The sequence below is a fragment of the Giraffa tippelskirchi genome, chromosome 8 (assembly GCF_054371585.1).
Source record: "Giraffa tippelskirchi isolate mGirTip1 chromosome 8, T2T-mGirTip1v1.2.pri, whole genome shotgun sequence".
NCBI lineage: Eukaryota > Metazoa > Chordata > Mammalia > Artiodactyla > Giraffidae > Giraffa > Giraffa tippelskirchi.
Genome location: NC_137282.1, coordinates 84,321,117 through 84,582,083, shown reverse-complemented (window position 1 = coordinate 84,582,083; position 260,967 = coordinate 84,321,117). Strand labels below are relative to the sequence as shown.

The following is a 260,967-nucleotide window of genomic DNA, read 5'->3' as shown; positions in this document are numbered from 1 at the left end:
CATGGGGTTGCAAAGAGTCAGGCACGACTGAACAACTGAGCACAAAACGTAGTAAAGGGAGTTAAGGAAGAGGCAGGGCTGGCTGTTTCATTCGTGAGCCCCAGGGCAAAATACGGACGGAGGAATCTCCACTGTTCAAATAGCAGGGTAAAAACGCTATTAAAGGCAGTAAAATATAAAGCTCTCTCCTTTCTTATGAAATCTCTCTCTTAACATGATGTGTTTTGTTTGCCATTTAATGTTGTTCTAAGTAAAGAAAAATTAAAATGCTAAAATATTACTATGAATTTTACCTGTAATCTTTAATTCATATGTGAAATCACTGAAATTATACAATTTATATTTCATAAGTCATATATGCACATGTTACTATTGTTCAGTCTCTCAGTCATGTCCGACTCTTTGTGACCACATGGACTGCAGCACGCTAGGCTTCCTGTCCTTCACTGTCTCCTGGAGTTTGCTCAAACTCATGTCCATTGAGTCAGTGATGCCATCCAACCATCTCATCCTCTGTTGCCCCTTCTCCTCCTGCCTTCTTTTGCGTGCATTTCATTCCTACCAGAACCATTAGAAACACTGCACAAAATTAGCTCGACTGTCTTTAATTCACTTCTTGATACATGTGCATCTCACCAGCATATCTCACTTATGAGTAAAAAAAGATAGAAAAAAAGAAACTAAAAGTGTTGCCCTATCCTTTTCTTTCCTTCTATGTTGTTACTTTCAGTGTTCACTTCAGTTCAGTCACTCAGTCGTGCCCAACTCTTCGTGACCCCATGGACTGCAGCACTCCAGGCCTCCCTGTCCATCACCAACTCCCAGAGCTTACTCAAACTCATGTCAATAGAGTCGGTGATGCCATCCAACCATCACTTGCAGTGTTACATGGATGCTAATGCACAGAAGGAACACTAGTAATAAAGTGTTCCTTTATTGATAATGCTTCCTGGTCATTTGTGGAATTTTGTGTGTGGAAAATCCCATGGACAGAGGAGCCTGCCAGGCTACAGTCCATAGGGTTGCAAAGAGTCAGACACGACTGAGCACACGTGCAGGTGTGTGTTGGAAGCAAGTTCTGGTTCGGAGAGTGTGACCTCCCAGGGCTGTCAGTGTCACCAAGTTCCCACCCTAATTAACCCCCCACTTACTCAGTCTTAAACGTAACGTGTGTTATGTCTCACCTTATACTCCCTTTTACTTTGATTCACTGAACTCCCACACATCATAAATCCATTTGAATCCTTGAATCCTATGCTCACACGGCAACATAAACACTCTGTGCAGATGGGGTGCCGTGGAAGGAGGAACGCACAGTGAATATTTCTTCTGCTTGTGCACATGTTCCACTTTACCATCAAACTTAACATTCAAAACAGGAGTCCCAACATAAAATTCAGAATTTCAAGATGGCAGCTGCAGGAGTATTAAACCAAGCCTGAGGCCAGCCTGAGTGCTGAGCCCTGGGCTATCTCGCATGGTCTTGAAGCCAGTCCTGGCCAGAGAGCTTAGAAATGGATGATGGATTAACTAATGTGCTTCCCACAAGCCTGGGTCATTGTTTAACCCCAAGTTGGCTGACCTTCCAATGCAGGTGAAGGCAGTCTTTGACTCCACAACACCCTCAGGGCAGAAGAGAAGCACATTCGGAGAGTATTCAGCAAAGTTAATGGTGAGGCACTTTGACTAGCCGGTAGAAACTAAAGAATGCAGAGGACTAGTCTCTGTGTGTTAATGCCAAACAGAATAAAATAGAAGGGGGTGGGGAACTACAAGTCTCTGCATGGGAGGCTTTAATGCTAATACAAACCTAATTTGAACTCAAAGGGATGTGCCGTTTCAGTTGAAGGGATCCTGAGGGGAGGACTGTGAAACTCCTGAGTAATTACTTTCTCAACAGCTTTACAATTTTTCACTTTACTTCACTGCAAGTACAACACTGCCAGACTTGAAAAGCAAGAGCAGTGGATTCAGGGATGGTCCACAGAAGTCATGGAATGATAACAGCAAACACCTACCCAGCATTTATCACAGGCAGAAGTTCTTCTGAGAGTATAACAATAAACAATTTAATTTCATATTAACTCTATGAAGTGGGCTGCTGCTACTGACTGCGAGCATTTCATAGAAAAGAACACTGAGGCACAAAGAACTTGAGTCATTGCCCAAAGAGTAAGTGGCTGAAGTGGAAACCCAACCCTGGGCCTAGCGTCCTTGCGCTTAACCTCAAGTTAACCACTTAACCACTCCACTCCCTCCAAAAACCGGTGTCATTGTCTTTAGACTGGCGTGTCTTATGTTTACCCAGACTGTATTCTCTCTACAGCATTTCTCTCCTCTTCCATGTCCTATAACCAAAATGCTTACAAAATTGAATGAAAAAAAATTTTTTTTCATCCATTTTTTCCTTTAGCTCGTTCAGAGCTCATTTTTGGGATAAAATAAATTATCATTTCAAAGTGTAAATTTTCTGGCTGTTACAAATGCAACAATCAACTTAACCTCATGCTCAGTTTATTCTGATTCAGATATTTCCCATCAGCATGTTGAAGTATTTTTAATCAGACTGCTCACAGTGAATGATGAGTTGTGAGTAATATTCTACCAATTTCTTCTACAATGTAAATAGCAAACTCTCCTGCATCATCTCATGGTCAGACCAGGTGCATGGTTCAGTCAGTGAAGAAAGCTGTTCACACAAGTTCACATATTTTATAACAGCACTACCATTATAAAATTGCACAATTTTATTACAACCCAACATCCAGTTAATGTATCATGTTCTCATGAAGTGGATCAAAGCTATGGGTTGATAACAGATGGTTAATTATTCTTTCTTTACAGTGCTTTCTTATTCTCTCCTCCTCAGTTCTTCAGTGGTGGCGATTTTCTTCAGCTTCTAATTTGACAAACACAAACTCTAGACTTTTAGACAATGGAAACTGACCAGGTGAACTCAAAGCAGGGAGAGTTCTTACAGTCCATCAACGAGTCATACAAAACCCCAGACAAGGAAAAGTTCAAGTCAGTAGAGAGGGAAAAAATGAAGACAATGCTGGACCAGAAACAAGATGAAGTTCCTGACTTAAATCATCTATAGTTATGGACTAGCCCCATCCCTAGAGAAGAAGGATTAGTAAAACATGTCTACAGAAGACAAAATTTTGCTTACACTATATCCAGGTGCTTCCCTGGTGGCTCAGATGGTAAAGACTCTGCGTGCAATGCAGGAGACCTGGGTTGGATCCCTGGATTGGTAAGATCCCCTGGAGAAGGAAAAGACAACTCACTCCAGTATTCTTCCCTGGAAAATTCCATGGACAGAGGAGCCTCGTGGGCTACAGTGCAAGGGGTCGCAAAGAGTCAGACATGACTGAGAGACTAACACTTTCACTTTCACACTCAAGTGCAGAAAGAAAAATGTACCCACATTCTTTTGTCTCTTCTTTCCTTCCTTTCTTTCTCCTTCCCTCCCTTCCTTTCCTTCTTCCTTTATTCCTATGAATCTGGTCTTCCTTACAAGCCTCTACTCTCCTGGATGCAGAGTCAGGTCCTAGAACCTCAATCCAGTCCTTAGGGTTTCTGTGCTAGGTAACACTATCTCTTTCTCATACGCGCCCAGTGTTTTAGATTTCTTCCCCTTATGCCTGCTCTTCTCCACTATGCTGTTTTGTTTTCTGGGAGATGTGGAGGGAGGTGTTGAGAAAGAAGTTTAGACCCTCAGTCAGGTCCTTAAACAATCCTCCTTCTAGTATTTACAGCATTTATCTCATCTACCTGGGCACTAACATCTTGGTATCTGTAGCTAGAATTTTTGACTGAAGAATGTCAGATCTGTTCTTCTTCATGAAACTGGGGGAGTCTACAGGACCTGGTGGACCACCCTGCTGCCTGGACCCTCACCTTGGCCCTCACTGATGCTAGCCTCCTGAGATCTGACTGTAAATGCCTTCCTACCCCTGCTCTCAGCTCCAGAGTCACTTTGTCCCTGACACAGCAAGCCTGACACCACCCCACCCTCCTCAGGACACGCACGCATGCGAAGTCACTTCAGTTGTGTCCGACTCTGTGCGACCCTATGGACTGACTGCAGCCCCCCCCGGCTCCTCTGCCCATGGGGATTCTCCAGGCAGGAATACTGGAGTGGATTGCCATGCCCTCCTCCAGGGGACCCTCCTCAGGACAGCGGGGAACAAATATCCACTGACACGTGGCAGTCAAAGAAACTTAGGAAGCCAGATCAATCGCTCCTTCTCTGCCCAAACACACAGCACAAACACTTTTATTTCAAGTGAGCTTTTTCCCCCAAACCGAGAAAGTCTGGAAGTTGTTCTCCCAGAGTTCAAAATGGCAAGGACTGAAGCATCTGTCTTTGACCTCAACCTGCTTAACATATTGGCCTCATTCTGGCCTGAAATAGTGACTCAAGCCTCTCCAAGCCTGCTCCTCTCACTTCTAGTTCTTTCCTTCTTATAATCTTTGAGGAACAGCATTCTCTGTACTATCACCTGTGCTGTCCACAGTGCTTTGAGATTCACAGGTGATCAATTGCTTCTGTATTTCACCATCCTCCCTGGGCATGCCTCAGTGTTCAGCCCTGAAATTGCGAAGTGTCAAGAAAGCATAATTTTAAAAGATAAAATTAAAGTGAATTTAAGATTTACAAAACTTCATCCCTTATTATATTTACCTGGGTTTACATATTGTTAACTAATAAATCTGTATATAGTTTGGTCCTCAAATACTAGTTCCTTTTTGTCAAAGTCTCAAGTTCCAAAGCCAAATATATAAACACCTGAAACAAATGAAATCAACTGATCATTCAGTAACTATAAAATAACTATGAAGTAACTGCTTAATAATTCATACACTACCAGAATAGTAATGCAATAAAAGGCAAAGATGACTTTGAGATATAGAAACAGAAAAATGGGGAAATGGTGACTCATTAACGAAATAAGGACTATAAGAAGAACTTCCTTGACAGGGACGGGGCAAGAAGTATGCATTTGATTTTAGACATGACAAGTTCAACTTAACACAAACAAATTAAAATCCATTTATTAGAAGTAGTTGAAGATTGTTAAGCTGGAAAGTAACACAATACATTTTACATCTTTTAAAATGATCACTTTCAGATATCTATACATTCAAAACAGGAACCCAGAAGATTTTGGTAAAGGAGCTTCAACAGACCATCTTTTGAGACTTCTGGTTCCAACAGCCCACCTCTTGAGACTGCTGGTTCTAAATGATGGGTGTAACCTTAAGAGTAGATAAGAAAAGTAGGTCGAGATTGAGGAAAGAAGGCAGAGGACAGACCGCCTCCCCCCCAGGGGAATAGTAGCATCTGCTGGATGGACAAGGAGCATTTGATAGTAGCATCTGATGGACAAGGGAGTTGCTGTTCCGTCACTAAGTTGTGTCTAACTCTGTGACCCCAAGGACCATAGCATGCCCGACTTCCCTGACCTTCAAGGGAGAGGAGTTAACAAATGAAAAGTGGAAGAACAGGAAATGCTGTATCATAAAAGCCAAAGAAACAGAGAACTTTCAGGCATAAGAGCAGCCAGTAGGGTCAAATGCTTCTATGAGACAAAGACAGGGCCAGAAAAATGTACCTCAGATTCAGCAATATGCACGTCTTCAGTGGAGTAAAAGGCAGGCTGCAACAAATTGAAGGTAAAGGAAGACCCATGTGGTAAAAAGACACGGGATCAATCCCTGGGTTGGAAAGATCTCCTGGAGGAGGAAATGGCAACCCACTCCAGTATTCTTGCCTGGGAAATCTCATGTACCTTGAGGAACAAGAGGATCTTGGCAGGCTACAGTCCAGAGAATTGCAAAGAGCCAGACCCGACTGAGCACAAGACCAGACAAATTAGAATAGTACCAACAGAACTGATGATGTGGTAGGAAAAGCCTAAGATTCACCAAGTTCAAATTCCGGCTACTCAGGACTGAGGATGGGTGATGCTGAACAAATAAGGTTATCACAGTGAAACTCAGCTTCCTCAACCCTAAAATGAGTTATCTTGAGGATTACATGAGATGACACATATACAACCAGGCACATTAGAGAAGTTCCATAAACATTTATTCATCCTGTTCTTTGGAAGCCATAAGTGTTACACAAATTTAAAGTGCTATCATTTTCATTTCTCTGGTCCAGTGCATCACGATGCCTCATTTCCTTGAGATACACATGGAAACACAAATCTCATTTCAAAATATGTCTAATACATGATAGCTGTGAAGGGCAAAGAAGAGTTAAAAATGCTACAAAAATGTGAGACATACCATATTTTTATAATTATTATTAATAGAGTATATTATTATTATACTTTCCCACTCCCACTACTTTGCTTCATTACATTTTGCCTGAACCATGGGGAAAAAAATAACTTCTACAGAGCAATTCAATATTTAAACCAGTCAGCTAAGAAATACCCCTATCCATTTCCACCTCCAGTGAGTCAGTCTCCAAGGAGAGAAGTGACTTTTCAATCTCCTGCTGCTGCTTAGTCACTTCAGTCATATCTGACTCTGTGCAACCCAATGGACTGTAACCTGCCAGGCTACTCTGTCCATGGATTCTTTAGTCAGAAGTACTGGAGTGGGTTGCTATGCCCTCCTCAAAGGGATCTTCCCGACCCAGGGATCGAACCAGCATCTCTTAGGTCTTAAGCATTGGCAGGTGGATTCTTTACCACTAGCGCCACCTGGGAAGCCCTTTCAATCTCCAGTTACATCTAACTGATGAGTCCGTTATCACAAAGTCTAATCACTTAGCATTAAGTCTAATTAGCATAAAGCATCATTCTACCATGCCTGCTTCCAAATCCTTCTTTCCACAAATATCCTGGCAGGGTTCAGAGGGGCCATGTAAGAGAGGGGGTTCAGCACTCCTTCATTATATCTGAAAGATTTACACTATATCTAGATACAGCCCACTTGTCATTAGCAAGTATTCCCAAGCACAGTCCTTTGGGCAAAGATTTATTCATCAATATAGTTACAAGTGTCATCACACACAATTGAATTGCCTTATTACTCGGCAATTCTACAAGATCTACATATTGACTGTGTAAGTTGTCTACACAGCAGACTCAGGAACTGATGAAATTAATCCCATTAGAAAGTTCTTGTTCTGTATTAAAAAAGAAAATAAAAATAAAATTTTTAAAAGAGGGTGCAAGAAAGGGTGATGAAAGTAGATAACTCTTACTCTAGGTAAGATAATGCAAGATGCAAAAGGTAGGCAGTACTGGAAAACTAGCTCTATATTTCTTACCTCCTCAACTCTACTCTGTGTTTTGCCAGGCTTAGTATGTAATGCTTGAAATTTGCCTAATTTTAATTAATGAGTACTTATGAAGTCCCCTTGTGCTGTGCTGTGCTTAGTTGCTCAGTCGTGTCCAACTCTTTGTAACTCCAAGAACTGTAGCCCACCAGGCTCCTCTGTCCATAGGGATTCTCCAGACAAGAATACTGGAGTGGGTTGCAATGCCCTCCTCCAGGGAATCTTCCCAACCTAGGAATCAAACTGGGGTCTCCTGCATTGCAGGCGGATTCTTTATCAGCTGAGCTACCAGGGAAGCCCATGAAGTCCCCTTAAGTGTCAGCAAATTTTTAAAACATCAATAGCATATTATACTTCCTGTGTTTCTTCTCAAGGTGATCATTCAAAATCTCAACCCTGGTCACACATTTGAATGATCCAGCAAAATTTAAAAAATACTGATGCAAGACGACCCCAGTGGTGCAGTGGAGAAGAATCTACCTGCCAATGCAGGGGTCATGGGTTCAATCCCTGGTCCAGGAAGATTCCACATGTCATGGAACAACTAAGCCTGTGTGCCACAGCTCCTGAGCCTGTGCTCTAGAAACTGTGCTCTCAGCAAGAGAAGCCACTGCAATGAGAAGCCCGAGCACCGCAATGAAGAGTAGCCCCATCTGGCCACAACTAGAGAACCCCCAAGCAAAGCAACAAAGACCTAGCACAGCCAAAAATAAATAAAATTTAAAAAAACACTGATGCAGGGTCCCATCCTGGATCAACTATTAGTATCAGGTGGGAGTGGGCTGCCATCAGTGTTTATTCAAGGTCCCCCAAGTCATTCTCTTGTGCAACCAGTGTTTTAAAAGCAGCTGTGATATCCCCCTTCTCCAGTACTTCCAAAATAGCCTGCCCTTTTCACAAGTTCTGAAGAATGTGAAAATGAGGGGAAAAAATTCTTTCTGATGGGTTGGAGCAAGTAATTCCATCTCAGGATCTATCTTGCTGACAGGTATGCTTCTTAGATAAAGACATCATATCCTTCTGGAAGACATTGGAAAGGCCTTAGGGAATGTACCTGGATTCTTCAAAATGACCCACTTCACTTACAACAAGAAGTCAGTTTGTAAATGCATTTTACGATCTGTCCATGTGGAAATACCACACAATTCATCCTCAGAGGGCAACAGCTACCTCTGTAACTCTGTTTCTAGTCAGTGCAATTCTTTTACTAATTTTGAGTTTCTGCGTCTATAAGAATTATCCACAGACCTTTTTTCCCCAAATTAAACAGTCCCTCATGATCCCTCCCAGAGTCTCCAAAAATGAGAACCACTGAAGTTGTCTGTTTGTTGGGTGTTGGGTTTTTGTTTTCAACACATCTCAGCCATTTAGCAGCCACGGGCTCCTCGCTTGAATATACAATTGATAAATACACTCTTGGCCAAAACAGTAGGCCCCAAGTTACGAAATGACTCTCCTTTGATTGGACTTTGGCACCCAGGAAGCCCAATTCTAAAGAAATCCTGAGCAAAGACAAACAATAATTGTTCCCCAGTCCTTTGCAAATAAGTGTCTTCCAGGAACTGTCTGGCTATTCCACTCTGGGAGCTGTCTCGCTAGTGCAAATGTCTGCCGGCCAGAGGTTTGCCTTTGCAATATGCATTCTAGAAATAAGTCTCCTGAGAGCGGGGCCCATTCCCAGGTGAGTCACTTTTCTCTCTGTCTCTGGAATTTCCCTGTAGGCTTTGCCATTTCAGGGTCTGCTTCTATAGCAGTAAAGCAGGTAAAACTTTTCACTCACATTAAGATATGGAGCCAGAGAATCTAAACTTTGAAAAAGAATGAGAAAAAGCTCAGGTATGTCTTTCAGTTTTTTTCAGGAAACCTGCTGCCATTTCCAGGGATTTCTTTTAAACAAGGTATTCAAATGTTAAGGCTGAGATAGTCTTCAAATACTGGACTTAATAAACAAAGCTGGTTTTTACTAGGATATAATAAACCTGGGCTTATTAGGGGGCTTCCCTGGTGGCTCAGCGGTAAAGAATCCACCTGCAATGCAAGAAATGCAGGTTTGATCCCTCGGTTGGGAAAATCCCCTCGAGGAGAGCATGGCAACCCACTCCATTATCCTTGCCTGGAGAATCCCATGGACAGAGGAGCCTGGTGGTCTAGTCCACTGGGTCGCAAACAACTAGCACATATGCACACATCAGTATCTAGGGTCTGAGAAGTTTAAATGTAAGGAAATAAATCTCTCCTTCACTCTGCCTCCATCTCTAACACTCTCAATAATTGGCTACATCCTGCCTTTGCCTCCACACCAGGCAGAGGTTGGCCATTTTCCTTCTCTTCCTTGACATCCCAAGAGGTATCCAGAGGCACATATTTTGTCCTTAGGTTTAGGGGAGTGTTTTCTTCTGTTCAGGAAGAATCACCATGGTGCAGACCTGTAAGCCAGGCTTCCAGCAAAGACACTTTCTCTTCTTTTGCTCTGATCCTAATTGGGAACAGGAAGCCCATTCCAAGCCAATCCAGGAAATAAACCAACCAAACAAGATGTGCTTATTGACCATCTATGCTGTAATTCAAAATGGTTAGAGAACACACAGTCCTGTGTCGTCTGATACAGCATGATCCCATCTGGTGACAGTATTAAAATATCCCACCCTTTGACAATATAGCCTGGGAAAATCAACTACACTGTCCCTCTGCCCAATGTGACTGTGACCTGTATTCAATTTCCCTTCAGTCATATGACTAGTAATGTTGTTCAGTCGCTCAGTCATGTCCAGTTTTTTGCCACCCCGTGAACTGTAGCCCACCAGACTCCTCTCTCCATAGGATTCTCCAGGCAAGGATACTGGAGTGCGTTGCCAGTTCCTTCTCCAGCGGATCTTCCTGACCCTGGAGGAATCGAACTTGGGTCCCCTGCATTGGCAAGTGGATTCTTTACCACTGAGCCACCTGGGAAGCCCATTTGACTCTCAGGTTCACCAAATTCCATTTGGTTGCTGGTGCCCATCTCAAGCACATCTCTGCCTGTCTCCCAGCTGCCGTGGAGGCTACCATTCTGTCTGGGCCCCATCAGACATGTGGTGTTTGCTCACACTGCTGCATCTTCCAGGAGGGGACACACAGACATGCTACACAGACCAGCCCGGGCTTGGGTGAAGTGCTTCACCAGGCTTTCCTTCATCCCATCATTACCTCTTCCCATATTATCTAAGAAGCATTATTTGCATTTACTGGGCATCAGGTACAAAGGGGTTTGGAGAAGGCAGTTACTGAAAGTTATTTTAGCCCTCTTGTACTTACCCTGACCCTTTCTTAAGTTAAAAAATAATTTAAACAACCCACATTCCTAGATCGTGACTCCTGCTGATCAAGAATGAGAGGCAGTTGGGAAGGCTTCCATGGCTTTGAAGTTTGGATCCCGTAGGTTCTGGTCACACCCTGCAGCTTCAGAGAGGACCAGAAAGGCCCCTTGGCTGCCCCCCAGCTCTAAGCAGCTGCACCACTGGCTGGGGTTGGGCTGCAGTCACTCTCATTGCCATGCCCGCAGGAGGTTGGTAAGGCTGCCCTGTTCCGAACACTGTGCTCAGCCCTTTGATACAGGGTTGAAGTCAAACAGAGTGTTCAGACCAGTCATGGAGTGAGACACATAGTTCAGCCAAAGAAATGAAGTTTGCAAAGATACAAATTTGATCAGAACAGAACAGTCTTCTAGAGCCAGACTTTTCAAGCTCAAGTTGAGGTGCCATTACTTACTTACTAACCATATAACTCTGGGCAACCTTTCTGAGCTGTTACTCAACCTCTCCATACCTTGGTTCCTTCATCTGTAAAATGGGGTGTGTGTGTGTGTGTGTGTGTGTGTGTGTGTGTGTGTGTGTGCGCGCGCACGCGTACATGCACACGTTTGCTTAGACGTTCAATCATGTCCGACTCTTTGCAACCCCATGGACTGTAGCCTGACAGGATCCTCTGTCCATGGGGATTTTCCAGGCAAAAATATTGAAGTGGATTGCCATGCCCTCCTCCAGGGGATCTTCCTAACCCAGGGATCGAACTCTCATTTCTTATGTCTCCTGCATTGGCAGGCAGGTGCTTTACCACTAGCACCACCTGGGAAGCCCCAGTGAAAATAATGGTTCTTATCTAATAAGGTTCAATGTAGACATCAAATCTCTATACATGTAATTGACTTACAATATCTGTGCCCAGCAAGCTGTAAGAACTCAATAAATGTGAAGTGTTCCTTCAAGTAATAACCTTGGTAATCCTTTCACTTCAATATGCTTTCTGGTTTAGGAGAGGAGGGGAGGGAGTTACAGCCAGTCTTCAGGGGAGAGACACTGGAGACACTTTATCTGAAGCGATCACTATTGCAACTGGTGAACCATTGGGGATTTTCAATGATCATTTGTTTGCAAACACAATCGTGCCTATGAGACGAGGTCGGGGCACATCATCTCTTGTGACTCCCAAGGTAGACTAGAAATATTAAAAAAACAAACCAACAAAAAACACTGTACAAGTAGAATAACAGCTCATAATGTAGGTTCCAGAGCCAGGCAGCTTGAGTTTGAGTTTGAGGTCCACAGTTTACTAGCTACATGACCCTTGGCAAATTCCTTAACTTCTCTAAACCTGTTCCTAGCACCTGTACTAGGGAAATTACAAGGTGACCTGCTGTGAGAAAGCCAAGATAACAAATGCAATGTGCTTAGCACAGTGACCAGCACACAGTGAGTGTGCTCTGAGTATAGCTGTTGTTAGTTTCTTCCTTTTCATTTGTAAATAACAAAATATTTACATGGTTCAAAGATCAAATGGAGAAGGAAATGGCAACCCACTCCACTATTCTTGCCTAGAGAATCCCTTGGACACAGGAGCCTGATGGGTTGCTGTCCATGGGGTCGCAGAGTCAGACACAACTGAAGCGACTTAGCAGCAGCAGCTAAAATCAAAAATCAACAAATAAACACTGAGAAGTGTTGACTTTTCATGAGATTTGTGTTACATGTAAAGTACTTAGAACAACACCCTGCCTCACCTCACACTTTCCCAACAGGGAAACACCTTTTTAGTTTCCTGTGTGTCCTTCCAGTATGTCTTTACATGGATTAAAGCACAGAGCCAACTACAATCTTACTCTCTCCCTTTCTTTCATAAAAGTATCATATCATATACACTATCTTGTACTTTGCTTTTCCTCTTTTTCATTTTGCAGTATATCCTGGAGACTTTTCTGTATCAGTCGAAAGGAACTTCCTCCTCTCACAAATGATTAGTTTTCCATTGTACGGAAATACATTTCAGAGAACTTGTCTTTTATTGACCAACACTTGGGTTGTTTCCAACTTTGTATTATTAATATAAGCCATGTTGCAATGAATATCCTTATTCATATAGCATTTTGAAAATGGATAATTGTACCAGAGGATTAATTCCCAGAAGTGATATTAATATATCACTGGGTCAAAAGGTTTTGCTTCAGGATTTTGCTGAAATTGCCACACAGTCCCATGGGTGGGTATTATTTTGCAATTTTGTCAGCCGAGTATAAAAGTGCTTGTTTCTCTGAAGCTTTGCTCTAGGCCAAGTTCTACATTTGCAGAACTCATAGGTAAAAAACAGTATCTTTGAATAGAATTAATTTGCCTTTCTCTTCATCAGGCTATACATCTTTTCATATGTTTGGAGGCTATATGTATGGATTGTTTTGTTTTGCATGAACTATTTATATTCTTTGCCCATTTTTCAATTGAGTCTCTTAGAGATTTCTATGATGACTTTATATATTAGTCATCCTTTATCTCTGGTATGAATAATAAACATCTTTCCCAGTTTTGTCATTCATCTTTTGGCTGTATATGTGGCATGTTTCTAGTTGTCATATTTACTTTATTCTTCATTTTTCTAACAGTTAAGAAATTCTAGATTGGGAGTTAGGAATCCAGAGAGTAGCTGGGTATGGCACTTCTGGAGATAAATCGTCTGGGTTTGAATCCCAGCGCTGCCACCAAGAAGCTGCTATGTAATCTGAGAAAAATTACTCATCGTTACAGTGGCTTGGTTTGTCATCTTTCAAGCATGACGATACTAGTAGAAGATACCTCATAAGGCTGATGTAAAAATTAAATTAGATAATGAATATAAAACTTAGAAGAGGCTCTGACATAAACTAAGCACTCTTAAAAGTTAGCAATTATCATTCAATTTATTTTAATTAAACTTAGCAATCTGGAAAAATACCCAAACACTCACTAATAGAAAATTTAGGCCTAATTATTAAATTGAAAATATCCAGGGAATTCCTTGTAGTCCAGTGGTTAGAACTCCGTGCTTTCACTGCAGGGGTTGTGGGGTTAATTCCTGGCTGGGGAACTAAGATCCCATAGACGATGCAGCATAGCCAAAAAAAATAAAATGGAAAATATCCAAAATCTCCTTGTTTGGTTGTATCCATCCGTGTTTTTAATATCCATATTTAATATAAGTTAATAGATATTTATTTATGAAATAGTCTTGGCCAAGTATGGTCTTTTATTTATTCACCCATTTAATACAGGAGATATTTTTTGAGTTTGCAATGTGGGCCGGATGTTGCTTCGGGAGATATAGCGTAACACTGAGCCTGTTACTGAGGTCTCTGCCCTCAGTGAGCTTACAGTCTAGTGAGGAATATCAACAAGTAAATGGCAACAGCAATTCAGCCAAATTCTCTGAGGCCCACAACGCTAAAGGCAACACGTTCCCTGAGCCTAACCGGTTACTTGTGCACTGGCTTCATCTGCTCCAGCCTCACTAAAAACTGTTCCTTTAATTCTGTCCCCTCTTCGACATCAACAGTATCTCCTTTTGTACCAAATCATTCCTATCAGCTTTCAGACATGTTGTAACATTTCCTTTAAAGGTTGTCTCAGTCCTCAGGCTTACTCCAGACATACCCACTCACTTCCAGCCTCATGGTGAGAAATGTCACCTAACCTATATTTTGACAACTCTCAAATTTATATCTAGGATACAGATCTCTTTCGTGAGCCCAATGTCCAGTTACTTAGTCAACATCTCTTCTTGAAAATATCACAAGCATCCTGAGCTAAACATGTCCAGAACAGACTTATCGCTTTCTCCACCCTTCTCCACCCAACCTGCACCACTACCCACCGGGTCATGTTATCTGTGTTGTGTGAGCTCAGTCACTCAAGCATGTCCGACTCTTCATGACCTCATGGATTATAGTCCACCAGACTCCTCTGTCCATGGAATTTTCCAGGCAAGAATATTGAAGTGGGCTGCCATTTCCTACTCCAAGGGGTCTTCCTAACCCAGGAATCGAACTTTCATCTCTTATGTCTCCTGCATTGGCAGGTAGAGTCTTTACCTCTGTGCCACCTGGGAAGCCCTACTCACAGAGTTACTAAGTCAAAACCTGGGAACCATTCTTGATTCCTCTATTAGTGTCATTGCTATATGCAATGTAACTGCAAGTTTGGTTTGTATTACCTTTAAAATATGCCTCAAATCTGCCCACTTCTCACTGTCTCTACTGTGACCACATTAGCCCAAATCACTATCCTTTCTGCCCTGCATCCACTCTTGTCCACTCTGCAGTAGTCAATTACCCATCCAACAACCAGGGAAATCTTTTGAAAACACAAATCTGAGTGTTGCTACTGTTCTCATATTCCTCTAAGGATTCCCGTCAAGCTTAGGATCAAATCCAACCTCCTCGTCACAGCCAACAAGCCATAAGCTGCTCCTGCCTGTTTCTCCAGATGCATCTCACTCTCCTTTGTGGTCACTCTGCTCTATTTGCTGTACCTCCAACATGCCATCTCAGGCCCTTTGCACTTACTTCTTTAGCATAGAACACTCTTCTTCCAGACCCTCACATACCTTCTCTCTGAATTCATTCAGGTATTTAAACAAATAGCATCTCCTGTTCTTGTCATTTTTTCCTTTACTGTGTAACAAATCATTACAAAACAGGAGCTTAAAACAATACCAATCATTTCTTTGACTCGAATTCGGAGTTGACTTGGCTCAGTTGAGTGGTTGTTGTGGATCTCTCATAAGGATATAAGCAAATGCGGTTGGGGCTGGGGTCATCATGACAACTTCACTCATGTTTCTCACTTGAACTGGGAAGATCCAAGCAGCTGGGGGACTGGAGCAATTGATTCTCCTTAGGAATCTCATGTGTGTGTGTGTGTGTGTGCATGTGTGTGTGTGTGCACTTTCCACATGATGGGCTTAGGATAGCTGGCTTCATATCTGCTGGTTAAAAGGCTCCCAGGGCCAGTGTCTTTAGATAAACCAGCAGACCTTGCATGGGCTTGTCTAACCTAGCCTTAAAAGTCATGCAGGCTCACTTCACCTGTGTTCTGCTCATAAAAGGCATTGACAAAGACATCACCAGCTTCAAAAGGGATCTCATAGATCCCATCTTTGATAGTCTTAATATGAAAAAATTTGTGAACGCATTTGTAAAGCACCACCATGGACAGAGGAGCCTGGCGGGCTACAGTCCATGGGGTCACAAAGACTCAGACATGACTGAGTGATTGAACACACACACACACCTTCTCTGAGAGGGTTCAATCACCACCCTCTACAAGAAACCCCCACCTCCACCCCAGCCGATGGCACTTTTTGTCCTCTTACCCTGGTTTATTTTCCTTCACAGCTCACATCTCTTAACTGATAACTGTGCATTGCATTTTTAGTATACTCTTTTATTGTATCTCACCCACTGGAACATAGGCTCCATGATGGTCAAGATGTTGTCTTGTGGCCCCAGTCACCAGGACAAGTCATGACACAGAGCAGATCCTCCACAAATATTGCTGAATGTTGGCTCATTGGAGGTACATGAGAGAAGCTCTTAACTAAGACTTGGGAAACCAAGAGATGACCTGAAATTTTAGAGTAGTGACCACGGCTGTTATATTTTTTCTTCATCCTGATGAACTGCAGGAACTAAACAAGCTGGCAGATCCATGGGTTAAGAATGCAGTCCTGTTAGTTTATATTTCTTCACTCAAAGGAGCCACATTGTCTTATTTATTGACAAAAAGATTCCTTGCTACAGCAGGTGTTTTCCTGCCTGGGCCCACCACAAAGTGTCCTGGGGTGTGAACTACTCTCCTGAGGTTTTCGTTTTCTGAATCTGGAAACCTCTCTTCATGGCAGGGAGATGTGACCAGGTGTACATCAGTGGCTCTTCATTTAATGCATTTCTGGTCCAGATTTAGACCCCCTGCCAAGTTGATGTACATCTCTTTGATCTAGGAAATGACTTTCAAGCTGAGATTGAAACACTTGGAAGTAGGCTTTACTTGATAAACACATTTCATCTAAGAATCCAGAAAGTGCATTATAAATACTTCTCCACTCAGCCTAAATAGCTCAGCAGGGTGAAAGGCAGGTGGTAGGCTTTGTACAGACACAGTCTTTGTGCTACAAAAGATTGTCTAGTGAGTTAAAGGGTCTGGGGAGGGGGTACTGGGCACAAAAGGAGCTATCCAAGATTACTCATCTTCTTTCTTAATATTTACGCAGTGCTTTCATTTCAATAACACATTCCTCTTGCATAATCTGTTATTTCCTCCTAATAATCCCCTCAAGCTCTACCTTTATTTTGCCTCTAAATATCCAGGTATCTGGTGCAGTGAAGGCAAAACATTCAGGTGTTCACACATTTTTCAGTAATTTTTAGTTTTGTTTAATTTGACAACATTTATATATTGGGTTGGCCAAAAAGTTCATTTGGGTGTGAACTTCATGGCTAACCTGAATGTAAGCTTTAAAAATACATCCAGGCAAGAACTAGATTGCCTAATTGCTGACCTTTACCTGGAGCTGCTATATTTAAAAAATAAATATATTCTGATTAACTTAATGTGTCTCTAAATGTCTAACAATCATCAGACTATTACATCCTTAAATTGTGGAATAAGCTATGACTCTTTAGATTATTTCAAAGAGGATTTGAGGTGGGGAGAAAAGATAGCATAAGAGAGGAAGTAAAAGTGTAGCTGTGGCTCAATGGTAAAGAATACACTTGCCAAGGCAGGAGATGAGGGTTAGATCCCTGGGTGGGGAAAATCCTCTGGAGAAGGAAATGACAACCCACTCCAGTATTCTTGCGTGGAGAATCCCACAGACAGAGGAGCCTGGCAAGCTATAGTCCATGGGATCACAAAAGAGCTGGACATGACTTAGCAATTAAATAACAGCAAGAAAGAGTGGCAAGACAGAAATTCTTAACCCAGTTTTGCTACTAACTGTCAAACTTTGAAGCAGAATAATTTTCTGTTTTTAGTTTCCTGTCTGTAAAATATAACTGATAACACCTGTAGAATTTACCCTCAGTGGTAAAATAAAGGTTTTTTGAGAAAATAAGCTTTGGAAATTGTCTAGAAAAAGTAGTGGAAAACATAAGACACTGCTTAATCAAAAAACTCTTATTGAGTGTTATGGGCTGAATTGTGTCCCTCCAAAATTTTTATGTTGAAATTCTAACTCCCAGTACCTCAGAATGTGACTGCATTGGGGGTTGTTAGGGCAAGCCCTAATCCATTATAATCGGTGTCCTTTCAAGAAGAGTGACTGTGAACACACAAAGGTACCAAGGAAAGATCAAATGAAGACACAGGAAGAAGACTTTCACCTACAAAGCAAGGAGAGAGGCCTCAGAAGAATTCAACACTGCAGACACCTATACATTTCTGTTGTTTAAGCCTGTGTACTTTGTTATGGCAGTCCTAGCAAACGAAAAAATACACTGAGCCTGACAATTAGAGGGGTGTAAGTCCTTCTGAGGCAAGAGTGGGATCTGTGAAGACCTACATATGGGACCAGGTTGGATCATTCAGAGGATGAAATGAAATCATGGTCTAGGAGGGCAATAAAAGATCAAAGGCAAAGATCTGGTGCTCTGTTCTAAGTCCAAAGTGTGAGTCAATCAGTGTGCACATTGTTAATGCAGGGCTACTATTAATGTGAAGGATGTTAGAGAAACTTCTATAGTCAATGCCAGTACCATGGGAGCAGGTTCGTAGCCACTGATGTGTGACATCATGAACAGTCTTTCTGGTTGGTCCCCAGTACTGACTGCACTCTAGGCTTGCCAAACAAAGGACTGTAAGTCACTCTACAATATTTGCAGTGAGTTTTACCTTCCATTCATAATCCCCAAGTCTGTACCATACTCTCTGAACTAGTTACTCATTGAAGCTGGTCTCAATGACAGGTGAGAAAGATTAAGGTGTCATGTTGATCAGTCTCCCAGTTGTGTCTAACTCTTTATGTCCCATGGATTGCAGCATGCCAGGCCTCCCTGTCCCTCACCATCCCCTGAAGTTTGCCGAAGTTCATGTCCATTTTATCCATGATGCCATCCAGCCATCTCATCCTCTGATGCCCTCTTCTCCTTCTGCCCTCAATCTTTCCCAGCATCAGGGACTTTTCCAATGAGTCAGCTGTTCGCATCAGATGACCAAAATACTGGACCTTCAGCTTCAGCATCAGCCCTTGCAACAAGTATTCAGGGTTGATTTCCCTTAAGATTAACTGGTTTGGTCTCCTTTCTAGCCAAGGGACTTTCAGGAGTCTTCTCCAGCACCACAGTTTGAAGGCATCAATTCTTTGGCACTCTGCCTTCTTTACAGTACAGCTCCCACAACTGTACATGACCACTGGGAAGACCATAACCTTGACTATATGGATCTTTGTCAGCAGAGTAATGTCTCTGCTTTTCAACACACTGTCTAGGTTTGTCATAGCTTTCCTGTCAAGAAGCAATTGCTTTTTGATTTCATGGCTGCAGTCACCATCTGCAGTGATTTTAGAGCCCAAGAAGAGGAAATTTGTCACAACTTCTACTTTCTCCCCTTCTATTTGCCATGAAGTAATAGGGCTGGATGCCACGGTCTTAGTTTTTTCAACATTTAGTTTTAAGCTGACTCTTTCACTCTCCTCCTTCACCCTCATCAAGAGGGTTCCTCTTCACTTTCTGCCATTAGAGTGGTATCAAGGGCACCCCATTCCAGTACTCTTACCTGGAAAATCCTATGGACAGAGGAGCCTGGTAGGCTGCAGTCCATGGGGTCGTTAAGAGTCGGACACGACTGAGCGACTTCGCCTTCAATTTCACTTTCATGCATTGGAGAAGGAAACGGCAACCCACTCCAGTGTTCTTGCCTGGAGAATCCCAGGGACGGGGGAGCCTGGTGGGCTGCCGTCTATGGGGTCACACAGAGTCGCACATGACTGAAGTGACTTAGCAGCAGCAGCAGCAGCAGCATCCACATATCTGAGGTTGTTGATATTTCTCCTGCCTATCTTGTTTCCAGCCTGTAACTCGTCCAGCCCGGCATTTCTCATGATGTGCTCAGCATATAGGTTAAACAAACATGGTGACAGCAGACATCCCTGTCGTACTCCTTTCTCAATCTTGAACCAATCAGTTGTTCCGCACAGGGATCTAACTGTTGCTTCTTGACCCACATACCGGTTTCTCAGGAGACAGGTAAGATAGTTTGGTATTCCCATCTCTTTAAGAGCTTTCCACCATTTGTTATGATCCACACAGTCAAAAACTTTAGCATAGTGGATGAAAAAGAGGTGGATGTTTTTTGGAATTCCCTCGCTTTCTCTATGATCCAGCAAATGTTGGAAACTCGATCTCTGGTTTCTCTGCCTTTTCTAAACCCAGTTTGGACATCTGGAAGTTATTGGTTCACATAATGCTGAAATCTAGTATGCCAGATTTTAAGCAAGACCTTACTAGCATAAAAGATGAGTACAATTGTCCAATAGTTAGAACATTCTTTAGTACTACCTTTCTTGGGAATTGGGATAAGGATTGACCTTTTCCAGTACTGTGGCCACTGCTGGGTCTTCCCGATTTGCTAACATATTGGGTGCATAATGTGTCATACCACTGGTATATTTAGGGTGTTATTTCTAAAACCAAAGAATTAATCTCTTTGGGGAAGACACTGAAACAAAATGTTAACATGATATTCTAAGTAAGTGATCAATACAAAAAAGACAGGAACAAATAATCCAGTTGAAGGCAGCAGGCCTAACTAGTACTAGAAAAGCTAGATTTGTAGATTATAAAGATTCATAAGTACATTAGTAGGAAAAGCCTAGAATAATTCCTAAAACAGTGATAAACCAGTGCAGTGACTCAGGTCAGTGGTGATCTCAAGCTTGGGTTATGCAGTGTAATGGACACCCCCTTACAACCCAGATTTCATAGATATCCACCAGATGGTGCCAAGCTGTTTTTCTCAACTTCATGTGAATGTGAGAATAACCTGGGATACTCTTAAAAAACATTGGTGCCTGAAGCCCATCCTTAGAAAGCTTGATTTAATTAGTGCGGAATGGGGGATTATAATTTTACAATTCCTATTTTCACTATTGGAGGATTATGATATGCAATCAATAGTGAGACTTTCCTGTTTCTCTAGGTCATAAACGTGCATTCTCCATTGCCTCTTGATTAAGGCTGGTCAGTTCCAGATGAGGTTAGTTTAATGGAAAAGTTCTAGCAGAGAATTTTTCAGCCACGTGGCCTTAAATAGATGTAAATATTCAAACTTCCATGAAATCAGGTTCTTCAAGGAGTTTTGGCAGCTTGTCTTAAATGTTTTTAACCTGTACTTTTAGAAGACTGAAGCTTATCAAGTGTCCTGATTTTCTGGATGATATAGGCAAAGGTCAGTCTTACAAAAATGGTATCTTCAGTCATGAAGGTTGCTGAATGACAAGCAATTCTTGTAAGAATATAAGTGGTTCACCAGGAGATCAGAGCCCAGAGAAACACAGACCTGGGTCAGTCCTAGACCACAAGATCAAGAACTTTCTTCTTCTTCATGTACTTATTCATTTATTCATTCATAAAACATTTACTGAGCACCTATTATGTTCCAGACACTTGATACGCGAGCTGAGCAAGATTGAGAATTTCCTTAGCTCACTGATGTTTTTATCTAGGACGTAAGTTCTGTTAGTTGGAGGATCATGGTTTCTGTTTTATTTTGTATGGTTGTTTTGCATATCATCGTATCCTTAAAGCCTAGCAAATAGTTGACAATAAATATTTGATGAATGAACAAATAAGTGAATAGATAAATTGATTAAATAAAATATGTCATTGCAAAGGCACTTATGATACAGGGAAGAACAATGAATATGTACATGGAAAAGTAAATTACATGAAGGGTTAGGGAAAGTTCTCTGGGGAAAAATCTTTGTTGAAAATAAGATCAGTGTGGTGAATAGGAAACAGTAGATTTAAAGGCCTAAAGATGTAAGAAAATGTGCTTATTCTGGGCATTTCAAGTTCAGCGTGGCTAGAGGGAAAAGTGAGGTTGAAGAATTAGAAAGAAGATGGGCCATGTAGAGTGCTCTAAACTACATGTCTTAGTTTCCTATTACAGTTATAGCAAATGACCACATATTAGTGGCTTAAAACAACACAGATTTATTATCTTATAGTTGTATAGGTCAGACGTCTGAATCAGATCTCACTGGGCTAAAATCAAGTCTCTGGTAGGGCTAGAACTCTCTCTAGAGGCTCTAGGGGAGAATCTATTTCCCTGCATCTTCCAGCTTCCAGGGGCTGCCTGCATTCCTTGATGAAGCTCCTATCTTCAGACCCAGCAACAGTGGGTGGAGTCCTTCTTCATGCTTTGAATTTTTCCTGCCACTCAGACTGCATATCTCTCTGAACCACTCTTCTGCTTTTAAGAGCTCACATGATTGGAATGGGCTCATCCAGATTAAATACAGAATAATCTCCTCTTAATAGCATGCTCAGAGTATCTTTTGCCACGTGAAGTAACATATTCACTGATTCTGGGGATTAAGACACAGATGTCTTTGGGGGTTGTTACTCTGCCTACCATATTATGTCAAGAAATTTAGACTTTCTCTTCAAAACAGAGAGAAACTACTAAAGAGTTTCAGTAGGGGAAATGAGTGATCAGCTTTGCATTTTAAAAATTTCTCTCCGGATGATTTGTGGAAACCAGATTAGAAAGAAATTGCTGTAATCTAGGAGAGATAAAATGTTTGTGTAGACCAGAGAAATGTCTGGAAAAGATGAAGGGTAGAAGGATTTGAGAGTCATTTACAACGATAAAGAAACTGTTTTAGTGCTTGATTCTATTTGGGGGATGAGGTTCAATAACACAAATACCACTCTAGTCTCTGGTTAGGGTGACTGCATAAATGGAGGTTCTGTTTATCAAGGCGATAAATATAGGAGGAACAACCTTGAGAGAAGAAGTACTAGGTGTGTTTGGAGAAACATTAAGTTCATGGGATCTTCCCTGTAGCTCAGATGGTAAAGAATCTGCTTGCAATGCAGGAGACCTGGGTTGGATCCCTGGGTAAGGAAGATCATCTGGAGAAGGGAACGGCAACCCACTCCAGTATTATTGCCTGGAGAATCCCATGGACAGAGGAGCTTGGTGGGCTACAGTCCGTGGGGTCGCAAAGAGTTGGACACATAGAAAACACACACTCTTAAGTTCACAAGCCATGAAGACATTCACATGTAGATGTCCAATTAGGGGTTATATCAAAAGGTTTAAAATTCAGAAGATATCTCTGGGCTGCAGACTTATCTCTGGATGTCCTTAACATATACATGGACGCTAAACCCTTGGGGAAAATGTAGAGAGAAAAAGAAATCCAAGGACAGCAAGTTGAGAAAAAACAGCATTTCTGAGACTGTCAGAAGACAAGGAACCTGCCCAGGAGAGTAGGAGCAAAGGACAGAGGGGAAAGAAGCAATGAAAGGGGTCTGGTGTCATTCAGTCCAAGGAAAAAGACTATCTTAAAGAGCAAGAGTGGTCAACCTCATTGATGGCTGTGAAGTGGTCAGTGAGATAGGACTGAAGGGGACCAAGGGAGCAGGCCTCTTGGAGTCACCATTGGCTTTGGCAAGAGCAATGACCTTAGGATAGGAGAGTTGAGCTATGATTGGAAGGTGAGGAACAAAACATAAGAGTACAAACCACTTTTTCCAGAAAGCTGGCCTAAAAGAGATGAGAGAATTTGGGATGTAGTTAAAAGGATGAACTGAGACTTATTATTACTTTGGAACAGAGAGAAACAGAAATATATCTCTAGGAATTCCTTCAAGTGTCATTGTGAAGGCCAGGGAGAAGTGGAGGTAGCTGGAAGGAAAAGGAAAGTTCCGGAAGAGTGTTCTATTTGTTCATTCATTTGTTTATGTTTAATGTCAAGGACTTGAGTACATTCTACTACAAATGGAAAGGAGCTGGTAGTGAAGGAAAGTTTTTAATGGAGGAAATACTCAGTTAACAAGGGCTCAAAGAGATGCTGAAAACTAGAGCTTTGGAGGAGGGATTGGCCTTACCATCCCTCCAAAATAAAAATTAAAAGCTGCATTATGAAAAGGACAGGTGCCACTTCAGGAAAACAGGGCAGGAAGTTTATAGGATTATTGTTTCATACCTTCTGTTCTTGGTTTTCTTTAGGCCATTGAATAAGATAGTAATTCAAGGTGGTGTTTCAACTGGAAGAGCCTGAAATGGTGAACCAAGACAGAAAGAAAAGTTCAAAGCCAGAAAAGCACAGCCAGGGGTGGGAGGGAAGGTTAAAAGTGCCAAAAAAAATATACATTGAAATTCAAAAAGGATGAGGAATAAGTCCTGACGTGGAGTGTGATGCTGTAAGTTTAGGACATACAAATCACAGGGGTGGGAAAGCTTGATTTATGAGGTGCTTGCCACAGGAATGGCTGGGTGGACTGGCTTTAATTTGCAAGGAAATAGGGCAACTTGAAGTTTTGCCAGACTCTCTGAGGGGCACAAAGTGAAAGATTGTTCCTAGCTTCAGTGAGTCTGTACACTATTTGAAAAAATAAGACTAATCAGTGAGAAATTCCTGAGCTGAATGACTTACTAGTTTTCTTCATCTTAGGCCGAAGGTTAAATTATAATGCAATACAAGAATTAAACAAAAAAGTTGAGATGAAAATACAATATAGCATGTGATCAAGTGTCAAATGAGAGATGGAGTAAAAGGATAAGTACTGAGGTTCAAAAGAGAGAAAGGAGTAAATAAATTAATCTAGTGTGTGAAGACTTTTTGGAAACAAGCACACATAATGGCCATTATTAACGGATATGTTTTATTATCTTAGTTATGACCTGGCAGAAAGACACGGCACACCATTGCCCATAGACTGCAGGATGAGCTCCTGGAGTGAGTGGTCAAAATGTGACCCTTGCCTCAAACAAATGGTAAGTATTCTTTGCCTTCCCCACTGGTGTCCCCAGATGGCAACTGTATTGCCAGCATTGCCAGGAAAATGACAAAGAGGTAGGAACCTCCCCTCCCCACCCCACCACCAGCAGCTGCATTCTGAACTCAGAATGAAAGGAAAATATCTAAATGGGTTAGGTTAACCTTACTGGGAAACCTGAATGCTGCACAGTTGACTGAACAAATGTCACGAGGAACCACATTCTATACAAGAGCCTGCCAACCCCACCACGTGAGGTGTTCCTTCAAGTGATGTCAGGAACTATGTTTCAGGCTTCCATCTTAAAAGCTTTGACTCAACTGGAGGTTGGAGGTCTGCAGTGGTGTGGATGCAGTTTTAGATCAGAAGCCTTTTTTGGCCTTAGAAACGCTAACATTTCCAGCTGTTTCTGTGCAGTTTCGTTCAAGGAGCATTGAGATCTTTGGTCAGTTTAATGGACGAAAGTGTGTGGACGCTGTGGGAGACCGACGGCAGTGTGTACCCACAGAGGCCTGCGAAGACCTCGAGGATGACTGTGGCAACGACTTTCAGTGCGGTACAGGTAATCCTCCCGTTACCTGGTGTGGGTTTCTGTGTGCCTTTACAAGCAAAAAGAAGGAAATGTGCTTCCTGACCCTCATACTTCCAAGTGTGGATACAAGAAAATCCAAATATAATGTGTGGTCACTCCTCTCTAACTTTAAAGTGTGTTTGATAACTTCAGAAAGAAAGAAAATTTGGCATAAGATACACAGTGTCTTTCTGCCTTTCCTGATTTTGATTGCAGGCAGATGCATAAAGAATCGACTTCTGTGTAATGGCGACAATGACTGCGGAGACTATTCAGATGAGGATAACTGTGAACGTGATCCTCGTCCCCCTTGCCGCAACAGAGAGGTGGAAGAGTCAGAGCTGGCACGGACGGCAGGATATGGGTCTGTACTCCACTTGGATACTTGTAGATGAGGATGAGTAAAAATGATCCCCGCCTCTCTTGCCGTGCTGGAGTGGTAGATGGTTTGAGCCAGTACAAAGAGTAGCCTACGGGTCTGTATTCTGTCTGAATTACATTTGAGCTTGAAAGAAGTTAAGTGCTGAATCAGCATCTCAAGATAATTTGGACAAACTGCCTGGCTTCAGTAAGTGTCTATGGAATAGATTAGACCATCAGGATAATAGGTGATTACTTCTGAGCTCAATAGGAGAGGAGACCCCTTGATTATCAACCACAGGAAGATGATAGCAAGATTGAAAGGACACATTAACTTTTGAAGTTGAGCTGCTAGTATTAGGTCTGGTAATTCAATTCAAATATTTGAATGCCCAGGAAGACTGGAAAAGTTCTGTTGGAACTTTTCTTGGATCTCTACCTGGGTATAAGTTCTCAGGGGGTCCCAGCGTTCTGGAGTTTGCCCAAGAGGTAAAGATCAGAGGGAGCAGTTCTGATGTCATGTGGGGCTGGTGTTGAGACTCTGCTTCTCATTACAGAGCTGAAGTTTTACTCATTTCCATACAATTATTGCTTTATGTGGAATCTAAGAAAGTTTTCTCTCTGAACTAAACAAACAGGCTCGAAGCAGAGCATTAATTGTGTTATGGATTCTCATTTGATGCAAATCTACATCTGATTTTAGGAAAAGGAGACAGAAATCGTAGCCCTCTTGGCTGAAAAACAATCATTTGCAATCTATAGGTTTCTTTTGTACACGAAGAGAAAATTCATTCTATGGTATCTGCCAGGGAGCTTCTCAACGAGGCATACCAGAGAGCAGCCAAGACTCCTTAAATACCTTCTGCCTCACCTTGATCAGGGCTGGTGATGACATCACAGAGCTGAGCCTGCAGGACTGAGAGGGTGGTGCCCAAGCTGTGAGGAAAGTTGGCTAAGAGGTGGAAAGGGAGGTAGGCTCTGATAGAATCAGCCCACCAACTGTTTTAAGATCCTCATTACCATGAGCAATCACTCGTAGCTAATTTAGTCTTCATAAAGCTATTGTTCTCTGACAGCTTTCATTTGCATAATACTTTGAATTTTTCCGAATCTTTTTGTGTATTCCCTCTCTTCGCTATTCATAATAATCCTGTGAGATAGTTAGGGGCGGCTTTATATTCCCTTTATAGATAAGAACTAAGTAAAATAAACAAGGCCTTTTGGCACTTAGTTGCTAGCAGAACTAAAACCCAAGTTTCCCTGACTGATAGAAAACCATGTGTTTTTTTTCACCATGTCACCTAACCCTCTTTCTTCCCACATCCCCCTCGCTACCCACATCACTCCTCCGACATCACTACAAAGCCCATAAGTCAACTCCCTAACTTAAAAGTATAACTAATCTTAGAAAATGAAACTCCTTAAGTAGTTATTTATTACCCAAATATTTGAATTAAGACTATAGAGAGTAGTATAAATCAGTAATTAATATTTAACAAGAGATTTCAAAATAGCATGCTTTGTTATAGCAATAATCATGATATTCTTCAATACCATTGATGTTACATATTTATGTATCAATACTATATACTTCCATTATGCTTATATGGGGCTATGGGACTACATTGAAATAGAGATAATAGGAATAAACAAACTAATCATAGCTACATGCTTATAAACTCTCCAGTTTGGAAAACCTCAACAAGTCATATCAGTCATACACAGTCAGATTCTTTTACACATGAAAGTCACAAGTACTCATAAATTAATTAAATTTATAGTTGTTTTCATTTGAAGGACTCTCATTTAAATTCTCATGCCAGGAGAATTCACTTGTATCACAAATATTTCAGCCTCTTGTTGGTATCTGAGATTCTTCAGAAGTGCTTAGGGAAATCCTCAACCCATCTTGCATCCATTGGAAAAAAAAAAAAATCCATACCAGCTGTAAATGATGTGCTGGACACAAGGAGTTACTTCGGCGTGTGATCTAAGCATAACACCACTTCTGGGAGGGAGCCTGCTCTTCGGCTCCCCTGGTCAATGGGAACTGCCTTGGGTTTTAGGTGCAGGTGTAGAAACAGCCATCTCCAAGTGCTGCCAACGAACACATGCTTTTTATTTCCCAAGCGATGACATTCCATCCATGAGAAGTTTTCATGTTTCTTGGCAGGAAAAAATTGGCTTATTCTAGACTAGACTGGCTGTCTCTGTAGTGGTGGAACCAAGTCAAAAGTTTTGAAACATTTTTTCCTTAACAGTCCTTTAGACTGTGGATCAGCTTCATTGTAACTTTCCAAATGGATCCAGCCAACTGGGCAATTTGCTGTTGGGTAGAACAAAACCCTTCAAACTGGGGTAATCTTACTGTGGGGTGCAAAAAGACTTTTCAGGGGGGAGATAGCTGAGCTTTACAATAATAGTTTCCCCAACTATTAGTTACTTAACTAATGTAACTAATAATAAAGCTTCGATTCCATACATACAGATTTTTCAACTAATAAGCTTGAAGATTCAGGATCATTCATTCAGTTGTCAAATCCATTCTCCTGTTTCACCTCTTCTTTCACAGTCATCTAACTCCCACTTCCCAAAAGAAGAGTACATCCCTCACCCATCTCCTATTTCCCTATGAGATAGAAAAACCAAGAAACAATTCCAAATTTTGTACTCAGTTGGACTTGGACTCTAAGGCCTTGTGAGTCAAGTGGTCTCCAATTCTTTTTACCAACAGCATTTAAAGATGTCCTAATCAATTGTCAGGTAATGGGCTATAAAAATAACATTTAACTAAAGACTAGTTTGTGTTCTTTTTTTGGCATAAAACTCAGAAGATAGAGGAATTGAGTGACATTGCTACGACAAAATTCCTTCTATCCTTATCTACTTATTTATGTGAGTAAAATTTCTTAGCAGTTACATCTATAAAAATGGAAAGTAGAAATGAAGTTGGTACTGAGCCTTATGTTTTTTCTAGCAGTAAGTAATATTATTCTATGGGTATAGTAACTAATCAATTAATTAAAAATAAGCCCCATTCATTTCACTGAGAGATGCTTTTCCAATAAAAATTTTATGTTTATTAACTATTACTAAATTTTAATATGTTTAAATGTACTACTAAAAGTGGTAAGTCAATCCAGAAGAATTTATTAAACACTTAGACCTTATGGTCAAAGAATATTTAATGTTTTTAAAACTTCAATTAATATCTTTTGAGTACAGAAAAGTGTGAAAAAGTGATCAATTATAACTTCCATGCATAAAAATCCATTATATTAGGTTAAAATTCTATAGCAGAAATGAAATAGAAATATAGATTCAAGCATAAAAGGGGGTGGGGGAATATGGGAACTCTATTATCTACTCATTTTGCCATGAACCTAAAACTGCTCTAAGAAATAAAGTTTATTTTTTAAAAAAGAAGAATCAAAAGGAATACCGTAAAACATCTAGCTGTTAAAGAAATATAAACATTGTCATTACTTGATACCTACCATCACTACAGAATTTATATGCCATTGGATTTATTTTTAAAAGAAGCACAATAATTATATTTTAATGTGTAAATATTTGTAGCATGCTGGGAAACTTAACCTTTAGTTCAGTCACTCAGTCAGGTCCGACACTTTGTGACCCCATGGACGCAGCACACCAGCTTCCCTGTCTATCACCAACTCCCGGAGCTTGCTCAAACTCATGTCCATTGAGTAGGTAATGCCATCCAACCATCTCATCCTCTGTCATCCCCTTCTCCTCCTGCCTTCAATCTTTCCCAACATCAGGGTCTTTTCCAATGAGTTGGCTCTTCACATCAGGTGGCCAAAGTATTGGAGTTTCAGCTTCAGCATCAGTCCTTCCAATGAATATTTAGGACTGATCTTTAGGATTGACTGGTTGGATCTCCTTGCAGTCCCAGGGACTCTCAAGAGCCTTCTTCAACACTACAGTTCAAAAACATCAATTCTTCAGCACTCAGCTTTCTTTATAGTCCAACTCTCACATCCATACATGACTACTGGAAAAACCATAGTCTTGACTAGATGGACCTTTGTTGGCAAACTAATGTCTCTGCTTTTTAATATGCCAACTTTTTCACTCCCCTCTTTCACTTTCATCAATTTATCCTTTGCAACTACTCAAACTTAAAAGGAAACATTTTAGATGTCAAACCAAAACCGTACAAGGAGGCATGATTTTTTAGAGTAGACAACCAGAAAATCTGAATACTACCACCCAAAAATATGCTATATATATTTCCACCTGCAGAACATTTTTAATATTTTAAATGTACTTGGCTGCAGCAGGTCTTAGTAGCGGCACTCTGAGATCTTTAGTTGTGGCACAAGAACTCTTAGTTGCAGCATATGGAATCTAGTTCCCTGACCAGGGTTCAAACCTGGAATCTCTGCATTGAGAGTGTAGAGTCTTAGCCACTGGACCACCAGAGCAGTCCTTCCATTTACAGTATTTTGCACACTCATTCCTTCTGCCCTCCAGGCCCCATGTTCAAAACTCAAATCAAATCATGATACTCCTTCTAAAACCATTTTTATGACCCTGCCATGGGGACCTCTTCCTCTTGGGAACTTTGTACATCACTTACCTGTACTACCCATTTGGTACATGCACATTCATCCTTGGACAATTGTTTGAAATTGGTAATTGTATCCAACCCCTACATTGAATAGAATTTTAATGAAATCAAAGACTATATTAACCATCTTAATATTACCCATTGTTTACTACAAACACTACACTACTCATAGATATAACAGTCACCTAAGAGTTCATCACCATTGTTGTTGTTCAGTCGCTAAATCATGTCCTATTCTTTATGAACTGCATGAACTTTGTGAACTCCATGAACTGCAGCATGCCAGACTTCTCTGTTCTTTACTATCTTCTGGAGTTTGCTCAAGTTCATGTCCATTGAGTCGGTGATGCTATCTAACCATCTCATCCTCTGCTGCCCTCTTCTCCTTTTGTCTTCAATATTTCCCAGCATCAGGGTCTTGTCCAATGAGTTGACTCTTTGCATCATTATGAGCCAAGATTAATGTCATTATTCATTGAATACAAAGAGGTATGGGGTCATTGTTAATAAGCTACATAGAAGGCAAATTCACGACAGAATAAAGAAAAAGTACTTGAGGGCTTGTTTAAGAAACAAACACAGATCACTTATTTCCAGTGTTCTATGTATTTGTATTGAAACCTTAGCAATATTTTTTAAAATATTTATTGCTCATAAGTCTGTGAATACAGGAATGGGTGAAAAGCTGAAGCCAAAATTTTAATTTCCTATCCAGCATAAGATGTTTAAGAATGTAAATCATATATATAGAGTTTCTTTTTTCCTCTCTTCCTTGTTCAACTGACTAAGTCTGCTGTTTGGCCCTTTACTAGAAATTTAGGGCCATAGCATTTTTCATGAAAGGTACTTCTGGTGGAGCAAATAGTGAGAAGGAGTTAATTCTAACTATACAGTCAGCCTTGAGAAAGATATTACTGAATCATTTCTTAACTTGCCTTTCATTAAGTTGAGCTATAATGTTCATCTTCTTTGTAGATTCAAAGTTTATTAAGAATGTGCTGTTTATATAAAGATGTTGCTTTTAACTAACCCATTGGAAATAGGATACTTTTCCAATTATTTTTCTTGCATTAACAATGGGTTTACTATCCAAACCCTTTGACAAATTGCTCTTGAAACCAACATCCAGATTTGTAATCCAGCTCATTGGACTCAGGGATGTGGTCCAGAGCAATAGCTTTTGCTTAGAGTTTTGCTTAGAGCATATTTATGCTTTTGTGCCAAGCTACATTATGGATATGAGAAGCAAACCTCTATTGTGGCCTCTCTGCCCTGGGGCCATTTATTCCAGATACAGTCTAGACAGCAAGGATTGTTTCACCAATTAGCACTTCACAAAGAATGAACTGTTTCTTGTTCATATATTGATTTTTGGCCTACAAATCAAAGTCAATATTTTTTAGGCTAAACTAGATTCCTATTTCTGAATTAAAGTTTGCCAAATAACAATATTTTGCTAGGAGAAAAAAGGAGAACCTTTGAGAATGCCTTGCCAGATGAGGACATTTTTGTGTTCCTCTTGGAAAGTGTCATAAGAGTAAAATAAGTCTGGAGGGAACAAGGTTTGCAACAAACAGTGAGATAGCTGGAAGAAAAGGTTTAAGTTTAAAGAGAATGGGGAGAGAAAGAGGCCCCATATTGATTCATAGATTAAAAATTATGTGCATATGTTATACGCCCCCCCCCCGAGATGCTTTGTTCTCAAATAATTTTAAGAGGTGATATTGTAGCATTGGCTTATAGTTCACCAAGGGAGGTTAGCTAAGAGTTACATTAGTGAGAATTCAGCTCTAACAGCCAGATGGTCCCTTGCTTCCTACTTATTGAATTTCTTTCATTGGGCTCAACAGTGGCCTAGCTGCCTAAAAGAGTTTATAAGACCTTCCTAAGGTCCACTCCCCACCCCGGACACAGAGTAGAGGTGACCAGGCTCTCGCTTCTGTTCCTGATTCTATCACACCATCACACGGGTTTTGGGGACATGATTAGCTGAAGCTCTCCTCTCCCAGTTCCCGAGGGCTGCCTGGCATTCGCTCCAGGTATCTCCATGCCTGATGCTACTCTGTTCCTTCTCAGGATCAACATCTTAGGCATGGATCCGCTCAGCACCCCTTTTGACAACCAGTACTACAATGGGCTCTGTGACCGAGTTTGGGATGGCAACACCTTGACGTACTACCGTAGGCCCTGGAACGTGGCTTCGCTGACCTATGACGTAAGTCTTCTGAGAAGAAAACACATTGTTCAGCGTTCGCTGACCAATTGTTTCCATAAGTTTCCTTCTAAATGATGTGAAAAATTCAGTTGAATGAAAATTCAATGTGAACACAAGATTGACTTAAAGAAGAGGTGTAGCTTGAGTCTCTTTAGATAATATACAGCAGTCTATGATCAATCCTCAGGAGCATGCAGTTAGTGGTAGAGTTTTGGCAAATACCTCATCTCTGTGAAAAGAATCATCTAAGGTTCTGATGAAACTAAAAATTAAATTAGTGCTGACTTAAGGACTGAGTACACTGTTGCCATGCTCTTGAGGTTTGGTTTTGGCTAACCTACCAAGAACATCTCTAGATTTGTTTTCCTTCATGTCCCCTTGGTAACACCTGCTTGACTAATGTGAATGGTTATTCTCACTCACCTCAAAACCCCCCATGCCCACTTCTAGTAAAATTATTTCCTAGAGTGATTTTTACTCTACAAAATGCCAGCTCAAGCCTATTGCCTTTCTATAAGTCACTTAAATTCTCTAAAACAATCCACAAACTGCACCTGCCCCCATTCAAAGGGACAGCATTATCACCTTTAGAGATTCATTTTTTATTTAAACAAGATATAATAAAGAATAATAAATAACTTACTCTGATCCAGGAACTACAATAATCTGTTTCTTTAAATGGTTCCATTGGTCACCCATAAAATTTACTTTATTTGGTCATGACAACATCCTTTATTAATGCTGTCAATCCCATTAGTTTGAGAAATATATTACTTTTCCATAATTATAGTTACTATTCCTTTTATTTCTAACAATGTTGTAAATCAGTCCCTACCCATTGCAGCCTGAAGTGATCATCCTGTCTTGTTAAAGATGTTTAATGTCTCAAATATTTGACTGGCATTCTTTCCCCCATGTGCACACTGTCATATTTCTGTTACCTGTAAGTCCAGAAAAAAATCAGTTTTCCACAAATCTAAGGGAACATTCTGGGTAATTGATGTTTCCCATCATGCCAGGTTAACCTTCTTTAAGCATATTTTTTGAAGGGACGTTTTCATCTTTCTAAGAAGTATTACACATTTTCTACTTTCTTTGAAAGAGTATACCAAAGAAGGGAAGCTTTGTCATTGCCGATGCAAGAAGGGTTATTGTGTTGTTTTATTTTTTTTTATTTCTCAGGTCTGTGCTGTACAGTTTTTCTTTGTTACTGTCACCAGCTTGTTAGCTTCTCTGTAAGGTTAGTAGCAGGTGTGAACCAAGAGATGAGGGCTAGAGGGTTGCTCAGGACTGATCTTGAAGCTACATTTGGAAAGTAAGCAAACATTGTCCCTTATCCACAACTCTGAAAACAGATGTGTTTCCTAATTCAGAAGGTTTTGAATTTTACAAGGATGATGTGGTGCTTATCCTGTGTATTACTTACACCCCAGGTGGAGTTGGGAGCAGCATCTTAGAATCAAACATATTAACATATCAATGGCAAAATGAACTGGTATTTACAAAAAGTGGGAGAAATGAAGACCATAAGTAACTTTTTATCAACTCAGATCAGATTAATGCCTCCAAATGAGTTTTGGCATCAAGCTTATAAAAAAGTTGATAGGGATCGTGGACCTGAGTTTTTATTTCGTGTCACCTGAGGAAGGATGCTGATAGAGTTGGCTGGGGGCCTGTTAAAGTCCCCAAATCATCCTCTCCCCCTCTTGGTGCTAGTAATGCTAATGCTCCCAGTATCCTAATCTGTTAAGGTCCACAACTAGCTCAACATTAAAGAACCTGAGTTTATTGAGTGGAAATCTCTATTTTTACCTCTTAGGAAAGGGTTATTTTCTACGCTTTCTAATACTCTTTGGCATATTTTAGCTACTTTTTCATGTATATTCTTATTATAGTGCCTAAAGGCAGAGAATGCATATTTTACTTCCTCATAACCTATTACCAGTTGTCACTCAATACATGTGTAGGATAGGTGCTCAACAAAATTGTACTGGATGACAATTTTTAAAATCTTATCTTAGTTATTTATGGGCAATAATTTACTACCTTTCATTTTTTGAAAGAATTCTATGAACCTATCATTAAGGAATATTCCTTAATAATGACATCTTTCTCTGACACATTCACTTCCCCTCAGTGCCTCTTGTTGCAAATGCAGCTTTGGCTCCAGAGCACACTGCAGAGCTTGGAATCCTAGCCCTTGGGAAGATTACTTCTCCTCATCATGCCTCAGTTTCCTCATCTGTAAAATAGAAATAATAATGCCTACCCTGTAAAGATAAATGAGTCTAAATACGTGAAACATTCAGGCTACTGACACATAGCAAACACTCAATAAATATTAGCTATTCTTTTTAAAAGTATAAACAGAAAAAGACTTAGTTCTGGTTAATTAGAAGTTACATTCTCACTGAGTTTATTGGTTACCGTAAATCAGAAGTGATGACAAAGAACAACGGAAGCCTGCAATTATAGAGGGGAAAAAAAAGTGATGATTACATGTATGAATTAGTTCCTTTTCACTTATTTATCTTTAGTCATCTCTACTTTTGTTGTTGAAAGTAACAATTTGTAAATCAGCTTTCAAGTTTCCATTACAATTCTTTTTAAACCTGAATCTCCATGAGAATGTAAGATTTTGGAGGTCAACAAAGGTTTGGAAAGTGCACCTGGATTATAATCATCCTTTCCACCCCAAATCCTAACAAAATACTGAGTGATTTTATATCGTGTGCATTGCCAGTAATTTCTTGTTGCCTCTTAACTTCCTATATCTACTCTAGTAGAGTCACTAATTTTCTAGACACATCCTTAACCTTGTATTCACCAGAACTATGCTGCCTCTGAAATCTGAAACATTTTATGTTTTGCCTCATCCCGACTACCCAGTCTCTCAGTTGTCACCCTCATTTGTGACCACTAATCTAGCCTTAAATCCCATCTAGACCCAGTTTGGGGGCATCTATTTTCCTTCCAGTCTGTCTTGCTCCTCCTATGTTCAGTTTTTTCCTCTAATCAATCTACATCCATTTTTGACCACTCTTGATAGTATTATCATTGTCCTTGCTTTCTATTCCCTCTAGAAAAACTCCATCTTTGCATGAACCCTATTATTTTTCTGCATAAACTTACCTTGCTGGGCACCATAGAGAAAATCATGCTAATCATTCAAGAATAGGTAGCGTTATAACCACACCCAGGTCTTCCACCCGTCTCAGCAGGTCCACTCACCTCCCCACTCTCCACAGTGTAGTTTAATATGTTAAACAACCTCCTCCAGCTCTTTACCTTATTATTCTGCCTACCTTATTAGATGGCAGAAGCTCCAACTGGACAGAAAATATCCAAGCCACAGATAAGAATCTTCTCAGGTGTTTTTTTTTTCTTCAAAGTTGTACTTATGTACAAACTTATTTGATGCTCAGTTCAACCTCTGTCTCCCTCATTTTCCACCCTGTCCTTAATATGTAAATATCTTTAAGATTCTCGTTTAAAAAACAAAAACACAGAAAAGATGCCCTCATCTCTACATGCTCTTCTCATCTACACTTGCTATCTCAATTTTTGTACTTCCCATGAATTCCCCAACTGGATTTGTTTCCTAGGGCTACCATCACAAAGTACCACAAGTTGGATGGTTTAAACAGCAGACATTTATTTTCTCACAGTTCTGGAGGCTGAAAGTCTAAGATCAAGATGTCGGCAGGGTTGGTTTCCCCTGAGGTCCCTCTCCTTGACAGTAGGGGGCTATCTCCTGTATCTCCACGTGGTCTTCCCTCCATACTGGACTGATCCTAATCTCCCCTTCTTATAAGGTCATCGATCATACTGGATTACAGCCCATCATAATGATCTCATTTTAACTTGATAAGCTTTTTGAAGATTCTGTCTCAAAATGCCATCACATTTTGAGGTAACTGAAATCAGGAATTTCAGCATGTGGATTTTGGGGGATCACAGTTAAGCCCATAACACCAAACCTCTGTTATCTTGTTACCCAAACTGTTTTCACCAAAGTTCATCTTAAGCTTCATTGAATTCCCTTTACTTGAAACAGCCCTTAAATATTGCTGCTACCAGAGTTCTTATCTTGTTTCACAATATCTTTCTACATTGGGCAATTTCATTCCCTCCTGTGGCTTTAGATTTCTCCTCCATCGTGATGGCTTACAAATACTGCATTTACAGCCCAAGTCTCCCTCTGAACTGGGTATCTGTGTAACTCAGTTCAGTCGCTGAGTCATGTCCAACTTCCCTGCCCATCACCAACTCCCAGAGCTTACTCAAACTCGTGTCCATCGAGTCGGTGATGCCATCCAACTATATCATCCTCTATCGTCTGCTTCTCTTCCTGCCTTCAATCTTTCCGAGCATCAGCGTCTTTTCCAAGGAGTCAGTTCTTCACACCAGGTAGCCAAAGTATTGGAGTTTCAGCTTCAGCATCAGTCCTTCCAAAGAATATTTAGGACTGATTCCTTTAGATTGACTGGTTGGATCTCCTTGCAGTCCCAGGGACTCTCAAGAGTCTTCAACACCACAGTTCAAAAGTATCAGTTCTTCAGTGCTCAGCTTTCTTTATGGTCCAACTCTCGCATCCATACATTACTACTGGAAAAACCATAGCTTTGACTGGACGGACCTTTGTGGGCAAAGTGATATCTCTGCTTTATAATATGCTGTCTAGGTTGGTCTGTGCTGTGACTCAGCTGGTAAAGAATCCACCTGCAATGTGGGAGACCTGGGTTTGATCCCTGGGTTGGGAAGATCCCCTGGAGAAGGGAAAGGCTACCCACTCCAGTATTCTGGCCTGGGGAAGTCCATGGACTGTATAGCCCATGGGGTCGCAAAGAGTTGAACACGACTGAGCGACTCACACTTTCGCTTTCATTTTCAGGTTGGTCTGTGTAGCTAATTGACTGCAAACATCACACAGTTCACATATCCAAACCTTATATCCCATCTTTTTCCCAATCCTCTGTTTCTTGCTCTTGAATTCTCTACTTGGTAAATGAAACAATATCTTCCTAATCATTAAACTCAAAAATCTGGAAATCTTCCTCAAGACCTCTACAGGTCCATCTCCCTCAAAGCCCACAACATCCAATCAATCTGCAAGTTCCATTATTTTGTAAAGTCTCTTATCTCTGTTTCTTCTTCTCCATTCCCACTGCCACGCCCACTGCATTGGGCTTTCATCATTTCCATCTGGGCTACTATGTTAGTCCTCCGATCAGTCTGACACTTCTAGTTTTGCTCAGTTTCAATTCATTCCACACACTTCAGTATGAAGATACATGATAAATCTGACCTTATCACTCTGTTGCTTAAATTTGGTGTTGTCTCCCTATAGCCTTCCAGATAATGATCAATCTTCATCTGGCTTTTAATTGCCACACCACCCTCAGCTTTCTCCTCCGAATCTTTTATTTTGGTTAGATGCCTCTTCTGCAAATTATGCAATAGACTTTGCTTTTCTTTCTGTTCAGGTGTTGATTTTGCTATATCATATCTACCTTTGGTTGAATTTCTAGTCATTTTACTTACCATGGAATCCTGAGAAACTAACATCATATATCATGCTAAATAAATAATTGTGTGTTAAGTCATTCAGTCATGTCTGACTCTTTGCAACCCCATGGACTATAGCCCACCAGGCTCCTCTGTATATGAGATTTTCCAGATAAGAATAGTGTAGTGGATTGCATTTCCTCCTCCAGGGAAATAAATGATTATTGAATTAGTAAACAAATGCATGCAGAATACTGACACTCTTGGTTTAGAAAGCAAATGCTTTTTTTTAATGGAGGGAATAACCCATATTCAAGTGAATATATAATTGAAATTGCCACTAAAGTTGACAGGAAGGGAAAACAGGCTTAATAAACATTCCAACTACTCTCTCTACAGGCAGTTTGAACCCATTTAGGAAACTTGGCAGTGAACAAATAAAATTTGTTATATATTTACATGCTAGTTTATTTGTTATATACTGATATTCTTGGGGAACAAGTAAGACTATGCCTATAGAAGCTGCTATCTTGAAAGGAACTATAGTCTACAATGAACTTATTATGGATTCAAATTTGGAGTCATAAGTAGGAGTCAAATTATGAAGATACTCATATGCCATACTAAGTAACTTGGGCATAATCCTGAGGATTATAAAGAAATCATTGAGGAGCATAACATGGTCAGAGTTGCATTTTAAATCTTTGTGTTTTGTGGAGATGAATTTTGAGGAGACAACAACAGAGATAATAACTGAAGAAGGCTATTTTATGATCCAAAGAGATGATGAAAAACTGAACTGCATCTGTAATACTAGAGGCAGAGAAGGAGATATGAGATGCAGCTCTGTCTTAAGAACCAAGAGTTTAGTAATGAATTGGAGATAGTAGGGCATAAGGTCAAGTGCTCAGTTCTGAATAAGACTCCCTGGGTTTGAATTCTGATAAATTCCTTCACTTATCATCCACATGACTCCAGGCAACTTTATTATCTTTCCTGAATCTCAGTTTCTTATCATAAAGTGGGGTAATAATAATACATACTTCATAAGAATTTGGAAAAGGTTAAATGTGTTAATAAGTGCGAAGTGCTTAGAACAGGGTCCAGCACAAAGTAAACTCACCATAGATGAAAAATATGGAGACAGAAAGTCAAGGGAGACCTCCGGTGGATGGTAGGCCATCAGAGAAGACCTGAGATGTGTGTGTGTGTGTGTGTGTGTGTGTGTGTGTGTGTTGGAAGGGGAGATGGGGAATCTTCCCAAAGAAGAGTTAGTTCCAAGAAGATAACGATTGACTTCTGGGTAGAGTTATCTTGCCCAAAATAGATTATATAAATTATATAAATGTGAGGGTGGCATTTGAACTGGAGACAGAAATTTAGGTACCATCAGCATATACCAGAGCATCACTGAAGTCTTGAGAGTGCTTAAGGCCAATTCAGGAGGTATATAATGAGAGAGGAAAGAACAGAGAGAATGAAATCCTAGAACATGCCGATACTGAAGACCTAGGCAGAGAAGATGATCTTTTAAAGATAATAGAGAACTATATTCATTATCTACTGTTATCTTTCAAATTATCCTGAAATTTAACAGTTAGGAGAGGGTGTAGTTTGGCTAGGTACCTTAGTTGAGGATGACTCATGAGGTTTCAGGCAGTCTGCTCTTTCCAGGTTCCTTTTGTCAATTAGTGAGAGATGCCTTTAATAATAATAGCAAGTAATATATGGTTTTATTCTTTATTTGTGCATACAAACTTTTAGTGAAACTTTTAATAATCTTTTCTCTTTACTTTTTATTTCCACTCTCTCTCCAAATCTCCTCAGTTTGAACTATGAAGTATTTTCTGAGGTGTTCTATCGCTTCCATTCCCAGGGCCAGAAGTAATGTTTATTTCTATTCAAGAAGCATCAATTGATAAGTTTTTAAACAGGGTAGATTTCTCTAACCCCTATAAAGACCTTCTGGACAACCACACTTGCCCGCTCTCTGATTTCAGCTTCTCCAACATCTGTTTATTTGATTCTCATAAAGAAACTTACTTCTATCTTTGTGTCTTCCTGCTTTCTGTAATCTTGCCCCTTGACCTCTCTTCAAAGGCTTTTGTTCTCTTCAGAATGATCCCGTACATATTGGTCCATCTCTGAATGTCTGTCATTGAGCTCAGACTTATTTTTGAATGGATGAATTTGGGGCTCTTCAATCTAGCTCTTGTCTCTAGGCTTTCTGGGGGGTGACCCCACCCTCACTATTTCAGGCTTTACTCACCACCAGCATCCTAGCATAGTGAAACAGGACCACTCAACAGCATTCTAACCGACACCCTGACTAACATGCCTTTATACCAGCAAGTAGTCCTTCACACTGCTAAGCTGATCCTTGCCCAGGGCTGGTTCATCTCTAGCCAATTCAGTTGTAAGCACAAATTATGCCACTCTTATCCTACAACCAATTAGAAGACAATGGACTAGGAAGACTGCAGCCTTCTAGAACAATTAGGGAGAGATAGTTTTCTGGTGCCATTTTGTTCAGCTTTGTCACTTCTCAGCATGGAAAACTGAGTGAATTGTCTTCAATTGCTTCTACTAGCCTTAGATTTCAAGGCAATAGAAATTTATTCATTTCTCTCTCTTTTTGTTAATTGAAGTATAGTTGATTAACAATGCTGTGTTAGTTTCTGGTGTACAATAAAGTGATTCAGTTTAATGTAACATATAATATTATTGCATAATATATATATGTATTAATTTTTCAAGGCCAAATGTTCAAGAAAACCTGTTCCATGAAACTTTTCTTCATTTACCACAGAGAATTTGTCAAGCCTTCTTTGGCAGTGTAACATAAAAATGAACAATTCTGCCCTGGAATCAGACTTCCTGGGTTTCATTGCTGACTGGGCCACTCCCTAGCTGTGTGATCCTGGATGTATTTTTTAACCTTTATCTTCTTATCTGTAAAATGGGGATAATTTGAGAAATTAAAAGATAGGAAATTAAATATTTATGTAAAATACTTTTAGCAACTACTGACACAGAGTAAGCACTCAATACATATGTTATGTTAGCTATATTGGAGCTGCATATTAAATTTAATAAATTTTTTATTGTCATCCACTTTTCACCAGGCAATTTACTAAATGGTGAAACTATAGTGGCATGTGGGTAGGATGGATATGGTCCCTGACTTCGAGGAGTTTACCATCTGAAGGTCTATTAAATAAGCAATTACAAAAGGGAAGAGTTTTTCATTTTGTAAGAAGAATCATGAGACCTTATAGGAAACAGATTTGTTAGTCGGTGGGATGAGGAAACATCTCCCTAAAGAAGTGATGTTTAAGCTCAGACTTGAAATAGGAGCGGGGATTCACCAGACCAAGGGATATACAGTACGTATGTGTGTATGAGTGTGTATAATGTTTGTGTTATGGGAAGGTGGAGGAGGCAGGGGAAGTAAAGAAGTTTCCAGAAAGTAAACACAACATAAAAGAGCCCTGTGGTGGGAGGAAACATAGGTCGTGGAAACGGAAAGGAGATCAGTCGGCTGGAGTATAGACAGGGAGAGACTAACTTGGAACAAATCTAGTTTAGAATTTATCTCAAAGGCAGTGGGAAGACAAAGATTTTAAGCAGGGAAGTGACATGGTTAGGTTACTCTTCCCCTTTGCATTGAGCACTTTCCTTTAAAGAAAATTATATACATTTCAATCTTTCCCATTAGATGATAACTTTTGGTTTCTTGTCTTAGTCTTCTTGGGTTGCTATAATGAAATACCAGGGACCGGGTAGCTTTGAAACAACAGAAATTTACTACTCACAGTCCTGGAGGCTGGGCATCTCAGATCAGAGTGCTAGCAGGGTCAGGTGAGGGCCCTCTTCTGGGTTACAGACTTCTTGCTGTAACCTCACATGGTTTCCAGGGACTATGGAGTTTTGTGGCTTCACTTTTATAAAAGCGCTAATCTTTTCATGAAGGCTCCTTCCACAGGCCCCACCTTCTATTAATAATGCCATCCCATTGGGCATTAGGATTTTAACATATGAATTTAAGGGGAGTCATACAGATTCAGACCTTAGCATTCACCATGCATAAAAGTCACTCAGTATATGCTACTAAGTCCTATCTGTGTCGCTGACTAAAGAGATGAGTGTCTCTTTCCAGACAAGAGTTGCAGCCTGCTTCAGGGGACCTCTGGAAAGAGAGTTTAATTGTCGAGATTAACAGCTCTCCCGCTGACGCCTGAAAGTAACCAAGTTGGCAAAGAAAGTTTTGTTTTATTGAAGTATAGTCGATTTACAGTGTTAATTTCTGGTGAACAGAAAGCTGATTCAGATATATATATATTCTTTTTAAAATTCTTTTCTATTATAGTTTATAAGATATTGAATATAGTTGCTTGTGCTATGCAGTAAGACCTTGTTGCTTATCTATTTTATGTGTAGTAGTGTGTTATCTGTTAAACCCAAGCTCCTAATTTATCCCTCTCCCATCCTTTCCTCTTTGGTAGCCATAAGTTTGTTTTCTATATCTGTGAGTCTATTTTGTAAATAAGTTCATGTGTTTTAATTCAAAGTCTTAATTAAACAGCTAACTAAACATCTAGGTTGTTTTAGCTAAACAACTAATTTTAACTAAACAACCAGGTTGTTTAAATTAAACAACTAGTTTTAACTGAACAATTAAGTTGTTTAGTTCAGTCTTTTTCATGCAAAAATGAGCACGGTTAAAAAAATCAAAAAGTCCAAACAACATAAAAGATAATGCAAGAAAAAGCAAGCCTGCCACTACTCCAGAGATCTATCTATTCATAGTTCCCCTTCTCAAGGTTGAACACTCTGTGGGTTGTCTATTTTTCCAGTAATTTTCTATGCATATAGAAGTTTTTTGGGTTGTTTTTTTTTTTTTTTTTTCGATTAGACAGTGGAGTGAAAAGGTTAAGAGGCAGAACAGGGCTCAAGTCTTGAAATTTCTACTTAAATTAATTAATGTGTAAAATGCTCAAAACAGTGTCTGGTATATAAGGCTTTATCATTTCTTTTCTTTCTTTTTTTACACAAATGGGAATATATTGTACATCTGATCTGTTATGCAACTTGTTTTTTAATTATTAATGTGTTAACTTTTGAAAGCTTGCTATGTTCTAAGCCCTTCATGTACATTATTTCACTGATTTCTCATAACAACCTTTGGGCCAGGTGTGGTGAGTATCCCTATTTTATAGACTAGGAATCAGACTGGGCACAGAGAGTTTATTGTGTAATGTTCTCAAGGTTATCAAATCTGTATTTAAATACTGGCAGTCTCACTTTTGTGCCTTCACTCTTAACTTCTTTGCTCTACTCTCTTTCAAATAAGTTGCCTGATTTTTGTCTTTTCCTGTTTATTGTGGGTGATTTTTTTGTATATTTTCTCTAAGACCAAAGCTGACAAGAATTTCAGAACTGAAAATCATGAAGAAGAGATTCATGTACTCAGAACTATTATCGAAGAGAAGAAATTAAATTTTAATGCAAATTTAACTATAAAATATACACCTGTTGAAGCAATTAAAAAGCATAAACGTATAGATTCAGAACATTCTGACAAAGAAAACATCTCAAGTCCTTCCAACTTTTCTGCTGAGTCTATGTTTCGATTTACATATTCCAAAAATGAAATTTACAGACTGTTGTCGTCATATTCTTCTAAGAAGGTAAGATCAAACATTTAGTATAGAAAATATAATGGAATATTTTTCAAACTAACCAAGCATCCTTTTTTTAAGTTTAATTGTTTAGAGCAGATAGTGCTCATAAGATAAAGAAAAATAATACTCAACAAATCTTCAAATGTATAGGTAGCTAGAGGGTCCAGAGGAAGAAAGTTAACTGGAGAAAAATCCCTTCAATTCAGTAGTAATATGAGTGTTTGTGGTTACAAACAAAACAAGCATATTAAGAATTCAGAGCATACTTTTTGGGACTCCCTTGGCGATACAGTGGTTAAGACTTTGTGCTTCCACTGTAATGGGCATGGGTTCCATTCCTAGTTAGGGGTAGCTAAGATCCCACATGCCTGTGGTGCAGCCAAAAAAAAAGAGAAGAATTCAGAACATTCTTTTTGACTGAGATTGTGGTAACAGACTGTTTAATCTATGTTCTCTTCAGAATTACAATGAAAAATCATGCTCAGGAATTTTTTGGTAATTCATTGCAATGTCTTAGAATGATGACTACTTACTGCAAAGTGTATTTCTAAAGTAACAATGCCATGAAATTATATACATTGCATATGAAATTGTCTGCTTACTTTGTAATCATACATTTAATCTGAGACTTTGGAAATGTGTTTGTTTTTTAATATTTAATCCAGATTTAGTGGTTTGTTTCATCTTTGGAATAAATATAGAATATATTTTCTGTAATCAGTATGATGCTGGTAAAATGCTCACTCTCCCTTTTCTGATATCACCTGTTTAGCTATCCTCCTTCCACTTAAAAAATAATACTCCTTCACGTTTAGTATTTATATTATGCCTAATTGTATAATTGGTTTTTTTTTTTAACTTTTGTATTGTGGTATAGCCTATTAACAATGTTGTGATAGTTTCAAGTGAACAGCAAAGGGACTCAGCCATACATATATACATGTATCCATTCTCCCTCAAACTCCCCTGCCATCCAGGCTGCCACATAACACTGAGCAGAGTTACATGTGTTATACAGTAGGTCCTTGTTGATTATCCATTTTAAATATAGCAGTGTGTATGTGTCCATCCCAAACTCCCTAACTATCCCTTCCCTCCATCCACCCCCCAATCCCCAGCAACCATATAATTGTTTTTTATAGGTCAGTACATTGCCTCTATTCACATGCACACTCACTCAAAGAGTGAAGTTGGAAAATCCTTGAAGTCATTCAACAACTATTTAATTGTGGACTTACTATGTGGCCAGGCACTGTTCTGGGTGCTTAGAATACATTTGTGAACCAAACTAACAAAGATTCTTGTTCCTCATGGAGCTGAAAGTTTAGCAGGGAAGAAAGATAAAAATAAGCATAACAGCAAAAAAGGGAAGCTATAGACTCTTTAAAAAATGACAAGTGCTATAGAATGAAATGAAGAGTAGAGTAGCATAAGGCAATCAGGAGTCCTGGCCAGATGGCAGTATTTAAAAAGAAACTTAGGGGACTCCACTGGTAGTTCAATGATTAAGCATCTGCCTTCTAATGCAAAGGACTTGTGTTCAATACCTGGTCAAGAAAATATAATCCACATGCCTCTGGGCAGTTAAGTTTGCACACTACAACTACTGATCCTGTGCACCACAACTAGAGAAGCGCATGCACTGCAGTGAAAACCCAGCTCAGCACACACAAAAAAATTAAAATAAAAAGTTAAAAAGAAGTTTAGGATAGGCTTCACTGTGAAGATAAGATCTGAATAAAGATTTGAAGGGGAGGAAATAGTCAAATATAACTGTCAGAAGGATCTATTATAGACTAGTCCCTAAGATGGGAACATACTTGTACACTGGGCCAAAGTAAAGCAGAAGGAGAAAAAGTTAGTGAGGTTACCTTGAATCAGATAATAAAAGACCTCACAGCCTATGATAAGAGTTTGATTTTTTTCAGTGAGTGACATGAGGGACCATTGGAATGTTTTGAATAGAAAGTTGACATATTTTAATAGATTTTAAATGACTACTCTGGATATTGTTGGGACAAGATTATGAAAGTTAGTAGCAAAAGCAAGAAGATTTGTTAAAACCTATTGCAAGAATCTAGATGAGAGATGATGGCATTTCAGAAAAGGACAGTTGTAGAGTTAAACATGGCTCAGTTTTCGGTCTGAGCAGCCAGAAGAATGGAGTTGCTATCAGCTGAGATGGAGAAAACTTCAGGTAGAGCAGGTTTGGAGAAGAAGACCAGTAGTTAAGTTTTAGATTATGTTTGAGATGTCTATTTGACATTCTATTGGAGACATAGAGTAGTAAGTTGATGTTATGAGTCTGACATTTGGGAAGGAGGTGTGGAATTAAGCTTTAAGTTTGAGAAAGTGTGAAAGTTGCTCAGCCATGTCTGACTCTTTGAGACCCCATGGACTATACAGTCCATGCAATTCTCCAGGCCAGAATACTGGAGTAGATAGCCTTTCCCTTCTCCAGAGGATCTTCCCAACCCAGGGATCGAATCCAGGTCTCCCACATTGCAGGCAGATTCTTTACCAGCTGAGTCACAAGCTGTTAATAAATAGATGGTGCTTAAAGTCATAGGATTTAATATTGCATAGGGACGAGGAATGTTAGGTCCAATGAATCAAGGTAAATTGGACGTGGTCAAACAGAAGAGGACAAGATCGAACATTGACATCTTAGGAATCAGTGAACTAAAATGGATGGGAATAGGCAAATTTAATTCAGATGACCATTATATCTACTACTGTGGACAAGAAGCCCTTAGTAGAAATGAAGTAGATCAAATAGTCAACAAAAGAGTCTGAAATGCAGTACCTGGGTACAATCTCAAAAGCAATAGAATAATCTCAGTTTGTTTCAAAGGCAAACAATTCAACATCACAGTAATCCAAGTCTGTGCCCCAACCATTAATGCCAAAGAAACTGAAGATGACTGGTTCTATGAAGACCTACAATGCCTTCTTAGAACTGACACTTAATGTCAGATGTCCTTTTCATCATCAGTTCAGTTGCTCAGTCATGTCCAACTCTTTGCAACCCCATGGGCTGCAGTATGACAGGCTTCCCTGTCCATCACCAACTCCTGGAATTTGTTCAAACTCATGTCCATTGGGTCAATGATGCCATCCAACCATCTCATCTTCTGTCATCCCCTTCTCCTCCTGCCTTCAATCTTTCCCACTTCAGGGTCTTTTCTAATGAGTCAGTTCTTTGCATCAATTGGCCAAAGTATTGGAGCTGCAGCCTCAGCATCAGTCTGTCCAATGAATAGTCAGGACTGACTTCCTTTAGGATTGTTTGGTTTGATCTCCCTTTCATCATAGGGGTATAGAAGGCAAAAGTAGGAACTCAAGAGACATCCAGAATAATAGGCAAGTTTGGCTTTGGAGTACAAAATGAAGCTGGGCTAAGGCTAACAGAGTTTTGTCAAGAGAAGACACTGGTCATAGCAAACACCCTTTTCCAGCAACTCAAGAGATGACTCTACACATGGACATCACCAGATGGTCAGTACCGGAATCAGATTGGTTATGTTCTTTGCAACCAATGATAGAGAAGCTCTATGCAGTCAGCAAAAACAAGACCTGGAGCTGACTGTGACTCAAAGCATGAGTTCCTTACTGCAAAATTCAGGTTTAAAAAGGAGAAAGTAGAGAAAACCGCTAGGCCATTTAGGTATGACTTGAATCAAATCCCTTATGATTATGCAGTGGAGGTGATGAATAGATTCAAGGGATTAGATCTGATAGAGTGCCTGAAGAACTATGGATGGAGGCTCATAACATTGTACAGAAGGCAGTGACCAAAACCATTCCAAAGGAAAAGAAATGCAAGAAGGTGAACTGTTTGTCTGGGGAGGCTTTACACAGCTGAGGAAAGCAGGGAAGATAAAGGCAAAAAGAAGGGGAAAGATATATCCAACTGAATGCAGAGTTCCAGAGAATAGTAAGGTGAGATAAGAAGGCCTTCTTAAATGAACAATGCAAAGAAATAGAGAAAAACAGTAGAATGGGAAAGACTAGAGATCTATTCAGGAAAATTGGAGAAATCCAGGGAACATTTCATGCAAGGGTGGGCACAATAAAGGACAGAAATGGTAAGGACTTAACAGAAGCAGGAGAGATTAAGAAGAGGTGGCAAGAATACAGAAAAGGACTATGCAAAAAAAGGCCTTAACAACCCAGATAACCATGATGATGTGGTCACTCATCTAGAGCTGGACATCTTGGAGTGTGAAGTCAAGTGAGATTTAGGAAGCATTACTACAAAAAAGCTAGTGGAGGTGATGAAATTCCAGCTGAGCTATTTCAAGTTCTAAAAGATGTGGCTGCTAAAGTGCTGTGCTCAGTATGTCAGCAAATTCAGGAAACTCAGCAGTGGCCACAGTACTGAAAAATGTCATTTTTGATTCCAATCCCAAAGAAGGACAGTGCAAAAGAATGTTCAAACTACTGTGAAATTGCACTCATTTCACACGTTAGCAAGGTTATACTAAAAATCCTTCAAGCTAGGCTTCAGCAGTCCATGAACTAAGAACTTCCAGATGAACAAGCTGGGTTTCAAACAGGCAGAGGAACCAGAGATCAAATTGCTAACATCTGTTGGATCATGGAGAAAGCAAGGAAGTTCTAGAAAAACATCTATTTCTCCTTCATTGACTATGCTAACACCTCTGACTGGGTAGATCACAGCAAACTGTGGGAAATTCTTATATAGCTGGGAGTACCAGACCACCCTACCCATCTCCTGAGAAATCTGTACATGTGACAAGCAGCAAGAGTTAGAACTTTACATGGAACAACTGACTGGTTCAAAATTGGGAAAGGAGTACAAAAAGGCTATATATTGTCACCCTGCTTATTTAACTTATATGCAAAGTACATCATGTGAAATGCTGGACTAGATGACTCACAAGCTGGAATCAAGATTGCTGCAAGAAATATCAACAACCTCAGATATGCAGATGATACCACTGTAAGAGTAGAAAGTGAAGAGGAAATAAAGAGCTTCTTGATGGGGATGAAAAGGAGAGTAAAAAAGCGGGCCTGAAACTCAACATGGAAAAGCTAAGATCATGGCATCTGGTCCCATCACTGCATGGCAAGTAGAAGGGGAAAAATAGGGAGAAGTGATAGATTATCTTTCCTTGGACTCCAAAATCACTGCAGAAGGTAACTGCAGCCATGAAATTAAAAGACGCTTGCTCCTTGGGAGGAAAATTATGACAAACCTAGACAGCATAGAGATATCACTGTGCTGAAAAAGGTCCATATAATCAAAGCTATGATTTTTCCAGTAGTCATATATGAATGTGAGAGTTCAACCATAGAGGAGGCTTAGAGCTGAAGAATTGATATTTTGAAATTGTGGTGCTGCAGATGACTCTTGAGACAGCAAGAAGATCAAACTAGTCAATCCTAAAAGAAATCATACATACATTGGAAGGACAGTTGGTGAAGTTGAAGCTCCAATACTTTGGCCACCTGATGCGAAGAGCCCACTCATTTCCCTGATGCTGGGAAAGATTGAGTGCAATAGAAGAAGTAGGTGGCAGAGGATGAGATGGTTAGATAGCATCCCCAGCTCAGTGCTCATGAATTTGAGCTAACTGTGGGAGACGGTCAAGACAGAGGAGTCTGGTGTGCTCCAATCCATGGGTCCCATAGAGTAAGACACAATTAAGCAACTGGACAACAAAATATATAGATGGTGCTTCAAGTTGTAGGCCTTGGTGAGACCACTAAAAATTAGTGTGGTTAGAAAAGGGAAGATCAAAGACTAAACTCAAGAAACTTCAATAGCAAGTGCTCTGGGGAACGAGGACTGAAGGAAAAAAGAATGTAGCCAGGGTAATGCCTTAGAATCTAATTACTCAAAGCGTGTTCTATGACCAGTAGAAGCAATGTCACTGGGAAGTTAGGATCTCAGACCCTACAACAAACCTACTGAGTTAGAACTGCATTTTGACAAGATTCTCTGGATGTTTATACTGTATGGTTTGAGAAGCACTGTCCTAGATGACAAAAAAGAAAAGAGTGATGAACTGTGTCAAATGCATTAATATATGAAAGAGGATATAGAGAAGTGACCACTGGTTTAGCATTGTGAAGATCACTGGCACCTTCAGAAGAGGTTTTGAATAAAAGAGAAGTTTTGTTGGGAGTGGAGAGGGCAGCAGCATGACTGGGTTAGATTTAAGAGAAAATGGGAAGAGAGGGATTGGAAACAGCCAGACTAGAAAACTCTTTAAAGGAATTTTGCTTCTAATTGGGCTTCCCTGTTAGCTCCGCTGGTAAGGAATCCGCCTGCAATGCAGGAGACCCCTGCATTCAGGTTTGAATGCATGTTCGATTACTGGGTTGGGGAGATTTCCTGGAGAAGGTAGAATACTACCCGCTCCGGTATTCTTGAGCTTCCCTGGTGGCTCAGATGGTTAAGAATCCACCCGCAATGCGGGAGACCTGGGTTCAATGTCAGGGTTGGGAAGATCCCTGGAAGAGGGCATGGCAGCCACTCCAGAATTCTTGCCTGGAGAATCCTCATGCACAGAGGAGCCTGGTGGGCTACAGTCCACGGGGTCACTAAGAGTCGGACATGACTGAGAGACTAAACACAATGAGGGCGAGGAAATGGATGGCAAGTGGTCAGACAAGTAAAACCAAGAAGTTATATTTATTCCCTCAAGATGGAAGAAACAAGAATGGATTTGGATGGGAATGATCTAAGATCTATCTTTAAAATAAGCTGAACCAAAGAATATAATGTCTTTCTGACAAGATACACCTCTCAATTTTAGCAAATGAAAAGAAATTCAAATATGTTTTGTGCATCTTTGAGATTCTGTTAAGAATTGTTATGCAATTTGCCAAATGGAAAACATATAAATATGGAATAAGTTTCTTTAAGATTCTTGTTAGATACTGAATCACCCAGTATCAGTTGAAGTTAAGTCCTGCAGTGCAAACAGTTGTGCTTCTAAAACATAAAGAATTTGCTGTGATGTTCATACATACCAAGATTCACCTTTAAAAAAAATAAATGTTTTAAACTCCTATGCAATCACACGTGTTCACCACAACTACAGCAGGAAAATTTTAAAAGACCTTCCATAAAATCATGGGATCTCAATTGTGGTTTAGTTTTGCCTGGGACAGCCTATAGCATTGAATCACATAGTTCTTTGTCACTGCCCCAGTTTTCCTTGGGAAATGTAAGCCATCATCCCTGGGAACATTTAAGTGCTGAGGTGTTTACATTAACTTGAAAACTACTTCTTAAAATATTCTCTATCTTTCTCTGTTATCAAAGATTCAGAGGACTTAGGAGAAGGCACAGAAAGGCCTGAGACCTAGGTTTTCAGTACCAATCTTTGCCACAGATTTGGGGAAAATAATTTGAAATCTTTGTATCCCAGTTTCCTTGTGTGTAAAATAAGATTGGGCTTCATATATAATGTCTACATATCCTTCCATTGTTAACATTTTAAGTCAACTTAGTGAGGTATAATTTACATAAAATGAAATGAAAATATTTTAGCATATAGTTCCACGAGTTTTGACTGTTACATCCACCTTTGTAACTACCTTCTCAAACAAGATGCAAAATATTTCCATCACCTACAAGAAAATTTCCTCATGCTCTTTGAATCAATCCCCTACCACCTAGGAGGCAACTGCTGACCAGATTTCTCTGACCACAGCTTAGTTTCATCTGTTCTAGAACTTTATATAAATACAATAGAATCATATAGTATATTGGAGAAGGCAATGGCAACCCACTCCAGTACTCTTGCCTGGAAAATCTCATGGACGGAGGAGCCTGGTAGGCTGCAGTCCATGGGGTCATTAAGAGTCGGACACGACTGAGCGACTTCACCTTCACTTTTCACTTTCATGCATTGGAGAAGGAAATGGCGACCCACTCCAGTGTTCTTGCCTGCAGAATCCCAGGGATGGGGGAGCCTGATGGGCTGCCGTCTCTGGGGTTGCACAGATTCGGACAGGACTGAAGCAACTTAGCAGCAGCAGCAGCAGTAGCAGCATATAGCATATGGGCTTCCCAGGTGTCACTGGCGGTAAAGAACCCTCCTGCCAATGCAGGAGCATAAGAGACAGGTTCAGTGCTTGGGTTGGGAAGATCCCCTGGAGGAGGGTATGACAACCCACTGCAGTATTCTTGCCTGGAGAATTCCATGGACAGAGGAGCCTTGCGTGCTTTAGCCCATAGGGTTTCAAAGAGTTGGACACGACTAAAACAACCATACACACATGCATGCATACAGTATAAACTCTTTGGTGTATATTTCACTCAGGAAAATGTTTTTGAGATTTATTTGCATTGTTGCCTGTATCAGTAGTTCATTGCCTTTTGTTCTGTGTGAATAGACTATAATTTGTCTATTAATTCTCCTGTCAGTGGACATTTGTCATTTTCCATTTTAAGCTATTCTGCTCAAAGTTGCTATAAAAGCCTCTTACAGATCTTTTTGTGAACTGCTGTTACTGATCTTATGTAGAAATGAATTTTCTGGCCATGGAAGTGTTGACTTTTTTAGAAACTGCCAAACAGTTCTCCAAAGTGGTTGTACCATTTTACCCTTCCACAGCAATGCGTGAGAGCTCCACTTTTTGTACATCTTCATCAACACTTTTGATAGGATTTTAAGTTTGTAATTAAAATGGGTTAAAGTGTTACCTTGCAGTCATGGCTAAAAAATGCATTGACTATGGAAATTCTAAATTTTGTGAGTTTTGAATTTGAAATAAGGGTGATAAAATTCATGTTTCTTTTCTTCTGCTCTGCAATAAAGGAAAAAATGTATATGCATGTAAAAGGAAAAGTTCACCTGGGAAGATTTGTGATGAGAAGTCGGGATGTCATGCTGCAAACAACTTTCTTGGATTCTATAAATACCCTGCCAACTACTTATGAAAAGGGGGAATATTTTGCATTTTTGGAAACCTATGGAACCCACTACAGTAGCTCTGGGTCTCTTGGAGGACTCTATGAACTAATATATGTTTTGGATAAAAAGTCCATGGAGCGGAAAGGTATACTGAGAAATAGAGCTCTAGCTTCCAATGTTGTTTGAATCAACCACTATTTCTAGCACTAACCTCTTCCAGTGGTTAGCACTAAAAATAGTGGTAGAGTTCTATAACCTGTTTCTTTGAAAAAAAATTTTCCCTGCCTTTTGGCCTCTAAAATCCTATCAAACAGCAAGTTGACTTCCACCTCAAACAAGATAACTTGGCCATGTACTAGTCAGCAAGGCTACTGAGAAATGCACAAATTCATATTGCAATATAATGTTATTTGGTGACGCTGCTTTTAGTGAAGCACTATTTACAAAGGACGTCCCAGATGGGGCTAGTGGTAAAGTACCCATCCGCCAAAGCAGGAGACCAAAAGAGAGGCAGGTTCTATCTCTGGGTTGGGAATAGACCCGAGAAAGGCATGGCAACCCACTCCAGTATTCTTGCCTAGAGAATCCCAAGAACAGAGGAGCCTGGTGGGCTACAGTCCCTTGGGTCACAAAGAGTCGGACCTGTCTGAAGCGACTTAGCACAGTCCACAGCACTATTTACAAGGTGAAAGAAAGTACAAGAGATATCATTTATATAACCTCTTGCTTAATCTGTAGACTGGTTCAATTATATGTGTGCCAATTATCTTCAAAGTATTCTTGAGAATTGGAAAGGAAATGTTGTAAAGTTTCTCCCAGAGTGGAAGGAAGAAGTAGTGGTAACATGATATAAGTCTAAAGCAAGAGCGGAAAATTAGTTTTACATCATATGATGATAATTCTAACCATAGAGTGGTAGTTGAATTGAGTCCCTATTGAGTAGGTTTCTGACCACAGCTGAAATCATAGAAAAGACTCTTATTGATCATCAATGTCTGCCATATGTACAGAATAGGTCTGTAAGCTACATAATTAAAATCCTAGCCTAAAGACTTCCTCAGTGCCTTTAAAAATAAACTAAATGCAAATTTTCTATGTTAATAAGTTTTAATTATTGATTTTGTGGATAATTATGGCTAATTACAATATTCTTTAAAGAGGTGATAGATGTCAGCATATCTCCTTTCTCTGTTCTCACAGTTTTGGGGTGTATCTCTTAGCATAGGAAATGTTGCCAAAACCACTTCCACGGCTTCTTCTCCTTAGCCTCTGGCTGTGTCAAGTGAAAATAAAAGGGGGGTTCGGTGCTGATCCTAAAGCCTGACCCTAAAGTCCCCACAGTGGATAAACATTTTGTAGATGAAACAAATATGAATGGCCAGAACCAATTGCTTTTGATGCCTCAGTCTTGGACCAGTAGAAGCATTGCCAGGGGAAGTGGAGTATGATGTTTCTTGGCTTATACTGACTCACAAGGCTTCCCGAGAGATGGTGTAAATAGGTCTCTAGGGGCCCTGACTGGTAAGCTATATTGGTAGATATCACGTGGGGAAGGGGCACAAAAGGAATGTGTCTTAAATAACCTGAAAATCCGAAGAGGAGGGCGATCAAATCACAAAGAGCCCTTCTGGCTTAGAGCTGCTTTGATGAAAAACCCCACAGGTTGAAATCTTTCATCGTGAATAATTCAGAGCTACCTACTTATATCTATGTCCCTTCTGGCCTTAGTAGACAAAGATGATTAGGTCAACCCTGGGTCTTTGAAGAGCGAGTCACTCTTCTTACTTTTCCACTTTGCCGCACCCAAGGACCAAGTCGTATCCTCCCCCTCAGTAGGGGATGCCCAGACTCTGTCTGGTCATGGAAAGGTCCACAGCTGAGGTAGAGAATCTAAGCTTTGGGGGTCACTTGGGTATTTTCATCCTCATCTTAGAATTCTCATGTTTCTTCGGTTAAGGTTGGAAATTTAGTATTCTGAATTTCTAGCATTGCCTTCCATTTTTATTCTCCTTCCTCCTTTCCCATTGAAAATTCCACAGAACATTTCTTAAATTCTCACTAATTGTGGGTACACCAAAGATACTTGCTGAATGAATGAATGACTAAATGCCCCAGATATCTACTTCTAAATCTCACTTTGAGATTCCAATCCACCATGGGATTAACTTAGCCTATCCTTTTCCTTTTTCACAAAGTATTTTGGCTTCCAGGACAAATAACTACATGCTTATATGCGTGTATATGATCAGAAATGATGAATAAGAGCAAAAACTATAGGGTCAGTGAGCTGAGGCCTGGGCAGTTACTCTTAAAGAAATAATTTCCTCTTTCAAACAGGGGAAGAGACAATAAATTATATACTCAAGTAAATATTAGGATTTTTCTTCCTTATTACTGGAGCATCCACACACCACAATGAGTCAGCTCCCAAGACCAGTGTCTACTAAAGAGCATTCATAGGACTAGAACAAAGTGTCATGTATCTAAACCATCTGCCCAAAGCAGGTTCCTTAACTGTTTCATGATTCTATACCCTCATCTGTAAAATGAGGATAGTGATAAAGCTTACCTCAAGAGGTTAATGTGAGGATTAAGTTAGTTAATTCCACAAAATACTTAGAATGATGCTGGGCACATAATCACTCAGTACATGTTAGACATTGTCTCCCTTTTATGGTATTAGAGATAAAGGTCTTCACAATAACCACCCTTGTATGACTCATGTCCCTTTTCACAAGCAGTAAATATATTTGTCCTTTACCATGTAGTTGACAAGCAAAGCCAAAGGAGACCACTAGATTCTAGTATGAGGGCAAAGCGGGGCAGATATAACCTTACAGTTGAGTTCAGTAGTAATGTCTAGGAATCTAAGTCAGTACGTTTCTTACAAAATAACAAAATTGAAATTTATTGATGATATTGATAGATACTATCTAATAATTTCCAACTAAACCTATTAAACAGGTATTGAACTGAGGGATGTACAGAAATGCCTCGGGTTTAACCTGGATTTGTCTCTGAAGGCTGGAGTTGAAGTTACAGAAAATATTGATTCAAAACTTTGCTCAAAGAAGGGTATGGGTCAAATGGGTGAGTATGATCTAACTTACGAGGGTAAAAAGAAGGAAGAAATGTCCATGAGAACTGCCCTGTCACTATGAGTCTTCTTCATTGTCTCTCTTCTTTATTTAAAAACAAAACAAAAAACTAAAAGTGTTTAAAGCTATTTTACATTTTTTTCTTTTTTTTTGGCTGAGCCACACCAGCTTGTGGGATCTTAGTTCTATGGCCAGGGATCGAACCTGGGCCCTTGGTGGTAAAAGCATATAGTCCTCACCACTGGACTGCCAGGAAATTCCCCAGAACTATTTTATCTTTATAGTGTTTCCCAAATGGCTATAAACACAAGTAATCTGGGGACATGTATTCAATGGCTGGGCCCTGAAGTGCACAATTCCGGCGGTGGTCATTATAGATTTGTATATTTATCAAGGCAATGGTAGAATACCAACGGTAAAAAATATCTTGAGGAAAATTTTCTTTATTTTCCCCTAATTTTAACACAGCTTCTGAATGGCCTAGTGGAGGTGCTGTCTATGTCCATCAAGAGAGGAGAAGGCCAAAGCCACCTCCTTAACACCCTAATTTTCCACCTAACTCCAAATCCCTAATTCATCCTCACCCACCTGGTCAAAAACTACAAACTTCCAATTATAAGATAAACACATATTGTGTATGTAATATACAACATGATGACTCTAGTTAACACTGCTGTGTGATGTGTTTGAAAGTTGCTAAGAGAATAGATCCTAAAAGTTCCCATCACAAGGAAAAAATCATTTTTGTAACCATATGAGGTGATGTGTGTTAACTAAACTTTGTGACAATCATTTTGTAATATATATATATATATATGTATGTCAAGTCATTATGCTGTTCACCTTAAACTTACACAGTGTTGTATCTCAATTACATCTCAATAAAACTGGGTGAAAATGGGAAAATCCCTAATCCATCCTTAACATTAAGTCAGTACATAACTTTCTAAAGAAATATAAATTGCTTGGCATAAATATTACTTCTGTTGCCAATCATTGGCAGATTTATAATCATGAGTGGTGCTGGAGTTCTCAATTTTTCACTCGGACCAGAAATACTTGAGAGCATTCTCAGAAATACAAATGCCTAAGACTCACCTTTAAAGAGTCAGCTGACAGTGGAGAAGTAGAGGAGAGGAAAACCTAATATTTTTAAAAGCATACCAGTCACAAACATGTGGTCATGAATGGAAACCACTGCTGAAGTGAGAAGAAAGCTGACCTTGTCATCAAATGTCATAATTTCAAAATTTGACCCTAAAGCTTACTGTGTGATCTTGGGCTAGTCACTCCACCTCTCTGAGGTTCAGTTTTCTCATCTATAAAAATAAGGAAGGATAAAAATATCCCCTTGAAATTAGATTTTTAGTTCAAAAAATTCACAACTGTAAATGATTCATCCAAATCTTTTTAAAAGTGGTTTGATCTGGGAGAGACTGAGGGAGAAAAAATGCAAAAAAATGTGGTGGAAAAAATTGTGCTTTTTATTTTATTCTTTTTTATATTCTTTGATATTTTTATAATATTAAAGTAGTCTTAAAGCAAATTTATACAAAATATAAAATATAATTATGAAGGTAAGTCTTCTACAAAAAATGCATGCAATCAAGATTCATGCTGGACTTCCCTGGTGGTTCAGTAGTTAAGAATCCACCGGCCAGGGCAGAGGATATGGGTTCGATTCCCGGTCTGGGAAGACTTCACATGCTGTGGGGCAACTAAGCCTATGCATCACAACTGCTGAAGCCCATGTGCCCTAGAGCCCATGCTCCACAACAAGAGAAGTCACTGCAATCAGAAGCCCATGCATTGCAACTGGACATTAGCCTCTGCTCACAACAACTAGGGAAAGCCCATGCAGCAACGATGACCCAGTGCAGCCAAAAATAATGAATTAATTTTTTTAATAAAAATTCATGTCCCCATGTGTGCCCATGCTTAGGTGATGAACTTTAAATTATTGTGTTGTGTGTGTTCAGTCACCCAGTTGTGTCCAACTCTTTGCAACCCCATGGGCTACAGCACGCCAGGCTTTCCTGTCCCTCACCATCTCCTGGAGTTTGCCCAAGTTCATGTTCATTTAAATTATTAATGTATCTCAAATATCATTCCATTTATATTTTCTTTAAAAAGACTGAAATCTATAATTGTCTACTAATAAAAATTATCCTTGGATCTCTTCTTGGCCTTTTGGCTAAGATCAAGTGTAAAAATCACACTTGGAGATTTGGGGTGAAAAAATTACCTAAGTAATATTTATAAGTAAAATGTACTAGAAATATACCTTGTGAGAGTGTTCAATAAATATTTATCAAATATCACAGAACTATACGTGCTTTACTTATGTCTTCTTTCGCTTCTCAGAAACGAACCCAGAGGCTGACCTCTTCGATGATGTTATTACACTCATAAGAGGAGGAACCAGAAAATATGCAACTGAACTGAAAGAGAAACTTCTCAAAGGAGCCAGAACGATTAATGTGACTGACTTTGTAAATTGGGCCTCTTCCTTAAATGATGCTCCGGTGCTCATAAGCCAAAAAGTAAGAAATACTTATTTTTAAATAGAAAATTTTGTCATTTCCTGACTAAATGTAACTTGATCTGAAAGACATGTGAGTATCAAAGTCACTCACTCATACCCCATCCCTGAAAGCAGCACAGCATAGAAGAAAGGTGGGGAGTGGGCATCAGCGCAGACTGAGTCTCAGCCTCTGTTGCTCACTAGATGGGTCCTATTTTCTGACTTCTGCAATACTGAGTTCTCCAGGGCTCCATGTTTACTTTGAGGACTTAGTATGATTGCTCATATAGAGACTATAGCACAGATTGGTACAAAACAGTTGCCCAGGAATTGTCAGTTCCCTTCCATCTGCGCTGGTTGTTCCTTGCCTTCAGGTGACATCATACCACCCTTTTCAACACAGGAGAATCGTATTTCTCAAGGGCCTTTGTGAAAGAAAAGTTCATAAGTCCTCAGAAAGTAAGACCAAGGATGAAAAATTCTCATGGTTAGGAAATCCTTTCCTTGTTTCTTGATCATAATAGTCTTCAGTTTATAAACCTTTTGGGACTTTACAGTCTGGTGCTTATTCCTAAGGAAAAAAAAATAACATTATAACTATTAATATAAAAATATAACTGCCAATGTTATTTAGCCTCATCATTCTTTCCCCAAACTAACTAAAAAGTTATGTGTTTCCTTTAATGCTTATTTTGTTCCTGATATTGGTAGAAAGTATTTTGTGTACTTTCTTCTATGAAAGTGAACAGTAAAAGTTTTAGTTGCTCAGTCCTGACTCTTTGCAACCCCATGGACTGTAACCCACCAGTCTCCTCTGCCCACGGAATTCTCCAGGCAAGAATACTTGAGTGGGTAGCCATTCCCTTCTCCAGGGAATATCTTCCCAACCCAGGAATCGAACCTAGGTCTTCTGCTTTGCGGGCGGATTCTTTACTGTCTGAGCTCTTTTCCCCTGTCAGTTTCACAATTTTCTTCCCTCAGGTCAAATTTATCTTTGATTGACCTGTACTTCCATTTTATTAACTTGAGCTATAAACATGTTGACATTTTTGATAGAACTAGTTATTGGAGAATTGGGTTTCTTCATTCTTCATTACTGTCTTTAAAGAGGGAGTGAAACCACCAAAACTACCTCATTTAAGTGATTGGAGAAACTCAGAAACTGCAAAATTGTGATGGAAATCTATGAAAATCTAGCTAGTTGTAAATGTGCAAACACATCCATGAAAGACTTCAAATATTTTGTTCAAAAGCTAGGATAAAGAGAAGAAAAAAGTTAACCAAAATTAAAATCAGAAGAGGCCCCTTTTATTTTGTCATATTTAAATAATATTTATATTCGTTACCTCGAACTCAGTGAAATAAATCTGTCAGAAGATCTTAAATAGGAAAATAATTGGTTGAGAATTCCCTGGTGGTCTAGTAGGTTAGAACTCTGTACTTTCACTGCCTAGGGTCTACATCTGATCTCTGGTGTGGGAACTAAGATCCCACAAGCCGAGCGGCCAAAACAAACAAGAAAAGAATTGATTTAGGTAGAAGTTTACATTCAGTTCATGCACTCATTCGTGCTCAGTCATGTCTGACTCTGTGACCCTATGGACTGTAGTCCACCAGACTCCACTGTCCATGGAATTCTCCAGGCAAGAATACTGCAACAGGTTGCCATTTCCTCCTCCAGGGGATCTTCCCAACCCAGGGATCAAACCTATCTCTTGTGTCTCCTGCATTGGCAGACGAAGTCTTTCCCACTGCACTACCTTACATTCAGATGGACACCTAAAGTGACTTGTCTTCTCATCTCTACAAAGAAAGTTCAACTGTTCTTGTATGGATCCAAGATTGTTCTCTGAGGAGGTTTTAATAATAATTTATCATATTCTATTGTTGTTGTTGTTGTTCAGTCACTAAGTCAAGTCCGACTCTTTGCAACCGCATGGGCTGCAGCACGCCAGGCTCCTCTGTCTTCCATTATCTCCCGGAATTTGCTCAGTTTCATGTCAGCTGAGTCAGTAATGCTATCCAACCATCTCATCTTCTACCACCCGCTTCTCCTTCTGCTTTCAATTTTTTCCAGCATCAGGATCTTTCCCAATGAGTTGGCTGATAGCATTAGATGGCCAAAGTATTGGAGTTGCAACATTAGTCCTTCCAGCCAATATTCAGGATTGATTTCCTTCAGGATTGACTGGTTTGATTTTCTTCCTGTCCAAGGGACTTTTAAGAGTCTTCTCCAGCACCATAGTTCGAAAGCATCAATTTTTCAACACTTAGCCTTCTTTATGGTCCAACTCTCACATCCATACATGACTACCGGAAAAACCATAGCTTTGACTCTATGGACATTTGTTGGTAAAGTGATGCCTCTGCTTTTTGATGTGCTGTCTAGGTTTGTCATAGCTTTCCTTCCAAGGAGAAAGTGTCTTTTAATTTTTATGGCTGCAGTCACCATCTGCAGTGATTTTGCTGCTGCTAAGTTGCTTCAGTCGTGTCCGACTCTGTGCGACCCAATAGATGGCAGCCCACCAGGCTTCCCCGTCCCTGGGATTCTCCAGGCAAGAACACTGGAGTGGGTTGCCATTTCCTTCTCCAATGCATGAAAGGAAAAGTGAAAGTGAAGTCGCTCAGTCGTGTCCGACTCTTAACGACCCCATGGACTGCAGCCTACCAGGCTCCTCCGTCCATGGGATTTTCCAGGCAAGAGTACTGGAGTGGGTCACCATTTAGAGCCCAAGAAAAGAAAATCTGTCACTACTTCCACTTTTTCCCCTTCTACTTGCCATTAAGTGATGGGGCCAGATGCCATGATCTTAGTTTTTTTACATATTGAGTTTCAAGCCAGCTTTTTTATTCTCCTTTTTCACCCTCATCAAAAGACTCTTTTAATTTCTCTTCACATTCTGCCGTTAGAGTGGTATCATCTGTATATCTGAGGTTGCTGATATTCCCTCTGGCAGTCTTGATTCCAGCTTGGAGTCATTCAGTCTGATATTTTGCAAGATGTACTCTGCATATAAGGTAAATAAGCAGGGTGACACTATACAGTCTTGTCATACTCCTTTACAATATTGAACCAGTCCATTGTTCCATGTCCAGTTCTAACTGTTGCTTCTTGACAGGCATACAGGTTTCTCAGGAGACAGGTAAGGTAGTCTGGTACTCCCAGTTCTTTAAGAGTTTTCCAGTTTGTTGTGATCCACACAAAGGCTTTACATAGTCAAAGAAGCAGAAGGAGATGTTTTTCTGAAACTCCCTTGCTTTCTACATGATCCAACAAATGTCAGCAATTTGATCTCTGGTTCCTCTGCCTCTTTGAAATCCAGCTTGTACATCTGAAGGTTCTCACTTCATGTACTGCTGAAGCCTGGCTTGAAGGATTTTGAGCATAGCCTTGCTAGCATGTGAGATGAGAGCAATTGCACAGTAGTTTGAACACTTTTTTGCACTGCCCTTCTTTGGGTTTGGAATGAAAACTGAGCTTTTCTAGTCCTGTGGCCACTGCTGAGTTTTCCAGTTTTGCTGACATATTTAGTGCAGCACTTTAACAGCATCATCTTTGGGATTTTAAATTGTTCAGGTAGAATTCCATCACCTCCACTAGCTTTGTTCATAGTAATGCTTCCTAAGGCCTATTTGACCTCACACTCCAGAATGTCCTAGAGCTGCTGATTGTTTATATCTCAAGTCAATAAAGTATCTGCTGAAGACTTACTACTGAATTTACTAGAATTATTCAAAGACCTTCATCAGCTCTGTTGGCTCAGTACCACTGGCTGGTTGCAAAATACAGTTTATCTTACTTTTAAGGACAACTATTGATTCCCATATTTTTAGACTAGTAGGCATTTTGTCTTCTTGATAGCTCAGCTGGTTAAGAATCCGCCTGCAACGTGGGAGACCTAAGTTCAATTCCTGGGTTGGGAAGATCCCCTGGAGAAGGGAAAGGCTTCCCACTCCAGTATTCTGGCCTAGAGTATTCCATGGACTGTATAGTCCATGGGGTCGCAAAGAGTCAGACATGACAATGGCTTTCACTTTCACTCAGGCATTTTATCTAAAATATCTGTATGTTTCTTTCTTCAAGAATTGGAAGCTTGGATTTTTTCACATTAATGCTCTACCTGAGAAAAAGTCAACCATAGTGAGTCCACCATGAAACACTTCTTAAATTCATCTTATTATGGAAGAAATTCAGAAAATAGTAAAATAATATAAACTTTATTGACTCTGTATGGCTTGTAAATCTCTAGAGAGACTTGAGATAAAGCTTAATTTAATCTTGAAATAGATTCCAAGTTATTTTGCTCTTATAAATGTAAGTGGTCCTTTGGTTAATTGGCATTGCCATGAAATAATTGAACAATCTATAGTCATGTATATTCTTTGGTAATTGAAGCATTCTATTGTCTGTGTATGATGACATGTCCAAATACTGGGATAACCATAATAAAATAATTGGCCTTTCTATTCAATTATGCAAAAAATGGAAAAAGCCCCTCCCTAGCCATATTAAACTGGTTTATATTTAATTCTCTGTAGAAATTTACATCAGTTATCTAGATATTTATGTTGCAAAGAGCTTCTCTTGGAGGAAACATGAGGAAGTTACATCAGTCTAAATTAAAAGCTGCTTAAATATATTACTGAGATTTTCTAAGCAAAGCCCTTGGTTTTATTTATATTTCTTTTCCACACTAAAGTAACTATGACCGTGCTATATTAAGTATAATACTGTGGCTTTGATTACCCTTTTGTTTGTGTGTGTTTCAGCAGACCCCAGATCACTTCTTGAGGAATGTCTTGGCCCAGCCCAAGAATTGTCCTTCAGCACGTCTGTGCAGAGGAGATAAGCTAGGTCACCCTTCCAGTACTGGTTTTGTCACAGTCTTCAGCTTTCATGAAAATATGCTATTTCAATTTCTCGCTTGCCTGAATGTTAACAAGAATGGCCCTACATTTTGCCTCAATAGAATACCTGAACTTTGTTTTCTTTAGCTTACTGCCGCAAACTAGTTATTAAAATGTCAGCTGAGTGAAATTACATTTAATAAGGATTGCCTGAGAGATACAAAGTTTATGATTTCCTCTAGAGCAGTAGCGGTAGAGATCGATCAGTATAGGTGGCATATTGACTTCCTGCAGAGTTTTATTTTTGCATTATAAAAGAGAATTTATGCTTGCTTTATTTACTGAAAGGAAGTTACGTAATACAATGTCCCCTTTATAAGAACTCATGGGAGATATTACTCTTCATTCTCAGTTTCGAGGATCATTTTGTTTCTCTTGGGAATCAAGTGAGCTTTTCTTACATGCATGTAATCATTAAAATTCAGTTGTCTTATTCAACTCGCTAGAAATATAACCAAATTTATGACTCACTTTGTGCACTGATGGGTCCTCCTGAATGACTTTTGTGCATTTTTGTTGCTTTTGCTTTCATCTTACCTTTGCCATTCATTCTCAATTCTCCTTTCCCTCATTTCCCTCAGCAGCTCTTATCCACCCACATGTCAAGTTCTATTAAGCTCTTTCTGGAGCAACTTTGAGTAAGAATGAATTAATTGATCTACCATTTTTGTTTATCATGCAACTCTTAGAACAATGCACCAGATGTTAAAAAGCATCAGAAGAATTTTAAAGAGCTGTGGTACCAGTGTTTACACTATAGTTATTACAGTTATAGTGACATAGTAAAAATCATTCCTAACTCTCTTGTATAGCAGTTTAAAACAAAACACTTTTTCAACAAACTACATTTGGTACATACAGTTTCATTAAGTGAACATTAAGAAACTTAAGTGTAGTTAATATCAAACTTTATTGTGAATTCATTGTATTTTTTAGCGTGTCACATGATAGATTACATCTACTGAAAAGTCATAATTTTTATGAATTAGCACATAGGATTCAGATTTCAACTATGACATCTTTATTTGGGAGAAAGAAACCTCTACTGAAAATGGTAGAAAGAGAAGAGTTAGCTAGTCTGGGAGAACAATGAAAACTGTTTTCTTCCTTAACAGAAGGCCAAAGTTCATCTGGGGGAAAAAAATGCGGCTCTTAAAGCAAACTTCAAGAAGGGAATTGTCATTGTTCTTTGTCTTCTTTTGGGATTCTTGACTCCGGGGGCTCTTCTGAAACTATTTGCCATTGCGCGTCCTTCCTTTTTATCTCTTTGAACACTGTTTATGAATTTCATCCAAACAGTATTTTCTCTGTGACCCTCTAGTCCTGTATCTTCAGTTATCTGGCCTTGAGTTTCCTTTGAAGGGTAAAAACAAGATGGATTTCTTTTCTTGAAAATCAAAATAACTCCACCACATATTTATGCTGTTTGTGCCAATGTGGCAAGACTGGTAAGAGGTTTCTTTCTTCCAATTAAATATGTCAAAGCTGGAATCTGAATCCTACATGCTAATTCATAAAAGACTCTGCTGGGGGACAGTTGTGGGGACTTTGTAGAAGTTCTTGATGTATTCAGTATATGAGCCTATTCTCATATAACAGTGTTACAGATGTCTTCTTTCATTGGAGGACTTTCACCTTTCAGTGGCATTCTTTTTTGTCAGTTTGTTTTTATTGGCTGTGCCATGTGGCATGTGGGGATCTTTGTTTTCCAACCAGGGATCAAACCTGCATCTCCTGCAGTAGAAGCGTGGACCACCAGGGAAGTCCCTTTTCTAGCTTTTTATTTTATTTTTTTATATTATTTATTTACTTATTTTTGGCTGTGTCAGGTCTCAGTTGTAGCGTTCAGGAACTTCCATTGTGGCATGCGGGCTTCTCTGTAGCTGAGGCACACAAGCTTAGTTGCCCCATGGCATGTGGAATCTTAGTTCCCTGACCAGATATCAAACCCATATCTCCCACATTGCAAGGGATTCTATCAGAGTAGCTTGAGGCCTGAAGTGATTTTATTTTCTTCCAAAGAAAATACTTATTTATAGTTAAAAAGCTTCTTGGGTACTGACTCAGGATTATGTTTAAACTGGCTGCAGTCTTTGCCAGGACTTCCTCAGTTCCAATTCCCACTTACTTCCAGGGCTCTGGTCCTTGAGTCTCAACCAAAAACACAACTTGTTTACCTTTGTTGTTTCTGAATTCCAACCTTTTCCCAGCCCAGTAACATGCTGCCCTACCTCTTAGCTCCTCTTCCTGATTTAGGAAATGTGTCAAGGGGACTGTTGACCCAAAAGTACTGATCTCACCTCACTGAATTTCTACCACCTCCCTGGTCTTAGCCTAGTCATTTTTTGTTATCTTGTTAGTTCTCCAGGGTCTTCAAGCAGATCTTTAAATTTCACTTTTATTTACTTGTTCAGCTTTTTTTCATTGTTCTCAGAAAAAGGATTGGTTAACATTATTTAATCTATCATTATTCTTCTGCAGGAATTTGTGGTATATTTTTTAATCTCATCTTTCTTGAGTCTTCAGATTCTAATTTCTTCTAAATTTTGCCATCTCATTTCAAAGTACTATGCCACCAAAAGGTCTCATTTGTGATTCTATGGACTGTAGCCTGTCAGGCTCCTCTGTCCATGGGATTCTCCAGACAAGATTACTGGAGTGGGTTGCCATGCCCTCCTCCAGGGAATCTTCCCAATCCAGGGATTGAACCCAAGTCTCTTATGTCTCCTGCATTGGCAGGTGAGTCCTTTACCACTAGTGCCACCTGGAAAGCCCATATATGGTTTATATAGATTTATAAAACATAACTCTATATATTCTATATATGTTATATATGTAACATAACTCTACTGTAAGAATTTTTTTTTTAATTCTGGGCCATATTACTAGAGTAGTCTTTTTGTCTTTACACCCTCAAATCTCAAATTTTTTCAGGAAAGCTTTTCCAAACTTCCCTGATTCAATTGTGGCAACTATGTATCTTACTCCAAGAATTTAAGGGTACCAAATAAATCACTTTGCTTCATTTATTTAAGTATAATTAAATTTGACATTTCCACCCTTCCATGCTGCTGGAAAATTCATCCATCATTCATTTGTTGAATGGGTTCAGGGTAGTTCTTGCTTGTCCAGATGTTTCTCTTTGGGAAATAAGGATATGATATATGTAAGTATTTAGTCCATTGTGGTCACCCTGATGAACTGATGGTTCAAGTTTATAAGTTTACTTGACATCAAGTGGTTTCAAACTTTCCATGCCAAGATTGTGCATTGGAGACATTGACAAATCTGTAGCCTGGTCTCTGATACCCACCTTCCCTAGGGGCCCTTCAAAGATTTTGCTACTTGCCAAAACAGATGTTAGAGATCTAGTTATGGTTCTTGCTACTCGAAGTATATGCTAACTCTATCCTCTTCCTGGACTGGAGGAAAGCTCTCCCTCAAAGGTAATAAAAAATTTGTTTTTAGGGACATTCTTGACTTGGCATCACACATAAACCTCCTTTTAGACAAGAGATTGCAAGCACTTGTCTATCTTCTGGAAGGGGGAGACAGAAAAAAGGCAGCAAAAAGGATTCACAATAAATATGTCCGTAAATTATCTTGCAGTATCAGTCTCCTTTCCTCAGTAATGGTCTTCCCTGGTGGCTCAGATGGTAAAGAATCCACCTGCAATACAGGAGACCCAGGTTTGGTACATGGATTGGGAAGACCACCACCACCACCCCCACCCCCAGAGAAGAAAATGGCAACCCACTTCAGTATTCTTGCCTGGAATATCCCATGGACAGTGGAGCCTGGCGGGCTACAGTCCATGAGGTCACACAGAGTCGGACACGACTGAGTGACTAACACACTTTATCTCTATAATGGGATCTCCATCGTTACAGAGATCATGGCTACTTTTGATCACTAGTATAGGCTTAAAAGTTAACATGTTGTTGGTGTCAGTCACTCAGTTGTGTCCGACTCTTTGCAACCTCATTGACCATTGCCTGTCATGCTCCTCCATCCACAGGATTTTCCAGGCAAGAATACTGGAGTGGATTGCCATTTACTTCTCCAGGGGATCTACCCAACCCAGGGATTGAACCCAGGTTTCCCACATTGCAGGCAGGCTCTTTACCATCTGAGCCACCAGATCTTAAATGCTAACATCATAGCTGACAATAATAATCATTCAATAATCCTTTGTTGAATTGATGAATCAAAGAATAAATAATTTAATCAAAAATATTACATAAACGAAAATATTGGTCAGTAGGAAAAGACCTAAAATTAAACATTTTTCTCTCTTGCAGCTGACTCCGATATATGATCTGATTCCAGTAAAAATGAAAGATGCACACCTCAAGAAACAAAATTTGGAAAGAGCCATTGAAGACTACATCAATGAATTCAGTTTAAGAAAATGCCAACCGTGCCAAAATGGAGGGACTGTGGTTCTGCTGGATGGAGAATGTGTGTGTTCCTGCCCAAAAGAGTTCAAGGGAGTTGCCTGTGAAATAAAAAAATAGAAAATTTCTAAAGGTGAGAACAATTTCTTTAACATCATTAAGGACAAAAATATGCATTTGGCAGTTATTTAATTTGAAAGCTAGTTCTTCAATTAATTTGCACTAAGCTTCTAGATTAGCCATATAAACAGAGGATAAAAATGGAATGAATAGAGGAAATGGACAAGTCAGCCTTTATGTGTTATTTAGCACACAGTTAACCTCTACTTCTTCCTCTAAACAGAGCTATAGACAATAAATTGTAATGATTGTGTTACTTTTTTAGTTATAAAAATTTTACATAAAGGGAAAAGTTTACAGAGGTATAACAAACATCCAGGAACTCACCATGTGAATATGTGTGTGTGTGTGTATATATAAATATATATATACAATAAATACTTCAGAACCCCTTTATAAGAAAAACAATCACAGATACAATAGAGTACTTTATACTACATCATCTCCCTGCAAAAAGCCCAGGTTGATTCTTGTCTCCCACACAACTCAAATACAGTTACTGTCATTTTCTTCCTGTTTTACTGATATATATTGATATATATATTGATGTACAGCATTGTATGAATGTGAGTATAGCATAATTATTTGACTTACATTTCACTTACCTGATTATCACAGTAAGTTAGGTGAACACCCATCATCTCATCTATTAATGCAAGATTAAAGAATTAGAAAAAAATATGTTTTCCTTGTGATGAGAACTCAGGATTTACTCCATTTACAACTTGCATATAATGTGCAGCAATATTAATTATATTTACCATGTTGTACCTTATATCCTGAGGTCCTCCCTGTAGCTCAAATGGTAAAGAAGCTGCCTGCAATGCAGGAGACCTGGGTTCAATCCATCAGGAAGATCCCCTGGAGAAGGAAATGGAAACCCAAAGTAGTTATTTATCTTATAATTGGAAATTTTACCTTTTTGACCATCTTCATTTAATTTCGCCTCTTCCTACTCCCATCCTCTGGTCACCACAAATGTGATCTCTTTTCCTATGAGTTTGTTTGTTTATTTGGTTGGTTTTGAAGTGTAATCAACCTATAACACTACGTTAGTTCCTGTTACACAACATAGTTATTCGATATTTCTGTACATTTCAAAAGGATCACCATGATACGTCTAGTTATAATCAGTCACCATACAAAGATTAAATAGTTATTGACTACATTCCTTACACTGTACATTCTGTACCCCTGACTCATACTTTGTACTTCTTAATCTCCCTCACCTATTCCTCGCCTTCTTTTACCCTCCTGCCCTAACAGTCACTTTCATTAAGTTAAGAGTGTTTCCTTCTGGTCCATATTTTTCACTTTTTCCAAATACATCTGTGCCAATGGGAAAATAACCAATGTTGTTTTGGGTGGCTTTTAATTGACATAAATGGCATTTACTGAATTTTAACTTTTTTAACTTTATTATCCTCCCTGGTGGCTCAGATGGTAGAGTCAGTCCGCAATGCAGGAGACCCAGGTTCAATCCCTTGGTTGGGAAGGTCCCCTGGAGAAGGAAATGTCAACCACTCTAGTATTCTTGCCTGGAGAATCCCACGGACAGAGGAGTCTGGTGGGCTCCAGACCAAGAAAACTGAAAATCTTCATTTTTTACAGCTAATCGTTTGAAATTATATTTCAATATTTTACTTTTTTCAAGGAGGAACAACTTTAGCCATCTCTCTAAAACTGAGGATTTGCTAGGTCTTTCATTCTGGTAGAATTAATTAGAATCCTAATAGATAAGTAAGATTTAGCTCAACTGTTATTATCACAAGATTATCTAGTTAATTTCTTTTGAAAATCATAACTTACTTTTTTTATTGAATAAGCAGTGTCCTACAACAAAATGTCTGAAACAATTATGCAATTTCCTCAAAGATTTCACGGCCTCAAGTTTATCATTCAACCATACTTTCAACAAAGGTCCGTCTAGTCAAAGCTATGGTTGTTCCAGTAGTCATGTATGGATGTGAGGGTTGAACTATAAAGAAAGCTGAGCACCGAAGAATTGATGCTTTTGAACTGTGGTGTTGGAGAAGATTCTTGAGAGTCCCTTGGACTGCAAGGAGGTCCAACCAGTCCATCCTAAAGGAGATCCGTCCTGGGTGTTCAGTGGAAGGACTGATGTTGAAGCTGAAACTCCAATACTTTGGCCACCTGATGGGAAGAGCTGACTCATTGGAAAAGACCCTGATGCTGGGAAAGATTGAGGGCAGGAGGAGAAGGGGACGACAGAGGATGAGATGGTTGGATGGCATCACCGACTCAATGGACATGGGTTTGGGTGGACTCTAGGAGTTGGTGATGGACAGGGAGGCCTGGAGTGCTGCGGTTCATGGGGTCTCAAAGAGTCAGATACGACTGAGCAACTGAACTTAACTAAACTGAACCTATTAGCTTTTTTTAAGGGCAAAATAGAAATATAACAAAACAGATATCCACCCCCAAATCAATTAAACCAGAACCTGTGTGATGGGTCCTGTGTCACCATGGTTCTTTGTTTCTTCTTTCTCTCCCTCTCTACCTTTGCTTTTCTTTCTCTCTCTTTCTTTCTCTCTTCTTTTAAATCCTCTGGTTATTCTAATCTATTTAGCCAAGGTTAAAAACTCCTATTCTGGACCCAGGTCAATTAACACCTGTGATGAAATCTCCTCCAGCATCTCCAGGCATCTGTTCTCTATCTACATGCTTGCTGAGCACATCCCCCCTGCTCTTTTAGCGCTAATCACATTTACTCTCCCAACACAAGGTGAACATCCCCTCTAGTTTGGAAATGCATGTTATATCTTAAACCTCACTGTCTTCCCAGCACCTGGTGATACACCCAGTATCTGGTGTATCATAGTTCAACAGGACAAAAGGATGAGTAAATGGATGGGTGGATTGACCCAACATTGAAGCTCTATTAATCATTAAGATTTGGTAATCTTTTGTCTTTCTCTAGGATCGAAGTCAAAAAAAAAAAAAAAATAGAGATGTTGGTTTCCCTGGGATCATATGGAAAGAAAAACACCAGCACCTTCCAGAGATAGTTCTTGCTGCCAAATGAAAAGCAACATGCTTCATGAAAATCCTACCAACCTCTGAAGTCTCTCTCTTAAATCCACAATGCTTCTTTTCCTCCTTCAGTTCCCATGATGTTTCCATTTGTTATTCCCTAATGAGGAGAGTCAGCAGTGAGGTATGCCAGGACTTCTTTCTCACACAGCTCATGCCAATCTCTGGCTAGCAAAACAAAATTGAATTAAAAAGAGAATGTTGGTTAAAAAGACTTTAAAGTAATTGTCACAGTTCTTAATATGATGAATACGTTCTACCAGTTCCATTACCATGAGTCGGTACCGTGCAATTTTGCTCTTGTTTACATTCTTGTGTCTTGTTCAGTCATTCGTGAATACATGCACGCATTCATTCTGCAAATACTTGCCGAACACCTACCACAAGCAGAGAACTCTGCTTTTTAAGTCTTAGCTTTGTGGTTTAACTCTACACCTCCAGAGGAAAAAATGTATTTGTAACCAAAAACCGTTAAGTTAAATCATGTGAAATTATCTCTATGCAGTCATATTTTACCAAAACAAAACAAAACCCAAAACCCAGGAATTTCATATGGCCAAACTTAATACCTAGCCTTATGAATTGTGTAAGATAACTCAACCTGCATAATAACCTAATTAACAGAGCTGATTGTACACTTTTATTCATTAGATAGCATGGTGCTTAAGATCTGAGAGTTTTTGAAAAGGTCTAACAATCCTTAAATAAAAAGAAAGAAATGAAGGAAAAGGAGAAGAAAAATAAGAAAGAAAGGTTCAAAGTACAAAAGAAAAATGAAAACTCAAAATTAATAATTTTTTCATTAAATGTCAATAATTAAATGTTAATTTAATTATTAAAATGTTAATTTATAATTAATTAATAATTAATTTAATTTAATGTCAATTCTCATGGCTTCACTAATTTTTTATTAATAAATTTCCCACACTTTTGTAAATAAATTTAAGTGAGTTTTCTCACTTAACAGAAATTGTCAAGAATGTACATGATTGTTGACAGATCACGATACAAATAATTTCAAAAGCAAATTTTTTTCACTGCTTCATTTATTGTTTAATTGGAGGATAATCAATACAATGTTGTGTTCATTTCTGCCATACATCAACATGAATCAGCCATTGATATACATACGTCCCTTCCCTCTTGAACCTCCCTCCCACCCCTCTAGGTTGTCACACAGCACCAAATTGAGCTCCCTGCGTTATATAGCAAATTCCCACTGGCTATCTATTTTCCATATGGTAATGTATATGTTTCCATGCTACTCTCAATTTGTCCGCCCTCTCCTTCCCCCACTTTGTCCAAAGTCTGTTCTCTATGTGTGTCTCTCTATTGCTACTCTGCAAATAGGTTCGTCAGTGCCATTTTCCTAGATTCCATATATATGCATTAATATATGATATTTGTCTTTCTCTTTTTGACTTACTTCACTCTGTATAACAGACCCTAGATTCACCCGCCTCACTAGAACTGACTCAAATTCATTCTTTTTTATGGCCGAGTAATATTCCATTGTGTGTATTTACCACAACTTCTTTATCCATTTGTCTCTCAAGGGACATCTAGGTTGTTCCATGTCCTGGCTATTGTAAATAGTGGTGCTGTGAACACTGCAGTACCTGTGGCTTTTAGTATTGCAGTTTTCTCAAGGCATATGCCCAGTAGTGGGATTGCTGGGTCCTATGGTAGTTTAATTCCTAGTTTTTAAAGTAATCTCTGCACTGTTCTCCACAGTGGCTGTATCATTTTACATTCCCACCAACAGTTCAAGAGGGTCTTCTTTTCTCAACACCCTCTTCAGAATTTATTGTTTGTGGATTTTTTTGATGATGGCCATTCTCACCAGGGTGAAGTGATACCTCATTGCATTTCTCTAATAATAAGCTATGCTGAGCATTTTGTCATATGTTTATCGGCCATCTGTATGACTTCTTTGGATGTCTGTTTAGGTCTTCTGTCTATTTTTTTATTGAGTTGTTTTTTTGATATTGAACTGCACAATCTGTTTCTATATTTTGGAGATTAATACTTTGTCAGTGGCTTTATTTGCAGTTAATTTCTCCTATTCTGAGAGTTGCCTTTTCATCTTGATTATGGTTTCTTTTGCTATACAAAAGCTTTTAAATTTAATTAGGTCCCATTTGTTTATTTTCATTTTTATTTCATTACTGTAGGAGGCAGGTCATAGGGGATCTTGCTGTGATTTATGTCAAAGAGTGTTCTGCCTATGTTTTCCTCTAAGATTTTTATATTTTCTGGTCTTATGTTTAGGTCTTTAATCCATTTTGAGTTCATTTTTATGTATGGTGTTACGAAGTGTTTTCTTTCTTTTACATGTAGAAGTCCAATTTTCCCAGAACCACTTATTAAAGAGACTGTCCTTTCTCCATTATGTATTCTTGCATCTTTTGTCAAAGATTAGGTGCCCATAGGTGCATGGGTTTGTCTCTGGGCTTTCTGTCTTATTCCATTGGTCTATATTTTTGTTTTGTGTCAGTACCATACTGTCTTAATGACTATAGCTTTGTAGTTAACCTGAAGACAGGAAGATTGATTCCTCCAGCTCCATTTTTCTCTCTCAGGATTTTTTTTTTTTTTTTGCCCATTTGGGTATTTTTAGTATTTCCACACAAATTGTGATTTTTTAAATTCTAGTTCTGTGAAAAATGCCATTGGTAACTTGATAGGAATTACACTGAATCTGTAGATTATTTGGGTAGTATAGTTATTTTCACAATATTAATTCTTGCAATCCAAGAACATGGTATATCTCTCCATCTGATTTTGTTGTTTTTGATTTCTTTCATCAGTGTCATAGTTTTGTGTATACAGGTCTTTTGTCTTCTTAGGTAGGTTTATTCCTAGGTATTTTATTCTGTTAGTTGCAATGGTGAATTGGATTGATTCCTTAATTTCTCTTTCTGCTTTCTTATTGTTACTGTACAGGAATGCAAGGGATTTCTGTGTATTGATTTTGTATCCTGAAACATTACTAAATTCACTGATAAGCTCTAGTAATTTTTTGATAGCATCTTTAGAATTTTCTATGTATAGGATCATGTTGTCTGCAAACAGTGAGAATTTTACTTCATTATCAATCTGAATTCCTTCTATTTCTTTTTCTTCTCTGATTGCCATGGTTAGGACTTCCAAAACTATGTTGAATAATAGTGGCAAGAGTGGGCATCCTTGTCTTGTTCCTGATCTCAGAGGAAATGCTTTCAGTTTGTAACCATTGAGAAAATGTTTACTGTGGGTTTGTTATATATGCCCTTTATTATGTTGAGGTAGGTTCCTTCTATGCCTATTTTCTGAAGAGTTTTTTTTTTCATAAATGAGTGTTGAGTTTTGTTGAGAGCTTTTTCTGCATCTATTGAGATTTTTGTATGATTTTTATCTTTCAATTTGTTAATATGAAGTATCACACCATTTGTGATTGATTTGCAAATATTGAAGAGTCCTTGCATCCCTGGGATAAACTCAACTTAAACATGATGTATGATCCTTTTTCCTTTTAAAGTGTTGTTGGATTCTGTTTGCTAGAATTTTGTTGAGGATTTTTGCATTTACGTTCATCAGTGATATCAGCCTGTAATTTTCTTTTTTGTGTGTGATTTCTTTAGCTTTGATATCAGGGTGATGGTGACCTTGTAGAATGAATTTGGAAGGGTTCCTGTGTCTGCAATTTTTTTGGAAGTGTTTGAGAAGAACAGGCATTGGCTCTTCTCTAGGGATTCTTTGATAGAATTGTATCAAAAATCATTTGATAGAATTCACCTGTGAAGCCCTGGGCTTTTGCTTTGGGGGAGGCTTTTTTTCCTATCACAGTTTTGATTTCAGTGATTGTGACTGGTCTGTTCAAAATTTCTATTTCTTCCTGGTTCAGTCTTGGAAGGTTGAACTTTTCTAAGAATCTGTCCATTTCTTTCAGGTTGTCCATTTTATTGGCATATAGTTGCTTGTAATAGTCTCTTATAATCCTTTGTATTTCTTTATTGTCTATTGTAACTTCTCCTTTTGCATTTCTAATTTTGTTTATTTGAGTCTTCTCTCTTTTCTTCTTCATGAGTCTGGCTAATGGTTTGTCAATTTTTTTTTAATCTTCTCAGAGAACCAGCTTTTAGGTTTATTGATCATTACTATTATTTCTTTCATTTCTTTTTCATTTATTTCTGATCTGATTTTTATGATTTCTTTCCTTCTACTGACTTTAGGGCTTTTTTGTTCTTCTTTCTTCAGTTGATTTAGGTGTAAGGTTAGGTTGTCTTTTCAATGTCTTCATTGTTTCTGGAGATAGGATTGTATTGCTATAAACTTCCCTCTTAGAACTGCTTTTACTGCATCCAATATGTTTTCAGTCATCATGTTTCATTGTCATTTATTCTAGGTATTTTTCATCTCCTCTTTGATTTCTTCAGTAACCTGTTGGTTATTTAGGGGTATATTATTTAATCTCCATGTGTTTGTCTTGATGTTCTGTCCATTGATGTTAGTGGAGTGTTAAAGTCCCCTGCTATTATTGTGTTACTGTCAATTTCCCCTTCTATGTCTATTACTGTTTGCCTTATGTATTGAGGTGCCCCAGTGTACATAAATATTTACTATTGTTATGTCTTCCTCTTGGATGAGGCTTCCCTGGTGGTTCAGTGGTAAAGAATCCACCTGCAATGCAGGCGACACAGGAGACACAGGTTAAATCCCTGGGTCAGGAAAATGCCCTGAAGTAGGAAGTAGCAACCCATTTCAGTATTCCTGCCTGGAAAATCCCATGGACAGAGGAGCCTGGCAGGCCACAATCCATGGGATCGCAAAGAATCAGACACACGTAAGCATGCACATGACACAAATTGGTTCTACTCACCTTTTTCAATTTCCCTCTTATGTCTGCTAGTGTTCACCTTATTTATTGAGGTGTCCCTATATTAGGTGCATAAATATTTACAATTGTCATGTCTTCTTGTATTGATCCCTTGATCACTATGTAGTCTCCTTCCTTATCTCTTGTAAGTCTCTATTTTTAAGGTCTATTTTGTCTGATATGAGAATTGCTACTCCAACTTTCTTTTGATTTCTATTTGCATGGAATTTCTTTTCCCATCTTCTCAGTTTCAGTGTGTATGTGTCTCTAGATATGAAGTGAGTCTCTTGTAGACAGCATAAATATAGGTCTTACTTTTGTATCCATTCAGCCAGTCTCTGTCTTTTGGTTAGAGTGTTTAACCTGTTTACATTTAAAACAATTATTCATATAAATGTTCCTACTGGCATTTTCTTAATTATTTTGGACTTGTTTTTGTTGGTCTTTTCCTTCTCTTATGTTTCCTACTGAAAGAAATTCCTTTAGCATTTGTTCTAAAGCTGATTTGATGGTGCTGAATTCTGTTAACTTTTACTTGTCTGTAAAACTTTTGATTCTTCCATCAATTTTAATGAGATCTTTGCTGATGAGCAATCTTGGTTGTAGATTTTTCCTTTTCATTGTTGTTATTATTGTTCAGTCACTAAGTCATGTCTGACTCTTTGTCACCCCCTGCAGCACATCCTGCCACTCCTTTCTGGCCTGTCGAGTTTCTGCTGAAAGATCAGCTGTTAAGCTTATGGGGTTTCCCTTAAATGTCACTTGCTGCTTTCCTCTTGCTGCTTTTAATATTTTTTTCTTTGTGTTTAATTTTTGTTAGTTTGATTAATATGTGTCTTAGTTTGTTTCTCCTTGGTTTTATTCTGATGGGACTCTCTGAGCTTCTTGGACTTGATGGACTACTTTCCCATGTTAGGAAAGTTTTCAACTATAATCTTCAAAAATTTTCTCAGACCCTATCTTTTTCTCTTCTTCTGAGCCCCCCATAATTTGAATGTTGATGCACTTAATGTTATCCTAGAGATGTCTGAAACTATCCTCAATATTTTTAATTAATTTTTCTTTATTCTGCTCTTCAGCAGTTATTTTCATCATTCTATCTTCCAGCTCACTTATCCATTCCTCTGCCTCAGTTATTTTGCTCTTGATTCCTTCCACAGTATTTTTAATTTCAGTCATTGTGTTGTTCATCATTGTTTGCTTTTTTCTTTATTTCTTCTTGGTCCCTGTTAAATGTGCTAAGTATTCTTGCATTTTCTCCATTCTGTTTTCAAGTCTTCGCATCTTTACTATTATTACTTTGTGTTCTTTCTCAGGTGGTTTGCCTATTTCATTTATTGATCTTGTGGATTTTTACTTTGTTCCTTCATTTGCACAATACTTCTCTGTCTTTACATTTACTTAACTTACTGTCCTTGAAGTCTCTTTCCCCGGGCTGTAGGGTCATAGTTCCCTTTGTTTTTGGTCTCTGCCCTCAGTGAGTGAGGTTGGTCCAGTGGCTTATGAAGGTTTCATGTTGGGAGGGACTTGTGCCTTTGTTCTGGTGGGAGGAGGTGAGTTTATCCCCCTCTGATGGGCAGGGTTGTGTGAGGTGGTATGTTTTGGGATATCTGTTGATGATTGAGTTTGTGTTCTTGTACAGCTTGTTGTTTGGGTGAGGCATCTTGAGGTGGGTACTGCCAGCAATTGGGGTGGTGCCAGGTCTTGGATACAGATGAAAGTCTTTGTGGGAGTTCTCATTGATTAATAATCCTTGAGGTCATTATTTCTTCAGAAGTCTAGTGTCCTGAGCTCAGTGCTCCCATCCCAGAGTCTCAAGCCCAACCTCTGGTCAGAGAATGAAGACCCAACAAGCCATTTGTTATGGTAATAAAGGATATTAAAACAAACAAAAAACTAATAAACAAACAAAATAACAAGAAACAAAAAACAAACCCCAGACAAATGGTAAAAGCAAATTCAGACAAACAACAACAAAAACAAAGGAACATACACAGACACAGACACAGACACACACACACACACACACACACACACACAAAACCAAAACAGACCAAAGAAAACAAAGTACAAGAGAGTGACCCAGTGAGCAAAGAAAACCAAAAATATCAAACAATTAAAAACAAAACTAACTAAAACAGAAAAAAGACCAAAGCAGAATGCCAGGTAAAGACTAAAGCAAAGAAAAGAAAACAAACAAACATAGTGAAGAAAAGAAAAGTGGAAAAGCAAAGTTAAATAAAAGTATATTAAAAAGATCTATATGTGTGTGTATATATGTATGTGTGTATATAGATATAAAATAACAAGGAAAGAATAAGAACAAAATGAAAAGAAACATAGAAATGCAGAACTGTAGAAAGCCAAAGTTGAAGTAGAAATATATAAAGGAAACAAAAAGTGTGCTTAAAAAAAAAAAGAAAAAGAAAAAGCTCTCAAATGCCCAAATAGAGATAACAGTAACAAATCAGCAATCACAGCAACAGAGAAAAAAATCCAGAGCTACAGGACAAATCAAAATATAAGAATACTAATAACTGTCTTTTATGTCTTCCATAAAAGGACAATCAGTGTCCTTTTCCCAGCTGTGAGCCATAGTGCACCGCCATCTATCTAGGAAGCCCTCCAATATGGCATTGGAGGTATGGTCTTAGGACCTGCTGTGGGAATAATTAGCTCAAACTAATCTGACCCTTCTCCTACATGTTCTAGCCTCCAATGTCCACAGCTGCCAGAGCTAAGGCACTTTCTTTTCTGGGAATGCTCATTGTCCTTATATATATGACATAGACACAGTGTCTGCCTAGATGATTGTGTGGACTTAATCTTCAGCTTGTACAGCTGGTGGAAAGGTTTTCAAACCTCTTCCTTAGCCGTTCCATCCCTGGATCTCAATTGTGGAGGTGCTTCCCTCATGGATCAGACAGTGACAAATCTGCCTGCAATGCAGGAGATTCAGGTTTGATCCCTGGGTTATCAAAATCCCTGGAGAAGAGAATGGCAACCCACACCAGTATTCTCATCTGGAAAATTCCATGGAAAGAGGAGCTTGGAGGGCTATAGTCCATGGGGTTGCAAAGACTCAGATCGACTAAGCAACTAACATTTTTACTTTCCCTTTCTATATGTGAGTAATCCACAGAAGTTTTCTCCTGAGGCTGCCCTGGAGGACTTGGGTCTGCTCCAGTGAGGACCAGTAGTGAAGGTGGCATGGCTGCTTGTATAGTGCAGATCCCAGGGGCACCAAGTGCTCAGGGAAGTGAGCAGCCACAGGCACAGGAGATATGGTGCTATAAGGATTCTTTTCTAGCCTCTGTAAGCTCTGCCCCAGTGAGGACCTAGCATGGAGGTGGTGCCACTGCTTGTATTGCGGGGACCCCAGTAGCTCTAGGTGTATAGGGAAGCCATCAGTAACAGATGCAGAAGATGTAGCACTATTAGAATTCTCTTCTAGCCTCTGGTAGGTGGTGTTCAAAGGGCCTCCCTGACTGGTTCTTCTCTATTGTTCAGCACAGGAGACACTCAAAAGGTACCCCTGGCTGGGGTCCTTTACTATTGCTCAGTGTGTTAGGCATTCAAAGGGCCACCCTTGCTGAGGTCTTTCTCCATTGGTTGCTAGTGTGTGGGGAGAGAGAAGTGACTGTGAAGGCTCCGCCCCTTACAATGACTCAACACCCTGCCTCCATAGCTGCCCAGCATTCTTCCAAAGGCACTCCGTACCACAGACTTCCTCGCTCCCATCCTCTCTGGTCATTTCTCCACAGTCAACAGCTGTCCTTGCCTTGGGATTGCTCGCCAATCCCCATGCTCTTGCTCCCAGCCATGGTGCATTTCAGTGGACTTGCCTCCCTGTTCAGGGTACGTAGGACCACAGCATGAATTGTTTCTGTGAACCTCAATCCATTCAGACTGTCACAGATCAGCTGCTTCACTCTCTGACAGCCTCAAATTCTTCCCTTTCTGTCCCAACTGATTGACCTAGATGCGAGTGTCTCTCCTGCTTCAGCTCACCCACCCCCCGGGTACAGATCAGGTGCCACTCACTCTTCTCCTCCCCTGCCCCACTTCCTTCCTTCATCCTACCAAGTTTTGCATGAAACTGTGTTTTCCTTTCTGATTGTCAGGGACTCCTTCCAGTACTCAGCTGGTTCTCTGTGAGATCCTCTGCATCTGAAGATACATTCCTGACATCTTTGTGGAGAGAGATGTACTCAGTTTCTTCCTACTCCTCTGCCATCTTGTCTCCCCTCAAAAGAAAAATCTAAGAAGCAATTTTCAAGTGTTTTTTTTTTTCCTAGCAAAGAAAAAGCCTGTTGGATATAACATGTATTTTAATATTAGGTAGGACACAGAGATGGTGTTCTAAAAATAACAATGTCCAACCCTTTAGGGTATAAAATAGCATTGGCACTCAAGAGAGTATCTATTTCCTTCCCCCAGAAGTCTGAGTCAATCAGAAAGAATTAGGATGTTCAATGCATAGAAATACTACACTCTGTTCCTAGACAATCCACTGTTGAAAGAGTTTCTGATGTAGAGCCTTTGAATCAAGGAAGAGTTACCATACTAATTACTGAGAATTCCTTGCATCCTCGTGAATTATAAATGTCAAACAAGAAAAGACCTGAGCCTTGATGAGCTCCCTGAGGGTCAGCATAATGATATATCAGCGTCCCTTTACTGGAAATGGGGGAAACAGTGTAGGTTGACTGTTGACAATGAGACTCTCCAACTTCCTCCAGAGGTGGCGTATCTGGTAGAGCATTTCCAGCAGGGTGCACCATTGAGACACCAGAAACTGCCCAACAGGAATCAGCACAGAGGATGAGTTACCCAAAACTGGGGGAGAGGAAGACCTCTGGAGGCTAAGGCTCACATGGTTCAACTTGGATTGAGATTTCCTAAGAAGGGAAGTCCTCACTTGGTCCTGCCAGACTGAGCACAGTATAACTGGCCCTCTGAGAGGTCACCCCAGAAATTCAAAGAGAAGGATGTGAGGGGGGAATAATCCTCTGACATTCAGGCTTTACATTCAGTTCATTTTACTGAGCTCCAGCCATTATCAAAGGACCTGGGGAAGTTGGATGGGCATTCATGTTTCTGTGGGTCTAATGGGAAAGAAGGCTTCAGAGAATCACTACATTTTTATTGTTTTCCTTTTTTATACTTAAAACTCTGGTTGCTAATTTACTCTACTTATGACAAGATAGATATATACCTATATCACTGCCAAGAGATAGATTGTTTTACATCATTATCTCCCCAAGGCCTTTTGAGTGTGTATTTGATTGTAAACACAGCAGAATACTGTGTTTTTGGCATCCAAAAACCCCATAAGAGCAGCTCCTGAGTTAGTGTCTCGATATTTATGAAAAACTGTCCAAAATGGTGAATAAAGACTAGACTCAGCTTATGTTTAGTTTAAAAGAAAATAAAACTTTGTCTCTCTGTCTCTGTTTGTGGATGTGTGTCTCTCTCATACACAAACACACACAAGTATTTATAGAACAACCATCTATCCTGTTCACCAGTCCCCCTCCCAGCCCCTCCACCCTCACCTCATGTTCATTACCAGCTACTATACTGAGAGCAGTGAAATGGTTCAAGAGAATGGAATAGGGTGGCTTTTTAATAGTAGATAAGTTACTGAACTCCTAAACCCCAAGATACACCCAGGGATAATAATATCTCCTTCACAGAATTGTTAGGTTGATTCATTGAGATAACGCATATAAAGACCTTGGCACCTAAGAGCAATAAATGGTTGCTGTTGTTATGTTATCGTGCAAGGCTACTGATATAAATCTTTTCAAATTTGACTCTAATGTATGTGACATTAGGCAGCCAAGAAGATAAAACCTGAAAATGGAGGATAACAATATATGGCAGAGTGGCTTAGTACTCTATCTAATTGGTGGATTCAGTGATTTTTTTTTTTTTAAGGAAGGCTTTTTTGTGTGTGTGAGGCAAAATATACATCATATAAAATTTACCATTTGGTTAATTTTAACAATACAGTTTAGTGGCATTAACTACATTCATATTGTGCAACCATCACCACTATCCATCTGCAGACATTTTTCATCATCCCAAACTGAAACTCTCATTAAACAGTAATTCTCCATTCCCTGCCACCCCAACCATGGTAGCCACTATTTTACTTTCTATCTCTGTGACTTTGACTTTTTTTAAAATAATAGCCATCCTAGTAGGGTATGATGTGGTATCTCATTGTGGTTTCAATGTACACGTCCCTATTTAATTATTAATGATGTTGAGCATCTCTTCATATGGTTATTGATCTTTAGTATATTTTCTTTGGAGAAATTTCTGTTTAAGTCCTTTGCCTGTTTACTGTTATCATCGTTGTTGAGTTGTATGAGTTCTTTATATATTCTGGAAAGTAATTTCTTACCAGTTATATGATTTGCAAGAAGCTCTTAAAGTTGAAGTCTAATTCACCTACTTTTCCTTTTGTTGCCTGTGCTTTTGGTGCCATACCTAAAATGTCATTGAATCCAAAGTCAATGTCACATGAAGCTTTCCCCCTATGCTTTCTTCTAAGAGTCTTATACTTTATTAGTTATGTTTAGGTCTTTCATTTTGAGTTAATTTTTGTATATGGTATAAGGTAAGGTTCCAATTTCATTCTTTTGCAGTGTGAATATCCCAGTATCATTTGTTGATCAATAATTTTTTTTAACCATGTGCTAGCCTACTAAAGTCAATCTACCTGGAAAGGACAAGAGAAAAGAGGATCAGGATGACATTGAATCATTTCACAGATTGTGTTAATATGTTTGTTTTCATAGCTATATTATAGGTATTCCTACATTCTCCATATAGCATTATGAAGTAGTAGTATTTTGTTCCAAAAAGTACTATAGAATTGAAAATAGAAATATTACTATCCTTTTGACCAACAATAAAATTGTCACTAGTTCAACTCAGGTATGTCCAATTTTATATTAAGTTGTAAATAATTTTGTATTTAGGAAGATTTCTAGTCTGACAAATCCTGATTTGAGCAATAGGGTGCAAAAAAGACTAAGGTTGAGTAATCTTTCGAATGGAGAGAATAGAGTAATTTTAAAGTTATAAAAAAAGGAGAAAAGAAAGAAACTCAAGGAAAAAGAGTATAAACTGGAGATGCTGTTAAATCAACTATTATAAACAAATTTGAAATATATTCTAAGAGTGCACACAAAAAAAAGCTGTATGGCCTCATCATTATTTATCCCATACTAAAATGGAAATATCTGTGCTTTAAAATTAAACAGGGGGGGTGGGAGGGAGGCTCAAAAGTGAGGGGATAAATGTATACTTATGGCTGATTCATGTTGTTGTATGGCAGAAATCAACACTATATTGTAAAGCAATTATCCTCCAATTAAAAATAAATTTAAAAAGTTAAACAGACTAAGAAAATTAGAATATTCACATTTGCAGTTAATTGACAGTGGGACAGAATAACAACTCTAGAGTGGGATAGTGATCCATTTTCCCCTTTGTCATCATCTCTGAGTCTATTCATTCCCAAAGCCCATCAGCTTATTTTCCAACTCTTTCTGGCCTCACTTTCCTGTTTGGAAAGAAAATGGGAACAAATGAATGAATAGGGAAGGACAAAAATGAAAACAGATCTATTTTCATGTAGGACATTTTCTTTCTTTTATTCATTAAAGTGCAATTATCATTAACACAGTTTCAAAAGTAATGATCAACCCAATGAAGGTGTATATTTTGATGGTGTCAGTTAAATGTTTTCTTAGAGACCCAGTGAAATAAAGGGATTACAAGACTCAGCAGAATCCTACTGAGCTGTGTATTTGTTAGTCACTCAGTTGTGTCCAACTCTTTGTGACCCTACTGACTGTAGCCCACCAGGCTCCTCTGTCCATGAAATTCTCCTGGCAAGAATCCTAGAGTGGGTTGCCATTTCCTTTTCCAGGGGATCTTCCCGACCCAGGGATCAAACCCGGGTGTCTCACATTGCAGGTAGATTCTTTACCATCTGAGCCACCAAGGAAGCCCATGCAAAACTTTAGGAGTTCCCAAATCTCAAGAGAGGGTAAGATAAAAATTATACCCAAAATAGGAAAGTCATAAGTAAATTAATATATAACATAGAATTCTTCCAGGGGCTTCCCAGGTGGCACAAGTGGTAAAGAACTCACCTACCAATGAAGGAGAACTAAGAGGTGCAAGTTCGACCCTGGGTTGGGAAGTTCCCCTGGAGGAGGGCATGGCAACACACTCTAGGATTCTAGTCTGGAGAATCCCATGGACAGAGGAGCCTGGCGGGCTACAGTCCATGGGGTCACACAGAGTCGGACATAACTGAAGCGACTTAGCATGCTGTGTGACTTTCTTGACACAAGAGAAGCCATTTTCTGCCTTAACCATTTTGTGCTCTAAGTCTGGCCACAATGCTTGTCCTTGAACAGGTCTCAGTAATTAATTATCTTAAGGGAACAAAAGAATGCAGTTCAGTGGGAGTCTTTCACTGAGAGTGGTAAAGATTACCCTGAAGCCCTCAACCACCAGATCACCTAAGGGATTCTTGAGAGTCCCTTGGACTGCAAGGAGATCAAACCAGTCAATCCCAAAGAAAATCAACCCTGAATATTCATTGGAAGGACTGATGCTGAAGCTCCAATACTCTGGCCATCTGATGTGGACTCAACTCATCAGTAAACACTGATGCTGGGAAAGAGTCAAGGCTGGAGGAGAGGGGGACAGAAGATGAGATGGTTGCATGGCATCACCAATTCAATGGACATGAGTTTGAACTAACTCCAAGAGATTGTGAAGGACAGGGAAGCCCGGCATGCTGCAATCCTTGGGGTTGCAAAGAGTTGGACATGACTGAGCGACTGAACAACAGCAAGAGATGATGATGTTGACCTTTGATGACTCTCGTGACTTCAGCCAACTAAAGCTTGGACTGTTAACTGTCCAAGCCGCTTCATGAAAATGCATATATCCTTAACTTAAAACTTCACCAATGTTGCTGTTCCAGCTGATACTGGGAAAGATCCCTAGTGTTCCCCTTACATGTTGCAAGTAAAAAGTCCTTCCTTCTCCTGTGCTTTGGCTTGGTGTGTCTTTTGGCTCGACACTCACCAAGAGGCAAACCCAGTTTTCAGGTAATGATCCTATTGAAATATAGGATTTCTCTGAAAGAGAAATTGATTTTTCACTGGTGTAACATGTTATTTCTTCCCACTGCATGGATATTCTGAAAGGGTTAAGGCCTCCTTTCATCAAAAATAGAAAGTACAAGAGTGAAAAAAACGCATTTTGTTTTCAAAATGAAAAGTGAAAGAGAAATAAGCCAAATCAAGGAGCTACCCATTTCCTCCTGCACAATTTTTTAAAGCGTGCCTGTTCTTATCCTGCTTTTTTCCTGTTACTTTTCATTTGGCTGCTCCATATCTCCGCATACAAGGAGACTAGAATTTCCTCGAATTTCTATGAATCTATTTTGTGAGTTTGAGTTGTTCTTTCCTGGCAAAGTTCAAATGCATGTTGATAAAAGGAGACAAGTTTACAAAATAATGAAGTTTCAGCTGACCAGTTCCCTAATTTGGAAACTTAAGGGATCACTGAACATTTCTGTGCTTTCATTTCATCATCGAAAAGCACCAATATAGTGACTATCTCCTAGTATTTGAAGATATTTAGCCAAGAGTTGTCCTACAGCTTCCCACAAATGATGGGCTTCAAAGAAGGCTGTGCACATGCATAATTAGTGTGCAAACTATATTCTGCTTTTATCAGATTCTGAAAGGAACCCATAAGCCAAAAAAGCTTTAAAAAGAGTAAAAGCTACTCTATCCTCTTAGGGTGACAGAAGGAAGTACAAAAATTAATTCACACTGGAGGAATTTCAGATCTGGTTAGGGAGCCAAATTTAATGCAGCCAATACAATGGGAGCACCATAAAAGGCAAACATATCAGAGCTTCATTTCCAGGTTCACTCTGCAGGAGTCCAGGAAAAGGGGGAGAGGAATAAGCCAGCAGCAGAGAAAGCTTCCTGGAAGAGGTGAGACTCAACATCCTCTTGTTCTCCTATCTCAGGGGTCTTGTCCAGTCCTGTGAATGTTGAGCACATAAAGTAGATGATCATTTGTTTCTTTTCTAAAATGTTAGCCATTCAGGTTAAAAAGCTGAAATCAATCATGTAAGGGTTTCTACGTATTTCTAACCCTCTATGCTAACAACCTCAACCATGCTCCTTGTTGACAGATAAAACAACGACAGTGTTTTAAATAAGGAACATAAGCAGTGTGACTTATATTGTTATTAGTGGTCCCTGCCTCCATCTTGTAAACTGACTTTAATAAAAAATGAAGCTGGATTTGCCAGCCCCTCCACTCCCGACTTTGTCTCTGAGCCTCACAGTCTCCATCTAGCTGTCACTTTGTACCAGGGAGATAGCCTAATTTTACCATTGCCTGAACGTAAATAGTTCTCCAGAATGCAAATTTATGAAAAGAGATTTGAAGAATTATAACCACATTTGCATTCTCTAAGGTACTTCACCCTTCTGCTAGCAGGAATAATTTCAGTGCCTATACCACAAAAAAAAAAAAACCTTTATCTTCTTCAGATGGTATCATTATATTGTCTGTCAGCTTTCTTGCATTTCCTGTTTCATCTTCCTGCTCAAGGATTTGCATACTTAACTGACTTCACAGGAAATGTACTCACATAAGTGATAATTGAAATACATGTTTTTTGAAGTAAAATGATTACGCTCTAAAAACTAAAAACTTACTGGTGGATTATGAGTTATGGATGGGAGCTTTAGCCTGTTTCTTCTTAGCCAAAATACTTCTCTTAAATATACTACATTTAGAAATATTAAGTAAACACAAACTGAAATGGAACTCAAATGAACAAATTGAAACTCAGTGTTCATTTAACCAGAGACTTGTGCTACATTGCTAACGGAAATTGCTCAGTTTTTGTTTATCATGTGATTTTTGTCCAACTGACTGGCCCAGAGAGGAAAGTCATGGAATGATCAAGAAAAAGTAATTATTATGTAGTGCATGGTGAAAATATGTTGATGAACTTAGTAGTAAACAGTGTCAGAACATCAGGATTATTTCTACCGGTGAGTCTTGCCTGCTAATCTGTTTGTCATCTCCCTAGTATGTCACTTGCTCCTCCTTTTAGAGCCCAGGCTTGCCTGTACCTTGAAACTACCTGGGGAACTGTATTAAAAAACGCTGATGACTGGGGCTCAAAACTAGAGATCTTTATTTAATGATCTGGGGTTAAACCTGAAATCTCGGATTTTTAAAAACTTCCCAGGTGATTTTAATGGGCTGCCAGGTGAAAAGCTTCTGCTTTAGACCCTAATTTGTACTGTTCCAACAGATAGTGGATGAAAGGCTTTCTGGTTACGCTTAAGAATGTCTCCATTTCAAGGTCTTCTGTCAATGTCTTATTGTCTAAAAAATGCCTAGTTTTCTCATACCTGCCTTGCCTTGATCTTACTCCTCCATTCATTCACTGAGTACTTATGATGTGCCAGAGACAGTGTAACTTCTGACTACTCTCCTAGCTCCTGAGAATCCTCAAGCCCCATTTTAAAAATACCTACAGTTTCAAGGCAATCTCAAATTCCTTTCTACCCCTAGGAACTGACCCCTACTCTGCTTTTTTGTCTTGTCCTGGCAATGGTTCTATCCATATTTCTAACCACATCTCAATTTTGAAAAACATTTTTCATTTAAGAAATAAATAAAAGGAAACATTCATTTACTAAAGAATTTTTATTGTCATGGTAGTAAGTAGTAGTAGCTCAGGATCAAACAAAAAAATTGATGCCCCTCTACTAGGTTAATGTGGTAATACATGCAAGATCTAGAAATTTGCAACCCCAAATTAAGGTGTCAGTTGCTAACAAATATTACCAAAAAATTAATGGATGAACCTAGACTGTCATGTACTTTATATTTTTAATGAAATGAGTAACATCCTATGATGAGCTTAAAACATGTCCTGCATTTAAATATTGATGAGATAGATTTAAATGCATTGAAACTGATGATTAAAATTATCATTATCATTTTGCTCTTTTTAAGATTATACTTCTATTTTAAACAAGTATTATATACTCAAAATTGAAAAATCAAAAAGTCAGCAAAGTACAAAACAAGGATTATGTATAATAATATCTCCACCGAAGTCAACCACTGTTAACATGTTAATATGAATCCTCTACAAACTCATTTTATATATAAAATGGGTTAATAACATACACAGAATTTACTATTCAGACACTTTTTTAAAAACTTCTGTGTCAGTCTGTAAGACTTCAAAGCTCTACCTGTAGCTGTTTTCGTATCAGTAAGGCATAGTAACTGGATAAACCTGGCCAGTTACACAAATGTTCTGAGGGCTGAGATAACATGCAAATAAACCTTATATATCAATGTGTGAAAACTGGACAGACCACAGGGTTCAAAAAAGGAAGTACTGTCTGCATAGCTAACTTGCACATTCACTGTCCGAGTTACAGCATCTTCGGAGTCGCTGTGTGCCACATACATCAACTCTTTCATAAAAAAAATGGTAAGTAATAGACTTTATGACTCTCCTTGGTCTCCTAGCAAACATCTGATCTTTTCTATATAGAGCAGAGAGGGGCGGGTGTGCCTCACGGGCAGGTCCTCCAAGCCTCTGGAATTTTTGCTTATCTCATCCTCGGTTCCCTTTGTTAATCAAGTTGCTAAGGCGTTATTATACCAGTTGAGAGACTGTGGCTGCAGGAGTTCCCTTTTCTGATTCTAGCCTTCCGAACAGAGAAAGAGTTATGCCTTAAAGAAAGAAAAGCTTCATTCTTTGTCTTTGCTTCTTAAGATGGTTGGTTTAGAACCACAGTGCAGTTAAGTTTCCTTTTATGAGCACTTTGGAAACCTGAAGAAAACTCCAATGATATACATTGGGCAATATTGCTGAAGATGAGTGTCGTTTTGACAACATAGTGAAGTTTTATAAGAGGAGTTCTTTTGTTTAGAAAAATGCAGTTTAGGGGATTTCCCTGGTGGTCCAGTTGTAAAGACTACGTACTTCTAAGTGCAGGTTCAGTACCGGATCTGGGAACTAAGAGCCCACATGCCCCCCACAACATGGACAAAAACTAAAATTTAAAAAAAGAAAGAGAAAAAAAATGAATTTTATTATTTTAATTAAGAGAAGCAAACAAAATCCAAATAGTCCAAATCTTAGGGACAGGTTGTGTTCCAAAGTTAATAGAAAATCCTTATGTGGAGCACACTTAAAATCGTGACTGGGTTCCCAGTGTACCATAAAAACTAGCTTAACCCATAATGAACCTGAACTACAGCATTAATATTCTGCTAGTTTCCTATTATTTCTCTGTATAATTGACTGTGTTCTCATGCATGTGGTGTTCCAAGGCTCCCAAAGTCCAGAAGAGAGATAACTGTTTAATTCCACACAACTTTCCCCAACTCTCCAGCTCCTACAAGACTAGAAATTGGTTACCCCTTCTCTCCTTATGGAGAAGGAAATGGCAACCCACTCCAGTATTCTTGCCTAGAGAATTCCATGGACAGAGGAGCCTGCTGGGCTACAGTCCATGGGATCACAGAGTCGAACACGAGTTTGTGACTGAGAAATCTCTCCTTATGGAAAAGATGACTGCCTTTGCCACCTCCCAGTGGGAAAAAGGGGACTGAGGCGATGATCCCTACAAGTATTTGGTGGGGGTAGAGAGTGCACTCTGCAGGCACCGGAATGGACAGGGTAAAGAATTCATAGCATGAGTTTATAGTCTGAAATCTTGTGAGCCAAAATGGGAAAAGTACAGAGGTGGCTCAGATGGTAAAGAATCCGCCTGCAATGCAAGAGACCTGGGTTTGATCCCTGGGGAGGGAAGATCCTCTGGAGAAGAGAATGGCTACCCACTCCAGTGTTCTTGCCTGGGAAATGCTATGGACAGAGGAATCTGACGGGCTTCAGTCCATGGGGTAGCAAAGAGTCGGATACGACTGAGCGACTATCACTTTCACTAATGTTTCCAAACTCAGCCTTCAGATCTAGGATTCTTAGAAAAGATCTTGACCTTAATTGCCATATTCTCTTCAAGAATAAGTGAGGGCATTGTGGTTTACAGGGTTATTTGAATTTTCTTAGGGAACACAAGATGGTAATAGAAGAAAAAAAGAAAGGTTTAACTGGATAGTGCGTTTGATGCCTTACATAATGTTTTCCTAAGAGAGCACAATCTTATTGTAAAAGTAACACATTATTAAAGAAAATTTCTTAGAAATATAGATATGCAGAAATGACACAATACATATTTTCTATAGTTCTATCACCTGGGGCAATCATTGCTGAATTAGTATAGATCCTTCTAGAATTTTGTCGTTTAAAATGTACCTTATAAATATAATTTTCTATAAGTACTATCATACTTTATAAATCATTCCCTTATCTGTTTTTTAATTTAAAATATCTTGAATAATATCTGAGTTATGAAAGCATTTTTAATAATGAATCATTTTTAATGACTGCATTGTATTCCATAATTTATTTTAATTGGTTCCATATAGTTGGACATTGAGATTGTTTCTTGTTTTATTTTTCTTTCTTTATGGTAATACAGATAAGACTATCATAAACATTCATTTACATTTGTTGCCTAATTATTTTTCATTGCAAGAAATGCTAAAAGAATAGGTAGATTAAAAAAAACAGATATATTTAGACTTTTAACCAAGTTACCCTCTTAAAACAACATATTTAATTTTACCTACTATATAGTGAGGGCTTCCCTAGTGACTCAGTGGTAAGGAATCTGCCTGCCAATGCTGGAGATGCAGGTTCAATCCCTGGGTCAGGAAGATCCCCTGCAGAAGAAAATGGCAATCCACTCCAGTATTCTTGCCTGGGAAATCCCATGGACAGAGAAGCCTGATGGGCTACAGTCCATGGAGTTGCAAAAGAATTGGACACAACTTAGCAACTAAACAAAAACAACAAAGCTATACAGTGGCATGGTGCACAAATTTCCCAGTTGCAATAATGGTATATGATGCCTATCTTTGTAGCTTATCAAGGTTATACTTAAAAAGAAAGTAGATTTCCTTTAGTTTCTCTCTCCCCAACATTGCCTCTGACATTCAATAACAAGTTGCAGAAAGGCAGGTAGCATATAAAAGGAAGGAAAGAACTCTTCTACTTTTTCTCCTTGGGAGACATCATAGATCGGTCAAAGGCTGTATTTCTACCTACTTATTCTCTGCTTTCTAGTTGCATGGTTTTTTCATAAGTCACTTAAGCTCTGAGTTTGTATGCTTATCCAACAATGATGAAGATGATGATGACAGTATCTTGAAGGGTTGTTATAATGAGTAAATAAGATTGTAATTATAAAACACCTATTAAAGTGCAGGCAGCTGCCAGACACTGAATGAATGTTGGTTTCTTTCTTTCCAGTCCCAAATAAATGATTTCCTAAGGAGGTATAAAGACTCCCAGTGAACACAGGAAGATAATAATAATGGCCATTAACATTTGTGAGCCTTGGCGTGAAAAAGCAGTGAAAGCTTTAGTCATTCAGTCGTGTCTGACTCTTTGTGACCCTGTAGACTATAGCCCACCAGGCTCCCCTGCCCATGGATTTCTCCAGGCAAGAATACTGGAGTTGGTTGCCATTCCCTTCTCCAAGGGATCTTCCCAACCCAGGGATCAAATACAAGTCTCCTGCATTGCAGGTAGATTCTTTACCATCTGAGCCACCAGGGAAGCCCAAGCTTTGGCATCCACTATCTCATTAAATCCCTATCAGTTCAGTTCAGTTCAGTCACTCAGTAGTGTCCAACTCTTTGCAACCCAATGGACTGCAGCATGCCAGGCCTCCCTGTCCATCACCATCTCCCGGAGTTTACTCAAACTCATGTCCATTGAGTCGGTGATGCCATCCAACCATCTCATCCTCTGTCGTCCCCTTCTCCTCCTGCCCTCAATCTTTCCCAGCATCAGGGTCTTGTCCAATGAGTCAGTTCTTTGCATCAGGTGGCCAAAGTATTGGAGTTTCAGCTTCAGCATCAGTCCTTCCAATAAATATTCAGGACTGATTTCCTATAGGATGGACTGGTTGGATCTCCTTGCTGTCCAAGGGTCTCTCAAGAGTCTTCTCCAACACCACAGTTCAAAAGCATCAATTCTTTGGTGCTCAGCTTTCTTTACAGTCCAACTCTCACATCCATACATGACCACTGGAAAAACCATAGCCTTGACTAGATGGACCTTTGTTGGCAAAGTAATGTCTCTGCTTTTTAATATGCTGTCTAGGTTGGTCACAACTTTTCTTCCAAGGAGTAAGCATCTTATAATTTCATGGCTGCAGTTACCATCTGCAGTGACTTTGGAGAACTGCAAAATAAAGTCTATCACTGTTTCCACTGTTTCCCCATCTATTTGCCATGAGGTGATGGGACCAGATGCCATGAACTTAGTTTTCTGAATGTTGAGTTTTAAGCCAAATTTTTCACTCTCCTCTTTCACTTTCATCAAGAAGCTCTTTAGTTCTTCGCTTTCTGCCATAAAATCCCAGTCACATCCTTGCAAATAGTTACTGCTATTGTTCCTATTCTCTAGCTAAGAAAACTGACTCTTGGGAAGGGTGACTCTCTTACTCACAGCCACACAGCTGCTGAATACTGAATACTGGGACTGGAATTTGAGCACAATTCTGTCTGCTCTCAGGGCCTATGCTTTTCTATATTATACTGCATCTGAGAAAAACTAGGTACCAAGGAAGATAGTGGTTCAAGAAAAGTCTGGGACTGTTTTCTGGGAGGACCTTTCCTGAGGCTGGTGACCACCTCTGTTAGATCTGGGAGGCACTGCTTGTAACTTCTGCTAGTACCATTACGATTTATCCTATTTTCAGAATGATCACTTTACAGAAATCTCTTAAAGAGCTATTGGGGTGGGAGACTGAAGGGGTCACTGGCTTTGTGGCTCTCCACCCCAGGGCTCAGAAAAAGGGATTCAATGATCAAATACTCAGCCTTTCTCTAAGTTCTGTGTTACTGGTGTAACTAAGCCTGCCTCTTCCAGGTTGAGTGCCGGAAGCGGGTATTAGAAAGTGGAACCACATGGTGGCCCAAGTGGTTATTGAGAAATTCACCTGTTATCACCCTCTTCCTATAATTCATTGGTAGAGGAACTGTAGAAACTTGTGGGAATTAGGTGGAAAAGTACATGGGATTTTGTAAGGACAAGGACATAAGCTACAATGAATGATGGATTTTAGCTACCTGGTGGCAGGGAGTTCTGGCTTTGCAGTGGGATCTTGACTCAGTCTTGCCAGCTCTTTCTCAAGTTGCTTAGTAAGGGTACGGGGTTGGCTATGGGTTCCTTGATGTTCTTTATAATATGATTCTACATTGTAGAAGCAGAAGGACAATAAAGTAAGATTCTACTTCTCAAATATCTGATCCTGTGGAAATTAACTTAATCTGAAACTTTAGAGAAATTATCTCACTTCACAGCCCGAAATGGAAATAATAGAATGATACCTGTCCACATGACAAATACTTTTAGGCACATTTCAAGTAGAAGATTTCCTGGAAAAGAGTGAGGAGAAAATAGTGAATCATGCACAAATGTTTGTATGTTCACAGTTAGTGAGGGGAAACATCTTTTACCAATAAAACTTAGAAGGTTTAAGAAATGAAGTAAAAAATTGGTTTGAGGGTTTTATTAGTTTGTTTTGCTCCTTTCAGTCAGCTCGCAATTTTCATGTGAGCTACTTACAGAAGAAATGTGTTATCACCCTTTATTTAATGAAGGTTTATTGAGCCCTTGTTCCTTGCTGGGCTCTGCTAGACAAGAATGCAGGGCAAAAAAGATGGTGAGGGCCTGACTTCTTGGCACTCACACTGAATGCAGTGGGTCTAACTTTAGCACACATCTGAATATCCTGAAGGGTCAGAGATGGAGCCTGGAAATTTGCATTTCTAGGTGATATTTTCAGGTGATGCTGATGCTGCTAGTCCAGGGACCACACTTGGAGGACCACTGTTCCCTGGAAGATGGAAAGCTAATTCAAGTAAAGTCAAGTGAAAGTGTTAGTCGCTCAGCTGTGTCTGACTCTTTGTGACCCCATAGACTGTAGCCTGCCAGGCTCCCCTGTCCATGGAATTCTCCAGGCAAGAACACTGGAGTGAGTAGTCATTCCAGGGGATCTTCCCGACCCAGGGATCAAACCCAGGTCTCCTGCATTGCAGGCAGATTCTTTACCATCTGAGCCACCAATTCGAGTAAACATGTAAGTAAAATACCAGGTAGTGAGCTCTGAAGGAGGTAAATCAGGAGCTGAGACAGAACATAAGAAGGAAACATCCTCTTTAAATACCAGTCTGGTCTTTGATGCAGTGATGTTTAAACTAAAGCCCTGGTTCTCAACCCTGGCTGCACGTTGAAATCATGTGAGTACCTTATAAATCATACTTATTCTCAAGGCCCCAGCCTAGACTGGTTAAATCGAAACCTTAATGTATAAAGTGGGGCCTGGTGCAGGTTGAGAATTATGGCACCAAAGATTGAGAATAAGCTGGGCACAGGGAATGTGGCAGTAAAGACCGTTTCAGGCACAGGAAATGGCAGGTACAAAAGACAAGAGGCAGGAGAGAGCTTGGATCTGCAAGAATACAGGAGGCAGGAGGAGAGGAGAGGGGCAAAGAGGTGGCTTCTAGAAAGAAGCAACTGTCACATACTGCTGGTTTCCAGGGCCATGACAGGGAATTTGACTGTATTTTTTCCCCTCTGGCAGCAACTGGAGACTCCCAAGCAAAGGAGTCCGTGTCATTGTTCGATTCACATTTTGAGAGGAGGGCTTTTTCTGAACCAATGCACATCCGTTCCAGACATCCTTGACCATGATGGGGGCTTCATTAATTGAGCTTTTCGAATTGACTTCAAAAAGTCAATACTGACTTTTTCTCCCTCATCCTTTAAAACTGTGACTGTCAGATTTAAACACAGCCGAGAGTTTAAATTGTGAAGGATTTCTGAGGGGAATTAGTTTGTGATCCCACAAATAATTTGAGGGGCTACAATGGAGGCTCAGTTGAGATCTTGTATCCCAGACAAATTAGAGTATGAAATCTGAGCTACAAGAATCCTTCTGGGAACTAGGGTTCCAACCCACTTCTTTCATGGAGAGGGAAAGCAGTAGTTCTTGTCCTCATCATATAAGCTGGAGGGGGTCAGTCGCAGTCCTGAACGACAGGCCACTGTCTCCAAATAGAAGTCCACACACCTCCACACATTCCCTTCACATGCACGCCTACTCTCTACTCTTGATCTGTATATCCTCTGCTTCTGCAAAACAGACTACCTCCCTTTTGCTGCAAGATCTGTACCAATGTGTTAAAAAAAAAAACAAAACAAAACTCCTCTGTTATGACAAACGAGTTTTGAGCCAAGATGGAAAAGTTCAAATTCTACGAGATCTCATTCATGCACAGGTCAATGCACAGAGAAGGAAATGAGAGGCCCTTTAGAGCACATTTGCTCAGACACTAAATGCCCAGCAGCCTTGCTCTTGAAGCAAATGGGTGGGGCTCCAGCTCCAAGTTTGGTAACTTCAATATCACTTCCCTAATTCTTGGAGATGCATTTCATCTGCCCTTTCTTTCCTCCTGTACCTTTCTCTTCTTAAAATACCGTAGCATGTTAGGAAACAACGTGACAAATATTCACATACTCACACCCAGAGTTCATGCATATTATTGTACCATTTTGTCATATTATTGCCGTTTTGCCATCTTTTCAAAAAATAAAAAAGGCAAAGTTGAAGCCCTCATTTTACCCTCCCCAGTTCCATGCCCCTCCCTCTACAGGTAGAGGAACGGCGGCTCTGAGAGCGACACCTCATCTTCCCTAACATATTTTTATATTTTTATTTAATCTGCCTGTATCCATAAGATACCATATAATAGTGATTGCCCACTTTGCTTTTTTATGATTTCTGCATTTGCATTCTTTTATCTTGACATTGGTATGTTTTCAATAGATATGCATTTGGACACATGCAGCTCTAGTTCCACCTATATTATTTCTGTGTAATTATATTATTTATTTAGTCATCTATTATCCGATGTTGAATTTGTTGTCATTATTTTCCATTTCAAACAGTACTAGAATAAATGTTCTTTTGCATAAGGGATCTGGGCACCTTTAAATTTACTGAATTTAGCAAATTTTTCTCTGAAATCATTGTAACAATTTATCTCTTGCTCATCTTGTATGAGATTTCCCATTTCTCTACATCAGCCCTAAAACTTGGTACTGCCAGATTTACTGATAGAGTTTTGAGAATTTATTATTATATGCAAAACTTTATTCATTTAAAAATTTTTAAATTGAACTGTACTTGATTTACAATACTGTTGTTTCAGGCGCGCAGCACAGTGATATATCTATATTTATTCTTTTTCAGATTTTTTTACATTATAGGTCATCTCAAGATATTGAGTATAGTTCCCTGTGCTATGTGGTAAATCCTTATTGTCTATCAATTTTATACATAGTGGTGTATATCTGTTCATCTCAAACTCCTAGTTTATTCCTTCCCCTCCTTTCCCCTTATGGTAACCATAAATTTGCGTTCTATGCCTGTGAGGAAGTTTTGTAAATAAGTTGATTTGCATTATTTTTTTAGATTTCACATGTAAGTGACATCACATAATAATTGTCTTTCTTTCTCTGACTTACTTCACTTAGTATGACAATCTTTAGGTCCATCCATGTTGCTGTAAATGGCATTGTTTAATTCTTTTTTGTTACTAATACCCTATTAAATATAAATATAGATACAGATATATCACATCTTCATTGTCGACTCATCTGTCCATGGACATTTATGCTGTTTCCATGTCTTGGCTGTTGCAAATAGTGCTACTATGAACATTGGTTTTTATGCGTGCTTTTTTAATTAGAGTTTTTATCTTTTCTGGATATTTGCCCAGGAATGGGGCTGCTGGATGATATGGTAACTCTATTTTTAGTTTTTAAAGAAAACTCCATACTGTTTTTCATAGTGGCAACACCAACAGTGTAGGAGGGTTCCTTTTCTCCACGCCCTTTCCAGCATGCTTTATTTGTAGACCCTTTTTCTTTCTTTTTGTTTAGTTATCTTGGCTGTGCTCTGTCTTTGTTGCTATGTGCAGGCTTTCTCTAATTGTGGTGCACATACCTCTCTAGTTGTGTCTCTCAGGCTTAGCTGCCCCGTGGTATGTGAGATCTTAGATTCCTGACCAGGGATCAAACTTGTGTCTCCTGCATTAGAAAGTGGATTCTCAACCACTGGACCAGCAGAGAACTCCCCTGTAGACTTGCTGATGATGGCCATTCTGATCAGGATGAGGTGATTCCTCATTATAGTTCTGATTTGCATTTCTTTAATAATTATTGATATTGAGCATCTTTTCACGTGATTGTTGGTCATCTGAATTTCTTCTTTGGAGAAATGTCTGTTTAGGCCTTCTGCTCGTTTTTTGATTGAACTGTTCATTTTTTTATATTGACTTGTATGAGCTGTATATTTTGGAAACTAAATCCTTGTTGGCATAGCATAATTCATTTTTGTTTCAATTTTCCTGATTACTACTAAGATGGAACATGTTTTTGTAAGTTTATTGACCATTCAGGTAACCTATTCTGTAAATTCTCCTCATGTGCTTTGTTCATTTCTAATGGATCATCTTTTTTATGTTGATTTATAGTAATTCCTTAAATATTCTAGGCATTAACTCTATGTCATTTATGAAGGGAGTGTGTTAGTCACCCAGTCATGTTCAACTCTTTGCAACCCCGTTGACTCACTGTAGCCTGCCAGGCTCCTCTGTCCATGGAATTTCCAAGGCAAGAATACTGGAGTAGGTTGACATTTCCTTCTCCAGGAGATCTTCCCAACCCAGGTGTTGGGTCTCCTGTATTGCAGGCAGATTCTTTACCATTTAAGCCACCAGGGAAGCTCACAACGGTTATATGCATTGTTAATTTTATGCTTTGAATCTATGGCTTCTTTTTTATTTTATTTTTAGTGTCACTGTTTTATATGCAAGTTTTAAATCTTAATGCTGTCAAATTTTAAAATAAGTTTATCTTTTCTGCTTTGATGTCAGTTTTAAACAGTTATTCCCTACTCTCAAATATTAAACCTTTCCTCTAAATATTTTAAAGATTTTATTTTCACCTTTAGGTCTTTAATAATCAGGTCTTTATACCTGTGGATAACTGATTGTCAAGTACTATTTATTTCAGTCTCTTTTTTCACCTACTTCCTTCTCTTGCCTCCTTTGTCATATGTCCACTTCCCATATATGTGTGACTCTGTTTCTAAGCTCTTAACTCTGATATATTGTTGGATCTGTATACGTCATAAAACTCCATATATAGCATTATTCCTTACATCTTCCTCTTGGGCTCTGGATTCATATATCTTCTTACCCAAGTACACATGCTCTTACTTATTGTTTAACAATTTCTACTGCTATTTAGTATTTCTGTTATTATTCTCTCAGACACAACAAGAATCTAAATGAAATGCAATTACCCACTGAACATAGCCTTCCAATCCAATTCCTAGTTCTTAACACTTTTGCTTGGAAGAAATGTACTCCACTCTTACTCACATTTAATCAGCCAGAATAAATTGTGTAGTCATGCCTCAGCTAAAAAGGACAGAGATGTAGGGATGTATAATCGTTATGCATTCAGGGTAATAGCAGAGATGGGTACCTATTTGAAAGAAGAATAATATTACATCAGTTCAGTTCAGTTCAGTCGCTCAGTCATGTCCGACTTTTTGCGACCCCATGAACCGCAGCACGCCAGACCTCCCTGTCCATCACCAAATCCCAGAGTCCACCCAAACCCATGTCCATTGAATCGGTGATGCCACACAACCGTCTCATCTTCCGTTGTCCCCTTTTCCTCCTGCCCTCAATCTTTCCCAGCATCAGGGTCTTTTCTAATGAGTCAGCTCTTCTCATCAGGTGGCCCAAGTATTGGAGTTTCAGCTTTAGCATCAGTCCTTCCAATGAACACCCAGGACTGATCTCCTTTAGGATGGACTGGTTGGATTGCCTTGCAGTCCAAGGGACTCTCAAGAGTCTTCTTCAACACCACAGTTCAAAAGCATCAATTCTTTGGTGCTCAGCTTTCTTTACAGTCCAACTCTCACATCCATACATGACCACTGGAAAAACCATAGCCTTGACTAGATGGACCTTTGTTGGCAAAGTAATGTCTCTGCTTTTTAATATGCTCTCTAGGTTGGTTATAACTTTCCTTCCAAGGAGTAAACGTCTTTTAATTTCATGGCTTCCGTCACCATCTGCAGTGATTTTGGAGCCGCAAAAATAAAGTCTCTCACTGTTTCCCTTCTATTTGCCATGAAGTGATGGGACCAGATGCCATGATCTTAGTTTTCTGAATGTTGAGCTTTAAGCCAACTTTTTCACTCTCCTCTTTCACTTTCATCAAGAGGCTCTTTAGTTCTTCTTCTTTCTGCGGTAAGGGTGGTGTCATTTGCATATCTGAGGTTATTGATATTTCTCTGCAATCTTGATTCCAGCTTGTGCTTCATCCAGCCCAGCGTTTCTCATGATGTACTCTGCATATAAGTTAAATAAGCAGGGTGACAATATACAGCCTTGACGGACTCCTTTTCCTATTTGGAACCAGTCTGTTGTTCCATGTCTAGTTCTAACTGTTGCTTCCTGACCTCCATACAGGTTTCTCAAGAGGCAGATAAGGTAGTCTGGTATGCCCATCTCTTTCAGAATTTTCCACAGTTTATTGTGATCCACACAGTCAAAGGCTTTGGCATAGTCAATAAAGCAGAAATAGATGTTTTTCTGGAACTCTCTTGCTTTTTCGATGATCCAGTGGATGTTGGCAATTTGATCTCTGGTTTCTCTGCCTTCTCTAAAACCAGCTTAAACATCTGGAAGTTCATGGTTCACATATTGCTGAAGCCTGGCTTGGAGAATTTTAAGCATTACTTTATTAGCGTGTGAGATGAGTGCAATTGTGCAGTAGTTTGAGCATTCTTTGGCATTGCCTTTCTTTGGGATTGGAACAAAAAACTGACCTTTTCCACTCCTGTGGCCACTGTTGAGTTTTCCAAATTTGCTGACATATTGAGTGCAGTACTTTCACAGCATCATCTTTCAGGATTTGAAATTGCTCAACTGGAATTCCATCACCTCCACCAGCTTTGTTCATAGTGATGTTTCCTAAAGCCTACTTGACTTCACATTCCAAGATGTCTGACTCTAGGTGAGTGATCACACCATCATGATTATCTGGGTTGTGAAGGTCTTTTTGGTACAGTTCTTCTGTGCATTCTTGCCACCTCTTCTTAATATCTTCTGCTTCTGTTAGGTCCCTACCATTTCTGTCCTTTATTGAGCCCATCTTTGCATGAAATGTTCCCTTGGTATCTCTAATTTTCTTGAAGAGATCTCTAGTCTTTCCCGTTCTATTGTTTTCCTCTATTTCTTTGCATTGATCACTGAGGAAGGCTGTCTTATCTCTCCTTGCTATTCTTTGGAACTCTGCATTCAAATGGGTATATCTTTCCTTTTCTCATTTGCTTTTCACTTCCCTTCTTTTCACAGCTATTTGTAAGGCCTCCTCAGACAGCCATTTTGCTTTTTGCATTTCTTTTTCTTGGAGATGGTCTTGATTCCTGTCTCCTGTACAATGTCACGAACCTCTGCCCATAGTTTATCAGGCACTCTGTCTATCAGATCTAGTCCCTTAAATCCATTTCTCACTTCCACTGTATAGTCATAAGGAATTTGGTTTAGGCTACAATGTATATTGAATTTTGTATGACTGAAAACTGTTTCATTTTAATTTCAATCTTAAATGATAGCTTAAGTGAAGTGAAGTAGCTCAGTCGTGTCTGACTCTTTGCGACCCCGTGGACTGTAGCCTACCAGGCTCCTCCCTCCATGGGATTCTCCAGGCAAGAATACTGGAGTGGGTTGCCATTTCCTTCTCCAGGGGATCTTCCTGACCCAGGGATAGAACCAGGGTCTCCCACATTGCAGGCAGACTCTTTAACCTCTGAGCCACCAGGGAAGCGGGGATAGCTTAGCGATATATAAATATTCTAAATTGATAGTTACTTTTCCTCAGCACTTTACAGACTTACTTCACTGACTTCTAGTGTTGCTGAATAGAGTGCTATATAAGCCTAATTGTCTTACCCTGTAGGTGAAATTCTGTCATTCCTTTCAAGATGTTTCTTTGTCTTTATGTTTCACAGCTTTACTGAGCTTCATAGACATGTGAATTGATTTTTATTTATCCTGCTTGATACTCAGAGTTGCAAGTTAAAGCAGGGATCTACAATATTTCTGTGAAGAGCCAATAGTAAATATTTTAGGCTTTTTAGGTTTTGTGGTCTCTGTTGCAACTATTCAGCTCTATCATTGTAGCATGAAACCAGCTGTAGACAATGCATAAATAAATGGCTGTGGCTGCATTCCAATAAAACTTTATTCACAAACATTGGTGGCAGGCTGGCTTTGGTCCATGGGCTATAGTTGCCAACCCCTGATGTAAAGCCTAATGATTTTCTTTAACTCTATAAGATTCTCAGCTATTATTTCTTCAAAAACTATTACTCTATCATTTCCCCTTTCCTAGTTTTTTTTCTCTAGCATCCCTGTTACTCTAGAGAACACTGGATAGATTCAATCTATCCCATGTGATTTTAACTGCTCTTCCACATTTTTTTTATCTCTATGCCTCTGTGATGAATCCTGAATCAGTTTATCAACTTCATATTCCCATTCGCTTCGTCTATGGCTAGGGTGACCAAGAGTCTCAGTTTGCCCAGCACTTTCCCAGTCTTAGCACTGAAGTCTCATGTCCCAGAAATTTCTCAGTCCCAGACAGACCAAGATATTTTTCACCTTACCTGTGTCCAATCCATAGTTCATCCCATGTATTGAATTTATGTTTCAATGGTTAAGTTTTTATTTCTAATTTTTTTAATTGGTTCTTTTTGGTAATCATCTGTTCTTGCCTAATGTCTGCCCATTTTTGTTTCAAATATTCTCATATTCTCCTACAGATATTGTTCATTTATTTTTTTACTTGATGTATCCTAAATTCTTAAGGTCACTTTCAGACTGTCCTATTATTTTAGCTTAAATTGAGGCAAATTCATCTTTCAACTGTTGATTTTGTTGGGTTTTTATTTTTTGTTAAGTCTTCTTTCTGTATTTTGGAACTGTGTGTTAACCCATTTGAGATGGTTTTGTTGGTAGATTGCTTAGTTTTTGCTTTCTATTTGCTGTCTCCAATGTTGTTCTTACTTCTACTTCTTCCTGAGGTTCCTCCAGCCCAGAAACAGGTCTATATCGATAGCTGATCCAGGCCTCCAATAATTTTGCACATTTAGTATATTAATTACTAAGTCAACTGGCATCTTGGCCCAGATTCTGGTTCTAGGACTGTGTCTAGCCCAGCATTTCTCAACTTTTACAATTTTGTACAATGCAGGATGTTTAGCAGAATCTCTGGTCCCAGCCCACTAGCTCTAGTAGCGCCCCTGTCCCCCTCATTGTGACAACACAAAGCATTTCCAGATATTACAAAATGTGCTTCTTGCTCCCCTTACCAAATTCACATCCCCAGTTGAGAACTGCTGGTCTATTCTCAGGCAGTTCTTAGCATTGATCATTTGGTCATCTTTCATGAGCTGAGGATGGGAAAAACCATATCTGTCCCCATCCTTGGTTTCAAACATTAGCCATAGCTCAGATTCTCAGATTACCTATAAGAGCTGAATTAATAAATACTTCTGTACCCTAAACCAACAGCCCAGCTGACCACCCCTCCAGTCTTGCTTTCACTCAGTTTTATGTTTCTGTTCTGCTTCTGACACAGAAAGGAGCATTTCTTTTTGAGGATTGCTACTGTTAAATTTTCTCATTTCATATTCTGTCATTGACATGTGGTTAGGCCAATAAGAGAGTCACAAACTCTAGTTTACTGAAGATGTGGATTCCTCTTCTCTATTTCATGTCCCTCACTTCCCTTTAGCTTCATATCTTTCCTTTTTCTTTTCTCTCTCATCCTCAATCAATGTTATTGGGTAAATCAACAAACTAGAGGAAATGTGTCAGCATCAGTGTTGATGAAATACTTGGAGAATTAGTCCAGTTTCTTCTAGGTCTCTATTACCACTCTTATCCCTGTCCCAACTTATTAAGACAGTATTTTTCAAAATGTGGTCATTAAACCAGCAACAACAACTTCATTGAGCTGGAAATTCTTGGGCTCCACCCAAGACTGACTGAATATGTTCTGGGAGTTGGACTCAGCTACTTGTACATTAAACACACCCTCCATGTGATTCCGATGCCTGCTCAAGTTTGAGATTCCGTATAATAAGACTTGGCTAGAAATTTGAACTAGTGGCTCTCAATCTGGCAGCACATTGGAACTGGCTGTTTAACTTTAAAATACACCGTTGCCTGAGCCCCACTCCCAGAGATACTGATTCAGCTGGTCTGGTCTGGGGCTCAGGTACTTTTTTCTTTTCAGTTCAGTTCAGTCGCTCAGTCGTGTCTGACTCTTTGCAACCCCATGAACCGCAGCACGCCAGGCCTCCCTGTCCATCACCAACTCCCAGAGTCCACCCAGACCCATGTCCATTGAGTCAGTGATGCCCTCCAACCATCTCATCCTCTGTCAACCCCTTCTCCTCCTGCCCTCAATCTTTCCCAGCATCAGGGTCTTTTCAAATGAGTCAGCTCTTCGCATCAGGTGGCCCAAGTATTGGAGTTTCAGCTTCAACATCAGTCCTTCCAATGAACACCCAGGACTGATCTCCTTTAGGATGGACTGGGCTGATCTCCTTGCAGTCCAAGGCACTCTCAAGAGTCTTCTCCAGCACCACAGTTCAAAAGCATCAATTCTTCGGCACTCAGCTTTCTTTATAGTCCAACTCTCACATCCATACATGGATGTGACTTTTTTCTTTTAAGCTCCCCCAAATGATTCAAACATCCAAAGTTTGCTTTAGTTATTTATTTACTACTTAACCCATTTTGATGATCATGTACACCAAGTCTAAACCAGTGTAACAGGAACCCTAAGTGAAAATTGGTAAATTTTTAGTGAATAGAGTTTAAAGTGAGTCTGGTTTGGAGTTGGACTTCCTGGATTTGAATCTCAGTGATGCCCATTTTCAGCCATATGATTTTGATCAATTTACCCTCTCTGTGCCTCAGTTTCTCTGTGTGTAAAAAGAGATGAATAACTATACCTATTACTTATTAAGATTGTTACAAGGTTTATGTAGTTTTACATATGAATGTCTTCAGAGTAATACCTGTTACATAACAAAAGCTATACAAAATTTTTCTAAAATGATTATCTGTCTCATAAGTAAAATGTGCAAAGAACTTGCAAAACAAAATGCAGTCAAAAGAAGTGTTTTGAGAATGGGAATTTTAAAAGCATTTAAATTTTTTTCTCTTTTTTTTCATGTTGAGACCTTTTACTTTATATGACTAATTTCCCCCCCAAAATGCTATATGCTCTTTATTAATTCAGTAAAAACTAATTTTATTCAAATTTTTCAGAATTTTACTATATATCTTTTAAAACCAGCTAGTGGAACTGTAAAACCAGAGCTCAGAATCACTAGTTTCTAGTCAGATTTTAACTATAAGAGCTGATAAGCCAACAACAAATTGAATCCTTATGTAAGTACTGGCAGAGATCAAAAGAAGTTGAAATAAACATCTGCTGAATTTGATCTATGACAGACATTTAGTTGAAAGAATTCATGTGAAATCTAGTAAAAACTCTTTAATAGGAGGTTTAGGAGGCTTAACTTACATTAATACATTTTGGTTTGTCAGTGAACAGACATACTCCAAAAGAACTACTGGCAATTTTATTCATTATAACTTTGAAAGTAGTTGAGTTGACTTTATCACAAAAGAACATTCACCCGAAAGAACCTAATTTTATCACATGTACTCACAACTGCATGAGACAGCATTTCAGGCCTGGGTGGATTCTTTTTTTTTTTTTTAAATAGCAGAACTAGCTACCCCAACACAGTAAGGCTGAGATACACACTGTTTAATAAATTAGTTCCCTAGGGGATCAGGTTGGGGGAGGGGTGAATTTCCAAACTATCTGTCCTTAATTATCAAGCATACAAAGGAAAGACTGTGAAGGTGGATTTGTTGTAACTTCAGATTTCTAAGCAAAGTCCGCCTGTAGCTACTGCACAAATGAAAAGTAGATGGTTTCAGTTCTCCATAGATGTAAAAGTTAGCTAACCTGAGCAAACATTGATTGAATTTGATAAGCAAGGCGAGGAGAGAGGAAGTTTCAGAAAGCAGGCCAAATAACCACATCTAGGTGGCTAATGAGCATGAAAAAGCAGGCATAATATCTATATATCCTGACCCTCCTACATCCCCATTTTTTTCCCCTTCCACACAGTAACTCCTTCTATTTAATTTGCAAGCCACACAGACAAAAATGAAAGAAAAAAAGAAATCTGCAGGCACATTCCTGAAAAATGACGCTACATTTACCCTTTGATCAGTGAGAAAACTGGTTGTTCTCTTCTTCGGGTTCATTACAGACACATGGACAGGTAGTTAATCCACCAGAGATGAAAGAATATTCCCTTCTTGGGAAGCAATGTGGTAAAACTAGAAATATATCACATCTTTACATTTGTAATATGTGTGCTACTGTTTGCACCGTTAAGATCTGTATTTAACTGTAGGCTATAAATTCTGCATCCATAAGTACTTTTAATTAAAGGAATGTTCTACTTAACAGTGTACTCTTTCAGTTATTCTAACAAATATGTTTCTTTAAGTGTGCTAGACCCACAGAGGAGACAAAAAGAGCTGTGGTTAAAATGCTGGACCATTAGAACCATAGGCTGAGGCTGGGAGTCTTGCCCCAGGGTCAATTCTGTTTTCTCAAGCTCCCTGGGTTGTTCTGTTTCTCCTTGTTGCTTCCCCACAATGAGTCTCCCTTACCAAATCCACTGGATTATTTTACAGGAGACACCCACTTTTTATGCTACCTGCTTAATTCCTGGAAACATTGGAGTTGGTGACCCCAGATCAGATAGTTTCCTTTCTGGCTTTAATATTCTATGAGTTGAATAAATTCCATAGTTCTGGGTATATAGAATCAGGGTAAAGTTTGGTAAATGGTCGTCTTGGTAGGCAGCTGATACGGGATGTGTTTGGATTGGAAGCAGTATCTAGATAAGGGAAGTGCGATCAGATTTCAGTGCACAACAACCAGTTGAAAGGTTCTGGACTAATGTGTGTGTGTACAGAGGAAACTGGTGAGTGGTTAAAATTTAGTATCAAACAGGGTATTGATGTCTGCAACTCATTTTGAAATGCATCAAAAAAAAAAGATGAATGGATAAGTAATTAGATAAAAAGCAAAAACAAGAGTGGAAAAATGCTAACAAATGTAGACTCTGAGGAGGGGGGATGCATTTTGGTATTCACTTCAAAAAACTTTCAGATATGCTTGTAATATTTCATAATGAAAAGTGGTGTAAAAAGTTTAAGTGTGAAATAGATTGAGCAAACAGAGCTGGGAATTTTAGTACAATACTCCATGTCCTATATTCTTAAGCAGTGTGTTTATTTATACAGCTTCCATTTATCTACTGAGATATCAGCAAAAAGTATTTTCTGCTCTAAATGTATGTAGCCTTATTGTTCTCCCCTTTTATAAAAATGATATGCAGGATGATGAATATTTTTCAAAAATATGAGAAAGTAAAATGTACAGACAGTGAAAGTTCCACTATCTGAAAAAAATCACAGTTAACATTTTAGTAATAATTTTTCAACACATACCACTAGAGAATGTTTAAGATCTTCTATATATGCCTCTTGTAGCTAAGCTGTTGCTACTTCTCCATTTTCTTCTCTGCCCACCCAGCTCTGACCCTTTCTTTAACACATGGCTCTAATTTTTTTCCTTTGAGAAACCTTCCACTTTTCACTCTTGCCCTACTCTTACATCCCCTTGACTTGCCATGTCCTACCTTCAGCATTTCTCTTGTCAATGCCTTGAAATTGTCATCAAGCACCTCTAATATTCAAATGCGTTTTCTCCCCAATTATTTTGTATCCTACCATGCTATCTTGCATACTCCAAGCTGCCAATACGTGTTTGCTGTCAGACTCATAATTTTACTGGAGCCTCATCTGATTAAGGCAAACTGTCCTCCTGATTTAATGAGTAACTTTGTAGTTCAAAACAAAATTCTCACTTGATTCGAAAATAAGGATATCCGTGCCAATCCATCTCAGCTAAATCATGGAAAACACAGAGGTTATAACACATAGAATTCTTTTTTTTTAATTAGTTTATTTATCTATTTTTTAACTGTACAATATTGTATTTGTTTTGCCATACATGGACATGAATCCACCATGGGTGTACCTGTGCTCCCCTTCCAGAACCCCCCTCCCACCTCCCTTCCCATCCCATCCCTCCAGGTCATCCCAGTGCACCAGCCCTGAGTACCCTGTATCATGCGTCAAACCTGGACTGGCGATTCGTTTCACATATGATAATTTATATGCTTCAATGTCATTCTCCAATATCATCCCACCCTCGCCCTCTCCCATAGAGTCCAAAATACTGTTCTATTTATCTGTGTCTCTTTTAATGTCTCACATACAGGGTTATCTTTACCGATTAACTAAATACCATATATATGTGTTAGTATACTGTACTGGTGTTTTTCTTTTGGGCTTACTTCACTTTGTATAATAGGCTCCAGTTTCATCCACCTCGTTAGAACTGATTCAAATGTATTCTTTTTAATGGCTGAGTAATATTCCATTGTGTATATGTACCACAGCTTCCTTATCCATTCATCTGCTGATGGGCATCTAGGCTGCTTCCACGTCCTGGCTATGATAAACAGTGCTGCGATGAACATTGGGGTACACATGTCTCTTTCAATTCTGGTTTCCTTAGTGTGTATGCCCAGCAGTGGGATTGCTGGGTCATATGGCAGTTCTATTTCCAGTTTCTCGAGGAATCTCCACACCATTCTCCATAGTGGCTGTACTAGTATGCATTCCCACCAACAGTGTAAGAGGGTTCCCTTTTCTCCACACCCTCTCCAGCATTTATTGCTTGTAGTCTTTTGGATAGCAGCCATTCTGACGGGCATGAAATGGTACCACATTGTGGTTTTGATTTGCATTTCTTTGATAATGAGTGATGTTGAGCATCTTTTCATGTGTCTGTTAGCCATCTGTATGTCTTCTTTGGAGAAATGTCTGTTTAGTTCTTTGGCCCAGTTTTTGATTGGGTTGTTTATTTTTCTGGAATTGAGCTGCAGGAGTTGCTTGTGTATTTTTGAGATTAATTGTCCATTGCTTTGTTTCCTATTATTTTCTCCCATTCTGAAGGCTGTGTTTTCACCTTGCTTATAGCTTCCTTTGTTGTGCAAAAGCTTTTAATTTTAATTAGGTCCCATTTGTTTATTTTTGCTTTTATTTCCAATATTCTGGGAGGTGGGTCATAGAGGATCCTGCTGTGGTTTATGTCGGAGAGTGTTTTGCCTATGTTTTCCTCTAGGAGTGTTATAGTTTCTGGTCTTACATTTAGCTCTTTAATCCATTTTGAGTTTATTTTTGTGTATGATGTTAGAAAGTGTTCTAGATTTATTCTTTTACAAGTGGTTGACCAATTTTCCCAGCACCATTTGTTAAAGAGATTGTCTTTTCTCCATTGCATATTCTTGCCTCCTTTGTCAAAGATAAGGTGTCCATAGGTGCATGGATTTATCTCTGGGCTTTCTATTTTGTTCCATTGATCTATATTTCTGTCCTTGTGCCAGTACCATACTGTCTTGATGACTGTGGCTTTGTAGTAGAGCCTGAAGTCAGGCATGTTGATTCCTCCAGTTCCATTCTTCTTTCTCAAGATTGCTTTGGCTATTTGAGGTTTTTTGTATTTCCATACAAATTGTGAAATTATTTGTTCTAGTTCTCTGAAGAATACCATTGGTAGCTTGATAGGGATTGCATTGACTCTATAGATTGCTTTGGGGAGTATACTTATTTTCACTATATTGATTCCTCCAATCCATGAACACGGTATATTTCTCCATCTATTTGTGTCCTCTTTGATTTCTTTCACCAGTGTTTTATAGTTTTCTATATATAGGTCTTTTGTTTCTTTAGGTAGATATATTCCTAAGTATTTTATTCTTTTCGTTGTGATGGTGAATGGAATTGTTTCCTTAATTTCTCTTTCTGTTTTCTCATTGTTAGTGTATAGGAATGCAAGGGTTTTCTGGGTGTTAATTTTATATCCTGCAACTTTATTATATTCATTGATTAGCTCTAGTAATTTTCTGATGGAGTCTTTAGCATTTTCTATGTAGAGGATCATGTCATCTGCAAACAGTGAGAGTTTTACTTCTTCTCTTCCAATCTGGATTCCTTTTATTTCTTTTTCTGCTCTGATTGCCGTGGCCAAAACTTCCAAAACTATGTTGAATAGTAGCGGTGAGAGTGGGCACCCTTGTCTTGTTCCTGACTTTAGGGGAAATGCTTTCAGTTTTTCACCATTTAGGATAATGTTTGCTGTGGGTTTGTCATATATAGCTTTTATTATGTTGAGGTATGTTCCTTCTATTCCTGCTTTTTGAAGGGTTTTTATCATAAATGGATGTTGAATTTTGTCAAAGGCTTTCTCTGCATCTATTGAAATAATCATATGGTTTTTATTTTTTGATTTGTTTATGTGGTGTATTACATTGATTGATTTGCAGATATTGAAGAATCCTTGCATCCCTGGGATAAAGCCCACTTGGTCATGTTGTATGATCTTTTTAATATGTTGTTGGATTCTGTTTGCTAGGATTTTGTTAAGGATTTTTGCATCTATGTTCATCAGTGATATTGGCCTGTAGTTTTCTTTTTTTGTGGCATTTTTGTCAGGTTTTGGTATTAGTGTGATGGTGGCCTCATAGAATGAGTTCAGAAGTTTACCTTCCTCTGCAATTTTCTGGAAGAGTTTGAGTAGGATAGGTGTTAGCTCTTCTCTAAATTTTTGGTAGAATTCAGCTGTGAAGCCGTCTGGTCCTGGGCTTTTGTTTGCTGGAAGATTTCTGATTACAGTTTCAATTTCCTAGAATTCTTATTTCAGAAAATATAAGCCAACCTCTCTGCAAGTTTTATCTTGGATTTTGTCATTGACATTTCCCAAGGGCTCATAATGAGTGATTGGTACAGTCTCTAACAGAGCAGGGAAGGTTCAGGCTCCCTAGATGGGTATTGAAAGTTTTTATGGCTATTTTTATCTCATGGAAATAAAACTAGATTTTTGATTCTTTAAGAGCAAAAAGAAATATTCTTTTTTCATATTCAAAAATTGTCTTTAGTAAATCTACTTCAAGGAGTTGTCTTGAGTTCACCATTTTGTACTGTAAATTTTTAAATGGTGTCCTATTTTATAGAAACATCTTATTCCTATTAAAAACTTTCAGGGAGTCTCAAATAATAGATTAATAGGCTAGATAATCTGGGTGATAAAAAGTATACTTTTCTTTAGAACTAGAAAAATGGAGTTTTTTCTATCTCCCTCTTTTTAGTATAGCACTGTCCTGAGCTATATGGATATTTGAATCACTTTTCAAACTTTGTACTAAGGAAATAAGGAACACAGTAACAATGGCTAACATTTTACTAAGTGCTTCCTATATACCAAACAACGCTATGTTTTAAAAATATCAGTTCAGTAAATTCTGATAATTCTGTGAGATATACTACTTTACTCCATTTTATGGATCTAGAAACCAAAGGCTAAATAACTCACAACCAGTAAATAAGTGGTAGAACTAAGATCCAAACCCAGACTTTCTCCAGAGCCTGTGCCTGAACCATTCCATTTGGCTGACTCTAGACTACAAAGAAATGGCACTAGAATAGCCTAGAGGTAGGGCATGATGGAACTTATTGTTTCATAAACTAAAATGAGTTTATCTTTCTCTAGGTGGGTGTTACTCAGTTAATATCAGATTACTAGTTAACTGTGCTAAATGGATGCTGTGAGCCCTTCTTTTAAGACATATGCTTTAAACTTCTATTAAAAAATGCTTTAACATTTTATGAAAAACATCAAGTTGACTTCTGCTTCCTTCTCTCTTCTGTGCACAACAGATTTTTTTTTTCTTTTTGTATCTGTCAAGCAAAATATATTAAAGGAAATTTGAAAAGAGAAACAATCAACAGTCAAAACTATTTCCCTCATATTACATGACCATTCATTCTTTATCTACAAGTAAATATATAAATATTTTAATATAATTTTCATAGCATTTTTTCACCTGAGGTTAATTCATGAGCATTCTTGCATGCTGTTACCTGCTGCTCATAGTTCTTTTAATGATTTAAGTTAAGATATCATAATTTACTTAGACATTTTGTTTGCTGCCAGGATTTTTCCAATTAGAAAATTGTAATAAACATTTTCTTGCATATAATAATGTTGGTTATTTTCTTAATTTGGATGACTTCCTTAAAGTCATAAAAGTAATTAAAAAAATAAATTTGTTGGTATTTTATGGATATATAAACACTGAAAGAATAAGATTCTTAATTTTTTTAGGTTAATTACTTAACAGTAAGACAATATTAAAGAACCATTTTAAATACATTTTCTTTAGTTGCTGTTGAACAATTTCAATTATATTAGGTTACTATTTCCTCTCACAGAGGATTTATGGGTGTACAGGGAGTGAGGGGCTATCTATTGACATTTAATGATATCCTCATATTTAAATTCCTAATTTAGAATATATTAAATTTTGATCACATTTGTGAAAATAATTTACATATTTTGTTTTCTATTTATTTTACTGCTGTTGTCCATTGTCACATGGCAGGCTTGTCTCCTTTATGAGCTGGTCTCCTCTGCTGTAAATGCTCTAGAAGTCAACACCTTTCTGAATAAAAACTGTAATCCATACTCTGCTGATTTTCCTTTTAACTCTACTCTCTATTTGCAATCTACTATGACTTAGAGACAAAATTCAGTGTGAAGTTAAAATAATATTTATGTGGATATTCTATTTCCCTGTTTTTGTTATTTGGATATTCTATTTCCCTGTTTTTGTTATTTTTAGATTATCACATATTATGGCTCTCTTCTGAGCCATCTATATCTATGCTTGTATTATTATACCTTTTCAATTATCATTGTATAATATATTCTGATATCTCATAGAGCTAATCTCCTTCATGCCCTCCATCATTGCTCCTCTTTTGTCACAATATTCATTGATGTTTATACCCATGTATTTTTCTAAGTAAAGTTTATAATTAAGTACTTCAAACATTACTGTTGTGATTCTGTCACTCTTTCAGTATCAAAAAAAAAAAAATAGTGTACAGTATCCAGCTTTCCTTTTCAGTGTAGTTCTGTATAGAGTTCAATTTACTTTTCATATATCACACTTTAGAGATGTTCCTGTCTATTCAAGTAGCCCTACATATTCTCAGAATGACTTTTCAGTTCAGGGCAGAGTCTTGCCAAAGAATAGAGAGCAGTCTGAACAGAGAATAAAGTTAGCCTTCAGTAAAACTCTAGTGCTAGATAAAACTGTACTCCAGGGACTTCCCTGGCGATCCAGTGGTTAGGACTCAGCACTTCCACTGCGGGGGGTTGGGGGGGAGAGTTCCATCTCTGGTCAAGGAACTAAGATCCCGTAAGCTGCCTAATGCAGCCAAAAAAAAAATGATGAAACTGTATTTACGTCTACCCAGTGAGCCAACTAGTCACTGGTGATGAAGAGGCTCCTTCTTTTATTTTTGTTGTTATTTTTAATATTGTTGTATTATTGCCATTCCACTTCACTTTTCCCTTCCTGAGAGGTAAAAGTCATTTAAAGCAAAGAGAAATGTGTGTTCCTTAGATTTTCATGCTCCCTAAAGCAATTCCTTCAGGAACAAATACCAACTCTTATTCTCTCATGAAATACTCTTAAAAACCACAAGCATGTTTTTGTCAGTTTTTCCATATTTTAAGACAAAATTTTAAACAACAAATCATGCAAAGTTTGAGTGAGTTATATTCATCCACTAGGCATGTAAAATATTTTCCTAATATAAACCTCTTTGAGGTGGCTATAAATCATCATTTGACACTCCTCCACTGAAGGGATGACTAATTCTTTGATCATTAAATTGTGAAATGGAGCACTCCCAAATCACATGATTCTGTCTTAAAACTGTTATTAGTTAATTTTTTATTATTATTATATGTACCAAGTGTTTATTACATAAAACTCCAGGGTCCCTTGCATGCATGCACATGTGCACGTGCACACACACACACACACACACACACACACACACATACAAAAGCCAAGAACATGAGAAGTCACAGCTATTATCTCACTTAATCATATTTAAAAGAAGGTTCCTGACAATTGGGGGATAATAAGAAATAAGATATATTGGATTGGAGTTTTCCCATAACATCTTATGGAAAAACCGAAATGAACTTCTTGGCCAACCTAATATATCTTATTTCCTTCTGTGAAACCTATTCTGGAAAGCATTTGAACAATGACTCCCTAGTTGCCAAACGTAGTGGAATCTTTTACATCTCAATAGCACTTGAAAGTCTTCCCTTGATTTCTGCAATACCATCCTTCCCTGGTTTTCCTCCCTGTGCCAGTAACAATTCCTTCTCAATTCCCTTTGAACGTATGTCTTCCATTTTGGTAACACTCAAGGCACCATCATTTGCAGGCACTCTGCCTGCCCTACCTCCTGGGTATTTTCTGTCACTTTCAAGGCTTCAGCTACTACCCTCTGCTAATGACTCACATGTGTGGCATCTCAAATGCCACCTGACCCAGTCTGAAGCCATCACCTTTCCCCAAATCTGTTCTTCTTATATTGTATAATTTGGTGCAGCCAAGATGGTGTACCACCATCTACTTAACCACCCCTGCCTTATATTTCTATGTTGTTTAATATCTCTCCATTGCCACCTAACTTAAAGCACATACACATTCCCTTCTCTCCAACCATAGTCTATAGGCTGCATTCAGAATTCAAGCGCTTATCCTTTTGGACCGGACTATTAGTCTTGCATCTCACACTCCTTAAATGCTTCTTTACTCTACTACTAGAATGGTCTATCTAAAGCACACATATAATTATGAAACTCTCTGGCTTCAAACCCTTCAGGGGGTTTCCTAATACCGTAGTGCAGGGTTAGCAAACCATGGTCTGTGGGGTGAATACAGCCCATTTTCAGTTTTCACAAATCAAGTGTTATTGGAACACAGTCACACTCGTTCATTTCTATATTGACTGTGGTTGATCTCAGGCGACAACAGTAGAGTTGTACAGTTTCAACAAATACGATGTGGTCCCAGGAGCCAATAATATTTACAATCTGGCCCTTTACAGAAAATTTTGCTCATGCCTAACCCAGTGGGTACAGACTGAAGTCTGAGATATGACACGTGAGACCTCCATCTTTTACCTGCAACCCCTACCTCCAGGCTTAGCTCTTGCCCCACACCCCTTAAAATTGACCCACCAGCAGTGCCCATCTGCTTGCAGTTTCCCAGCACTGAAAGTAGAAATTTCTGCGGTGATGGAGACATTTCTGCGGTGATGCAGGTGTGTCCACATTGTCCAATGTGATAGCCACTAGCCACGTGTGGCTATTGAGTGCTTAAAATGTGGCTAGGGAAACTAAAGAACTAAATGTTACACTGTATTCCACTGTAACCAACGTAAGTTTAAACAAAGCCACATGCGACTAGTGTTTACTTCATCAAACAGAGTTATTCTAGACTGTGTCACCAACAATATCTTTGCTCATTCTAACGGGAATATTTGAAATACTTAGGATACCCTGTCTATCTGGGAGACACATTTCAACAATGAATTAAGGCTCACCTTTTCTGAGGAGGCTTTTCTGACTTCTAAGCCCTGGTCTCTTCACAAAGAACTGAGGATTTGTACTGTGTCCTCATATTTATTCATATGATCAGGAAAAAAATTTTTTAACTCTAATCTATCTCCCCTGATCAGAGTAACAGTCCCTGAATGCAGAAGCTGGCCCAACTCATCTTTGTCTGCTTAAAAAGCCCCTAACCCAATGGCGGGTGTGTGCCAGAAGCTGAATTAATACTGGTCAAATAGATTAATTCCACAATCAAACTGCTTTTTCAACATGTCAGTCTCTTTTCTTCATTGATAGCTCTTTGACAAATGAAGAATGGCTGCTTGTACAAGTGCTAAAATATCCTAGTAACCCATGACATGTTGACTTCTCTCTGGGAAAAATAGTTGATTACAATCCCCTCAACCACCTGACTTTGTTTATACATTTTAAAGTTCACTTTCATAATAGCATCTTTGAGACTTAGAGTCAGAAATGCCACAATCTTCTAAAAGTAGTAATGAACAATCCATGACAGTTCCGCCAACCTACTTGTTTGACCTCTATGAAGTCTGTTCATTGAGCCTGTTTTGAGAACACACTGGTTACTTGTGGCTTCTGTGACCCCTCAGCTACTGTAGCTAACTGGGTTTTTATTTAGCCGTAGCAAATTTTAACATGATCTAAATTAAGGATGTCAAGAAACTCTAGAGTTTGAATTTTCTACCAACATGAGCCCAGTGTGTTGAGTTGTGAGTGTGACATTCAACAGTCCTTAAAAGGAGCAACCAAAAAATGTCAGTATCAGTTCTGAGAATGTTGGAGAAGGTAGCCCAGTCAGGTGGATCTCAAAGTCAGCCAAAAATCTACAACTCCACACATTCGCAGTGTTCAGAATATCAAAACAAAGCTTCCACACACTTCCTTTTGAGGTTCCACCATAAATACTGACAATTTTAGGAACACCTTTTGGCTTGTGTAGGGTTAAGAACGCTTTAAGACAAATTACTTCAAGGTGCTTTACACTTTCTCAACACTGACGTGTTTTCATTTGTTGAGGTTTAAAATCGGAAGATTTTAATCCATTTCAAATGGTTTTTAAGGCTCTACTATCTTATTTATAGTCTAACATCTTATCCCCGTAGGATCAAGAATATAGAGAAAAAGGAAAAAGTAATGCACGATGAGGGTGCAGTCTGTTTAGCAGATCACTTCTCTTTTTATCCTCTCACCAAGTAGTCAGTGTTGCCCATACTCATTCCTAGGGATCGTCTGCCTCCTGGATCAGCACAGTGTCTGTCCAGGGCCAGACAGTCTGTGTACAAATCCAAGCATTACCTTCTGCTACCTCCTTCCCCTTTTGCAAACTGCTTCACCCTCAGTGATCCAGTTTCCCCTTCTGTAAAATAGGGGCAAGGATAGCCTTCCCTGTGGATGCCAGTGAACATCAAATGAGCCGACACTGCAAAAGCACTTAGCACTGAGCCTACCCCAGAATGGGTGCTTATGGGACGTTTGATATTTTGTCTTGTTTAAAATGCTTCAAACCCCAAATCTAAGAACTTTCACAACCTTAAAGTCAGAAAGTTCTTGATTCCCTTCAAAATGGTTTTGAAGTTTCAAAATTCTTATTAAAAAGATCAATAGCATACTTTCTAACAATGCTCAGAAACAGGATTTCCTGGGGGATGTGGAAGACAGAACCAAATATTATCAGTGAACTTGAGTAGGAGGCTTTGAGTTTTAGAAAATGAATTATTGCCGTGGCATGTTTCTATCTGGCTCCTGATCTACCCAGAGGGTGGCCACAGAGTAGGGACCCCCTTAAACAGGAACAGTTTTCCTCCTGTTACACAGGAGCTACCAAAGAGGTGTGCTTTGACTGCTTTTAAGTTGCCAGATCAGATTCCCAAAACCTCATAAGAGGGACGATAGTCTCTCTGAAAAAATACAGAAAAGTACTCCCAGAGCTTAGAAAAGGAAGCATTGCTAGTGGATCCAACTTTCAAATGTTTCTAAGTACTCTTTGAGACCCTATGGACTGTAGCCCACCAGGCTTCTCTGTCTACGGGATTTTCCAGGCAAGAATACTGCAGTGAGTGGCCATTTCCTTCTCCAGGGGATCTTCCTGACCCAGGGATCAAACTCAGGTCTCCTGCAGGCAGACTCTTTATCATCTGAGCCACCAGGGAATCCCAAGTACGAATTGTACTAAAAGCACAGTATGATCCTAGCATATGTGATATGTGCTAAGTCACTTCAGTCATGTCCAACTCTTTGCGACCCTAAGGATTGTAGCACTCCAGGCTCCTCTGTCCCTGGGATTCTCCAGACAATGGAGAATGGAGTGGGTTGCCATTCCCTTCTCCAGGGGATCTTCCCAACCCAGGGATTGAACCCAGGTCTCCTGCATTGCAGGCAGATTCTTTACCATCTTAGCCACCAGGGAAACCCCTGTAGCATCTTTTCAATAGACAAATAATATTCCCTTATCTTGATAATACTACATGTTGTTTAACTTTGTCCCTCTATGTGGATTTTGAATTTTAATTTTCTTCACTATTTTTAACTCTCAGAACAATTGCCTGTATGACATAAGAGAGGAATCAAGTGAAAACAGTATGTGGACAGTGTAACTTGGAGCTCTCCTAGGAGGAAATGATATTTTGTGTGACAGGAACTTAGCAGGGTTAGAACACTGATGTGGAAAAATTGCCTGATCATTTGAAGTTATCATTATGATAAAAATGAAATTGGTAGACAACAGACCTAAGCTGATTTGTAATCATACAATTATGTTTATTATATACTGTATTCCCACATATTTATTTGGTTATCATACAAGGGGAAAGATAGTTCTTATACTTGGGCTTTTACAAATGACAATTTTGGGGAATTCTCTGGTGGTCCAGTGGTTAAGACTCTGTGCTCTCACTATCAAGGGTCCAGGTTCAATCCCTGGTCAAGGAACTAAGGATCCCACAGCCACATGGCACAGCCAGAAAAGAAATAAAAATAAAAATGACAGCTTTGTGATTTTGGAGACACAGTGATGTGCTCATAGAACAGTTCTGAGGTTAAGGTCTCTTTCCCACGGGAGTCCTTTTCAATTTGCCCTTACGCTTCATCCTTTAATTTAGGGTTTTCTCATGTTTATCCTCTGAGCCACCTGTCCACTCAAAGAGAGGTACATCGCTTTATTTTTTCTCTGTATATTAGGCGTGGACAAAACAAAACAGAGGGGAAAAATATTTTCTTTATCCCTTTGACACACAGAGTTGCTGTGAAATTTCTAAGAAGAAATTAGAATTCTAGTGGAAGTAAACAAAACGGCCCCCTCCGAGTCTTACATGCGGTGTTCCTGAAGAAGGATAGTCTAGGAGCTAAGAACCTTGCTTGTCAAGCTGTACGAAAGCCTATCCCTCCTCCTGCTGCTAGTTCATCCCAGTCAAGGAAGCCTCTTCTCTCACGTGTTCCTAAATGCAACCCCCTGCTCTGCTGTCTCTGGTCTAAAGGGCTGTTGCAGGGATTTCCCTTGTGGCCCAGTGGTTAAGACCACCAGGGTTTGTTCCTTGGTGGCTGGGAAGCTAAGATCCCATAAGCCTTGCAGCACAGCCAAAAAAAGTAAGGAGCTGGTGGGTCATGTGAGACCATAGCGAATTCTCAGCTAGAACTCTCTCAAAAATTCACAGGAATAATCATCTAACCATCATCTTATTCTTTCTTCGTTCTCAAAAAAACCTGATAAATTATGTTTTCCATCTCCTTCACTTCACTCTTCCAAACACACACACACACACACACACACACACATCCACACAAATACTGACAAATATAATTACTAACAACTTTAGCGCAGAAATTTATAGCTATTATGATCACATGTCTCATTTTGAGTTGGGAAAATATTTCTGTAGAAATTAGACACATCCCCTCCCCCAATTCATGCACACACATTACCCTTTTTAAGAATTAATTTTTAAGGAAATTAACTCTGGATTCCAGCATTTGACAGCTTTAAGAAAATTGTTGAAGTTGATTGAAAAGAAAAACTTTGGGGCAACCTAGGAGAGTTGGAATTATTTGAACCAGAGCGCGGTGAAAAACCAAAAGGGAAATGATGTAACAATTTCTGGAGTACAAAATACAACATGTAAGAGTCCTGAAGGATCTTAGCAGCATAACCTCAGGATGACTAAAAAAGTAGGGGGCTGGGAGTGAACTACAGCCAAGAGGGAGCATAATGTAAAATTCTTAGTCTGATAAAACTTCCTTTGGGGTTTTAATGTAAATTTACAAGAGAATTGCACTTTAAATAGCATTCTCTGATCAGGGTTATAAACAGATACCCTCCAGCAGTTGAATGTAGAAGGAACAAATCAGATGAGCCAAAATGATAAATCTCCTTTCCATTCTCACTGGCAAGTGCTTCGTGTTGCATGCCACACTGTGAATGGCACTCCCTGAGGCTGTGCAGAGCACAATCAGCTCAACTATACCTGGTGCTTTGCCTGCACAGAGCCACCCTTAGAAATGAGAGAAAAATGGAAATAAGGTGGAAACCCCACCAGACCTCATTTCCCTTTCTTTTTACCACCTCTTCATCACTCTAGATTTTGAGGAACAAGAGTAAAGAGGAAGTGGAAGAGAAGGAGGTGGAAATAAATGGGAAATTGGAGGGGAATACAGTGAGCTGAGAACACATAGCTCCAAAGCCCAGGAGCAAAACTGAAGCCCACGTCCCTTCTACTTTGCCCATCTCCCCACGTCAAGCCTCTGAGAACCCCCAGCTAGTGACACTTCCATTAGAGTAACTCCACTTATGCCCAAGCCTCCATAAAAAGTTGGGCTGACCAACAAGACATGTTGGCATTGCAGAAATCTTCAGCACGATACAACACAACAAAGAAGTTTTTACATGTTAGAGGGGAAGTGGTTTGAAAGCCTAGTTGTTGGAGCAAGAAGTAAGCAAAATTCAAAGCCTCATTCTGATATACTCTCACCTTTGCCATGTTCTTAATGAAACTTTCTCAGCCATGCTCCTTCAGTTTTGTTTGTTTAATTATCCTGGAGGAGTTGCTAGACATACTTCATGCCTACTTGATGGGGGCTGCTGTAGACATTGGAGAAGGCAATGGCAACCCACTCCAGTACTCTTGCCTGGGAAATCCCATGGACGGAGGAGCCTGGTGGGCTGCAGTCCACGGGGTCGCGAAGAGCTGGACATGACTGAGCGACTTCCATTTCACTTTTCACTTTCACCCATTGGAGAAGGAAATGGCAGCCCACTCCAGTGTTCTTGCCTGGAGAATCCCAGAGACGGGGGAGCCTGGTGGGCTGCCATCTATGGGGTCACACAGAGTCGGACACGACTGAAGCGACTTAGCAGCAGCAGCAGCAGCAGCTGTAGACATTATGCACAGATAATTAGAGGGCTAAGAACTCCTTGTTTTTCTCTTCCTGAGCCCTGGTAAGACCTCTGTGTCTGACCACAGAGACAGCATTGTCCTCACCCAGCTTTCTGCTCACACAATAGCTGCGTTTTATTGCCCCTTCTTCAGGAGGCAGGTGGACTGGCCCACAGTGGTGATGCAAACAAGTTGCTGCCGCTGCTGCTGCTCATTAGCTTCAGTCATATCTGACTCTTTGCGATCCCACGGACTGCAGCCCTCCAAACTCCTCTGTCCATGGGATTCTCTAGGCAAGAATACTGCAGTGGCTTGCCATGCCCTCCTCCATGGGATCTTCCCGACCGGGGATTGAACCCAGGTCTCCTGCATTGCAGGCAGATTCTTTTACCTCTGAGTCACCAGGGAGTCCCCGCAAACAAATTGATCTTGGCTTAATTAAATATTGTGTTCTTTGTCAAATTAGGGGTGACTTATTTAAGGGAGATCCAAAGGAAGAAACTAAAATATTTACCTAGCAAAGGGCAAAGCATTCTCATTTTCTTCTAAGGCTTACTTATGACTTACCTTCCCTACCCCACCCCCAATCACAGTAATTTTATGTGTATACATACAGTTAAGTAGCATCAATTATGTTTGCATTGTTGGGTGTACTTGTTTTATTTTTATCTTCTTAGTTTAGGGTCAACAAATCATTCCAAATCTTGATTATATCAACCACTGTTTTTGGCTAGTTCTCCCATATTTGTATGATTTATAAATAGCAGAATTCTTCCATATCTGTGCCTAACATGAAGATTAAAATAAATAATAGAACACATCTAAAGACATTGGAGATTGAGACAAGTTGATAGCAAACCATTAATACACATCCAATGAGTAGGGTTTTAAACAAATGCCGTTGACTATATGTCATTATCAATTGCATTTGGTTAAAATCCTACTCAGAGGATGTCAATTAATGGTTTGCTATCAACCTGTTTCAATCTCCTTTGTCTTACAGTTCAGTTCAGTCGCTTTGTCTTTAGGTCCATTCTATTAATGCAGTTGACTATATTCCATTATCAATGGGGGCTTTCCTGGTGTCTCAGTCTTTAAAAAATCTGGCTGCAATTCAGGAGACCTGGGTTTGATCCCCGGGTTGGGAATATCCTCTGGAGAAGAAAAATGGCAACCCACTCCAATATTCTTGCCTATGGACAGAGCCTAGTGGGCTACAGTCCATGGGGTCACAAGAGTCAGACACAGCTTAGTGACTAAACTACCACCACATTATCAATTCAAATAATTTCTGTCTGTTAGATAGATCTCAGGACTTCCCTGGGAGTCCAGTGATTAAGATTCTGTACTTCCACTGCAGGGAGCATGGGTTCAATCCCTGGTGGGGGAAATAAGATCCCATATGCTGTGCTGTGTAGCCAAAAAAAAAAAAGATAAGTCTCATCTTTGTTCTAATCCTGTTTTCCCAACAACCTATTCACACAAATATTTCACATGCACAGCCGCTGAAATACCCAAAACAAAATTCTCTAAATCAGTTCCCTTCCCTACTTAGGCCATTTTCATCAACACCTCCCCATCTTGTCTTGGAGAATGAAAAGTTCTATAGTCATTTTAACTCTCTCTTCCCTTCTTTCCCTATATCCTGACTGTCACTAAGCATTTTAGTTCAGAAATTTGTATGTCATGTCCCACACAGGAAATGACGATGCTAGATTAGTTGGGTAAACAAAAGAGGCTGCTTGTGTCTGAAAGTTATTGCCTGCTGATGGATAAGGAGTGCCCCACAGCTCCCAAGGATAAGGAGTGCCCCACAGCTCCCAATGCTTTGTGCACCAGTATCTCAACTGACCTGAAACACCTAGGCACATACAGCTGGGAAGTTCAAATTTAGTCCATTCTTTCTTCAAAATGTCTCATATTTGCCCTTTTACTTCCATTTCTGCAGCTATCATCTTAGTCAGTCAAGGTCATTATCTTACACTCGGATTATTGTAACATCGTCTTAACTGCTATCCTTGCCTTTCCCCCAAGTTTGTCGTTGGTAGTGTCACTGACTAATCTATGTCCCCACTGCTTCTGGCATGAACCTGTAATTGTTTCTCACCACCAATGACAGTCAAACCTAAATTCTTTTGTCAATATTTCATTAAGGAAAAGAAATTATTTAGGCCCATCTTACCCGTTAAACTTATCTCTTACAAATTTTTCCAACAACCTCAATTCAAGTTAAATTCACATATTCACTGCCTATCACCAATAGTATCAGATTTCTTATATTTGTTCTACTTCCAGAAGATCCTGGTGGTAGGAGCGAATTCATAATTCCTTGAGTAGTTAGATAGTCTTGAGGACCTACTATGTATTAGGCCCTGTGCCAGCTTTCACAGCAGTCTTTCCTGTTAGCTAATATTTTTTCAATTTTTTAAATAAGAAAGTTGAAACATAATTAACTTGGTCAAAAAGAAAAATTGATCATTAAGTGAGGAGCTAAGCCTTCAAATCTCACCCTAACTTCAGACAACACACTCTTTCTACTGCCTTTGTCCAATGTGAGTTTAGCTTACGCTGAACTCACATTTCTTTCCAAACTCCCAATTGGACAATTAAAATTTTGCTATCATGCGATAATCTTTTGATTGTTCTTTGTTAGTCTCTGATTCTTACAATTTTATGTAGCTGCCTACTTGTTTGTCTTCTGTCATCTGTCCAACTGTGCTGAGAACCTTTGACTGCAAAACCTGGATCCCTTATAGATCTTAGCTGTCACTCTTCTCTGTGGATATGACATCTCAATCTCTGAATTTTTGCCAAAGCATCATAGTACCTTTGGCCCACATGTGCTATGTTGCACTGTGTCCAAGTAATTGAATTTACATTAGTGGCCTTTGTTTTCTGCATTTGCCTTGCCCAGTTATTTAATAGCTTAATTTTTCAGTTCATAGATTGTAATATCAAAAAGTTCCAATGCCTCCTTTAGCTTATGATAGTCCAGGCTGTCTGGCAAATTTTCCAAGAAAATTGGTCACTTTAAATGAGAGATCTAGTTCCATAAATCTTCTAGTAATTATTTCCAAATCTATTGTTAACTTCTGAGCAAAGTAACCAGTGAGTTAAGTTCTCATTAACCCAGATTTGGGTCTTAATAACAATATGACTAATTTCATATAAAAGTATCTTTTAAAATTCCATTACATGTCCAGAATTCATAATGCTGAGAGTTTTAAAATCAAAGGTATGGTGTGTGATTCTGGCCCTCTAGAACAGCATTACCCAATTATGTAGCCACTAGCCACATGTGGCTATTTAAATTTTAATTAATGAGATGTAAATTAAATTTAAAATTCAGTTCCTCAGCTGCACTAGCCACATTTCAGTGCTCAGTAGTAGAATATGGTTAATGGCTACACATAAGATAGCACAAATATAGAGCATTTCTACATTACCAAAAAAAAAAAAAAAAACTATTAGACAGCACTCCTCTAAAGTTTATAAGTAGTTCTGTTGAAAAATACATGTCTGATGCAATTCATACCAACTGATGATATATTATGGAGAAGGAAGTGGCAACCCACTCTAGTATTCTTGCCTGGAGAATCCTGTGGACAGAGGAGCCTGATGGGCTTCTGTCCAAGGGGTCGCACAGAGTTGGACATGACTGAAGTGACTTAGCATGCCTGCATGCATTGGAAAAGGAAATGGCAACCCACTACAGTATTCTTGCCTGGAGAATCCCAGGGACGGCGGAACCTGATGGGCTGTCATCTATGGAGTCGCACAGGGTCAGACACGACTGAAGAGACTTAGCAGCAGCAGCAGCAGCAGCAGCAGCAAATGATATATTAACTACAAGTTCTGGCAAATAAGAAGCTAATTTAGGGCTTTATTCACCACTTTATTCAATACCTGGTGCTTAATAAGGCTCAGAAATGTTTAACGAGTGTGTGTAGACTAAAGATGGCAGCTCCTTATAGGGACACTAAGTTGTCTGCCACCACAATATTAAAAAAAAAAAAAACTAAATATTTAAGCGGCGTATGAGGAAGCAAGCTTTTCTATACACAAGTAATCTACATTTCATGAATTCTGCCAAATTCTAAATGCAGATTTGTGGCAAATTGTTGACAATCCCTGTGCCCCTACTTGGACAACTGTGAATGACATCTGCATCAAATCACCCAGGAGTTATTTACTTTCGAAATGTGCACTGGCTCATTTCTAAGCCCAAAGGGTAGAAATGTCACCTTTGTTCACTTCTCAAGAAAAATATTTTTAAGATCCAGCGCGGACTGGGAAAGAAAAAGCTGTTCTTTGGAGTCTTATCCATAATTCCCTCTTCATTTCAAGCTTTCTGACAGTTATTACTTCTTGCCTTCCTTAGTTGTAATACAAACAGGAAAGCAATTCCATTGCTTCACCAGCCAATTGGCCTCTTTTCTGCCATAGAATTTAAATTGATTATTCAATTTGTGTTTATGAACTCTGTGGTTTTGTGATTACATGTTCATATTTCAAGGACTGTGAGCTTCTTGGCACAATAGGACTGTGTGATTCAGTTTTATAATCCCATTTCCTGGGATAAGGTCCCATAGGAGATAACCAATAAGTTCGTTTGTTTATCAATAAATATTTTAAAATAGATAAACTAAACTAATAAATGTGCTAATTATCAAATGTGTCTAAGACTAATATGTCTCCTTGCCTGAAATTAAGTCTAAGACAATCATATTAATAATAAAATATAACTAATTAAAAACAAAACATCCTCTATGAGTGACCTTTTTTCAAATTCCACTTTAGTTCAGTTCAGTTCAGTTGCTCAGTCATGTCAGACTCTTTTCGACCCCATGGACTGCAGCAAGGCTTCCCTGTCTATCACCAACTCCTGCAGCTTACTCAGACTCATGTCCATTGAGTCGGTGCTGCCATCCAACCATCTCATCCTCTGTCGTTCTCTTTTCCTCCCGCCTTCAATCTTTCCCAGCATCAGAGTTTTTTCAAATGAGTCAGTTCTTCGCATCAGGTGGCCAAACTGTTGGAGTTTCAGCTTCAGCATCAGTCCTTTCAATGAAAATTCAGGACTGAATTCCCTTAGGATGGACTGGTTGGATCTCCTTGCAGTCCAAGGAATTCTCAAGAGTCTTCTCCGACACCACAGTTCAAAAGCATCAATTCTTCAGTGCTCAGCTTTCTTTATAGTCCAACTCTTACATCCATACATGACTACTGCAAGAACCATAGCTTTGATTAGATGGACCCTTGTTGGCAAAGTCATGTCTCTGCCTTTTAATATGCTGTCTAGGTTGGTCATAACTTTTCTTCCAAGGAGTAAGCGTCTTTTAATTTCATGGCTGCAGTCACCATCTGCAGTGATTTTGGAGCCCCCAAAAATAAAGTCAGTCATGGTTTCCCCATCTATTTTCCATGAAGTGATGGGACCAGATGCCATGATCTTAGTTTTCTGAAAGTTCAGTTTTAAGACAATTTTTCACTCTCTTCTTTCACTTCCATCAAGAGGCTCTTTAGTTCTTCTTTGCTTTCTGCCATAAGGGTGGTGTCATCTGCATAGCTGAGGTTATTGATATTTCTCTTGGCAATCTTGAATCCAGCTTGTGCTTCATCCAGTCCAGCATTTCTCATGATGTACTCTGCATATAAGTTAAATAAGCAGGGTAACAATATACATCCTTGAGATACTCCTTTCCCTATTTGGAACCAGTCTGTTATTCCATGTCCAGTTCTAACTGTTGCTTCTTGACCTGCATACAGATTTCTCAGGAGGCAGGTCAGATGGTCTGGTATTCCCATCTCTTTCAGAATTTTCAACAGTTTGTTGTGATCCACACAGTCAAAGGCTTTGGCATATTCAATAAAGCAGAAGTAGATGTTTTTCTGGGACCCTCTTGCTTTTTCAGTGATCCAACGGATGTTGGGAATTTGACCTCTGCCTTTTCTAAATCCAGCTTCAACATCTGGAAGTTCACATTGCATGTACTGTTGAAGCCTGCCTTGGAGAATTCTGAGCATTACTTTGCTAGCGTGTGAGATGAGTGCAATTGTGTGGTAGTTTGAGCATTCTTTGGCATTGCCTTTCTTTGGGATTGGAATGAAAACTGACCTTTACCAGTCCCGTGGCCACTGTTGAGTTTTCCAAATTTGCTGGCATATTGAGTGCAGCACTTTCACAGCATCATCTTTCAGGATTTGAAATAGCTCAACTGAAATTCCATCACCTCCACTAGCTTTGTTCATAGTGATGCTTCCTAAAGCCCACTTGATTTCACATTCCAAGATGTCTGGCTCTAGATGAGTGATCACACCATTGTGATTATCTGGGTCATGAAAACCTTTTTTGTATATTTCTTCCATGTTTTCTTGCCACCTCTTCTTAGTATCTTCTGCTTCTGTTAGATCCACACCATTTCTGTCCTTTATTGTGCCCATCTTTGCATGAAATTTTCCCTTGGTATCTCTAATTTTCTTGAAGAGATCTCTAGTCTTTCCCATTCTATTGTTTTCCTCTATTTCTTTCTTTCTTCCCCTTCTCCAGGGGATCTTCCCAACCCAGGCATTGAACCCATGTTTCCCACATTGCAGGCGGATTCTTTACCATCTGAGCCACAGGGGAAGCCCATAACTGAAAGTTGCTCAGTCGTGTCCGACTCTTTGCAACCCCACAGACTGTAGAGTCGATGGAATTCTCTAGGCCAAAATACTGGAGTGGGTAGCCTTTCCCTTCTCCAGAGGATCTTCCCAACCCAGGGATCAAACCCAGGTCTCCCACATTGCAGGCGGATTCTTTACCAGCTGAGCCACAAGGGAAGCCCAAGAATACTGGAATAGGTAGCCCATCCCTTCTCCAGCAGATCTTCCCAACCCAGGAATTGAACCGGGATCTCCTACATTCCAGGCAGATTCTTTACCAACTGAGCTATCAGGGAAGCCCAGATTCCTCCTAGCTCTATACAAAATCAGACTATCTAACATATGTGTGCTGTGATCATGGGGCCTTTATAATGGAACTAGGTAGAAGATTCTGTTAGAATACCTAGAAACAAGCTGGGAAGCCTGAATATCATACATTTGAAATGTCTATTTAGTTAACCTGAAGAATCATCTACAGATAACAGGAAACGCCACATCCCCTGGAAATACATCTGCCCCACATAAAGCCAGAGAAAGGCTAAAGCAGAGATTCTCAATATATGGTCTGAAGAGCCCTGGTAATCACCAGCTCCTTTTCATGGACTCCACAGGATCAGTGCTATCTACATAATACTACTAAGATGTTATTTGCCTTTTTTATTCTCATTCTGTCATGAATGTTCAGTGGAATTTTTCAGAGACCCCAAAATATGTGAAAAAGCTATTAAGTTATACTTCCCTTTTCCAGATATAAGGCCATGTTTCACACCCCCCAAAAAAGAATATGTCACCACAGATTGAATGTAGACCACCAAATAGGAGAATATAGCTGTTTTCCATTACCCCATACATTAGAGACATTTACAAAAATGTAAAACAGTGCTATGCTTTTAATTTTTTGTTTTAGAAAACATATTTTGCATAAAAGTGTTATCCATGCTAATATGTAATAATTTACTATTGTCATTTTAAAGGAATTAATAAATGAAAATGTTCTCAGCTGCTATCCACATTAGTGAAAACTATTTAGGATCTTCCAATAGTTCTTTTTTTTTTTTTGAAGTATAGTTGATTTACAATGTTGTATTACTTTCAGGTATATGAGCTCAGTGATTCAGCTGTGTGTGTATATATATATATGTGTGTATATATATATATATATATTCTTTTTCAGATTCTTTTCTTTTATAGGTTATTACAAAATATTAGGTATATTTCTCTGTGCTGTGCAGTAGGTGCTTGTTGGTTATCTATTTTATATATAGTGTGTAGTATGTATGTGTTAGTCTCAAACTCCTAGTTTATCCCTCCTCACTCCTTTCCTCTTTGGTAACCATACTTTTGTTTTCTATGTCTGTGAGTTTATTTCTGTTTTGTAAATAGATTCATTTGTATATATACATATGTATATATATTTGGATTCCACATATAAGTGATATTATATGACATTTGTCTTATTTGTCTTTCCCTGGCTTCATTGAGTATGATAATCTCTGTGTCCATCCATGTTGCTGCAAATGGCATTATTTTATTCTATTTTATGGTTGAGTAGTATTCCATCATATATATGTACCACATTTTTATCCATTATCCATTCATCTGTTGATGGACATTTAGGTTGCTTCCATGTCTTAGGTATTGTAAATAGTGTTGCAATGAACATTTTTAGGTATGCAATGTAGTTTTGAAATCAAAATGCTTGAGAACCTTTGTACTAGAATATGGTGAGTATAAACAAAATTAATGGCCTTTAGACATTGATTAACTGAAGAAACAAAAGAGCAAATTGAACCCTGTTTCTAAGCTTGACCAGAAAATTTTGCTAAAAATGCTGAACATTGTTATTTATCCAATCAACTAATTACCCATAGCTCTTTGGAGGTTGCATCTAAATCTTACTTCACTCTTTTCTCATAAACCAAACCATTTGTTTGACAAATAGTTGCCAACTCTTTCCAGTTGCATACAAATTGTTTTATTTTATAAAATATTTACTCTAAAATGTCATACCTACAATGGTTTTCAATTACAATTCAGTTTTTAAATTGATTTTTATTGGAGTGTAGTTGATTTATAATGTAGCATTACTTTCTGCTGTATAATAAAGTGAATCAGTTATACATATACATATATTCATTCTTTTTAAAATTCTTTTCCCATATAGATAATTAGAGTACTGAGTAGAGTTCCCTGTGTCTTACAGTAGGTAATGACAATTCAATATTAATTTGAAAACATGGTATGTCTGTTGGCAACTCGGGCTGAGGTTGGACATGTGGTCACAGCATATGGTTGCTACCTGTGAGACTTGCTGCAACTGTGGGTTATTGCAAAGAAAATGGATAGATTGGTGCCCAAATTAATCCTGACTGTCTTTCCAATGGCTTATTAGTCTGTTTAGCTTCACAGGATGTACTTTTAGGTAATATGGGCTATTAGGAACATTTATATTAAATTGATCCTTTTCATACAAGAATGCAATGTTCATTTTAGTAAAAATTGACTATTGAAGGTCATTGGTATTCATCTACATGTGCCCGTGTGTGCGTGTGTGTGTGTGCGCATGTGTGTATGAGTGTGCATGTTTTCAAATAGATATCTTTCAGATTCCTTCTTTCAATCAGTCTTATCTTAGGCTCAGAGAAGGTTTGTCACTGCTAATTGCTCTACACTAATCCATGTCCCAAGACTCGAGACTAAGTCAAACTGATGATGTACTTCTGTGCTTCCTGAAGCTTGTCTTCTGGCTTGTCTCCTGCTTACAACCACTTTTCAAGTCTCATCACCTAAGTAAAAAATCTGTTACTATTTTGGTGATCCAACCTATCCTTACCCACCTTCAAAGACCACACTGACAGTCATGTGGTCTAATGACTGTCACCCAGTCAGACAGGGTGCAGGTGGGAACTGCTGACTCTGTGAGAATATAGACTTCTCTGTCTCAGTTCCCCACTCAGTAAAGAGAAATACTTATCTGCTTGTCTGTTCATCTCCCAGAATTATGTAGCCTCTGAGATCCTCCTTATTAGCATGCTTTCTCCTATTGTTTCCACCTTTCTCATCTTTCATCCCAACAAACTCTGCTCGCGCCTCAGGCAGCATTTCAGAATCACTCCAAGGGCACAATAATTTTTCTTGTCTGGACTTCTTATTTGGTGCTTGAAATACACTGCCTGTAACAATCATTATACTACAAATTTTCAAAAATGTGTTGTTTTTCCCCAAGTAGCCTTGAGTTTCTTGAGAGTGCAGATTTTGCCTTATTCATCTTTGATTATAGAATGCCTTGTAGCCTAAAAAGTACTCAGTACAGATGCAAAAGACTGACCTGACATTTAGTCCATACATTCCATGTGCCAAGCACTGTGCTAAGTGCTTTTGCAAAAATCATCTAATTTAATCCTTGAACTTGAGGCTCAAAATTAAGAAGCGACACATCCATGATAACACAGAAATCCAAGAGCAACAACAGTTGTGGCTGGAAACTAGAGCTGTTTGGCTCTGAGCCAAACACCATCGTCTATTTCATCACACTGTCTCCCTTAGTAAATATTTCTTGATTAATAGTTCTTACTCCTCCTCATCTTTATCTTCCTTCTCTTCCTAATCAATATCAATCAGTATCATGATATAAAATGAGTATATTTTCCTCTTAAAATGAAAATATATTTGTACAAGATTATGTTGCTTTCTTAGTATGGCTATCCTGGGGCAAGCAGGAATCTCATTCCCTCCACTAATACAACAGCAAAGTAATTTCAGATTGCTCTGAGGAGTCTTAGGAACTTCAAGGAGATGCATCCATAGGTTGGGGTAGGAGAAATGAGTTTCTGACACCCCGGTCTCTACTAGAGTGATTTTAACTTATGTCTACTATTAACACAAATTTCATTTAAAAGAAAGTCTTCTACAGCTTTTAAAACTTTTAAAATTAGCTATAGCCCAATCTCAGACCTTGGGTGCTGTGCTGTTACAGGCACCAGTCTCAGAAAGTGGTCAAAATATGGCCTAATCATTGCTAAGTGTCCCACGCTGTAGAGGTCAAAGGAAACACTGATCTAGGCAGGACTACCCCAGAGCCAGCCATACAGCTGTGAAGGGCAAATTCACTTCACCAACTTTATAACTTGAAAGATGCTACAGAAATTGACATGCACCAACATATTTTTGCTTTAGATCAGCGATGGCCGTATCTGAATGCTTACCCACAGGGCCTGAAAGTGAAAGTCACTCCGTCACACCTGACTCTTTGCAACCCCATGGACTATACAGTCCATGGAATTCTCCAGGCCAGAATACTGGAGTGGGTAGACTTTCCCTTCTCCAGGGGATCTTGCCAACCCAGGGATTGAACCCAGGTCTTCCACATTGCAGGTGGATTCTTTGCCAGTTGAGCCACAAGGGAAGCCCTTGAGGTATTACCCATATACCTGTTTGGAGAGGCTCGCTTCAGCCCTTAGATCACTCACTTTGTATTTCTAAACCTGAGTGCCTTTATCTAGAAGATCAACATAATAATCATCCTTGTGCTCTTGCTCAGTCATGTTTTGACTCTGTGCAACCCTATGGACTATAGCCCGCAAGGCTCCTCTGTCCATGGGATTCTCCAGGCAAGAATACCTGGAGTGGGTTCCCATTTCCTTCTCCGGGAGATCGTCCCGACCTGGGAATCTAACCCATGTCTCCTTCATTGCAGGTAGATTCTTTACCTGCTGAGCCATCAGGGAAGACATAGCAGTCATGTAAGGACTAAATTAGATAATTTATAGGAAGTCTCATGTGCCTTGCCTGAAACAGGTTAATACTTCAATAAAAGGTAGCCATAATTATCAATTTTACAAACCAGGCCAAATTATATTGCTAAGTGATGGAAAATATAAATATAAAGTGAATCTCAAAAAATATACCCCAAACTCACTCCTCTTTGTCAAACTTAAAAGAGTTTAGAGTTCCAACTGATTCTGCTGAGATTGCCTGTAAACTGATAGGAGAGTTCATAGTTTCTGGTGTCCTTTCATTTGGTTCTGGGTGATGGCTGGTTTCTCCTTGGGCTTGCTCCTTTCACACTGCAGAGCCTTCAGGACAAATCAGCTTAGCATCTTGTGCACACAACCAGCTGTTCCATGTGGGAAAGCATAAACTCAGGCCCATCCCAAGAAGGCTCATCATCCTACTACTGTTTTAAGTTCTGCCATTAGTAAAAGAGTATTAGTCCTCATCTTCTAAAAGACTCAGCTCCCCATGCCAGGGATCCTAAACCCCAGATTCTTTCCATCAGCCCCAGCCACATACAAGCCCACGAAGCAGGATATTCAGTCTGAACTGAGCCCAGTCTTGTGTGGCAGCCATCCCCTCCCTCACAGAGAGATGAGACTCTCTGCATGATGTCACCACAAGACAAAATCTCTTTACTATCCTGCTTTATTTTCATGCATTACTAAGGATTAGAATGGGCCAAAAGAACCTGCCTAATTTCATAGTGAGAAAAGGCTGTATTTAGCTAAAATCCCCAAAGACTCATCAGTTGTAGTACTAGAACTGTGTTTTTACATTTTATTAGCTTCCAAAATCAAAAAAGAAGGGAGATTACATCATAAGGAAGGGATCTTGCTTTGTGAGCTTCCAGAGTCAGAAAAAAGAAAAGGGAAATTATATCATACATAAGGAAGATCTCACACATTTTCTGCCTTATATTTTCCTTTCATAACCTCTTTGTTTAACTGGGAAATTAAGAGGAAACTCACCATATCAAAAAACATTGACTCTAGTGACTTAAAATTAAAGTCTGTGGTTCTTCATCTTCAGGAAAATGAGAGCTTATCCTTCTACTTCTGCTTCCTTCAGTTCTGTAGGGGACAACAATTCCAAAGTTTTTATGTCCAGGACGTGGAACACTTTTGGGAGGTAGAAGTAATATTTTGCTTTGGTTTTTTTTTGAGAAATGTTTAAAATGTGGGCGGGCTGGGGGGCAGAAGCACAAAGAAGTATACACCAAACACCAATGGATCCATAACCAAGACTTTTGTAACGTTTGCCTGAAATCTTTTTTAACATGTAAAGAGTAAACTGTATACAGAAAGTTGAAATCAGTCATCATTCCTCCTCAGGCCAATTTCCCACCATGGCTTCCCAAAGACAGTCTCCATAATGATTTCACTGTGATTCTCTACCCACCAAGGTCAGTGCTGGTTTGTCCCGACTTGTGTGGCCAGGATCCCAAATCTCAGAAGATAGAGATGATAACTGCTCCAGTCACCCACTGCTGCTCACTGGATCTTTCACCTCATATCCTGATCTTGTCACTCTAGGCTCTGTATATGTCAGGAACAGACACAGCCTACATGGCAAGCCCAAGCCTTCTGCTCCCTAGTTCCCATTTGGCCTCCTCAAGGTGAAAGCTTTCCCCAACAAAACACACTTTAGGTCAGTCTTGTTGGATTTAAGGGACACAACCCTGCAAGAGAATCCAGGAGGAGCATTTCAAGAGTTCTTGACCTCCATCTCATGAATTGCAAATAAAATGCCTCCTCTGGCTAGGCAGGTGATTTTAATGATCTAAGTATGCATGCCTGCATGCTAAGTCACTTCAGTCATGACTGATTCTTTGTGACCCTATGCTCCGTAGCCTGCCAGGCTTCACATTCCATGGAATTCTCCAGCAAGAGTACTGGAGTGGGTTGCCATGCCCTCCTCCAGGGGATCTTCCCAACCCAAGGATCAAACTTGGATCTCCTGCATTACAGGTGGATTCTTTACCGAACTACCAGGGAAGCCTCCTGTCTAAGTATAGTTATAGCAAATCATAGAGGCTCAGTGAAACTTCAGTTAATTTTTGTGTCAGGTTTTCAGACTTTTCAAGGAAAGTCACAAATGTGGATAATTATGTGAAATCACTCTAGTTTTTACATGTTCCCTTTTTTTTTAAGCTTTACATCTACAGAAAAGCTTAAGCAATACTACAGCAAACAACTGTATTCTCTTCAGCTAGACTCACCCAGTTGTTAACTTTTTACCATGTTTTATGTATATGTATGCTGCCTTCCATGTAGCTCAGTTGGTAAAGCATCTGCCAACAGTGCTGGAGATCTAGGTTCAATTCCTGGGTCAGGAAGTTCCCCTGGAGAAGGAAATGGCAACCCACTCCAGTATTCTTGCCTGGAGAATTCCATAGACAGAGGAGCCTGGCAGGCTACAGTTCATGGAATTGCAAGAGTCGGACATGACTTAGCACTATCTTTCTTTCTTTCTATGTATATGTATAAATAATTTCCTGAACCAATGAAAGTAAGTTATGCAAATCATGATAATTCTTCTCTAGAAATTTATCCATGTATCACCTAAGAATAAGCAGATTCTCCATTTTTAACTATAATGCCATTTTCACACCTAAGAAAAGTAGCAATTTCTTTATCATTTAATTGCCCATATGAAAATTTCTCCAATTACCACTGCATTATTTTATAAATTTTTGTTCAAATCAGGATCCAATCAAGATTTACATATTGCATTTCATTGTTATGTCTCTTTGGTATTTTTAATCTAGAAGAGTTCTCCTACCCTCTTTTTTTTAAAATTTTTATTGGAGGATAGTTGCTTTACACTGTTTTGTTATTTTCTGAACACTCTTGGACATAAATTGCAGCAAGATCTTTTTTGACTCATCTCCTAGAGTAATGAAAATAAAAACAAAAGTAAACAAATGGGACCTAATTAAACCTAAAAGCTTTTACACAGCAAAGGAAACTGTAAACAAGACAACCCTCTGAATAGGAGAAAATATATGCAAATGATAAGGGTTTCATTTCCAGAATAAACAAACAGCTCATGCAGCTTAATATCATGAGCTTCCCCGGTGGCTGAGTAGTAAAGACTCCGCCTATAATGCGGGATATCAGGGTTCAATCCCTGGGTCAGGAAGATCCCTTGGAGGAGGTCAAATCCATTCCAGTACTCTAGCCTAGAGAATCCCATGGATTGAGGAGCCTGGCAGGCTACAGTCCATAGGGTCATAGGACACAACTGAAGTGACTTAGCACGTACGCATGCACAGCTCAATATCAAAAATACAAACAACCCAATCCAAAAAATGGGTGGAAGATCTAAATAGGTACTTCTCCAAAGAAGACATACAGATGGCTAACAGACACATGAAAAGATCCTCCTGTGTTTTTTTAAACTATTTTTAATTGTTAGTAATAAATATGATTTATATGAATTTGTGTATGTGTGTGTACACACCCACACACTCACTCATAGGCAACAAAAGCAGGTCTACAGGTCAGCTTCATACTATGTGTGTGTGTGTGTGAAAGGGGTGCATCTCTGCACCCAGGTATAGTCTGTCAAAGGTCCCACTTCCAAAAGCAGAGTCAATATGGTCTGTCTTGGCCCATATTATGGGCCTCCCTGGGGGCTCAGTGGTTAAGAATCTGTATGCAGTGCAGGAGACCAGATTTGATCCCTGGGTTGGGAAGATCCCTTGGAGAAGGGAACAGCACTCAGGTATTCTTGCCTGGGAAATCCCATGGACAGAAGAGCCTGGTGGGCTACAGTCCATGGGTTGCCAAGAGTCAGACACGACTGAGCGACTAACACTGGCCCATATTAGTGCACTCGCTTATCAGGGATGGAAAGATGAAAGAAAGAAACAGAATTCCTTCTATCACTGCTATTAATGGAAGGTCTTAGCACTGCCTCTGAGCTAAACTCTGAGGAGGAGTTGGATGAGAGACACTTGGAAGAAGAATCTATTTACAAATGCCCGTGGCTGGGCTCCACCCCAAACCTACTCAATCTGGAATTGCACTTATTTTAAAAACACCTCCAGCTATTAGTCTGAATAGTAAAGTGTGAGGACTACTATCCTAAAGACCCACAGATAAATTAAGAATTGGGCCCTAGCCCTGCCAAATACTAGTGAAACCAAACCATAAAATGTTACCACTGAGACAATAAGTCCTCTTGAAGATCAGAGGGAAGCTCAGAGAAGGCTTCATGGGGTGACGTGGATTCTGAGTGGAGTTCAATGATGATATGGGTTAACCAATGAAGAAAGAGGGGGAAACCTGTGGAAATGAAGGAAGCAGATGCTCTGCCATGTGATGTCCTGCAGCTTCGGCAAAGAGGATGAAGGAGAGTCTCATTTCATCCATGGTGAGGGGTTTCCATTTTTATTTTTTTTCTGAAGGATTGGAGAGCCACTGAAGGGCTTTAAGCAACCATGATCCAGTGGATCAAAGGAAGAGCATGCGTGACAGGCCTGAGAAGAGAGGATTTGAGGCAGAGCAATTCCATAAGAGGCCACTGCAGCTACAGAGGCAGGAAGTGAGGGAGGCAATGCACTGGGGCAGGAGCCAAAATGCTCGGGATGGGGAAGCACCAGGATGTTCGGGGGAGATGTGGACCTGGGAGTCAGAGGAAGGAGGCTAAAGCTGTTTCTGGGCTCTCGATTCAGTCTCCTGTGAAATGGTGACTGTGGTGCCTGTTGGACATTTAGGTGATAATGTTCCATAAGTGGTTACCTGGTCAGGAGAGCCGTGGTGAGAGCCTCAGACCCAGGAGAGGCAATGCAGTGAGCTCAGAATGGGGTGAGGAGATGGCTGTGGATCAGACAGAGGGCGTGGCTCGATTTGCTTGTTAAAGAAAGCAAGTGGTTAACCCATTTGAATGGGTGGAACCAACCACAGGGGATGCAGGTTTTGTTGCCGCCCTGGGTCCATTGACAACCTCTCTCCAATAGTCTCTCTCCTTTTCTCCAGCAGTCTCCTAAGTGGAGGACCCTCCAAAGGAGGGTTCAAGACAGTTTGTTGAAGAAGAAGAGAAATTGTTAGATGTAACTATACTTTTTTAAAAAATCTCATCTTTTTTACTTTTGTTTACATTTCATAATGGAGAAAGTGTATTCCCAGAGTAATGTAGATGGATGGGTGGATGGATAGATAGATGTCACTAATAAATACCCAGATATTAGGAGCACATGCCCAAATATATATTTTTTGCTACCTACAACAGTGAAAAATCTTGAATGACTACTTTTCTGCATGACAAAACTCAGGAAAGGACTCAAGAAGGAGATGGGGGAACATGGGTGAGGGTCTTGCAGGCCCACTGCTCAGAGATCATTGGCCTCTTTCAAATGGTTCTGCCCGCTGATAGAACCCCAAGTGACAGAAAACTTGGACGGTGTTCAAGTCCACTGCCTTTTCCTGCTTTGAACATATGTTTAGAATCTTAGACACTCAGTGTTGGAAAAATCTTTGAGGTTGATTAACTCGTTTTCTGCTTTCCTGAGAAGCAAAAAGAAAAAGGCAGGTTTGAGAAGAAAGTTGGGGTCTGAGGGAGAAAGAGGAGAAGAAAATGGAGAAAAGCCACCCTTTCTTCACACACTAACCTGAAACTGGTCCTGAGTCTTGCAGGTTATATTGTTTCACTGGTTCTCTGACTTGTGCGCAGGCATTTTGGGGGGCGGGAATGAAGGGCAGGGTTGAGGGTTAGCTGTTAAAGTCAAGGAAAATAAGTAGAACCTGTTTCTTGACTTGCCTGCTATGTGATCCACTCTCATCCTAACTGCCAGTGTGTCTGGGAGTAGAGTGGTTTCTGACGGCAGGCGATGAGCTCACTCCAGGAATACCAACCTTTGGCGACCTGTGATCATATGTCATTGGCTCAGAGACAGAACCCCTGATGCCCGGGCATATGTTGTCAGCAGGGCACCCCAAGCTTTGGATTCATTTGCGCTTCATCTTGTGCTTCTTAGTGTGGAGCAGAGCACAGCTCGGGCTCTCCTGCCAAAGGCACTCATGTGCTGAGCAAGCAGAAGGTAGAAGCCTGTGCCATCTGCCTTCACACTACACCCAGACACTCCTGGGAAAGGAAGACTTGGGATTGCGCGAAAGCCCAGCTTCAGGCCAAATCATTTTCACTCCCAAACATGTTCTGACTTGTGTTCTGAGTAAATCTCAAGAGGCTTTAAAAGGCAGAGCAGAGTCAACGCAGCCACCAGAACCAGAATCCCTCTCCTTGAGATGCAGCGGGACTGGCCCTTGGCTTTGTGTCACTCACTCCCCTCAGAACTAGACTGTGGAGTTCGTCATTTTTTATTCATTTTTATTTAATTGGAGGATAATTGCTTTATAATGTTGCATTGGTTTCTATTGTGAAAAATGAAAGTGTTAGTCGTTCAGTCACGTGCGATTCTTTGCAATACCATGGACTGTACCTCAGTCCATGGGATTCTCCAGGCAAGAATACTGGAGTGGGTGGCCATTTCCTTCTCCAGAAAATCTTTCAGACCCAGGGATAGAACCCAGGTTTCCTGCATTGCAGGCAGATTCTTTACTGTCTGAGCCATTTTTATTAATTCCACACAAAAACATGAATCAGCCTTAACTGTATATATATATATATATATATATATGTGTGTGTCCTTTCTCTGTAGCCTCCCACCCTCCTCCCATTCCACCCCTCTAGGTCGTCACAGAGCGTCAGGCTGGGCTCCCTGTGTTAAATAGCAGATTCCCACTAGCTCTCTATTTTACACAGGATAGTGTATATATGTCAATGCTACTCTCTCAATTATTCCTGACCTCTCTTTCCCCCACTGTGTCCATAAGTCCGTTCTCTATGTCTTCATCTCTATTCTTTCCCTGCAAATAAGTTCATCAGTATTATTTTTCTAGATGCCATAAATATGCGTTAATATACAATACATCATTTTTTTTTTAAACTGAGGGACAATAAGAGTCGTAATTGCTAAAGTGTAACAATGATAATACACACAGTATTTTAATTTAGGGGACTTCCCTGGTGGCTCAGTGGTAAAGAATCTGCCTACCAATACAGGAAACATGGGCTCCATCCCTGGGTTGGACCCACTCCAATCTTCTTGCCTGGGAAATCCCATGGACAGAGGAGGCTGGCAGGCTACAGTTCATGGGGTCTCAAAAGAGTCGGACATGACTTAGCGACCAAACAACAACAAAAACATTTTAATTTAGAATCAGAAAAACAAGCTTGCTCACAGGCTACACGTATAAACAGGCCAGTGCTATAGGCGGTAATTACCAAATGGAGATAGGGTAAGATTGCTCAGCCTGGGGTAGAGGTGAGGATGGGATGAGATAGGGATAGTAGAAGAATGTGCCTGGATTACAAAGACAGAAATTCTGATATCCTAAGTAGGTACTGCTGCTGCTGCTGCTGCTTCTAAGTCGCTTCAGTGATGTGCGACTCTGTGAGACCCCATAGATGGCAGCCCACCAGGCTCCTCTGTCCCTGGGATTCTCCAGGCAAGAATACGAGAGTGGGTTACCATTTCCTTCTCCAATGCATGCATGCATGCTAAGTCGCTTCAGTCATGTCCGATTCTGTGTTACCCCATTGACGGCAGCTCACCAGGCTCTTCTGTCCGCAGGATTTTCCAGGCAAGAATACTGGAGTGGGTTGCCATTTCATTCTCTGAACTAGGTACTGCCACTAGTAATAATGAGTTGAGAAAGCTGAATTCCTCCATTCTCATCACATTACCTCCCAACTTACTAATTTTCCTCCTGTAGTATTTTATTTCCTTGTGTTGCACAACAGAATTGCCCAGGATGGGGAAGAAAAAGCCTGGTATTCAAGTGCACAAAGAATGAGCTATTCATTGAATCCTTCATCATTTGCTTAGAATTGTTCTTGCTGGGGGAGGAGTAGAGCTCTAAACATTTATTATAACATCCAGAAACACTGAGGTGTTAGCTATGATTCTGTAGCAGATGTAATGTAAGATCAAACATATGATTTAAGAAATTTTTAAATGATTGTAATTTATGGAAATCTTTAGGAAGTAGGTACAAAAATAAGGAAAAATAGACATTCAAATACAAACCCCATGTTACATTACTGATTTCTTTTTTTTACTTTAGTTTTATTTATTTATTTATTTTTAATAGAAGGATAATTGCTTTACAGTATTGTGCTGGTTTCTGCCAAACATCAACATGTCATTATTGGTTTCTTAAAAAAAAGGAAATTGTACAACGAATTCTTTCCAACTCTACCTTCTGTTAATGCCATCTCAAGAAGGATTATATGTGAAGAAAATTAGGCCCCTCTTATCTTGTATTCTTTCCTCTAAATGAAGAGGAAAAATACTACTGCTATATGATGTCTTGAAAGCCTTGAAAGCCTGGTTCAGAAAATTAGTTACATATACCAAGAGCATACGGTAAAAGAGGTTTACACCAGCAAGAGTGATTTTTGCTTTTGCACTTATTGATTATAAGCTACATAAGATAGAGGGGAAAAGGGAGAAGTAAACAAAATTTTTATCATCATTATTATGTTATTGTTGGCAAATAATAATATATTCTTGTACATATTTTCCTTTATAAAGACTTTACGAAAATAGGGGGAAAATTGAGTGTTTATTATTACATAATGATAAGATCAGCTCAAGTAAGATAGATTTGAGTAAGTATCTATACATCCCTTAATTTCAGGAACAAATCATCATGTTACTAAACTGGCTTCATGGCTTTTTATTATTAAATCTTCAAATCTATTCAGACACTATCATCAAACACAGTTACCATCCAAATCCAATCAAACATTCAATTTTTAAAATATACTCTTTCTAAATGTGTATATTTCTTCTCATTTTGGAAAGCTAAATTTATGTCTACCCCTCAGAGGCAGACACTGCTACACATCTTTTCCTGAGATAAATGCATTAAAGAAGCCATCCTCGGCCTCTAATAAATTAACTCATTTCACAACATTTATAAAGTGCCTTCTGTGTGACAGACACTGTACCAGAAGCTTGGATTCAAAGACAAAGAAACCATAGTCCATCCTCAAAGAGCTCAAGGTCTAGAGGGAGAAACAGATTCCAACAACTAAAAGCACTGAAGACCAAGGAAAGCAGGCCACCTTCCCTGGTCTTTAGGGACTGAGGTTAGACGTGATCAATTTACACTGGGCTTTGAAGCACCAGCAGAAGTGAACCAAGTGAAGGAAAAGAGAGGGAGTATCTTCCGAGAAGACAGGGCACATTCTGGGTCACGGCAGATTTTGTTTTGTCTTGGGTATCAGGAAGAAGTTGTTGGGGAGAGGAAACATAAGGCTGACTTTCAAAAGTTAACGTTTTGGGGGGCTTCCCAGGTGGTCCAGGGATTAAGGCTCTGCGCTTCCAAGGCAGGGGACTTAGGTTTGATCCCTGGTCAGGGAACTAAGATCCCAAATGCCATGCAGTGCAGCTCAAAATAAATTAATTAATTAAAAAGTTAACATTTTTCTCCTCTCTCTCTCCTTCATAACCATCCAGTAAAATCCAGGCATGGTCAAGGTGCTCTCTGGTGCCAGAGTCCAACCTCCTTCCACCTCTGGCTCTGCCATTGCTAGGGCATTAATAAGCCCTAGTTATCAATGAACCTGAACTGCTTAGGCCTGCACAGCCTTCTGGGAGAGAAAAGCATACAGGCCCAGGTTAAGAGCACTAGGCAGAAGCTCTACAGATCTCTTCCACCTTGATCCCACTTGGCCCAAACTCCGTCACATGGCCACAGCTAGTGTCAGGAGGGGCTGGAAAAGATCCTATTTGGTGTAGTTGTATGCCTGGCTGAAAAGCAAGAATTCTCTTCCTATAGAACAGGTGTTGGCAAACTTTTTCTGCAAAGGGGCAAATAGTAAATATTTCAGACCACACACAGTCTTTGTCAGGGCTTCCCTGATGACTCAGATGGTTAAGAATCTGCCTGCAATGCAGGAGACCGGTGTTCCATCCCTAGGTGGGGGAGATCCCCTGGAGAAGGAAATGGCAACCCACTCCAGTATTCTTGCCTAGAGAATTCCATGGGCAGAGGAGCCTGGCGGACTACAGTCCATAGAGTTGCAAAGAGTCGGACATGACTGAGCAATTATCACTCATTCAATCACAGTCTTTGCCATGTATTGTTGTTGTTCTTCTTTTTGGTTTTACTTACAATTCTTTAAAAATGTGAGACCCATTCTTAGTTTGAGGCTCTGTAAAACAGGTCAGAAGTCAGATTGGGCACACAAAGTGTGTCAAGCCTACGGAAGAAAAGAAAATTATTTAAGAAGAAAAGTGCCCATTCCCAGCATGAACTCTGCAAGATTGTAAACCACTTGGAGGAAGAGATTTGCCTCATTCACCTTTCGAGGCTAGCACAGTGCTTGGTCCACAGAGTAGATGCTTAATGTGGATGAGTGACGAATGAATGAATGAATAAATGGAAAATAGGGGAGATTAATAGCTACTATTTCTTATAATCACATTTTGTGCCAATGATGGTCTCTTAACTTAGATAGTCATTTGAAGACCCTATTTTCTCCAGAGTTTGAAAAGTACTCTAGCCAAGAGCAGATGAGTGAATCTGCTGGGTTTTTCACCTGCTTCACCCCCTTAGGTTCCTAGAGTCAAGTAGCCCGCTTCACCTCCCAACCACAGATGCAATTGGGTCCCAAATATGGCACAGGACGAAGTGGACCTCCCTAATCACAGCTCCCAATCCTTGACCTCCACTGCAGGCAGACAATCCCAGGAGTGCAAGGAGGTTACGGAACCAAAGGCCTTCCAGGTTCCTCCCTTTCACAGCCATGGGGGCAGCAGGAGAGCCTTGACTTGGTTTCACCCTTTTAAATATCACATGCTTGGTGGGAATGTCAGCAGAAGCCTTCAGGCTGAGTAAACTCTTTTTAGTTCCCCTTTTCCTCCTCCTTCTTACTCAATATCCTGAGGGCATAAGAGGACTTTTCTGGTCTAAGTCAGCTTGATGGGGCGGGGAGGGGGGAAGGGTGGATCACTCAACCGTTCCCCGGAGGTCTCCTTGCCAGGGCTCAGAAAGTGCCACAGGGCTTGGACTCCCCGTCCTGAGCAGACACAACAGCCCAAAGTGAGGAGTGGTCCAGTCCTTGGCCCCTGGAAGACCTCCTCAATGAGACCACCCTCCCACTTCATTCTGCAGGAGTCAGGTAACAGCTCTGCCCAGGTTTCCTCTTTCAAATCAACATGGGATTTTTTTTTTTTCTAGCAGGAAAATGTACCGCCTCCAAATTCTGGCAGCACAGATTGTGCTGGCTAGAATCATTGACAGAAAGGCATTTTTTGTTGGCAAACAGCAGAAGAGGTGGACATCAGACACCACAGCTCAGCTTCATTGTAGCCAGAGGGTGAAGAGCAGATAAATATGTATCTGTCATTTGCTCTAGATGGGGCTTCTCACACATGGCTATTCCAACGTCTGCTGTTGTTAGCATTAAATGAAGTCTTGCAACAAAACCGGAACCATGGTCCTAATTGAGCACAGATGATTGATTTCAGTCTTGGCTCCTGACAAGCCTGGTCTTACCCTTTTGATGAAGAGGAGCAAATTTCATTTTTTCCCCCAAAGCTTAAGAGCTGACAGGAAGTGGGGATTCATGTGAAATTCCTACACAGACTAGGGAAAGGGGGCTATGCTACCATCAACTCTGCCTTCTCAGAAGGAATTTTGGCAAAGTGGAACCAATGACAATGGCTAATTGTCATTGGAAATCCAAAATTTAGTTGGTGCCTTTGGCCCTCTTGTATAAATCGGGGTCTCTCATAAAAATATCACAGTGTCTTTTCCCCACTCCCCCTCTTTTTAACTAAACTTACAATGAGGTAATTAAAATGGACCTCTTACTCTGCCTCCTACCAACTGCATGACTCTGGGCCAGTCGCTTAACCTCTCTGTGCCTCAGTTTCCTCCGCTAAAACAATGAGAATAACAATAGTACTTACCTCCTAGGTTTGTTGTAAGTATAAAATTATACGTACTTATTGGATATTAATATTAATAGTAATAAATATTATTAGAGATCACTAATATTTGCTTCTTTTAATATTTTGACATTAGCGATTACTCAGTGTAGAAAAATAGATGGGTTTATGAACATAGGGCAAAATCATGCCTTTGCTTTTATGTCCAGGCTGAGAGACTGTTACGAGGAATTTTAGGTTGATCGAAACATGCATATACAAGGAAGGACACAAACTTTAGATATTCTGATGCTCCTAGAAATTAATGATAAATGAGGGACAGGAGGACTAGATGGTTCCTTTCAATAAAACTATATCTTTTAAAATGCTCCATTAAAGATGATCATGAATTACAAAGGAATTGTAGCGTAAATTCATGGGACACGCTGGAGAAGCTAGGCTTCTGTTTCAAACAGAAATGTCTGGGAAAGACTCCATTTATCTTGGAAAATTATTTTAAAAGTTCAAATCCATGCTTTCTGCTTGTTATTTCCATCCATGTAACTACCAGCTCACTTCAAAGGCTTCCCAGCTCCTGTAGGAGTCCAGAGGCCCCATCTCGGGACTCAGCGTTCAGTGAAGCCTGTTTGGGGGAAATTCTAAAAGCTACGGCAGCCTCGTAGAGCAGGCACACCGCCACCTAGTGGTGCAAAGGCTAAATGAGAGCAAGCGATTGCCTTGCACTCGTTCTCGCCTTGTTGCTGCTGCTGCTGCTTAGTCGCTTCAGTCGTGTCTGACTCTGTGCGACCCCATGGACTGTAGCCCGCCAGGCTCCTCTGTCTATGGGGGTTCTCCAGGCAAGAATACTGGAGCAGGTTGCCATGCCCTCCTCCAGGGGCAGGACCCAGGGATCGAACCCAGGTCTCCCTCATGGCAAGCGGATTCTTTACCGCTGAGCCACCAGGGAAGCCCCCTAGCCTTACTGTCCCTTAAAAATCATGTTTTCTTTCTACTCTTGGAATCCCACGTTAACGAGAGAGAAGTGGGGTGGGGTGAGGGAGAAAAAGAGAAGGGGAGAAAATCAGGGGAAGTAGACAAGATCTTTCACTGGTCTGAGGCGTTAGTAGCGGCTGCTTCTGGGTGAAAATTTCTAACACCAAGAACGTGGAAGAGGACTGTGGTTCACTGGCAAAGTTAAGATTGTGGTCCCAGGGGTTTTGGTTAAGACCATGGTTCCAGAATCAAGAAATGAGTTTGAATGGGGCCTCTGCCATTCACCAGCTATGGACCTTGAGTGAATTACTGAACTGCCCCATGCCTTGGTTTCTTTGTCTATAAAATGGGGATAACAATAACTTCTTCGTGGTTTATTATGAGCTCCTAGCAAAGAAGGCAATCCATAGCATTATCTATTGTCATGACTGTTTTTAAGAGGAAGATGCTGTAGAAACTGCTATCTCACAGGTCAGGCAGTGCAGGACAGTGGGCCCAATGGATGAGCAAATGGGACAACCAGATTCTGGTTCTGCCAATAAGTAGCTGTGTGACCTTGGGTGGATCACATATCCTGTTTCCTTTCCTGTAAAATGAAGAGCTTGAATTCATTGATCATTAAGGTTACTTTTTCTTTCTCAAACACTGTAAATCTAAGGCAAGTCTTCCCATTAAAACTGGCCCACCTTTAAGGCTCATTTTTATCTTTCTTTTTACCAAAGCCCAGAGTCAAGCATGTCCCAGGCATTTATTTCTATAGCTGCTGGCGGATGAGAAATAGCCAGCAACTATAGATACAACTATGGATACAACTCCTGATACAGTTTTCGCTGTATCAGTCACAAGGAATAGACCAAGTATATATTTGGTCAGGATGAGAACCCAATGGAAAGTCCTAGAAACAAGAATATTCCTCCATCAGAACCTGGTCTAGGATTTCTCATACATTTGAAGAGTTCAGAACATGTTTTGTTTCGTTTTTTATCTCTGCTAACTAGCCTCCTTAACATGACAGGAGACCAACAAAACCTTTGAGCTGTACAAATTCAATATGTACTTTATTAATAGTGTTGCTAAGTCTGTGCCACCCATGTTGGTTAAACTAGTACCTGATCTTGCTTCCAAGAGTCCATAAATGCCACCAAAACTCACCTACTGCATATAAGTATTAATAATTCCGCATTCTGTTGTTCAAGCCAGGGACCATTCCACTAGAGACACCTTGCTCTGGGATGATAATGATGGTGGCCCAGAAAAGATAATTATGAAACAATGCTTCCTGCCATTCATCCTAAACAGCACCCATGCAGGTACTCAGACATTTAGAGAAATCAGAAAGAACAAAGGCATCCTGGATCTTTGTGAGGGTGGGTGTATTAATTCCTTGTGGATCCTGTAAAAAATCACAAACTAGGTGGCTAACAACAACAGAAATTTATTCTCTCAGAGTTTTGAGGCTGGAGTTCTAAAATCAGGGTGTCCACAAGGCCACATTGTCCCAAAGGCTCTAGAGGAAAATCCAGTTTTTGCCTTTTCCAACTTCTGGCAACTTCTGGGGCTTCTCTAGTGGCTCAGATGGTAAAGAATCTGCCCACAATACAGAAGACCAGAGTTTGGTCCCTGGGTCAGGAAGATCCCCTGGAGAAGAGAATGGCTACCCACTCCAGTATTCTTGCCTAGAGAATTCCATGGACAGAGGAGCCATGGACTGGCAGGCTTCAGTCTATGGGATCACAAAGAGTCAGACATGACTGAGCGACACGCACACTCACACACACAACTTCTGGCGGCCTCCAGCATTCTTTGGCCTGTGGCTGCATCACTCCAAGCCTGCCTCCTCCTTCACATGGCATTGTCATCCTCTTTGGTCTTTTCCTCCTCTGTATCTTATCTTATAGGGACACTAGTCCTTGGATTTAGTGCCACCTGGTAAATCAAGATGATCTCCTCATCTGATCCTGATTATACAAAACCCTCTGTGTCAAATAAGGTCACGTGCGCGGGTTCTGAAACATGGACATATATTTTGAGGTTGCTACCATTGAAACCACTCAGTTGAGTAGAGAAGACAGGGCGGAAATTTAGAAAGACAAGCACTCAGCCTCTGCACCCCAGTTCCATTCACCCATGCTGAATCAGTGAAAAAAAGGGAAAGTCACTCAGTCACGTCTGACTCTTTGCAAGCCCATGGACTGTAGCCCACCAGGCTCTTCTGTCCCTGGAATTCAGGCAAGAACACTGGAGTGGGTTGCCATTCCCTTCTTCAGGGGATCTTCCTGACCCAGGGATCAAACCCGGGTTTCCTGCATTGTAGGCAGTTACTTTACCATCTGGGCTACCAGGGAAGCCCATGCTGAATCACGGTAGCCCCCAAAGACATTCCAGTCCTTGCCACTGAATTTCACCAACTCAATAAACGTGAGGATAAGAGCAAGAGGGATCCAAGGTCCCAATGATTTTGAATCATTTTTGTACCCAAATACACCAGGTGATGCCACACCTTCCCATTTGTACTGGCTGGGCTGGTCGTTCTCCATAAAGAAATGTTTGAAGAAACAAAACAGGATGCATTGGGACATTTAGTATGTGCAGTTTGAAAAAATCCCCAGGATGATTCCACCACACCCTGTGCCTCTTACCTTCCTCTTTCCTTGTCTTAACCTCAAAGTAGACCATTCAAAATATCTGTATTTACTTCATCAGTCAAAAAATAACTTTAGTCAGTGGCAAGTGTGCTTATAACTCTCAAGTCGTTTTTGTTTTTATTCATATTAGAAATTTGACACTGGCCTACTGTTACATGTTAGTCACACTTATATGTGTCATTTAAAATATTCTAGAAGTTAAAAAAAAATTTGAGTAGAAATTTCATCTGAGCAGTAAGATGTTTACATATAAGCTTGATATTATTGAAATACCATTTTTCCTCCCTTTTGAGACATTTTCTTTTTTTAATTGAAGTATAATTGATTTAAAATACTGTGTTAGCTTCAGGTGTACAGCCAATTGATTCATATATATATATATATATATATATACACACATAAATATATAATTTTTTATTACAGTTTATTATAAGACATTGGATATAGTTCCATGTGCTATACAGTGAAGCCTTGTTGTTTATCTGTTTTGTATATAGTAGTGTGTATCTGTTAATCCCATTGTTGGTTGTTGCTTACTCACTAAGTCAGGTCCAACAATTTTGTGACCCGGTGGACTGTAGCCCACCAGGTTCCTCTGTCCATGGGATTTCCCAGGCAAGAATACTGGAGTGGGTTGTCATTTTCTTCAACAGGGGATCCTCCCGACTCAGGAATCAAACCCCCTCTCTTGCATTAATAGGCAGATTCTTTACCACTGAGCCACCAAGAAAGCCTGTACTCTTAATTTATCTCTTCCCCTTCTTTCTCCTTTGGTAACCATGAATTTGTTTTCTATGTCCATGAGTTTGTTTCTGTTCTATAAATAAGTTCATTTTCATTATTTTTTAGATTCTACCTATAAGCACTATCATATGATATTTGACTGACTTCACTCAGTATAAGAATCTCTAGGTTCATCCATGTTGCTGCAAATGGCATTATTTTATTCTTTTTTTATGGCTAAGCTATATTCCATTATATATATATTGGGATATACATGTATAGCTATATATCTATAACATCTTCTTTATCCATTCATCTGTTAATGGGCATTCAGGTTGCTTCCACATCTTGCCTATTATAAATAGTGCTGCAGTGAACACCGAGGGGCTTGTATCTTTTCAAATTAAGAGTTGTCATCTTTTCCAGATATATGCCCAGGTGTGGGTTTGGAGGATCATATGGTAACTCTATTTTTAGCTTTTTAAGAAACCTCCACACTGTTCTCCATATTGGCTGCACCAAATTACATTCCCACCAACAGTGTGAGAGGATTCATTTTTCTCTCCATCCACTCCAGTATTTATTATTTGTAAACTTTTTAATGACGGTCATTTCAACTGGTATGAAGTGATACCTCATTGTAGTTTTGATTTGTATTTCTCTAATAGTGATCTTGAGCACATTTTCATGTACCTGTTGGCCATCTGTGTGTCTTCTTTGGAGAAACATCTATTCAGGTCTTTTGATTGGGTTTTTTTTTGTTGTTGTTGTTGTTTTTATTGAGTTGTATGAACTGTTTGTATATTTTGGAGGGTTTCCCCGGTGGCTCAGTGGTAAAGAATCTGCCTGCCAATGCAGGAGATGCAGATTCCATCCCTGTGTTGGAAAGATCTCCTGGAGAAGGGGATGGCTACTCACTCCAGTATTCTTGCCTGGAGAATTCCATGGACAGAGGAGTCTGGCAGGCTACAGTCCATGAGGTCACAAAGAGTTGGACACAACTAAGCAACTAACACTTCTTTTCATCTTATATTTAAGTCTTCAAGCCATTTTGAATTTATTTTTGTGTATGATGTGAGGGATTGAGTCATTTTGATTTTGCTCTTTCAATCACTGTAACTTAGAAAAAAAGAAAAAAATCTCACTGTGCAAAAATATAAAAGCAATTCTTTTCATATTAGTTCACATCCTTCTTCAACTTCCCTCTGGTAGTAAACTTGAAGTTGTAGTCAGCTGAACAATCAACACTAGCGCCAGGGGACAACGATAAACCAGAATGGTGCTCCAGACCCCTAAACTGACAGTTACATGACTCACCTCACTGACTCTAGAGAACAGCTCTTTGAGAGGAAAGAGATCTAACATAGACATCTACTTAAACCCCGACTCCTACACCAGACACACTTAGACCAAACATCAAAAAAAGCAGGCAGCATTGTTTGTCTTCTCTTAGTTGTTTCCCCTTTCCAGGTGACCTGTGATGTTGCAAAACCAGTCAGGATATTCTGGCCAAAGACCTACATCCGCTATGTCACATTCTGTCTCCTTGTTCATGTCAGTGTATTGACAGAACAGATGTTAACACATCATTTGCAATGATGAGGGGTTCTTGAACTGAAGGTAAATTGCTAGGGTTTGGTGGGAAATTTTTAGATTAGAATAAGAAACAAAAAGTTCTGTATGTGAGCTGAGATTTTAAACTCCAAATACTAACTATACAAGAAGGAAAGAAAGTCATGATTCTATGATATATTGAGGAGAACACAAGACTTAGAAAATCTGGGTTTAGATCTCCGTTCTACCATGTGCTTGAACTCTGTATACCTTTCTGTAACAGGGAGAATTTACCAGGCTTTGGGAGGATCAAATGAGATATTATAGGTGGAATTTTTGTTTTTAAGTGTGATTATTAGTTCTAATAATAGAATTAGTAATTGGTATAAGATACCAAACTCCAGAATGTTTTTTGCCATAGATACAAGCAAACAAAGAAAAATACTAAGATCATCTGTACCCTGGAATAAGCAATCTTAGTAAAGCACAGATTTTGAACTAGATAGTGGCAAAGTGCCACATACCAGAACTAACACATTAGCAAGGGATCACTAAGATCCTCTGGAGAAAATAAAGAAATGCATGAATGAGTGGGTATGTGAAAACCCAGAGCAGCTGAAGTCATGTAGCACCTTGGAAAATTGGGGGCACCTGAGAAAAGAGAGTGGCTAGGTGTTAAAAGCAGGATATACACCATGGAAAGGTTGAAATTGAGAACATCGCAGTTTTAATGAGAAAAGGTGCAACCAACAGTAAAGAGCCCCATGACAAGCAAAGGTGAGAGAAATTGCTCATTTCATGGCAGAGTCTTGTTGCTGCGACTTCCAGGAGAGGAAAACAAGTGAAGTCAGGGACTGTGGAGTGATTATATTATTTAATCCCGATTAAGAAATAGTGAGTGCATTTTTTTCCAAGTTCAAAAGAAGAAATGGAACAGAAATGGGTTGAGAAGAAAGAGGTATGGGGGAAGGATTCCACATATTCTGTAAAGTGAGTTTCCAAAAATCATCCATCTCTCTGTGGATGGATGTGAATCTCCCATAACCTTCCATTTCTAATGTCTAGTTTTTTATTTTTTTCCCCTCAAATCACACTCTGGCTCCCTCACTGATAGGCAGCTAGCTGCTCTCTGTCTTGATGGGCCTGTTGAAATCTTCTTCTTCTAAGTGGCTCTTGTCACACAGAACTTCTCACATGCTGGGAAGGAAGTCTCTAGAAAACCCCACGGATGGCCTCCTCTCCCCACCCCCACCCACTCCATGTAGACCTTACCCTTTCAGTTTCTAACTTCCCGTCAAGGGCAGAAAGGAACTGCCAGGCTTGGTGTCAACGTGTGTTTACGTGTGTTGAGAGGGATGTGAGGGCTGAGAAAAAAAGGAACAGAACATTTCTGTCCTGTTTTTCCTATGCCAAGGAGTATCTTTCTCAGCCATCAAGAATGTTTTGTTTCTAATTTCACGTGTTTGGCAAAGTGAGTTCTCTTTTGCTGGCTCATACTCTATTTTACATGAAAATAGGATAGCCACTAGAAATAGTAGATGAAAATAAGATTTCTTTGGGGTGACACTTGGAGATACAGAAAAATGAAACAACTTATGTTGTATTACCATGTGGACATTAAATATCATCCTAAGATCCAAATAAGCCCCTAGAAAGAGCTCTATAAAAACCACTTCAATTATCTATAAATTCATCAGACAAAATGTAAGTTCCTCAGAGATTACCCTCTGATTTCATATAGTTAATGCAGGCTAAGTGAATTATCTACTTTTGCTTTATGAACTATGCCAAAGACTTTGTTGTGTGTATCACAACAAACTGTGAAAAATTCTTAAAGGGATGGGAATACCAGACTACCTGACCTGCCTCCTGAGAAATCTGTATGAAAGCCAAGAAGTAACAGTTAGAACTGGACATGGAACAACAGACTGGTTCCTAATCGAGACAGGATTACATCAATGCTGTATATTGTCACCCTGCTTATTTAATTTATGTGCAGAGTACATCATTCGAAATGCCGGGCTAGATGAAGCACACGCTGGAGTTAAGATTGCTGGGAGAAATATCAATAACCTCAGATATGCAGATGACACCACCCTTATGGCAGAAAGCGAAGAAGAACTAAAGAGCCTCTTGATGAAAGTGAAAGAGGAGAGTGAAAAAGTTGGCTTAAAGCTCAACATTCAGAAAACTAAGATCATGGCATCTGGTCCCATCACTTCATGGCAAATAGATGGCGAAACAGTGGAAACTGTGTCAGACTTTATTTTGTGGGGCTCCAAAATTACTGCAGATGGTGACTGTAGCCATGAAATTAAAAGACGCTTGCTCCTTGGAAGAAAAACTATGACCAACCTAGACAGCATATTAAAAAGCAGAGACATTACTTTGCCAACAAGGTCTGTCTAGTCAAAGCTATGGTTTTTCCAGTAGTCATGTATGGATGTGAGAGTTGGACTATAAAGAAAGCTGAGTGCCGAAGTATTAATGCTTTTGAACTGTGGTGTTGGAGAAGACTCTTGAGAGTCCCTTGGACTGCAAGGAGATCCAACCAGTCCATCCTAAAGGAAATCAGTCCTGAATATTCATTGGAAGGACTGATGTTGAAGCTGAAACTCCAATACTTGGGCAACCTGCTGTGAAGAACTGATTCATTTGAAAAGACTCTGAAGCTGGGAAAGATTGAAGGCAAGAGGAGAAGGGGATGACAGAGGATGAGACAGTTGGATGGCAGACTGACTCAGTGGACATGAGTTTGAGTAAACTCCGAGAGTTCGTGATGGACAGGGAAGCCTGGCATGCTGCAGTGCATGGGCTCACAATGAGTCGGATATGACTGAGTAACTGAACTGAAGTGAATTATATCCTAACCAAATGTAAGCTAAATTTGCTTTAAAAACTGTATGAAACAGAATAACAAAAACCCATGGTTTCAGAACTGTTTATTACCAACATCCTATCAGCATTCCACTAACTTCAAGAAGTCAAAAATTTACAGAAGAACAAACTTCAGAAATACTTAAGGAGTCATATTTAATTTCCTCATCAGTTAATGGTTAAGCCACCAGAGGCCGTGCCGAAGACAAAATTGTACTTATGCAGGAACTATTTGGTCAGATAACCAGGAAGATGTTTGAAGGTTCTAATTTGTTAAGTGATGGTGATTTTCAGACCCGATCTTCCAGGACAAAGGGAACACAAAAGCCGAACCGATCAATATACATGGAGAATTCAAGGTGACTCAGCATTTGGGAGGTGGGCCTTCACCGGCTAAACTTTACCAATTTCTGAGTGACCTGGCTTCCCCTACTTCAGTTCAACCCAGAAGGGAGAACCCAGCGGGAACCAGGAAGGAGGGCAGAGCAGCAGGTGCCTGAGAGCACAGAAGAGGGAGTGATGATGCTCAGTGGCATCTATAGCGGTTTACCGCCAAGGTGCTGCTCAGTCTCGCCTCCGGAGGGAAGCTGGGCACACACACAGCTAACAGAGACCCCACTCGTGCCAGGTGTTTTCTTCTTACCATATTTTACCTCACAACACGAGGCTGAGGTGGGTCACCTACCGTTCCCTCTCCACCTTCTCAAGTCGCTGACAAAAATGTAAGGGGTTGTCACAGTCAGGGCTGCCACTGCTTCTTCCGCTGCCAGCCCCTCCTCCCTGGGCTTTGGCCAGCCTGTAGCAGCGCTCTCCTGCCCTAAGAACTCAATTTGTGGTGAGAGGCACGTTCCCACATCCTGTTAAAGAGGGGCTTGATGCTCCCTTCAGCATCGGAGACTCAGCCAACTGGAATCCATCACAGCCCATTTGCCATGAAGTAGACAGGGAACTCTTGAGAATAGATTCATGGCTGTGTTCAACGCTCCTTAAGAAGCTAAGAAAATGTTTTTTCCTACTATCGTCTGTCTGATCAATCATGGAGAAATTCAAACAAATTCCGCCCATCAGCCAGTATGTTTATGTATATATAATTATGGCTGATTTGTGTTGTTATGTGGCAGAAACCAACATAACATTAGGTCCTTCCCTGGTGGCTCAAATGGTAAAGAATCTTCTGGCAATGCAGGAGACCTGAGTCTGATCCCTGGGTCAAGAAGATTCCCTGGAGAAGGGAATGGCTACCCACTCCAGTATTCTTGCCTGGACAATCTCGTGGACAGAGGAGCCTAGAGGGCTACAGTCCGTGGGGTCACAAAGAGGTAAACACAACTGAGTGACTAAAAGTTTCACTTTTCAACACGACATTGTAAAAATATTTTAAATATTTAAATAAATTAAAATTAGCAATTATGAAAAGAAATGTGTCAGGAAATATGGGAGTGCTTATTTGGGTGGGGAGTGACAGAAGGGGAACATTTTTGAGGAAAAAAAATTAGTCCCTGATTTTTCATCTCCTTAAGGAAACAGAGTACACACATTAAATACATAAATTATGATTCATTAAGTACATAAATATTTAGACAGTGTTAACTGAGATGAAAATACTTTATTGTAGTTTCAATGTCTATTGTGGAACTTGCCATCTACCATCTTGAGAAGCTGTGTCATAAGTACTGTATTTTCAGTCAGCTGCCGTGAACTCTATCTTGACAATCAAAAGCAATGAAAGTCATTTTATTACATAATTTCTAACAAAAAAGGGTTTTAAGACATTTTACTTTCAGACTAAAATAACTGCACCCCCCCAAAAAAATTCTCTTTTCCAAGTTTACTAGGTGTAGCAGATCAACTCTCTTTAAAGAGAAAAGACAACTTATCACTGTGTGTGTGTGTGTGTGTGTGTGTGTGTGTGTGTGTGTGTGTGTATGAAGTTGGGGAGGGCTTGGCTTGGTCATGAAGAATATATTTTTATTTTCTTTAATCTAAGCAACAGAAATCAATGAGGCTAAATACTACTATTGCTCTATGAAAGTTTGAATTGCTTGAATCTAATCTAAATTTTCACTAGCCTATTCTTACCTCAGGGATGGTAAATTTATCTGGCTTATACAAGAATGTGCTATCTTTCCAGTCTTTTTTCTATACTTCTGGTCAGTCCTGGGCTGAGTGGATCCTAAATTTGAACAACATGAGCCATCACTTCGGCAGGAGCTGGGCTCTCCCGTGCAGTGCACCACCCCTCATCTGCCTCCTTCCCTCTTCACTTGGCAAGAGTAGGGCTGACTTCCTGGAATACTTTCCCATTACATATGCATCTCCTCTCAGCCTCATATTATCCTCTGATGTCACTCTATATGGGGTTCTGTTCTGGGCAATAGTGACAGTGGTAGGAATTAATTTTGTTCCACAGGTAGAACCCACAATTCAGGCCATATTTGAGCAATGATATGTTATCTCAACATAGCAATAAAAAAAGAAAATCTATATGTGGTAAAATTGATCAGTGATTAAAGAAAGAACAAACAGAATCAGAGACATAGAGAAAGATCTGAATAGACTATTGTTATTTGCCAACTCCCTCATGATTAAAAGCATTATATGTAATCAAGTAAAATCATTTTCTTCTCTTATTCCATGATCTCCATTCAGGAAAGAATAAGAGCATCCATAAGAGGGGTTCGTTTTCCTCATGATTTAATTACAAAAGTGACACTACCACATCTTAAGGAAGCAAAATCAAGCTCAATGTTATTTTATATTTTATTTATTTATTGGCTGTGCTGGGTCTTAGTTGCTCTATGCAGGCTATCTCTAGTTGTGGTGACTAGAGGCTACTCTCCAGTTGCAGTGCATGGGCTTCTCATTGCAGTGGCTTCTCTTGTTGAGGAGCACAGGCTCTAGGCACTCGGGCTACAGTAGTTGCAGCATGCAGGCTCAGCAGTTGTGGCTCAAGCTTTAGTTGCTCTGTGGCATGTGGAATCTTCTCGAATCAGGGATCAAACCTGTGTCCCCTGCACTGGCACGCGGATTCTTATCCACTGCATCACCAAAGAAATCCTCAAAATTGTTTTGAATCCATTAGTTACCCAAGATTTGTGGGTGTTTCATTTCGTTCGTGTTTTACAAGTGAAACTTTACAAAAATGAGCCTTGAAAGACAAGGAACTTTGAAAACAGTCTAATGATAGTCTTTTGTATTATTTAGTTTCTCTACAGTCTTTTTGTAGGTTTTAGAGTGTATTGCATTATAAAAATTAAAACCAGGCTTTCTGGTAAGATGTTTCTAATAATCCAGGAGTAAGAGGATTAGCTCAAAGCTTCTCAGTCTTAGCACTGTTGGGACTGATAATTCTTAGTTTCAGGGGTCAGTCCTGGGTATTGTAGGATGGTTAACAGCAGCTCTGGCCTCTATTCAGGAGTTGTCAAGAGCACTTTCTCAGTCAGCCATTTCAATCAAAGGCATTTGCAGACATTGCAAAAACTGCCCCAATTTGAGAACCACTGGATTAACCTAATATCCAAGTCATATTTAAAACCAAGCAAAATCCAGTTACCAATAACAGTGAGAGGGTATTACTAATTTTTCCATATGAAAATATGTAGATGAACTAGCTGCAAAAGAAAACATTTTCTTGATGTGTAATTTCTTGATGTCTGTCCTAAATGCCATCTCAGTCTTTTTTAGGTATATATACTTGACTCACTGCCTTTATGTAAGTTGCTGAAAGCAAAAAAGATTTTCTGGAATCTGGAGTTGTTAACTAGAAGTTCAGTAGCTAAAGTATTTTTGCATCTTCCCAGGGACTGTGGAAAACATGTTAAATCATGAGGAAAACGAACCCCTCTTATGGATGCTCTTATTCTTTCCTAAATGGAGATCATGGAATAAGAGAAGAAAATGATTTTACTTGATTGCATATAATGCTTTTAATCATGAGGGAGTTGGCAAATAACAATAGTCTATTCAGATCTTTCTCTATGTCTCTGATTCTGTTTGTTCTTTCTTTAATCAGTGAAGATGTATAATTCTCATGAAGGGGAAAATATGAGGTCTAAAGGAAATTAACTTCTATCAAGAGCATTTCTACAATTACATCTATGTAATTATAACACAATGGGTAGTAGATTTGGCTAAACATTGTACAGACATTCCTTGAATTAAGATGGTTCAATTTAAGATTTTTCAACACTATAATGATGCATCTAGCAGAAACCAAACTTTGATTTTTGATCTTTCTCTAGGCTAGTGATATGCGGTACTGTACTCTCAGGTGATGCTTAGAGCTCCCAGTCAGCTGAGCAATCAGGAGGGTAAACAAGGTTAAACACCAGTACACTTACAACCACTCTGTACCTAGAAAGCCATCCTGTTTTTCTTTCAGTATGGTATTCAATAAATTACATGAGATATTCAACACTTTATTATAAAACAGGTTTTGTGTTGGATGCTTTAGCCCAACTAAGGGCTAATGTAAGGGTTCTGAGCACTTTTAAAGGACACTGAGCTAAGCTAGAATGTGCTCTAGGTGAGGTGAATTATATGCACTTTATACTTAAGGTATTTTCAGTTTATGATGGATTTATTGGGATGCAACCCTATCATAGGGCTATCATAGGGCTTCCCAGGTGGCTCAGTGGTAAAGAATCTGCCTGCCAATGCAGGAGCCGCAGGAGACATGGGTTTGACCCCTGGGTTAGGAAGATCCCCTGGAGGAGAAAATGAAAACCCAGTCCAGAATCTTTGCCTGGGAAATCCCATGGACAGAGGAGTCTGGCAGGCTACAATCCATAAGATAGCAAAAGGGTTGCACAAGACTTAGCGACTAACGGCAGCAACGACAAACCCCATCATAAGTGGAGAAAGATCTGCACAAATATATTAACAGATGGAAAAAAATAGCAAATTACATCAAATAACTTTGGAAAATAAATTTTGAGTAATTTGAGATGAACATTTCATTTAAAATTGTTAAACAATTTTACTTAAAATATCTTAAACTATGAGATCTTCCACAGTAGATTCTGAGATACCTTTTCTTAAGGATAAGCAGAAGCCTGATTCTTAAATCATTAAAAGTTTAAAAAGTCCTGCAAACTAATGTAAGGTGTTACTAACAGGAGTAATGATGTAAATAATGTGAGAACTCTCTATATTATCTTCTGAATTCCTCCATAAATCTAAAATTGTTGTAAAAAATAAAATAAGGCTTTAAAAATTTGTGTAAATAATAGGCACAGATATGGATCAATTGTTAAGGAAAAAAAGCAGAATTGATACTGAAAGAGTTTAACAACTAGAATCGCCTAGGAACCAATCAGAATGGCTGCTGATGGTTTATCTTGCTGAGCTGGTGTGTAGCACAGGAAAAAATAAAGTGCAAAGCAGAGCTTCCCATGTGTACAAAACATAGGGACAGAAAAGATGTATGTGTGTTTATTTATATACATTTTTATCAATATAGTCATAGCTTAGAAATATACATAAGAAACTGTTAACAGTGGTTGACTGACTCTAGAGAGGAGTTGAATAAGCTCTCCATGCAATTTATTGTTTAAAGCATGTCAATTCTGAGAATAAAAGAGAGCCTTATTAATAATTATTCCAGAACAATAAGCATAAACTTGTGTTGTACTGTTAAGTTAGGTATATGACTCTCCTAGACATGGGGCAGGAGGGTTTACATAGTCAGGTTTTAGAGCAAGATTACTTTTCCCTTTATCATAAAATACATTTTTCTTATCCTCTTTTTAACTTTTTCAAAGTAAAAAGAGCCCTAGAAAATGGAATGAATATTCAGTGTACAATGAAATCAGAATGGGAGAATGTAAAAAAAAAAAAATTTAACCATTTTTGCCTTTCTATCATTATCATTAAGGAAGAAATTCAACTATTATTGTTAAGATGAAGGGTGAACCTGGGTGTTAAAAATTTTAGCTAGTAAACTTACTAAGAGTGATAACAACCAAAACTTCTAAACCTAAGTAGTCCATACAATAGATTAATAGTTGTGGATTTCAAGCCATTCAGAAAGTGAACATATTAGTCACTCAGTCGTGTCCAACTCTTTGTGACCCCATGGACTATAGCCCACCAGGCTCCTCTGCCCATGGAATTCTCCAAGCAAGAATACTGGAATGGATTGCCATTTCCTACTCCAGGGGATCTTCCCAACCCAGGGATTGAACCTGGGTCTCCTGCATTGCAAGCAGATTCTTTAGCACTGAGCCACCAGGGAAGTATTAGTAAACACAGGTGCTGTTGCTAATCTGTGGCTCTTTCCTTCCTTGTCCTTCAACAACCAGTTAAAGTTTCGGGGGTGCGGGGTGGTGGGGGGAGGTAAGCCAAAGTCAAACATCATAACTTTACAATGTTACCGAGCAGTATGCTGGTTTCAGTCATATTGATATAAAATTAAGGCATAACATTAATGATTGTAACTTCAGAATTTGGTCTCTTGGAGAAAATGATGTTATGTGACTAGTGAATTAGAAAAAAAAAGTCACAATGGCAGATAATCATAGAATGTATATTATGTTGCAATTCTTGGTCTAAGAAAATTTACATGCATTAACTCATTTAATCCTTTTGTTTTTTTAAAAAAAATAAAACCCAATGAGATACAGGTACTGCTACAATCCTCATTTTACAGATGAAGAAAACTGAGTTTCAGAGAGGTTAAGTAACTTGCTAGATCACACAGTAAGTAAGTAGTCGAGTCAAAGTTTGAACCCAAATCAGTAATTTCAGAGCCAGGGCTATTAACCCTGATGTTACTCTGCCTTCTGTGTCTGGGTTGGCACCTGGGACTTAAATTCCAATTCCATTTCAACCACTTCCATATTTTTAAAGTAAAACCAGGGCATGCAGTTTGACAATGGGTTAGTGTGTTTCATGGATTCCCCCCTCCCCTCCCCACTCCAGCCAAAATCCAAGATGTGAAGTTACTGTGACTAAATAGGATGTCACTCAAATCCTTTGGTTTCTGTTCTGTCACCAGTGCAGTGAGAGAGGTGAACTATATATTTCCAAGGCTTCATTTGCTTTGTGAAAATAGGAAACCCTCCCAAGTTCCAGATACTCTTTAAAATGTCCTACAGATATTGATTTGTCTTCCTAACAGTCCTATGACATGACTTTACTAGTCCCATAATAGAGGAAAGCAAATTGAGGAGGTTTTTGTATTGATAATTCTTTTTGCATTTTGTGTTAAGATTTAAAGTCTTCCACAGCTATGATCTCAGGAGGCAAAGGCAGAACTTGTCTTCACATGTTCCCTCTTCCAGCAACCAAAATCTCTCTGGTTCTCTGGTCTTCCTGCCTGTTACCCCCAGGGATTGCTTGAGGATTTGAGAAAATCATGTGGATAAAAAAAATAGTCAAAGAAGGCAAGGTAGAAAGCAAGATATTCTCAACAACTTGGATATAGGATAATAAATTAAAGGAGCAAAATCAACCTGGAAAATGCTGCTTTCACTTGATTTTCTCCTCCTATCTAGGTTCCTTACCTCCATCTTGCAAGTACACACACATTATAGGTTAGTACAGCGAGAAATTCTTAGTGAAAGGACCATTTCTCTTAAAAAGCACCATTTACAGAATTCAGCTCAGCGACAACCTGAACAATTCCCCAAATATATTAGAACCCCAAGGGTTCTATACAAAGGAAAATGAGACAATTTCTGGACTTTGTAACCCAAGACATACCTGAATCTGCATCTCTGGCCTTACAGTTTCTGGCTGTGAGCCCTTGAATATGCTACTCAACATTTCTAATAAGAGTAGTTTCCTTTCATTGAGCCTAGGCTGAGGGTCAGGGAGGCACTTCACAAACTCCATCTTTAACGCATATGACAATACTGGCAGATAGTCGCTATTATCCCCATTGTATAGATTGTATCACTGAGGCCCTGTGAATCAACAAGGATTCCAATCAAGTTCCCATGCTCTTACCATCACATCCTCCTGCAGGTTCAACCTCAGTCCTCTTTCCTATGAAATGGAATTAAATGATACCATCCTTCAAAAGAATGACATGGGGCAAAATAGACAATATGCCTGGTTCAGCATCAAGCACATGTGTTTATACACCAAACAATGGCTCTTATTATTATGAAAGAAAGTAACATAGGGGTATATCACAGTGCCTTCAGTGCTACATGAGTTAGGAGGAGAAAGCAGTTCTTTCCAACCAGAGATCCTCTCTGGTTTCTCGGTATCTGAGTGGAGCCTTGAGAGAAGAAATATGCTCGGCCGTGTGGCAATGATAGGTGAGTGTGGGAAATAAGAAAAACTTTCTAGGTGAATTTTTAAAGCACAGAAATGGAAACTGTCATGGTTACCTGTGATTTTTTTTTTTTTTTTCAATTTCCTGAAAGAACTACAAAAGTTCAACTCCCAGCTTTTGAGAGAAAAAAGGAAACCCACCATGAATTTTTCCAGGTTACATAGGATTACAGTCTCAGAGAAGGTGACAGCCCACCCTCTTTCCTAGGTAACACCCTGATTTCTAGACAACAGGGACAAAGAGGAGACTGGAGAAAGCAGCTTCTGGAAATGAGAATCTCCAGCCCCTTCCTCATCACCTTTCCAGTGTCCCAGACTATGCCCCTTGAAAACGAGTGCAGTCGGCCTGCTAGTCTGGTTCCAGCTGAATCATTTACACTAAACATGTATCGATAAGTAGAGCTAAACTCATTTTATTGCTTATATATAAAAATGAGTGGGTTTTTCTGCCACATATCCCTGTGAGCAAACAGACAGACTTTAAATATATATAAGAACAAGAACAGGCTCGCAAACCACAGAGATGTCAAATGTGGCTATGCTGTATAAAGCATGCAACCTAAATTTACAGAAGAGCTTGCTTTCGTTTTTGAAACACAGCTTCTCTTTAAGAGCCTCAGCTGTAAAATATGGAAGAAGTTTTTTGTTAGTCACTTTCACATTTTTTTCAAGTTCAACAAAACAGATAAATACCAAGTTCAGAGTAAATCCCACAAGAGAGCTAGCGAAACAGTGAGAGGAAAGAAGGAAAGATAAGTTGTGACTTAACAACAAAAAAAATATCAAGTCAGTCTAAGACAACCAAAAAAAAAGTCTGTGTATCACAGCCCTCCCCTTTGAAGAAAGTCTCACAACTTATTTTGCCATAGAGGAAGATAAATGTTACAATATCTTGTGAACCAATCAGCGACGCTGAAGGCCTCAAACCAGGAAACCTTTAAAGTGTAGTATTTTATATTGTGCAAGTGAGACTTCAGGCTCTCAGCGAGTGTTTCTTCCCTGTGCTTGCAGGATGGAAAAGCAGATGTGAAGTCCCTCATGGCGAAGTTTAACACCGGGGGCAACCCCACGGAGGAGGTCTCGGTCAACAGCCGGCCCTTCAAGGTCCCGGGACAAAACTCCCCTTCGGGAGTCCAGGCCAAAAAGAACTTGTTCAACAATCAAGGAAACGCGAGCCCTCCTGCAGGACTGAGCAACGTGCCCAAGTTTGGATCCCCCAAGCCACCTCTGGGGGTGAAACCTTCTCCTGAGGAAAAGCCTGACAAGGAGCCCAAGCCCCCATTTCTAAAGCCAACGGGAGTGAGTCCTAGGTTTGGACCGCAGGCTAATTCGGCCACCAGAGACCCCGAGGTGAAAGCAGGATTTCTGAAACCTGTGGGCCCCAAGCCCATCAACTTACCAAAAGAAGATGCCAAACCTGCATTTCCCTGGCCTCCTGGGACTAAACCTTCGCTTCCCAGTGTAAACCAAGATCATGACTTAAAACCAGGCCCCAAGCCGGGGACATTTCCTCCAGCCCTGGAAAATGAACCAAAACAAGTCCTGTCAAAGTTGGCTGGGGCAAAAGGCAAGTTTCCATCAGCCTCACAAGATCTGGACCCCAAGCCCCTCTTCCCCAAACCTGTCTTTGGCCAGAAGCCACCCCTGAACACAGAGGACCCCCAGGAAGACGAGAGCCCCACCAAGACTGTGGCTCCACAGAGAGGGCCCCCGGCCCCGCTAGCAGCCAAGGCCAAGCCTGGCCCTTTGAAACCAGCCAGGGAAGAGCCAGAGAATAAAGAGCATGGAGGTGAGACGTCAACATCTCCTTTTCCTGGAGTTGTTCTGAAACCTGCTGCAAACAGAGGGGTCCCTGGAGGCCTCCCCAAAAATACTGAAGAGAAAAGAGAAGATAGGAAGATAGACGCTGCTAAGAACGTCTTCCTGAGCAAAATTACTCAGGAAGAGTCAGCCCCTGGAACTCCTCCTGCCAAGTTCTCGAAGACCCCTTCGAAGCTGACATCGACAGGGCCCTGGAGCCAAAGTCAAGACAAGGAAAAAGGGGACAAGAATTCAGCACCCCCCAAGCAGAAACCCCTGCCTTCCTTGTTTACCCTGGGACCCCCTCCACAAAAACCCAGCAGACCACCCCACGTTGACCTGTCGAAATTCCGAAAAGCCACTTCTGGAAACAGTGAGTTCTTTTCTCCTTTGTTATTTCATATGTTTTGCTTCCCATCAGCGGGTGTTCTAGCTTCTGGGTAAAAATTTCTAACAAGGAATGATTCCATCACCAGTACTCCTGTGTGTATAATGACTTTTCCTTGGCAGTTTTTTTTATTTTCCTGGTGTGGGACGTTTGAGAAAGTTGAAATCCTTTGTTCTATCCTGTGAGGAAGTGCCTTGAGGGGGCTGGTTTGGGGGCTTGGGAAGGAATACATCCATTTGATTACTAGGTAGTTTTGCTTAATGATGACCATTTCCTTTACTTCCTTTTGGGTCTCATTTCTGTTGAATTAAGAGCGAGGCGTGTTCCCTCTAGTACCACAAAGACATTAGAAGGTGAGTGAAACTCCGAGTCAAGTGGTGGAGCCCGGGGCACATTTGACTGTCACGGCTGCAGGGTGCTACTGGCATCCAGCAAGTAGAGAGAGACCAGAGACGCTGCTAAACACCCTACAGTACACAGGACAGCTCCTCCCAACAAAGAACTATCCAGGCCCGAATGTCAACAGTGCAGAGGTTGAGAAACCTTGTTACAAATGATTTTAAATGTCCACAAATTTATCGTGTGTCTCCTAAGTCCAGTATTCAAATGAGAGATGCACAGGACCTGTGAAATGGCACTTACTGTTTTATATTTTAGCTTCTATTTTTCAGTCAGCATAAAGTTTTCTGAACATTCCTGATTGATAAAGTAGTACTTCAGGATAATAAGCCAGACAGAGGGACACATTATTTTCCTTTTGGGTAAATAGTTTAATTTTCTATCAGACATGTTACCACCCTGCTATGGCATACAATAAAAGTTGATTCTGAATGACTTGGTAAAGATTGGTAACCCTCCAAGTGATGAAAGAAGTCACTTATGCTTGAAATGGTGAAGACTTTAGGCAAATAATGTGCAATTGTTGTTTATCATGAGAAAAGGAAAAGGATGGTTACAAGTGACCACATCACTACTAGATATATCTTTTTTTACTTACAAGAGTGTGATCTATTTAAAGCAATTCTGAGTATAAAAGTAGTTTATTTTGGTCCTGTAGAAGCATTTTGCCATATGTCATTTTCCTGAGATCAGTATTCTCTGTGTCAAACCACAGATTAGTGATCAAATACCCCATTAATCACTCACATAGAAACAAGTTTGGAATGACCCCATGATCATCTGTTTTCTAGAAACAGTCAGTCTTGTTCCACTTGTGTCCTCATATGTCATCTATCATGTGCTAATTCTAATACTGATCCAAAACTCAGAAATGTTATTTCTTTTTAATCTTCTAAGGGACACTTTCTAACTCCCTGTCTTAATTTTTCTGTGCCTCAGGTAAAAATGAGCTATCATAACCACCATTTTATGGCTCTGACTTCATGCCAAAGAAACTGTCCTGATGCAAAATAGAAATCCTTGAGAGGTTTCTACCATGTTCTCCATCTGTATTTCTGCTGCACTACCTGGGTTGAATGGTGGTACTCAGATGTCTGCTGTTGTGCTATTGAAATGCCAGTGAAGTCCTCTTATGGCTCTGTAGTCCCAGCAGGGTCAGCCTGGAGCCGATTTTCAGTCAAATACAGCTCCAAGAGACTCAAGCAAAATTGCCTAGGAAGCCAAGTTGATCCTTGCCCTCTTTCTCCTTCTCTTTGCAACCCTGTCCCCATCCGGATGTGCCTCCCCACTGCGCAAGTGTCCCATGACACAGTTAAGATTCTAAGTCTTCTCATCAATGTACCCCAGCTCTACCCTCTGATCCCTTGATACATATTATGCTTCAAAATATTCCCTCTTCATCCACTTCTTCCAGAAATCAAAACTCAATCTTTTTTTTTTGGTGGGAGGTGGGATTCTGAGTTTTTTAAAAAACTATTTTATGTTGGAGTGTAGTCGATTAGTAATGTTGTGATAGTTTCAGGCAAATGGCAAAGGGACTCAGCCATACATATATGTGTATTCATTCTCCCCCAAACTCCCCTCCCATCCAGGCTGCCCCATAACATTGAGCAGAGTTCCCTATCCTAATACAGTAGGTCCTTATTGGTTATCTATTTTAAATATAGCAGTGTATACATGTCAACCCCAAGCTCCCTGGCTGCTTTTTCCCCCATCTTTCCCCCCTGGTAACCATAAATTCAAACTCAATTCATCTTAATTTGAACTGACATCAAGTTGTTGTCAGTATAAAGCAATCCAATTCATAACCAATTCTGAGTAACACCCCTTTACAGCATTCACAATTTTAAAAAAGCATTTAATTTTTAACTGATTTTTTAAGTAGAAATTATACCTGGCTCAAAAACAACAACTATAAAATGATATACAGTGAAAAGTCAGTCTCCACCATTTGCTGGGTCTCCACAGAAACCACTCTTCTTAATTTCTACATCTGTCCAAAGTTTCTTTATGCTTACCTAAGCAAATATAAATATAGATATTAATCCTCTTGCCTTTTACTGAAGAAATAAAATACAGTATGCATTGCTTTGATCCTTTGATTGTATTTTTAAATAAAAATACAATTCCTGTCTATCTTTCCACATTTTAATAAGAGGTTACTGTTGAGCTGCATAATATTCAGGTAAATGGATGACTCGCCTAATTGATATAACAATTTGTATTGTTCCCAAACTTTTGCTCCTCAAAAGAGTGCTGCAGAAAATAACTTTGTATATGTGTCACAAAAATGAACACTTATTTCCCGAACACAGAGAATTTCTTAATAGTCAGGTCTGCTGACTCCTAATCCCACCACTGCTATTGTTCGAAAACCATACTAAGTAGTTTAGGAAGCATTTCGTTTAGGAAGGTTAAAAAAATACCAGAATTTGAAAGTGTATCATAGTATTCAAATTAATTGAAGCTTCATCTAACTCTGTAGGTTTTCAAAACTCTAGAACTTTTTTCCTAGCCTTCTACCTGATTCCTTCCTTTCCAGGTTCACATTTAATTCCTTAAACCTCTTTTCTAAATCTACCTTCCATCTTTTATCATCTTTGTCCAATATATCAGCCAGTAAGGGGACTTCCCTGGTGGTCCAGTGGTTAAGACTATGCTTTCCAATGCAGGGGGACACGAATTCAATCCCTGTTTGGGAAGCTAAAATCCCATATGCCTCATGGCCAAAAAGCCGAAACATAAAACAGAAGCAATATTGTAACAAATTCAATGAAGACTTTAAAAATGGTCCACATCAAAAAAAAAAAACTTTAAAAATAAAAAGAATGCTTATCATTGATTGAGGACTTGTTGCATATTAGATACGTGTTACCCCTGTTTATTCCTCTTAAGAAACCAGTGGAAATGGGAATTCTACGTGGAAACTGAAGCTCAGAGAGGTGAGGGGACTTGCCCAAGGCCACAATGTGACTAGGCGGGGACATTGGTCCTGGACATTGGGCACGGTCCTCCTGTCTCTCTGATTTCAGAGCCTGTGACCCCTTCATCACCCTCCCTGCTACTTTCCCTCTCTTGAAACATGGGATATTATGAGATAATAAATCAAGCATAAATGAAACCCACAGAATCTTCATCCTTCTCCCTTTCTCTGTCCTTTGGTTGAAAATTGTCATTTTTTTGTTTTGGTATAAATGCCACCATAAATACGATAAATACGATAAATAAGCTCCATATAGACAGAGAACAGTCTGTCTAACATTATCTATTTGGAGCACAAAAATAATATATTCTTGTTAGTTGTTTAAATTTGTCTTCCCACCAAAGTCTGTTTAATTGGCATTTAGTATTCATACTCTCTATAGCTTAGCAATTACTTTTAACAAACTATAAAACCCATGCCAATAGAATTATTCTCAATTGAATGAAGCTTCGATACGAAATAAATATTATATCTATACAAAATGGACCATATTGTAGATCTATTCCATTACTTACTTGTGACCATAGCTTGAATATAACCTGTTACTTTTCTGAGCATGGAATGAATAGCTTTCCTTTTCTCTAGAATCATTGAAGGTACAAAAGCCTAAACTTAAAAAAATCCAAATACCAAAATGTTCTCTGAACTAACCTTTTCTCTGGCTCCTGTTGGTTCCTGAGCTAGTAGTGAAAGGCCTTCCTCCCAGACACCAGTGTGCGTGCCTCACTGCAAAGTGTGAGTTGTTAAGGACCCCTAGCTTGACTGCAGGTATGCACGTAGGAATTAATAAAACCTACCGGGAAACATTCAACCCAACCCTTTTTCTGGTCTTGTTTTTAAAGCTAGAGAGAAACTAAAACTCATCTTTCCACATGTTAGCTTTAAGAATGATCAGCTCAGGGACTTTCCTGGTGGTCCAGTGGCTAAGACTCCATTCTCCCAATGCTGGGGGGCCAAGTTTGATCCCTGGTTGGGGACCTAACCCCACATGCCACAACTGAGAGTTTAAATGCTGCAACTAAAAGATTCTGCAACAAAGATCAAAGATCCCTCATGCCGCAACAAGACCCAGTGCACCCAAATAAATAAATATTAAAAAAAGAGAGAGAAAATGATTAGCTCATCATCCTGACAACTGAAGGGGTAAGGCCAGGGTTCCAGTGGGCAATAACAAAGGGCTAATGGTGTGGCTGAGCCATTCCCTCTCCGTTTGTATCACTTTAACTAATCCATCCTACACTAACTTGGAACCAAAAGGTGCTTGGGTTATTTTCATCAGCAAGTCACTTGTTTCTCGCAGGGGCAAGATTTTCCATCACAGACTCTGAAACTCTCATGTCTCTTCTCTTTCTCTCTCCTTTTACATGTATTCTCTTAAAATCACCTTATTAGATTGTATATTTGAAAAATGTTTGATGTCGGTGTGTGTTGATCCTGACCACTGCATGAAAAAGGGATTCAACGCTCAAGCACATTTAAGAAGTGTGAGGCTGAGTGGATCCTTTACAGCAGGATTTCTACAAGGATTACTACACTGCTTTGTGCTTGGAATCTAAGAACAAGGTACCTAAAAACATCCCAGCACAATTCCTCTGAAACATCTCACAGACCGAACTATTTCAGAACACTGAAAAAGTTGAATCAAATACTATGATCTTCTCATTCTTGGTCTTTCCTCTCCAAGGTCTAAACCTTTTGTTCTTCTAAAATAAACCAGCTCGTCAGTCTAATCCCTGTTCTCTTGTATAACCTATTCCCTGCTGTGTTATACACCAACAGCATGCTTTGGGTGTTTTTATCCAATATTTTTATCACTATTATAAACAATCTTCATGGTCTTTGTTTTTATATCCTGGCATATAATTTTGCTGCAGAGAAACCTGAAACCACCCTGAACTCCACCCTTTGAAAATGACTTGCTTTCCTATCTGAATTCCCAAAGGAATTTCTGTCTTTACTAAGGTTTAAAACTTAGCCAAGATGTATCTGTGTCAGTCATTCTATCACCAGAATTTTCTGAGATGATAGTCCTCTTAGTTCTCGGAGATTTTCTGGTCCATGTACAAGGAGGGGTCACCACTTCTTTTGATCTGACTGATGGATGACAAATGCATCTACTCACTTTAATCCAATGTGATAAATGTTTCTTCCCCTCAGAGCTGTGATTTGAGTTCTGAGTATCGCTTTTAATCAGCTCACCTGCAAAATGAAGGTGAGCTGTGCTGGTCTTGAGGGCAGTCCTTGCTGAGGACGTGAATGCTGTTCCATTTTCTGAAATCTTGTTTAGAGCATGTAGATAGGCAAGGCCAACCATGGCAGCTCATTCCCTGCTTTGTCTCCGGGAAAATCCTGTTGTGGTATTTAGGGCTTTCATACTGTAGATTTTGCCTTGACCTTCCCCAGGCTATTCATTCACCCTTGAGTCCACTTCTTCAACCTGGTGTGTGTTAGGGAGCATCCACAGATTTCCCTAGAATAACTGTCTCCCCCACCACCACCACCACGCCATCTTGTTTCTGAGCCCACATAACAAGTGGGAAGCCTCACTTGCCTCCTGTGGCACCAGACTCTTCCGTTTCTTCCCTTAGTCACTAATTTTTAAAGTTTATTCAATGAAGTTATTTTCCTTTTCTTGTGCGGTGGCTGCAACTGAGTTTGGGAGAATATTTATCTTGCCTTATTTTGTTTTTCTTATTTTATTTGGTAATTAGAAGATAAACATCCTGTAAGTCCCTTCTTCATTATTCGATACCAACTAAGTATTTCAGCTATAATCCAGGAGTCAGCAGTATTTCCAAAGGGACCTTGTGAAGTTCACCCCTTGGCAAGACAGGCAGCAAGACGGCAGAAAGGAAACTCATGTGACTTTGAGTGCCTATGGAGAGCTTTGTTGTGGACCCTCTGGACTAGGCTCACTGGTCATGGACACTTGTATGACCACTCCCTCCTGCCTCCCCAAGTCTCCTATTCTGAGGAGTCTTCAGGACACAATCAAGAAGGGGTGAGGGGGCTACCTGATGGGGGCTTCCCTCAAACAGTTGATAGCGTCTGACCTCTACAAGCTACAAAACCCTGAGAGCAGTCATATTTTACGCCTTTAACATCCAATCAGTTTGTACTTAGACTAAGAGAGGAATTGAACACTGACTAGGAAGGTGAGCCAGGAAAAGGAAAGGACCACTGGGCTGACTCCTGGGGAAGGCAGAGTCCCCCTCTCCAGGGTCACTGTCACCACTGAAAGTCCTCTCAGAATATTGAAGTTCCTGTTTTCTTGCTGGGGCATCAAAATTCATTTGGCCATCAAAATTCATTCTTAATGGCTCAGGCACTAGCTAGTCTTTTAATATTAATTTTTTAAAATAAATTTATTTATTTTAGTTGGGGGCTCATTACTTTACAATATTGTAGTGGTTTTTGCCATACATTGACATGAATCAGCCATGGGTTTACATGTGTTCCCAATCCTGAACCCCCCTCCCATCTCCCTCCCCATCCCATCCCTCTGGGTCATCCCATTGCCCCAGCCCTGAGCATTCGTCTCATGCATTGAACCTGGAATGGTGTTCTGTTTCACATATGATAATATACATGTTTCAGTGCCATTCTCTCAGAACGTCCCACCCTCACCTTCTCCCTCAGAGTCCATAAGACTGTTCTATGCATCTGTGTCTCTTATTCTGTTTCGCATATAGGGTTATCGTTACCATCTTTCAAATTCCACATATATGCATTAGTATACTGTATTGGTGTTTTTCTTTCTGGCTTACTTCACTTAATATTAATTTTGACACAATTATGCATTCTTATCATTTAACTCACAGGAAAAAGTTTCCTTTCAGTGCTAGTCACCATGCTTGTAAGACAGACTATTGCTTTTCCTCATTATGAGAAGAGAAATTTTGGTAAAGCCCTGTTTGGAGCAACATGCCATGACTTACCCTGATATAATAACTCTTCTTGTGACTAAGGGGCAGAAATTGGCGTATTTTAAAGCCACTTACAAAGCAAAATATGGAAATATTGTCCAATCAACTGGCATTATATTAGCATTCACATAACATATGTGCTAGATCAGAAAAGCTATGGCCACTTATAACATAAATGAATATATTGTTTTACAATGACTGACTGGCTCACTTACTCTTAGAGTATGAAATGCATACAAGATGATTTAATATATAACAAATTTGGTCAACAGTATTTAATTCTTAAATAAGCATGCAAAGCTGTTAAGAGAGTAAATCCTAAGAGTTCTCATCACAAGGAAAAACTATTTTTCTATTTCTTTAATTTTTATCTATATTCCATGACCGATGTTCATTAAACCTATTTTGGTAATCTTTTCATGCTGTATATGTCAAATTATTTTGTTGGACTCCTTAAACCTACACAGTACTGCATGCGAATTATATTTCAATAAAACTGGCAAAAGTTAGACATGCAACCCATAGAGATAAAAGCAATAAAATGAAATTGCAGTTTACTTGAAGACAGAAGGGGGTAAAAAACAAAGTCACATCTAAGAGTCAAATACAAATATATTTGAGTGTCATAATCAAATACCTGCAAGCTTTTCAATTGTGCTTGCACTTTAAAAAGCTTTTAAAAACCCTAGATAGGAAGATTGGGACAAACGTACATTCAGTCCGGTTACTGGAGAAGAGAGCTCTTGCTTCATATAATCTGCTAAAATAATTTCCAATCCAAGCCAAAGAAAACCCTTTTTATTTTTTTCAAAGAATTGGAATTTCTTGATATTCATTTGCCATTGAAGGCTCCTTTTTTAATTCCCGATAACAGCTATTTTTGAATATGATGAGTTCGAATGCAAAAAATACCTCTTCGTGCATGTAGGTTTTATTCTCAAAACAAAATGAATTAACTTCGATAACACAAGAATAACTCCAATTATTGGAAGAGCAAAATATGCCTCAGGAGCAGAAATCCAGCTGCTTGATTTTTAAAAAAAAAAATACCTGAGAATATTTTATCCTTTTATTAATAGAGTAGGCACAATCGACTGAGCGACTGAACAGAACTGAAGCACAGTCTTGATGGTTTGACATGGCTCTAAAGCCCAGAGAACCATCTAGAGCAATAGATTGTTTGTTTTTCCGACATATGAGAAACAAGGAAGAGAAAAAAAGCCCATATGCTGGAGAATCCAACTGCTATTTTAACTAGCAAATATGTAGGCAAGAAACCTATTTCTCTTCCATTTAAATTGCCACTAAAGAAAAAAGATTATACTTCATGTTGTCTGGCAAAGCACAGGTAGAAAAAAATACCCAAAGATGCTATCAAGAAAAAGTAACCGAAGATGAGACATCTGTTGTAGAAAAAAACAATCTGTACAAAAACCCATGTGAGGTTTTTCTTTCCCCAATGTAAGAACTTGCCTTGTAGAATCAGCTGTTTGCATTTGTTAACAGAAGTCTGCATCTCTCTGCAGCTGTGCTCCTGGACACCACAACAGCTCTTTTGGTCAGTGTTCTCCGAGCAACCGGGCAGGTGTTTCTCCAGGGGCCACAGTGGGTCTGTTGAGGTAGAGAGGGGCACAGGGAAGTTCTTGCCACGTAACACCCACCACTCTCTTTTCTTGGTTTTCTTTCTTAGAGCCATAAGATAGCTCATCTGATTTTCCAAAGTAACCACTGTGGTGATCACTGTGATGATCGGATTACTACAACCAGGCAGCTAAAAATCTGTCCCCACAAAACAAGGCAGACAAATATCACAGAGATCTGAGGAGTGTTTGAGTGTTTGTTCCCCTCATCTAGAATGAAAGTTGTTCAACTGTTGTTAGGTGGGGAAAGAAGCTTCTAGGCATTACTCTAGTAATGCCCGAAAGAGTCCCTCTCAGTGGTTTGTTTTTAAATCTTGCAATAGTTCCTATTTCTCTTCCTAATTGTCACCTGGAACAAGTTGAGATACATCACGAGTTCTCACTTGTTGAGGGTCTAGTCTACAACGTCTCCCTGTTCTCCGATCTTTAGCTTCTTGTTCATCTAGATGGGGTAAGAAGGCCACACACACACACACACACACACACACACACACACACACACACAATATAGCCTTGAATGGCTCCTCAGCCATTTTCTTTCAAAAGCTGTTTTATATGGAAGGAATTTTAGGCAAGTCTATAAAATACAGTTCAGTCATTCATGTTACTCTCAGTTAAAGAGGATTTTGTAGACCAGATATGAACAGTTTGACAAGCAGGAAATCTCACGCTTTAAGAAGCTGTCTTTGATTCCTCTGAAGACTTGAGTTCTCAGCCCTCAAGAGAAGGAGTTAGTTGTGCTCTGGCTGAGTGGCATGCAAAGTTTCTAGATCACTATCTTCTGCTTGATCTCTATCTACCACTTAGGAACGCCTGCTTTCTCCACTGACTCTGGGTGATTGTCTAATAGACCCTCTGTTTGAGTGAAAATAGTTTCTTAGGCAGTGCAGCCTGCTATTACAAAAATATCATCAATTGGTGACTTTGCAACAATAGACATTTATAGCTCACAATTCTGGACGATAGAAAGTCCAAGATCAAAGCACCAACAGTGCTGGTGAGAGCCCACTTCCTGGTTCATTGGTGGCTGTTTTCTCTCTGTGTCCTTACATGGCAGAAGGAGCTAGAAAACTCTCTTGGGTTTCTTTTTAAAAGGCATTAGTCCCATTCATGAGGGTTTCACTCTCTTAACCTAATTACCTCCCAAAGTTTCCAAATATCATCACAATAGGGATTAAGTTTCATGTAAATTTTGGAGGAACACAAACATTCCTCTGTCACTCAAATTTGCAAATGAGAGCCCACCGCCCCTCCAGCCATCAGCTTCTCTCCTATTTTCTTGCTTTGTTCTTCATTCTCATCTTCTAAGCTATGTTTCCTTTTTAAAAATCTTATTCTTTTCCATCCCTCTGCACCATCACCACAAATGTCTTTATTTTGGGGACAGTGAAGCCTGTGGAGTAAAACCTGCCGAAAAGCTGAGGTTTATGGAGGCATGAGGCTCAAAGAGGTAGCTGAATTCTGAACTACTAAGGAAGTGTGGCTAAATACATGTGTCAACATGTTTTTGATATGGAAAAGCTAAAATAGGAAATAAAAAAAGTTGCTAACATGCTCCTGAAAAATCTGGATAAAGTTCATTCCAAACGCCAGCCTAGGTTTGGACAAATTTAATGGTCCCCACAGAAGATAAATGAATAACCATGTGACCTGAATTCTCAAGGTCATTTCTTGCTTTAAGCTCCTGAGTCTACCTGAGATCATTTAGCAACTGCCACCCTGACCCTGTTCCATACTGCAACACCTAAACAAGACCTGGCTCTTTCCTTTAATTTTCACTGTGAACCACTCACTGAAGGCAAGAGTGTGCATGAGTTACAGACTTCAGTGAAGGTGTGTGGAGACAGGAGTTGACGTTGCTTGAGGCTAGAGGTATAAGATGGAACTTTGACGACCATCATTCTTCAAAAGCAGCTGGGCATTTTGCAACTCAACCTTCTGTCCCCACCAAGTGACTCACCTTCTTCTTTCTTTTCCTCACTTCTTTGACTCCTCTTTCTCAATGGCAAAGAAAAATGAGCACACTCTTTCCATTTTCTTGTTCAGAAAATTCAGTTGTCTCTAACCCGAACCCTGAACTCAGCTGGGGTCTTCCCTTGCACATAAGCAGGAGTTTTGTATTCAAAGGCCGTCTCACCATCTCTTGAAAGTGGAAGGAGTTTGCAGGGAGGGATGGCTAGGGTGGGGACAGCGGAAATGGTTTTATTTTATATTGCAATTGATACCCTTTTTATTACTAGAAAAAAAATTGATGATGAATAGAATATATCCAGGAGCATTTGGTTAGTCCTGATAGAAGTACACGAACTGAATTGTTCCAAATTGGTATTATAGTCAGTCAGGTTGTTTTATTCTTTTGTTTACTTTCAGTGTCTAATAACCAGGGATTCTTTAAAAATTAAGAGTGCTGGAGAGTGGTTTTCTTCTATCAGATCTGGGATTTGCAAGTTTTCAGACTTTTGCCTGAATTAAAATATTACAAGGACAGCCATGGAAACCAATGTCCCTTACATGTCTTCCAGATCATTGTGACACTAAATGGGTCCTAAAGAAAAAGATGACCAAAAGGGATAGGCATTCTGATCAACAGTGGATATGTCATATATTCAGAAGAAGCAAAGAGAACATCAAAGTTGAGTCTTAGTCCTTCAAAGTTTCTCAAACTTTAAATTGCTTGGGACTGCCCCTGAAGCTTCTAGTTCAAGAAGCCTGCGATGGAACCCAAGAATCAGAATAGTTATCAACATTAGCAAGTGGTTCTGTTGCAAGTTGTTTCTGGACCACAGTTGAGATATACTGCTGTTTATGAGAACTCTTCCAGTGAGGGAGGGGTAAAAGGAATAATAGAAGAGGAAGGATTTCTAAGCCAGAGGTATTTTCCTGTAAACAAAAGAAATACTGAAACAATGAGACAGGATATTAGAAGTTAGTGAGTGCATCAAAACATAGAAATGACTGAGTGATCTGTTTAAGTAAACAAATAGTATCCAAGTGTTGATCTTAAAAATTTGCTTAGTTAGGAAAAGTGAGAAGGTGCTATTCAAATAGCTACCATCTAGGTGGCTGGTACTGGAGTCTTGAAAGTCTTTTGCTGTATCAGGCATTAACCTGTGTGTTGCTGGATGACAGAGATATCCAGGGGTGACTGGGGGTTTTTGGAACCCTCAGGAGCTTCAACTAGTTTAGGCTGTTTTAAAGGCTGGTGGTTAAATCATACACACCAGCTGGCTGGTACACCCCGGCTGCCGGCCAGCCTGGAGGAGTGCGGTGCGCCCCACAGAACACCTGTCATCAAGGACTCTTGCCACTTGCTCCCTCTCTCTCCTTTCTTCCTTTTTTCTGTTCTCAGTTCTCTTCTCTTTCCACTTCTTTTCTTCCCTCTCCCCTGCAGTGGCCATCAGGTTAGCTCAGCAGTGTGTTTCACATGGCACATATAGTTACTCTTCATCAAATTAAAAAACCATATTTAGCACTACTGGTGGTATGTGTATGGGTGTGTGTGTTCTAGTCATTCTGACTCTTTGTGACCCCATGGACTGTAGCCCAGTAGTCTTCTGTCCATGGGATTCTCCAGGCAAGAATACTGGAGTGGGTTACCATTTCCTGGAGATCTTCCTGATCCAAGGATCAGACCCGCATCTCTTCCATCTCCTGCATTGGCAGGCCTGTTTTTTTGTTTGTTTGTTTGTTTTTTTAACCACTGTGCCACCTGGGAAGCCCCATTGGTGGTATTCAAGGCAAAGGAAAAAATGTAAGTACTCAGATAAAGAGACTTTGGAAACCTGAATAACTGTGTATCACCGTAAGAACTACCACTATATTGATGGAGGCCAGAATAACAGGGGAGCCTATAGTCCTGCCCAAGGTGGCCACACTTGTTTCCTTGGGAGATCTCCATGCTTGGAGATCGTGGGTCCCCTCCACTGAAACTGACCAGGAGGTCCAAAGGATGAGCAGAGTTAAAAGCACTGGGAGTTTCTATGCTCTGAATCTGATTGGTACCCAAGTGCAACTGTACTGGCCTAGTTACCCCCCCTTCTGTGTGCTGTGCATGCTAAGTCACTTCAGTCATCCCTCACGACTTTGTAGGACCCTATGGACTGTAGCCCTCCATGGGATTCTCCAAACAAGAATACTGGAGTGAGTTGCCATGCCTTTCTCCAGGGAATGTTCCTGACCCAGGGATCAAACTCGTGTCTCTATGTCTCCTACACTGGCAGGCAGATTCTTTATTGCTAGCAATACCTGAGAAGCTCAATTACTCGGCTTATCTGTTAATAAATAACTCATTGCTTGGTAACAATGTTTATCTTCTTCTTTGCCGATGTTTAGTATGTTAATTTGCTAATCTTCAAAATAGGCCTATGTTCACATAGTACTTAGAAATTTAGCCAATGCAAAAGAAAACTAAACGTTTGTCCTAAAATAAAAGATATGTTTCCTCTGTAAGGCTGTTTTAGTTGATGTTCAAAGCCATGCAAGTTTGAAGAAAAGTTGTCTCAAGTTTTCATGCTGCAGACAGATTCCTGCTCTTATAAGCCTAATGAGAGAAGGAAAGGGTAGGTGTGGCATGAAAAAAAAAAACACAGATCTTTTTCAATCTTGTCACTGTATTTTTGTAAGCTGGAAACTTTCTTTTTAATCTCACTGTTGAAGTTGGTATGCGAGCTTGCAGAAAACGCTGTGAACACTCTGTGATCTATGAGAAAGTGAGATGTATTCTAAAGACAGTAGTGCTTTTTTTGGTTTTGAAAAATGCAAGCGTTTACACAATTGTTTTTCATCAGGGAGAATTCAGAGCAGATGATCTGTTGCTAAAGACTCAGGATCTAGTACAAGCTCCACTACTTACTATGACCCTAAGGAGGGTTCTTAGCTTCTCAAGCCTCCGGTTTTCTCATCTGTTAACAGAGATAAGAATTCAATTTTGTGTCATGCGATTGTTGTGAGGATTTGATGAAAAGGTATAAAATATACTATTAAAGCTCCTGGTGTATTCTGAAGACTCAGATCATTAGCAGCAATTTAATTACATTTATTAAAAGAGAAATGAAGATAATGTTCAGATAAAGACCTCATTGAAAAATAGATGAGTAATAGATGACAGCCATCAGCAGTCACCTCAGGTATCAACCAGTACTAATAAGAACGTCATCCAATTGTTTCAGACTTTAAATCACTTTTTATTTTGTTTCAATGCAACATGCAAGATTTTCATTATCACAGTTTTTAACTTGGTTCTCTTTGAGATGCAGTTAGCATCTTGCATCCAAGTATTGCTGTCTTCTTAGGTGTGAGTTCTACTATTTGTTCACTACAGAGTCCTCCTTTCTTGGCGTTGGCTTTTCTTGAATTTGGGGAGATTCTTTGTGCACAAGTTGGTAGTGGAGATTTAGTTAGACTGCTGTTTCTGTTTGTGCAGCGGGCTCTAGGGGAAAGATAGAGTTCAGTGGAGTGAGGGAGTGGCTGAGTGCTGGGGGACAGGGCCTTGATGGCTTGTCTTCACCAGGACACCCCTTTCCTCCTGGATATTGCACCTCTGGAGTTCTACTCGGCTTCTCCCACCCAAGGACTCCATCATTGTTCCCATGATTTCTGGTCATACTTATACCACTTCATTCCCTCCAGGTACTCCCCCAAAGACCCTTCTTGCCCCCAGCAATCTCTGTCTTTTGAGTGTAGAGCTGTCTGAGTGGGGTCCCACTCTTTCATAGCCTTCTCTCTTGTGATCCATTTGAGCTTCTGTTTCTTCTTTTTTTTTTTTTTAAATAAATTTATTTATTTTAGTTGGGGGCTAATTACTTTACAATATTGTAATAGTTTTTGCCATACATTGACATGAATCAGCCATGGGTTTACATGTGTTCCCCTTCCTGGACCCCCCACCCACCCCCTCCCCATCCCATCCCTCTGGGTCATCCCATTGCCCCGGCCCTGAGCATTTGTCTCATGCATCGAACATGGAATGGTGTTCTGTTTCACATATGATAATATACATGTTTCAATGCTATTCTTTCAGAACATCCCACCCTCACCTTCTCCTCTTCAAATCTGTTTTTAGGCATTCCTAAGGCAATGGCAACCCACTCCAGTACTCTTGCCTGGAAAATCCCATGGACGGAGGAGCCTGGTAGGCTGCAGTCCATGAGGTCGCTAAGAGTCAGACACAACTGAGTGACTTCACTTTCCCTTTTCATTTTCACGCATTGGAGAAGGAAATGGCAACCCACTCCAGTGTTCTTGCCTGGAGAATCCCAGGGACTGGGGAGCCTGGTGGGCTGCCGTCTATGGGGTCGCACAGAGTTGGACACGACTGAAGCGATGCAGCAGCAGCATGGCTTTTAGGGATTCCTCATGGCTGGTCCATTGTGGATTTACTTTCTTGCTTACAGTAAGTTTATAGTTTCTTTGTTTTCATCAATAATCTTTTCCATCATTTCTAGAGATTTGAGGTGAGCAGAGTTGCTAAGGTGGGTAATCCACCAGCCATTTGACTAGGAACGTTTAATCACATATCTAAGGGGAAAACATTAGTAAGCCATTTAACTGTCATATGGCATCAAGATCAGAAAAATCGCTTAACAGGCTGTCTTAAAAGAATCATCTAAAGTTTGAATTTACACAGTGTAGAAAACAGTGAAAAATTCAACCATGGCACCCCACTCCAGTACTCTTGCCTGGAAAATCCCATGGATGGAGGAGCCTGGTAGGCCACAGTCCATGGGGTCGCTAAGAGTCGGACACGACTGAGCGACTTCACTTTCACTTTTCCCTTTCATGCACTGGAGAAGGAAATGGCAACCCACTCCAGTATTCTTGCCTGGAGAATCCCAGGGACGTTGGAGCCCGGTGGCTGCTGTCTATGGGGTCGCACAGAGTCGGACACGACTGAAGCGACTTAGCAGCAGCAGCAGCATGTGTTGATAGTACGTATGTGTCAGTGTAGAGCTTGCACCTGGTAATAATAATGACAACCGTCTTAAAGAAGATAATTTTTTACGTGGGCTTTTCGCTTCTTTAATTATATTACAAGAAAAACAATGTTTACATATAATGAGTACTCTTCTCTATTTATAAACACTTATGAAATCTAAAGAAAGAGCTTTGAGAAATGTATCTGAGCACCTTAAAGGGACACATAATTCATTATTTAGCATTGTAAAAATTACATAGTCTCCAAAAATGGATTTTTACTTAGATTCCAGATTTAAGGTATAAATGCTAACAGTATATAATCCAGAATCAAGGTTAATTAAAGCTGGGTCAAAATTGTTTTTAGTTGAAGTACTTTCCATTTACTTGGGGGGAAATCATATAAATTAAAGTCAAAAGATGTCCATGGGATAGAAATTAATTAATCTTTGATAAGTAAAATCAACATAATTTCTGTAAGATTTTATAGGTTGTGCATCATCTCTCACTTTTATTTTGGTGGGGAATTTTTGAAAATTTTTATTGGCATATATAGCTGATTTACAATGTTGCATTAGTTTCAGGTATACAGCAAAATGAATCAGCTATATATACATGTACATATATCCACTGTTTTTTAGATTCTTTTCCCATATAGGGCATTACAGAGTATTGAGTAGAATTCCCTGTGATATACATTAGGCCTTTTCTAGTTATCTATTTTATATATAGTAGTTTGCATATGTTAATCCCAATCTCCCAGTGTATCCCTGCTTGTCTTTCCCCCCAATCTCTCACTTTTAAATGAACACTGATTCAAAGCATATATTCAGCAAGTATCTCTCTATTGCACTATTAAACAAATTTAGGGACATAGGATCAACTGTCTAAAAATATATGCATTTACTAAACAGGTTTTTTTTCTAAGTAACAGCAGTGAACTGATGGGAGTTACTTCAGCATCTTGATTCAACAAAGAATATTTAAGTAAAAGCCCAATTTACAATAGCAGTAGCATATTTGTTATTATTCTCTGCAAATATGAAGAGTCTTTTCATAGTCTTCAAATGGACTAATCACCCAATGGAAAAACTTTTTGGAAATTTTCTTGGCATTTTTTGTGTTCTGTGAGTGAACAGAAAAAAGAGAGAGCTGAATCAACTATACTATCTAATAGTTTATTTTCATATTCAAATTCACCAAAATAACCCATTTAACTTTTGTTTTCAAATTTTTACCTTTTGGTAATTTAAAATAATTTAAACAGGTAACCACATTACTGATTTAATTAGGATAAGTATACCTCCCTGTAGAAGAAAGCTCACCAAACTTTCTTCTGGTTAAAATGCTTGAATTGTTTATTATTTTAACTTATTTTTATTCTATTTCACATACAACATTGCAAAATATTTTAGACTTCATTGATCAACTTGTTAAATTATAATTCACCTCAAAACTTTGGCGGCTATCTGCTTTAGATAGTTTTATGAATAATATAATCACATTTTCTCATATGGTCACAAAATTAGACTAGCAAATCAGTTTATAATACATTACTATGTTTTCTCTAATAATTGAAAATTAAGTTGTATTCTAAGTTGCTAAGTGGCAGACTGGGTCTTCCATTAGAAGTAAATTTTTATCTTCTCAGAATAGCTCACCTGACAACGGTTACAAAATTTTCTTTTTACCCATCACTTCTTAAGGTGTGGCCTATTGACCATCTACATCAGAACGGGTTTAGGCACTTTACAAAACTAAAAATCACTGCTTCCTCACAATTCTACCACCACCATAGCCACCTTTCTGAATCAGAACTTCTGGCTTTGAGGCCAAGTTATCTCCATTTCTAATGACTGCCCAGGAAATACTTATGCACATTGACAATAGATAAAACTTAAATGAGCCCTTTTTTGTTTTGTTTTGTTTTTTCTTTTTTTTAAATCAGCCTCTTGTTAACTGGCAAATGCCTATTTTGGTGTTATAAAGTAAACAATGGCTTGTTTTGAGCAGTGTTAGAAACTCATTTTTCTTAGGTAAGTCCCAGATAGAGTAGAAATGGAAAGGTAGAGACATCAAAGAAAAGGACAACTGGTAAACCAGGCAGTTGGCCTGAATCATCATTCCATACAACCTTGTCATAGACACCAGGCTGGCCTGAAGTGTTACCAGAGCTGGCATTTGTCAGTTAGCTTGTGTAGAATCAGAGAAAACTTCTGGACAACATTTATTCTCCCATCATGCTAGGAATTTCAGCCAATCTTCCTAAAAGAGTCAAGTGCTCTTAGGATAGGCCCAAACAGGTAAATGCATAGACTATGCTTGATTTTGGTTGTGGCAAAAGACATCTTCGATATAACAACTTTTCTTCATAGACCAGAGTTTGAGAGTACCTAAAAGGAGAAACAGGTTCAAAGACGAACTTTGTCAACTCAGTTTTGCTTAGAACTAGGCCTGCCTACACTTGTTTCCTTTTGCCTAAGAAGAAAATTCTGTCCTGAATAATTTTTGAGGATAATGAAAATTTCCTGAAGCACCTAAAAAATTAATAACAACTACAAACAGAAAACAAACAATAGCACAAAATACGTAAAACCAAGGTGCCAACTACTGTAGAGAAGTGGCTGTAAAGAAAATCTTCTCTTACTCATTCTTCTGCCTCCAGCTGGGTACTTTATTTTACTAAATATTTCACATCACCCACATGCTATATACTTTGACCTTCAAAGATCTTAAATTATGGCTCCTTGTTTTCACCCTGATTTAGATCTGTGATGAACAAGTTAGTGAGGGATATGATGGTGCTCAAATAAGCTTACTTTTCCCACATTTTTCCTGCATAGGTCACACTAACCTAGTTAAAATGATGTATATGACCTGAGTCTCTTTGAAAACCTTCTGTTTAATTTAAACTTGTTTTAAACAGAGATAGACCTCAGGCCTCAATAAAAGTATCTATTTTTATTGCTTAGAGGCACCTAAACCGTGCCTCTGGGAGCTTCCTCAAATTTTAGTGAAACAAAATGGCAGTGGTAAATAATATTTAACCACACATGCACTCTCACACACATTAATAGCATCTGTACAGGCCACCTGCTCTCCATTCACACCAGCATTGTTTAATGGACAATAAGAAGGTAAGTGAGAAGGACCTATTATATAGCACAGGAACTATACTCAGTATTTTATAACTTCTTATAAGGAAAAGAGGGCCTCCCAGGTGGCACTAGTGGTAAAGAACACTCCTGCCAATGCAAGAGAAGTAAGAGATGCAAGTTCAATCTCTGGTCCTGGAAGATCCCCTGGAGGAGGGCACAGCGACTGACTCTAGTATTCCTGCCTGGGGAATCCCATGGACAGAGGAGCCTGGTGGGCTACAGTCCATAGAGTCACAAAGAGTCTGACACAACTAAAGCAAACTAGCATGCACGCATGCATAAGGGAAAAGAATCTGAAAAGGATATATATATATATCTTTTATATGTATGTATATATGTATATATATATATATGACTGAATTGCTATGCTGAATTCCTGAAACTAATGCACTGTAAATCTTCAACCTTTTAAAAAAGGAGAAAAAAATGGTTTAAATGATAAAGTTTATGTTATATGCATTTTACCACAATAAATTAAACTTCAAGTTTTAAAAAAATAAAATTAAAAAAAAAAGATTTCTGACACGTGCTCCTAAGTATGTAAAATGTAGCTAAATATTAAGTTTTTCGACTACTCCTTTTAAAAGGCAAAAATTCAAAGAAATATTTTTAATGAGTGAATGATGCTGTTTTAAAATATTTTGACCAAAAAAAAAGAATGCAAAAAAAAAAAAGAAAAGAAGGTAAGTGAGGTTGCAATGGAGAGAAAGGAATAAGAGCAGTAAAAGAGGGGACCAGAGAGGTAGGCAGGGGTCCAACTTTATATTTATAGATCACATAAAGGACTTAGGATTTTTGCCTAAATATGAGTGTGACCTGGCTAGATTCGATGTTTGGGAAGGATGGTTCTAGAAGCAATATAAAGAAGTAAGAGATCACCACAGTAATCCAGGCAGGAGCTTGGACCAAAGAAGTGGCAGTAGAGGTGGAAAAGGAGAGTGGATCGGAGAGACATACAGACTAGAAAATGATGGGTTAGCTATGTGAGAAGACCATGATCTTTCTCTTGAATATGTTCAATCAGGAGAGTCCTTGAGCCCTCACAAAGGCAGATAGTTACAAAGGTCTGCTGCTCATAGCAGTTTCAGTTCTCTCTCTACATTGTTGATAGTTCAATATGACTCTTGGGTCCCAGTTCTTTTCTGAGTGTTTACATTTCTGCTTGTCTGACACGCTGTTATCTAGATCTGTGCTGTCCAAGACAGTAGCCATTAGCCATAGGGAGCGATTTAACTTTAAATTAACCAAATAAATCTAAAATTCAGTTATTTAGTTGCAATCATCACATTTTAAATGTTCAGTAGCTATCTATGCGGAGAAGGCAATGGCACCCCACTCCAGTACTCTTGCCTGGAAAATCCCGTGGACAGAGGAGCCTGGTAGGCTGCAGTCCATGGGGTCACTAGGAGTTGGACACGACTGAGCAACTTCACTTTCACTTTTCACTTTCATGCATTGAAGAAGGAAATGGCAACCCACTCCAGTATTCTTGCCTGGAGAATCCCAGGGACGGGGGAGCCTGGTGGGCTGCCATCTATGGGGTCGCAGAGTCGGACACGACTAAAGCGACTTAGCAGCAGCAGCAGCCATGTATGGCTAGTGGCTATAGTATAAGACATCACAGATTTTTAAATTTTCATCATCCCAGAACATTCTAGTGAACATGCTGATCTAACGGTGCCTCAGTTACATCTCCAAAACTGAATCAATATCACCAACAATATCACACCAATTACATGTTACATGGTGCTAGTTATTTCTGTACCTGAACTCTTGTGTACTGTGACTTCTATGAAAGCAGGTACCATACCCTACTCATCCTCAAGTCCCCTCACAGTCAGCCAAAGGCCTTTGTACTATGTGCTTGGCAAGCACTGCTTGAATAAATGAGTAACTGAGCAAGATAATATCTAAAATCCTGTTCCAAAAATATGTAGAAAAAAATCACTTATGTAATCTCTTATACTGGTGAGATAACTACCGAAAATTGGAAACATAGAATAATATAACCTGGTTTATAAGACAGCTTTAGTAAGAGGGTTTATTACCCATAATTAGAACATAATCAGAGGAAAGGCAGGAGTCGTAGAAAGGAGATGGTGTCCTCCCGAGTTGCCTTCTGTCTCTACTACACTCAGCTTTAATGAGACCAGCGTTCAGTGGGTAGCACCTACCACCAGGTACCACTTCACGGAGACAGTAACAGCAATAGCATCTGTTGCTATAGCATCTCTGTTTCTATCCCTCAAGGGCCAGAATACCTGGCCAGATAACCGTGATGTTGTTGAGCCTTCTGGCCACATAGTCTTTCTGGGACTGGTCACTATAGGAACTTTCCCAAGAGTCTTAGCCAACACCCAACCTGTATTTGTTCATCAGTGTTTCTACAAGGGATTGCCTTGTCATACAGAAGGATGGGAGGGTCAGAATAGAAATTAAGCATCAGTGGAGGGCCCAGGAGGGGTGATGAGGCACATGAACAGGGAACAGGACAGAAGAGGCAAAACCTGAGTGGAAGCATACTCGTCCTCCTTTAGCCCAGTGGCGTGTAAGATCAAACATGATTTTTCTGTTTAAGCACAAAGAAGAAGGAAATTGTAAGTGAGGGATAATAATTTTGGACATGGTGAATCATTGGGGAATGGGGCATCCCTGATGGCTCAGCAGTAAAGAATTCATCTGCCAATGTAGGAGATGTGGGTTCAATCCCTGGGTCTGGAAGATCCCCTGGAAGAGGAAATGGCAACCCACTCCAGTATTCTTGCCTGGAGAATCCCATGGAGAGAGGAGACTGGCGGGCTACAGTCCATGGGGTCGCAAAAGAGTCAGAGAGGACTTAGCAACTAAACAACAATAACAACAGTTGTGGACAGCCACAAATAGTTCTTTAGTACCAAGCGTGTGCTAGGTGCTGTGTGGGACCCTAGGGACCCGACAGAGAGGTAACAAATGCTACACTGTTCTCCTGACACTAGTCTTGTGCTAGGAGCCATGGATAAGTCAGTGGGCACATATACTATCCCTGATAAATGCCAAGGAGAGGAGAGCACAGGCTACTGGGTAGTGTGAGTCATAACATTCTTGGGAATTAAAGGAGGAGGCTTCCTATTGGAACTGACACCTAAGCAGACACCCCCACCCCTCTCAGAAAAGAGTGTCAATCAGGTCAGTGAAGGAACAGGAAAGGGGCTGAAAAGAAGGGCTGGTGGAGAGGGAAATGAGCACATATAGACATCTGGAGAGAAGTGAGAGCTGGTGGGGGCCCCACAGTGGACTTTTCTGTAACTCAAAGAGTATCCGTGGGAGAAATGACGAGGTGTGGAAAATACAAAAAAGTACCGAAAAGATTAAATCCTACACACTGTTCTTGGTTCCCTAGAGATGGAAAAGATCTCATCGCTTTATTTGCTCTTTTCCCACTGTACCCCATGTTTATTGCTCCCCAACAGGAATCTTCATTCAGCCGGTGCGTAGTGGTTAGACACATGCTTTCTGGAGCCAGGCTATGTGGGAGTGAGTCCCAGCTCTGCCCACCAGCAGCTGTCAGACGTTGGACAAGTTATAATAATCTGCATGTTTCCACATCTACAAGTGAGAACAATAATGCTACCTACCTCTAAGGTTTTTGAGGAATTATGGGAATATTTCCAAAAGCAGAGCTTTGAGAATATATATGCCTGGCCCATAGGAAGTACCCTACAAATGTTATTTGCTATCAGCCTGGGCTAAAAAGATTCTCTTGTTAGATAGCATGGAAATAAGCATTTAACCTACACGTCCATGGGAAACAACTTACAATCTTCTCTGCGAACCAATTCACTAGGAGTCAGAACTACGAAGATTTTTTTTTTTTTAAGATTTAGGCAAATTTTCTATGTGTTCTACAGATAATATTTTTCTAGAGATTTCTTAAGATTTTGAGATTATTATCAGCTACCTGTTAGAAAACTACTACAATATGGTAAAAGATTTGAGGGGAAAAAAAAATCTATCTTATCACATCCAACAATAAATTCCCAAGCAATATTTCTTTAAAGATTAAAAATAATTATCAGAAACATAATGACAGGACTTCTGTATTTTTTTTTATCTTGGTGTAGTTAAAAAAAAAGGGGGGCTTCCCAGGTGGCACTAGTGGTAAAGAACCCACCTGCCATTGCAGGAGATATAAGAGACATAGGTTCGATCCCTAGGTCTGGAAGATCCCCTGGAGGATCCAGGGATCCACTCCAGGATTCTTGCCTGGAGAATCCCATGGACAGAGGAGCCTGGTGGGGTGCAGTCCACAGGGTAGCAAAAAGTCGGACCCAACTGAAGCAACTTAGCATGCACGCATGTAGTTAAAAAAAACCCAAGTATTGCTCATGTTCCTTTATTTTATTTGGATATTCTACCAGTATTTTTTCCCTTTTCTCCCGATATTATACTATAATCCATTCCAATTTTTCCCATTTTGCAATGAAGACACTGAGGCTCAGAAACTAAGTTCAGTTCAGTTCAGTTGCTCAGTCTTGTCCGACTTTTTTTGACCCCATGGACTGAAGCACACAAGGCCTCCCTGTCCATCACCAACTCCCAGAGTTTACTCAAACTCATGTCCATTGAGTCGGTGATGCCATCCAACCATCTCATCCTCTGTCGTCCCCTTCTTCTCCTGCCCTCAATCTTTCCCATCATCAGAGTCTGTTCAAATGAGTCAATTCTTCTCATCAGGTGGCCAAAGTATTGGAGTTTCAGCTTCAACATCAGTCCTTCCAATGAACACTCAGGATTGATCACCTTTAGGATAGACTGGTTGGACCTCCTTGCAGTGGACCTGTGGACCTCCAACACCACAGTTCAAAAGCATCAATTCTTTGGCACTCCGCTTTCTTTATAGTCCAACTCTCACATCCATACATGACTACTGGAAAAACCATAGGTTTGACTAGATGGACCTTGGTTGGCAAAGTAATGTCTCTGCTTTTTAGTATGCTGTCTAGGTTGGTCATAACTTTCCTCCCAAGGAGTATGCGTCTTTTAATTTCATGGCTGCAGTCACCATCTGTAGTGATTTTGGAGCCCAAAAAAATAAAGTCAGCCGTTTCCACTGTTTCCCCATCTATCTGCCATAAAGTGATGGGACCAGATGCCATGATCTTAGTCTTCTGAATGTTGATCTTTAAGCCAACTGTTTCACTCTCCTCTTTCACTTTCATCAAGAGGCTCTTTAGATCTTCTTCACTTTCTACCACAAGGGTGGTCTCCTCTGCATATCTGAGGTTATTGATATTTCTCCCAGCAATCTTGATTCCAGCTTGTGCTTCATCTAGCCCAGCATTTCTCATGATGGACTCTGCATATAATTTAAATAAGCAGGGTGACAATATACAGCCTTGACATACTCCTTTTCCTATTTGGAAAAGGAGTCTGTTGTTCCATGTCCAGTTCTAACTGTTGCTTCCTGACCTGCATACAGGTTTCTCAAGAGGCAGGTCAGGTGGTATGGTATTCCCATCTCTTTCAGAATTTTCCACAGTTTATTGTGATCCACACAGTCAAAGACTTTGGCATAGTCAATAAAGCAGAAATAAGTAACTTACCCAAAATTATGTAACTAGTAAGAAGAGATGTGGCCAAAATTGAACCCTGAGCCTTTTGACTACAGAATTTTATTTTGCATTCTGATATTTGAGCCTTAAAAAAAAATTTATTCCCTTTCAGTGCTTGGAACACTGAGATATACTTTAAGGTTAATGTTTTCTCAGAATTGCCCATCTACTGAGAGTTCTACAGGATTTAATAAATGTTATGGGGAAAAGTAATTCAAGTGCTCTAGGGAAATATTGCAAGGAAAGGCAATTTTTTAATGTCAGATCTTTAATATACTACTGAGCACTATGAATAGCAAGCAGAGAATATAGTTTGCAGCAATTTCCAAATCATATTTGACCACAGATCTCTTTTTTTTTCCCCTCCCTCTCTCAAAATAGCTCAGTAGGACCAATGTTCCCAGGAACTAGCTTTGAAGGAAATGCTGCATGAGATAAATGCAGAGTAACACCATACTTACAATTCAAATTCACTGGTGAAAAATATTTTGTTTGCTAAGTTGTTTTACAGAGAAGAAACTTCATAAAAAGGAATTTGAAGTCACTGTTCTAACTCTTAATTTGCTTGAGATGGGGAAGCTGAGTGAGAACAGCTTTGCAAAAATATGTGACCAGTAAAGTAGGAAGTGGGTATTCTTGCAGCTTCTAACAGCTTCAGCAACTTTGTTGTTCAGAGCCAGCTCTGTAAGACACCTTCTCTCAGAGAGCACACACACGTGCACACACAACCTCAGGGACTGGAGAGAAGTGAAGAAGGACGTTGGTGATTTTGGTGACACCCTTTTCAATATAAAATTTGAGGTTCAAGGGCTAGAAGTAAAGCAATGCTAAAGGTTAAACACTTACTGGAAAAAAAGTAGTTTTACATTTTCCATGCTAAATGATTCCCTGATTCTATGATGCCCAGCAGTTTCAGCACCATAAATAGTAGTGACTGTGATCAACCTGCAGTTAGTAAACAATTGGGTTTAATGTCAAGAGTTCCCTTCAACTCTTATCAACTTCAGTTGATCTTGGACAAGTAATTTCTTTGACCACCTTCTCATTTGCAAAAGGAGAGGGTAGAATTGGATCACCCCTGAGATGCCTTGCGGCTCTGGAAATCTGTGAAATTAAAGGAACAGGTGGGTCTCAGATCTCAGGACTGGTTGTTAATTACTCAAGGAAAATAGAGACCTGTCTGAATAGCAGGGGCATGGCACTGAGAAGGCAGCAACAGAAACAATAAACTTCAGAGGTTAGCCACAGCCCTCAGGAAACCAGATAAGTGTCTAGGCTCCAGCCTGCAGGCCGCTGTGTCATGTTACTAAATTCAGGATGGGCCTGAAATAGTAAGCATAGGCCATGAATGGCTGGAAAAAATGACAGCTGTCACAAAGTGATCTTCTGGGGTTACCAGGGCCAGAGCTCCTGAGCCAGACTCCACATTTTTTAAAGTCACAAATGCTACATAAGAGAAGGAAGATTACAACCTTCCTCCCATGGGTGCATAATGCCTCATTAAAATTGTAACTACTCAGTCTCTGGAAATTAGGCTGACTTCTTACCTTCCTGTTTTTGCTCCTGTCTCTCAAGGTTGAAACTTCGTCGTGGTTTTACAGGTACACTTTTCACTGCCTACACCATCTCAATTAAAGCAGACTTGGGAAGGCAAACCAAATGACTAGCACATGAAATGACTTGAATCTGAAAATCAGGAAGTTGTGTCGCTATTTCTATTTTATTTTTAACTCAAGCAAAAAGCCTCACTTCTGAAAAACTCTAAAGTTTCCAACTTTCTTTTCCTACCATTTATGACTATTTGGAGAGATAAACGGGGTTTATCTTTTCAAAAACTGACACTTTCATAGTAAAGCCACTCCTAATCATTGATGCCAAATGAAGACTAATTGTATGATCATCCAGAGTGGGGAGTTATTATATGTTTAGTTGTTTGAAAATATAGATTTGCTTTTGCTGATTATGAGAGCATAGCAGTGTCAGTGTGTCTTTATAATTATACCGTCCTTGGGTAGATATAAAAGTGACTTGGGATTTTGTGAATGAAAGAGGACAACCATGACGGGGCCACTTTGGGGCAGAGATGCTACATTGCTGTATTTAGAGGGGGCTGCTCTATGCTCTGCACCAGCCTCTGGAGACCCCTGGATCTCACGTATAAAATGAAGTCTTCAGAATTTTGGAATGCCACCAGCAGCCTGGGACACAATATTCCTCCTCAAGTAGAACAGTCTTGCCTTGGGCAAGAATTTTAGCCTCCTTGATCTCTAGCCACTGAAAAGTGAGTAGCACTCACTAGCCACTGAAACAGCCAAAATCAACCCATCCTCTCTACCCCCATCCCCAATTCCAAATGCTTCCTTGGCAGCTGGTACTGCCCAACCACCCCCATTTGGACCCTTGGCAGATGCATGTGGATATTCTCTTCTGCCTAGCATCCTATCAGGATGGTCAAGAAGAGCACTTTGCAGTCTGAGTCTTCAGTTTAAAATCTTTTGGAAACATCCTATGTAGTAGGAAACCTGCACGTAATAGACACACTAATAGTTGAACTCATTATGAAATTATAGAGTGGCAATTCCACATATTATACTATCACAGCAACTTTTGTCCTACTTCTTTTTTTGTCTCCAGAAGGCAGGGGTTTTGCTCAATGAGGTCAAAAGAAGTCCCTCACTATCTCCACGGAGAAGGCAATGGCACCCCACTCCAGTACTCTTGCCTGGAAAATCCCATGGATGGAGGAGCCTGGTAGGCTGCAGTCCATGGGGTCGCAAAGAGTTGGACACGACTGAGCGACTTCATTTTCACTTTTCACTTTCATGCATTGGAGAAGGAAATGGCAACCCACTCCAGTGTTCTTGCCTGGAGAATCCCAGGGATGGGGGAGCCTGGTGGGCTGTCGTCTATGGAGTCACATAGAGTCAGACATGACTGACGTGACTTAGCAGCAGCAGCACTATCTCCAACCATCACATACCTATGCTCCAGCCCATGTGAGACATTCTCATCTCAGAACCATTTCAACTCAATCAAACCCAGCTCACTGCTTATATCAGTGACATTGATCAACTGAGGTCTTCTCCAAACCCCATCAAATAGATTGCTGTTGACACATGGCCTTCCCGCCACCAATGAGGTCTCTTCTTTGACGTTTTCTTGGATTATCCACAAAGAAGGCTCAACATTCAACATAGAGTTTGCCTGGGTCAATTTCCACTCTGCTCTGTCTTCCAATCCTAAGCTCCTCCTTCATTCCTCCAACTCAGAGATCTAGCTATGAATAATTCCCTTCTTTCCCGGAAGTTATTTTCAGCTTTGCTCACGCCCAGAATCATCTCTGCAAGCACAGGCACACACATACATGTGAGTGAGCAACCATATACTCACGACTTTGGGGAATTATAATAGTCCTCCCTTTCACAAAAAACAACTGGAAGACTGTTTATTTATTGGGGAATAGTTCTGCCTGCTGTGTTTGCCTTTAAGTCTGTTAGTTGTTGACTTTCTATTTTGTCTAGTCTCTCCTTAGCTGCTTCTTTCATCCAGACAGTAACATGTACATTTTTGGTTATTTCAATGTTGAGATACTGAAAAATCTTTCAAAAGGAAGATGCTAAACTTTTATCACTTTAGGGTTTAGAAACAAATGACATATATAGAGAGAGAGATTTTGTTTCCAGGGATGGTAGAAAGAACATGAGACTTGAATAAGGAGAACAAGATTCTTTTATCAGGACCTCGTGATTTTAAGATTTGCGTTCCTTCACAAATCACTAAACTCATCTGGACCTCAGATTTCTTATCTTTGATCAGAATTGAGGACATTTTAAAGGGATATTCCATGCTTTGTCACCCACAAGGCTAAGTGATTTGCTTATTCTCTGTTTCAAAGTTCTATGCAGAAGCAGGAAGATAGCTTCATAAAGAATCAACAGATTTTCTTTGTCAAATTATGTGAAAGGCACAAAAATAGTAAACTCACAAGAACTTCCAGTCCTACAATTTTATGGCTGTCTTGAGAAATAGAGAGTCTAATTCTTAGGCTATTTGCTCCAGAAAGGTATAGGGTAGGTAGTCAAAATAAATTCTATCTCCTTTGTGAATCTACCTTTGCCTGGCTCTGTTTTCTTTATGGAGAGAAGACCGGTAGTCAGTATTCTATAAACTGTACATTAAAGATTGCTCCTAATCACTTTGCCTTCCTTTCTCCAATCTTTTCAATCTGCTATCTCCTAAAGTTATCTGCTGATCTTCGCCTTTGTGATTATCACCCTCCACCCCTACTGCTCACTTCCGCATCCATCCAATTATAAAAGGGGTAGTGAGGTGTCATCATTTTTTTCTAAGTTTTTTTTTTCTTTAATTGAAGTATGGTTGATTTGCAATGTCATGTTAGTTTCAGGTGTACAGCACACATATACATACTTTTTCAGATTCTTTGCTCTTATAGGCTACTTTGAAATTTTGAGTATTGTTCCATGTGCTATACAGTAGGTCCTGGTTAGTTGTTGTTCAGTCGCTAAGTTGTGTTCAACTTTGAACCCCCATGGACTGCAGCACACCAGGCTTCCCTGTCCTTCGCTGTCTCCCAAAGTTTGCTCAAACTCATATCCATTGAGTCAGTGATACCATCCAATCATCTCATCCTCTGTCATCCCCTTCTCCTCCTGCCCTCAATCTTTGCTAGCATCAGAGTCTTTTCAAATGAGTTGGCTCTTCACATCAGGTGGCCAAAGTATTGGAGCTTCAGCTTCAGTATCAGTCCTTGCAATGAATATTCAGGACTGATTTCCTTTGGGATAGACTGGTTGGATCTCCTTGATGTCCAAGGGACTCTTAAGAGTCTTCTCCATCACCACAGTTTGAAAGCATGAATTCTTTGTGGCTTAGCCTTCTTTATGGACCAACTCTCACATCCATACATGACTACTGGAAAACCATAGCTTTGACTATATGAACCTTTGTCAGCAAAGTGATATCTCTGCTTTTTAATTTGCTGTCTAGATTTGTCATAGCTTTCCTTCCAAGGAGCAAGCATTTTTTAATTTCATGCGTGTAGCCACCATCCACAGGGATTTTTTGATTACCTATTTTGCATTTAATGGTGTGTAAATGTTAATCCCAACCTCCTAATTCAGTGTGGTATCATCTTAATGAGATTTTCTCTGTTTTATAATGACCAAGTTCTCTTATTTCAACTATGGTTGGATCCTGTAAGGTTTGGTTCCTATAGAAAGGACAAGAAATAACCAGAAGGAAATGAAAATGAAGTACAAACTGAAAGCATCAGCTAGTAGCCAATATGAGGGTCAAAAACAAAATAAGCAAGTTGTGCTTTAAAAAAGAGAATTTGTGATAATAGCACACTTCAGGCAACAGGTTGCACACCTTAGTAGCACAATGACTACTTCAAGTTACCAGTCTCTTCACAGCCTTCTATGTTACTCTGTCGTCCTTTGAATCATACCAGGTCCACCATCATTTAGTCTGCGCCAGTGATTCTCACACTTGACTGTGCATCAGAACAACCTGGAGAACTTGTTAAGATGCAGATTTCTGGAACCCAGCTCTAGAATCTCTAAATTCATTAGATCTGGAATGGGGCCTGAGAATTTGTATTTCTAACTAGCTCTCAAATGATGCTGATACTACTGGTGTTGGGTCTACACTTTAAGAAATACTGTTCAATGTTAAGTAGAAGAAAATGGATAAATGCTATCTCTAAGTTATTTTTCAGAGAAGGCAATGGCACCCCACTCCAGTACTCTTGCCTGGAAAATCCCATGGATGGAGGAGCCTGGCGGGCTACAGTCCATGGGGTCACTAAGAGTCGGACACGACTGAGCGACTTCACTTTCACTTTTTCCTTTCATGCACTGGAGAAGGAAATGGCAACCCACTCCAGTATTCTTGCCTGGAGAATCCTAGGGACGGCGGAACCTGGTTAGCTGCCGTCTATGGGGTCGCACAGAGTCGGACATAACTGAAGCGACTTAGCATAGCATAGCATAAGTTATTTTTTAAAATTCTTTAAGCAAACTACTTAAAACATTTTTTCCTATATTAATCTAAACCTTTTACCACATCAGTAGTACCAACATTAGCTGGCTTGAGTTTCACTATTTCTTTAAAGGAGAAGATAGCAAAACTAGTGTTTCTTAAAGCATGGTCCATAGTCTACATGCATGAGAACTCCCTGAGATTCTAGGCAAGAATGCAGACCCCTGAACCCCATATGAGAGCATCTGAATCAGAATCTCTAAAGATGGGTTCCTAGAACCTGTTTATTATATATACGCCAAGTTATTCTTAAATTTTGAAAACTACTGCTATAGATCCAAGTTCAATAGTCAGCCTTATACTCAATTTTTGAACAAGAAAATTCTGACAAGCTAATAACAGACTAAAAGGTGATTTCTTTTTAGAACTAGGGATTGCCATGCACACCTCCAGGGGATCTTCTGGACCCAGGGATCAAATCCATGTCTCTTACATCTCCTGCATTGACAGGCAGGTTCTTTACCACTAGTGCCACCTGGGAAGCCCCATAGGAAATGGCAACCCACTCCAGTATTCTTGCTTGGGATAGCCCATGGACAGAGGAGCCTGGCAGGCTACAGTCCATGGGGTCACAAAGAGTCAGACAAGACTGAGAGACTGAGCATGCAACTGAATTGAACCTTTTGTTTAAACCAGCCTGTCTGCACAGCTATGCTTACAGCTATACTGGATCTTGGTCACTTCATGCTCTGTCCATGCACTACAAGGAAGTTCTGCCTTCTTTGTTGGCAGTTCTAGTTCTCTTTCCTCTGTTCATGTCTACTTGGTCTGATGGTCTAATTTACCCCTTTTCAAAACCTTACAGTTTAAGCAGGAAAAATCTGGCTTCCTGGATGAACCTATTATCAGGCAATTTCCCTTAATAGTCCTTTTCTTTATGGCACTTCCTCTTACTTAAAAAAAAAAAAAAAAAAAGGCATCTATCGCAAAGTAATTTTCACAAAGTATTTCACATCTATCACAAAGTAATCCAAAAATGTGCTTTGTTTGGTGTGTAGAGTTTGGGGGAGTGGGGGTGTATGTTTGATGTGTTTGTTTTGTTTTGTTTACTTAGTTGCCAACATTAAAAAATTGGAAGATTTCACAGAAAAATCTAGACTTGTTCTCCACATATTTACAGTAGGCTGGAGTCCTGTAGCAGTGACCCCATCAAGATGGCATGAATTTCCTGCTCACCAGTCAAGTCCCAGCAGTACACACAAATGCAAGTTGCTGCCTGGCTTCCATTGAAAGTTGAGTTTGGAGCATCTGCTTTAGATGTCCCTCTATTTGCTCATATTCTGAAGCTATAATATTATCTCTGCATCACCAATGTTTACTCCTTCTCTGCTCATAGATGTTATATTTCTGGGTTATATTGATATTTATTTTAAAAATGTTGATTGACTCAAAACATTCACTATCCTTTCAACATATCAATCAGTTCATATGAGGCTTTTCTAAACCTTGAGTTCCAGTAGGACTTCCTTTACTCCTATATAAGTTTAAGTGTATTTTTTAAAAATTTTAGCATTTGAAGAAAAGAAATTCAATTATTGTCTTCTGCCCCAATACACTCTATCTTAGAAATAAGAAAGGTACTCTGTATCAGCTTCTGACAAAAAACTTTTCCTGTACACTGACTTTTTTCCTATTAATATAATATTTTGTAGAAGGAAATGGCAACCCACTCTAGTATTCTTGCCTGGGAATTTCCATGGACAGAGGAGCCTGGTGGACTACAGTCCACAGGATCACAAAAGAGTTGGACACGACTGAAGGACTAATACACCCGCACACTGCACTGCTTGCAGTATCTCAGCTGCCTGACCAGGGATCAAACTCGGGGCTTGGCAGTGAAAGCCACAAGTCTTAACCTCTGAACCACCAGGGAAATCCCTTAACCTTTTTTAAAAAAGAGAGATTCAGAAGTCAGCAATCTGCAGTCAAATTACTGCCTGATTTGAATTTCATGTCATTTTATGAACTAAAAATAAATAAAAACATTTGACACTTCATGATTATATCTAATTATAAAAATAACTACATAAATTATGAATACCCAACAAAGTTATTGGGGAAGCGAATTTTTAAGAATTAAAAAAAATTCAGAGACATTGAATGTTAAAGTTAAATCTGAGATGGGGGAAGTTTAAGACAGTGATCAAAGCCTTTCTTTACTTATTTTCTCTAATTGATTGTATTTGTTTTGATCTCTACTTCTTCATCTTCATTTTAATTTTTGCTTAATTATCTATGCAAACATGAACATTTCAGTATTACTTTTCTTTCCATGTTGATGGAATATTCTAAGCTGACCAACATTTTCTTGGTAGCTTGCTTTCAAAGCAAAGAGTTTTTCACTAATATAGTTACAGTACTTTGTTTTCAAGTTGATTTTCAAAATTTCCCATCCTCTGTGGGTTTACATCCACTATGGGCTTATAAATTCTTTGAAGATAAGAATAGATGACTTTCAATTAGGCAAGAAAAAAAATTCTGTAAAACTAGATTTTCTAAGCCTATGACCCAGATAGGCTCATAAATACTTTCAAATCCTTACCTTTGAAAGCTACTGAAGATCTTCTGGAAACTTGTAAGATGCTTTGACATAAATGGCAATATCTACTTGAATGCCTATATTGTAAATGATATTCTATTTTAGATCAAACAGCAACATATTAGATCAACTGTCAATCATAGAAAAGTTGTTTTTTTCAGCAATTTAATTAAACAGGGTGTTGTATCACTAACATACTATATTAAGGAAACACACATACACACAAAATGTCTTATAACCATATGAAAAGATCCTTAACATCACTTGCAAACATTGAAAGGCAAGTTAAAATGTCATTGCATTTTTTTATATATCAGAATTAAGACCAAAACAGTGTGATAATACCTCACTGCTAGTGAGGTTATGGCAAAACAGGTGTTATCCTCTTGTGCTAGAAGACACATGAATTGATAAACTCTTACCAAATGGCCCTGTTTACCAAAATGTTTTAATGTTCTATTTTTTGATCTGCAAATTCCACTTTCTAAGAATTTACCCTACATATATATTTAGACTTGTGATCAAACATACAAGTACAAGAATAATTTTGTAATTGTACTTGTCTAGTAATCCAAAGATATCAAAAAGTACAAAACAAACTAAAGTTCCCAATAGTAAACATACAGTTACTAAGCAATTCTATGCTGGGCATATATTAATAGTAAAAATAAATGAAAACATATGTCCACACAAAGACTTGTACACAAATGTCCATACCAACATTATTTGTAACAGCTAAAAAATGAAAACAACTCAAAAGTCCATCAACTGAAAAACAGATAAGTAGATGTGGTATCCATACAGTGGGATATAAACCAGCCATAGAAAGAATGAAGTCCTGATATTTGCAGCAACATGATTGAACCTCAAAAACAACTAAGTGAAAAAAGCAGTCACAAAAGGCCACATATTGTATGATTCTATTAATATGAAGACTACAGAATAAACAAATCCACTGAGACCAAAAGTAAATTAGTGGTTGTCTAAGGCAGGAGTAAGGGAAGGGGATGGGGTGAGGAAAATAATAGGTCAGCTTTATTTTTGTGGTGATTCATGTGTCCTAAAATTAGATTAGGGTGATGATTGCACTAATGCAAACATACTGACACCATTGAATTGTACTTTTTTTTTTTTTGTCTGCACCACACAGATCTTAGTTCCCCAACCAGGGATTGAACCTGTGCCCCCTGCCTTGGGAGCGGGTAGTCTTAACCACGGGGCCACCAGGAAAGTTCCTGAAGTGTACTCTTTAAACCAATATATCTCTTACTTGATAAAATAATTTTCAAAAAAATAATCAAAATTTCCATCAATTATGAGATGGGTCAAATAAATTATACTAAATCTATGCGATGGAGAATGCCACAGTTATGAAAAGTTCATTGCCCTATTTGTGCCAGTAAAGAGAAATCTAAAAAAATTTGTTTTAAGAGCAAAGTACAGAATACTGTATATACTAAGGTCCAGTTTATGTGACAAAATGCATGGAATATTTCTTGAAAGACACATATGAGACTGGAAACAGTTGTCTTTGGGAAATGGGAGATGGGATATAGGATGTGAGATTTTTCTTTTCAGCATTCCCTCTTATCTTTTCTTAAGCGTTTTACTGTACATATATTTATTTCACAATAAACTATTTTAAACTAGTTTTTTTTTTTCTAAAGGGAAAAGAGAGGGAAAAAGAAAGTCCAAATCAGCAAGGCATGAAATACCCTGCTATGTATGAAGATGTAAAGTGTTGTGGGGCAAACAGATGGCAGCAGTGTAGACCCCCCACTCAGTTTACTATTTAACTAGGAAGAGATTAAATTAAAAAGTGACAAAGTAATTTATGGAAACTTTAAAACACATCAAATTAGCGTAAGAAACCATGTGTGAGTGCTCTGTATACAGACGAGAGAGTTCTCCCAGCAGCACTCGGCTGCATGGTGTCAAGCCAGAGGACAAGCAGGGCAGCCACACGACACTTAAAAAAAAACAGGTGGCTTGTCAGAAGCTTGCTTGTAGCAAAATGGTCACAAGTGCAGGATAGCATGTTGTTTCAGGCACAAGTGGAAGTTTAAAAAACTTTTTTTGTATGTGGCCTTGCCATGTAATCTTTGGGCTTCCCTGGTGGCTCAGCAGTAAAGAATCTGCAGCAGACACTGGAGACACGGGTTTGATCCCTTGGTCGGGAAGATCCCCTAGGGGAGGGCATGGCAACCCACTCCAGTATTCTCACCTGGAGAATCCTATGGACCGAGGAGCTTGGCAAGCTATGGTCCATGGGGTCACAAAGAGGTGGACACGGGTGAAACGACTGAGCACACATGCACATAGATCTTAAGTTTCCTACCAAGGATTGAACTGGATTGGGAGCTCGGAGTCTTAACCACGGCACTGCCAAGGAAGTCCCTAGAAAACTTTTTAAAGAAATCATACTAGGCTATACCTGAAACTAACACAATATTATAAATCAACTATGTTTCAACAAAAATTAAAAGAAAAAAAGGCATAGTAAGGTTTGATTATCCCAGTCTCTCTACACATAGAGACATAAACGTGCCCTTGAAGGTTTAATAAGAGCCTGTCCCGTGTAGAAAAAAAGCGGTTCCACGTGCTAGGATACTTCTTAAGCAGAACACCCACTGTTGGGTAGAAATAGTAGGTACATACTATTTCTAATTCTCATAGCTATCCTGAATGTTAGGAAAAAGTAGTCTCATTTTAACATGCAGGGAATGTAAAACCCAGAAAAGCAAAATACATTATCCAGTGCCCTACAGCTACTACAAGTTGGGATTGGTAGTCAAACCTAGATCTGAATGATTCCAGCACAAGTATTCTTTCTACCAAACCATTCTACTTCCCATGCTGAAAACTTGCTTCTGGTGTTGTGCAGGAATCAAGAATTGAGGAGGTATGGCAACTCACTCCAGTATTCTTGCCTGGAAAATTCCATGGACAGAGGAGCCTGGTCACAAAGAGTCAGACATGACTGAGCACACACACGGGAATCAAGAAAGTAAAAGCAATGTTTGTTTATTCGGTACCTGAAGGGCTGGATAAGGAGTTAAACTTCTGATTCTTAGTCCACTCTAAGATATCCTAACTGAACCAAAATTATGCATAATTGGTTTGTGAAAAAGGTTTTGGTTTTTACAGTTGAGATGGGGAGACTGCCATGTATCAATGATGTAGCCAGATTAAGTGATAGCTAAGAATAGGAATGTTTATTAAGAACTATAATGTTCAGATGCTTCTGCAAGGTGGATGTATATGACCATTTCACAGATGAGAAAAGAAAGACTTGGGGATGTCAAGCAGCTTACTCAAGGCCCCAAACTGAGTAATAAACAATTAAGTGAATATGAGTGGTGAAGTCTGAATTCAAACTCAAGACTCTCTATTCCAAAACTTTTCATTCTTCCCTCAGCCATGAAGCCACCGAAGTATAATAAAAATATAGAAGTGGCAAATATAAGACATGTGTTCCAAGAAGTGTGGCTGTGAAGGGAATGAGAAACAGCAGCTGTTAAATAGAGTGAGGGACAAGGAAGTAAGGATATTGTTGCGTTTCTTTAGCACACAGGAGATCAAACCATGTTTAAGATGGGAAGTGCATCATAAAGACTAAAACACAGTCCAGAGCACAGAGTGAGTGCTTAATAACTGTTTCTTACTTGATGGAAGTGAAGGAGTCATTGATTAATGGAGCAGGGTCTATAAGAAAGCAGGCATGTCATGAACCAAGAATGGCAGTTAGTATTGGTAAGAACGACATTTTTCCAGAGAATCAGAGGCAAAGGAAATAAAGGAAGCAAGATGTAAGGAGGTTTTAAGTTAGAAAAAAAGGTAAATGGGGATGGTCAAGTAGAGTGTTCTCCATGATCTTGGTAAAATAAAAGGTAAACTATCTGTGGTGAACGAGGAGGGAGTGAGAGGGCCCGGGAATGTGGGGAGCTTTTAAACAACTAATATGGTAAACGTGATAAGGTCTCAGTGAGAGCAGATTCTGAAGGAGCCTGTGTTTAGTTAGGTGTAAATGATTGTGCCCGGGCAGACAATTGCTAGGGACTCCATCAAATATACACTTAGATTGTTCTTAGTGGAGAGTTTATCAGCCCAGACTCTGGAAACACCAGACAATTGCTAGAGGTTTTTGTCCCATTTGGATGAACAATAGCCATATGTCGACCTACGCAGGTGTAGAGAAGACAAAAGTTTATATTCCACATTGCCAGTTCAATGGCTAAATCTTGGGGCAGTTCAGTTCAGTTCAGTCACTCAGTCGTGTCTGACTCTTTGCGACCCCATGAACCGCAGCACGCCAGGCCTCCCTATCCATCACCAACTGCTGGAGTCTACCCAAACCCATGTCCATTGAGTCGGTGATGCCATCCAACCATCTCATCCTCTGTCGTCCCCTTCTCCTCCTGCCCTCAATCTTTCCCAGTATCAGGGTCTTTTCCAATGAGTCAGCTCTTCGCATCAGGTGGCCGAAGTATTGGAGTTTCAGCTTCAACATCAGTCCTTCCAATGAACACCCAGGGCTGATCTCTTTTAGGATGGACTGGTTAGATCTCTTTGCAGTCCAAGTGACTCTCAAGAGTCTTCTCCAACACCACAGTTCAAAAGCATCAATTCTTGGGGCAGGCACATAATAATTCCCCAATAAATAACTGAAGACCTTATAAAATTCAAAATATGATTTCAAAATAACTCAAGTCAGGATAGCTCAGTAATGATTTTTATTTGTCGCCTCCCTCATCCTTATGTGATCATCTTTTATGTTTATACTATGCTTCAGACTTTTCAAGATGCTTCTGATACATATCAGCTCATCTAATCTTTAAACCTTTATGAAATAGTTGGGGTCATACCACTCCCGTTCGATAGATAGAAAAACTAAATCACATGGAAATTAAATGATTTGTTGAAGATAAAGGACTGTTTGGTGTAAAGCTGGTGGTGAAATCAATTTTCTAACATCTGACACAATTCTAAGACATCCCAACAAAATCATAATTAGAAATTAAGTCCACGGTCAAGGTTTTATGGCAATTGGAGATGATATGATACATTGTTTTTAGGGGTGTTTTAATATTTATTTTATTTATTTGGCTGTACCAGGGCTTAGTTGCAGCACATGTGATCTTTGACCTTTCAGTTGTGGCATGCGAACTCTTAGTTGTGGCATACGGGATCTAGTTCCCTAATCAGGGATCAAGCCCGGGCCCCCTGCATTGGGAGTGTGGTGTCTTAGCCACTGGACCACCAGGGAAGTCCTCATAGTATTTTTGGTTTTCTTAAGGAATCCATGGATTGAAAAGGAAATCCAGAACCACAACTCAAGATGCTCCTTAGACCTCGTGGACCGTGAAAGCTACAAGCATCTTCTTAATTAAAAGTCATCAATGTCAGAATCTAAGGGGTAGATTTCCTGAGTCCTCATAGATCTTTACATTACAAGAGTATTGTCACAATACCAGGAACCAGTATTTATTTTAAAAAAAAAATCTCAAGTACAAGGTTTGTGAAATAACACAATTTCCATTTTCTATTATATAAGTACACTACCACTGTCAAAGTTTCTTCATTAATTATCCCCTCTCCTTCTCCCCACTCATTCTTCCCTTCTCCTTCAATTCTGCTTTTCCATTTATAGTTTTAGATCCTGACATAATGTCACCACTTTGGGTAGCTGGTGTTTCAGTGAACCTGGAACCATCCTTCAGGGCGGGGCAGATAACCCCTGGGCACTGCTGGCAGACTCCTGGAGGCCCCTGCCAGGCATTTCCTCCTAGTAAAATGGCCCAAGTGTTCCACCCATGTGTCAGAGCACATGACTTGTACAAGGCCTTTACTAAGCTCCCAAAATTAAAGAGAATGAAAAATTCAAATTGGAGGTTGTTAACTTCCCAGATTCTTGAGAGCTGTTTTCATGTTCTAGACAATTTTGCAATTTCTCTCCCCTTCGTTTACAACTCTTCCCATTTTTCTGTAACCGGTATGAACTGCTCTTTACTGCAAGTATGGTCAGTTCTCTTTTGTTTTAAAGTATTAGTTATATTTTAAAATTATGGTTAAGAATTTTATCATCAAACTTATTACTTCTCTTGTAGAAGTTCAAATGTTACAACTAGGTGTAAGTCAAACTCCCATGCAGCTTTTTAGCAAAATGGCCAGCACCTACTTGAAGCCTTAGTTCAGTTCAGTGCAGTCGCTCAGTCATGTCCAACTCTTTGCGACCCCATGGACTGCAGCATGCCAGGCCTCCCTGTCCATCACCAACTCCCGCAGCTTACTCAAACTCATGTCCATTGAGCCAGTGATGCCATCCAACCATCTCATCCTCTGTTGTCCCCTTCTCCTCCCACCTTCAATCTTTCCCAGCATCAAGGTCTTTTCCAATGAGTCAGTTCTGCGCATCAGGTGGCCAAAGTATTGGAGTTTCAGCTTCAGCATCAGTCCTTCCAATGAATATTCAAGACAGGATTTCCTTTAGGATGGTCTAGTTGGATCTCCTTGCTGTCCAAGGGACTCTCAAGAGGCTTCTCCAAAACCAGAGTTTAAAAGTATCAATTCTTCAGTGCTCAGCTTTCTTTATAGTCCAAGTCTTACATCCATACATGACTACTGAAAAAACCATAGCTTTGACTAGACGGACCTTTGCTGGCAAAGTAATGTCTTTGCTTTTTAATCTGCTGTCTAGGTTGGTCATAATTTTTCTTCCAACGAGCAAGCATCTTTTAATTTCATGGCTGCAGTCACCATCTGCAGTAATTTTGGAGCCCAAGAAAATAAAGTCTGTCACTGTTTCCATTGTTTCCCTGTCTATTTTTGCCATGAAGCGATGGGACCAGATGCCATGATCTTAGTTTTCTGAATGTTGAGCTTTAAGCCAACTTTTTCACTCTCCTCTTTCACTTTCATCAAGAGGCTCTTTAGTTCTTCTTCGCTTTCTGCCATAAGGGTGGTCTCATCTGCATAGCTGAGGTTATTGGTATTTCTCTTGGCAAACTTGATTCCAGCTTGTGCTTCATCCAGTCCAGCATTTCTTATGATGTACTCTGCATAGAAGTTAAATAAGCAGCATGACAATATACTTAAGGCCTTAAGCCTTTAGCTCCTATTAAAAGGCCCAGGAACATAATTCTGAACCTGACTTGGAATGAGAGTGGGCAGTAGGATATAAATTTACCTGCTTGGCTCACTGCAACCGAGCTGTCCTGTACTGTCCAGTAGTCTTGCTCTGTCTGCTACTGTGAGGCCCATATCCCTGCACATTTCTCTGAGGAAGACATTCCAAATGGTCTTTTCAATTCTTATAAAGCCACAGACTACCTAGGCAATATTGATATCCCTGAGACTTGAGGGATAAGACCCAAATATATAGATAGACAGATAGATTGATCAGAGTTTTGGTTGTTAACTCTCAAATTATACATTTCTAATTCTTGATACCAACTAAATTCTAAACTTATTGTTCTTTCCCATTGTTTTATTTCATATATTTTAGATCTTTTCATGATTTTATTTCAAGCTCCTCAATTCCAAATCATGAGACATTTTTTTCCCTGTCAATCTGTATCAGTCATCCATCTTTGGGGGCCCATTTTCCACTAACTCCTGGATGTCTACTTTCCTGCTATCTGATTGTCAAATTCTGAAACATATATCCGAAACACGACTTTATTTGAATTTCTTTATAGATTATTTTATAGTCTCCAGAGTTAATATTGCCCTAATAAAACTGAAAACATTTGTTCAGTATTTCACTAGGAGTAAAAGCACCAATTAGAAAAGCTGGACTTATGAAAACGTGTTAGTATGTCCATTTGAACTTATCCATAATTTCTATCTCATGACTTTAAGAGTATGGACAGAACATAGCAGAAAGGGCACAAACATCATAAGATATCATCACTCCAAATCTTTGTTGTGATGAGACAGAACTGAGGAGCATACACTAGCCTGACAATATCAACTAAGTTTTATATTCTGGCTAAGTTTGAATTCCATCTCTGTTGCTTACTGACTCTCTGAAATTGGGTAGTTTTCTTACTTATCAAATGGAAACTAGATAACAAATACCCAAAGAAGTGTTATGTAAGTTAAATAAAATTCCATATGCAAAATGCCTAAAATGGTTCCTACCAAAAAAAAAAGATTTATTAATGTTATAATTAATCTCAGAAATTTCCTATAGATTTATTGTTTCTGTTTCTTCTTTACTTGCTTTATTATAATTCAATATCCATTCTTTTCTTCCATCACATCAGACTAGGTTTTTGCTTTTGAGAATTCTGATATTATTAATTATATTTTGGCACATTTTTTTGAAGTTTACATTAAGATTTTAGAGCCAATCATATTATAGTAAGGGAAGTCTACCTGTTTTTTGCCTCCCTGAAAAACTAAGATGCTTTTCCTTAGTATTATTTTGTATGCATGCAAATATATTCCTTGTAGTATTTGAAAGTGACCATAGATTTTGCAAAGCAAAATATCCCATTGCTAAATACTAGTGTAACATAGGAATACCTTACTGTGTGTTCCCTCAAGCTTAATGAAGAACAAGACACTTACAGTTTAGTGTCTCATTTAGCCTGTCAGATTATCTCTAACAGTTTTCCAAAAGTAATTTGAAAATACAACCCATCCAATTCTTCATCTCCTGGCTCTCCTTTCCGCTGGTTTGACTGCGCCCTCAGGCACGCCCTCTGGTGGTTGTGGTGAGATGGCTGTCATAGGTCCCTGAGGACCCCTTGGAGTTACAAGTCCAGGCAATCACACCACTTTCTGGACAGCTCAAGTTATTATAACCAGGGAAGGGGGAGTAGATGCCCGGCAAGAAGAAGAACAGGGGCTTGCCCCAGCGGCCCGATCAGAAAGCCTCCTAATCCTGTGTAAAGATAAACCCGTAGCACATGGAGTTCAGGGTAGGTTGGGTTCTAGTCTACTCAGTTCGGCATTCCCCAAACCATGCCTATAATTTCTCACCTTCAGGCCTTAGATCACTCTCATGAGATGGAGTCTCCCACTTGGCAAAACATTTTCCGTGAAAAGATGTCACAAATAGCTAATAAATAATTTTTCTTCTCTTTGGGTAATGGTTTATTAGGGCTTCCTTGGTAGCTCAGTTGGTAAAGAATCTGCTTGCTGTGCAAGAGACCCAAATTCGATCCCTGAGTCAGGAAGATACTCTGGAGAAGGAAATGGGTACGCGCTAGAGTATTCTTTCCTGGGAAATCCCATGGGCAGAGGAGCCTGGCGGGCTACAGTCCATGGGATTGCAAGAATCGGACTCAACTTGGTGACTAAACCACCATTGATTTATTAATATCCATTCACAGTGGCTTATTCTTTTTGTGTAAAGCTTTCAAGTCACTTATGATTCTATCAAACCATATTATTTATAAATTAAAATAACAAGCTGCATTTTCATCTGTCTCATTCACTAGGATTTTCAATATTTGTTTTATGAAAGAAGAGGTAAGTAATAGTACCTTAGATAAATGGTCCTGGGACATTGGTAAATGATTTAAGAACAACAATAAACCCATAAAAATAGATCCTGATCTCACATCTAATTCCAAAATAAATTACTAATAATTTTAAAAGTTAAATGTAAAAAAATGAATCCAATGAGAAATAGGAGAAAATATAAGGTTAATAATTATGTGTTCTCAGGATAGGGAAGGCCTTCCTAAATGTAACTCTAGTGACAAATTATCCATGAAAAAATTTACGAATCTAATTCAAGAAAAAGTAGTTAGCCTTAAATATCAAAAAACTTTAACTTTATGACAAAAAGACAAAAATATTTCTAACATATAAATGTAATCAGAAATTTTCATTTATCAGATTTATAAGGGAACTAATTATCCCTACCTCAATCCCCCAAAAAATGGCTGGCAAAAGAAAACATGAGCTAATCCTGTGAGATTTTCTCCTGTCAAGGAATGTCACAAGTCGGGGGTGTAGGGGCTAGACAATTTTTAAAACTCCTAGAGGACTATGATAGTGAGGAGAGAGTGAAGTGAAATGAGGTTGCTTAGTCGTGTCCGACTCTTTGTGACCCCATGGACTATAGCCAGGCTCTAATAATTACCATAAGAGAGACAGAAATATCTAAAAGGAATTAGGAAACTTTTTGTATAAAATATAAGCAGTAGAAAAGTGGTTGCCAGGGGCAGAGTTGGGTGGAAAAAGGAGAAGTGGTTGGTCAAAGGGTAGAAACTTTCATTTATAAGATGCATAAAGTCTAAGGATCTAAAACAGAACATGGTGACTACAGTTGATAACACTATATCGTATAATTGGAATTTGTTAAAAGAGTAGAACTTAAGTATTCTCGTCACCCTTCCCAAAAAGATAAATATGTGAACTGATAGATATTAATTAACTTGGTGGGGAGAAACCTTTCACAACATATATGTGTATCAAATCATCACATTATACAGTTTAAATATCTTAAAATTTTATTTGTCAGTTATATATCAGTAAACTGGGTGGTGGGGTTGGGGAGAAATGGAACATTTAAAAATCTATGTCCCGTGATACTGAGAGTATTAATTCTTTAAAACATTAATTCAACTTACAATGCATTTCCTTCATTATTATGTTTAAAATCCTCATTTCTGCATACTTGAAATGGTCAGTTATTGCATGATGAAGATTTGTCTTAATTCACAGTATTTTTTGTTTTGCTTCTTAGGTACCAACAAAGGACCAATGACTTTCTCAACGACTGCCCTACCGCCACCTCCACCATCCCATCCGGCCAGCCAACCACCATTGCCAGCGTCTCACCCAACACAATTGCCAGCCCCAAGTCTACCTCCCAGAAACATTAAACCTCCCTTAGACCTCAAGTAAGCAAAAGATCCTTTTGCCATTTCTTTGTCAATCTCTTGTCAGTAATTTTCAAACTATGCTTGGCTGAGTGCTGAGGGTTCCATGTGACTCTGGTGGAGCCACAAAAGTAGTCAGTTAGCAGGGAAAAGAGATGGCTTAGCAAGCTGCTCTCACACCTCCATATCCTTTAGCAATTCTTATTTATCTGTTTTGGCAATGGCTTTCCCCTTAAGAGTTCATTTGAGGAAAATTTCTAGAGCCTTTTTAGAAGTTCTGAAGCATTCTTCAGGTCAGCACAACCACCATCTCCTTAACCTTCATCATCATTTTTACCACCACTACCATTAGCATCACTGCCACCAACATTTTCATCATCACCATCATTACCACCAATACCACCACCATTATCATCACCACCGCCATATTTTACTGGCTGTCTGTAATGTGCTAGGCACTTTATGTATATAGTCCTTATGACTTCATCGAGTGGATAGTGTTTTCATCATTTCACAGATGAGTAAATGGAACTTTACAGAGGTTAAGTAACTCTCAATAGCAGACTCTCAATAGCAGTCTGAGTCCACTGTATACTTTTAACCACTCTGCTAAATAACCTCCTATAAGTAAAAAAAAAATGAAGGTTTTCTCTGAGTAATCAGATTTCTGACTGTGTATGAAAAAAATAGGAAACTTATTCAAGCCCACTCTCACTTTTCTTAGATGGTACTTTTTAGAAATGTCAGAACTGTATATGTTGTTATGCGCAGGCTCTTTATCCGTGATATACCAGAAGAGCTGGTTGAGAAAAAAACAAGCAGAAGACTGGGATAGAATGAAATGTTGTTTTAAAGAGAAACAGACAATGGCAAGCACAGATTCTGTTGGCAAGTCAGAGTAGATCTTCTATTTCTTCTTCTAAAAAATTGTTTTGCATGATTGTCCTTTACCACAAATATGCCAAAAATATTTAGCTACAGTTGTTTTTCACTTCAGTCCCCTACCAGATTGATGTTCATTGCATCTAAAGTACTTAATACCCATAATCCTTATGATAGACTCAATTAATATCATGTCTGATTGACAGCTTTCCTTCAATGGTGATAATTACAATTTAGAGCAGGAGTTGAAAATACACTTGTCATGGGTAGCCAGTGCTATGTTTCACTTTATTAGGCTTTGATGGGGGGTGAGGGGGTGCTGTTGGTTAAAAGCAGAACTCCAACTGACAAGAAGTTGTTAGAGCAGTTTACTATCTTACATACAACCTGCATTTTACATTTATGTTAACCACATGCCCTTCCAGGCATTCGAGTTTATGAATCCTAGTTTATGACAACCAGCTACCAAAGGAGAATATGAGCCATTTGCCTACTAACATATGTGTCGAATAAATAGTAACTTAATTAAAATAACTAATATGTGCTCTTATATAAACTTGATTTCTGTATGAATTACTTTCTTTTCATGTGTATTAAATCCTGTGTCTTTATCCTACTCTGAAGAATTTAACCCATTAGATTTTGATCTCAGTACTTTTGAGGCTTATTATATGACTCTATCCCAGCAGATGGCTTTAATTAGGCTTCTGGATCCTGTGTAATTCTAGTGAGAAATTTCAGTAAATACATTGAGTATGAATTCCGGATAATTTATAAGGCAAAAGACTGGTAATTCATTGACTGAAATCATGGAGGAGGGTTTATCACTATTCCTGTTGTTTTAGAGTCCCCAAGACCAGTCCTACGTTTGGTGATCAACCGCAAGGACACACAGGACTTAGCATACAGGAGTACTCATGGCTAAGATTTATCCGAGTCATACTCTTCTTCTAAACTTGGCAGTGGACAGAGTAAAACCGCTCCTTTCTCTAGCTACAAAAATGCAATATACGTGTGGTATTGCTTCCCAGGGAAGCCTATTAGAGTCATCTTTCTATAGAAAGCTGCCACCTAGGCACCTTCTTCCTAGCAACTACCAAAATACCAGACTTCTAGAAGTAAAGCAGGTGTTCACCATAAGTCGTGTTGTTTATACAGTCTAGGCACAGCAAAGCACTCTTAACATTAGGCAACTTTTCCTGTCAGTGCAAGGAATGCTTTAGAAGCTGAGTTCCCAGATATAAGCCAACAGACCATCTTGGAAGAAGATTCTTTTTAAAATAGCAGTTTCAGGCCTGCTACGCTGACTTTTTTCTGTAAACCTGTCCCCTAGAATCCACTGGGATAAGATAAGGAATACAAAGCTGTCGAAGGAAGAAAGAATTTCAAAGAGACCAGTAGCCTGGACTATTGCATCCTACCGATGCTGGTCAATTTCCCACATTTGTAGGAAATTCTTACAAAGTCAGAAAGAGTCCACCAACCAACCAGGTTCAAATTTTTGCTTGTAACATTGCTTACACCAGAAATTAGCAAAATCCATCAGTTGTAATAAATTTAACTTCATCCTTATTTCTATTTTATTAAGGACTCCTAATTCAAAAGTCTGATTCATTTAAGAGTTACCAACTCCTCAAAATGTATACTCTCAGAAAAAAAAGATGCTGAGAAACAAGAATTTGGATATTACATTGCCTGAATACGCTGGAACTGTCACATCTAAAAGTTAAATGTCAGATGAAGATGAAAGCTAAGGGATGTCTGTAAGATGATTATTTTTTCAAAAGTAAAAATGTGGTATATGGTGTAAGACTTTCAGGCTCCCATCAGAGAGCCCAAGTAAAATCCAAAATGAAGAAATATCTAGGTTTGAAACTTTTCCCCAAGCAGGGGAAGCTAGAAAAGACACAAAGAGGAAATGAAAGTAAAATGAGTCTTGATAGTCAGGCTCACAAACTTATATTTCATGTGAGAGGGAAATTTGTGGGATGATCTTTAAGTAAAATTGTGAAAGATGGGTGCCTCTGTGCTTTTCTTTGCACCACCACCCTGCTAGTAATTATTTTGTGAGGCACCACTTTGTGCCTTTGTAATAGAAGTTCAGGAAATATCAGTGAGCAAAATAAAGATCCCTACTCACATAAAGCAGGGGGCAAGAGACATAATGGAAAAAATAATAAACTAGTAAAAGATATAGAATGTTAGGAAATATCAAGTGATATGGGATAAAGTAGAACAGGTTAGGTGGTGTAGTGTGAGGCATGGGGACAGTGTGTTGCAACTTTAAAAGGAGACATGAGGGTCGCTCCCCTTATAGGAAGTTATACTTGAGAAAAGACTCAAGGAAGTGAAGGCGTTAAAGCATGCAGATATCTGGAGGAAGAACTTTCTAGTCAGAGAGGACAGACAGAACAAAGTCCGCGAATATCTAGGGGCTCGAAAAGAGGTAACTGAGGCTGGAGTAGATGGAAGGTATAGTAGAGACAGTCTCATACAGGCCCTGCAGGTTGTGATAGAGATGATGGCTCTTATCCTAAGTGACATGGGAAACGCTGAAGCGCTTGAGTGGAGCAGTGATGTTTTTCAGGCTCACGTTTTGTGACTATTACCTTAATAGCTGTCTGAAAAAAGGTAGTAGGCAAATGTTGAAGAAGGGAAACCAGTTAGGCAGATCCTACAGAAATGCAGACAAGATAGTCTAACCAGGATGGTGCAGTGGAGATGATGACAGGGGTCCAGATTCTGGATGTACTTTGAAGGTAGAGACCACAGAATTTGGACTTAGGGTATGAAAGGAAAAGAGGATCCAGGGCGGCTCCAAGGTTCTGAGCCAGAGTAACTCCAAGGATGATGTGTCCATAACTGAATGAGATTGGCTGAAGGTGAGCAAGTTTGGGCGTGGGGAAAGTCAGGACAGCACAGCTGTGCAAAGCTGTGGAGGCAGCTTTGAGGAGGCAATTAGGTGTAAGAAGTGAAGATTGGAAGGGAGTTCTGAGTTATAAATATATGTTTGTCATGGGCATCTACTCCATGCTTCAAGTCAGACACTGTTAGGATCACAGAGGAAGTGCATTCCTAGAACCAAGGATTAGAACAAGAACCAGTGCTCAGGTGAGGGACTGGCTCCCCAGAGGCATAAATGACTGATAAGGTTCACATTTCCCCCCAGGGTGTAGAGTCTGTGTTGCTTAAGGCAAGGAAAAGACCTTCTAATGTGGATCAAAGAAAGAATTTCAGGAGATCACATGGCCTTTATTACCTGCCTACTTCCCAAAAGTCACTTGTAATTATATCATTCAGGTCAGAATCCCTTAAGAATGTAAAGAATTGGAGGCAGGTGATAATTTAAAATAATAAACATATTTTAAAAGAAAGTAGTTGAAGCCAAAGTTATACTGCATTTTAAATTGTATTGTTTCCCCACCTAGTGGTCAGAAAGCAGCTAGTGCCATTTTCTATTTTATTCAGATGTCTGAAGAGGAACTGAAATGGGTCAGAAGAGCTCGTTTATCATTTTCAGTGTTCAAATCAACTTCTTTAGGATAACGTATTCCTTGGTGCCACTTGAAAAAATTAATAATAATTTTAACAATATAACTAATTCTTCATATGAATATAGAACCAATAGTTCAATATTTTAGTATACAAAGCGAATTACATGGTTATTAATAGTAATGAGACAGGAAAAGTGAAGTAATAAGAAATAATAACTAATGGAAATGACTAAGGTTGAAAAAGGAAAGTTTAACCAGATCTTACCTTGAGGTCATTCTTACTCAGTGTGAGATTTTTCTGGCTCTAAAATTAGAGGAAATGTAAGAATTCACCATTGTAACCTTTTTTATTAGTTAGAAATATTTAACATTTTCTGGAATTTGAGACTTGCCATATCAGTCATGTACTCCCAGACAGAGTTACCTAAGTCCAATGGCTTAAACAAGTCATCATAGTTGTATAATTTCTCATGCATTAAATACAGGAAGACGTGTTCCAAAGAAAAATTCACTGGATTTCATTTTAAGTGAGGGCAGGCATAGAACAAAGTGTCACTTAGATTTCCTCTGTCTTTAAAAATCAAACTGACAAATGCTAAAGTCACGGGATAAAGGTCATGAATGGCAAATAAGGTATAAGGGTCAAGAGCTTCCCATCTTTAAAAGTCAGGAAATAGAACTGTAATAGCTTTCTGAGCACGACAGTCATAACATTAAATTTATTTTGCTATTCTTTTTTAATTCTGTATGCTAAAGTAGAAAAACAAAGAACTACAGTGAAAGACTTTGAATAAACGTCCTTACTGTAACAACTGATAAGCCTCCTTTTCTTCTTCACCCGCTCCTTCTGCTTCAATTTCTAGGACTTGGGTTGTGACTAGTTTTGTTGATTGTCTGTTTCTCTTTGTTTGGCTTTTCTCAATGCCTGTAACACTTTTTTTTTTTTTTGAACGATTGGTGACAGTTTGATCGGGGTCTGTCCATGACACTCACCTCCTTCTCCCCCTCATCTTTCTTCCTTGTATTCTTCACTGTTATTCCTATTCTTAACATTATTTCACATTTAGTGAATATTTTGCTGTTCTATATGTGTTGAATTCAGACCTCTATAAAACTAAAATGGAGACGCTATAATGTTGGGTCCATGAATATATGAATATATGTGTGCATGTAAACATTATCTACAAGGAATAAATGGTTTACATTAAGTACAAGTACATATGTATGAGCATGATACACAGATCTTCATTTTGCAAATATTTGTTACTCTTCCATGTGTTTCAGGAAGTTAACTGCAAGTCCAGTAGTCTTTTTAACTTAATATTATTTTCAAAAATAATAAACAGTTTGCTTTAGTAATAAATGCTAGTTTCTTAGTGTTACTAAGACAGCACTGATTTAGTCAAAAGTCCTAAACCTGACAAGAATTATTCTAACAGCTTCCTATTATTATGACAGTCATAATAATAAATTAACTAACAAAGACATAATCTCGTCATACCAAGGGTTTATGGTCTCATAGTAGGAATAGAGACCTGCAAGTAATTGCTGTATAACTACATTAATCCAGAATAGTCTCTGTAGTGAGCAATGTATGACATATGGAAGTAGCAACTGCATGAGCTTGGGAGAGTTGAGATAACTTCACAGAGGAAGGAGTGTTTAAGAAGAATCTTAAAGATTAAGGAGGGCCTCCACAGGGGATGATGAGAAGGGAGGATTACTCCAGAGAAGACCAATAGTGTGGGACAAGCATGGAGGAACAATAAACCAGTGTTCAGAGAATAAGTGAATTCAGTGTTAATATCTGAAAAGAAGATGATGTAAGAAGAGAAAATATGAAAAATAAAACTGTAAAAGAGCAGAACTGATCCTAAGGTCCTGTACACTATGAAAAGGACAATAGACTTTATTCTACACAATGTCAATGTAGTTTGATGTCTGAGGTGTTTTACATCTTATGCTCTTAATTAATACTCAATTTACTAAAGTTAATAATGCAAAGGCCTAATTTATTTTAAGTACTTAAATTCACATAACTTGCTATGCTATTTATATACCCGGTAATTTTTATTTCAATAAAAATGATTATTTTCAGGGGGATCTTTGATCAATGATTGGACAACTCAGACTAAATTCTTTCATATCAATACTTATGCTTATAATAAATTTAAGTAATTAAACTCCTCTACACGTTTGACATTACGTGTATGAATTTACATACTGAATTTTATTTTTAAGCATTTCTGATGCCTGACTGAACAAATTTCATAACTTTACTCAGCAAAACCCTCCCAAGAACTTGTAAACAAATCATAAATCTATTAAACAGTATCCAGTTCCTTTAAATAATCCAATTGCATTTACAATTGGATCTGTCAGATACTTTTAAAGAAACATATTTATTTTAAAAAATGTTAAGCATATAAAAGGCAAGGAGAATAATATAATGAGTACCTATATACCCCTCCCCAACTTCAACAATTATAAGCTCACCACCAATCTTGTTTTATCTAAACACTACCCACTTCCCTCATCTCATATTATTTTGAAACTAATATCGAACATCATATAATTACATTCGTAAATATTTCAGTAGGTATTCCTAAAAATAGACCCTTTGTATTCATATAAAACATCAAGCCACTATTCGGTTGTCTCTTAAATCCTGTGTGGCTTTTTTTGTTTGTTTGAGTAAGAATCCAAGCGAAGTCTATGGCTTATATGATTTGCAATTCTCTTTCAAGCTATAGGTTCCCCTTGTATTACTTTCTTTTTACTTATTGCAGTTTCTTTGTTGAATACATCAAGTTGTTGGTGGGCATTATAGTTGCCCCCAGTCTACATTGTGCTGATTGCTTCCTTATAGTAAGCTTATGTGTTCCCCATTCCTCTGTAAACTTGTTGTTGGCTATAGACAAGCATTTGATCAAATTTCGTTCTATTTTCTAAATGTGTTTCTTTCTTTGTTTAGGTAAGACGTAAGACTCCTTCCTAGGTGATGGTGGATTTTTTTATCAGGAGCTCATAGTTTTAGCTGGCTCTGTTTTGCGAAGCCAGCAATCATAGACATTCAACACTTAAGAGTCCTTACTTTTCAACTAAAATGATAAGCTTAACTCATGAATATCTAATGTAACAAATTTCTTAAACATAACAAACACTTAAAATATTGAACATACATTATTGTCCCAATGATTAGAAAACTTATTTCACAGATATTTGTATCATGGGTTTGAATTACTTCATCCTTTCTGTATATGATTCTGAATCTTCTAAGATCTAAAAAGGCCAACTAAGAAAAACAGGTGTCATGTCATGATCAATCTCACTGGGCCTTCACATTTACCTAGATAGTAAGCTATGCATATATGTTAATTTTTAAATGTTCATTTTTTTAAGTGAATTTATTAGATAAAAGTTTATGACTACACATTTGTATCTAAGGCATTTCTTCCAGAGTCACAAGGACAACCACTAAGCCTTTTTTATGGCCTCAGTGATAACAAAGCTCTTCCTGTTCACATTCTTCAAATGGTATTAATTTCACATTAGAAAGATCACTTTGGCAGCTGCATAAAGAAGGGACTTTAAGGGTAGAAAAGATGAAGCACAATTGTCATTACTAGAAGACTATCCAGAAGGCCACTGCAGGGGTCCACACTAGTGATGGTAGAATCCTGCTCTTGTGTCTAGCAGGACAGGGGAGAGAGATGGAAGGGGAAGTGTATTATCAGTTCAGTCCAGCTGAGTCGCTCAGTCGTGTCTGACTCTTTGCGACCCCATGAACTGCAGCACGCCAGACCTCCCTGTCCATCACCAACTCACGGAGTCCACCCAAACCCATGTCCATCAAGTCAGTGATACCATCCAACCATCTCATCCTCTGTCGTCCCCTTCTCCTCCTGCCCCCAATCCTTCCCAGCATTAGGGTCTTTTCCAATGAGTCAACTCTTCACATGAGGTGGCCAAAGGATTGGAGTTTCAGCTTCAATATCAGTCCTTCCAATGAACACCCAGGACTGATCTCCTTTAGGTTGGATTGATTGGATCTCCTTGCAGTCCAAAGGACTCTCAAGAGTCTTCTCCAACACCACAGTTCAAAAGCATCAATTCTTTGGCGCTCAGCTTTCTTCACCATCCAACTCTCACATCCATACATGACCACTGGAAAAACCATAGCCTTGACTAGACGGACTTTTGTTGGCAAAGTAATGTCTCTGCTTTTAAACATGCTATCTAGGTTGGCCATAACCTTCCTTCCAAGGAGTAAGCATCTTTTAATTTCATGGCTGCAGTCACCATCAGCAGTGATTCTGGAGCCCCAAAAAATAAAGTCTGACACTGTTTCCACTGTTTCCCCATCTATTTCCCATGAAGTGATGGGACCAGATGCCATGATCTTAGTTTTCCGAACGTTGAGCTTTAAGCCAACTTTTTCACTCTCCTCTTTCACCTTCATCAAGAGGCTCTTTAGTTCTTCTTCACTTTCTGCCATAAGGGTGGTGTCATCCGCATATCTGAGGTTATTGATATTTCTCCCAGCAATCTTGATTCCAGCTTGTGTTTCTCCCAGCCCAACGTTTCTCATGATGTACTCTGCGTATAAGTTAAATAAGCAGGGTGACAATATACAGCCTTGACGTACTCCTTTTCCTGTTTGGAACCAGTCTGTTGTTCCATGTCCAGTTCTAACTGTTGCTTCCTGACCTGCATATAGGTTTCTCAGGAGACAGGTCAGATGGTCTGGTATTCCCATCTCTTTCAGAATTTTCCACAGTTTATTGAAGTGTATTATAGGAGATATTAAATACGTAGAACTGACAGAACTTGATTAATTTGACATAGCACTGTAAAAGAATGAGAACTATAGGCTCTCACTTTTTGAGTGAGGCTTGAGTGGTGAAGTGAATTTGTGGTATAATTCACCAAGGTAAGAAACTGAGTAGGAAAAATAGATTTAGGCTGAGATGAGAGGGCAAAAACTCAGCTTCAGGGATGTTAATATAGAACCATCAGTGGGACATACAAATACAGATAGAAAGATGAATATATAGATAGGTAGATGATAGATAGATGTGTCTGAAACAAAGAATATGAGATTCTCTATGGGCTAGAGATTTCAATGTGAAGTCACCAACATTAAGATATTTTGTGAAGGTGAGGAAGCATATGAGAATATAAGAACATCTAGGGACAAAGGTAGAAGGAAAAAATGAGGAAGCCAAGACAAGAACACAAAAGAACACCATCACTTAAAAGAGAAGTCAGAGGAAACTAACCCACAAAGAAAACTGTGGGATTGAGACCAGAGAGACAAGACATGAGCCAGAAGAGATTTCTCATGGAACCAAGAGAGGCTCCAGGAAGGCAAAATAGCCGATATGGTGTTAAGGGCCACAAGGCAATCAAAGAAGGTGCAGGCCGAGAAGTGTTTAGTGGATTCAGTAATTAAGCTTTTTAAGAGTAGTTTCAGTGAAGGATTAGCGAAGGAAGTTAGATTGCAGTCAATGAAGGGGAGGAGAGCAAGTAAAGTGAGTATGGACAGATTTTCCTACTTGAACTGGGAAGAGGAAGATGTCCTTGTGGTGATGTGTAGAATTTAGAAAGATGAAGAGAAATGTGTGTCCTTTATGAATGAGAGTAACTTGGGCTGAGGGAGGAAACAGTGCAATAAGTCCCTTATATATGAACAAAGTCCATTCTGAGAGGAAGCTCATAAGTCCATTTGTTCTAACCTAGGTTGTAAGTACTACCTTAGGCTGTAACTACAAGCCTCGGTACCCAACTAACACAATGGGCTATATAATACTGTACTGTAATAGGTTTATAATACTTTTAACATAAGTAATACATAAAAAACAAATAAACACAAAAAGTAAAGAAAACATTTTTACTCTTATGGTACAGTATCTTCAAAATACACTAGAACATTACAATAGCTGGCATACAGGGGCTGGTATTGAGTGAACAGGCAAGAAGAGATACTAATTGGAGGAGGGAGAAGACGTGAGAGATAGCAGAGCTGAAGGATCATCAGTAATAGGAGACGGAAGGCAAGCTGCAATTTCACTTACCCCTGATGTAGTTGGATATGCAAACACATATGCACATTTGCATCTTTGAAAGCTTGCCACTTGAAGATTTGTTTGTAGAGGGCTTACTATAGTGAGATATTTAGGGATGGGGAGTGAAAGAAGAACAATAGTAATGATAAATAAATGATATGATATGATGACACATAGAAGAAAAGGAATAAAAGGAGTGAAATAACTGATCATTCAGATAGCATTCAGAACACAGAGAGAACGAACTTTGGGCAGGAGATGTAAGGATGGGTGTAATTGTAGATAACCTTGGGAGTTAAAGAAATGTATTTTCTTAAGAGAGTTCACTCCCAATAACAGCTAAATAGTGAAATAAGAAACAAAATCATCTAATGATAAGGGAAAGGAGAGAAATAGGAGATGTAAGGGAAGAAGTGAAGGTCTTGAATAGTTATCAAGAAGAACGATGTAAGAGAAGATTGACTAGGAAAAAGGTGTAACGAGATTATAGGATAGAGTTTCGAGTACAGCTGAGACTGAATGTCAATTATGTGTAATCTCCTGAATCAGTAAGATGGCAATTTTCCCCTGCTATGCTAATCAACCCAAGAATAGAAATAGAAAATATAGATGGTTCCATAAATCCTTAGGGATTCGTGGGGCCCAGGTATTGATAACTGTTATGAGCAGTTGGAGTGAAGTGGTTTGAAATGAAGCACCTTGGAGTCCAAACCACAACTGATGGAAGCAAAGCCAGGCAGAGAAAACCTAGAAAGGGGGGAAGAGCCAGGATTGAAATTCATGGCCTTTGCAATCTATACCATACAGCCAATTATCTGCCTTCAGAACCTAGAATTGACTTATTGATATACTGTCATTTTTAACAGAAAAACATATTACTGCCCTGAAACTACAGATTAATTGTAGGTGCTCACTTTGAATGGACAGTGCCCGACACAATTTCCCCAATTCGCCACCTTTTTGCAGCAGTAGCAGCGTCAGTACAAAGCTAACACCTGTTCTACTGACTTCTGAAGTTTTAAAGCAGAGTAGATATGAAAGAAAAAAGAGTTATTTTTATCTTGTTTTTAAAATTTTATTACTTTTATTATTATTATTGGCTGCACCGGGTCTTTATTGCTGCTCGCAGCCTTTCTCCAGTTGTGGCGAGTGGAGGCTTCTCTCTAGTGCAGGGCATGGGCTTCTCGTGGGGGTGGTTTCTCTTGCTGTGGAGCATGGCTTCAGTAGCTGTGGCACACAGGCTTAGTTGCCCACAACATGTGGGATCTTCCCAGACCAAACATGTGTCCCCTGCCAGATTCCCAACCACTGGACCACCAGGGAAGTCCAGGAGTTATTTTTAAATAACCCTTTTTTTTTTTCTTTTTCATTGTAAGAAGAGCATCTACTTACCCCATTTTCACTTTTTCCTCTCTCTTGTTTCCAGAGGCCCTGTAAATGAAGAAAATCAAGATAGTGTCACGCACTCTGATGGTAAGAGGCAAATGATGTTTTATTTTTTGTTCCCTCAGATATGAAAGTTAGAGTTAATTATTCTCATAGGGTCATTAATGAGTCGTTATCATCATTAGTCCATGCAAGTCCTCTCGTTTTATTTATTTATTCCCTTTTCTCTTCACGACCCACTCTCTTTCCTTTCTTCTCTTACCAGAGTAAAATATTTTAATGCACTTAGTGTGTATATGTATTTTGTACACATTCTTTGTATATTGTTGTATGTGCATATGTATATATTTCAGTTTACATAAACAGTATATTATAGCTCATTCTGGTCTTTTTTACACTCAGACTAATGTGTTTTGTGAGGCTCATCCATGAATATATGTATATTTAATTTATTTCTGTTAACTACTGCACAGCTCTCCATATTTCACCTCCAACTCACTATTACCAAAAATAATATTAATAGTTCAATGCACCTTCTTGTCCATATCCCCATGTGAACCTCTGGGAGCCTTCCTTTAAGATGTGTATCAAGGAGTAGAGTGGCTGCTTATAAGCCATGGCATATTCATTTTGACTGAGTAGTACTGGAGTACTTCCCAGAAGAGCTGCTTCTGTGTGTAGTCCCATCACAGGGCATGAAGATTCCAAGATGCTTGCCTTTCACCAGTGCATAGCCAGCTTTCCAGTTGTTTCCAGTCTTCTGTGTATAAAATGAAGTCTTGTTTCATTTTCATATCTCAGCTTACTGTTGAGTTCAAAACCTTGATTTGTTTATTAGCCTTTGTGGTTTTCTCTTCTGTAAGTTGCCAACTCCAATTCCTTGACCATTTTTTCTTGGGGTGGGTATCCTTTTCTGGATGACTTGCAGGAGTTCCTTTGTATTCCAGATATTAATACCATGTCAGTTGTAGGGGTTGCAAATATCTTCTCTCATTCTGTCCATTGTCTATTAACTTAGTCCCAACTGTCCTTCATTGAACATAAATATGTTCTGATATAGTCAAATTTATTAATACTTACTTTGTAATTTGTACTTTTAAAGTTTTATTTAAAAATTCCTATCCCTAGGAAATAAAAATATTATCTTATATTTTCTTCTGTGAACTTTATCCTTTATAGTTAGGTCTTTGATTGTTTGCAGTCCACTTTTAAGGAATTAGGAGAAACCTAGATTTTTTTTCGTGTGTACAAAGTCAGTTTTCCCATTATCATACTCTGAAATTCACCCTTTTCTCATTAATTTATAATACCACATTTACTATATTAACTCTATTGGTGTGTTTGTGTCTTTTCATACATAGGTGTGTTTGTGTGTACATAATGTTTCTGAGTTTGACCTCTGGGTCAGGAAGATCCCCTGGAGAAGGAAATGGCAACCCACTCCAGTATTCTTGCCTAGGAAATCTCACAGACAGAAGAGCCTGATGGGCTACAGTCCCGGGGGTTGCGAAAGAGTCAGACAAGACTTAGAAACTAAACAACAAATGTGTGTTCCTATTTGTGTGTATGTAAATTTTATCTGTCTCTGAGCTCTCTGTTCTATTCTACTGGTCTATTCATTCATGTATCAGTTCCACATGGTTTTTATTGTTATTGTTTTAGATGATGTCTTAATACCTGACAATTTGTTGATATTATTAAACACTTCAGCAGTAAAATATCTTTTTAAAAATCTAATTAACTTGATTTGTTTGATACATGAAAGCAAATCCTTATGAACAAATAAGTCAAAAAGTGTGAACTTGTGATTTTCTGTGTTCCACACAAGCCCACAAAACCAAATGTGGATGCTTTCAGCATCCATTCATAAAGAGACTAAAGAGTGTCTTCAGTTTTTTCCACTTTTGCATTATTTTATGAAAGCTAATGAAATGATTTTATAATAAGTTATAAGGTTTATAAAAGCCGTAGTAAAGATCTAAACCACATATTCTATTCTGTACTTCTAAACCTTTGGTAAAGTATAAATTCTGTTAACATTATGAACTGTTTTGAGTATTATGTTACATCTAACAATCCTCTATTAAAGCACTTCTTAATTACTATTTTTTTTTTTAAACACCTCAGGTACTGGAAATATGGATGAGGTTAGTTTCTCTTTTTTTATTCTTCTCATATTATATTGCTGTAACTAGAATATGTAACAATTGCTGTGATTTATTTTCTACTCACATAAACCAACAAATGAAAACTCTTAAGAATATGGCAATATGTTTCCATTTGCAGTCTTATTTCTTCTGAAATGCTTGAGACATTAAACACCAGTCATTTCACTGACTCAGTAATTTTGTTATGCTAAACAGAAACTTAAGTCTGGCTACAAATCTGAATTACATAGCAAGATATAAAATGAAATCTTTCTGTGCTTCCTTTCCCAGTCTGTCTCCAAAAAGGAAAAAAAAAAAAATTAGCCATGCCAAATGTACACGCAAATTTATGTATGTTTTACTGAGTGTTTGAGCAATGTAGTATATATTTGTTCCCTTATTGAATAATTGCAATTAATCATTATTAATGTTTTTCCTGACAGGAACAAGAGAGTGAAGGAGAAACATATGAAGACATGTATGAGTTACATTTTTTTTACCATGATATTTTTCTTCTGAGATGAATATAATAATTTGTATGAGGGAGAATGAATGGATATTCAATACTAGGAAGGGGAAAGTTCAACTGTTCAAATGACAGGCATATAATGATAACCTTTATTTCAATACAAAGGACTAAGGATTCCTTTCTTGTCTAAGGATTTTACAAAGGACTCCGTTAAAATGCCATTGTGTGAGAGGTCAGAGTCCTGCGACCCACTAGTCAGCCCACAGGCAGGAAATTACAGGGCCAGGAATCTCCATTTCTTGCTTTCAGTGTGTGGTTGGGCAAATGAATTTGTGTATATATTACAATGTCCTCACCTAGGCAGTACTTTACCTCAAACTTCTGCTATAAGAGACAATTTAGCACAGCACCAGATGCCAAAGTTTTAACCTACTTAAGAAGAAAGATGTTAAAAAGAGTTCCCAAATGGGTTTCTGGGTAGCCTAGGATTAAGAAATTTCTTGGCAAATGAGTGAAAATAAAAATGAGTATGTTCTCTCATTTTATCTTTTGTTGATTCAAATATGTTAATCTTCCCTACCCAGAATTCAGCTAATTCTGAGTCAAGTTTCTAAACAAAGATTTGTACCTATGAGTACAAGTGAGTATGTGTATCTGCACTTGTACCAGTGAGTGCACTCTTAGGAGAGAGAGTGGGGGCGGTGGGGGGTGGGGGGGTAACTGTATTCAGGCTGACGGGCCGCAATAACCTTTATAACAATGCCTTCCTCTTGCCCTCAGGGGTTGTAAAGGTAGCGGGGCCTTTGGAAGGCATCCTCATTTGAATGCCTCCTGCAGGTTTTAGGAACAGTCTCACACACCCAGGAATTTTGACAAGACTTAGCTTTGTACCTTCACCTCTACACCAGATATTATCTTCTATTTTGGGTAGGAACCTCTCTGAATAGTGAGCCCTAACACATAAATGCCTGCAGCTGCTGAAACAACCAAATTTTTATCCACAGAGACACATCCAAAGAAAAAGAGAAGAAAAGGGAGAAGGAGGAAAAGAAGAGATTAGAGCTGGAGAAAAAAGAACAGAAAGAGAGAGAAAAGAAAGAACAAGAAATAAAGAAGAAATTTAAAGTAAGAGCTTGCTTGCTGATGGGTAAAAAAGAATAACCTCTCTTTTTATAACTTTCACACAAAAGGGGCACCATTTTTTGAAACCTTACATGGTTGGACAACTACTTAATCATTGTTTCCTAAAGAATAACTTCCTTCATAACAGTAATGTTTTTGTCTACTACACTCCCTTATGCCTGCACTAAAAATGCAATACAATAAAATCCAATAAATAAATCCATAAATAAAATATGGTGGCTTATAATTTTGATAAAATCTAAACAAAATCTGGTGGGAACTCAGGAAATTTTATGTCAGTTGGGTGAATGAATACTCAGTTACTCAAATCCATTCTGACTCTCCTTGTTATGCGTTTCATTGTACCTGGAAAATTCCATGGACAGAGGAGCCTGATGGGCTACAGTCTGAGGGGTCACGAAGAGTCGAACACGACTGAGCATTTCATATTAACCTAGTCATAATATGGGCTCAGGACTACACACACACATATCCCTGTGGCATGTATTATCACGGTGCATGGGACAGAAGTATCTCTGGATTAAGCAGACCTGTCTCAATAAAACTCCGTGAGCCACCCTGACTGATGCTGCCTAGACCTGACTCACACCTGTGCCTTTACTTTAAGCCTATGTACATGCTGACTTCTCCTACCTCTGTTTCTCCTTCTTCCTCATTGACCTGTGTCTTCTCTGATCTTTCATTCTAATTGCATGACTCCTATTACTACCACCACTACCACTATACTTGGAGGCTATACTCTCTTGGCTAGGCTTTGATGACATGGCCCATCTGGTATGGGTCTGGTATGTCAGCTATATTTAGAGTGATTATCTAGTCACAAAACTATTCTTCACTTTGAAAAGGATTCCTATCAAGTTTCCTTTAAATATTTAATTCCCCTAGAATATTTAATATATGGTTTGAATTACAAAAATCTGGCTTATATGTAATTTCCCAGTATATTGATTATAGTGAAACAGATGCAACAGAGGGGCACAGGGAAAATGTAAAACTTAAGAGTCAGTTGGACATATGTGGATTCAAATTCCAGCGGCATGTGTGAGTTATATAATCGTGGGCATATTGCTAAACTTCTCTGAACCTCAGATTCTTATTTTTAAAGTGAGTAGACAATATTTCTCCTGAAAGTTTGTTATGGGATTAAATAAAATAATACATGGTGTCTATTATAGGTTCTCATTCAATTTTGCTTACTATATATAAGCAAAAGTAAGATTGCAATATGAATATTAAAATATTTTACTCATACAGAATGTATGGCTATCAATGTTCATAGTTTTCAAGTGGAAAACATGGAAAATTAATTTCTTAAATGAAAATCTTTATAACATACTTTTTATGAAGAGATTGTTTATAGTTTTGAAGGAATTATGTGTAGCTTTTCCTTGTGGGTTTTTTTTTTTTTTTGAGAATCCCATTTTGGATGGTTTCACTCATTCATTCAAATAATATTTGTTAGTAAGAAAAAGATAAGATATGAAATCACACCACCAAACATGAACTCAAACATTTGTCAAAACTAGGACTTCACACGCTATATTCCTTCCACAAAATTGTTAATAGATGTTCAAATTAGATAAACAAATGTGAGAACTGTTACACAGTTCCACATTTCATTAATTCTATGACAAAATAGTTCACATTTTAAAATTCTGAAATTAAGATGCATTGTAACATTGTTGGCACATCAAAGTTTAAATCAAGCTAGTTTCCTTTCTTGGTAGTGTATAATTAATGATGGCATTTCACAATTCATCACATCACAAGTTCAATAAATAAAGTAGACCATCTTCAAAAATCATGGTGCATATTTGCATATCAAAAGATTCGAGAAATTCTGTTGAAAAGACAAAAGATTAGGAAATTAGGACTTTAGGATTCATGAGCTCTAAACTAGATTATTCCTCTGCTGTCAAGAAACCACTGTACTATTGAGGATATTAATTATAAAAACATCACATAATATTGGTTTGCTATTTTTTTTTATTCACAAAGCTATTTCTAAACTGTTATCTTGTTTATAGCAGGTAATGTCTACTCCAAGTTTATAGATAGCAAGTACCATGAAGTCAAAAAAAAGAAAATGTTTTTCTCACAAGTACAATCTACCACCACTACTAACCCTTCTCTCTCTTGCTATTTTAAGCCTGCAGAGAACCATCAAAATAATTGCACAAAGCAGAGAAGGAAATAACCTCTGTCTAGTAAACAGAACACCAGCATACACCATAAAAACACATAGCACTCAGCATGTCACATACATAAGTGGTGTTTGATTTTCAGTCACTTCCTCTTCAAATCTTCCACAGAGTTCCTGAGGTCAACAGATCACTGCCATTCTCTCCTGGCCCTTGAACACATGCTTACCTATTCTTTGCTGGTTCTGTCTGACCTCTGCAATTTTCCCCTAGCCCCTCCTGTAAGAACCCTCACCAGAAATAACATTCACCCTCAACTCTAGTTCAAACCTGTAAACGTTGGTAATAAGCAGGTTAGCAAGTAGTGGACCTAGTCTTTCAAAACTGCATTCCTTAAGGATTTCCTGAATAGTAAGAAGCTGGTTGTGATTTTTTTCTTTTTTCTGCTTTGCAGCTAACAGGCCCTATTCAAGTTATCCATCAAGCAAAAGCTTGCTGTGATGTCAAAGGAGGAAAGAATGAACTGAGCTTCAAGCAAGGAGAGAATATTGAAATAATTCGCATCACAGACAACCCTGAAGGAAAATGGCTGGGCAGAACAGCCAGGGGGTCATGTGAGTGCATATTTTTCTAAGACTTCAAAGTGTTTTCATTTGAGCAATCTTAATGTGAAAATTCTTCCGAAGCTACTCATAAGCATTAAGTTAGGAGTGTGTTACAGAGTAGACAAAAATAGGAAGATTTTAAATGACAAGCATAGCTCTATCTTCACCTCATCTGTGTAATATTTTTACATTACACAGGGAAAAATGTAAATATAATATGGGAAAAATTGTAAATATAATGTGTACATATATAATATATATTTAACATATATTATTTTACATATATAATATGTAAAAATATTAAAAATGTAAATATAATATCCCAAGGAGGAGCAAAGAGTATTAGGTTCTTCACTGATGTTAAAGAGCAAAAATGTTTCTTCTGAATCACTTTAGAACCTTGAAAACAGACTCTAGACTTACCCCAAAGCACAACATCATAAGACTTTGACAAAGCACAGTGAAGCATGTGTCAACAAGCCTTTAAGTCAGAATTGCAAGCAAAGAAATAAAGGGAAAATTTAAATAGAAAGTGTACAATCGATATTTTATTCACAACTCTGTGATATTTAAACTACAGTTATCTGAACATAAATTGCTCCCCTTTTGGTAGATGGCTATATTAAAACAACAGCTGTAGAGATTGACTATGACTCGTTGAAACGGAAAAAAGGCTGTCTCGGTGCTCTTTCATCAAGACCTTTTGAAAATGACCAGGAAGTGTATGATGACGTTGCAGAGCAGGAAAATGCTAGCAGGTATGTGTAAAAACAAATTGGAAAGCAAATCAACTATCTCTTTGTCAGAGATTGTGGGTTTTAAGATGCTAGAATTTTACTTTCCTAATTTCCTACTACTTTCTATCACTAAAATAAATTACCGTTTGCAATCACTTCAATATGGATGAAAACTCATTTGAAACACTTTAGTCTTTCATTTTACTCTTTGGCTATTTGTGTTAAATACTACTTGAAATGTAATGGGCCATTGGCAGATGTGTTATCAATCCAAAATACTGTTTTGCAATATTCATTCTGATTTGACTTTAAGGATATGCCTAGAATACACATGACTTCGTAAAATATAAAGCATGAGATATAAAAGTTAGCTCTAAAAATATAAAATATTTTTCTCTGAAATCTGAGTCTAAATATATTTGCCATTGTTATTTGAAAATATAACAAATAGAAATGCTTTTTTATGACAACTTTGCTCTTTAAGAGTAAAAATGTAAAAGCTCAATCCACAATGATTCTCTAGCAATCAACTAAGGGTTCAACTTTCCATTGGATTTTGTGACCTTCCCCAGAAAAATTACAGGACCATCTTTCTGGGGCAGAGGGACAGATCAAGACATCCTTTCTAGAGGAGCCAAAGGGGAGGGTAAACCTCTCTCGCACTTTCCTTCTCTTCCTTCTCAGTCTCCAGCTCCCTTTATAGTGCCTCCTCTTCTGTCTCTTTCTCCTAGCTCTGATCTTCCTTCTTCTTTCTTTTTCTTCCTTTTCTGTTCTCCTTTCATTCCTTCTTTCCTCCAGTATCTCCCTTTCCTGGTAGAGCCATAATCCCTTTAAATTGAAGGAAAAGGAGAAGGAAAATCTCCAACCCAGTGAAGAATCCTCATTTTTCTATGCCCACTTTGTGAAACAGGGAAACCTCCCCACATGATCTATGCAAGATCTTCATTTGAGAAAAAAATGTGTCTGCATTCTTTATAACTCAAATTTCAAAGTAAAAAATGTTTTTATTTTTGAGCATTCTAAAAATGTAAAAAGATCAAAATAGAAATATATTAATATTTATGAATACTAATAGTTATGAAACATATAAAGAATTAAATTTCCCTTTTATGGTCTTGAGCTTATGGCATCAGTTAAACTTATATTGCTTTCTGGCAGTTCATCATTCCAAAATGACTGATAGCAACGATGTCTTAACATATTATGATCATAAATTATGCAATATATATCAAAACATGCCACGTATGCACTGGAGTTTACAGATTGTAAATTGACCTTAGTAATAAGAAACACTTTGACCTACTTTGAAGTTAGCAAATGTCAAATTTGATGTCAGAGTTCCAAATGGCCATATTCTGAGTTACAGAATTTTCTGGACATGAGTATGTCTTACCATGTATATTATCAACATATATACCTTATGTTGGGCTTCCCTGGTGGCTCAGATGGCAGAGTTTGCCTGAGATCCCCTGGAGAAGGAAACGGCAACCCACTCCAGTATTCTTGCCTGGAAAATCCCATGGATGGAGGAGTCCAGCAGGCTATAGTCCATGGGATTGCAAAGAGTTGGACACGACTGAATAATTTCACTATGCCTTATGTTTGTCTTTTATCTTTAAAAAAAACACACACACAATTTCTCTTATTTTGGAATTAAGGAACTCCAGTGAGATGTATCAGAGAAGGCAATGGCACCCCACTCCAGTACTCTTGCCTGGAAAATCCCATGGACGGAGGAGCCTGGTAGGCTACAGTCCATGGGGTCGCTAAGAGTCAGACACGACTGAGCGACTTCACTTTCACTTTTCCCTTTCATGCGCTGGAGAAGGAAATGGCAACCCACTCCAGTATTCTTGCCTGGAGAATCCTAGGGACGGCAGAGCCTGGTGGGCTGCCGTCTATGGGGTCGCATAGAGTCAGACACGACTGAAGCAACTTAGCAGCAGCAGCAGCAGTGAGATATATATATATATATTTACACTGATGAAATACTCAAAAAATAAATAAATTCACAAAAAAAGGGATGATATCCTTAAAATGAAGCATAATTTTCATAATAGGTGACTGTTTCCCAAAACTAATGCTATTACCTTTTCCATTTTAACTAGTCTGTATATACCACAGGGCTTCCCAGATGGTTCAGCGGTAAAGAATCCACCTGCCAAAGCAGGCGACCCAGATTTGATCCCTGGGTCGAGAAGATCCCCCAGAGAAGGAAATGGCAACCCACTCCAGTATTCTTGCCTGGGGAGTCCCATGAACAGAAGAGCCTGGCAGGTTACATACAGTCCAGGGGTTGCAAAGAGTCGGACGCAATTTAGTGACTAAACCACCACCACACATACCACAACTCTACAAGACATCTCCAGTTAGTAAACATGTAGCAGAAAAGGAATCTTCTGTTTAATAAAATGGGGTTATAGGAAGTGCATAGCTTTACTGATTAATATTTTAAACAAGTATAGCACCACAATATTTACTAGCATCTATTCCTTCTTTATGCATGTTTAATAACAAAATGGAAGAAGAGACATTACTTCTACACAAGTTTTTTTTTTTTTGAAACTACAGCTGCTGCTGGCAGAGATCTTATAACAGAACATGCTTTGTCCTTAGTAGAACAAGGAAAGATGCTGAGTATAGCTGGCAGCTTGTCCTGGCAAGAATAAGAGAAAGCACCATCCTCTCCTCTCCCTCCCCCGTATACCTCTTGGCTCCTATCAGGAGGTCGTTGACCAGCTCTTTCCCAACTTCTCCAGGGTTAGGAGAACCAACTGTATACCTCACACTCTGAGAGCAGAGAGGAGCTTAAAAAGCACAGGTTCTGGCAACTGTTCTTCTCCATTTCTTCTCAATAAAGCAGTTTTTTGTAATAAAAGTGAAAAATTGAACAAAAGAAAATTACAAGTGCAAATACCACTCCTTTGTCATATAAAAAACTTTTCTTCTAGGTGTGTTTCCCAACCTTTTTCCTGCCATTTATCCTTTTCTCTTTCTCTTTCCTGATCTTTTCTCACACTCTCCTTTCCTTCCCTCTAGCTCACCAGATCAATGGTTTACATTCCAAAAAGAAAATGAAGAACTGCTCTAGAAATCAAATAATATATAATGGCTTTGTTCCTGATTGTGATCACCCAGTTCTTTGGAAATTGGGTATGAAATCTCCAAGGTGGAATATGTTGTATTCGCCAGAAGTGGCAGCCAACCCAAATTTGCAGTTTTTCTCATAATTCTAAATGCTTGCTTCATGCTCAGAGGAAAGTGTTGAAGACAGTGAGTGTGAAAATAGTTTGTAAACAAGTAGCAAATATACTTAAGCTTCATCAAAAATCACTTCTATTTGTATATTAAGACATTTATAGCATGTTTTTCTCTGAAGTTTCATTAGTGAAAGTACTTTTTATTTCTAGATTAGCAGTAGACTTTAAAGTTATTCTGACTTTAAGGTTAAGGATCGCATATGATGTATAAATATACTGTATGATTGTAATATCAGATATCTGTTCTTGGAAGATTATCTAAAAGACAAAAATGATGACACAGAGGGCACAGCGAGATGTAGTCAAAATGACATCGTCCATACAGGAAAGCAGGACACTGAGATTCTTATTTCATTTTTTCAATTAATCAAAAGTGGACATGGTCATATCACTTCATTTCTCAGAGCCTTAATTTTTTTTCTGCAAAATGAGCCAGATGATTTCCTTTGCTTTCACATAATTCACACTTTAGTGGGGAAATGGGCAAGAAAACAATTATAAAAGAGGAGAGGTATAAAATGTTATAGAAAGAAATTTAAAATGCAGAAATATAGATTTAGAGAATTAGGAATGACATTCTACAAAGGCCCCAAGAATAGGATTTCAAATTTTTTTTAAGTATTCCCTTTGTAAAAAATGTAATGCTATTGGACTAAGAGTTAAATGCTGTAATTATAAGATATTTAGAGAAAATTGAATTTAATGCAATAACGGTTCTAGAATAATACTCTTTTTTTAATAAGTCCATCTATGGAGTGATGTAATACTATATAATCTGAAAATTGCCTTATGGTAAAATGCTAGAAACAAATAATATCATTGTTTAGAAAACTTTATGCAGTAGTGAATCTCACTTGATTCTTTTTAGTTTTGTTTTGTTTTTTGCTTTGTTACTACTCATCTATTACAATAAGGAACAATTGTTCTTCCTTTTCACATATAACATCTAATAACTTTTTTCTAATTAAAAAGTAGCTGATTTACAATATTATATTAGTTTCAGGTATACAAGTGATTCTATGTTTTTATAAGTTATACTCCATTTAAAGTTATTATAAAATATTGACTATATTCTCTATACTGTACAATATATCCTTATAGCTTATTTATTTTATACATAGTAGTTTGTACTCCTTAAACCCCCACCCCTACCCCAACACTAATAACCAGTAGTTTGTTCTCCATATCTGTGTCTCTTTTTGTTTTGTAATATTCATTCGTTTTATTTTTTAGATTCCACATAAAAGTGACAACATACAGTATTTGTCTCTCTGACTTATTACACTAAATATAATACCCCGCAGGTCCACTGGTATTGTTGCAGATAACAAAATCTCATTCTTCTTTTATGGCTGAATAACATTCCATCGTGTATATACACTACGTCTTCTTTATCTGCTCATCTGTTGGTGGACATTTAGGTTGTTTTTATATCTTGACAATTGTAAATAACATCCTGATAACTGTTGACTGGAATGTTATTTTTTTTCTCATTTAACTGCTCAATATGTACTTCCTTTCCTGATAGCTAAATAATTAATATATCAATTAATGTCTACTCTTTTTCTTCTAGCCACAGTCAGAGTGGAAGTGGAGGTAAGCTATACACTTTTATCAGTTTCTCAAGTCTTCGACGTTCTTGTGTATATTAATGACAAAATGCTCTTGTTTGCAAATAATGAGGAGGATCTTAATGTGGTAGAAGAACAATGGACTGGGAATCAATGACATGGAGTCCAGTCCTGGCCACTGCGTGACCCTAAGCAAGTCACTTCTTTCTTCCACGTTATGGGTCATAGGGTGACTCCACTTCCAGTGTGCTCAGGGCAGTCTTGATTTGTGCCAGTTGTCTGAGCACAGTTTCTAGTAGTATCCCCCTTCACTTTCAGAAGTGTCCCTATTTGGATGATACCTTACATAGTCACCATAGCTATGACTCCTAAAGACTTCTCATTATCCCATCAACAAAATAAGGGTTGCTAATACCTGGCAGTGCTGAAATTCTCATCTTACGAATCTGATTTCGACTTTATTGTACATATTTTTACAAAGAAGGTCGTCAGTAAACATTTGTTAAATAAATGTTTGTCAAATAGCAAGCACAGGATAACAAATCAAGCAAGGGTTTAACTTTTAAAATATTACTTTGATGAAATGAAATAAAGAAATGAAAAAGTCACCTTCCATTCTTTTCTTTGTCCCAGCTCCCATCAATGTTTACAGAGTCACTCTTCATTTGCTTTCCTTTACTTACATCTTGATAAATGCTTTTTTCTGAATGTCTCCTTAGTATTAATTGTTTCTTATCAACTTTTCCCTTCTTTTTCCACAATAAATTTTAACTCCATCCTCTGTTTAATTTTACTTTTTCTCAGTTATTTGCCCCACTTCTGTCACCTCCAGTGCACAGTACTCTATACCATCCCTCATATTTTTACAGTTCACTTCTAAGAATTCTTTATAAAATAATGTTAAAAAAATCAATTCACCTCTGTGTAAGAGTAGGAAAGTAAAACTATTTTAATTTAAATAATTGATATGAAAATAAGATGCTTTCTGCATCTTATTTCTGCATAAGACATTTATTATCAAATTTTGAGTGAGCATTTGTGACCAAATTACAAAATTAACAGATTTTTTTCCCCCCCTAATTCACATGAAGGGATGTTCCCACCTCCCCCAGATGATGATATTTATGATGGGATAGAAGAGGAAGATGCTGCTGATGGGTAAGAATAATCAACTTAATTGCCTCTTTGCAAAGTATTATATTTACTAAAATTGTCACTAGTTTTGATTTCTAGTTAGAATAAAAAGCAGAAAGTAGCATTCCCTGTTACATAACCAAAAATGTTTAATTAACAGCAATGGTAAATGAGGAATTGTAATTATACCACACTTCAAATGAAGTGGTATATTGTTTGGAATATACCACTTGGAACCTTCACAACTATGTCAAAAGGAGTGAAATGGAAAAGGGGTAAGGGTTACAAGTATTCAAACTTTTCCCAATCATTTATTTATCAATCAATACTTCATTTTTGTGGCAATCTCTGGAAAGTTTATAGCTGCATGGCCAGCCTTTGTATAATAGTCATGTGCTGTGCTGTGTTTGGTCACTCAGTCGTGTCCAACTCTTTGCGATCCCATGGACAGTAGCCTGCCAGGCTTCTCTGTCCATGGGGATTCTCCAGGCAAGAATACTGGAGCGGGTTGCCATGCCCTCCTCCAGGGGATCTTCCCAACCCAGGAATTGAACCCAGGTCTCCTGCATCGCAGGTGGATTCTTTACCATCTGAGCCACCAGGGAAGCCCTTGTATAATCATCATAGTTGTAAGCAATCCAAATAAATTGAGATCATAAGTTTATCTGTGGCTGTGTGTGGCAATATTGAAAACTTAATCTTTTAGATGTTTAAACTTTTGAAGTGTTGCATTTTAAAATTTAAATACATATTTTAAAATTTTAATCTAATAACAACTTACTTTTAATCACAGCAAAGCTAAATTGACGTTTAAATCTTTTGACTCAGATCACTGGTTTAAGAAACAAGGTTTAAGAAAACTACCAAATAGGAGAAAATAACTTGCCTACTATTTACCTAGTCACAGCAGTATTCAAAGACCATGACTTATAAACTTAATAGCTTCATCTTGTTGAATACAATAAGTAGCTTACAGCCTGAATGATCAACATAGTATAATTATAAAATATCTGATCAATGCCTGCATGCTCCAAAGCTCCACGCTACAGGTTGAAGAGAAGAGTAACACCTGGTCCTGGGGGATTTTGAAGATGTTAAAGGGAAAAGATGACAAAAAGAAAAGCATACAAGAGAAACCTAAAGACTCTGAGTCAGACAATGATGAAGGTTCATCGTAAGAGTCAACCAACCACCAAATCCAGTGCACAATAACTACACTAATAATTTAACCAAATGCTACTAATATTTTATAACCAATAACCAAATTCTGACAGTCTTAAGAAATTTTAATGTGTTTTTCCATTAGTCATTCTAGTCTCATTTATTGTGTCACTTTTAAACTTGTGCATTTACATAAAATCATCATATGCATCAAAAATGTAATTTGTTTTCCATTCAAACATGCACAAACGCACATACATACATGCATACACTTACCCTCCATTTAGTAGGACCTTTTTTTAAGTTGTAAATCACATCTAAAAGGTCACAATTCCAACACTACATTTTATTATATAATATTTTATACTAACTATTCAAAATATACATTCTCTTTTAAAAGTTAATTTATAGAAAAAAAACCACAAAATTTGGAATTTCTTTTCTCTAAGTACAGTATCTAAAGTCTTTGTAACTTTCACAATAATGATATATTAATTCCACTTGAATTACATGTTTGTCCTATACTAAAATTATTCTAAGTATTTTCAGTTTGTATAAATAAGACTAAAGCATACATTTTATCTTTCTATACAAAAATAATCCTTTAGTTTAAGTTCCATGTGTATAAATTTCAAGGACCTTAAGCACACTCAAATTTTTATTGTTTTATATATGCTAACAGACTCACCACACTTTAACAGAAGTCTTTATAAGATGTCAATTTCACATAGAATTCCTAATTTTAAATCCTTCTGTGAGACACTAAAACAACACTCAATAAACGAGATACTTAAAATTGTAAGTAAACATAGCAAATCTTCTCTTCATGTATCATTACTCAAATGTAGTCCTCACTTAGAAATAAAAGCAAATATTTTTTTTGCTCAATAACACACCAGCTAATTCTGACTTTAAATCACTTTCACTAATGACCTCTCACACTTTAGTGTAACTGTGCACCATTCTTCCAGTTATGTATGTATGTGTGTTTAAAGTTCAGAAAGTAATAAAAACAAAGGTCTTTTTCTGTTGCAACTAAAAGTCACCCAATCCTGATTTCAAATCACTTCTGTTAATAAGTTCTTACTCTCTAGTTTCAGTGGATATTCCTCTCTTATTCACCATTCTTCTGTTTGGGGTTATATATGTACATAGTATCAAACAATATTATGTCGTACTATGACATATTATGGTCATATGAAGATTCCTGTGACTTTTGTTGATTTTGACTCTGCATTTCTATTGTTTGAGTCAAACAAACAGTTTTTGTCCAGAGCTACACTGCAATGACTCCAAAATATTTAGACCATTTCATTTACTCTGGTATGATAATACGCCCAAACTTCATAGAACAAATTCAAAAACATTGGTCCAATGGCTGTGAGAAAAATAAACCACTGGATGTCATGATTCTTGATTTGTTTGGCCAATACCAGAGTTCACAAAAAGTCTTGCTAAATTCCAAATTGATTGACAAAAACTTGGGACTCAGCAGAGAAATGGAGGGTGAGAAAGGAATAATACTCAACAGATTAATTAGCCTTTATAAGCCTCAAGGCTGTTACTTATTCATGCCTTTCCTAAATAAAAGACCCAATTTCTGTATTTATATTGGTCTGATTATAATTCTGTTCTCATTTTCTTTCCAGTTTCCCTTCTCCTCCTAAACAAGTGGGTAAGTAATAACAACTAATTGTGTTAATATATTTTATATCTCACTTCTTACAGATAGGGTAGCAGAAGCGATTGATTTAGTCACGCTATCCGAATTAAAGTCCTGACTCTGAAAATAAAAAGTTGTGTAACTTTGCCAAGTAACTGCACCTGGGATGGTCACAATTTCTCAACAGTAAAATAGTGGGAAAGGAAATTTTTAACTTTCAGTAATTTTCAAACAGTTCTTCCAGTCACAGGATCACTATGGAGAAAGGGACAAGTGAGTAGAGATAGGCCCCAACAATCCTCGTGGATCCCACCCCGATTTAGTCAGAGTTTGATGTATTAGATTTCTGCAAAAAGATTTCTAAACACGTGTCACACTATGTACAACCAAGATCCTTCTGAATCTAAATTTCTTTGATTTTTAAAAATATATCATTTATGTTGCCTTTGAAAATTTTTCCACTGCTAAATGTAAAATAGTTTTTTCTTTGTACAATTTTGATCATCTAATTTTTTACCCCTGCTGAGACTTAGCAGACTTTTCTTAAATTTTCTTTGAACAAAATAAAATGTCTTGCAAGAATATTCAGAGGCTTGAAAAAGCAAACCAAACATAAAGATAATCTATTCTTCCAGACTGTTCATCTGACTTTGTTTTCATCTAACAATTTGAAAATATGTAAGGCTCTAGCTCAAATTGATTAATAATTGATGATGAACTTATATCTTAACTTATAATTTTTAAAAAGTACTCAAGAAACTTAGCTCCACAAAGAGTAGGTATAAAATGGAACAAATGTGATCAATTAAGTAAAAAATGTGTTGCTCGTTTTGATTTTCTTTTGTCTTTAATTGTGTCTTAAGTGCATGTGCACGGAACAGTAATTTTTCCTCTTCTGAATATAAGTGATATGTCATTATTTTATATATATGTATTCTAGATTGTTCATGTATTTGAACAAGTTTTTATACTGTGAAATTAATTAATCTGAGTGGAAGGAAAATATGCACATATAAATACAGCATGTATATGTGTGTACATATATACAGAAAAAGGAGGAGTTAAAGGAAATCAAATTCTTGCCACTATTAGAGAGCATTTTAAACTTTCTGTGCTAATCATTCCTTAAAACATTTGTACTCCTTTCAAGCCATCTCTTCAGCCTAATTTTCTGTGGAGCAACTTAATAGGTACAGTAAGGAAGCACTTCTCCTAACTTTAATAACAAGAAGCCTGCTGCTGCTGCTACTAAGTCGCTTCAGTTGTAACCGACTCTGTGCGACCCCATAGACGGCAGCCCACCAGGCTCCCCCGTCCCTGGGATTCTCCAGGCAAGAACATTGGCGTGGGTTGCCATTTCCTTCTCCAAGGCATGAAAGTGAAAAGTGAAAGTGAAGTTGCACAGTTGTGACCAACTCTCAGAGACCCCATGGACTGCAGCCCACCAGGCTCCTCCGTCCATGGGATTCTCCAGGCAAGAGTACTGGAGTGGAGTGCCACTGCCTTCTCCCAACAACAAGTCTAGAAGGAAGAAAACTGCCTACAGATTGGAAAAATCCTTGAGGCGTTTAAGGTCATAGCCACTTTTCCACCAATACTGATTCTCAAAACCTCCTGGTATCACAAGCACCTTTTATTTTCAGGTAGTGCCACGGGTAATATTACTATAAGGTAAAGGTTAATGAAGAACAGATCAGTGAGTAAAAACGTTATAGACAAATCGATAGATAAGTAGATAGATACATAGACAAAGACATAGCCATATAAGTAAAATGATAGATATTATCATAGCACCCCAAAGGTAAGTTTCTTGAGTACTTTTTAAATATCTTTACCTGCTGCTGATGGCCAGTAATATTGACTTGTTTGTCAGCAATCAACTGATCCTGCCGTTCATCATACTTGTGGATCTTCAAATAATCTGTCACTACCTGAGGGTTTTTTCCTGATAACAATAGTTATAATTATCGTCACTGTTGTTGTTGCTAAGGGAATTTTAACACAAGCATCAAGGAAGAGAAAAATCTTTCCCCTTTAAAGAATAGGTGATGCATCCAGGAGAAATATACAGAGACCTCAGGGAAAGTTATTTTGTTGTCCTCAAAACAATCTTTATATTAAACACATTATTGAATGCTCATATCAAAATGTCCACTAACAGTGTTTCACCATTTGCTATTTTGTCTTTTGTTAGACATGGGAGATGAAGTTTATGACGATGTGGATGCCTCTGATTTCCCTCCTCCCCCAATAGAGATAAGGTAATTAAAATGTTCTCATTACAGTGAAGTAATGAAAATCAGACAGTTCAAGAACGTTCAATTGGATAAAACCCCAATGGGGTGCGTTTGTACCATGTGCCATCCTGTTGGCTCTGTTCTCTCCCTGATCCCAGCTCTGCCGTCTCTGCCAGGTTTGTGGATGGATGGAGAGCCCAGGTCCTCCTCCTCTTTCTCTCTCTCCCCTCTCCCACTTGTCTCCCTTCCCCTCCCCCTGTCCCCAGTGATCCTTTTGGTACCCTGGTCATCCTCTGCCCTGTGACTCACCAATGTCTACGTTCATTTATTCTCTCATTCACTGGGAAAGTATCTGAAAACCTGGTAGCAATTGATCTCACCAATTCATCCCCTCCCTTTATTTTTACTTTTTCGCAAACATAGTTTGTCTTGAAGACACTGCTTAATTTGTATCTCCTATGCTAACCCACGGAGAAGGCAATGGCAACCCACTCCAGTACTCTTGCCTGGAGAATCCCATGGACAGAGGAGCCAGGTAGGCTGCAGTCCATGGGGTCGCTGAGTCGGACACGACTGAGCGACTTCACTTTCACTTTTCACTTTCATGCATTGGAGAAGGAAATGGCAACCCACTCCAGTGTTCTTGCCTGGAGAATCCCAGAGACAGCGGAGCCCGGTGGGCTGCCGTCTATGGGGTTGCACAGAGTTGGACACGACTGAAGCGACTTAGCAGCAGCAGCAGCAGCAGCAGCAGCAGCCTAACCCACCTGCTTCAAGCCTCCTCTGTCCTCCTCAAGAAGATTGTTTCTTTCTGTGAAAAAACGAGAGCAAGATTTGTACTTTGAAAGGACTTTTAAAAGTTATGTCATATTTTTCACAAAAGCATCAGTTTCTCAAAGGTTCCATTCAAACTAACAACAACAACAAAAACAGTCAACAGTGAATAGTGACATTCTTTAGTTTCCCTAAGGCTTCAATTTAATTTTAGACAAAAATTGTAAGAAAATCTAAAATCAGTTAATACTAGAGGAGTACCTTTTGAAAATTCTTCTGAAATAGAATGTGACATGGTAGAATGCTTTCTTGTACTCCAGTGAGTATGTGAGATGATCTGATATATGCTAAAAGCAAGAAAACCTTTAACTTTTTCAAGAAAAAAGAAAGATGAATAAAAAGATCTCAGAATTGATCAGTTAAAGGATGAAAGTAACATCAGTGGAATATAGTAAGTTGTGTCTTCTGAGCTGTACTAGTAAAAAAATGCATGAGTGAACTCTAAGTAAATATTTACTTTTTACCAACATTGTTAAACTAATTTTACGGAACAAGAGGCAGTGTCAAGATCAAAGAAACTGAGGGGGAAATATATTGTTATTTATATATGAAGATCAAGTTCTACAGGCAAAAAGAACCAGAAATGTGAAAGGATAATCATTTTCCTTTCTTAGTGCTCCGTGAAAGGAAAATCTAATAGTCCTCACCAAAGGGAAGTTGCTTCTATCCCTGACAATTTTAAATGCATTTTTGTGTTTAATATTACTGTAGAAATGCCACCACATTCCATTAAATAGCTCTCTAGGAACCCAGAGTCATCCATTGGCCCTTTTTTAAGCAAAATAAGCCCTAGCTGATTCAACATTATGCAATATGGACTATTTTCTTTCCCATTGCTTGTTTTCAGAGTTTAAGACAATTGTGTATTCTCTATCACAGCACTGCATTTTTAAAAATAAATTTCAATAAATTATCTTTAAAGAGAACTTGTGGGGCCTTTTTAACATTCATGTGTGTTCTGATTGCTCCAGTGTGCTAATCTGGGCCAGGGATTCCATCACTGCCCAGGACACCAGCAGACAGAAGATTGTATTGTTTAGTTGCTCAGTTGGGTCCAACTCTTTCCTACCCTGTGGACTGTAGCCCACCAGGTTCCTCTGTTCGTGGAATTTCCCATGCAAGAATACTAGAATGGGTTGCCATTTCCTTCTCCAAGGGATCTTTCCAACCCAAGGATGGAATCTGTGTCTCCTGCATTAGCAGGCAGATGTTTTACTACTGAGCCACCACAGAAGCCTGCAGACAGAAGGTGCTGAGGGACAATGCAGAACTTAGGGCAGGACAGTGTACTAATTCACTTCCCAGTGAATAAACTCAATTCTAAGATTGAAAAATTAAGACTCAAACATTTTAAATAGCTCAGTTACAAACAAAGCTTTATCTTAGGTAATCAAAATAAAAATTAATATCAGTGTTTAAAAACTGTCATTATTCATAAATATTCTGCTTTTTAAAATTCCTTCCTACAGAGATTCACAGCCTTTTCCTAGCAACCATATTTAATCCTGGGGAATGGTTCACAACCTTGGTTGCAGATTAAATCACCTGGGAGCTTTTAAAATATGTGTGTCGGTACCTGGACCTCACTCAACCTAACTAATTAGAATTTTTAGTTAATTTAACGTAATTAAAATTTCTAGGATTTAGACAAGAGCAGTGGTATCTTTAAAAAACTTTCCAGGTGATCCTATTTGTGACCGGGCTGGAGAATCACTACCTTAGACCAGTTCACTTCTCTTATAGTAATTGACTTTAGTTGGCATCATAAGATACAACCCTAAGCTTCATTTTAAGTAGATATAAAAAAATTAATATATAGGTAAATTTTTAAGCCATGAAAATCAGTCTTTCAAAAGGTGTTCTTTGAGGGGGAATTCCCTCATGGTCTAGTGGTTAGGATTTAGCACCTTCAGTGCTGGGGCACGGGTTCAATCCATGGTCAGGGAACTGAGATCCTGCAAGCTGCATGGCGTGGTCAAATTTTTTTTTTAATGTTCCTTTTTTAAGTTTTTTCTATGACATTAGCCAAACCACTTGATTACCTAGGAAGGCTTGAAAAATATAGGGGAATTCAAGAATAGGTTGGATCATCTGAAATTGCTGATATGTAAAAATGTTTAAACTATACTTCGGTCACTTTATATTGTTCAACATGATAATCTCAAACTTCCATTTTAACTCAGCCTGTACTCTCTCTGTGGGGTCGCACAGAGTTGGACACGACTGAGGTGACTTAGCAGTAGCAGCAGTACTCTCTTGAGGAGAAGGCAATGGCACCCCACTCCAGTGCTCTTGCCTGGAAAATCCCATGCACAGAGGAGCCAGGTAGGCTGCAGTCCATGGGGTCGCTGAGTCGGACACGACTGAGCGACTTCACTTTCACTTTTTACTTTCATGCATTGGAGAAGGAAATGGCAACCCACTCCAGTGTTCTTGCCTGGAGAATCCCAGGGACAGGGAAGCCTGGTGTGCTGCCATCTATGGGGTCCCACAGACATGACTGAAGCAACTTAGTAGCAGCAGCAGCAGTACTCTCTTGAAGAAGATTCTACATTAAGAAAAGTCATCATTTATTACAGTGAATGTACTAGATTTCTAAGAAAAATAATAAATTGAAAATGAAACTTAACAAAAATGTAATGCTATGAATTCTCCATTATACACTATTTTTTTTATGTTTTGAAACTAAATGCTGTTTTGTTTTTTTTTTTATAAATTTATTTATTTTAGTTGGGGGCTAATTACTTTACAATATTGTAATAGTTTTTGCCATACATTGACATGAATCAGCCATGGGTTTACATGTGTTCCCCTTCCTGGACCCCCCACCCACCTCCCTCCCCATCCCATCCTTCTGGATCATCCCATTGCCCCGGCCCTGAGCCCTTGTCACATGCATCGAACATGGAATGGTGTTCTGTTTCACATATGATAATATACATGTTTCAATGCTATTCTCCCAGAACGTCCCACCCTCACCTTCTCCCTCAGAGTCCATAAAATTGTTCCATGCATCTGTGTCTCTTATTCTGTCTCGCATATAGGGTTATCGTTACCATCTTTCAAATTCCATATATATGCATTAGTATACTGTATTGTTGTTTTTCTTTCTGGCTTACTTCACTCTGTATAATGGGCTCCAGTTTCATCCATCTCAGTAGAACCGATTCAAATGTATTTTTTTTAATGGCTGAGTAATATTCCATTGTGTATATGTACCACAGCTTCCTTATCCATTCGTCTGCTGATGGACATCTAGGTTGCTTCCATGTCCTGGCTATTGTAAACAGTGCTGCGATGAACATTGGGGTACACGCGTCTCTTTCAATTCTGGTTTCCTCGGTGTATATGCCCAGCAGTGGGATTGCTGGGTCATATGGCAGTTCTATTCCCAGTTTTTTAAGGAATCTCCACACTGTTCTCCATAGTGGCTGTACTAGTTTGCATTCCCACCAACAGTGTAAGAGGGTTCCCTTTTCTCCACACCCTCTCCAGCATTTATTGCTTGTAGACTTTTGGATAGCAGCCATTCTGACTGGTGTGAAATGATACCTCATTGTGGTTTTGATTTGCATTTCTCTAATAATGAGTGATGTTGAGCATCTTTTCATGTGTTTGTTAGCCATCTGCATGTCTTCTTTGGAGAAATGTCTGTTTAGTTCTTTGGCCCATTTTTTGATTGGGTCGTTTATTTTTCTGGAATTCAGCTGCAGAAGTTGCTTGTATATTTTTGAGATTAATTGTTTGTCTGTTGCTTCATTTGCTATTATTTTCTCCCATTCTGAAGGCTGTCTTTTCACCTTGTTTATAGTTTCCTTTGTTGTGCAAAAGCTTTTAATTTTAATTAGGTCCCATTTATTTATTTTTGCTTTTATTTCCAATATTCTGGGAGGTGGGTCATGGAGGATCCTGCTGTGATTTATGTCGGAGAGTGTTTTGCCTATGTTTTCCTCTAGGAGTTTTATTGTTTCTGGTCTTACGTTTAGATCTTTAATCCATTTTGAGTTTATTTTTGTGTACAGTGTTAGGAAGTGTTCTAGTTTCATTCTTTTACAAGTGGTTGACCAGTTTTCCCAGCACCACTTGTTAAAGAGATTGTCTTTTCTCCATTGTATATTCTTGCCTCCTTTGTCGAAGATAAGGTGTCCATATGTGCGTGGGTTTATCTCTGGGCTTTCTATTTTGTTCCATTGATCTATATTTCTATCTTTGTGCCAGTACCATACTGTCTTGATGACTGTGGCTTTGTAGTAGAGCCTGAAGTCAGGCAGGTTGATTCCTCCAGTTCCATTCTTCTTTCTCAAGATTGCTTTGGCTATTCGAGGTTTCTTTTATTTCCATACAAATTGTGAAATGGTTTGTTCTAGTTCTGTGAAAAATACCATTGGTAGCTTGATAGGGATTGCACTGAACCTATAGATTGCTTTGGGTAGTATACTCATTTTCACTATATTGATTCTTCCAATCCATGAACACGGTATATTTCTCCATCTGTTTGTGTCCTCTTTGATTTCTTTCATCAGTGTTTTATAGTTTTCTATATATAAGTCTTTTGTTTCTTTAGGTAGATATATTCCTAAGTATTTTATTCTTTTTGATGCAATGGTGAATGGTATTGTTTCCTTAATTTCTCTTTCTGTTTTCTCAATATTGGAGTATAGGAATGCAAGGGATTTCTGTGTGTTAATTTTATATCCTGCAACTTTACTATATTCATTGATCAACTCTAGTAATTTTCTAGTAGAGTCTTTAGGGTTTTCTATGTAGAGGATCATGTCATCTGCAAACAGTGAGAGTTTTACTTCTTCTTTTCCTATCTGTATTCCTTTTATTTCTTTTTCAGCTCTGATTGCTGTGGCCAAAACTTCCAACACTATGTTGAATAGTAGTGGTGAAAGTGGGCATCCTTGCCTTGTTCCTGACTTTAGGGGAAATGCTTTCAATTTTTCACCATTGAGGATAATGTTTGCTGTGGGTTTGTCATATATAGCTTTTATTACGTTGAGATATGTTCCTTCTATTCCTGCTTTCTGGAGGGTTTTAATCATAAATGGATGCTGAATTTTGTCAAAGGCTTTTTCTGCATCTATTGAGATAACCATATGGTTTTTTTCTTTCAATTTGTTAATGTGGTGTATTACATTGATTGATTTGCGGATGTTAAAAAAACCTTGCATTCCTGGGATAAAGCCCACTTGGTCATGATGTATGATCTTTTTAATATGATGTTGGATTCTGTTTGCTAGAATTTTATTAAGGATTTTTGCATCTATGTTCATCAGTGATATTGGCCTGTAGTTTTCCTTTTTTGTGACCTCTTTGTCTGGTTTTGGAATTAGGGTGATGGTGGCCTCATAGAATGAGTTTGGAAGTTTACCATCTTCTGCAATTTTCTGGAAGAGTTTGAGTAGCATAGGTGTTAGCTCTTCTCTAAATTTTTGGTAGAATTCCGCTGTGAAGCCGTCTGGTCCTGGGCTTTTGTTTGCTGGAAGATTTCTGATTACAGTTTCGATTTCCGTGCTTGTGATGGGTCTGTTAAGATCTTCTATTTCTTCCTGGTTCAGTTTTGGAAAGTTATACTTTTCTAAGAATTTGTCCATTTCTTCCAAGTTGTCCATTTTATTGGCATATAGCTGTTGGTAGTAGTCTCTTATGATCCTTTGTATTTCTGTGGAGTCTGTTGTGATCTCTCCATTTTCATTTCTAATTTTGTTGATCTGATTCTTCTCCCTTTGTTTCTTGATGAGTCTGGCTAATGGCTTATCAATTTTGTTTATCTTCTCGAAAAACCAGCTTTTAGTTTTGTTGATTTTTGCTATGGTCTCTTTTGTTTCTTTTGCATTTATTTCTGCCCTAATTTTTAAGATTTCTTTCCTTCTACTGACCCTGGGGTTTTTCATTTCTTCCTTCTCTAGTTGCTTTAGGTGTAGAGTTAGTTGGTTTATTTGATTTTTTTCTTGTTTCTTGAGGTACGCCTGTATTGCTATGAACCTTCCCCTTAGTATTGCTTTTACAGTGTCCCATAGGTTTTGGGTTGTTGTGTTTTCCTAAATGCTGTTTTATGTGTGTTCTGCCATCCTAGTCAAGGAGCCAAGACCAAAGCCGAAGAAAAAGACCCTAAGAAGCTAAAAAAGCAAGAAAAAGAAGAAAAAGACTTCAGGAAAAAATTTAAAGTATGTTACATTTAAATATCGTACAAAGTTCAAAGCCCTAATGAAAAAACTGATGATTATCTGTGTAATTATCAATATCACAGTTCTCCATCACAACACCTTTATTTTCTACAAACTTTGTTTTAGATTTAGATTTATTCCTATAAGAAATTAAGCAAACTCTTGTACATACCCAATATACATACTGTGGTAATCATCTAAATTTAGCTGTCCCTTGAAACTCAATAAGAAGGTAAGCTAAAAATAGAATGATTAAAAATGATGTGATATATATATGAAATATTATTCAATCATGAAACACAAGGAAATCCTGCCATTTGTGACAATGTGGATGGACCTCAAGAGCATTATGCTAAGTAAATTGTCAGACAAGAGGCAGAGACAAATACTGTATGATATCATTTATATGTAGAATCTAAAAACACCAAACCCACAGAAACCAAGAGTAAAGTGGTGGTGACCAGAGGTGGAGAGCAGGGGGAGCTGTTTGTCAAAGGGTACAAATATTCAGTTATAAGATGAGGAAGTTTTAGGGATGTAATTACAGCATTGTGATTATAGTTAGCAATACTGTATTACATACTTGAAAGTTTCTAAGAGAGTACATCTTAAATGTTCTCACTACAAACAAGAAATGGTAATCATGTAACGTGATCAAGCCAATAGAATTGAAGTTTTGATGGTAATCATTTTGCAGAAAATGAGTGTGACAAATCAACACATGTACGTCTTAATTTTTTTATTTTAAAAATAATTATTATATTAGGTTGGTGAGGTTGCAAGTGATTTTTCTCCAAAAAAGTTTTCTTTAATCTTCTTATGTTATCTTTTGAAAAGATAACAAGGAACTAGTTTTTTAACAAAATTTGAAATTTTGCTGGAATTTTTAACAAAGTTTCTTAATAAGTCTGTCAATAAGTGAATTACTTTAATAATACACATCAATCAATAATAAATATTTTCCCTTATTTTTCCAGTATGATGGTGAAATTAGAGTCCTCTATTCCACCAAAGTTGCACCCTCCTTATCTTCTAAAAAGTGGGGCAACAGAGATCTACAGATAAAGCCTGGAGAATCTCTGGAAGTTATACAAAGCACAGATGATACAAAAGTTCTCTGCAGGAATGAAGAAGGAAAATGTAAGTCACTACTTTTCAGAAACATGACGCTCTAGCATTTAACAGCTAAACAAGTTTTAGCGATCACTCCAAACTCTTTTTGTACCATGCTTTGTAAATTCTACGCTTTGCAAATTCTGAAAAATTCACATTAAGAAACTGGAGCTCTTGCTGGGCTGAAATCAATGTATTTCATTTTAATTTTTTTCATTTCCCACCTGCTATATTTGGCACTGAGTTGCAAAGATAATGCCAAATTAGTGTTTCTGGAAATATGGTCCCACAGACCCCCAGCATCAGAAAATTCTGATGCAATTATCACAGTTGCAATACCCTAACCCCACATTTGACTTGCTGAGTCATGAACTCTGGGGGTCAGACAGAGATTGTAAGTCTTCCCCAGTTTGTTCCTATGTACACTAAAGTGAGAACCACTGTGCTAAAGAATTGAGTGATTCTTGCTCTGGTCTGGTTTTAAAATTATATCTCATATGTCACACCTAGCATTTCCAGTTTTCCTACCTTGCAAATTCACTTGTTTTCATTTCTTATTTGGCACCTTTAATGTAACCTACTCTTCCAAATAAATAGAAGACAGTCCTTCCCTCTCTGACAGCTACTTAAGCTGACAGATGGAAATGTTTTTGTCCAATTTTAAAAGGTAGCTTATTTCATTTAAAGTCCAGAGAAGAGTAAGTCAAAATTATGTTGTCCTACATTTAAAACTGAATAGCCAGCCTGGCTGTCCCGTATCAGCCCAGTAAGTCTGCACGGAAAACGCGAACTCTGAGTTCAATTTTAATGACAGGAAGGTGACTCAGGGACAGGAACCAAAATGGATCTTTTAAGAATAAAACACAGTGACTCAAGGGTGGGGAAAATGGATCTAAAGTTTTAATGGACAAGGTGTGGTTGACTGTAAAAGGGAAAAATGGAATGTGGGTACAAAGGATAACAGGCAGGGGTATGTGGTGTTAAGACTAGAAGGTCACGGGAGATAATTTGAAGACGGAGCTGCAGGAGACAAAGAATAGCCCCATTCAATCCAGGATTTGTGAACACACATCCTAAGGAATAGTGTTAAATGCAGATAACTGCATGCTTTAAAGGGCTGCAAAAATATTTTTTAAATGCTCAAAATTTTTAAATTGTTAAAGTTATGATGAATATACCAAACCGAATATTTTCCAGGATGATTATGATAACATGAGGAAATTCTCATGATCCATTAGTAACAGAAATAAGAAGCCTGCTTAATAAAGGATGAGGTTTATTTACAGCCATGTTTAAAGAATATGTAAATAAAACTAAAATGCTAACAATGGCTGATTAGGGAGATGGAGGAGGGTGCTTCCCAGGTGACGCCAGAGGTAAAGAACTCACTTGCCAATGCAGGAGACGTAAGAGACGCTGGTTCAATCCCTGGGTCAGGAAGATCTGGAGGAGGGCATGGCAATCCACTGCAGTGTTCTTGCTTGGAGAATCCCATGGACAGAGGAGGCTGGCAGGCTACAGTTTATGGGGTCACAGAAAGTCGGACAAGACTGACGCGAATGAGCATGCACGCATGCGCAGGGTGATGGGCCTAAGTGATAGTTTCTTTCCCTCTGCTTTTCTAATTATGTCACATTTTTCACAACAGACAATTGTTCTAATGCTTGTTATATGGACCTTTCTTCAGAGGACAAGTTTCAGGCTTATTTTGACCTGCTGTCCGGAGATTCCTGTCCATAACAACAGACCCCATCTAGAGCAGTGCTCCTCGACTTCAAAGTACATACACTTCACAGAGATCTTGTTAAAAATGTAGATTTTAATTTAGTAGATCTGAGGTGAGGAGTTTTCCCAAGGTCTCATGTAATTCATGCTGCTAGTCCACAGAACAGACTGTGAGTAACAGGATGTAAATGACGTCAGCAACAAACGTATAGATACAGATGAGCAGATATAGATTCAGCATCAAAAACAGAGAGCAGACTCCTATCTAGGAATCCACAGACCTTAAACAGGAGAAAAAGCAGCAGCCATTCAGGAATGCTTTGTAATCTGCTATCATTTTCTATTTGGACATCAATCATTCTAAATACTACTATGAATACTGGAGGGCTCCCATCCTCTTATGAATTGATCATCTGTTAAAAATGAGAAGTGAAAACATTACATAATAAAATCAAGGGTTCTTTGTTAATTTTATCTTTTTTTTTTTCCTGGTGTAGGACCAATGCAGTTTACAGTTCCCAAGCTCACGAATAACTAATTCAATTCTTTGGTGGTTTGGGGTTCATCTCAAACAGAATGAAAATCATCTTATTATATCTTGTGCACTAGTTGTTTTTTATTTAAAAACTTTCTTTGGCCTGGACTTTATCTTAGTTTGGCCTCCCCAGTTGGAAGGTGATTCTGGGAAACTCCTGTGGGCAAGTGGCAGAATAGACTGGGAAGAGAAGGCAGCTAATAAAAACGTTGTTATCAAAAAGAGGTATCACTTGGGTAGGTGGAGTTTGCATGCTCAGTTGTTTCAGGCATGTCCAACTCTTTGCGCCCCTATAGACTGTAGCCTGCAACACTCCTCTATCCATGAGATTCTCCCAGCAAGAATACTGGAGTGGGTTGCCATGCCTTCCTCCAGGGGATCTTCCTGGCCCAGGGATTGAACCCACATCTCTTATTTCTGCATTGGCAGGCTCAAGCAGCAGTGTTATCCCAGCCGGTGGGAAACAAATAGGGGTATTTATACATCAACTCCTGTCCATCAGGAATTGAAGCCTACTCCTGGGTATGCGGCCAGTCATTCAGGACACTGAGAAAGCAGACAAAGAGAGTTCTGGAAGCCAGAAAAAAAAAGTCATCAGTAAATAAATAGAAAATGCAATTACTATCAGTTGCAAGTCAAACCACAAAGCCCTGATATCATGAGGGTGAAGGTATACGGGAGGGCCATCAAGAGCATCTTCAATTGTATTATTCCACAATTCAGTGATCAGATTTATTTCATTTCCCATTTATTTTCCCAAATCTCTTATCTTTCTTAATTTTTCTAAAATTGCTCCTTATTCTTTCCCTGAACTGAATTCTTGACATTTTTAATTTTCTTAGTTTCTGATCCATTCCTCAAATATCACTATAGGATTTGGGACAGTTGGTGTGTGGATTTAACCCTCCCTCATCTGGATTATCCAATAACCTTTCAAAAGATATGTCTCCCTTACCATTACTCTCAGCCAGTCCACTCACCGCACTGTTACCCGAATATTATTTTTAAAAACATGAAGTCTTTAGGGTTAGTATATAAAATCCTTTATGATCTAGCTTTCCCCTCATCAACTATTTCCCATCTGCAGCTGATACTTTAGAAATACAGACTACTGACTTGTCATTCCATGAGTAAATTATGCTATTTCATCCTTCTATACTACTTTATTCTATTTGGAATGCCCATAAATTATCTATTAAAAACAAACCAGTTGTCATCTAAAATTGGAAGCACACTCACTCCCTCCTCCCTAGCCTCCCTAACACAATTAATCTCTCCCTTGCTCCACCATACCACTACTGTTACTGCTGCAACTGTCCTTATTGCTTTACCAACATATTACTCTTATTAGACTCTGAGTTTGAGAGTAACTTCAGTGAAATGTTCTCAACATTGTATTGCCAACGTGTTCTACACTGCCTGGTACCTTGTTTGGGACTTGCTGAATTGAGTATAAGAATTTGGAGACTGTAATTGTTTAACCAGATGAAAATCTGACATACTGACATTTGTGGGAAGAAGTCTGTTGAATAGTTTAACTTGTTTTAAGACACAAGTTCTCTGTCTTAGCCTTAGTGATTCAGTTCACTTGTTGTGTATCATTTGAGAGACTCTAAATCTTTCAGTTCCTTTTTCTACATGTAATTAGCAGTAACAGCATTTGCAATCCAGCACCATGGTGATCCTAACATTTTCCTTACTTTCTATTCTTTTTTTAATCTGGCAAGAAAAAAAAAGAGAGAAAACCATAGTTTACTTAAACATAATTTGTAATGATAGAAATCCAAGGCTAAAGCATGAACAGTAATCCCTTCTCACTGTGGAGCAGAGTATAAGCCACTTTTACTGGCATTAACACATTTGAAAAAGTCTCACCCACAGACTTGTAGGAGAGCATATCGTAGAGGCATTGAGATCTTAAATATATATTTGATGGCACATTCCCAAATGTTTAGAATTTCTTGATAATATTTGTGCATTTTCCTCAACTCAATGTCTCATAAGCTGTGAGTTTTCCCACCTCCTGTCACTGGAGAAAATTTTCCTACAAAAATGTGTGGAATGAGACATGAGCTGAGTTATTTGTGGTCAAAATGTTCTCCATTTCCTTTGGGCATCAAAGGAAGGGGAATTTTAAAGGTACTTTGAATGTCCCCAATCCAGTTGATCATTACTTTGCTTAGGTAATTTTATTCTCCATTTTAAAACAATACATGCTAACCAAAGAAAAAATTTTTTATTCAGGAATTTAATAATTCATCTGATTTGAAACCCTAAAACTAAGTAGGGAGAGAAAAAGAGAGGAAAGAGAACATTTCTAATACACTAGGATAATAATTTATATTTAGTATTATATATTGCATTTCATTTTTAATTTCTATTCAACTATGAGCATTTTCTCTTGAAGCTGGACATTTGTTTCACTTGCCTGGGTAAAATTATGCGATGTGACTTTATTGTTTTTAAACTGCATGAGGCCAAATTGAGTAAATTTAACCTTATTTCTGGGCTTGCTTACAACAAATGAAATAATAAGGAAATAATACAATTCATCATTTTTACTGAGTAAAAAATTTGAAAATATTAGAACAACAATCTCTTTCATTTTATTCCAAAGATGGCTTTGTATATCCTTGGTAATTTTATATTCACAACGTCCTTTGGAAAGGTCAGTCGTTAGCTGTAGGACACATCTGCCCTGTAGCAAGTAAAAGTTAGGGGAAGAAATTAACTGGCACGTATAGGGGGTGGGTGTGACTTTCTTAACTAGCTCTACCCCACCACATATTTCAAAGCATTTGTTTCAAGCCACTGTGTTCTATGTTCTGCTCTATGAATGTGAAGTTTCCAAATAGTAATTTCATATGATATATGAGACTCCTTGGTGTGCCAGAGTCCATCATATTATAGAGCTAATTAAACACAGCAGCTCCTCTGCATGTTTCAGAACGACGGTGAGTTTTTCTGTTTATTTCATTTGTTTGTATTTTTCACTAATGTTCCCTGTGATGGTTGTACATGGAACATGTGAGCAAAGAGAACATTTTCTACTGCAAACAAGAATTTGTTTCTAGGAACTATAATGGAGAGATTGTATAAAAATTCATGGTAAGACACTTGTTTTGACACCTTCGTGAATCATGCTTCTAATAGAATGAAGTTTTAGCAGAGATTTTTAAAGGTACTAGACAGCAAAACCTACGCTGTATTAAAAGTTGTTCACCCTGTAGAAATGCTGTTTAATAGTGATTTTATAGCTAATGAGCCCTAAATGATCACATCATTTCAGGGAACTAAAATAGAGCAGCGTAGAACCAACCCTGCTCCAACCCCTTAATACATTTGCTATCAAATAAAGTTCCCAGTCATTGATGTTTATGTATCTCACGACTACAAAAACAGCAACAACATTAGTGCTTTCCTCAAAAGAAAAAGTGGTTAGAACTCTTGAACAGACGAGATATAGGAGGAAATGTAATAGAGGTTTGAGAAGCTAAGAAAGTATATTTTTTATAATTAATTCTGTGAGATTAGGTAATTAAACTGTATTCTGAGTTATTAACTTTGATCACTGAGAGGACTGTTTTACACCTAATTACAGATAGTGTTTTACCCATGTCGACACAATTTTAGCATAATTGAGCTTTAAAAAAATAGATGTCCTATGGTGGTGGTAGTGTAGTCGCTAAGTCATGTCCAACTCTTGCAACCCCATGGACTGTAGCCTGCCAGGCTCCTCTAGCAAAATAAAATAAAAACCTTTAATTTCCAAAATGAGGATTATATTCTTTATTTTGGATTTTGTTTCTTTTGACCTTCTAAATATTTTTTACAGATGACAACAAATATATTTGATGCCAGAATAATTCCAATCTATGGCAATATTTTCTTATTTCTTATATATTTCTCTAATTGTCTACATTCTAATTTTAGTTCAGATACTTTACAAAGCCCAGACAACTAACAAGGAGATTGATTTCATCACTGAAGGCTTCAATCATTATTTTTAAATTATTAATTTAAACATGAATATCATGGGAACATTTAACTTATATTGTTTTATTTTCCTGTTTAAGAGAAAATTCAAAATGAAAACATAACCATCAATTTTAACTAACGAAAAAATAAAGTTTGTGACTCTTACTGTCTGTAGAAATGGTTCGCACTTTATGTTAGCCCTAAACACAGGTACAGGTAAAGACAGATTTCCACTATTGGAACCCAGATACAAAATCTGCAGTTTGTTCTAAAGGTTTGTTATTTGCACAGAGTTTCTCTTTTGAGAGACACATAGAGAATTGAATTTGTTAAAGATGAGTTTATCCCCCTTTAAAAATCATGCTAAATGGATGATGGCTAACCTTAAATTTTTTTAAGTTTGTTAATGTGAAATGAAAGAACTGTGGGATCAAAGGCAACCCAAGGATCATAGATGTTAATTTTAGATGACCTTTATATTAACTTTTTCCACATCTACTTTAATTGAAATAAAATGGAAGATATAATGTGGTCTAATTTTTTCATATTCCAAGAAAAATATTACTTTAGTCTGTTTTTATCATTTTGACACTTGCTTCATTACCTCTATGCTACAGGAATTCAAAGGTAACTTTGATTCTTTATTTTCCAAATATGACTCTTATAAACAATTTTTATCAAAAAGTGGTGAATCTCTTGACAGAATATTTGGTGGAGTATTTTTACCCTGGAATATTTCAAGGGAAAGTTTGTTTCCTTAAATTTTAGTCACAATTTTAGTTATATGATCCTAACTTAAAATTTTTGCATGTTAAGTCAGTAGCAATATGATATTAATATGTTTAAGTAAGTTTATTAGCATTGGTATTAATTTTCATTTATGAACTTCCTACTTTGTCATTTTTTACACATTTACTCTGATTTAGAACCCAAAACCAGATCTGAGGTGGAGCAAAACCAATAAATTGACTCAGTGAAAGAAATTATTTAGATGCCGATTGGAAAAATTATAAACGGTATTAATGTCAAGCATGCAATAGTGACTAGGTGCTAACACAAAACTAATAGTTATAAAGGTTAGTAAATTAATTAGATGTCAGCAGACATTTTCTTGTGAAAAATAGTCTATATTTTTTCTTAGGAGTATTTTGCACAAAAGGGGCAAAAAATAAAGTGGAAAAAAATTATTTGCTTTCCTGTATAAAATGTCTATTTTCCATTTAACAGAGGAATCACTGGAATCTCTGATATCTGTTCTTCTAATGATTATTTGTTCCATGAAAGATGAAAATGCAAACACTGACATTCTGTCAAGTGGCAAAAGCAATAGTGAAAGATCTTTCACACTGATTATAAGAGAGCTGTTTTGAAACCTTTTAGAATGCACACTTTCCCAAGTAACCACCAGATTGTAGATCTGAAAGGGGAGTGGAATACAATTCTGACCGTTCAGTGTAAAAAAAAAATCGAAAAGTTAAGTCTTAGACCTGGAGATATTTAAAATCCCTACCCATGACCTGGGCTTCCCTTGTGGCTCAGCTGATAAAAGAATCTGCCTGGAATGCAGGAGACCCTGGTTTGGTTCCTGGGTTGGGAAGATCCAACCCAGAGGAGGGCATGCAATCCACTCCAGTATTCTTGCATGGAGAATCCCCATGGACAGAGGAGCCTGGCAGGCTACAGTCCATGGGGTCGCAAAGAGTCAGACACGACTGAACGACTAAGCACACACCCCTGTGACCTACTCTTGTAACTGGAGAAATTATGCCTAATAAACTCTTAAAATTGTGCCACATGGGTAACACCTTGAAGAAATAGATTAAACTGTGAAAGAAGCTTGGGCTACAACATACAGTAGTTTAGAAAAGAAAATATTGGTTTTTAATTTAAGGGAGAAGGAGGAAATATTGTAAATGGTGGAAAACAGGAGAGAGAGAAAAAAGAGAGCAAAGTGAACACATAAAAATGAGTCACATTTGGAGATAGATATAATTATTCAATATATTATATGATATTCTTTTAATTATTAAATTCTATTTCAATTATTAAATACTATTTCTTTAAAAATAGTAGAGAGTTTTCAAGTTTATATTGTTAATAAAATATATTTTCTTTTTCTTTCTTAGATGGTTACGTCCTTCGGAGCTACTTGGTGGACAAGTAAGCCTATTTTCTCCTTCTACTATACTTTCAAAAAGAATGATATTCTTTACTTAGGAAGGATTCCTAATATCATTTAAATAACATAATCTACTAAACTATCATAAATAAATTTTAAAACAATACACTATACTAATGTCAATATGGTAGTATCCATAATGAAGTTAGTTTTAAGTGTCACTCTTTTAAATCTAAAGGAGGAGACCTTCTCACTCATGATTATACCATTGCTGGTTTTATATATTTATTGAAGACAGACATAGCAAACATTGGATACGGGTCAAAATTGCTAGCATTTTCATTAATACTTTGCTATTCACTAGCTATTAATGTAGTTGAGGGACTTCCCTGGCAGTCCAGTGGTTAAGATTTCACCTTCCAATGCAGGGGATATGGGTTTGATCCCTGATCAGGGAGCTAAGACTCCACATGTCTCACAGCCAAAACAAAATAAAAATGCAGTTGATTGGATTGATCGGAGATCAATAGCTTCGGCAGAGTGGGAACAAATATCGCCTGTTAACAGTTTATAGTTTGGCTCCTAATTGAGAGCTTTTCTTTACTCACGCCATGCATCATAGAGTATTAAGTTGCCTTTTTTGGAAGCATGCCAAAAAGAAAAGCTAGAGGTCAATGATTCTTCTATTTTTATGAATAGGACATTGTCACGGTCTGGTACTAGTGCTACTAGAGTCACACTCCCCTCTCCCTCCCTGCCCCCCACAATGTTATAAGATTCTGTTCCAAGTAAACCAGTGCAAGAAATGAACTCCATTATCACAGTAGGTCATATACCAATCCAGAGATTTACAGAATTCGGCACAACTAAGAAATCAAGGAGGATTCACAAATTATATCCTTAAACAACCTGACACCATCAGAAAGAGACAACTGAAGGTTAAGTGCTCTGTCAGCAAACTAGTAAAGAATCAAGAGAAAAATAATCATAACACTTTTGTTTTCTTCAGAGCATTAATCACAGTGGTAGGCATTGGACTTTTCAATGGGCTTTACTCTATGAAAGATACAAATTTCAAGGAAAGAATGTGTGACAAATAATGGGACCACATCTTCATCAGTGATTATTACAGGATGATTTACAGAGAATTCAGAAAGTGTACTCTCTAAGTAATTATTGCTTTACCATCTATTGAAGTGAACAGTTAATAAATGTTTATTGAATGAACAGTAGAAAAAAATCTGTCCTCTTTGCATTTGTATCAAATTTCCATTAGCCAAATCCTTCCTCAACCTCAGAAAAAGAATTCAAACAGAAGACATAGGGAACTCACAGCATCTGCCATGGTTGGCAGCAATTTGAAAAGCCTGCTGCTTCTAAATGCACAAAGGTAGTATAGGAACCAAGAGTAGGTCTGGTCTAAGTGACAAACTCACCTCACATTTCTGAACTTCAAAACTGTGTCCTCCATTTCAAGGTTCTATTAATATTTATAATTCTATTTTAATTACTTGCATGTCATTCTCTCCTCCATTAGCTTATAAGCTTCTAGAAACAAAGGCTGTGTCTTACTTATAAATCTCCTGGTACATAGGAGGGACTCAGTATGTGTGTGGAATAGTATGTGTGTGTCACAAAGATTAAGGATCAGATAAAACCTAAAATGTGTAAAAGTCACAAACTATTATTATGGATGCTGCCTATAACCACAAACATTTTTTAAATTATATAACGTAAGAATCACCTTATGAACCATATTCTGGCTGCTTATTTTGTAACCAATACTTATATATTTTTTAATTAATATTTATAAATTATAATTAGAAACATTGCAAAAATGATATCCCCATTTCCTATGCCAAATATTTTTGTATTTCCTTCAACACTTGAAGTTCACATGAAAGTAGTATACATCTGATATTAACAAACATAAAGAATTCATCAGAATTTTGGATTAGGGCCCCCAGTAGAGTACTGTGCCTTGATTTTTCAGTTTGTTCAGTTCAACAAACATTTCTTAACCAAGGACAGATGTATGCTAGTCTTATAGTTCAATTGAAAGATAAATAAGGCATAGTCTGTGCTCCTGGGGCATGTTTTCACTATTCTGTATGTCTATGATCTGGAATAAGTTGTGTGTGTGTGTGTGTGTGTTTAAGAATGAAACAGAAGATTCAGTTCAGTTCAGTTCAGTTCAGTTGCTCAGTTGTGTCCGACTCTCTGCGACCCCATGAATTGCAGCACGCCAGGCCTCTCTGTCCATCGCCAACTCCCGGAGTCCACCCAAACCCATGTTCATCGAGTCGGTGATGCCATCCAACCATCTCATCCTCTGTCGTCCCCTTCTCCTCCCGCCCCCAATCCTACCCAGCATTAGGGTCTTTTCCAATGAGTCAACCCTTCGCATGAGGTGGCCAAAGTATTGGAGCTTCAGCTTCAACATCAAACCTTCCAATGAACACCCAGGAGTGATCTCTTTTAGGATGGATTGATTGGATCTCCTTGCAGTCCAAGGGACTCTCAAGAGTCTTCTCCAACACCACAGTTCAAAAGCATCAACTCTGCGGCGCTCAGCTTTCTTCACCGTCCAACTCTCACATCCATACATGACCACTGGAAAAACCATAGCCTTGACTAGATGGACTTTTGTTGGCAAAGTAATGTCTCTGCTTTTAAACATGGTATCTAGGTTGGCCATAACCTTCCTTCCAAGGAGTAAGCGTCTTTTAATTTCATGGCTGCAGTCACCATCAGCAGTGATTCTGGAGCCCAAAAAAGTAAAGTCTGACACTGTTTCCACTGTTTCCCCATCTATTTCCCATGGAGTGATGGGACCAGATGCCATGATCTTAGTTTTCTGAACGTTGAGCTTTAAGCCAACTTTTTCACTCTCCTCTGTCACCTTCATCAAGAGGCTCTTTAGTTCTTCTTCACTTTCTGCCATAAGGGTGGTGTCATCCGCATATCTGAGGTTATTGATATTTCTCCCAGCAATCTTGATTCCAGGTTGTGTTTCTTCCAGCCCAGTATTTCTCATGATGTACTCTGCGTATAAGTTAAATAAGCAGGGTGACAATATACAGCCTTGACATACTCCTTTTCCTATTTGGAACCAGTCTGTTGTTCCATGTCCAGTTCTAACAGTTGCTTCCTGACCTGCATACAGGTTTCTCAAGAGACAGGTCAGATGGTCTGGTATTCCCGTCTCTTTCAGAATTTTCCACAGTTTATTGTGACCCACACAGTCAAAGGCTTTGGCATAGTCAATAAAGCAGAAATAGATGTTTTTCTGGAACTCTCTTGCTTTTTCGATGATCCAGCGGATATTGGCAATTTGATCTCTGGTTCCTCTGCCTTTTCTAAAACCAGCTTGAACACCTGGAAGTTCACGGTTCACGTATTGCTGAAGCCTGGCTTGGAGAATTTTGAGCATTACTTTGCTAGCATGTGAGATGAGTGCAATTGTGCGGTAGTTTGAGCATTCTTTGGCATTGCCTTTCTTTGGGATTGGAACGAAAACTGACCTTTCCAGTCCTGTGGCCACTGCTGAGTTTTCCAAATTTGCTGGCATATCGAGTGCAGCACTTTCACAGCATCACCTTTGAGGATTTGAAATAGCTCAACTGGAATTCCATCACCTCCACTAGCTTTGTTCGTAGTGATACTTTCTAAGGCCCACTTGACTTCACATTCCAGGATGTCTGGCTCTAGGTGAGTAATCACACCATCGTGATTATCTGGGTCGTGAAGATCTTTTTTGTACAGTTCTTCTGTGTATTCTTGCCACCTCTTCTTAATATCTTCTGCTTCTGTTAGGTCCATACCATTTCTGTCCTTTATTGAGCCTATCTTTGCATGAAATGTTTCTTTGGTATCTCTAATTTTCTTGAAGAGGTCTCTAGTCTTTCCCAATCTGTTGTTTTCCTCTATTTGTTTGCACTGATCGCTGAGGAAGGCTTTCTTATCTCTCCTTGCTGTTCTTTGGAACTCTGCATTCAGATGAGAATATCTTTCCTTTTCTCCTTTGCTTTTCGCTTCTCTTCTCTTCCCAGCTATCGGTAAGGCCTCCTCAGACAGCCATTTTGCTTTTTTGCATTTCTTTTCCATGGGGATTGTCTTGATCCCTGTCTCCTGTACAATGTCACGAACCTCTGTCCATAGTTCATCAGGCACTCTGTCTATCAGGTCTAGTCCCTTAAATCTATTTGTCACTTCCACTGTATACTCATAAGGGATTTGATCTAGGTCATACCTGAATGGTCTAGTGGTTTTCCCTACTTAACAGAAGATTAGATTAAGTCAATAAAAGGGGATGCAAATGTATACGAAATTTCTTCCCATTTATAAATGTATAACACCTAACTTCTCATCATTAAATGCCTTGTGTCACATGAAATAATGTTATTAAACTTTTAACCTAAATGTTACTTTAATATTAAGATTATTTCATTAAAGTAAAATTTATTTTCTACTTTACAGTGATGGAGAGATTTATGATGATATTGCTGATGGTAAGTCTCATGTGGCACCCACCACAGGGAAGAATGGTGAATTTACTGTTCTTAAAAATACTGGAAATAGCTTACTGGATTAAAAGAGCCTTCCAATCTGATTAGAATCTGAATCACCTGAAAATGTTAGGAAATATAAATACCTTGGTATAATGAAAAAAACTTATTTTTGTACATGACTGGAAATCAAGAGAAAATCTCTTCATTTCCTTTGAAAATAAAAGAATAAAAATATTTAGCGAATTTTTCATTATACCTTGAATCTTAATAAGAATTGCTTTTATCCACAAAAAATATTTATGCTTGGACAATAAATAGGTATGTATTTCATAACATGTATTACTCATTAGTATTATCTAAGCATTGAACATGTAATCTCACCTGAAATGAAGCATAGTGTAATGTTCCTTTTAGTCTCCTTTTAAATGTACGATTTTTACTGATGCCTAATATTTTCAGCCTCATCCAGAATTACTTTCAAACAATATATTTAATAAAGTTTCAGATTAAATAATCCTGAGTCTCATTTTGATAGAGAATAGATTTGTCCAGAAACTTTGTTTGGAAAAGTACACTAAGCAATGAGTGTTAAATAAATATATGGCCTTCCATTTAACTGCTTTTTCATAAAGTGAGCCAATTCTTAATCCTAAACCAGGAGAGTATGAATCATTTACATTTCCAATGTATGAACATTTAGAGGATATGTATTTTGTGTAACTAATTTAAATTTTCTGTTTTCTTCTTTCAGGTTGCATCTATGACAATGACTAGCTCTCAGCTTTGGTCATTCTGCTATATTCATTTGACATCAATGTGAAGTCTGGGTTTTAATTGGCCTGTGTTATCGAGTATCATAGAAAATGAATGCACAAAGCTACTTAGTACTTTTGTTAAAAAATTACAATTACTTTTATACATCGTGAAACTTTGGACTTGGAAAGTGATAGCTCTGCCTAATCAACATCTTAGAAGACTGCATTTATGAGATGTAAGAAATATTAAAAACCCAGTTCTGCCTCAGCTACAATGAAGGCACTTCTTTTAGTCCATCAATAGACAACGTTTCCTAAAAAAATCATTTGAGAAGAAATGACTGTGTTGTCTAAAGACATATAAAGAACAACAAAAAATATAAGGAAGGAAATTTTTAGACTTTTCCTAAGAGGGAAAGCTATTGTTTGTACTTCTAATGATCATATCTTATATTCTCCATTCAAATTACCTAGCTTTTAAAAGGCAAGGCTGTCTCCTCTCTTATTGGTGGGTTAAATGTTTTAAAAAATGATAGTAGTAGTGGAACTTTTGTATAAAGTTTGTCTCTATTTGTTAATTGTGAATATGTTTTAATTATTTGATGAGAATGTATGCAATTCCTATACACACCTAAGATTAAAACTGTGGAAGAGTCTAAAATGTTTTCTTTTTGTAGAATTGTACGCTAACAGTATAATTCTGTTTAAAGTGCTGTTGTAACTAGAGTGGATATGAATGAAGACTACTCTAAAACTATGAAGAAATGAAGTTTGAAAGTAACTAGCCTTTAATGCACCTCTTTGCTATGAAGACTCTTTTAAAGGTTTTTGTTTTTCAATTACCTCTATGGAAAAAAATTTAAACCTCTTTACTGGAAAGTTAGCCAACAGAGGGGATACAAATTAATAAATCTTAGCATTTGGGCTGGGGGGTTTCATATTAGCACATATTCAACCAAAAACAACCCCAAAACAAAATGTGAATCATTTGGGTTCCAAATGCTAAGAACACTAAACATGACACAAACTGAATGGACCTAACACCCAAGAAAAAAGTATATTAGGAAACTTTTTCAACTTCAACCCACTCCAGTATGCTTGCCTAGAAAATCCCATAGACGGGGGAGCCTGGCAGGCTACAGTCCATGGGGTCACAAAAGAGTCAGACAGGACTTAGTGACTAAACAAACAAGATACGAATTGAGCAAACCCTAATGCTGGCTCTGGTGTTAATGAACCTTGATGTGATATTGGATAAATTATTAATCTTCCTCCTATTAATAGTTATCTCATTTGCAAATTTCAGGATTAGACTAAGTCAGTTTTTCCCAATGTTTTCACTATCAGTTAACTTCTATAATCCTCCTCTGCCCTAGCCCTGTGTTTTAGAAGCTTTTGCTGCTTTTAAAACTCAGCGATGAAATAATGATTAATGCATTGTCCGTGTTTTAATATTGCAAAGGCCTCACCCATTGGAGAGTCTGAAGAGTAGCCCCTCTGAATTGAAATAATTACAAGGAATTGTAAAGGAATTAAAAGTCTTCATATGGGTTATGTGGGATTTCTATTAGGTACTTTGAAATGTAAAAATAGATCATCAACTACTATTGTTCCATGTATACGTTCTGGGAGTCTGAGGCCCCTGGATTAGAAGACACTGATCTTAAAAGACCTCTTCCAATTATGAAATATTTTGATGTCTAATTTTTGATAGAGGGAGCCAGTATTTGCTCATGTGATGAATTTACTTTAAAACCAGATAAAATTACATCATCCAAATGTGGTTTTTGTTTGTTAAATCAGGTAACAAATATACAGAATACACTGACAATATGTTTCCAGTAATTTTTTCTTCTGACTGAGAATAGTATAAACTCAATACAATGTCAGTTTTAAAAATGCTAAATTATATCAAGAGAATCTTTTAGAATTTTGGTTCATACACAAAGAAACAGATACATGCCTATGAAATATTTATGTAATAGGTAATTGCCTTAATATAAAGGAAATATCTGAAGTATTAATTTTAATATACTAAATATTATTTCTGTTTTGGTTTTACATAAGGAATTTTGTCATGTGAGAAGAGTGACAAATAAATAATACCTTCAGCAGATAACTTTGCCTCCTACTTATCGAGAAATCAAGACTAGCAGGCTTTCTGTCCCATAACTTGATTCCATATCTGAATAAGACTGTGTTTGAGCCCATTCTTACCTCTTTTGCCTTCGGCCTCAGAGCATGGGATACCTCCGGTTCTAACCAAACCTTCCACCACTGATGTCCCTGATATCCGCCTCTTGTTTTGTGATAGAAATTGAGATAACCAAGTGCAAATGCTTCGAATATCCTACAATGTGCAGCCTTAATCCATATCCAGACACTAACCCAGAAAATATGATGTCACCACTCAGAGTCAAAGCCACAACCTGTTATCTCACGTTTTCCTGCCTTCTCTGGAGTCTTCTTCTTTCACAATTATTTCATTCTCAACCTCCCTCTCTCACTTCTTCCCCATCCCTCTTTCCCTCCTACATTTCCTCTTTTCTATCTTTTTCTCCCATTATGCAAATTCCCTCCTTTAGGCTTACGAACATACTCAAGTCTTTCCTGCTTG

At 38.8% G+C, this 260,967-nt stretch overlaps 2 protein-coding genes and 1 long non-coding RNA gene across 6 annotated transcripts; 2 read left to right on the top strand and 1 right to left on the bottom strand.

Annotated features, from left to right (window-relative positions):
• The first annotated feature begins 8,881 nt into the window (after positions 1–8,881).
• C9 (complement C9) lies at positions 8,882–70,741 on the top strand. Its single transcript, XM_081522235.1, has 11 exons — positions 8,882–8,984; positions 24,486–24,585; positions 25,005–25,149; positions 25,375–25,522; positions 32,192–32,330; positions 43,253–43,528; positions 52,324–52,564; positions 55,384–55,509; positions 57,882–58,060; positions 67,251–67,479; positions 70,408–70,741. Exons 1-10 carry the CDS (start codon positions 8,908–8,910, stop codon positions 67,464–67,466), a joined length of 1,647 nt encoding a protein of 548 aa, XP_081378361.1. The 5' UTR covers positions 8,882–8,907; the 3' UTR covers positions 67,467–67,479; positions 70,408–70,741.
• A 14,527-nt stretch (positions 70,742–85,268) lies between these two features.
• Positions 85,269–114,227, bottom strand: LOC145519098 (uncharacterized). Its single transcript, XR_014063532.1, has 2 exons — positions 114,068–114,227; positions 85,269–85,477 (listed from the first exon to the last, which is right to left on the bottom strand). It is a non-coding gene; the product is annotated as an uncharacterized LOC145519098 (long non-coding RNA).
• On the top strand, positions 87,855–260,464 carry FYB1 (FYN binding protein 1). 4 transcript variants are annotated; one of them, XM_081524338.1, is made up of 20 exons: positions 87,855–87,970; positions 99,623–99,727; positions 161,281–162,442; positions 206,374–206,530; positions 218,380–218,426; positions 220,467–220,486; positions 220,930–220,964; positions 221,960–222,080; positions 224,694–224,853; positions 225,458–225,602; positions 230,415–230,437; positions 231,504–231,570; positions 232,583–232,720; positions 234,357–234,382; positions 236,565–236,631; positions 243,524–243,614; positions 244,592–244,754; positions 253,092–253,125; positions 257,564–257,595; positions 258,347–260,464. In XM_081524338.1, the coding sequence occupies exons 3-20, from the start codon at positions 161,308–161,310 to the stop codon at positions 258,367–258,369; spliced, it is 2,484 nt and encodes an 827-aa protein (XP_081380464.1). In that variant the 5' UTR covers positions 87,855–87,970; positions 99,623–99,727; positions 161,281–161,307; the 3' UTR covers positions 258,370–260,464. The 4 variants fall into 4 exon arrangements, with proteins under 4 accessions (XP_081380464.1, XP_081380463.1, XP_081380465.1 ...); XM_081524337.1 differs by lacking the exon at positions 99,623–99,727; XM_081524339.1 differs by lacking the exons at positions 99,623–99,727; positions 232,583–232,720.
• The last annotated feature ends 503 nt before the right edge of the window (positions 260,465–260,967 follow it).

What these genes read in the sequence shown, in the direction of transcription:
- FYB1 (XM_081524337.1), top strand. An exon ending in GGAGAAACATATGAAGACAT is followed by an intron (nt 220,965 to 221,959) that starts GTATGAGTTACA and finishes TTTTATCCACAG; the next exon opens with AGACACATCCAAAGAAAAAG. An exon ending in CAGTCAGAGTGGAAGTGGAG is followed by an intron (nt 230,438 to 231,503) that starts GTAAGCTATACA and finishes ATTCACATGAAG; the next exon opens with GGATGTTCCCACCTCCCCCA.
- C9 (XM_081522235.1), top strand. Translation starts at nt 8,908, where the DNA reads ATGTCTGCCGGCCAGAGGTTTGCCTTTGCAATATGCATTCTAGAAATA. An exon ending in AGAGCGGGGCCCATTCCCAG is followed by an intron (nt 8,985 to 24,485) that starts GTGAGTCACTTT and finishes TTATTATCTTAG; the next exon opens with TTATGACCTGGCAGAAAGAC. An exon ending in TGGCTTCGCTGACCTATGAC is followed by an intron (nt 32,331 to 43,252) that starts GTAAGTCTTCTG and finishes ATTTTCTCTAAG; the next exon opens with ACCAAAGCTGACAAGAATTT.